This window comes from Buteo buteo, chromosome 10 (assembly GCF_964188355.1).
Source record: "Buteo buteo chromosome 10, bButBut1.hap1.1, whole genome shotgun sequence".
In the NCBI taxonomy this organism is placed as follows: domain Eukaryota; kingdom Metazoa; phylum Chordata; class Aves; order Accipitriformes; family Accipitridae; genus Buteo; species Buteo buteo.
In genome coordinates this window covers 13675884-13964241 of record NC_134180.1, presented here as the reverse complement: position 1 = coordinate 13964241, position 288358 = coordinate 13675884, and the positions used below count along the sequence as shown (strand labels likewise).

General features: G+C 38.2%; 1 long non-coding RNA gene across 1 annotated transcript; it reads left to right on the top strand.

Annotated features, from left to right (window-relative positions):
• The first annotated feature begins 220972 nt into the window (after positions 1-220972).
• LOC142035454 (uncharacterized) lies at positions 220973-230076 on the top strand. The gene is made up of 3 exons (XR_012651882.1): positions 220973-221531; positions 228567-228678; positions 229795-230076. It is a non-coding gene; the product is annotated as an uncharacterized LOC142035454 (long non-coding RNA).
• Positions 230077-288358: the final 58282 nt, after the last annotated feature.

The window sequence follows — 288358 nt, the reverse complement described above, 5'->3', positions numbered from 1 at the left end:
TTCTGAAATGTGTGGTCTTTTTTAACATTTGTAGCTTCTGACCATCTCTGTAATCTCCCTGCTTATGTCTTCCTTCCTTATACCCCTAATTCATGGACACATCTAAGTTAAATAAAACCAGATTTGCTCTCCCTCCAAAGCATAAAATGAAATTGTGGACAGAGGCATGTCTGACATGTTAGACCATGAGTGTGATGTTGTCAATGACTCTTTGGGAAGTTTGGATGACACTCCTGATGTCGCTGTGTTAAATCCTCTTGTTATAAACAACCTATAGCTATAACCAACCTATAACACCTTCTGGAGCTAATTTTTCCTTATGTATCAGGTAGAAAATGGAGTGTGTGGGTATGTTTACCCTTTTTGAGGCTTGTGATCAGCTTAAAATAAAGTAATATTTGACCTCAAAAGTAGGACTAAGCATAGTATAAGAAAAAAAGTATTTTATTTGAATTTTATTTGAATCAGGATTACACACTTGTTTATTTTACTCAGAAATCCATTTAAACATCCTTTAACCAATGTCTCAGGTTCACCTGAAACTGCACTAACCTAACAGTACCCTTCTTCACTCCTCTTTCCCCCAGCTCTCCCCTTGCCTTACTCCCAGCTGCATGGTCTCACTCAGGATTTGGCCTCACTTCAGCAACTGTTGGCTCTTTCACTGTAACAAAATTATTTCACCAAAATTTCAGAAAACTGCCCTTTTATGCATGCATGTATGTATGTATCTGTCTATGTATGTATCTATTTGTGCCAGATAATATTCTGCAGTTTGAATAAAACTGTCTAGCATAGCTGGTACAATGTAAGAAAATAAGAGGATGAAAGAAGATGACAGAAGATGCTACCACATAGTGGCAGTGACTCAAGACTTACCTTGACTGCTTAGGCTGTAGTCTGAGCACTTGGTGCTTCACAGAGCTTCTCTTACAGAACTTTCTTTCCCTTCTGGGTGGCCCCGTCAGATGCCTCGCTTGAGATCATATGACCCATCATCTTCCGCACAACACTGAATCCCTCAGGTTTTCATTTCTACCAGCACAAGAGACTTATGTATTCTACATAAGAAAAAAAAAAAAGAACCCCCCCAAAAAAAAGAACTTCACTTGCTCAAAAGATCTGCTCAGGAAATGTATATCTATGTGCTGGTTTTGGCTGGGATAGAGTTACTTTTCTTCATAGTAGCTAGTATGGGGCTGTGTTTTGGATTTGGGCTGGAAACAGTGTTGATAACGCAGGAATGTTTTGATAGTGCTGAGCAGTGCTTACACAGAGCCAAGGGCTTTTCTGCTCCTTAGCCCACCAGCGAGTAGGCTGGGTGGGCACAAGAAGTTGGAGGGGGACACAGCTGGGACAGCTGACCTCAACTGACCAAAGGGATATTCCAGACCATAGGATGTCATGCTCAGCATATAAAGCTGGGGGAAGAAGAAGGAAGGGGGGACGTTTGGAGTGATGGTGTTTGTCTTCCCAAGTAACCCTTGTGCGTGATGGAGCCCTGCTTTCCTGGAGATGGCTGAACACCTGCCTGCCCATGGGAAGTGCTGAATGAATTCCTTGTTTTGCTTTACTTGTGTGTGAAGCTTTTGCTTTACCTATTAAACTGTCTTTATCTCAACTCACAAGTTTTCTCACTTTTACCCTTCTGATTCCCCAGTCCCACTGGGTGTGAGTGAACGAGTGGCTGTGTGGGGCTTGCTTAGCTGCTGTCTGGGGTTAAACCACAACAATCTGAATAGACAGAATAGAATAGCACACAGCCTCAAACTCATTATTAAGTTGATATGGAGACCCTTAGTAGAACTAAAAGCTTGGGGCTCCATCTGTTATGTTGCATGATGAAATACTAGTATAGCAAGACTTTCAGAAGAACTGTCTTGGGACAAAAGCAGAGAAGATTTTTTTTGGGGAAAAAAAGGTCTGGAGGTGGTGCACAAGAATGTTCATGTGGGATTGGGAATAAGGTATCTGCTACTCTTATGAATGAATGGGGTGACAGGATCATTGCCTACAGGAACAGCTCAGACAGTATGTGAGCCTAATAGGAAGCTCCTGAATTAAAAAATATATAACATATGTAGCATAATATATCATATTGATCCATAGTTTTAGCACTGCAGGTAATTTGTACTGGAACTATCTAACATGGATTGCACTGTATTTTCCCTCACTGAAAAACTTAAATCAGAGATATGTGCTTTTTTCCTAAAACTCTTTCTCTACCTTAAACAAAACTGAACAACTTGTATTTTTGGGAGGCCTGAGTAGGAGTTGTGGAAGCAATCACTTCTGGGGTGTGCAGATCAGCTATTAGGAAGGAGCTTTTGAATTGCTCCATAACAATGTGACCAAGACCCATGAAAACTGATTTTAAAACGCCAGGACTCTGCATAGATTCAAAGGCTTCAACTTCATGGATAAAACTGTAGAAACAGGACTTTGGTTATCTGTGTAACTCTTGCAAAGAGAAAGGATAAATTACTTTGCCTTATCTGGTGCCAAGTTTGTAACTAGCATAAACCTATTTTTTTTTCTCTTTCTCTCTGACATATACAATTGTGAAATCAGCTGAATATGTCTGGGGAAAAAAAAGAACAGCAGAGGGCAAGTGATTAAATTAAAATTCAAAGTGTAAAACAAAATTCAGCTGACAGGTTTAGAAAAAAAGGAATTACGACTAATGCTGAACCATGTAAAATTACAGTCTTTCAAAGCTGGAATTGAAATGGCAAGAGAAACCATAGAACTTTTTATTTTTTAACTTAGGAAAATCACTGGGTTTATATACTTGAAAATTGTTCAACAATTTTCAGTATATTTAGAAATGTACTTTATGCTTCTACTAAACTTGGTCAAAGAATGATCTATATGAAAATATACATCTTCGTGTGTGATTTATATACACATTTTCAGTTGTCCATGAAAGCTAGCTAATATGCTAGTTTTGAGAGGCTATTCAAAAGTTTTCCATGAAACCTGAATGATTTTTACATGATGCTGATATTGCACATTGTTTAACAGAGGAGTTATTCAAGTTTTTTCTATACTATGTGTTATTGTAAAGGCTACATGCATGTTCCTACACTGACATGTTACTAATAATACATCCTTTGTAGAACATGAATATATATATATCTTGTATGGAAAAAGAGTTGCTCAGTGTGTTGTGATACTTTGGTACAGAATTTAAAAAAGTACTTGAGAGTTTTTCTTTTGCTCTCTGATGCTCCAAAGACAACCTTCATATGTATGAGGATGATAATATTTCTATTGGGTAGTATATGCATGAACTTTTAGAGAGAGAAAAAGTAATAATGAACAGTGCAACATGTGCAAAATGATGGAGTCAGTAATTGCCTCATTTTTTCATGCAACTTGGTCTTTTTTAATTACCTTTATTCTGGTATTTTGTTTTGGGGGGCAAGAGCCATGCCCATTTTTTAAAATTCTTTATGAACTGGGGATATTTGAAGGAATAATATTGACATAAAAACCATTTTATTCAAGCCTTTTCTCTGTATATACATCCTTGCCAAGGAAATAAAAGTCTGTATTAGTAATTTACAATGTAAGAATAGTGTGGAAACTCACATACCAGGTACTGATGGGGTACTGCAAGATCTGACATGTTATATCATGGCACAAACCTCTATACCTTCTTTTGACAGAAAGAAGCCAATTAAAAACACAGAACCATCACCTTCTGCAGCATATTTGAAAAGGGCAGTGAGAAATGTAAACTGCAAAGAAATGGAGATTGTTGTACAAGAAAAATGATATATTTTTTTAACTGCTTCTTTCACTAGCTAAGTTTGAGACATGAGCTTCAGCTGTAAACCCCCCCAGTATCCTATTGGGTACCTGTAGTCAGTTATTTAGACAAACTTCCTTTTGCTTTGTATAGAAATTAATTTCTTTTTATAGTTTTTTTCCCAGTGGATATAGTTTCAGAGGAAAACATTTAAAACCTTTATAGAAACTGCCATACCTGAAAATAAGATTGCCCTCATCTATGTAAGCAGTATCCCCAATCAAGTGTTGTGACATAGCTATATTTTGAACTATTTTGATAGGAGGTTATCTCTGATAAAGAGTGATGGCTGGAAGAAAATTTAGTTCCTACTGGGAATATTTATTTGTTGATGTGTTCTGATACGTGATCTGATTTCAAAAAGCTTTTATTACAGCATTTAATTTGCATGAATTACATACTCAAATTAAAAAGTATATTTGGGCTTGTAGCAATTTGTGAAGGAAGTGATGTGGTTTAATTGTTCACAGATTATTTCATGCTGTATGTGATATTTCTTTGAAGATGGATTGACCCGGCAGAGGGAGGGAAGGATCCCCTTTTTGGTCTTGTGTGGGCTGCTTTGGGCCAAGTGGAAGTCACTGGACGAAGGGAGAGAATTTCTTCTTTCCTGCTCTTCCCCAAAACTTGCAGAACTGGGGCAGCTGTTCTGGAGGAATTAAGCAGAGTGAAAGACTGCAGCCGGCATGTGGGGAGATAGGAAAGACAGACTTCTCTGGTGCTGGAAAGAGCAAGATAAGTTTAACACAACTCAGAAAGCCCCAGGAAGAATCCTGGGCTGGTCAAGTGCTTGGGAATAAGAACCTCCTTACAGAGATGCATCGAGCAAACAGGAGACTTATTCATAAACCTTTTTTTACTTTCTTTTCATTAACACCTCTGGGTTTTCTCTGTTTTATAAACATGATGATTCTTATTTTTGTTCTGCTACAATCTGATTTTTTAAATTCCAGGCTCTTTTGTGTCTTGTGGGGAATTAACCTTGAAGAAAGTTACAGACAGGCAGATATATCTTGAAGGTCTGGCAGATATGGGGGTCCTGTAATAGTCTTGTATAGACTGAATAAAGTGGTTATATGGGGAGGGTAAGAAAGTAAAAAAATAATCCTGAAGTAATTTATTTTTCTGATTATAATTGTTAACTTAGTTAACACCAGTTAGTCACTGTCCAAGGAGGAGACTCAGTATGGACAGACCCAGACGGCAGAGCCAGCTCTGAGAACCAGCAAGGTTACCTCGTCTGGTCAGCTCAACTTCCTATAGTCTCATTGCTGAGCAAGAGGAATGAGTCACCTTATCTCTCAGAGATACCGCTGGGCAACATAAAAACTGATATTGGTTACGTGACACTTGGCTATTGATACTGCTCACAGCAGTCACCACTGGGGAAAGTAGTGTCATTAATGACCTTCCTGTAAAAAAAGATAATCCTCTTTGGGTTTGCTGAGAATAAATACTAATAAACTTCAGTTGAGGGGATCCTCCTGACCCAGTTCTTTGCCATTAATTTAGTCTGTGTGTGGTTTTTATAGTATTTATCACCTAAGCGCTATTACCATCTTTACAGCAAAAATCATTACATTCCTATTTCTTGGTAATTTAGCTTTTCTATTGCATCAACACTTACATTTGGATTTTTTAATTATATAACCTACTGCATAAGTATCCTCAACAGTCAAACTACTCACGCTAATGAGTCACCACATTCTACTTCCCCAAAATTGCTTTATTCATTCACTAGATTCATGGGGAATTCTGTTTAGAGGATATTAATTTGAAATGTGAGGCTGTCCATAGAATTAACTTGTGCCTTTTGGCATATTTGTTACACTGCTGTAAATTTCTGTAGCGATATAATTAATCCTTTTCTCTGACATATAATATATATTACCAAAGAAAGATACTTAATTCAAATATCTCTAGACTAGATCTTTCCCTATTATTTGTTTTCAAATAAAAGTTGTATATTTTCTTACATTATTATGTTGAACATAGAAGATCAGGGCTTGGTGGGATAACACATATATTATCCCAGTAGCGTAAGAAACTGCAGTGACTGCACTAAAAAACATAACCATGTGAAAGAGGAGAAGAATTCTTAAGTAGTGATGTTTTCTTTTTATTCAGCAGGTACCAAAGCAAACTTCTATATTCATCACAGTAAATACTGAGTAAAGTATCTTATTTAATTTTTAAATGAAATTATGTGTAATTGTAATGTTTGATATTGGAATTTTATGAAAAGCGAGGGAATCAAAGAATGTAGAGTTGAGACTTTTGAACAGTGACTTCATTTAGAAAAATGAGCATTTATAAGCACTGGATGAATAATCATAGTTTGGCCATCATTGCAATCTCCTGCTTGTCCACAGCATGAAATATTCTGAGAAATATATGCAGACTACTTGGTGAGAAGGCCATAATGGGTAAGAAAGCAGCTCCAACTAATGATTTTATTATTTTAATTGTGTACTTATGAAGTAATACACTAAATGAAATACAGAAAATATTCATTTATATGATGGTATAGTTACATTCATGGGATATTTCACAAGATAATCTTTGAAGTATTGAAATAATGAATTGGGGAAAAAAAAAAGAAAAAAGGAAAAGTATATTTTCACTTTGTGTTGCCATTGCAAAGAACGTGTGGTAGCTTGTGTTACTAAATCATTGTATCTCAGGCTTAAACATAACCTCCAAGACCATCAGCAAAAACTCTTCCTAGCTTTCAAACACCTATTGTAACACAAATTTTGACGCAATCATTTTTTGTTTAATTGATAAGTCTACAATAGATTTTTTAAGAACTTCATTTCTGTGGGTTTTTTTTCCATTCCAGAAGTGTTTTTAGAGTCATGGAAGGACACACAAAAAAAATAATGCCGGGAGCATTAGTACTGAGCGAAAATGTTGTTTTCATTATTTTAATAATCAAAGGTAAAAAGAAGGTTAAAGATTTTTATATCACCTGAAAACAAGTTATTTAAGTGTCTGAGGCAGAAATTAGTGCAGATAAAAATTATTTTGGCTGTTGCACTGGAAAAAGCAAATTTACATACTCAAAAGTGTTTTTTAATTTTATGGTTTTCAGTAACTTCATCAAGGCAAGTAAGCATATGCAAAAGATGTGCAGATGCTAACAAGAGGTTTGATTCTGCAGAAAATTGCATAAAACAACATAAAAACATAATTCTTTTTATTGTTCCTATTTGTCTTTTGTCGGGGGATGCAACGAGCCTACGGAATTCCTGACAGTTCGAGAACAGTGCGACCTTGAGCAGCTTGTAGTGTATCCTTGAGAGTCTGGAAAGATCCGAGAAGACCAGTACAAAAACAAGATAGTGATAAGAAGAACCATCCTAACGAACTCACCAATCATGAGTTGTTAGTTACTAAGCAAACCAATCATATACTAACACATACTCAAAAGAAGGGTATAAAAAGGTGTGTTAGAACAATAAAGTAGCCATTTTTGCATGATCTATTACTTGTCGTGTCCGTCTCTACCGCGACAAATGGTGACCCCGATGCGTCTGAGTGAACAGATCATTTAAAGGCAATAAATCCAGCACTAGCAAGAAGTATACCGGCGGCGACGAGAGCTGCGAAAGAGTATATGGGCAGCGAGACAAGCTGCGGAGACGGAGCCCGGTGAAGCTGAGAGCAGTGGAATCTGCCTGGTCCGGACCTGAGCCTAGACACCTAATAAGGTGAGCCACCGGGGACAAAACTGTTAGAATGGGGCAGCAATTAACACAAGAAAAGGAGACGATTTTGTCTACCTGGAAAGCCCTATTAAAAAGAAAAGGGGTTAAAACCCCAGAACAAAGCTTGAAAAGGATTTTAATATGGTGTAAGATGCAAGGCTTTCAAGCCACAACAGTTACTGCATTCAGTGTGGGTGTGTGGCAAGCAGTGGGATGGAAAATGTTTGGTGAAATCTCTAAAGGACAGAAAGAGCTGTGTATGTTGGCGATCGTATGGCGTCTATTACGCGAGACCCTGAAGGAATGGACAGCAGAATGTGATGCGAAAGATCAGCAAAAGAAAGCTGAGGACTCTGACAATGTTAGCAATTAAAAAGTTTCTGCTCAAGTAACAGCTGCAGCCAATGCTGCAATCTCAGCAGTTGCGGGCAGAAAACCCCTCATGGGCAAAATCAGATCATACCCTTATTCACCTCCTCCTCCTACGCCATTAATTACTTTACCGGGCGATGAGGGGCCCTCCTCACCTACTGGTGCGGCAGCAGAAGGGGTGACTCCATCAGCCCCCACCGAGGAGAATGATGTGGCGATTAACACCGAGCCGGACAGTGTGGGCCGTACTGAAATTGAGGGCCGAAAGGACGGTGAGAGTCAAACTGAATGTGAGGGCCGAACGGAAAGTGAGAGCCGAAATGAAACTGAGGCAGAAAAATCTCTAGTTGACGCTATGCGATCTCTGCAGCTCGCAGATGGAACCATACCGAAGGAACCCCTGCTGGGGGCTCTCCCTCCATCCACAATAACTGTGGTCCTGAGATCCCCTGATCAGTTCTGGGAGGGAGTTAGAAAATATGCTGCCGACTCTGGCAACTGGGATCTAGTAGAACGCCTCAGCCCGTGCTCTCTAACACCGGCGTTTCTAAAGCCTCTAGATAAAGCAGCAGAGGCTCCTGTTACTTTTCCTGTTTTCAGAGCTGCTCCAGGCACAAACCGGCACGATGAGCACAATCCAATCGGCTGGAGAGTAGTGCAGGATTTGCAGAATAGAGTACAAAAATACGGAATCAATTCTCCTGAGGTGATGCAACTTATTCGTGTAATCAGCACAGATCTGCTGTGTCCATATGACATTATGCATCTAGCACAAGTGCTGTTTCAGCCCATAGAATTGCAAGTATTTCAATCTACTTGGAGGCAGATGGCACGCACAGCAGCACAGCATAATTTACGACTGCTACAGGGTGACGTGAGATTAGGCCTTGGAGAGGATGCTTTGCTTGGTGAAGGGCAGTATAGTAGCCCTCAGCTGCAGGCTACATGGCCTCCGGTGGCTCTCGAACAAGCACAAAATATAGGCCTTATGGCAATGAAGCGAACCATGGACATGGCAGCTCCGAAGCAAAAATATGCTACTATCTGCCAAGGCCCCACAGAACCCTTTTTACAATTTGTAGAAAAAATATCTGCCGCCCTGGAAAAACAGGTAGAAGATGAGGTCTTAAGGCAAATTCTATGCAAACAGTTGGCAAGAGATAATGCTGATGAGGACTGTCAAAAGATCATACAGGCTTTACCAGGAGATCCTTCTGTCCCTGACATGGTAGCTGCATGTTCTAAAGCTGGGACACTGGAACACACGGTGACCACCATAGCCAATGCTATGAGAAATTCTGGAAAGTGCTGTGGGTGTGGCAGTGAAGGGCATATCAATGTAACTTCTCCACACAAAACATCACCAGGTCACATTTGTGCGATGGTTTCGACCCCCTACCCACCAGTGACAATCCCTAAAGGTACTCGTATTGCTCAACTTGTTCCTTTTTCGAGTTCTATTTCAAGAGCAGGACAGCAACTGCGATGCGATGGAGGCTTCGGCTCTACGGGACCCCCTCAGTTCTGCTGGTCTCAGACTGTCTCATCATCCCGACCACGTATGACGTGCACGCTGTCGAATCACGGAAGATCGCCGACTACAGTAAGGCTTGCAGGGCTCCTGGACATCGGAGCCGATGTGACTATTACTGCCGATTGTCTGTGGCCATCCACCTGGCCCACAGAGGAGGCTGGTATGGGAGTAGTGGGGCTGGGAGGCTCTGCGTGAGCAAAGACGGCAGACACACCAGTTCTGATTACCGATCCTGAAGGCCAACAAGCAGTTATTAAACCATATGTGACGGCAGCTCCCCTCAATTTATGGGGGAGGGATTGCTTGTCGCAGTGGGGGGTGAGAATTACCACGGATTTTTAACGGGGGCCATTGTGCTGCAGGGTGTTAGACAACCCACGCTTGTTTTAACCTGGTTAACAAATAACCCTGTGTGGGTGGATCAGTGGCCCCTACCAATTGAAAATTTAAAGGCCCTGCAAGAATTGGTAGCAGAACAACTAGCTGCCGGACACATTGAACCATCTCACAGTCCATGGGATACTCCAGTGTTTGTGATAAAAAAAATCAGGACAATGGCGATTTTTGCATGACCTGCGGCAAGTCAATGCTGTCATGGCCACGATGGGGGCTCTGCAACCAGGCATGCCTTCACCTGCCATGATCCCTCAAGATTGGGAAATCATTGTCATGAACCTTAAGGATTGGTTTTTTACAATTCCATTAGCTTCCCGAGACAAAGAAATATTTGCATTTTCTGTGCCTTCTATCAATCATGCGGAACAGGCAAAAAGATATCAATGGAGAGTTCTGACGCAGGGCATGAAAAATTCACCAACCATTTGTCAATGGTTTGTTGCACAAGCTCTGTCACCTGTAAGGGAAAAATTCCCCACTAGTTATTGTTATTACTATATGGATGACATTCTGTTAGCATCAGACAACAAGGAGCAGTTGAATGACATGAAAAATTTGGCCACAAATTCGCTACGACAATATGGATTGGTTATTGCCCCTGGAAAAGTGCAAGAAATAGCACCCTGGAAATATTTGGAAATGGCAATTACAAACATGCAGGTTGTGCCCCAACCTGTGAAACTTAATCTTGCGGTTAAGACACTCAATGATGTACAGAAATTAATGGGATCCTTGGACTGGATCAGGCCCTATCTTGGACTGACCAATTCGCAGTTACAACCTCTACTGGACTTATTAAAACATTCCAATGATCCAACAGAACCCAGAATATTGAATAAGGAAGCGTTAAATGTAATTCACATGGTGGAACAATGTATATACTAGAAATTTGTTTCTCGAATTGATCTGTCTCGATTGGTACAATTCTTTGTGCTAATTGCCAAAACTGTGCCATTTGGTGCTTTGGTGCAGTGGAATTCTGAGTGGGATGACCCATTACGTAATTTAGAATGGATGTTTTTGTCATTCCAGCCATGAAATACTGCTCCTGGCTTGTTTGAACTTATTGCTGATGTAATCATAAAAGCCAGAAAACACTGTGTAGAACTAATAGGACGTGATCCAACTACGATTGTTTTACCTGTTCAAAATTGGTACTTTGAATGGTGTCTGGCAAACAATTATGAGCTGCTAGCGGCTATGGCGGGTTTTCAAGGACAGATTTCGTATCATCTACCGTCGCACCCGCTCCTGAAATTTGCTCGAGAAATACCATTTGGTCAGAAAAACTTAAGCCAGTCGGAACCTGTGAAAGGCCCTACTGTCTTCACAGATGGTTCTGGAATAACGGGTAAAGCAGCAGTAGTATGGTATGAAAACAACAACTGGAACAGCAAAGTAGTGCATCAAAATGGTTCTCCACAAGTGGTAGAGCTGCGTGCAATGGCTGTTGCTTTTTCTATTTTTTCTACTCCTGTAAATATTGTAACTGACTCAGCATATGTAGCTAATTTAGTTTCTCGACTAGACAAAGTGGCTTTGACCATGTCAGACAATCAATTATTATTTGATGTGCTTTTAGAACTCTGGAAAAGTATTCAACTACGAACAGAACCTTATTTTATCATGCATATCTGGAGTCATACCACTTCACCAGGTTTTTATACGGAAGGTAATGCCAGAATAAAAAAAAAAAAAAAAACAAAAAGGGGGAATGGTTGGGGAACTACCATAGGCATGCTTAGATAAAGCAGTTTATGTTCTTAACTTTCTCCGTTATGGGGACAATTCTTCCCTACCTCCTCTTTCTCAACACTTCTCTCTTTTCAACACAGAATTTACGAAAGGGTATCAAAGTACATGTTAAAGATTTAGTTACTGGTCAGTGGAATTGACCATGTGAGCTATTAACCTGGGGGCGAGGTTATGCTTGTGTTTCCACAGATACAGGCCCACAATGGACTCCCGCTCGATTTGTGCGACCGTCATCATCTGGAACATCCCAGAGGGTGCGGCAATATAAATACCACCTCAACCAAAAAACTAAGTGTAGGTCACCTTGGCCAATATAACAGGTCAAGATTCTCTGTGCATTGCAACCGCACCACAAAGCCCATGAACCAATAGACAGGATGGCTATGACTCGTGCAGCGCGCCTGGCCAGCGAGCGCATGCGTCATAGGTTGCAGCTGAGGCGGATTTTGGCACCCGCTGGCCACGTGTGTTGAAATCCATTCCTCTGCAAATGTATAAATACCGGGATTTTCCGAAGAGCATCGGGCTGGTGTACAGCAAGGCCATCGTTGCCTCCGTGGGGACGCCCACGCAAAGCTGGCACCTACCAATTGCTGGGCTGAGTTCGCAGAACAAGACAGCACAAGAATGTACAGATGGTTCATCTACCTCACAGTCCTCAGATGGACGTAGTCATGGATACCGCCGCAAACCAAAGAAAACATCTGGATGACCCTGGCTGATGTGACCGGACAATATTGCTTATACCTTAGTACAGTAACACCAAGCAATCCTTTTTTTGCAGGTTTAATAGGGGGTTACACTGACATCAACAGAGTTTAAGAACTTATTGATGGAGACCCCTGTGCAGCAGGTCATGGACTCAATGGATGGGAATGCCTGGTTTCCACGAATCGGGCATTCACCCTCATTGCCACCCCAGGAATCACAAATTCTGGGATCCCTGAATACAGACTGGTGTAGTATTATCTGATTTACTGCTAGACGTTGATAGTGTCAGACATGCTACGCTACAAAATAGAGCTGCAATTGATTTCTTGCTTTTAGCACAAGGACATGGTTGTGATGAGTTTGAAGGGATGTGTTGTATGAATTTACCCGATCACTCAGAATCCATTTTCAGTAGTATTCAACAATTAAAGAAGGGAGTCAGGAAGCTGACAGAAAGCGATGAATTAGATTGGCTGACGAAGATGTTCGAGGGTTGGGGATTGTCTGGATGGTTGATATCTCTGCTCAAGACTGTGGGGGTAGTGATCTTGGTTGTGATAACTATGCTCCTGATGTTACCCTGTCTTTTCAGCCTTCTGCAAAGGGCCCTGCAGAGGGCAGCCAGGACAATATCTTTAGCACAAATACAAAAAGGGGGAATTGTCGGGGGATGCAACGAGCCTACGGAATTCCTGACAGTTCGAGAACAGTGCGACCTTGAGCAGCTTGTAGTGTATCCTTGAGAGTCTGGAAAGATCCGAGAAGACCAGTACAAAAACAAGATAGTGATAAGAAGAACGGTCCTAACGAACTCACCAATCATGAGTTATTAGTTACTAACCAAACCAATCATATACTAACACATACTCAAAAGAAGGGTATAAAAAGGTGTGTTAGAACAATAAAGTAGCCATTTTTGCATGATCTATTACTTGTCGTGTCCGTCTCTACCGCGACAGTCTTTCCATAAGAAAAAATAAGTAGGAATATTAAGCAGAAACGTTCAAATTTTCTATGAAAGAGCAATAAGAATGAGAAGAGACACAGAAATATGTTTTTTCCTTATATTTTTATCTTTAAAATTATTTTAAAAGTTCACATTTTTTATTTATTCTTTTTCTTTGTTTTTTATTATATTTTATGGAGAATAGTAGCTTTGATGACCATTTTTTGCCCTGCACCCAGGCTATCCTGTTTTTTTTTCACCCCAGTCTTGTAACTTCCAATGAATTTGGTATTAGAATGCATGACATAGAATGGATTGTTTGTAAGAGATTTGTCCTTAAAAAATCTAGCTGAAAACAAAAAAAATAACTAAAAGGTAAATTTCTATATAGTTGTGCCTCATTAATAAGCTACTATTTCAATTCAGTGAGACTGAAAATAAGTAAAATAAAATGTTTCAGTTCAGTCTGAGAATTAAGTATTTCATCCTGATTTTTCTGAGAGAAACTCATAATCTATTGTCAAAAAAAACCCCAAACCAACCCAAAACAGGAAAATCATTTCAACACATTTCTAATCAGATAATGTTTAAGCATGTACTTGTTATTAAAGCACAGGATTAGCTGCATTAATTCTTCATATGGTAAGCCTTTTTATAATCTGTTTGCAGTATAAGGCTATAATGAAGGTTTTGAAACTTTGCCCTGTAGGTTTTGTCATGTCCTTGTATCCCACCATAATGCAACAACTGCAGTCTAGTGAGAGTGGAGAATTTTAATTCCTGTGCGGATTGCAGTCTAGGGAAAAGGTCTTATTCCATGTTAATGGCTGTACAGTGTATGCTGCAGAAATTTATTGTAAGTAATAGATGCAGAGTCCATCTGAATACACCTATCAGTAGTGGTACACCTCATGGTAGTCTTAATTTGATGCTGAAGCTACCATGACACAAATGATTCCAAAAGGTATTCCTGCAAATAGCCCATCAAGTTGGCAAAGACAACCTATCTTCCCCAGTTCATTCTGTGGATAACAGTTTCTCGGGTATGTCTCATGGATTTTCTGGCTGGAAAGCAATACAAGCGATTCCCTGAGGCACCCAATGCCATTGCTAATGCAGGACCTTGAAGTCTAAATTGTTCAAAATCCAAATTTGTTTACAGTTACAGGGGAAAAGGCCATTTGGCACAACAAGCCTGCACTTAAAGGTTTATTAATCTCAGCCTCCTCCCTACTTCTTCCCTGCATCCTTCAATTAATTCCCCGTACAAATAACGAGTTGTCTTGAACTCGTTTATTATATTTCCTTTAATGGCTTTATGGAATCACTTTGCATGTATTAACTGAATAGAGTAAGTATGAACACTTTAAGAATGGCATGCTGTTTTGGCCACAGAAAGCTGTTATTTTAATGGAAGTCTTGTGGTTATAGCCACATGAGTCGTTGTCACAGTACAGGGGTTAAAATGATACCTCTTAAACAAACAGATGTATCTTTATCTCCTGGCTGTAGGATAGATTAACTTTTTTTTTTTTTTTTTAAATACAAAGATTGCACTTCATCCCAGTTGAAACAATCTCAATCTACAACATGAGAACCCTTAGTTACAAGCTTATTAATTGATTATCTCACTAATTAGAGTATGATTGCTGTTGTATGGCTTCAAATTAATTTTAAACTACTTGAATTAAAAAAAATACACACAGATTGCATCTATTGCAATTTTGAATACAAATATAATAGCAAGAGATATGAATGACAATTACCAGTTTAATTAGCCTTTCAGCACAGAAATGAGTGTAGATATAACACATTACACATCAAAATGTTCATGTTTGGTGTTTTGGTAAGCATATGAATCATTCAGGATAATTGGCACTATAAGAAGATGATCGCTATGGTAAATTTGGCTTGTCTCCATATCAGCATGCTGTCAGTTGTTCACTTGTTTGCTTCATTGCACTGAGCTAAATGCCCATGTGTGCAGAATCTTAATACACACATTAATTATTTTTGGATTTGGCCTTAGGAGCAAACTACAGCTTTCTTATTAAAATGCTTTCTCTAAAGAAAATATTCACAATAATCTTACTGTACCAGGGCTGCTCCCAAAAGAAATAAAAAAGGAGCAATTTACTTGAGTACTGAGATACATTCTTCTTTAAATATTAGAAGTGTATTTTCTCTTTGTCTTTCACAAGCAAACATATACTCATTGGGATGAGCTGTGATATTACAGGATCTCAGATGCTGAATTTTGCCAGTGTGTGTATCTTTAGATATATATGAAGAAATATATAAAGAAATGAATTTCTAATTCAGTAGATGGCAGACCTTCCTCTAAAGAATCATCCTGGAGTTTTGAGGAAGGAATTGCTGTTACAGCTCAAAGCTTACAAACTCTGTGTTTCTTAAATCTGGCAATGTTTATCATCTTCAGAAATATAGAGAGTTTTATGGAAGAAAACCATTTTCTGATATTTAGGCTGATGATTCCCATTCTGGGTTTTGGGTTGGGACTTGCATGTGAACATTTACCAGTCAGCTTCTCGAGAAGATATGTTAGTGAAGAGGGGTGCGGTATCAATGGTACAAAACCAAACCATACCTCACGATTGTCATTTTGGTGCATAGTTTTTACTACCACATTTTTTAAAAGCAGTGTGTTTTGAGAGATGTGAAATGCCTATGTCAGGAGGGAAATGCCCTAATGGTTGACATACTGGTGCAGCGCCTATGCTCGGCAGGTATGCACATAGCCTCGTTCATGCGAGCCACCAGGGAAAAGGGCTGAGGGACAAATGATCTGGAGGGCAGCTGCAATACACTGCAGCCAAGCCAAAGGCAGGATGGCACTGGGGTTGTCTTGGGATGTCTTTGGTTCTGTCTACTAGGGTGGCAAAGTCTGAGACACCAGACCGGGAACTGTAATGAGCTTTGTTTCTGTTACAGCTTTGTGAGCGCTACTGTAATACAAATATACCAGTATTTCTAATGTTGCAACTTATTTTTAGGTATGCTGCCATTCAGTTCTTGCAGACTTTAAAATATATGAGGACCATTAAAAATCCTGAAAAATATATATCCAATTGTAGCATATCTATATCCACTTTTAGGAAGGTTTTAATTTACAATTTCTGTAAGATATCTATTAGGCTATTAGTTATATTGTAGTTTTTGCTATGACAAGGCTATCAGTTTAGCTCTTTTCACATCAAACCTGTGTAAGTACACAAGTTACTACTGGTAATCCAGTGAAACACCGTAGTGAGTATCTTCAGAAAAGAAAGTGGGTCAGTGTTCAGACAGACATTAATCTGATGAAGCATATGATAATTGCAAACAGTCAAAGTGTGAGTCTATAGCTATCCCATTTAACACTAAAAATCCCAAGATACTGAACCATCAGATATATAATTCTATAACTGAATGCTTATGTAAGTTCAGTGGCCTGTTTTGTAAATCTTCTCGTCTCAGAAGGATACAGATTGATGATATTTGGTACTAAGTTCTCAGATCTGCACTTACAAGGCATTTCTTAAATCTTTCTTGCCACTTTCTGTCTAGTCAATTGGAAAAAATCTGTCCTGAGAGTAATTGAAAATTGCCCCAGATTGTCATTGAGTGATTTGCAGAAATACCCTTTGATTATAGTCCCAGTCAGTTTTATATTTTACTGGCCATCATACTGCACTGAGAAAAAACAAATAATCTGTCAGCTGTGGACAACCAGATAATTGGTGTAGTTTATTCAAAAAAACGATGTCTATTTCTGTGGGCTATCTTCTGCAAGGTTAAAAAAAATCAATACCATAAATCATGTTTCAATGGAAATATGATGGCCTTACAAGGTCTGCTAAACTGTATCCAAATGTTTATTTTGCTTCATCAGTATAAATTTCTGCAGGAGGTAGAAACATCAGCTGAGTGGCACACTTGACATTACTCTCTTTCTTATGTTCTCCCCCTCTCAACTTCTAAAAAAAAAATAATAATTTATGTATATATATATAAAAGATGAACACTATTTTAAGAGAACTAACCTTGAAAATGTTGGATGCATAGTCTTATATGTCCTCCTGTTTGTACTAGTTCATATGTCCTGTTCATTCTCAAGAACCCAACGAGACTTTTGTTCTGGATTTTTTTGGGTAGTAACGAGGCACATCATCACTGAAATAGGCTTGGTTTGGGATGCTCTAGTAGGTATTGGACCATTTGATTTGCATAGTTCTCTCTACCACTGACAGACTTCAACTCTGAGAATAACCTAATTGGTCTGAGGTTCTTAAAGGCAAATATAGGCTAAAGGAACTGGTTGATTTGGAGACCTATTAAAATCAGTGTCTCCTGGTTCCTCTGAATCCAAGTCTCCTCATTATCAATACATTTGAAGTGCCCAGCAAAAAGAAAAGAGGTTTTAATCCTAATTTGAGTATTAGATTTGCCTAATAGCTGATATTTGTGAAATAATTTTCTAGATGGTCTGTAGCCATGCAACATGAGGATATATACTGAAAAATATTATTTAAAAAAAAAAAAAAGGATAATGAAACCTGACAGAAAAAAATAAAATTCTAATGTCAGGTTTTCAGACAGACAAAACCATTATTGAGGACAGAAGCCTAAGATTGACCAGTATTCAGATTTTTTGCATGTGCAGCAGGAAAATATCTTCAGAAAAAAATATCTCACAGCTACAGGTCAAAACATCTTTCAGATGAAGAAACAGCAAACCAATGAAGTGGAGATCTTTCAGGTCCAGTATCAGGCAAGCCAGCTGCTTCAAAGTGACAAATGCAGTTAGATATTAATGACATTGTTTAAAATTAAATGGGGAACATTAATATTTCTCTTGGGACAACTTTTAGTATTCCAGGAAGAAACTTTAAGGCAAGACTTAGGATATAAAATGTTGATAGAAAGACGGCAAGTTTACTCTTGAAAGAAGTAACTGCTATGCCACTTCAGTCCCTTCTTTTAGCATCCAGCATTCACCAGATGCTAGTACTGAAAATCTGCCCTAGCATTTGGTAGTCTGGCTTTGCCTTTGTTTTGAAATTGTCACAGGAACATATGCAGAATGCCGCTCCTTGTCAGCACAAATTACTGTATCTTCTATTTATGGGATACTCTGGAAGCTGCTTTGTCCTGACACATATAAGTAGACAAACCACCAAATAAAGATATGCACCTTCAGAAAAATTCTGGTCTAAATATAAATTTATTATAAAAGAAAAGCTACTTATAAGTGAGGTTAATTCTGTTAGTATAAATACAGTAATGTGAATTGGTCTTCTTGCTTTATTTAGTATCATAATTTACTGAAGGAACTGGATGACAATAAGGGCAATATCCTGAAGCTTTTCCCTTTTCAGTTTGGTGGTAAAAATCACTTGAAATAAATTTAAATAACAACCACAAAACAAATGTACTTCTGTTATTCAATACAGCACATGGACTCTGGCAAGTAATAATAAACAATTTAAACTCTGAGGCAATAATTATAAATAAACCCACCATTTGGATATTACAAAAGAAAGAAAATGCCTGTGTTTTTTAAGGAGAAATTGCTTATATCTGAAGGAATGACAAATGATTAAATAAATTAGCTTAAATGAGCTAAATTATTTTTTAATTTGGGTTAAAATCCTTAAGAAACTACAAACTGGAGAAGACTTCTAACAACAGGAGAAACACGAAATCATGAACTTCCAATCTAGAAGAATGATCCGGTTGTTGATCCTGAACAAGTAATTGCAGGTGTTGCTGCCCACTTCTCAAACTTCAAGTACCCACTTCATAAATGTGAGACTGCTTATTACTTACTGTCACTTTCCTCAAAGATAGACATGATAAGTACAAAATTGGAAGAAGTGCTCAAATTTGGCTTTGGATATGAGAACTGCTATCTGTAGAACTTGTTATAACCCTGACAAATAAATATGATAACCCTGACAAGGATATTGTGAAATTATTGACTTCTTAATGTCTTCAGTTTGTTACTCCTTTCTTCTTCTCAATAGTCTAACTGTCCCAGGTCACATAAAACCTGTGCGTGCCTTCAAGTGAAATGCCTTGCTCTTTTGTCCTCAGATGAAAAGCATTGGGGAGCTAGACAGGTGCAGTCCAATTCCTAATTTTCCCTCATAAAATGTATATGTTATGACTTTCAGTGTCCAAGAGGTAATACCAGAGACCTGACAAATATTACACATCATTTTCCATGAAGGGAAGAAGGGGATATTTCTAAGGTCTTCTATTAAATTGAATAAAGCCTTTTAATGAGCCGTTTTCTGTGGCATGGGATGATGCAGTTAGCAAAGCTCCTGTGCAATAGCTGCCCTCTAAAGATGGCAACACTTTACATCTTGTTTCACCTGTGTGAAATTTAATTAGTAGGTGTCATCAGTAATTGCAGAGTGAAGTGGCTTTCGATTCTGTTTAGGTTACGTACTCCAAAAGCAGGAAATGTATTCTGTCTGCAACCTAGACCTTCACAAAGACATCTTCCAGTGCCTATTTCCTGACAACGACAAAACATTATAAATTGTTTATGGGATTTTTACTTCTTTTTTTTTTTTTCATCTGAGAACAGCAAGAAGATGCTTATAGAGAGAAACAAAAGCCCAATATGAGAAAAATTATGAGGATTCCCATGAGAATGGTGGATAGTATAGATAATGAATGTTGGTTTAGGCTTTGGGGTAGGGAAGTCAGACTTCCCTGTAGATATGAGACAAGTTTTTAGCCTGTTAAGGCTGTTTTGAAAAAAGCTGTCATGGCAACTAGAATATTGGAAGAAGCAGGAGAAAAAGAATTAGGCCTTGATCACTAGAGATGAGGTTTCACTGACAGTCTCTGAGCATAACAAATTGCCTCTGAGAATATGCAGGAACCCACATTTCTGGGAAATTGGCAGGAATGGAACTTGCAGAACAGGCAACACTGCAGCATCTGAGAAGAAAGCCTGGACTAACGTGAAAAAAAAAACACCTAAAGTTGTGGAACTTTTGATTAAGCTTTGATGAAAGTCTAATGTTTAGGGAAGCACAGAGTTGTCTATTATTGAGCAGACAAATTCAGGTAGGTCTATGGGTTCACAGAATACAAAAATGCCTCAAAAACCTTTAAAAATACATGCATTTGCTTCTTGCTCTATTAGTGAAGAAATAGCCAAAGAAATTTGCCTGGTATCTTCTGGCTTTGACGTACAATGTCATTCTAAATAGGACATATTTCCATTCATTAGTTAATTAAAATAAAAATTGAATAGAAGATTGAGAAATTAATGAAAACAAGAAAAAATTGTAATAATGTTTGCACAGGAAAAAGTTCAGAAGCATATGTTTCTCCTTCTCTATTTGTATTAGTTTTGTCTGACCTATTTCTCGGCATATACCCTACTCTTGAACAATTTTGCTGGATGAGATTGCTAAACTGCAAGAGGTAATTCTTAAATAAAACCCCTTTAAATACACATTAATATGAGCAAGCACCCAGGAACTGAAAGTGCAGGTTCATTTCTCTTTTTGTCATGATGTGTCAGACATACATCAATAATTTTGAATCATATTCTAAGCTGACAGGATGACTAAACAATATGAAAATTAGACCTATATAGTCTAAACAAAAGTTCAACATTTCCAGCAGCTGGAATACAAAGGCCTCTGCTGTTTTTTCCTTTTCTATCACAGTTACTGTTATAATTTGCTGGCAAGGACCGAGGTAAGTACATTGCAGCCAACATCCTCCCTGTAGGCATTAAGCAGTTTACCTGAATGATGCACATCACTTCTGCCAGCTTAAGGCCTTGAGCCTCAAAATCTTTTTCCTTGATGTTTGGTCGCTTGCAGAAAAGTGCAATACGCTCGCAGCTGCACCAGAAGGCTGGCTCCCCTGCAGCTGGGGCCAAGAAATCACAGCTGTGTGAAGTGGCATGTATTGTAAACAATTAGGCAAGGGGATCGTGTTTTTTAAAGCCTTCATCCCCACAGATGCACAGCCATCAGAAAATAATGAAATGCCTTTCTACCAAAGAATAAGGTATCTTGCAACCTGATTAAGCAAATGAGTTGATTTAGTAACAGGTTGCAGCAACATTCATGTCCCCGGCACCAGTACCTGTCATAAGACTGTGAGAATTTAAAACCTCTCTGATAGCCTGTTGGACATGAGCCAGGATGTGTGCTCCAGCTGCTACTGAGAAGAAATCCACTCCCAGAACCCTCACTGGGACAGAGGAGAAACAAGGGAGAGGCTAAGCTGTTCTCATGACCTTTCCAATCCAAAGGTTGAGCCAAATGGAGATAGTGTAGGGGAGTAAATATCTTCGTAGCTCCCAATCTGTACATGAACAGAAGACACTTATTTTTAAAAATTATTATTGGAAACTTTTGGTTAGTTGATTTTGATTACTTTTGAAACACACTTCACCTAGGCTACCAGTTAAGCAGCTTCATCAACAATCGATTTAAGTTAATAGTGAGAAGGATGCACATTATTGAATGGATATTCACTGCAAATATTCGATACTAGAATCTCGTCAAATCATCAGATGTAGACCTAGAAAGTCCTGTGCTAGAGTTCAGGTCCTCAGGGGCAGGTCTGGAGGAAGGGCTCCTCCTGGTCACTTTGGTGAGGTACTCTGACTGTGAAGGCAGAACTAAGCCATGGATGGGGAGCACAGTCAAGGTGACTGCAAACAAATAGTCACAGCGGTGGCAGAAAGCTAAAATATACTTGAAAATATCAGCTGCCATTTAAGTACTGATGGCTCTTTTCTAGACGTATGTATTCTGTTCAGTTGGAGGATTTGATTTGTATAACTGTATTTTAACAAGTAAATAAATGAAAGGAACCATCAGTTCAGAAAAGTAAAGTTTTCATATTAATAGTTATCTTTAAAAAAAAATAATAGTAATGTGTGAAATATACTTGTAATGGCTAATATTGTATTTCAGCACAACCAGCCATTAAAAGTGGCAACTGTTAATAATGGAAAAAAAACCCCAACAAAACTGTGGAGAAGTAGGAAGCTGAAAGCAATACATGGGTGGTGAGTGGGAGAGCTGTTATGCATGTGCGTTTTTCTCTAAATATATAGTTATCAACAGCATTTCATTACATCTTGGATTGTATTATACTTGACACCAATGCCACAGAGAATTAAGTACATGCTTCCTGTAAAGTGCAAGGGTAGTCCTGCTGCAGAAGAAAGACTTTATCCAACTGAAAGCTACACATATTTTCTAACTATGGAAATGTCCAAGTGTTTTCAGGCATGACTTGTTTTTAAATTAAATTAAGTGTTGCCATTTCCACTTAGTGGTATACAACTATCATTATATAGGAGAAGTATGCACATGATTATGAATTTTGAAAACTCAAATGTACAAGGTGAAATTCTAGACCCAGGGAAGTGAATGCAAGGTTCTTCACCCGGTGGAAACAGATTGCTAAACCTTTCTGTTCTCTTTACCAAGAAATGCAATCCAGTATCTGATAGAAATAGCTTTGGATAGCAGAGCTTGATTATGATATTGCTTGTAAAGCAAACTTATTTATTAATTTATTTATTTAAGCACCATGTATGTTTATAAAAATAATTTAAAAAATTTTAATATGCAACCCTCCTTATAATATAGAGTACGCTTAAGAATGGAAATCTAAAATTGATCTTTTTGCAGCTATGTTATATATTTTCCCTGTGAATTTTATGCATTATATGCAGTATAGCACCTGATGGTCTTACTGACAACGCATGCTGTCCTGCCTCTGACATTACAAAATCAAAGAACAAATTTATTCCTGTTTATTTTAGTAACAACAAAATTTTCCACTGTGAATTCTACATTTTTTGCTCTTGAAGGTGACGTATGAAGCAGGAAAAACAGTTTGACTTTCAGATACTCAGCAGAGGTTATGCTGGCAGTAAACAAAATCCTCTTTCAAAGCTCTGCAGGAAGGAAGCTTGATGCAGAATTCACTAAGGAAAAAGGAACCTGGAATATAGGTTGTTATCAAGAAGACTATAGTTCCCAAGGATCTTAAGGAATGTGAATGATATGGAAATATTTGGAATTGCAAATTGTTGTTTCTATGTGTTTTCCTACTCTACTGTTTGTAGTATACATATAACAGTTCTGTAAACATTTACTCACCTGTTAAAAATGCAGTAATTAAAATGTTTCCAGTTTCAAAGAAGCATATGGCATTTGTGGAGTTTTGTTTCTGCAGACTAAATATATATTGTAATTGTATATATTATTTGCCTGTATTGGTTTTTAAAACATGTAAGTGTATCTAGTATACTATTCAACAGGTTCTTATTTCTGAACTAAGAGGAAAAAAATAAAACATTTAAAGAAAAAAAGTACAGTGAGTAGCTGCTAAAAATACCCCTAAAAATGTTCCATACATAAAAAATAAAACTGAGAGAAAGGCATAACAGCAATAGTTGTAGTAGGCAATAGGCATAGTAGTATATCCCTTGGTGTGTGAATTGATTGAATAATTATCAGATAAATGCTCAATATAGTATATAATATACTGTTTTAAAGTTTTCTAAAAGGAAGAAACAAATTGCCTAAAACTACCATGACGTAATACAAGGTCACCCATGTGAGTATTTCTGGTGTAAGGGATACATCTTCAAAAATATATGCTAGGTGGAGTAGTATAACTGTTATGAATTTGTGAGTCTTTCCCCACTACTATAGTTTCAGAATATCTGAAATGTTTTTTGCCTGTTTGTCTTGCAGGATACAGTTTTTGAGCACTCTGATAATAAATGAGACCTCTTGTTTTAACTGTATGCTATCATGCATGTAGAGGTTTCCCATACAAAGCATGCGGGTTAAAGGATACAGTGCTATTAACTTAGAAACTGGATAATAGAAATGGTTCCCCCTTTTTCCCCAACTCCAATCTGAGTTTCATAGACTCCCTATATCATGTTATACATATAAATATGTATATGTGGACCAGAAACACTGGACTACTTTTGATCTTCTGTTCTGCTCCTCACTCCATGATAAATGATTGATATTTGCTATTTTAGTATTTCTACATGAGTTGACAAGTGAATTTGCCTTTTCAAAAATGAAATCTGGCAGCAGGACCACTAACTTATCCAGGATATAAGAATAGAAAGGAAACTGATTTCTTTCTAATACCTCCTTCGGATGTAGATGGTGAAAGAACCCAAAATCCAAATCAAACATTTAGAGAAAAGGCAAAATCAACACAGGAGTTTCTAAAGCAGAAAATATTTTGATGTGAAGAATGTATGTGTTTAGTTTTTAAAAGCTTGAAAGTAACACAAGTTTGTCTGACTTGATTTTTCACTCTTTCTCATTGAGATTGGTCATGCTATCTGTGAAAGGGAACTCAGACCCTATGACACCAGAATGGAGCAGGTAGAAAATTTACTGGAGACCCATGCTCTGTGTAAGAGTTATCTCTTGCACAGCAGCAGGAAATGATTTGCGGAGTTGTGTTCCTAAGCGAGTTTGTTTCAACGTCACAAAGAGGATATAGGCTTAAGAAGTAGTGTGGAAGATGACATGAAATGACAGAAAGTAAAAGACAAAACTGTCTGAAGTCCAAAAAACCTAAGCAACAATGAATAATGAGAATGGAAATTACACACTTGTCTTGAGGCCTGAGCATCCTCTGACTAGCAAAGTGCCTATGCTGAGTAGCAAATCAATTTTCTCTCCCACAAAGTTATTTTGAGGTTTCACAAGTGTGGTTTAAGTTCCTGAGTAGAAAAAAATTGCTTTCAAAACGTTTTGAGGAAAAATAAGTGGAGGAACCCCTAATTCATAATGAATCATCCGATAGTTCAGCAATTATATTACCTAACTGGGATAGGTGAGGCCAGTTCAGACCAAAGATCTGAACTACAGGTCTCCATGTATGTAACAAGTAGACTCTCATTCAATGTCTCCATTAGACCCAGGAAATATTTTACACTGCTAGTTTTACTGCACTTTTTAAAAAAAAGAATATTTAAATGCATTTTTAAGGGGTCTTTGTTTAAAGTCTCAATAAGCTCTAAATTTGACCTGAAGCAACTCTATTATCTTCTGCAGCAAGAGTGCATGAAAAGAATTAGGGTTCTTTTGCCATTCTTCAGGCTAAGCTTGTCTTCAAAGTGTCCTGATATCCAGGCAGAAGAAATGTTTCATCTAATAAGCTCTTCTTTGACATCTCTGATCCTTTTTCTTCCTTTCCCCAAATTAGGATTCCTCTGTCAACACAGACTGCTATGATTCTGGCTGGCCTTTTACATTACATCCGCTCTACCTGGCTGAGCAGCGCAAAGAGCGAGTTGCTCTTGAACTCACTACATCATTCTGAAATACTGGTCTTATAAGCTTAATGCTGCAATAATTGTTTTTTTTTCCTGTTTGTACCATGCTGTTTCTCTGACCGCAAGACAATCCCCTTATTTCTCATTCTATTTTGCTGAAAATCTTACTGTTACAATATGAGTTATCTCTACTTTATAGCATCTATCATTCAGAATGAAGTTCAGTATCTGAACTTTGCAGCCTCCAGCACGTTATCAGCTGCCATCCAGGTTGGTCAATCATTTATAACACGTTTAACTCCAATCCTTTATTTTTCTTCATAAGTTGCAAGGTCACCTTAAATCCTGGAAAGGTCTAAAGAGCACTGGAAAGATGAATGAGCAAGGAAGTAGTGCATTCACTGTTGCTATAGGCTGGTTGTTTCCAAAAAGAATGCTATCTAAAGTGCTAACAATGTATAAAAAAAGGTAAAGCAATTCAGCAAAATCCTGCAGTGGTCAGTCAGATCCTTCTCTGCCAGGTGTTTCATCTCTGGTCCAGGAAAATGCCATTGCAGCTGAGTACAATTTTGCCCTGATCCTACCCAGACCCACAGTTCAGAAAGCAGCTCTCCACAGCTTTTCTGGCTCCTCCCTAGACTCTCAGGGTAAAGCCAACAGGTTTTTTCTTCTAATCCAATGAGAAAGCCAAATGTTAACCTGTTATCACTGTACTGAGAAAGTCACCAGAAGTACGTTACTTTTTGCCTGGGTTTCAGGGACCTAGTATTAAGTAAAGCTGTATTGACCAGTGAGGTATGTATATCAGTGACATTTTTTAGCTTCAGTGCTCCTTTCTGTACTGGAGATTGGGTTTTTTTTTTTAACATTTCTAACTGTTCCAGAAAGATGTGAGTTGTGAACTGGCAAATTTTCCATGAAACTATTTTCTCAAAACTATCAAGAGTAGGTTAATCTACAAAGGACAGAAGATCTTAACAAAGCATGGTATCTCAGCAGCACAATAGGAGATGAAATTCATTGTGACAGCTGCAAGGTAAGGCACACTGGAAGGAACAATTGATACATTGATGGGATCTAAATTAACTGTAAGTACTCAGGGAAAAATGTCCCGGCTGTCATTGTGAACAACTCGGTGAAAATCTCTGCCCAGCGTTCAGTAATGATTAAAAACCAAACAAGATGTTACAATGTGCTAAAGAGAGAATAGAGAATACTTTTGAAAATGCTGTAAGGCCATTCTGTAAATCAGTGTGTGAGCTCACCTTGAACCACACGCTCAGTTTTATCACCCCATCTTAAAAAGGATGTATCAGAAATAAAGAATAGGAGCTCTGAAAGTCTATCTTTTCAGGGAGATTGTTGGGTCAAATTCATTCTTTGATTTATACCCTGTGCTGTCTCTTTGAAATCAAATGTTTCTCCAGGTTATAAATCACTACGCAATATGACCTATTTAATGTAGTGAAGGGATGCATAAAAATGCTTATGATGAAGATACACAAACTAGTGAATGTCGTACTGCAGACAGAGAAGCTTTTATTTTCCTTGCTGAGCAACCGTTACTCTGAAATGACCAGCAACATATAAAAGCAAATACAAGCTTATCATTTTTACATATAAGTAGGCATCTGATACTTGGTCCTTGTGAAATATATCATCTTCCCCCAGCGATCCCCACTTAAAAAATAATTTGGAGGCACAGGAGTAGAGGAGGAAGGGGATTTAAAATTCTTAAGCAGAGGTAAGGACTGAGAAACAGTATGACAAATTGATTCTAAAAAAATATGCCTCAAAATGAAGGGCAACTCCAAATGAGGCACAAGGAACTGCAGGACAAGGATATCAACATCACTGATACAGAAGGCAAAGGTAAGGTCAGTGTGCAATGCAAAAAAAACCAACCCAGGAGTTGATAGACAGGGTAACATAGAATGGAGCACAATTTTGAGAAACTTGATAGAGTCTTAGGCAACACCATGTGCTAAAACAGGGAAAAGCTACAGATTGCACCCACGCCCGTGCTGTGGCAGCAAAAAAACTGGTCACTGAACAGATCAGTCAGTGCCTTTGGTTGGGTTTTTAACAGCCTCTGCAGCCTGCATTTACGCTGATTTGTAGCTAGTGCAAGGTAGAAAATTTAGGTACTAATTAGAAGTCTTTCTGTGCTCCTCTGTATGTCTGAACTGAGTCAGAAGCTCTTGCTCTAGCAAGGCAGAATGAGCTGGTTATTAGTAATGAAAACTGATCACAGAGGGAGATACTCAGACTGTGAATCTAATTCATAACAGGCAGGAAAGCACGATTTCAGCAGGGCAGAAAAGGAACATTTCATTCTCTTGTTATATGCCTTGGCAGGGGAGAAAGCCCAAATGGAGCATGTCATAGAGACTCTGAATCTCTGTGCTGGATTATGTGATTTACCAGAGAGAAAGGGGGAGGGAGCAGGGGGGAGAAAAAAAAAAACCCTAAAGACTTATCTCTCCTGGTTTGGTTAATAGATGTTATGACCTATTTATAATGATGGTTCACATTCCTGTCTCCACTGAACCAAGCCAGAAAGGCGCAAGCCATGGTACAAGCTTTGCCTTCCCACATCACCTTTTCTTTCCTGAGATAGCAGGACCTGAGACATCCCATCTCGGAGGGGCTGTTGTTCTGATTGCCTTTGCATGGGTGCATACAAGATAAGGAAGTGTTTCCCATCCATGTTAAAGGATAAATCACAATGGGCACCATTTTTGCATTTAGTTTATTATCAGGTAGCTATAGGTAGAATTTAATAAGGCTGTACATTTTATTTTTCTCTTTGGTTTACTGCCTGGCTAAATTATTGGATTTAAAGAGCAAATCATTCTGTTTTGGGATTGGAATAAAGACTGTGTTATTTCCTCCTGCTTTCCCACCAGGTCTTTGCTCAACTATTTATTACAGTGACAGGTATATTCATCAACTGCGTGTGTGAACAAATTTCATCCTGTGGGCTGTGCATGACAGCTGGTTATGGTCACCAGAGTTACACGGCCATGTGGCTCACTACTTGGATGACATACCCTCTGTAACTACAGAGTGCCTGAACAATTCCCAGCAACTTTGGTTTGCTCAGGGGTCTTCAGGGAGCAAAAAGCAGGAGCAGAGAAGCAGGCTTCCAGAATTTAATTAGGGATGTAGGAAATAGTTTCCTTTTCTATTGCAGGACCATGATATTATGTCTGTGTAAGTGGCCTTGGTTGTCAAGTGGTGATTTGCATAGACTTTATAAACATTAATGATGCATTCCCTTGAGAACTGCATCAGTCCGACAGTGTGTGCTGCAAAGGTGAAATAGCCCTTGTGGTGTTCTTAAACAGTGTCCGTTACCAAAAATGATTACACAAATGCATCTACTGTGTATGCAGAAAACTATAGTTAGATACCGCTTGATAAGTCTTGGCAAATGGACAATTATGAACATTTCTCATGGTAATTGGTATCTTCCTCAGTAAGGTCACGGAAGGTTTTGCAAGCTGTCTATTAACTGTGCATCTCAGCTTTTCTTACATTGTGTGAAGCACATTTTACATACACTTTTTCAATGTTCATGAAATTTTTAACTTTTTAGCAGTAGTTTTGGGAAGTCAACCAGAGAAGTTTTGCATGACAACGATAATTGCTCCAGTTCCTAAAACCAGGAGCAAGCCTGACAAAATATTAATAACATTGACACCTCTAAAGTACTTCTGTTTTGTTTTCCCTTCTCCTTTCTTTGGAACATTTCTAAAGAAAGTGTGACACCTTTGCATAAAGAAAGGATTTTCTTAAGCAGTATTCTACTGTCTTCAACACAAATGTAATTAGGATAAGAACAAAAAATATTCATCAGTTTTATTACAGTGAACATAGCACTCAGATTGTGACAACTGAGCTTTTGTAGCGAAGTGTCTAGACAGCAAGCTGTAGCAGGTGCAGACAATAAACCTGGTTGGGTACACCTCACACTATTTAAAATTCTTTATAGAACAGCTTTGTGAGTAAGATTTCAGGAGAAACAAGCAAAAGGTGAAAAATCTCTGTTATAAAAGTTTCAACACAATTTCTAGAGAGGGCAAGCATAAAAGTTTACAGTTCCCATTATAGCTTTCTCTGAACCAGACAAACCCTTGAGATTACGGTAAGGCAGGCATGCCAGGGTTATAAATATATTTATAGGAAGCACTGGTACAGTGAGTAAATGGGCTGTTGCTTCCAGCAAGCTCCCAGGAGTAATCACACACAGGCTCCGCAGCTTCTCCAAGGGCAGGCATCCTGACTGGCATGTCCCACCAACAGCAGGTAGCAATGAACTTTCAGCAGTCTCTGAAAGTGCCCTGAAGCAGATATGTCATGCAGGCTCTTTCTTGCCATAGCAAATAACTACTTTATCCAGCCAGATACACTCTCTGTGTGGATATATAACCTACACATGTACCTACTGAGGTCCTCAGGTACATCCAAGAAGCAATGAAGCCAGGAGCAAGTGGGAAGAGAAGAACTTTTATCTTTTTTTGTGACAGTTAAATGGGGGTATCACATGGAAAACTTAGTTAGGTAGACTAATAAATGACTGAGTAATCTTTTCTTCCTGATACCCTTAAAATAGTATCTTTCCTGCAGATCAGTTTCCACATGGGTAGACATTTAGTTCAGACTAATCATTCTAGTTTAAAACCGGACTGTTTGCATGGTAAGGCTCCAGCTCCTTGCATTTAGGCTCCCTTTGAATTGCATTCAAGATGTCAAGTGGATCTGAAACAGCAAGAAGAGTCCAGGTACTGTCCACGCCTCACTGTGAACCTGTGGCTGTGTCCTACAGCATCACAGCTTTGATTAGAAAGAAAGAAAAATCCACACTGTTACAGCCCCAAAGTAAATGTATACCATGAGTCAGGACAGAAACTGTCCAACAGCATTGGTTACTCTAAAGGTTAAAGGAGCATTATGCTGCTTGTTTACTTCTGTGTGCACTTTATCACTTAGAGAAACATGCCCTTTTTAGCACTTCATGAGTTTCTGTTGCTCTGTTGGTTTTAGTCAACCATCATGCCATACTGGTACCAGGCATTTATTGCCACCAGCACATGTGGATTTGATGCCTTTGATGCCCTTCTGTACTCTTACTTCTTGCACTTGTTGTCTTAACTGAGGTTAAGAGTCCCTCCGAGGTCAGGTGTGCCAGCTCAAGACTTAAGCACATTAGATAACTGCCTAAATCTTAAGCAGACTGAGTGGAGTGGGAAAGAGTAAACTGACTCTTTTCTGTAAGCCAGGGAAGACAGGGAATTACCTGTTTCAACACAAACAAGGTATTTCTTTTTCTTACTTGCTCAGCCTTTTCTTTTCTGCTGTTGCTTTTAATAAAGAGGTGGCCTGCAAGGAGAGGTAATGACTCACTCACAGACTCCTGCACCTTTTTTCCCCCTCAGCTGTAGAACTAATTGTGCTGCTACAACAAAATACAATTTTGCTTATTCACCTGAGAAAAACTGTGACTGCACAAGAGCTATAATATCATGCCTTTCTACCACGCTAATGCATCCTGACTGAGGCCTTTTATCATACTCATAATAGGAATAAAAAAGAATAGTTGTATCACATAAGGGGAAAGCGCCTCATGTAATGGTGATGTTTTTCAGCTGTTAACATAAGCATCCAGGGTGAATGGTATGGTGTGTTTGTACAGACAAGGAGAAGTCTCCATACTGCAAAAACCTTCTGGGAGCTAATGTACTATAAGAATTTACTACTATTGCTATGAATAAGATTTTGCCTGCTCAGAGTCAGAGTGAGTGCTATCTTGTTCAAGACTGTGTTAAGCTCCTTGGGTATTTATTCCACTCAGGTAATGTCTCAATATCAAAATTTCCAGAGACCTGCCTTAGTATGGTAAATTGATTGCACTTGTGTGACAAATTTTTCGTGTCCATTTCTTTTCTCTCTATAAGAAGAATCAAGCAACAACTTAGTTATTAAAATAGATGTGGAATTATTATGGGAAAACACTTGCTTATCTGATCCATTTATGCTAGGTCATGGTAAGGTCTGCATTGCTGTAGGATTTGAACATCTCATAATCTTGAAATTATTTATTCCCCCCACAAACCTTTGAAATGCATTGATATCCCACACATTTTACAGATAAGGAAAAGGCAGGCTGAAGTACTTAGAATTAAAAAAAAATAATCAGATACCATTAAATCTTTGAAAATCAGAAAGTAGTGTTGCTCAAGATAAAGATTAATGAGTCTCACTTAACAAGACTGTGATATTGACATGTCACATCTAACATTTTCGTGAAGAGTTTACTGCGATAAAGAAGTAATTTTGAAAAGCATTAAGGACATTAATGAGTTACTTTGAAGTGTTTCAGAATTATTGGAGTTTGAATAAATCTCAGCAAAATATCATGGAAACTTCTAGTACACAGTAGTTCGTTTTTAATATTTTTTAAAAACAAAATTGATGCTAATGAGAAAATTTTTCTCTGAAAGTGTAGTGTAGAATGAGCTATGTGGTAAAGTAGAAAAATTGGTTTACCAATTTAATCTGTTGTCTTTTCATATTTTGAACCGGGTTGTTTATGGTCAGTCATATAAATCACAGGCTACTGTTGTTATTTCAGTGGTTCGGGGTGAGGTACACAGGATGAGAGATGGCAGCTACTGTGGTTTAATTTTAGCAGTTTAAAATGTAGTAGCTATGAATAACTTTCTCCATGCAACCCTTCCTACCTGGAAAATAACCCCAACAAATTCAAGACAGGTTTCAGTAAGGAGGTCAGCAAATAAAAAGAAAAAAAATATCACATGGAGAACCTTGTTTACCAAATAAGAGTTGTAAGACAGGAAAACAGGACAGAGAGTTTACATATGGAAAACTATATGCAGTTTACAGATCCTCCAAATATCAATAAATCCTTAAGAGTCTGGTTTAAAATACACTGTGGTTGTGTGTAATCCTACCTCAGCAAAGGATTCGGGGACAACGTTGAGCCAATTCTCATCCATTAATTTCTTTTTTCCCCAGTCTTTCTCAGTAGACCTTTTTTTTTCTTCTTTTTTTTTGCACTGGTTGAAGACATCTAGTTTTTAATTAGTGTATCAGTAGGGATTTTGCAGGTGAAACTTTTGTAATTCACACGTTTGTCTTCTTCAGGAAGGTTATTAGACTAGAGCACAGATCATTTGTCTCCTTTTGCAGGATTCTGACACACCGTTCTTTGTTCCCTATGGGAGTGTGGGAATAGTAATATAGGCAGAAAATTGACCCTGCTTGAGCAAGTCTGTGAGAGGAGGAATACATTTGCAAATGATCTTAAAACAAGGCAAACTCCAATTTGCAACATTAATAAAGTATGTGAAACTGTCGAGAAAAAAGAGAAAAGGAACTCTTCTTTATAGGCCATTAAAAAGAAAAATTTTGGCTTAATCTTGAAATAGTTTACCCTTGGTGTTGACATTGCCACATCCCTTCTGAAAACAGAACATTAGGGTCTTTCTTATCCTGAAGCAGTGGACGGTAGACAACAATATTTTTTCTTTTGTCTGCTCTTACTCCTGGAGAAATGTGGCTGCTTTATGCAGAAGGTCCTGCTCACAGGTACATTTTTCTTAAAAAAAAGCTCACTAAACAAGTGAGACATGATGCCTATGTAAATTGTGCTTCTAGGATGCATCTTTTCTATTCTCACTTTACTGGACGTTGTCCTTTGATATCTCAGGCATGAGCAGCATCTACCAGCTCTTGCAGCAGCTTCCATAACTTGAGTCAGAGTTCTTGTTGCTGAAGTTTATACAATTTACTGCTCTGAATATGTCATCACAAAACTGGAGATGGGATCCATTAACAAACCTGCTTTCAAATAATTCAACATTATAAGTTCATTCAATTCCCTAATTCCTAAGGAGGAATTGTCTCACTCTTGATCATATGTGTATGTTTTAAATCCAGCCTAACTCTGGGTTTTGTGAATGATGCTGCACCCCTATACCTGTAAATGGTAGCTGTCATTGTAAGAGTGAATTACGGGATGATGGTTGTCCTACAGAAGCAGGGTCACATCACTCAGAGCCAAATAGCATTTAATGATCTTTTGTTTTCAGAATTCTGCTTTGGCCACAACGTCTACTCAATTTTAAGTCAATTAGAGACTATTTTTATTAGTAGTAGTATTAATGACTAATGCACCTTCGTTTACACTTTTTGTGTTGCAACTTCACTTATGATCCCCAGAGAAATGTGTTTTCTTTCTACCGCCTAGCATTGTTATTCACATGGCCAGGTTCTATTTTTCTAGTACACTTTTCCTCCTTTCTCCATCAGTTGTTGTTTTCCTCATAGGACATTCACTGTAAAATACTGTGGGGTAATTATCACAGCAATAGGGTCTTAAAATGAATGGTAACGTAAGATGATGTAATGGAAAACTGCTTTATAAATGGCTTCATTATCTCCACCATCAGACAAATGCCTATACCTCATATAATAATCAAGAGGCATCAGGCATTTAAAACAGTATGTTTTGTGCTGGTTGAACATCTGGAAGGCAGTATCTTTTTGTTCATTAAATTATGCTGAAGAAACTTTTGGAGGAGCAGAAATTTCATTGATGCTTGCCTGACCTGTTCCATGGGGGCCCTTTATTTATTGCAGGTTGCCAGGTTACCTTCTGCTTGGTCATTGAAATCAATTGACATGAAGCTTTTATCTGCTAGTGGAAGGTTGTTGACCATGCCATTTATTTCAGTAAAGAGTTATTCTGTCACTTTCAGTCATAGCTTCATAAATGCTGTGATGATAATAGTAGAAAACTTTATCTCTTAAAGTGGCAACTGTTACTTTATCCCCTGGAGCAAACTGTCAGGATTCCTAAAGGTCTTATATTAAATTGCAAATCTAGCACCATTGTGTCTGAATTCTAATTTTAGTTGCTCATGTTAGAAAGTGTAGGTCTGAGCAAATGTGCACTCAGTTCAGACTATGTTTTGGAATTTTTCATCTAAGAAAATAAGCTTTTTCAAATAGTTCAAAATTAATTCAAAACATTTTGAATCCACTTTTTCTGAAATACAGTAATAAAAAAACGCTTAATGTCCTATGCACTCTAGAGGCCTTTTCTTTAATATTGCATTTTCTGTACACAGAACGCTGAAGATTGTTTGCCTGCTAAGGAAAAAAAGCAGCTGATGATCCAATAACTGAAGGATACCATTCTTTCATTAGCAGCTGATCAGAAACACTAAGACTCCTTGACATCAATCCCTAAAGCTATAATTTAACTGATACGAATTCAAAATAGCCTTCAGTACGCCCTAAATTAACACTTTGTAGGCTGTTCCACAAGAAATACCTGTTTCATTATATATATTTATCGCATGAGGAAGACATGTTTTAAGTCCTCTTTCTACCTGGCCTGCAGAAGAATAAGTAGGTTTATTGAAGAATCATTTGACTTGCTTAGTCCTGAATTTTCCAGTTTACCCTCCAGTGTGTTGGGCATGGCTACAGCTACCACAGAAGCATGTGGTAAGATTTTATTTTGAGAGAAACGTCATTTTGGGAGATTCAATTTTTGAGACATGGCAGAGGTCTATAAAATCCTAAGTGGCAGGAAAAGGGTGAATAGAGATCAGCTATTTTCTTTTAGTGCAAAATCTTGGGGGCATCAGTTGAAGCCAGGAGATCACAAGATAGTGTGCTTTACATAGCATACACTTAAGCCATGGTGGAAATGCTGAAATTCATGTGAGTGCAAGGGTAGCTCATGGAAGAAACAGTTATTGGCAAATATTTAAAATGTAAAAGGAAAGTGGAAGTGTTCAGAAAGGTCTTTCCTATATTGCAAAAATTTCAGTTAAGAGGGAAGTCAGAAAATGTGGATTGGGGCTCTACTTTTTATCATTGCATGGTACATGACCTGGTACTTGCTGTAGTGCTCTCCCACCTTCTATCCTAACTGCCAAAGGTAATTCTCAAGGCATGATTTTTTTTTTCCTGGTCAGTAAGACATCTTTCCAGTCTAAATAGGCACTGGCTATGTCCAGATTGTGGGGAAATGTCCACAGAGGGGACTCTGTTAAAGCACCTAAGATCATTCCTATGAGAGCTTGGGGTTGGAGGGAGCCAACAGTGTGTCCTTGTCTCTTCCCAGCAGTAAGTTGTTTCTGCAACCCCTAGTTTAGCTACAGCAAAAGCCATAAAAATGTGTTATACTGAACTCAGATAAGTTATACAGTCGACTATTAAGTTGCAGAAACAACAAAATTAAATTACTTAAATATGTGGTAATAAATCCTTTCAGAAGATTTTAAATGAACTATTACATGCTGTACCTACTTCAGCAGCCTAAACAGGCTCTATTTGGTTTGTAAATGCAGTATGGATACTCATTTATATAAATAAAAAATAAAATAAATATACTTCTTTTAAAAATGAGAAACTGACAGTTTAATATATGCTTTTTTCCAGGGTATTTTAACTTCTTCAATAAAATGTCATTAAGATAACATATCTTCATATAGGCGCATATACATGTATAGACAAAAAGATTAAATTAAGATCCTTGCCAGTTTATTTGCACCAGTTTCAACATAGGCTTATTCTCAGAATGATAATTCCTCTACGCAGTATCAAAAATGAGCTAAGCTCCCCTGTTTGCACGGGGGGGGGGGTGGGGTGGTGGTGGTGGTGTAAGTTGCATGTCATAAAGAATAGGTGAAATCCCAGAATAAAGCTCAGATCTAATTAGTATACTGATTTTAGTGTTGAGCTCATTTTCCTTTAGGTTACAACTTCCTAAATGTTCCAAACCAGATGCATCTCATGATTCCTCTTCCACTTACTATAATGCATATAGCACTTTTCCACTCTCAGTTGGCACTTTAAATCACTCTCCTAGATGCCTTCTCGTTACATGCACACACAACTCCAGTTTTGATCTGACAGGGAAAATCAAACTCATTCCTTTTTTCCTCCTGCCAAATACCTGATACCATTCCAGACAGCTTTGCTTTGCATACTGCTGCAAAATGAAGCATGGTTTCCATATTCTTGAACAACTAGTGTCTCCCAGAATAGCAGCACTCGATGCAAAACACAGGGATGTGCTCTTTTTCTAACAAAAACTGCACAACCTCCAACAACACAATTTATACTAAAATGACAAGGTTTCTTTGCAGCTTGGGGTGTCTTCTGGTGCATGATAATGTTACAGTAAGTGGAAATGAATAAAGAATTTTACTCCCTCAATACCTAGGGTTTGGGATTGCTTTTTATTGGGAAAATATTTAAAGTTGTCAGCTGCAGATACCCTTTTCTATTTCCTGGCTCTATAATGCACATCTCAGTCTAGCTCCTTCCAGGTACCTCTTACACTGCCCATGCAAATAACTCACAAGAGATGTAAAATTATGACTTCTTAGGAGGAGGTCTATTATAAGCTTGCTGAATGGGGGAAAAAAACGAATATGCCTTGACAAATTGCTTATTAAAAGTGGTCATACGACAGGATCATTGCTCCTATCCTCTGATGACTCTCCAGCTGCCACTATCTCTTTCTCCAAAATAAAATCTGAACTGCAGCAGCTACTGTATTTCTAATCAGCATGGTAATTCAACATCCTCCCCATTTCCCCTAGGACCAATTAAGAAAAACATCAGAAAGTGTAGAGACTTTAATTAGCCAGTCATTCAGCATGTTTTTATCATTAGCCTGCTCTGCAACCACCACCCTCATCACAACCACAATGATGGAGTAAATTAAGCTATAGATATTGACCATATTTAATAAGCAGTTCCAAAGCAGACTGGCTTTAACCAGAATCTAGCAGGTCAGTGTGTGACTGCAGATCATTATAGCCTTACGGCAGTCTGAGCTCACCTTCTTTGAAACCATAGCTATTAATTTGAAACATTAGTAGAATGTAGAAACATTTAGTAATAGGATTTCTTAAATCAAATACAAGATGAAAAATATTTAATTTATAGAAAGAAGCGTGCATTAAACAGTAGATTATTTTATTTGTTGATACCTGTTTTGTCTAATATTAAAGCAATATCATTGATTACTGAACATTATCACAGAAGGAAGAAGAAGAAATGGAATATCTCTGAGAAATTTTAATGAACTTTTAGAAAAAAAAATCCAACAACTACCAGAGTATCACAAGCCATAAGCTTTTTGGGGGGGGGTTGGTTTAGTTTTCTTCTCTGTGATATACATAAAAGTGACAAAAACGGAGTCCATATTCATCCATTCAAGGTACCCATCTGACCTCTGTTATTATAATGTCTGTACACCACAAAAGCTTTTACACTTGTATCTTAAATTTATAGAATACGGATGTGATTTGGTGAGAGTCACAGAAACAGAGTGAATGACTGACATATTTCTCTGGAGTCCTCGGCTGGCATTTTAATTTGTCTTGTATGTCCCTACTGTGTGAATGTGTACTATATGCACTCACAGACATGAATAAGTATAATGAACTCATTTCAAAACTAACTTAACTTTTGTGCCAAGACTGATGCCATCAGGCTGGAAGATGATTATTTGAACTCCCACATATAAAGCAAAGACAGTCTGTCCAGTCACAATTTCCAGTGGGGTGGTAAGACGCTGGGGACTGACCTTTGTCTCCTGCCAAACACACATGCTTCTTTGCAGCGCTTTAAAGCACAATGAATGAATCATAGAATGGTTTGGGTTGGAAGGGACCTTAAAGATCATCTAGTTCCAACCCCCCTACTATGGGCAGGGACACCTTCCACTAGACCAGGTTGCTCAAAGCCCCATCCAACCTGGCCTTGACCACTGCCAGGGAGGGGGCATCCACAGCCTCTCTGGACAAATTGTTCCAGGGTTTCACCACCCTCACAGTAAATAACTTCTTCCTAATATCTAATCTAAATCTATCCTCCTTCAGTGTAAAACTGTTACCCCTTGTCCTATCACTACACTCCCTGTTAAACAGTACCTCTCCATCTTTCCTGTAGGCCCCCTTTAAGTAATGGAAGGCCACTATAAGGTGTTCCTGGAGCCTTCTCTTCTCCAGGCTAAACAACCTCAACTGCCCCAGCCTCTCCTCATAGGGGAGGTGCTCCAGCCCCCTGACCATCTTCGTGGCCCTCCTCTGGACCCACTCAAGCAGGTCCATGTCTTTCTTATGCTGGGGGCCCCAGAGCTGAACACAGTACTCCAGGTGGGGTCTCACGAAAGCAGAGTAGAGGGGAAAAATCACCTCCCTTGACTTGCTATCCACACTTCTTTTGATGCAGATCAGAATGCAATATGCTTTCTGGGCTGTGAGCACACATTGCTGGCTCATATTCTGTTTTTCATCCACTAATAGCCCCAAGTTCCTCTCCTAATGGCTGCTCTCATTCCATTCATCACCCAGCCTGTATTTGTGCAAGGGATTGCCCACACCCATGTGCAGGACCTTACACTTGGCCTTGTTGAACTTCATGAGGTTCACACAGGCCCATCTCTCAGCCCTGTCAAGGTCCTTCTGGATGGCATCCCTTCTCTCCAGCATATCGACTGTACCACAGAGCTTGGTGTCGTCAGCAAACTTGCTGAGGGTGCACTCAATCCCACTGTCCATGTTGCTGACAAAGATGTTAAACAGTGCTGGTTCCAATACCAAGACCTGAGGAACGCCACTCGTCACTGGTCTCCACTCGGACATCGAGCCATTGGCTGCAACTCTTTGAGTGTGACCATCCAGCCAATTCCTTATCCACCCAGTGGTCCATCTATCAAATCCATGTCTCTCCAATTTAGAGACAAGGATGTTGTGCGAGACAGTGTCAAATGTTTTGAACAAGTCCAGGTAGATGATGTCTGTTGCTCTTCCCTTATCCACCAACACTGTAACCCCATCGTAGAAAGCCACCAAATTTGTCAGGCACGATTTGGCCTTAGTGAAGCCATGTTGCCTGTCACCAGTAACCCCTGGCCATTCAAAGATGTTCAAATCCAGCTCATGAGACTGGGGACTGACCACTCCTCCGGTGCTAAAATCATGCTAAGGACCATTAACATTTGGGAATTTTAGGAGATATATCAGAGCTTCGAGCTGAATCTTACCAAATCCTGTGTAATGCCAGCAAAGTCTGAAGTCAGTGCTGAGATATTATAACTACTGCTACTAACATTAATGGGAGCTTTTATCCTGAGTCCTTTAAGGCAAAGAGAAGTGTCAGTTTGTGCTGGTTTTGATTGAGATAGAGTTAGTTTTCTTCATAGTAGTTTGTATGGGGCCACGTTTTTGATTTGTGCTGAAAACAGCGCTGATAACACTCTGATGTTTTAGTTGTTGCTGAGCAGTGCTTACACAGCATTTTCTGCTTCTCACCCCACCCCACCAGCGAGCAGGCTGGGGGGGGGCACAAGAAGTTGGGAGGAGACACAGCTGGGACAGCTGATCCCAACTGAACAAAGGGATATTCCAGACCATAGGATGTCACACAGCAATAAAAGCTGGGGGAAGATGAAAGAAGAGGGGGACATTCAGAGTGATGTTACTTGTCTTCCCAAGTAACTTTAGAAGATGGTTTCACTGTGTAGATCTGGACAGTAGATGGTAGGCATCTAAATGAAGAAAAAAAAAAATACACTTTTATAAAGCAGAATTTCTACTCCTCCAAGAGGCTAGAGATGCTACAGATCTAGTTTTCATGGATTATATTTTCCAGAGGAAAACCACGGTAATATGTAGACACCTAGCAGTCCCACTGACTTGTTGATACAGAAATGGAGTGATGCTAGAGAGGCATCATGGTCCAGATGATGATCTTGTACTTCAGAAATTTGGGACTCTGACAAAGAGAGAAACTGGGGAGGCTCCCACTCCCTGTATGCCAACTAATAAGGAGGACTAACTTATTTAAAATGCTTTTCCCTCTGCTCCATTACTTTATTTGCTCTTGCACCAGCAAAGAATATAAGTAACTGACTTTTCCTTTTGTACTCCCTAAGTGTAAAGAAGCATCTGAGATATCTAAAGATCAGTGAATATCTATCACTAATGCAAATACTTCAGAGAAAGCTTTTCCCATGCAGTTTACTAGGGTGGCATCTACCTGCACCAAATCTACCTCAATTTTTTCATTACTTTTGGCACAAATATGCTTGCATGTCAAAATTACAAGCTGACATCTAAATGTGTATTTCTCATGCTTAGATGTGTAAATAATAAAGATTAACCTATTCAAGTGGGTGCAATAATGTAAACTAATGATTCAAGATGGGTATTTATTGGGTCAAAGTCAAGCTTTGGTTACATCAGTAATTATAGTGAAGTCAGTAGATTACATATAAAAAAAATTCTATTTTCCATAGCAAAGAAATTTTTTTTTAATAGAAATGTAAATCTGTAGGCTGGCCTTATAAAATAACAATGGAGTTATTAACGTGCTTTACATTTCTATTCAAGCACAAAAAGAAAAAAAAAAATCTGTTTAGAACATATTTCACTCTAGTTAACTCCAGGCCAAAGTTAGACACCAAATGCATTGCTAGGAAGGACGTTCAGGTGTTCCCACTAGAATTTGCCATTCAGAGTTACCTTTCTTTTTTTTTTAAATGAAGTGTACTATTGCTGGTGCAAATAATGCTTTATTATTAGTCAGTGAGTATATATGGCATCTTGAAGAGCCCACACCCTTGATAGTGTTGTTACAAAGAAATTTTTCTCTTACAAAGTTGTAGCTCCTCTCGTTCCAGATGACCTTCATTAATTTTGAATAGGAATCTTGTCTCAAAACCCACATACAATCATGTTTGTATCTGCAAATTGTATGGCCGACACTGAGCTGTACTAATCAGCCAGTAGTAATTTACATGCAACTCCAATATTGACAAATATTGGACAAAGTCACAGAGGATCACATGCAAATGCACATTTCTTCTCAGACACTGATAAGCATTTAAAAAGAAATTAAATAGCAGATCTCATCTTTCAGCAAATATGAAAATGCAAACTGATGCAAATTGTTTGCTCCTGACCTAGGAACATGATGGCCAATTGCCTAACCTGTATTCAGAAAACAATACTTAATTTTATAGACTCTTCAGAAGGAATGCATTTGAAATTTCTGTTGCATCAGTATAAAAATCAGAATGAACATATGTTCTCAAAGCATTTCAGTCAGTTCTTGTTTCCTAGGCTAGCATCTCTGTCTAACAAAGCATGAAGCCTAGAATGTATTAACAAAGTATGAATTATGGTTGAAATCCTCAAAAGTGTTTCAATACCTAGCTGTCACCAAAGTGGTAGTTTCATCCTCTAGCAAAAATCACTGTGTAGCAATGCTTGAGGCATAAACATCATAAGAGTATTCTATTATTTTTAAGGAAAATTAATAAAATCAGTGATATAAATCATGTTATATATAAACCAGTAGAATGCAATATACTAATAGATCAATTCTCTACTGCTAGTTGGGAGAGTGTATTATAAGTGTAACACAAGATCAAAGCTAACTAAATACTTCTGCATCACTATTGAAAACAAATTCAGCATCATGTTCTAATTCCATAATATATATATAAAAATATTAATCCAAGAACTTATCTTTACTGCAAATAAAATCAAAACAGAGAATAAAAATATTGTTTTCTCATGCACAATATTTAAAATTCAGTTGTGCTGGAGGTGCCTAAATTTCTCCGTTGCTTCCTGGTCATGCTAAGGATCTCTAAATATGCAGAAACTAGGCCTTGAACATGTTGCTGCATTTTCAATATCATGGAAGTTATAATCAGTTCTTAGGTCTGTCCAGTTTAAAAAATAACAACAATAATAGCAACAACAACAACAACAATAATAATAATAATCATAAATAATAATTTTTTAAAAAACCTACAATCACTTTCTTAACATACTAAGTTGTCTTAAACCTTCTGTGCCAGCCTTATCAGGAAATAAATTGTCCAGTCTGGCCTAACATGCTATTGAAAACCTTGTCATGTAAACTCTGGTGAGTTGAACCCCCCAGCAGCTAACCCCCCACCCAGCTGATCCCTCACTCCCTCCACGTGTCCACGTTGGGATGACAAAAGTGAGAAAACATGTTGGTTGAGATAAAGACAGTTTAATAGGCAAAGCAAAGCCCCATGCTAAGGCAAAATTTAAAGTAATTCATTCACTCCTTCCCACCAGCAGGCAGATGTACAGCCATTTCCAGGAATGCAGGACTTCATCATGTTTGACAGTTACCTGGGAAGGCAAACACCATAACCGTGAATGTGTCCCCCTCTTCCTCCTCCTTTCCCTGAGCTTTTACTAATGAGGATGACTACCTGTGGTGGTGAATATCCCTTGGGTCTGTTAAGCTATGTCCCCTACCAACCTCTTGCCCATCCCCAGCCTACTCACTTCAGCTCAGGAATCAGCAAAACACTGATGTCTTGTCAACACTCTCTGGGTCACAGATGCAAACCACAGCACTGTAGGGGTTCCTATAAAGAAAACTAACTCCGTCCTAGACAGACTCAGGACATAAACATATTATTTACTAAAATAATAGCGATGGAACATAAAGTTGTTTTTTTTAAACATCCCATGAGTCTCCATGAATCCTGGAAGAGATTTCTCAATAACCAACCAGAAAGCTTTATTTCAGTAATATGAAGTGTTTTCATCCAATTAATGTGAAAAGATTTTATCAATCCACATTCATCTAACCTGGATATAAACTCTAAATTGTTAGTGATGGTTTGTTGGCATATGACCATGGAGATCTGAGAAAGACATTACAGTAGCTGATATGAACTTCGGTTTTTCTTTTCTGGCAGAGAACTGTTAAAAATACTTTATTAAGCATGTTTGAATGGTGTAGTGTAACAATCTCCCACAGCCACTGCACATTATCCTCTCTATTCCCCATTGCCTTAAAACAGCAATTAGAAGTTGATGAGAAATGTTCAAGAACAATAATAGTTAAAGATCAATTAGGAATCCATGCAGCTAGGAAGATTAAATATTTATTAAAATAACAACAACCTTTCAAATAATAGTTCAAACTTCATTACTCTAAAACGTTCTTGAACTTCTATTTTCTGCCTCACTTCACTGTAATTGCAAACTGCAATAGTGACAGTGGATGTTTCAGATTAAAGTACATAAATACATAAAGCTTTTACATTACAGTGACAGTGGTTGAGATTTTGTAAACAGATTTGAGCAGTCTTATTTTTTATTTGCCTGCACATTTCTGAAGTTCTTTTCAAGTGTAAAATGACAAAAATCTCCGATTTAGCTAAATTTAACTGGAACTTATAGTGTGCCTCCATAACCGTCCCCTTGCAGTTGGATGGACAAAGTGGCCATAGGCATAATGTTCCTCATCAGTAGCAGACCTGGAGGAGAAGAGAAATTGGGAAGCTGGGTGTCAGGTAAGAAATGTTTTTGCTGTAAGAAGAGAGCTTCTTTTTGGAATTCAGTGCAAAAAGTGAAGGTTTTTGGAAGGTTTCTGTAAATAGATGTAGCCACTACAGGTCAAAATGGAAGTACCCTATGTGATAATAGAGTGGCAGCTATGGTTTCTGTTCATGTCTACCTTGGTGATGAGCAAAAACTGTGCAACCCAGTGTTGCTGAAACACATAACCCAAAGGTGTACTCTGATTCATTTAAGATGGTAATTTAAACCAAAAGCTGATGGAATTAGGGGTCAACAGATACAAGTTTTGGCATCGATAAACACAAAGAGTGAAAAAATAATTCATTACCATAGCATCAAAAGGGAAAAAAAAGGGAGCATCTTTAGTTTGAATGTCATACACAAAATGTTCCAAAACCACACAACTCATGACATTTAAAATTCAACAAGGAAACATTCTTCATTGGCGGAAAAGGTACAACCACTAGGTTTAGGCTAATATGGTTACCTTGTAATTAGACTGCTTAGCACTAGGATGAAATTGTTCATTAGGTGACACACAAAGGGTTTATGCAGCCATCAGACTGTATTGACTGGGAGAAGCCTTCAGCAAGCACCAAGGGAGCACCTCAAACTCATGGCCCTGGAGCTGGAGTGAAGCACTCTGGGACTGTGTCAGCAAGGTATATGTAGGCCGCAGATTCTTCTCCACGTACATCTAATTTGGGTTTGGAACGTTGACATGATACACAAAGTGGCATTTTTTTTCTTGACACTTTTCTCTATATATACTTTATTAAGGGGTGTTAAGATCAGCCACCTCCTCTGGCAACTCTGGCCCAGGACCCCTCCTGGAGCCCAGTATAGACCAGTACCAGCAAGTACAGTCCACACACAGGATCCAGATCGCACACCAGCACCCACAGCTATGTCCCCTCCTCCTCTGGGGCTGGCACAGACAAGACATCACTAGCGCAGGCACACACACGTGACACTGTCAGGTTCACAAGCACACACACAGTCAGAGGTTTCCTGAGCCCAGGCCCATGTTTTAGGGTGGTTTCGAGGATTCCTGAGAAGGTGAACACACACATACTGACTATAAGGGAAAAAGCAAGCATTTATTAATTACAGATGTACATTATGCTAAGAGTATCTTGTAAAGCAAATTAACATACCGACTGGAGGACTGTGAGGAAGATGGACCATCCGTACACTCTTAAGCCTTCTTGTGCCGTGAGCTCAGCCCAGCAATCGGTAGGTGCCAGCTCTACGTGGGCGTCCCCACGGAGGCAACGGTGGCCTCGCTGTACACCAGCTCGATGCTCTTTGGAAAAATCCCGGTATTTATGTATTTGCAGAGGAACGGGTTTCAGCAGCACAGTGGGTGCCAAAACACACCTTGGTTGTAACATAGGAGCCTATGACACATGCGCTCACTGGCCAGGTGCGCTGCACGAGCCATAGCCACCCTGTCTATTGGTTCATGGGCTTTGCACGTGCGGCATGTTGTCATCATCCAGCAGTCACGCGCAGATCATGCACACAGCTGTGCTGTGCAACAGCCTGCTGCTCGGCCTCCCCCAGTATTGCTCAGCTCTCTTATCTCCGTGGTCAGCATTCCAAGCAATGGGCAACAAACCAACCATTTTCTGTGCTGACTGTGTTTTCCTCAGCTATCTACCTCTCCCCCAGTGTTCATCCATGGACCAAGATCCCATATTTTAACCCATCTGTATACAGCTCATCACTAAAAAGACTCAGAAGACTTTATTCAAGCATTAATTCTTCATTTTCCAGGAAAACGACAGCCACCTTCAGAGTGACAGTTTTGGTCTATTTGAGAGGAAAATTCACTACAATACCTACAGACACAGCTTTGCTCCATCTATCAACCTGAACAGTGACCCTTTCTGTCTTGCTGCCTGGATCTGGCCATCTTTCTATGAAGTACATAGTTAAGAGAATCTTTCCTTTACTGCAAATAATTTAAAACATAAATGAGATTAAGGATTTGATGCTTATTTTATTGAAGAAATGTCCTGTTGAAATATGTCTTGAAATTTTAAAGGAAAAAAAAATCAATGCATTTATGTTAAATGGTGGGGAAAGAAACATTTGACTTTCTTGTTCTGTTTCTCCTTAGTCCTTCATTCTTTTCCTTTGGGGAAAAAAAAAAAAGAAAAAAAGATATGGAAGAACTGAACACACCAAAAATGATTATGTCTTCAAAACAGAGTTTATTTTGTTTAATAAAAAACAAGTAAAACTGCTGTTTAAGCTAATCATTGAAAGAAGTAGGGAATAATTCTAAATGCTTTTAACATTTGAAAATGCACAGCTGTTCAAAATATTTTCCTATTGTTAAGTTGCTATAACGCTCCTCTGTAAAGGTTTCTTATAAACTGCTAACAACAGGAGCTATGATCTACATAAGCCAAGTAGCAGGGCAGGCCTGTACTAGTATTTATTTCCACAGCAGTTACTGATGGGAAAGACACAAGAGGTACTTCAACTGATACCCACATCTCAAAAACAAGAATAAATACAAACTCTGTTGTTAATGGATATGCTTTCCAGGCTTTATGTATACCCCATGTGCAGAAATGTCAACTAACTGCTCTTCATCAGCCTTCCAGAAAGTTTCTAAGGGAAGGTTTCATCCTGATAAAAGATTTTGCAGTCATGATTTGCCCTAATCTTTGTATCATTGATCCCATAAGGCCAGCTCATCCCACCAGATACAAAAGAGACAGTACTATTAGAGTATTCAGCTTTTTCTGGAATGTATGGAAGTTGAATGGAAATTGCTACTTTAGTCTTTCACCTGATAAGAATGCTTTCACTGCTTGTAAATTGCATTAGCAGAGGGCAACAAGTGATACTGGTACAGCATGTTATCAAAAATGTGCATAGACATACTCACCTCCGTTGATTTTTTTTCTTCAATTCTTCATTGCAATATTTCTTTTGCCCAACCCCCCCAAAAAAAACCCAAAGGATGCTGAATTTTTGTCTAGTAGCAGCATAATGTTATAAACCAACTAAATTAAGAAGCATTTGTGGGCAACTTACTTCAACGTGTGTCTTTTATGACAAACACTACTTAGAAAAGTACATTTAGACAATGTGAAACTATTCATGTAAGTATAAAGATGTCTAATGGATTTGGTTTAAACAAGTTTCATACTGCAAATCTTTTTTCTTTTCATGCCCAACAATTCTATGTCTAATCTTTAAAATGCACTGTATTGCTCTTGCTGGATCTATACCTTAGGGAAAACATGCTAATCATCCTGCTCATGCTTCCTCATGGTCTGGATTTATTTCCCTCTGTCGGTTCCATCCATGATTATAATTTGATGATAACAGAAACAATTTAAAACTTCAATTATGAAAGCATTTCTTTGTTAATTCCCTCCCAGCTAAATGACTTCCTCTCACACTAGGAAGTTAAACATCTGACAGCATGACTGAGCTTCAGGAACTTCAATTTCCATTCACAAAAGCTTTTCTAGCTGCTTTTCACAGTCTTGTTGGAATTTATACTGATTTTCTACCTCCTTTACTTATAGATTCAAGGACCTCCGAGAGACTCAACCTGGAGCCAATATTTGCACCTAGCCTGGACCTCTGACTCTTTGTTTTAGTTGATGTTACATTGTGTGTATTTCATTTACTGGGTAGATGAAGAATATAAACTTTTTGGGGGGCTGTTCCTTTGGGCATTGTCTAGCTAGCTTGGCTGTCGAAACAGATCGGAGTGGTATAGCACAATGCTACCAGAAGGATTAGGCAATAACAGTAGGTTACATTTTGTGAAATAAGATATTACAAGACAGCTCAGAAATCATCCTATCAATATTGAAATACTGCAATGAGAAAATCAGAAGGTAGAACTCATGGTGGAATGAAAAATTATGTAATTGTTACCTTCATGTAAGTAAAATTATGTGCCATGATGATGGTACTGTAGTTCTCATACAGGATAAAAAGTGCAGGGAGTTGACTGGGTTACTTTTTTCGTTCTTTTTCCTCTAAGATCATATCCAAGCTAGCCATAAAAGAGAATAGAGAATAACATGATTTAAATGCAAGTGCTAACATAATAGGAAATAAAAATTATCCTCATTTATCTACTGATCTTTATTTCACTGTTTTGAGTGGGTACTAGTTCATGACTTGCAACAAATATAAAATTTATATGCTTTCTGCTAAAAATATGTAACTTTGATTTAAAGTAATTTGTTTAAAAGCCTAATGAGGTTGACATTTGAAGCAGGTTCCTGCCATTTCTGTTGCTTCTGGCTTCACTGAGATAAAATAAATTGTGGCAGGTGACTCATAAAATGAGTTGACCTGCCAGGGCAGAACAGATACTCTGAAATGTCCATGTGGAATGATGTTATTTTTGAGCTTTATTGGATATAGTAGCAAGTTTTTCAGTACTGCTTGATTTGGGCCAAGGACAGTACAACCTGGAAGGACATAGATTAAGGCTTCTGTACAGAAAGGATGGGGTACAGGGGAGGGAAGAGGGACAGGAGAGCCATCGCAAGTATGGCAGAGAGGGGCGCAGTGGTGGGGAACTGGGCACCGCACAGAATCCCTGCAGGCAGAGGGCACAGTAGGAGCCAAGAGCAGAATACACTGGAAGACGATTGTAGAAATCAGTCGGGATGCAGCTTTGATTTCCACAGTTGACCAAACCACACCAGATAAAAACACCTCCAACATGAGCTTAGAGGATAGGAAACTTCTACTGACCTACAGTAGAATATCAGTGGAAGAAAATTACTTTAAACTCATCAGTATTGGTTCTTGGGATGTGATTTTTATCCTCCTAAGATTCAGCTTAGCATATTTATTGCGGTAGAGGGGAGAAATACCTGTCTTCATGTTTTTCATTTCTCTTGGGCACCATGGTGGGGAAGTAAATGAATGTCTGCATGATTCACTGCTCCTAGTTATTCTTGGCACTAATAAACACCAATGCCATTTATAGTAGTTAAAAAAAACCACTGTCCATGGCTTTGCATGCCTAGTTATTATCTCTAGACTTCAAATTTGTTCACATTGAAAAGAGGTGAGCAAAAACAATGGAAAGTATATTGGCAATGGACTCAGACAGGATGGTGTTATGGCAGTGGCAGACCAGAAGAGCTGTTATCACAGTTTGGCAAGTCGTGAAGTATTCAGCCGAGAAGAGAATATAATAGCTCTTACACATTACCCTATCATTTCCCTAAAAATCAGAATTTCTTGCTTTAGGAAATGGGATAATGGTGAGTGAGTATCAAGTACTTCAGATCTGGATTATCAAAATATATCTTTCAATGAAGAGTTACAAATTCTTCCATATATCAGAAATTGTAAGGACAGCCCTTAACAATGGGAGATTATATCAGGCAATGAAGATACACGTAAAAGAGAGACCTAGACAGATGAATGGGAACATGTGAGCAAACATTTTTTATGCTATAGTAGGATCTGCAACTTTGAAGGATTTTTTTTTTAATAAAATTAATATTTATTTTATTTGGGGCTGGAGTATTTTGCTGTAAATTTGTATTTCATTTTGTTTAAAAGGTCCTTTGACTTATAAGATAGAAGTCTATTATTGAACATGCTATGGAGCTTAAACTGATGTAGAAGAGTATATGGACATAGCCTGTGCTAGCAGGGAATGAATGAAGGTGGCTGAGGAAGTGCTGAAAGGGACTAGATCAAGTGGTTTCAGGGGTTTTGTGAGGAGTAGGATAAGAGCAGAGAAGTAAGAAATACCTAACCTTTCTCTTGGAAACAGAGCAACAGAGAAATTTAATGCATTCTGTACCAGTCCTGTGTTAGGCTCGATGTTAAGAGCCATCCCATACAGTGTAATATCTTATGTCACTTTTTCTTGATTTCACTCATGACTATAAGACTTAAAGGTAATGACAGCTGAGATAAGGAGGTCTTTTTGCTCATGTCTGTCTCTTCTCATCTTAGAAAGTCCTGCTCAAATGGTAACAACATGGATAGTAGTCTTTGCAAGAAGACCTAAACAGTTCATTTTGGCTCCTCTTATTTTTTGTCCCGCTGACATCTTTGACTATCTATATTGCACTTTGCAAGCAATGCCCTTCTCAAATCAGCAAAAAGCACATATTCAAATAGTAATTGTTTTTTCTCTATCTAAAGATGCTGTCTTCCAGTTTAATCTGATTTCAGTTTAAATTCATGTTCAGCCTATGTAGACTTTTTGGATTTATTCTTTACATGAATAGTGTCTGGGTCCCCAGTCTGCACAAAATCACATTTTTAAAAAGAAAAAGATAGAAAAATAAGCTCAGTGTACAGCTCCAGAATCACTTTTTTTGCAGTGAAAAATAATCAGGGAAAAACATTTCTTAAAACTCCTAAATTTAAAATGTTTTTCTATAAATATTAAAATTAATTAAATTTATTAAAATGGTGATTTCACTTAACTGAATTATGTTAGAAAAGTCTTGGATACAAAAGCACCTTGAGCCACCTCAGGAAGATAACTGCTAAGATGAATGCACTAAACAGAGATGTGCTGAAAGCAAACAAAATTGCAAAATGAATAAATCCTTTGTCAAGAATTTACAAGCTTTGAGCCACGTTAAGCTTTGTATACAATTTGGCCCAATGCTTAAATACCTGTATGATGACATATTGAGGTTAGAGTTCCCAGTGAAGCAATGTTGTGTATCTGACGGCATTTATATTGATTTTATCACCAGATAGCTGCAATGTGACAACTGATGGATTGTAGGGAACACACTTCGTTAACTCTGTATGCTTGTCTCTTGCAAGTAGCCTTTTTAATCTGCTCACTTTTTAACACCCCACTCAATAATTTCTCGCAAGAGCATGTGTGTCTGGCTTGTCCTTTAATGATCTTTCCAAATGAGGAAATCAATGGTATTAAATACTCATGGAATGGGATGAAAATAAGCAGCTATAAATTTATGTATATAGTTTTGAAAGTATTTTTGATCCAATGATACAGTATAGGAAGCTGCATTTTTCATATTGATGATTATTCTTCCAATTTATGTAGCTCTCTTGAAAATTTTATTACTTTCTTCACTATTTCAGTAATATATTTAACTGTAGTTTGCTTGAAGAGAAGAAGAAAGCAAATAATGAATGGAAAAAAGGATTTACATTTAAAGAACTTGAAATTACATTCTGCACTTAACTGTATTTTGTTAGATCAGTTGTAACCAAACTTTAAACCAAAGAAATGAGCATCAGAGATGACAAATTAATAATCCAACTAATTGGCAACATTATCATGTTTTTCCAGGCCTTGCCATCATGCTGGGAAAAATGTCAAACTAGAGGCATCTGGTGATGAAACAGACCTGTGTCATTTTCTATTTCTGCTTTATATGTTTTTGCTATTTGAAACACATGCATTTAATTCCTTTGAACAGTAGGACTCCAACATTATTCTGATGACTACTGAACTGTTAAATTGATCAGAGCACTGAGAATATGTATATGTTTTTAAATCAACCTACTGGCAAATTTCCTTTGCCTTAAATGTTTTCCCATTACCCTTAATTAAATCCTTTTCTTATCCATTGCCTCCCAAATTATATCACTAACCTCTCTCTTTCTCATCTTGGTAGCACCTCCAAAATTTACAAAAATTAATGGCTTCTCAAGCTTTTAAACACTTTGGGCAAAATTCACCAAACGTAATTTCATTGGGAACAGATGGAGGTGCACCAGGAATGAATTTGACTGCTAGAAATAACTGAGCAACCTGAGGACTAAACTATTTATGCATTCTTGTTTTGCAAATCTGATTTCTCCAGCAATGTCGAGAAATATAAATAAACAAAACCAAAATGCTAAAGATGTTATGATCTCTGTGAGGCATAGCCTACCCTCAATTCACATGTTTACAACTCCCAGTGACAGTGATGAGAAGTCTGCCATGGATCAGAGATAGTCATATACCTGTGTGTTGGTTGGTTGAAGCATCTATTTATCTAAATATATTTAAAGCTCTTTCCCTACAGACATTTTTACTACCTGGTATGTGTGTTGGAATTGAATTACTACTGCCTTATTTTAGTTTTATGCTTTTGTAATGACATTAAAAGCAACACTTACTCAACATAAAACTAGAGAAAAGTGATGGTGAATCAGGCCCAATTCACTTTTCTGTAATTGTGCTCTTCAGAAAGGTGGGAACTAAGTATGAAAGTGGCAAACAATTGCGAAAACTAGTAGCTTCCCCTAAAAAATTACATTTTCTCTTCTTTTGTTGTTTTTTTTTTTCCGCCACAACATCTTGAAAAAGATTGGCTTGGAAACATAAAAACAATCTTATTGAAGGACTTACTTTGACAATAAAATATATGTATAACACAATTGCTGGAAAAGCATAATGACAGAGAAGCAATATTCCTGATTAATTTTGAAACATTTAAAACAATCAATTGAAAACATCTGAAAGCAACACCTTCTGATGAAATGTAGCACTTTACAACATCAAAATAACCTGTAGACACATTTTTGAACTGGAAAACCTGGAAATGTTCTTGGTAAACTACAAAATTGCTCTGAGATTCTGGAAATACAGAATGACATTCATTATAGAAAGGACTGCATATTACTCGATCTGGTCCAGTAGAAAGGGAAAAAGTGTGACAGCTGGCTTTGTGGGCACTTGAGCACATTTCCCTCCAGAAGGTTGTCAGGCAAAACCAACTTCCTTGTTATAATTAAATTACATGATATATATTGTTGAAAAGTCATCTCTATTGGTTCTTAAACATAATGAATTGTTTTGAGGGCCCAAAATGCTGTCATTTTACAAAATTATATGTTTTCCACTTTGTACTTCACTGTTATTTGAAAAATTAATCATAGAGAGGATTCTAGCTTCACTGTCACACAAAAACCCCTGTCATTTAAGCAAATGGCTTACTAGTATTGATTTATAGATATTATATAATATAACATAATGACACATAACAAAATTTTATTACATAGTAAGGTTAATTTGAATTATGATTTGTTCTCCCTGGTAGGCAATGGGAGGTACTTGTGTTCAGTAACAGCTGCAGTATTTTACACCAGCATTTCAATGAACTGTAGCATCCTGAAAATGCAGCAATTAGCTATCCTGAAGATAGAAAGTCTAAGTGATCTACTAGGTTTTAAAGGTGTGTGTTGTTTAAATGTCATTACTACAATATATGTTGAAAATCTGCTACTTCAGAGCAGTCAAAAAGGTACTAGTGCATAGAATAGGAACTGAAGAAAAGTGATGTGAAACAGGAATAATATTGGGGATTTGGCAAACTATTTCACTGTGTGGAAAAGCAAGTGGTTGCAAGACAACTGCTCTGATGCAGATGGGCAAGATCTCACAAGAGACCTAGATTGCTTCCTGTGGAAAAGAGCCTGTGGTCCTCCATGGATGTTGCCAGTTTGAAAAGGACCTATTTACCACCACCCTCTGGGGGCGGCCTGTCAGCCAGTTGCCCACCCACTGCACAGACCACTTGTCTAGACCGTAACGCATCAGTTTCTCTAGGAGGAGGCTGTGGGAAACTGCATCGAAAGCCTTGGAGAAATCCAGGTAGACAATGTCCACTGCTCACCCCACACCAACCGAGCAGGTTACTTTGTTGTAGAAGGCGGTCAGGTTTGTCAAGCACAATTTGCCCTTGGTGAATCCATGCTGGCTTTTCCCAATCATGTGCTTCATTTGACTTGTCATAGTCCCCAGGAGGATTCCTTCCATAACTCTCCCAGAGACTGGAGAAAGACTGGTGGACCTATAATTTCCTGCATCCTCCTTTAAGCCCTTCTTGTAGATGAGGGGGACATTAGCCTTCTTCCAGTCTTCTGGGATGTCCCCCAGTCTCCACAACTTCTCAAAGATTATGGAGAGTGGCCTCGCAACGACGTCAGCCAGCTCTCTTAACACCCTTGGGCGAATATTGTCAGGGCCCATAGACTGGTAGGGGTCAAGCTCCTGTAATAGTTCACATACCAACTCTTCCTTCACTGATGGTGGGTCTGTATTTGCATCAACCTGGATTTTTGTTCCCAAGGCCTGGGACCCAACAGTGCTGGTAAAGACAGAGGTGAAGAAAGTGTTGAGAACCTCTGCCTTTTCAGTGTTGTTTGTGACTAATTCACCTCTCCTGTTTAACAGCAGGTCAAAATTTTCCTTCTGTTTCTGCTTGTTGTTTATGTACCTGAAGAACCCTTTCTTGTAGTTTTTGACATCTTTGGCCAATTTCAATTTGAGCTGAAGTTTTGCTTTTCTAACTGCCTTTCTACACACCCTGGCAATGCCCTTGTAGTTCTCAACCAGTATTCATCTGATTTTGCATCTCTGGTACGCTTCTCTTCTGGTTTTGAGCAGACTCAGAAGTTTGCAGTTAAGCCAAGGGGGTCTTTTTCTCTGCTTACTTCCCTTATCTTTAAAAGGGATGAACTGGTTTTGTGCTTCCAGGATAACGTTCCTGAAAAAATCCCAGCACTCGCTAGCTCCTTTATCCTCCATGGAAGCTTCCCACAGAATCCCTCCCAGCTGAGCTCTGAGCGAGCTGAAGTTTGCTCTTCTAAAAATCTAAAAACTTTGTCTTAATACTAACTTTCAGCATGCTCAGCAGGATCCCAAACTCCACCATATTGCAGTCACTGCAGCCAAGGTCATCACTAACTGAGATACTACAGAGCAGGTTTTCTTGGTTTGTGAGTAGCAAGTCCAGCAGTGCCTCATTCCTCGTTGGCACACCTAATATTTGTATGAGGAAGCAATCCTCTACACACTGGATGGATGATATGTGAGCTGCTGTATATTCTTCCAACAAATGTCTGGGTAGTTGAAGTCACCCATAAGCACGAGGTTCTTTTGACCTGAAGGTTGCTTAAGTGACCTAAATATTACTTTGTTGGCCTTATCATCTTGGTTTGGAGGTCAGTAGCAGATGCCTACTGTAAGATCCCCCTTGGAGATGACCCCTCTGATCTTGACCCAGAGGCATTCAATAGGGCATCCACAGTCACTGTAGTTGACTTTTATACTTTCAAGATTCTCCTTAACATAGAGCGCGAGCCCTTTTCCTCTTCTTCCCTGTCTGTCTTTACGAAACAGCCTATAGCCATCCATCGTGATCCTCCAGTCACGTGAGTTGTCCCACCATGTTTCAGTTATTCCTGTGATATCATAACTTTCTGACTGGGCATGGAGCTCCAGTCCCTCCTGGTTTTCCCCCAGACCACATGCATTGGTATACACACACTTGAGGTTGTTGGTCTTCTGGTTCTCGTCTTGGGAGGCAGCTAAGGAACATTTGTTGCTGCTCTGGTTGGCCTGGCTTATTCCTCAGTTGGTTGCAATGGCATGGGTGTTGCCATTTTGGACCCCTCCCCCCAAGTCCTTCAGTTTAAAGCCTGCCTCACCAAGTTGGCCAGCCTACTGCCAAATATTCCTTTGCTGCTTCTAGACAGCTGGATCCCATCCTTCCCTAACAGGCTATAGTCATTGAAGAATGTCCTGTTGTCATAAAAGCCAATACCCTCACAACAGCACCAGCCACGAAGCCATAATTTGCTTTGTATTACACATCTATTTCTGGCTGCACCCTTTCCTCTAACTGGTAAAATGGAAGAAAAAATAGCTTGGACACCAATACTTTTCGCTTGCACCCCCAGGGCTTTGTAGTTTTCCTTGATTCTGCCCAGGTTCCAGCTTGCAGTGTTATTCGTGCCCACCTGAAAGAATAACAATGGATAGTAGTCTGTGCCTTTGATAAGTGGTGGCACCCTCTTGGCAACATCGCAGACCTTAGCTCCTGGAAGGCAGCATAGCTCTTGTGACTCCCTGTCAGGCCGGCAGATGGGAACCTCAGTGTGCCTTAACAGAGACTCACCCACTACAAGCACCCATAATTTATTTTTGCAGTATCCACTGTGTGCTGCTGGTACTGTTTCTCCTTGCAGACCTTGCTTGCAAGTATCTACAGCTGTTAAAGCTTCATACCTGGTTTTGGTTGCAATGCTGGAGGGTGGGGACTGAAGCAGAGTCCTGCTTTTGTGGGTCACCAGGGTCCAAGGTTCCTCATTCTCTGTGGTGTCCGCCACAGGAGCGTGGTTCTGAAACCACTTACCTATCTCCATCTCAGTCCCTCTAATACTGTGCAGCCTTTTTACTGTTTTCTGCAACTCAGCCATGTGATGCAACAGATCATCAACCTGTGCACATCTTTTGCAGGTACTTACCTTTTCTCCAGGAGAATGGTCTGGGCACTCATTGCAACCTACCATCTGCACTGAAGCCTCCTTCCTTACCAGTTCCATCTGGGTGGAAGCATCAGACATCTCAGGGGCTTTCTCTGTAGAAACACTGGTTTTAACTCTGAGGGGAGTGACCACCATTATGGCAGAGAACTAGAGAACTTGGAAGTACAAATGCAAGAGTTGCCCTTCAGACAGAGCTTACACTCACCTTTTTCTATTTTTAACTGCCTTCTGTATGCAAAAATGGTAACTGCTGACTAATTAGCAAGCATTTTTATACTTAGATCTAATTATTTGTCAGTTATGTCATTCCAGCAATATCTGTAACTTAGCAGACTCTGTGACAGAGTATTTAATGATGATACACAGCCACAAACAATTGGGGTATATTTTATTCTTCAAAAAAAGGGATTTTTGATGCATGAAATCTGATTCAGAAAAGTAATTAAATAAGCCTTTAGAGAAAAAACAAACCAAACCAAACCAAAAACCCAAGGCAGGTTCTATTGAAAATGGAAGGGTTTTGGGGATCACTCAAAAAAAACCCCAAACATTATTCACTATTTACAGAAAAGAAATACTGAAGAAAGAAATGTTTCAGCAGCAAAACTTTCAATAGAGGATCTGAAAATGAAAGTGGATTTGAATTAACAAAATGCTAAAATTAATTCTGAATTGAGCACTTGCTTGAGAAACTTCCCAGCACTGTGAAAACCTTCCCAGGCTGATATACAGTAGATGATTGTGAATCTTTGTATAACCACATTTCCATTATCCTTTAAAAAATGAACCTTTAAATCAGGTCATAGTATCAGAACATTTCTAAGAGGGGATATTCAAACTCATACAGGAATAATTTCTGCAGGCCTGATATAACATGATAGCCTGCATGTCTTTTACATTGTTGAAAATAACTCATTATCTAACTCACAACTTCAAAAGTCCACAGAAGTAGGTTCAGATTGGGCTGCCGGCAAAAACAGCGGGGATGAGGAGAGGAGGGTTTGCCAAAAGAGAAGGCATGGTGGAATAGACATCCCCATGGATTCATTTCTCCTTCTTACAACCTATCCTGCTTGAAGGTCTGTTTTCACATAACTTACAGTTGTAAATGTGAAAGCAAAGTAATAACGATTTCAGTCAGATACCAAGAGAACAACAAAAGGCAAGTTCTTAAAACCTAAGGAACAGTGTGAAGTAGTTAAAATGATAGAGAGAGGTCAGGTGCAAAGAGGTCCTGGTTCTTTCTGTCACAGGGTTAATACGTGGGAACATGGAAGAGATATATAAAGAAATATTTAATTGGAGACCAAACCACTTAGAGCTGGAGAACAATGACAGGGTCTCTGCCATGAGGATCTGCTCAGATTTTTTTCAAGAAATTACAATTCAGATTCTCTGCTATGTTTTAAAACTAGACACCTACTTGCTGGAACTCAGCAGACTTCCATGATCATAAAATTGGTGCTACAGACAGAAGCAGACACTGAGAAACTGTTCATGAATGTAATAAAATTGGTAAGAACTTTGAGATCTGAAAACAAAATTGAGCTCTTGTCTTCTTCAATATTTCATTTTCTCTAGAACAGTTTACAAAATAACCCAAACCTTTCATTTCATTGTCACTATCATTTAAACACTTTGCAAGATGAGATGAAATCCCTGTCTGCATTAAATAAGACATTTCTGAAAACACTGCAACATGTCACAGGGGGAGGTGAAAGCCAAGACAAAATGTGAGGTTTGAAAGACAGCCTCACCCACTGGCAAGTTTTGTGGGGTTGTTTGTTTTTTTTTTCCTTCTTCTTAAGAAAGTACTAACCTTTCCAAATTTGAAATATATGAGGACTTCATGCCCTTAACAAATGAATGAGTATGAGAGAGAGAAATGGAAACCATGCCTGGGGGAAAGTTTGATCCGTAGTTCTTAATAGATACACAGAATGCAGGGCCAGTATAATCAGACTGAGTCTGTTGGAGAAGAGATGTGTGGCACACCAATTACTGACAGCAGGAAAAATTGAAAGAAATTACATTCAGGGGAGTGTGAAATGTGAAAGTCAAGGAAATAAATTAGATGTTGTATGACCTCTAGTGTAATATGTGGAGAACTAAAACATTTAACCTAGTTGTAATCATGTCATAGCTAGACTGCATTAGGAACTTTTTCATTTAAATTTTACTCTCTATGGCTCTGTGCTCAACTCTTCGAAATGGAAAATAGCACAGCAACACAGGGAGCTCCATAGTTGGTTCTGGAAAGTGAAGCTACACAAAGTTTGCACTGTGCAAGAGAGCCAAGGTCAGAATTTGCTAGTCATTCACCACTAAAATCTGATGACATTAAATATTAGGGTCACTGGAGGTTTCCTTGAAGAAGAAAAAAGAAAATATATCTGCTGCAAACCATGGTACATTGTAACAGCCAGTAGACTAAAGTATCTACAGAGTAAAAATGATCTGTGTGGAAATATCTTTACTAGTATCAGAAAAGGGGAAGGAGTGGTTTAAATTGCTTGAAGATGAGACTGGGGACCCTTAAGTATAATGATACATCTTTAAAGAAAGCATGGATTTTGGCTGTCATCTGTCTTAAGGAAGGCTCTAAAAATTGTAAAAGCTATGACTAGAGAAAAGCAAAAGACTCTGGGAAGCATCTGATGATGTGATCATACTGAAGCTCTGAATGTCTCAAAGTCTGCCTGATACCTGGTTTAAGTATTTCAAGACAGTTTATGCCCATTACTTTTTTTCCTAAGCATCACAGGCTTGGAAAATAGTGTCTTCCTCTTTGCAAAAGCCTTTTATTTCTTCTTGTCTTCAGGATAAACAACTGCCATTCTTTCATTTTTTTTTCCTTGTGATTTCTGCAAATCTTTCTGCTTGTGCCCCATTTGATCCATGTTCCTAATATGATTAAGATGATGCAAAAATGGCTTTCAGTAGATATGAAATCCATTTCTTAAGTTCCCATCATGAGTTCACCTCAAGCAGAATTGTGACTAATCTGCCTGCCTGAAAAAAACCATCGTAAGAACATTAATTTATAAAGGTACTTGTTGGAGGTGGTATGTACATTGGGGGGTAGGAGGGGAAGAGTTAATAAAAGATACCCTACCCTGTGATGCTGTGACAATGGACAATAATGTGTCTTTTGTCCACAGAGATCTCCATCACAAACAGAAAAAAAGGCTTTGCTCCTACAGGACAGCTGTGAAGGTGGGTGGGACAGCCCAGTTGCCTCAGAACTTACTTATGTGTCACTAATTAGCTTAGTTAACAGACTGGATACAAACTAGTTAACAGACTGGATACAATCACTTCAAAGGTTTTACCATGTTAATGGTTGTTGTTAGTTGTTATGGATATGTCTGGCTCAAAAATGAAATTTTGAGGATCTGTACCTTTCAGAAAGTCTGGGACAAATGATAATTATACACCTTTGTACTGATTAATTGGAGCTCCAACACTGCTAAACTAGACCTCACTAAAAGACTTTCTTGGCCTTGAATGAGTCTGAGCAACCTGGCTCTATGGCCTGTTGTATTCAACTAAACTTTTCTTGATCATGCTTATAACAGGTAAAAAAATCAATGTTTCATGTCTTCATAATTCTTGCATCAGAACAACATCTTTTCTGACATAGGAAATATAATTTTACTAAGCACATTCTGCATAATTTTGAAATCAATTGTATCTAAAATATACCACAAACTCACACACAATATTCAAAGGATTTCCAATTACTTTTGTCTGAAAGTCTGCTTGTCTTATTTGGATGAAGCATGCATATAAAGTTAATACATCTTTGCCAACTGTGTCTTCACAAATAAGAAAGTAATTTTGGTCTTGAATTTGGAAATTATGCAGGTTGCCTATTTCTGACCCTTCCCTTGAACCATGCTGCTTTTTCAATAAAAAAATCAACTTTCATAATTGAAAAAGAGACCAATTCGCTCAACCAATCCATCCATTCTTCCATTTCTCAAAGCCCAGTTTTCATACCAAACCTTTCTCCTCTCAAAGGTATACAGGCTTTCATGTTCTTTCTAGAGATTTACACAGTGGCACTGGGTTTGACGATGAGGTGGGTGTGTGAGTGGTCTTCCCAACTCCCAGAGGCAGCTGCTGTGTTGGTGCAGGTTGCCGTCCCCTGCTGACCCTAAGGATGTGGGATAGCCAAACTGTCCCCCTGCCCCAGATATGTCATCACCTGTGCTCCATGTCCTGCCCATCAATACAGGTCCTTCTGTGTGTCTCAGGTAGTGGTATGGGAATCTTGAATTCTGAAAACATGGGGAAATCCATATGACCTGCTAAGCACGTCTCACTGAAATAATAGAAGAAGTTCTAATATCCATTCTTAGATCTATTTATTTTTATACTACTTATGTTCATGCCATATAGAGAGTGAACTTTGTTTTGTCTGGGTACTCTTTTGTACAACCTTATCCTGGTTTGCTGACAAAATACAATTTAACAACTGAAAAATCCAGAAACTAATGTATCTGTACTTCTGTGTAACTACCGACCTCATTTGGAGCAATTCAGCCTGTCTATAGTTTTGAATACTGATGTACAAACTCCACCCACTCAGCTGCTAAATTATTTTCTTCAGCTTTCAAAAGACCTATGAATAAAAACAAAACATTTTTTATGTGAAGACCATAACAACACTGTTTTCAGTAAGGTAAAGGCAGCATCACAGTAAAGTAAATCCGCCAGCGAAAATAAAAAGGTGGGTACAGAGGAAAAAACAGAAAAGAGGGAAAGCAAAATATACATAATTACATTGAATGAGGGCTGGACTATAAAATATGGCTGGGACATGGGAGACTATAATTTCACTGTAGCCTAAAAATGGAAGAAGACATTGAGCTTCAGTGATAAGAAGAGGCCCTTGAAAAGAACACAGGAGGAGCTAGAAGCACACTTAGCTCATGGCAGGATTATTTTCCTTTTTTGGCCACTATCTCTGATTGTTTAAATCCAATTCTGGTGACCACTAAGCTGTCTCAGAAAGACAATCTGAGAGCCTGGAATTGTTTCCAGAATGAATGATTAAACTGTTATTGTGGAAGTAGAGTAATGTAAAATCTGGAATAGAGGATTTGGCTCCTGCTTTTTCACTTCTGCAGAAGGCAAGATTTCAAGCATTCTGTGAGATTCAGGTAATTCCTGTATATAACCACATTTTCAGAAGTAAACTTGCTTATTAAAATATTTACATTGTTACTGTCCACTATATCATTCTAACAACAGCAGTTTCTAACTTCTGTCATGTAATTTGGAAAATCTGCCTTTTAACATATTTAAACAGTACTTTAGTGGGGCTAATGAGTAACTGATTTTTTCATCTCATGTGAAAGAAAATGGTTGGAAGCGGCTTCCATGATCCCGAAAACTGTTTTTTGGAAATGTCCCAAGCTGCATGAGGCATGTTTTAGGGACTCTAAGAGGAGGAACTGGAAGAGAAATAGACTTCTGAGGGAATAATAATTAATCTGACAGGCCACTTGGTATCCAGTGATGAAAGCAAACTTCACCAATTAATCAATGTGATATCCAGAGGTCATTCACCAGCTCTTCATACATCTTTGCGTCTCTCTACCTGAAGGTAAGAAAATGCATGATGAACTTCAATATAATGACTTCCTCCTTAGCATTGACCTCAGCTGAAACGTGCTGTTAAAATGCTGTCAGTTGTTTCAGTAGTTGGAAGAACAGACAGTAGGTGATGCTGTCTGTGTTGACTCATTCCTGCCCATGCACTCTATTTCCCACCAGAGGAAATGTCTGCTCTCAGCAGATCAGCATTTCATCAGAAAGCACAACCTTCTTTAGACAGAGTCACAGAGCTAAGTGTCTAAGGAATAAAAGTGAAACAGCACAGATAAAGTATCAAAGCCTGAGACACATTTGCATGGAAATTTGGAAAACTCATGCCTACTAGTAGCGCTCCTTTTCCAGATTTGTCAGCAGACTACCTGTAACAGTGCTAGCCCATGTGGATTTCTCCCTGGCTAGGCAGGCCCAGCCCACACCCTTGCAGGATGTGGGTCCACCCCTTTGCCTTTGTCCTTGTTGAATTTCATTGAGACCTCTCTCAGACCATTCCTCCAGCCTGTCCAGATGCAGATAATAACTAAGTGAACGGCTTTTGCAGATTTGGTGTTGCTGCTCTGAAGTCCTTAGATAACATTGATCCAAAGATGGTTCTGATGAGTGACAGACTAGAATTTTCCAAAGCCTATCAGCAGAGAAAATAGTTTGTTACTCCAGTAAAGAATCAGCAATTTGGTCATAGAAATGTGTGAAACTATTAGAAATTCAGCTCTTTAAGCCCACTATTATCTCTGACTGTCACATGTAGAGAGGATGGCAATGTGTAGCTGTTTAATGCTATGTTAGAAGGCAACATTGAGAAGAGCATACTTTTATGACATTTTATAACATTTTTCACTATCAGATGCAATAAAGCAGCACGATCTCCAATGAAAGGTCTAAATGCCACTATGCCTACTTGGCTTATGAGATCGAATTTTCACAGCTACATGTAAAGTCTCCAAAACACATGGAAGAGTTGTAGCCACATTTCAGGACCACTGCCCTCTACCTTGTCCACAGTAAAGTTGGCTGGATATAACCATATTGAAAACTCTAAAAAAATTGATGAACAACTATTTTTGTGAACTGTATTGAGAACAGACATGACAGCCATGAAAAGAAGTCACATTAAGATTACAAAGGATCCATACCATAATGTTCAAATTGCAGAAATGTGAAGAATATGCAAAACATCTTTCACATTCATTGTGCATGTACATCAGCCCTTGTTTTCCTTAACTAAGGAACTTGAGTTTTAGATCAGAGGAGGTCTGAGAAGGGCTTTGTATGGGCACATTCTCTTCAGAAGGACTGAAATTTGTCGGCTGATGTTTTTAGCTGAGTGTCGTACAGGTCCTGTCAAAGGGACTGGTATGAAGAAAAAAATATAGATTATGGACTGTTATAGATATTTATCTGATTTTTGTTAATTTATCAAGAGCCAATGAAAATATAAGCCAGTTTTGCCAGCTAGAACTTCCTTACCTTTTTGAAGTCAGATAACAGGGACCATTCCCTGTAATACAGATGGGAAAAAAAAGAAAAAGGAAATAAATATAGTTTGGATGTGTCTATTTTCTTTACATTAAGCTGCAGGATGCTAAACAGCTTAACTTACAAAGGCATAAGGAAAGCACTTGACTCAGTAAAGGGGACAAAAACAACATACTGTGGGGAGCCCTGAGGGTTTAGGACTTTTTGTTTAAGAGAGGATATGAAAGATAATTTGAAGGAAATAAGGCATTCTGAGTTGAAGAAAGGATGTGGAATACACTCAAGTGAAAGACCTCCCAAGCAAAGACTTGTTCCTTAAGGACTACCTCGCCACAGATTTGCTGTAATGTAAAACAGCTATAGGGGGAACTAATAGGATATTTTATTAGGGGAGCTACTCTCCTCATGTCAAACTTTTGCCAAGCTCCATTTTTTTTCTTCCATCAACATATGGGCAATCTAAAGATCCTTATCTACCATTTTTCTTTTCCCCAGGGAGGCTGAATATTGATGAGCAGTAATTGTGGGGTTTTTTTAACATATAAGTAATAATAACCATAACTGCCACATTAACAAAAAGTTGCCTTGCTTATTACTGTGCTGACATATAAGTACAATAAATCTGGTATGATAACAAAAACTTGACTTCCATATGGTTATTTTAATCTTTTACTCAATATTCTGAGATAACCACTAGGAATGATTTCTGGAAGGGATTTTGTTTTTCCCCAATACTGTCCCTGATAAAATGCATATGCGGTGGGACTGAATACAGCTAAAATTTCAGAGTGAACTGGGACTACCCTATTAAACATATGTCAGACTTTCTGAAGTTATATTATCTAATCAATTTTCTGTAAGCCAGATATGTTTTCCAGTCTGTATAAAATAATTATGACCTCTACAGTCCTCTTCAGTTAGGACTGTCTTCTGAATATTTCAGGACTTCTTATTGCTGTTTTAGCCAACTATTTTGACTTCCAGTAGGGTTTTAAATAATGCATAAAACACACAAACTGAAACACAGGAAATTCCACTTAAAGTTCTTTACTGTGAGGGTGATCAAATGCTGGAACAGGTTGCCCAGAGGGGTTATGGAGTCTCAACCCTTGGGGATACCCAACTGGACACAGTCCTGGGAAACTTGCTGTAGCTGGCCCTGTTTGAGCAGAAGAATTGGACTAGGTGATCTTCAGAGGTGCCTTCCAACCTCAGTTATTCTGTTATTTTGTTAGAAATGTCATATCTTAGAAGATGTCAGTACTGGGTGTTTCTTTCAAGAAATCCCAAGGTCCACATTCATCCAGAAAGCTTCAGGCAGTTCAGATAAAAACCTAGATTCTTCTGCAGTTAATGCCAACACAGAGAGAAGCATGTCCAGAAGAAAGTTTAAATTTGCTTTAACATACGCCCTCCAAAACAAGGGCAGGTACACCAACAGCAGCAACATTATGTTACAATTTTGGAACAGCTATTGCTTTTTAAAGAATATCTAGAAATGTTACTTTTCACAAGACTGGAGACTGAGGTTTTGATCTCATATTCCTAGTTTGAAGCAAGACAGATAAATCTCTTCTCTTTATATTTCCATCTGCTCTGAATACTTTCTTGTTAACGCTGTGTCTTTAATGGGTACATGAATGCAAGCTATATATCAAGGCAACGTCATGAGCAACATATATCACTTCCAAATGCTTCTCTGCATTTCAAATCATGCCACTTAATTGACAATTCATATAAAAAATTCTGGTCATGTCAAACACAAAATTCCTGACTAATTCAAGTTCATGTGCAAGTTTTATTATGCATAAATCATATAAGGGTGATATGGCTTATACAAACTTGTATCTTGACAAAAGGTTAAAATCTGGTTTTTTGAAAGATTTTTCAAAAAGTCCTTAAAGAGAGAGGTATAGCTTTGACAGAGGGGATATATACCAACTTTTTTAGGCTATTGTGATACCACCAGGTTTTATATAGGACAGGTGTGAAGGATAAAATTAATCAATTACTGAAAAATAATAAGCAATGCAAAGATGACTTCTCTGTGTTATAGCCCACAGCTGCTGTTGCACATCATGGAAAATAACTATCATCTCAATTATCAACTTGGCACAAACAGTAATGTTTGAGTGTCATAATTAAAGCAAGTTGTTTGAACTGATTTTGTTGTGCTTTATGACCAGTAACCTGCAGGTGAACATGAAGTTTCACTTTTAAGACCTGCTTCATAATTTAGACCAGATTAACATTTAACATACTCCTCATGCTCCTTTGTGCACTTACCAAAGACCTGGCTGCCTTGTTCCAATGAGCAGGAAAAATGCAGAAAAAAAGAAACCTTAAATTTGAAGGGGATATTTTTAGAGGCCCCTCATTCTGTCATATTTATTCATGCTACTTTCTTACTACATTAACAACTTTAAAAAGTCTTTTGATCTACTTCACTGTATTTGTCTAATTATCTGCATTTCTTTTCTGGAACTAGTAATATAAAACATACTCCAAGCACTGGAATGAAGTCATTAATCAAATTACAAATTTAACTGTCACAGGGAGCAACAAAAATTGGCAGGAATAAATGGTGGGTGGTATGAAAATGTTTCTGGCAAAACTTGACTTATGATGTTTCGCAAACAAGTCACTACTTCATGTGATTATAGTCACCATTTCTCATCTCTCAGGTATCTGGGTAGGAACAAATAGAAGATTTACTCAACTGCCAGCACTGCCCAGGCATGGGAAGCTTGTTCAGGACTGGTAGTGTTGCTCTTGCCACCCCATATAATATTGGCAGAAGCTCAGGGTTCACATTAAAATTACAACAGAGCCCTTCCACTTCCAAAACAATTCTCCCATCCACAATCTCATGGGCTAGCAGCAATGCTCACCAGACTGGGAACCACAGCTCCATTTTTTACTTCTCTGATGCTGCACAGAGCTCCACAAAAGTGGATATACAATGTCTAAGAGCTTATTTTAGAAAAAGGCTTATGACATTGTTAACTTTGGATATATGCATAGTTCTGCTTCCTTCAGGTTACTAAAGATTCAGGGCCCAAAATGTAAGGGCAGGTAGTTCCTGAGCCACAGAGTCAACAAAATCTATGGCTTCCCCTGGCATTGTGCAGAACATATGCTGCCTCTCACAGACCGAGACTATAAAGTGATGTTTCTGTCAGTGAGAAATATTAACAGAATTTTTCTTCTATTAATTTATATATTTTTAATAAACTTTTTATTAACTTAAAATGTCTTTAAGGTGTTTGCCTTTCTGCCAAATTTGAGTGAAAATGGCCAGTAAGGTTAAGAGTTTTAGGGAAGCAAGACAAGCAAATACATGTAAACATTCAATTTGCTTAGAAAACTAAGTTAAAAATTACCAGTTTGATTCCACATTTTCTATATAATCAACCACCACAAATATTATTAATTTTTCTTGTGTTCTTCTTACTTCTGAGACATTGTCACTCTTCCTCCCTTGTGCTGTATAACATCTCCTTCTATAACTGAAATCTGTGAACTGGAAGTCTGCATATAGTTTAGCTTTCTGGTGGCAAGTTATCTCTAAGAAGAAAGCAATCTTTTTCATAAAACACTAAGGAAATTAATTCTTAATATTTAGTCACTTTCCAGTCCACTTTCAGATATCTTAGCAATCCACTCAAATAAAACATGCATTGTAATTTAAAAGGAAACATATTCCAAAGGAGTTTTCATTAATATACACACTTTTCTCAGTTAATATAGTGCTCTGAAAACAATATATTGAGTAATATATGCCTAATTTAGTGCTAGTGCGTTAATCTTTGGGAATGGCACATTAGCAGTCTTGTTTAAATTGAATAGTCTTTACATGAACATTATTCATTCAAAGCATGTCATTCACAATTCATGTCAGATATCTGATATCATCAATTAATGGGTACAAACTTGCTTAAAACAAAAGATCTGGGTATATCAAAGATTATTTACCATCTACTAAGGAAATAAAAAATATATGATAGTATGTCTGACTCCTCTAATGATTTTTAATCTAGATTAGATTTAACTGAATTTAACCCAATTTTCAGAAGATAAAGGTCTAGCAAAGTTCTGGATTCTTTCTACTACAACTTGGGAAGCAGGCTGGTGGCAGATCCAAGCATTGCATTTTGTTTTGATCAAGAATATGTATTGCTGAAAAATTGGCAAATAGTGAGATATTTCCCAAAACAAGCCCTGGCTCTCCAGCAAGACTGAATCACTGAGGTCTTAGATTGCTGGTATAAGGTTGGGGAGAGGAAAGGGTGAAAGAGAAAGAGACCTTTCAGCTTGGAAAGCATCCCTCCAAAATATACACATTTATTGTCCAAAAGATTGAATAGCAGGATGATCCCTGGCAGTGTCATGACACTTTTATGCATCAGTGTTATGAAAGATTCAAGTTATGTTGCCTGTCATTATTACTCAGTGTCTTTGATGCTGGCTTGCTTTAGAGTAAAATAAAAAGTAGCAGACAGGGACTCAGAGGCCTGTTGTCTGTATAAAGACACATTTTCAAGCTGAAGCAACACTAACAGATGCATGGCTTGAGTCCCGCTTTGAACCAAGGAAAGCAGGAGTACAGTTTTGAAAAGATATCAAGTGCTTGTTTCCCCTGAACAGCATGATAACTTTGGTGTTCAGAGAGTAACCTGAATCACATTATTTGAATGAGGTGAAAAATGGTGCTATGTAATTGAGAGATAGTGGAATGAGTGCATACAGACAAGCACAGATCAAAGGTAGCATCACACAGGTACTGATGGTGATAAAAGGGAAGAAAAAGATCTGCAAAAGATGATGGCAAAACAGAATTAGGATGAAGTGGCTAGTATGATGTACAGCAGGTGTCATCTACATAGTAACATGTCATAAGGTAGTAGGACTTGGTTATGTTTTAGAGTTGGGAGCTAGTCTTTCATTTTGCAGCGCTGGTTAGTTATGCCATGGTTGTGCAGGAATTAGTACCAGCCACATATGAATTAAGAATGGTACACCAGGGAGCTTTACACCAGGTGATTGCACGTGGGCCATGCACTGCTTATGTGTCTGGTGCCTGGTGGGATGCTCTCCCCATTACATCCTGCAGATGTTTGTGGATTTGGTCGTTCAGAGTGTATTGGTGTTCCTCAACTGCCTTAGGTGATGACTACACAGAAGGAAAAGTGTATGGCTGGAAAGGAAGGTTGCAAGAAAATTAAGATCTGCACATGCAGTGGGTAAGAAAGAGACCAGAAAGGGCAGAAAAACTCAAACTTATTGGACTTGCTTAAGGACAAGTGAAGTGGGGAAGATGTGTGTGCAATAACCAGTCTGGCACAAACTCTGCCAGAAGTCTGCAACTGCAAATCCATTCATATGTGTTGTGGTTTAACCCCAGCCAGCAGCTAAGCACCACGCAGCCACTCACTCTCTTCCCCACTACCCAGTGGGATGGGGGAGAAAATTGGGAAAAGAAGTAAAACTCGTGGGTTGAGATAAGAAGAGTTTAATAGAACAGAAAAGAAGAAACTAATAATGATAATGATAACACTAATAAAATGAAAACAGTAATAATAAAAGGATTAGAATTTAGAAGTGATGTGCAATGCAATTGCTCACGACCTGCTGATTGACAACCAGTTAGTCCCCAAGCGACGATCCCCCCACTCCCACTCCCCCCAGTTTATATACTAGACATGGCGTCACATGGTATCGAACAGTCCATTGGCCAGTTTGGGTCAGCTGTCCTGGCTGTGTCCCCTCCCAACTTCTTGTGCCCCTCCAGCCTTCTTGCTGGCTGGGCATCAGAACCTGGAAAACCCTTGACTTTACACTAAACATTACTTAGCAACACCTGAAAACATCAGTGTTATCAACATTCTTCTCATACCTAGCTCAAAACCGTAGCACTGTACCAGCTACTAGGAAAACAATTAACTCTATCCCAGCTGAAACCAGGACATCAGGATATGTCTTTTTTAGGGTCATTTGAAAATGTTTAATCCAGCAAAACATTTTCACAGTGGAATATTGTTTTGTGCTGTTCCATTACTGTGGTTTTAATTCAACAGCAAGCACCCAGAAACTGGATTTACTATCATGAGGAACGATATGATATGGGTACCCCCAAGAGCACAGAAATGTAATTTAGTAGTTAAATTGTAGCTATATCACTCTAAAAAGATGTGTCTATAATATTGGATTAAAACAACAACTAAAAACATCCTCAGTATAAACCTTTGTAATAGAAATCTAATAAGGGCAGATTATATTACATTACTGGGTAAGTTCATGTGCAGAAACATATTTTAATCTACCCAATGTCCCCAAACATTCAACTGTTACTGTAAACAAACAAATTTAAATACAGAGCAATTGTTTTGATTTTTAATTGAGAAACAAAAATGACAAAATAATTCTGAACAAAGCATAACAACTTTAATTCTATTACAGCCCCTGTAATATCATGTTTCTCCCATTTTGTTATGAGGAAATCCCAACACTTCAGTCAGATCTATCCATTCTCTGTAAATAGCAAGTTATTAACATTAATAATGTAATCAATATGCTCTTCAGTTAAAGCAGTGTATTCACATTTTAGGCCTGGAACCCAAACTGCCACTTCCCACAAAGGAAGTAATGATCATGGAACATGGCTCTTCTATGTAAAAAGTAAGACTTACCTTACTCCCTGTCCCCCATTACACACTAGGTATAAATAAAAAAAAATCTTCTGAATGTTTTTTCAAACTCAGAAGTTGCATTGATGTATTTGTGTTCTCATTCAAGAAATCTGAAGATCTTTATTTTTCCTTCTCATCACTTGCTTATTTTCTGGCCAAAAGTAACATATCTGCTCACTGTCCAGGCTAATTGAGCCAGTATATACCAGTAGTACTCTTGTGCTGGTCTGTGTCAGGGTAAATTTACTGCTGCCTAGAAGCAAGGAGAAGAACTACAATTGCAAGATGTGTCTGATTTATGCTAAATCCAATCATGCAGATCAATTACTATGGCTTGCTCTGGGATGTGTCTTAAACATCACTCAAGTCCATTATGCTATAGTTGGACATAAAAATTTAGATTTAGAATCAAGGCCATCATTTCTTTCTCTTCCCCCCCCCCGCCCCATTTTTAACTAAAGCCAGCTTGCCATATGTTGAATTTCATACCTGTAGAGAATATTGGGCATAGAAACCCTAGACTGTGTAAATAGAGGAAATAAAATGGCTCCCATTACAAATAATGGATGAACATTTATTTGAATTAAATATTTAAATGTGGCAAATTAACTCATTAACCTTTGCATTAACAATTATATTTCACACTGTGCACTACACTGCTGCTCTGCTGTGGTTCATGGGATTCTTAATTAAATCTAAGTCCAGTGGTCTTTCAAAGATTTCCCATTAATTCCACTATTATCATCCACAAACTGGAGGAAAATATTCCTCAAGACTTTGTCTTCTGATAGGCTTGTGGTTATGCTTGTCCCTACAAGAGCAGTGGTTCACCTTTAGTCATTCTGTTAGAACCACAGAATCCTGCAGTATTTAATTAGAGAGTCTATTTAAAGAGTTTATGAAGCAAAAGGCATAAGAAGAGTTTTGTGACAGTGATTAAGGTTTCCACTAGCTCAAGGTACTTGCCTTTTCATAGAGCTGTGTTCTCCTTTGCCATCATGGAATAACTCTTCTGGGTCCTGTTCAGAGTTCTGCAGTGCTCAATCCTTATTAAAATTCCTGTCTTTTAACTCCTAATTTCTGTGTGTTTGTCTGCCTTTCCTTTGTGAGTTGACTTCTAGATGAGTATCAGGATACTACTTCAATATTTGGAAATCTTGCATTGAAAACCTCTTTTGGTTAAAAAAAAAAAAAAAAAGTAGTTTCAATTATTTGAGCTGCAAAATGTCCAGTGCTTTATGTATTAAAATTGTCTAATTTTTTGGCCTCAGGTAATTACACAGTGCCTGTTAGTAAATCATATAACTGCCCTTGCTGAACTAGTATAAATACCAGCTAGCTCAACTGACCTAGTGCAGTGCTGATCAGCTTTTCCTGTGGGATATAACCCCTAGGAAGGTCTGCAGCACATTAAAGCACAAGGTTTTCCACAGGAATGTAAACAACGTATATAATACTAACATATTGCACTGTTCCTCAGATGTGAACATTGTCAGCCAGAGTCTCTAAGAGGCAAAACCTCTTAAATCACCTTTTCCTGGAATCATAAAAAAGAAAGAAAGAAGTTAATTACTGAAGCTCAAGATGTATGATAGCTTTTTAAGTGTAACTATTCAGTGACAGAAACAATTTAAGAAGTTATTGCCAATATGATATTAGATTTATGTCTTCTCAGTTTTTGCTCTTTTTCTTTTGGCTTTCATCCAGTTCATCAGGTACAGTTTACTGCCAGACTATCAGTCTGTTTCATTAAAATAGCTTCTATGTCTCTTTTTATAATCCTTTTTTTCTGTGCACAGGATCAACTATAGCATTTCAAGATTTGCTATTTGTTGATCTGATTGAAAATATCAGACACTGCTCCATAAAACTTCACAAGCTTCCTCTTTCTGCCATTTAATACTCCTCCCACTTCTAATAGTTATCCAGTGATGCTTACTCTACCAGTTTATGAACCTTCACATTCATCTCAAAGTACATTATAAACACTTCCTGAATTCAGGAGAGAGGGGTTTTGATACTTTTACCTTACTTTTTATCACTTCTAGATGAAAAGAAAATATATTGAGAGTTCTTCTATTTTGTGTTTCTAACCCAAAATTGCAAGTAGAGAGAATATAATTTGCTGGTAGAGAAACTGGCAATAATACCAAAATAAAAGAATGCACTAAATTGTTCATAGAAAAACATAGACATGGGCTCAATTTAATACTTCATAGGAAAAATGACAAGCCTCTTTAATGCCAGGTTCAGATATTGTCTTGGAGCAGGCTCCAAAGGAAATGAAATATCCCCTAGGAATACTACTGATTATTCAGAAATGTTAAGCGCCAGCCCTTGTTTCCTAGAACACAGCTGCTGATGTTCCCTTGACCTAGCTTGACTTACCCGAGCAGAATTACAGTACAGAAATACTGAAAAATAGAGTTTGTGTTGACAGCACCATGTAAACCAGTGTTTCCAAAGGGAGTTTCAGTTTTTTGTGAAAAGGCCTTTCTGTTGTCCACCACAATGATCTTGCATTGTTTGAATTTCGCATCAAGCTACTCACAGTATGAAGGAAATTTCACTTCTGTGCTTTTTGTTCACTCTTAAAGACCCTTCACACCCTGTTATTTCTCCTCCATCTGACATTAAGCAGAGCATAGTGGAATGAGAGGGCACGGTTACAGTCTTACTTTGCAAAGCTTCTGTAAGTGATCCACTCGTAGTTTTGCTAATCGACATATTCCCACGCTTACCTACCTCATCCTACCAACATTTATAGCCAAAAATTGTTGTCCATTTTGTACACTTGCTAAAGAGTTACTGAGTAATACATCACACCTCTGTGTCAGACTAATGAACTAATGCTAAGTAGAAACACTTATGTTTATCATACAGTATTCTCCCTTTTAAGGGTCTCATTCACTTTATGGTACATTGATGAATGCATTCTGTATATAGATCTGTTGTTTTTCTTTATGAGGATTTTTTTTTATTTTCCAGAGGTTGGAGAAAGATTGTCTGGCTTGCTTTCAGCTGGGGATCCTTGTTTTGGTTTGGATTTTTAAATCCTGGTTCTGTTTAGTCACTAAACACAGGCACTGAAATGTTAATAAGTATGCAGTGGCATTTTAGGAGTGCTAGAAAGGAAAGATTGACCTCTCTTGTAGAGACAAAGGACTTTAATCTACTTTCAAATTGTGATAAACTATTACCAAGACAGAGCATGGTGGAACTGACTTTGAGAGTCCACGGCAAGCTGACCCCACACTGATTATTATCCCAAAAGAGACAGAAAACCTTCCTGCACATGACCCCAGATCTCCTATCCTTCCTGAGGAAACATAGCTTACCTTTTTTGGGCTGACATCTAATGACAGAAATTCAGCCCAATCTGCAAGACTATTGCGGTATTTCATCACCCCAATCCACTGTTTCCACATCCTAAGAAGGTCAGAAAGTTAAGGAAATTATGAAGAATCAGATCTGGAAGGTTGCAAAAAAAGACTTTGCTGTGATTTATTTATGCAAAGGTATAATCTAAACTTTTTTTTCATTTACTTAGGGAAATATATATCTATATTTTAGGTATTCTAAGTTTTCCTATCTACTGAATGTCTCTAGATGAAGCTAAACTTGTCCTGCTGTTGTTTTGATCTGAATCTCAAATGTAAGCAACGTCACAGAATAAAAAAATCTGGTTTGTCTTCTACTTCTAAGCAAAGGTACAAGGTAGCAACAGCAACACCTGCCAAATTCAGGGAGTTCTTCACTCACTCTAGACAAGGAGAGTCTTCTCGCTACTGTCTTGGACACTAACTGGGGCTCCCTTCCTGGGTAGTTTTACTACTTAAGAAATTCTCCTGTCTACTAACCATATTTATTTAATGTTCAGATGACTTAGAATCATAGAATCATAGAATCATTTAGGTTGGAAAAGACCTTCAAGATCATCGAGTCTAACCATCAACCATGTCCACTAAACCATGTCCTGAAGTACCCTGTCCACTCGCTTTTTGAATACCTCCAGGGATGGTGACTCAACCACTTCCCTGGGCAGCCCATTCCAATGTTTGACAACCCTCTCAGTAAAAAAAATTTTCCTAATATCTAACCTAAATCTCCCTTGCCTCAACTTGAGGCCATTTCCTCTTGTCCTTTCTCCAGCCACCTGACAGAAGAGGCCAACACCCACCTCACTACAACCCCCTTCCAGGTAGTTGTAGAGAGCGATAAGGTCTCCCCTCAGCCTCCTTTTCTCTAGACTAAACAGCCCCAGTACCCTCAGCCGTTCCTCACAGGACTTGTGCTCCAGGCCCCTCACCAGCTTGGTTGCCTCCCTCTGAGGGACTTGTTGCTAAACAAATGAATGGAAATATTTTGTCTAATCAGATTATTTTATTTTTAATTAGAGAGATGGGAGAAATAAAAAAAAAAAAGGAAAGTCAGAGACACAGCATGACAAACTATTTCTCTAAATTCAAAGTCAGGTTGGTTTTATATTTCAAACAAACAGATACAGCATTTTCGGGGTTTCACTGGGCTTTCTTTTTAATGAAAAGCCACTGTTCATTATGCAAAGCAGAAAATAAAAATGCTATGCCTAGATGAATCTCAAAAGCTCAGTATCATTAAAAATAACTTTTTGGGAGGATGTAAGGACCTAGTGAAAAGAAATGCAAACCTCCTGTCTGTTGAGAGTTGTCTAGCAACTGGATATAAAAGAAAATTTTGAGGAAGTTCTACAAATCCTCTAGTTTTTTGAGTCAGTTTGTTCAGGCATCATTAGGCAGCTACACAGAAACTCTACAAGCAGGGTATGTACAACTTCATAGCTACCAGCTAGCTTCCCTGTTTTTTCCCATCAGCATTTTATACCTTTCCATGTTGGTGATTTTCCTCCTGAAGCCTTGAGCTGCTAATACGCCCCATCTCAACAGTCCAGCCTATCTCTGCAGTTTCACCTTTCTCATTTTTCTACAGACTTTTTTCAAAGCAATATGATCCAAGGTTATATAGTTGTGCAATATCAGAGTTGGGACCTGAATCCTTGCTAAGCAGAGAGCTAAAACTGTTGTGGAGTTTGGGGGGCATTGTTGGGGCTTCAGGGTTTTTTTTATTTGTTTATCTGTTTGGGGTTTTTTTTTGGGGGGGGGGGGGGTAGGGTGTTAAAAGTTTAGTTTAAGACCCGGGATTACAGATAAGGAGGTTCACATAATCACATTGGCTTTGCTCCCACACTTTCCAAGGCAATTGTATTTCTTTCCTTTTATTCTTGTCCACACCTTTTCCCCTTCAAATTCTCTATCAGATAACTTTCAGCCCTTCATTTCCAAATCTTATACAATAAAGGTAGTTCTCCTCCCGAGACTATGCATAGAAAATTTCCTGACATTCAAACAAACATGGGCTGTAGTACCAAAAGAAAGGAAGAAAACCATATTGAAACAAAAGAAACAACGTATCATACAGCTAAATCTGAACTAAACCCATGTTTAGAGAACATTCGTTCCCCTTTTGGACATTGTTCTGTACAGTGTCTCTGGCAGGACCACACGTCAAAACCCCAGCCTCAGCTCCCCAGGTAGATGCTGTTCCTATCCTTTGTCTGCCCTCAGCCCCTGGTTTTCAATTCAAGTTACTGTCACCTGCTTCTTTTCACTCTTCTCCCTTAGGGGAAAAATCACACAGCTGCACTCATTGAAGGTATGAATTCTCACAAGAAACAGTCATTGTAGGCTTTCCAATTCTTTTCAAGATTGTAATGACTTGGGTAAACAGCTGAAGATCTGGTTTCTTTTCCTGTACTCCCTTCACATCCTATTTTCAAATAAGCATCACTTAGTTTAAGGGCTTTCAGCTCTCTTGTTCTAACCTAATGGCTGTGCTTTCTCATGCCAAGTTATTAGCTAGGGGTATCAATCTGAATCACAATTACTGTCTTAAAAAGGCAGGGCACATTTTTTTATAACTCCTGTTAGACTGTATGTCTGCTTTATATCAGATATGATTTAATAGACTTTTTAAAGCTAGCCTGTCATCTGCCTTCCCTGAAGATGAAAAGAAGCATATTTACAAGCTACGCACCTTAGAAAGCCTTTCATTGTCCCAGAAATTTCTTACTGAAGCACCTGTTCAAACATACATGCTTTCTGGAAATCTTAAAGCCACTTTCCTTTGTACAGATATCTTAAAGTTTGTTTGCTGTTTTCTGCTTTGCTTCTTATCAGGTCTGGGAATGGTGTATTACACAAGCACCCTGCAGTATGGGAGGATTTCAGAAATATATTGGTCTGCTCCAGAATCCATCATTTATTAATCACTGCGCCTGGTGCTGTTCCTGCCATCTATCCTCAGTTACAGCCTGAGTCTCTTCAGAAGCAGATTTTCCTTTTTTTTATACATTTTGTATCCTACAGCAGGAGTGAAGTCAATCAGCTTCAATCAATGCTGACACTATGAAACACAGAAGCAGTACATCAAAATAGGAAGATTTGAGGGCAAGGTTGCTTTATGAATACACAAATAATAAACTCCAGCTGTGTCCTGCCAGTGGCTACATCAGCTGCACAATCTGTTTTATTGGTTGGTTTGTTGGTTTAGGGATTTTCTGTGTCTGTGCGTATCTGAATTCAGTCTTACATAGCTAAATCGAAGAGTTTGCCTGTAGAAAGAGTTCCGTCTTTGAGATGGAAGATCATAAACATAAATGAGTTCTTTTCAATAGCTAAGTGAGTAGCAGAAATCTATTTTGGGGGAACAAACTTCACAAACAAGCCTCTACAAACCTCCTCTGAAGAAAACAGAGGCATTGCAAAAGATCTAACAATCTGCTGCTTCCGGACATAAACTGGTTTGGATGTCCTTCAGCTTTTTCCTTTTTAGCAATTTCTTTAGAGTATAGCTAAATAGTGGTTTACAAACTGTGGCATACTGTGTACTGATGTCTCAAGGGCTATGATCAGTGATCTGGTTTGCCTATAGAGCTATATTCTTTCTCTAGGAAGGTCCCTGTGCTTTTCTGAGTGTCCGCTCTCTGAAAGGTGGATGCATGATTGCATGTGTAGTTCTGTGCTGACCCCTGATGATGGTAGCTTTGAGACATAATGTATAGAATAGCCACTGGAATATTCAAGATCAGGATAACCTGATAAAAATTGGATGGATAAAAATTTTTTGTTTGGATTGAAGATAGGTTATTCACATAGCATAGTACAGATAAAAGAACAAGAGACGGAACAGAAGAGGAAAAATCTCAATAAACTCTTCACTGCCAAGCAACTATGTGGATACATAACTTTTGAAAGGAGCTTCATGAAGTTTTGGGTTCTCTGGGTTTCTCTAAAGATCTTTTACTTAAATAGGTGGAAAAATCAAGCACCTGAAATATGTATTGTGCACCTCAGGGATGTGATTGCACCTCCTTAATAATTGATTATTTCTGTTTCTCAAAGGTCCTATTTCTAGCCGTCCTTCCTCAGATCAGAGGTCTTCCCTGTGCTGGCAAATATTGGATTAGATGTCACAGACTTTGCCTATGATAACTCACTGGAAAAAAAAATGAGGTGAGAGAAGTAAAAATCACTCATCCATCCTTACTTTGACCCATCAAAATCACTTCTCTATCAAGAGCTATTGTCAAACCTTGAAAGTTTACAGGACATAGAAAGATGAGGATTACATTAAATTTCTTGCTACGTGTAAATTTTTTATAACATTTCATCTTAGGGGATATTTTAAAGGTATTTCAAGGAAATATCTTATTGTGAAAGATTTCCAATAGCCTTTCTTAGTTTAAACCTGTGAAAATGTGTCTGATATGATTTCCAGTGCTTTCAAGTTAACTTTTTGGAGAAGTTAGCCATTTTGAGGACTGTTCTATCAATTAAGAGACAAGAACAATTGCATAAAGAATCCATGTGTAAGGAACACAAGGTGTACTTGTCCTATGACACTTTAAAAGTTGTGCTTTATGTATATGAATGAGCACTACATTTTGGTATTTGCTTTGCTAAGTAATCTTAATAGAATACTTTCCAAAGTTAGTACTTCTACTAACGTAGTTTTCACAAGCAGGAACTCATGAAAACTGCTGTGCTGTGGCATGAATGAAACTAGTAGGTTTGCATAGATAGGAATGAGGGAAAGGACCAGGAAATCAACATTGTGGTGGAAAGTCCTACAACATGGCAACATCAGCTCATAGTTTATGTTTTTGTATATACATGAGTTTAGGTGCATTGCATGTAAGGGGGCATCAGTAAAGCCTGTAACTTTTCAGGGAGCTTCCTTATGCATGGAACTTTCTTACAAACTTCTTCTAGTGACTTTTAAACTAACGTACTCAAAATTATAATGGTTGTGTCACTCATAACATCATATCATCAAGACTAACTGTAGATTTTTAGGCCTTTTGGAGGATACAGTTACTAGATACATCTTTAAAAAAAAAGATATGAGATTTTTCCTTACTAAATTTGAAATATTTGTGGATGAACAAAATCTTTTTGAAGCTGAGAAATTGAAAATGTAACATTACACTTTAGCAGAAAATATCAGCCATTTTAGGCAGAAGTGTGTTCACTGGCAGAATTTGACTTGGCTTCTTTTGGTATGACAGAAGTTGCTCATAGTTTTAAGTGGTTTAGATTAGATCTTGGTACAAGTTTGTTATAGGTCTTTTGGTAGCTAGGCTAATTAAAGACTTGTTACTGCTATTATGTCTAAAAAATTAATTTAAGAGTCTATTTTTCTCCATTTGAGAAATGTATTTGCTACCTTCACTGATAAGCCCAAATCTATTTCAAAAGGCAGCTGACCAAGAAACTTTGCTGTCAGTGCTTTTTTAATACCACAATGTCATGTTTTCATGACTATTGACAAAGAAATTACTAAGTGTATTCTTCAGTCATAGGTTTTCCTTACAAACACCATGATAGAGTTAGCTGTACCTAAGGGAAGAAATGGACTCCAATTCAAAGTAAGATAGCTTTTAATTTCCATCCCATGACTGGCTGGAACCTTTTTTAACAAGTGTTTCAAAACTTAAGTTGCTTGACAGTTTGGTCAGCCTTGATATTTGTGTGTAGCTGGAGATACAAATTCACTGCCTGTGAGATTCGTGTTATGAAGATTTGTAGTTGCTGTTAAGTTTCAAAGTTTCATCTTTTTTTAAAATTTTAGACCAAATGTTGGGTGAGGATGTTCACACTTTTCACCATATAGCCTGTTACAAGCTACTAGAATCCCACTCTTCAGTATTTCCCAAATCTTGGGGTCAGGTGTTTAAGGACTGTGAATTTAAGCAACTTTCTTTAGTCTGGGACCTTGATTTTATCAGTATGACTGGAGGCTTCAAAATGATGCAAAGACCAGGGCACTTTTAAATACCTCTCGCAACATCAAGTGTATTATTAGATATGGTTATCTTCCACATATCAGGAGAAATGCAAAGGATCATTAACTTCAATGATGTCAGGACGTTCTCACTATTACATTTACTGTTATTACTGGAAACCTGCTTTTTAGTATTATATTTGACCTACCGCACCTGGAAAGCATTTGTCTGCCAACAAGCAAAGTGGAATGAAATACATTTTTTCCAGGTTTATTATGATTCTGATGGAAGATACTGCCTGTGCACCAAATAAGAAAGAGCAGGAGAAAAAACAAAATTTTTTTGGCAAAATAGGCTTATATAGACGATGTTTAAGTTTTAATAATTCATTTCTTAACTATAACTGCTGATTTAAAAGAAGATGTATTCATGTGTTGCCTAAACGGCACATATGACTTATTTTATTGCCCCTAGAAAGGGTAAGCCAATATTATTTTGTTCTGCATTGTGAGGAACCTGGAGTATTGCCTATGAGATGTTGACATATATTCATATGTAAAATTCTCATTTTCATTGTAAGAAAGCTTGATCCAGAACTCAAGATGTTTAGTCTCGCACTTGAAAATATACATTATGAAATAGAACACTAATGGGCAAGATGCTCAGTATAGCCACTCTGATTTGAAACTGGAGTACTCCTGTATTTTCAAAAATACAATCAGTTTTTTGCTTTACTGTTAGTCTGACTTTCCCTTTCAAACTGGTCAAGCATAAAAAGGACAGCTCCTCCCATTCTACAGGTTATCTGCCATGTTTTAGACATTGTAAATTCACCAGCTTACTCTCTGTTTGTCCTTCATGTCCAAGTTAATGGATATCCTCTGGGAACCCTGGAGTGCATCTAAAGTAGATATTGAAATCACACAAGAGTCTGTGGAGTCCAAACTTTCCAAATGCTGTTTGGCTATGAACTGCAGCTCAGGTGGAGGCTTCTGATGAGCATTGACATTGTCCAAAGAGAAAGAAATCTGAGTCCAAACTCACTCTGGAATTACTCACACACATTTCTTTATAGTGTGGATGAGCTGTCACTGCAACTCCAAGTTAGCCCTGTGGCAGCACCTTCATAAACTCCAGGTTTAGACATGGATTTCCTCCAATTGGTGATTTGAATTTGTAGTCCTCACCAACGATTTAACCCTATCTACAGTCAAACATAGCCCCGATATCTAAAGAGTGGTGATGCTCAATGCACTTCATCCTTCTTCCTCAGGCCATTTGTCACCTGATGTGACCTAATCTGACTGCACCACGGCCAGGAGTCTTCTTCTTGAAGGCTTTGCATTATTTGATTGAGCAGAGCCCCACAGCTCTTCATATAGCTTTGTTGCAAAGACAATAACGCACTGCAAGGTGTGATATTCTTATACGTACCAGATCGATCACAACTTATAAGTTGGTTGCAATAAAAAGTAGAAAACTTGGCAGCTAACTGCCTTCAGTTATGATGAAAATTATAATATTAGGCTCTATCACTACCTCCTGGGATACCTTAAAGCTTAAATAGCACATAAATGCAACTTGTCTTGCAACTGGTATGAATTGCTCTCTTGCTCTATTTCACCTAAAATATCCATGTAATGATAATGGTGCAAATGCTGATAGACAAACGATCGCATTTTCCCCCACCATATTATTAATGTCAATAGATAAATGATTGCATTTTCCCTTCTCCTAACATTTCAATCTGAAGTCAAATTCTGTGCTATTTTCTTTATTTAGAGTAAAGCAGACTCCCATAACAAACACGATGACATGAACAATTATTGTCAGTGTTAACTTCACGTTTACACAGCAGAATTTGGCTTGTGATTTCATCACTGCTGAAAAAGATAAAAACAAACATTATGACAATCCTTAGCTTTTACAGCATTGTTCATTCAGAAGTTTCACAATGGTTTACTATGATACATTGACTCTCTCCACTTATTTTTGTCATTTAAATTAAGCAATAGAGGTGGTTGAACATTTTTTTAATCCTTTAATTTTAATAAAAAGTGGTAAACAGAAATGTTTGAGAAAAATCTTTATTTCCTTTGGAAATATCCATTTGGGATATATTAGAGAACATTTTCAGGAGGAAACGCCAAAAAATATGGGTTTCATACCGAACATTTTTATTCCATGCCTAATGAATAGTGACTTACCACTTCTTACAGATAAGTGAAAAGAGAGTTAGAAATACGTTATCATTGTGTCACATGTTTATACATTGCTTTGTTTGCACACTGGGAATTTTTTATTGCTACATCATCATACATTTATATGTTATAAAAGCAATTTACTCAGGGTCACTAGGAAACATTATCTCAGTCAGGAACAGGACCCAAATTAATTGCCATACTTCCCAGTCCAAAGGTGTAATTACTGTACATTTTTTTCTTGCACATTATATTAGCTGTAAAATATTAACTGTGATTAACAGTAGTGACAGATCTTTCCTATTCTAGCATGCAATAGGGTTTTTGTTATATCCATTACAAATTATGAAAAATTGTGTGAAAATGAAAAAAAATTCTAAATAAGAGTTAAGGTTCATTGAAATTAATTCTTGATCAGTTTCCTCTCCATAAACTCTCTAAATTAATTATCCACACATTCCTATAAAACTACTTTTTATTAAATGTCCTGGTTTCAGCTGGGATAGAGTTAATTGTCTTCCTAGTAGCTGGTACAGTGCTATGTTTTTGAGCTAGGTATGAGAAGAATGTTGATAACACTGATGTTTTCAGGTGTTGCTAAGTAATGTTTAGTGTAAAGTCAAGGCTTTTTCAGCTTCTGATGCCCATCCAGTGAGAAAGCTGGAGGGGCACAAGAAGTTGGGAGGGGACACAGCCAGGGCAGCTGACCCAAAGTGGCCAACAGGGTATTGCATTCCATGTGACGTCACATCTAGTATAGGAACTGGGGGCAGTGGGAGTGGGAGGATTGCTGCTTGGGGACTAATCGGGCATCGATTGGTGGGTGGTAAGCAATTGCACTGTGCATCACTTGTATATTCCAATCCTTTTGTTATTATTTGTCATTTTATTAGTGTTATCATTATTAGTTTCTTCTGTTCTATTAAACCATTCTTATCTCAACCCACGAGTTTTACTTCTTCTCCTGATTTTCTCCCCCATCCCACTGGGTGGGGGGGTAGTGAGTGAGTGTCTTCGTGGTGCTTAGTTGCTGACTGGGGTTAAACCATGACATTAAAAAAAAAAGAAAAAAAAATGATTTGTAGAAAATACAGTCAGCTGGGTGAGAATCTACATTCATTCTGAATAACTAAACTCCACAGTTTCAGAGTACAGGAAAAATGTAAAAGCACCTCAGCAAGTTAAATGAGATATGAATTTATTAAGTAAATTTATAATATTATATGCAAACGTGACATTTATAAATGGGGCTATCCAAAGGTGCATATATTTTGGGCCCTGTGAGAATCAATAGTAAGGAAAACAGTTGTATTAAGCCTGATTTCTTTCCCTGAAATAACTCAAAACTAAATTTTCAGATTTGTACAATCTTACATAAGAAACTTAATCTTACACATAAAGGTCTAGGATAGCAGAAAATGTATGCAGTAAGTTATACACAGAATAATGCTCTGGGATCCTGGGCAGAAAGGAATGACTTAAAATTATAGTATTTGTAACTTTACTTGTGTGTTTATTCTTTGGCACAAACACTATCTTTCCAAATATAGGCTGCATGACAAGATTTGTTAAGTAGGAAGTTCTTTTAGTGAGAGTGATATTGATATCTAATTCTAAAACATCTCTTTGTTAAATCAAAGAATTAAATTATTGTGATTATGAGGTGTGGAGAGACTTTATGGTTCAGATGTCCTGATCAGTAAAATTTCAGCCTGAATCTTGAATCATGGATATGAGCTAAGAGTTGGTATGCAGGAAAATGTCAGATTTGGGAACTTGAACAAAAGCCCAGAAACTCTGGATGTTGGGAGGCTTTGATACAACTGGCCTAAACTGAATGGGTTTTTTTGTCTGCTTACTCACTACCTATTGCTGAAAGTGGTCTTTTGAAGTTTTTTTGTTTGTTTTTTTTTTTTGTTTTGGTGTTTGGGGGCTTTTGGGGAGGAAAAAGCAGTACGAATCTGAAGCAAGCTTTCACAAGGTTGCAGAGCCTCAAGCCTAAAATGCTTCTAGTTTTATGTCTTGACTCATGATAATAGGTTTTCAAACTTTATTAGGGAATATAAATTTGGATTTCTAACCAGCCATAGTGACTATTCACTCCTCTAAACACTCTAAAAGGGCTTTTGAAAACTGTGAATATTCTTTATGAAAGCTGAAGTTGGAAATCTTGAGAGCTGGACGAATGGAACACACTTCTGCAAAGCATCTGGATGACAGTGAATCTTATGATCTTCCAGTATAAGTAATAAATTTGTGAGCAATAACATTCCATAAAATATAATTGATTTTAAACACTAATAACTATATAATAGTAGTGATAGCATTTTAAAGTCTACTACAGATACTCTTGTCTGCAGGCAGTGAAAAAGGCCTAATTAAAATGAACTGTAATGGCGTTCGACCAGTATGTGATTTGATATATTATAAATTCATTCCCATATTAATTGAGAATACTCTTTTTTTGTGGTCTCTGGATTAATAATAAGAAAGGGGCAAAAAAGACATGAAGGTAATTTATTTGCTCTTTCTACAGTACTGACATTTTTCACCTTAATGAGCACTTAAAATGTAAATTATACAGTCAGCTTAAAAAATAGAACAAACGATATGTGTGAAGATTTTTCTTATTTTTCACATCAAAATTAGCTACAATTATGATAAAAAATTTTCATTGTTCCACAGCAGACTTTGCCCAAAAGTACTGGGCATCATGAAATACCATAAATTATTTAGGGTTCTTGCTGATATTTTCCTTGATTTAGACCTGAAAGGTATGAAAAAGTTTTTCTACTTTAACTGAAGACAGAAAACTGAAACAAGAATACTTTTAAATATTTCCTTCAGTGTTTTGGGTGTTGGGTTTTTTTTTCCAAATATGAATGTGTTATTGAACCTAGGCCTGGCATCTTCTACTAGAAATTCGAAGAAGATACCAGAACTCAGGGAAGTTGCTTAACCTCCCTATTCAACCTGCCTAACTCCTTTTATTGAAATACAGTGTATAATTACTTCATAGTTTATAAAGTGCTTTGAGGTATTGAAGTGAAAAGTGCTTTAGAAATGAGTTGGTACTGATAGTTATTATTACACACTTATTTCATAACCCTTAGAAAGGAAAGATTTGTTTATAGCTTCAGCATTTTTCACCAATCTGTAGTTTAAATTAGACCTCAGAGCTCCATCCGCTGGCTTTTTCTCCTGACTGCTAATTGATGCTGCTCTACTATCTGGCTTACGAACAGAAAATGATGCTACCAAAGAAAACATACCTTAAAAAAAATTACTTCCCAGTAGAAACACTTCAGTTGCTCCCTGACATCCTGGACAGCTACCTCCAAAGAAAGATGACCAAGCTCTGTTAATATTATACATCTCGTACATTCATTTTCCCAATAATATGAAAGTTATTGATGCAGTCCTGTTTTGGAAGATGTGAGTCTCTTGAAATTACTTGGAAACCTGCATAAAAAGGTTTAATAAGGCTACAAAAGTGACAAATATGAATATCTGTGAAAGACAATATGTTAAGAAAAAAACAAGTAAGTGAATACCTAAAGAATTCAAATCCAGGAACTGGTTTGTTCTTTGTTCTCAGGTTTTACAGTCATCTCTGAGGAAGCACACAGAGTCTATGAATAATTATTAGGGAAAAAAAGTATTATCAAGTTAAAAAAAAGAAATCTTTGTATTTCTTTGATAAAAAAATTTATTACTATTTTTACAAACTAATAGTATTATGGATACAACACCATAATTGTTATCTTTTCTCATCTTCTAAATCTCCTGGGAAAGTTCATATTTTTATATTGGAAATATTTGGCACTATACCTGTTATAAAGTTCAGTAAGAGTGTTTTGGAGTATCTTGTAACACACTGAAAACTTTTTCCAGAGTACTCTTTCTTAAAGAATACACATAATACTGAAGGGACACTCCTAGAAAGGACACCTGATCTTGTGATCAAAACTAATCAAAGCTACTTTAGTATTCTGAGTCCATTTCTTAGTTTTTCTGCAGAAATTCCCTACTATTTTGATAAGCAGCACTTCTCCATGTGCGTTTGCTTCCTACTAGTGAAATTCATGTAATAAAATTTCCTTTCATCATTTTCCTTGTCTGTTTAGCTGGGAGGCAATGGATGTCTCTTATTATATGGTTATAAACTTAACTGATCCCCATCAGCAGCTAAAACATGAATCAAATGGAAATAACAAGAAGCATGACCACATTGATATGACTAATAAAAATGGTTGCTGTAAGAAAACTGCACAATTTTCAAGCCAGTTAGATTGTATCAACAGATTTTTTTTTCTGCTTTTTCCATGTTAGACATGATCCTAATGTGTCCCCTTCTTTAATGGCACAGTACTTCTAGTGCATTGTATCAAGAAAATAAACCACTGATTTAAATGTAGCTAAAAAATGCACTTTAGGGTATATTGAAATCGTATCTTCAGTATTGCTCTGAGATTCTCACTTCTAAACTTTAGCTGGAGATGCACTAGATAAGTGGGAAACTGTTTCCTCTTCTAATCCATGTCTTATAAATACAATGAGAGTGAGGTACTGAAGACAATAAAATATTCATTGAATGCACGTCATAAAAAATAGTGATTATCAAAAAATGAAAATTTATTTTTGCTATAAATCTCAAAGTTATTTTCATTTCCAAATGTTTAAAACTAACCCATATTTTTCTTGTAAATATGTGTATATTGTTTAATTGCTGTTTCATACTAAACACTCATTGAAATATTTTCAATCCCAATTTCAATAATTTTTATAACATTGTTTCATTTCCTGAATGACCTTTTTGAGAAATTCTGTATTTGTGTGATTGCCTAAACTAGGATAATGTTAACATTTTTTGTTTATCAAGACATAGTTATATTTTTAGCCAACTTAAAAATAAATATCGTCCTTATCCTGCTCTACTCCCCCCCCCCCCCAATCCTGCTTCAGATTAAATTATCAGTCTGTTACACAACATGCTGCTCAATGAATTAAAAATCTAGATGAGAAATCCTGTAGAAAAATTTGGACCTTTCCTTATTAAGTGTCACTTTTCATCTCTTCCTTTCATGCCTTTGCTCTCTCATACTTGATGTTTCATGCAACCATTTTAGGTGTAATTAATTTTTTTGTAGAACAAACACCTAATCAGCACTTTCAGGGGCATCTGCAGCTCTGGGGTTAGCTAATTACCTGTCAACATTTTGATGGTGTTTGTGTTCGGTCATGTACTTTATTCCTAGCCTATTGCAAGCAAAGAACTAAAAGGAAAATCAATCTTGTTTTGTTTTCATAGCAGCTTTTATTAAATGTACGAAAAGCTTTTTTTTTCTTCACTTATTGGTTTAGAGCTCTATTGCAATTCCATTTTTAAAAATTATGTATACTAACATATACATGAGTGCACATATAAACATATGTGTTTGTGTATATAACTGTACAGACACACAATCCTGCATCCTTATGTTTCCAAATGCCCTGGAGGCTGTTTTGAACTTTGCAAGGTGAGTATCACTAGAAAATATTGAATTGCTATAGAAAAAGCATTTCCTTTCTTCAAAATTCAGGACTGCCTACAGCAAGTATTTGTAGAATGGAGAAAATGGATAGAAAATCTCAGGACATGATCAATGTACTAATTTCCAGCAGGAATGAACTCTGCAGAGTTCTTAAAATGGATGCATATTTGCCTTCTGACTAAATCAATATTTGTCCTACAGAAAACTATTGACAGTCTCAAGATTTTTTTATAATATAATTGTACAGCTTTCAATTACTCTCCCTTTTGTTGATCTCATGCTGAAAACAGAATCTTTTTTTTCATTGTTGATTTAAGCTACAAAACTCTAGTATTTTAAAAACTGTTTTGTGTGACTCCAGCAATATTAAAGGTCTCAGAATATTCTGCAATGCTTTACCAAATATCGGTTGCTGGGACTTCTGTGTTAATGCATTTCACGCAACATCCTACTGTTGTTTACAAATAATTTTTCATTATCACTTTTGTGCCTCTATCCATTCTACTGTATTGATGAAACCTGAGAATTGAAACATGGTGTTTATTTTGTGGGATATTGATATGTTTGGACAGTTAATTCATTGGTGGCTAACTTCGCTGCTGCTATTTGATCAGTACACAAGTGCTGATCCAATTTCTCTCATGCTGTCTTCTCAGGTTGACTAGGAAGAAGTAACAAAACTTATAGTTTGATCTACTTTCTCTCAGTAGGGTCTAACTGTAAACCATGTCATACCTTTATGTTTCAAAAAATCATAAATCAAAATAAGCTCAGTTGCAGCATCTTGAATTTTAGAGTTTAAAATGAAAACAAAGGTAAAAGTTGATTGCAGGTTGTTCCTAACTTTCTCAATCTTCATACAAAATTATGTCTTTTCTCAGGCTCTTAGTATAACGTGTACGTGGAGAATTGTTTGTATTCAAACTCATCATGTTTGTGTTCGTGTTGTATCATGAACTAGCAAAGGCGAAGTCTCGAAGTCTCCAAAGTTGTGGACTGTCTGTGACTGATCACAATACAGACAACTTCATCATCACAACATACACAATGTAGAATAGAATAGAATAGAATAGAATAGAATAGAATAGAATAGTTTAGTTTAGTTTAATTTAGTTGGAAGGGACCTACAAGAATTATTTAGTCCAACTGCCTGACCACTTCAGGGCTGACCAAAAGTTAAAGCATGTTACTAAGGGCATTACCCAATTAACCTCTTAAATACTGACAGGCATGGGGCATCAACCACCTCTCTAGGAAGTCTTTTCCAGGGTTTGACCACCCTCTCAGTAAAGAAATGTTTCCTAATGTCAAGTCTGAACCTAAACTGCCTCCAGAATTTCTAACAGGACAAGTTCAAAGAGGATCAGCACTTCAGCACCTCGCTCTGAGTTCAGCTACACACCTGGAGAGGGACAACCAAGCAAACCAAAAACTCTCTTAAAAGATTATTGTCAAAGGTTATGCCAGCAATTAAGGCATGACAAAACCTAGCCTAATTGTGGAGCCTGGGTTTTCACACTCTCTTTCTGGGTGCCAGGGAGCTTTATGGAGTGTTTTTTTCCTGCACCTGCATATGTCTGCCTTCCCCACTTGAGCACCCTGTGGGAGGGTGGTGTGAGCTGGGCCCAGGGATGCTCAGCATCACCAGAATGCAGGGTCTGTTTGGCAGTGTCAGAGTAGCGTGAGAGATCTCTGGGAAATTTTGAGGTAAAAATTTGAGGCACTTTTCACAATAGCTGGGGGAAGGTGAGTGAAAGCAAAACAAGCTAAGTTTGGTCTTCTCAGAGGCAGTGCTTGTAGCACTCAGGACTACCAGTACAGAGTCTAAGGCTGGGAACTGCCTTCCCCCCGTGGGGATCAGCCCCTGCAGGGCATCACTGGAAAACAAGGGCTGAGAAAGCTCCTAAAGAAGCCATGAAACTGGGCAAATCTACCATAGCAGAGACATACAGCTTGTGAGACCTGACCTGCTGTGTATGATACTGCCTTTGAATTCACACATCTACACCGAGCAATTGAATCACTTCTAACAGCTGTGACCTGAATCACAAAATTCTCTTGAATCAGCACCCTTGAATAAAATTTTTGATAGTTCTTTTGCTTTTGTTACTGCTTGGTCACCTCCACGACATTCTTTATCCAAGGAGATGCTGCTTTGGCATTTCATTTTAGATTGCTTTTGCCCCTTGTCTATATAGCATCTCACAGTCAACAAGACAGAATGGTGGTTATTTATTTGTTGCCAGAATTGCCGGTGCTGTTGCTGGTTATATCTCCACTGGCTGCAAAGTTACAGCTGTGCCATTTGCAAATTAACTAGCATATATACATATGCATATACATATGCATATACATGTGTACATACATGTATAATTAGTTCAGTTTGAATGGACTATGACAGGGTAGGTTTTCTCTTAGACTGCATCAGAGCTTGATTTTATATATATATATTTTTTTGATGTGTGTATAGATATCTATATGAATATTTATGAATATATGTACATATAATGCAAATATATAATGCATAAAATCCTGAATTAGGTAATCTAATATCTACAGGCATCTTTTTCCTTTACTTGTATAAAGAACGTCAGTAGACTAATGGAACAAATCAGATGTCTTAAGTTAGGTTGCATGAAAACCTGTGAAAGGCTGGTTTCTTCTTTGCTGCTATACACCATCAAATAATGTTATATATTTTCTGTTATTTTTTGATGTAAATGGCCAGTGTAGTTGCCCTTGCACAGACATTTGTAACAGACATTAAGATTCATATGAATGAAGAATGAATGGAAGAGTCTGGGTGTGGAAGCACCAGAAAAAGCCACCTAAAGCGAGAGACATTAAACCTCAGATTAAAACAAAAGGCAGATCAGAGTCACTATGAGGTCCTAAATTGTACAAAAAGCCACATCCAAAAACTCGACATAGTTACCAGTTCAAGAACAAGGTAAGAGATGGGATGATTCAGCATCACCTATTTTCTGTGCACCTGCAATTAACCCTGGCCAAATCACTCAGCTCTACACTTCTTTGAGCTTGTGGGTATTGTAGCATGAGATTGTTTTGGTGAGTGAGTGAAATCAGTTCTGTTTTAAAATGAAAATGCCTTTTCCTTCTCGATCTCCCATGGACCGTTGTGACCTGGCTGTTACAATGCTGAGACATTAATTGCTGCAAAACATAGTTTGTAAAATAATTCAGAACCATTGTTCTTAGCCTACCACACAATTATAATATGATATTTTAGATCATTTAGTCCATGTAACTTAAGTTTTCAGCCTTTCAAGTTTGTGGGCAGTTACGGTTTCTCTGAGAATAAGGCTACAGATCCTTGCAGACACCAGAGAGTCATATTAAATCGGTATAATTTTAAAAGTCTGTTCTAGGTGAGAAGTAAATTGAGTTCAAAATGTTTTCTTGTCAGGACACTGCTTCAGAAATACCTAAACTTGCAACCTCAGCTCTGTTGCAGCTTCTAAAACTTGTTTTAGCAATGGAGTTCACCTAGTTCTGTCTTTTATATGTTGTCATTAGGCTGTGATAGATGAGGAAAGATTCTTAATCTGCCATTGCTCTTTTTTGTTGTTGTTTATTTAAGCTCCATCCAGATCAAAATATTTCTCACTTCACCTCATTTCTCATTACACTTGAAAGGTTTTTGTGTATAATTATTGGCTAGTGAAGATAAGTGGGATTTTTTGTTTATTTATTTTTGTTCTGCAATTTGTAACACTGTTTATGTCTCAGTCAAAAGAAACCAAAGCTAGAAATTTTAATGAATTGTGCATATATTGTCTGTGGGTTTTGGTTCCTGATAAAGGACGTTTCATTTATGTATTAATTAGCTAACATGCACTTCTTTGACTAAGCCAAAGTATCAAGAAAAATAAATAGAAGCCTTAATCAAGATTTTGTAAGAGATAATTAACTGAAGGGCTTGTAAGATATAAGCAAGGGTTTTTTATTAGGAATGGGAGAGAAAACTCATATTTCATTCAGCTCAGGATCATTCCACAACAACTGCCCCTTGAGGAAAAGTAATTAAGAAAACCTGCAGTTTTTGCAATGGATGCCTTTTCTAATAACCAGAATTAACCTTTATTTTTCACTTTTTATTTAAAATTCTAAATATTATTACCATGGTCTACTTACTAAAACAGTCTTGTGCTGCATTTAAGGTTTGATACAATAATAATAATAATAAAAAAAGATTTTCATTAAGTGAAAAATAAAAGTCACTATTTTGACAATACTTATTTTAACCACTTACTACTTACTTTTGATAATACTTTAACCACTTTACTTATTTTTAACCACTTTCTTTAAATGGCAGAGAAATGTCATCAGTTCAAAACAAGAATTTCTTTTGAGAGACCAATCTTTCTTGAAGTAGATGGAGACAAGTGGCAGGGCTCCTTAGCAATAAATTTATTTGTTTGGGGAACAATTTCTTTTCACAATATCTCCCCACCTAGGAAATTTATCCTCTGGGGAAGACAAGATGATATGTTTCATTAGGATTGCAATCCTTCTCCAGTCAGTCCTCATTCCTCCTAAGGAAAAATACCGATGTTCCCTTTTACCAAGGATAAGCATTTCACTTCTCTAGCGCTTACATTTCCATGTTCTTATGAGTTTTTCATTTCAGCCTTTTCTTCAATTAATTGCAAAGTTTGGGGACTTTAGGGGGGGAGAGGGAAGAAACTTTTGGGGTATTTTTCCCAGTTGGACTCATGTTGATTGAAATGAAGAAATAGCAGCAGTTTTAAAAATAAAAAGAGGAAGGAACCACATTTTGTGGACAAGAAACAGTCTATGAGGTTAGTGCAAAACATGTGCAACTTTTTAGAAAAATTTGTGAAATTTTCTGGGCTACTAATAATGACCAGTTCATAGTTGTGCCCTCAGAAACTCTTCCTTATTCTCTAAGTCACTCTTTGTTTTTAGGAGAATCAAAAAATGTCCCCAAACACTTATTAGAAATTATATGCAGCATGATGTACTACTTACCATAACACACATACGAGAAGCTCTTCCTCAACAAATGAAGTGTAGCTATCTATCTCAAAAATACCAAACTTATGGTAACTAAAAAATATACATTTTCATAGCAAACATTATATTAAGAAATTACAAATGATCCATGCATCAAGACTTCCCATTACTATCGATGTAAAATAGGGGGAAATGCTCAAGGAATTCATAGGAAGGAGATTAAGTGCTTTTTGCTGTGATTACCCAGATTTTTTTTCCTTATTAAAGGGTGTGCCCATACCAGCAATGTGCATAGTCTATAACTGGTACGATGTAACAGTGAGAGCCGTGCATAGCTTAAATCCCTCTGATCATGTCAGTGTTTTGGCAAATTATGGGAATGTTGATTAGTAACAGAATGAATGGGCAGTTGTTTCAGGGTTGCTGGGTTATGCTTCTAGTTAGTTCATTCCTTGGATTTAAGACCTTCATCACTGAGTGAGACTGAGCTGGGCATCAGTGTAAAAATCCAGAATTTTCTCTTTTATTTATGATTAAATAATCTTTAGAAACTCTTAGAATCAGAAAAATGTGACCCTTGGTAGCTCCTTCTTGAAGCATAGTCTCAATATAAACAGAAGTAGAGTCTTATAGAAGTTTTATCTGAAATTAGCTTATATGAAAGATGTGGGAGATGCTGGGTAACATGCTGAATTATTTAATGCCACCCAAACAGCTCCACACGTGCACTGCCATTTTAATATCTGCCCCAGAATAGCACCAGAATTTGGGATTTAAAGAACTGCAGAGTGGCCTTGCAATGTGCTGTTGACAGTGGCTTGATGCTGCTATTGGTGATGGATAGAATCACAGAATCACAGAATACCCTGAGTTGGAAGGGACCAACATACAAGGTTTACCTCCAAAACCTTGTTCTCAGGCACTCAGATTTCTGGTTCCAGGGTCATTGCCTTGCCACATCAGGAGCAACAGGCTGACTCGTATCTGCTGAAATTCTCACCCTAGAAATAGCTGTTTCGCATAACAATGGAATGGGTAACAAGCAAGCAGAGATTTCAAGGGACGTACTGATGTACTTCTAAACCTTTCCTGTCCCACACTATGCAAAGAAGGTGCTGACACTTCCAGCACCTCAGAGCAGCATTCCTAAGTACAAAGTACAAGAAATTAAGCCTAGAGGCAAATGGGATGGAGATAACTATGCTAAGCATACTATCTAAAAGGAAAGGACCATAGCTGGGGGAAAAAAAAAAAAAAATTATAGAATTTCTTCTAATGGCTATAGTGTCTTTTTTTTTTTTTTTAATTACTGTCATCAACTTTCATCTGACTGGGGAGTTTTTCAAGTCTCTTGAGAGCACACCAAATAAATCTCTTTGAAATGTATGTATTTCTGAAATGGCTGCATATACCTACTATTTCCCACAAGTGATCTGTCAGTGTCTTAGCTGAGACTTTACTTAACAGAGCCTCAAATAAACTTTCTGTGTACTGAGAGTCTTTCAAGTTTCAGAGCTTAGAAAATCCTCTGATGCTTCCCTCCTCATTAGTGCTGCTATATTCTGAGTTTCACAGTTCACATTCATTCCTTCCATAAAACTCTCCAGCTGAGTCTTGAATTGCCTTCATCACTATATTTTCTGAGTAAGTGGACAAATTTATTCTATGGATGAATTTATCCTCATGGCAAATTTGATATAATTACATCATTGGTTATGTATAAACAGAGAATGTTTTTATACCTGTTATCCAGAAGTTATCACTTATTTCCTTGGAGAAGCTTTAATTTTCTGCCAGGTTGTATTCCAGTTTTTCAGGCATTCTCTTCACTTTCATTCTGACAAAAGTAACTCATATTCATAATGAAGAACAAATCTCATGAAGAGGAAACAGGACATCTCCCTGGGCTTTTCTGAAGAAGCTTGTTCACAAGGATTTGCAGCTACTGGAATAAACATAAATTTCCAATTTATCTGATGTCTGTCAGTAGTTAAAGTCATTGTTCCCAAGTCAAAATTAGTTAAGCTCTACTTCTCCCTTGCAAGAGAATGTATTTTTTAGGAAGACATCATCTATAGTTTCACATATACATCAATGCTGAGGGAGAACATTGAAAACACTTCTGGGCAGGTGTGGTATGGAGTAAGACTGCAGATTCTCCATGCTCAAGTCATTGAGAAGGTTTACATGCACTTTTTAGTGGGACATTTTAAAGATTTGTTTCTACTGCTCCTTGCAATGTAGCAATTAGCTTCAAGATATCAATAACACACACACATGGAAAAAAACCCAGCAAAACAACTGCTGTCTCTGGGTTTTCCAAATCCAAGCAAAAAACTTTCTAATCAAGTCAAAAGTTTAGAAATTAAAAGGGGATATTTAAGCTCTCAGAAAGTGGAAGCCAGGTTTTCAAGAAAGTGCAGCTCTCATTTATGGTATTAGGATGCAATAAATTCATTTCTGAAAAATCTTTTACATGTAACAAGATATTTTTGCATTCATTAAGATCTGCATAGATTCTTCTGAAACTTTACAGCTTCAGCGTGTACTTTATTGTCATTGATGGTGTACTTTATTGTCATTGATGTGTGGGAACTTTCATACTTGAATGCACATTGAAATAAGTCAGAAAGTGTACAAACTGAAAGGATGTTAATGGAGAAACAAATCTATTTTCAGTGAAATTTGTTCTTCTAAGTTAGAAAAGTTTTCTATCAGAAATCTGTACGTCTGTGAAATGGAGCTGTTTTCAATAGACACTGTCCATTTCTAACATATTCTTAAAACCCCCTTCATATTACTGAATTTAATTTCAAGACATTCACATTTGACTTTTCCATATTTTTCATATTTTTGGAAATTTTCATGTCATGGCATACTGTGCAATGCTACAGCCACCAGAGTACTTCAAATTCTTCTTAATGATCTGAAAACTTCAATAGTATCGTCTATACGTGGATGGAGTCAAATCCTGAAGACCTAGATTTGGATAATATATTTTCAAGTTGTGTGTTTCAGCAGGATAGGTGAAATTGTTTTTAATTGTTTTATGTTTACAGAAAACAGAGGTGCATGAGTAGAGCAAAGGGAAATTTGCTGTAATCGGTGAAAAAATTCAGGTCTCAAATCAAATGCTTTTACTCCCTTGAGAGTATAAGAACAAGAGGTACCTGAATTTTCAAGTATTTTTCTATTAGTGCAGACTGAACATAGTCTTACAAGAAAATAAGTCTTTCCAAATTATTAGTTATAAATATGTTCTCCTTCAAAGTTTAGCACTATACAAGAGAATTTATTTCAACGTTATTTCTAAATGAAGGATTTCGACATTCATAAAAGCTTGTGTTTAAAGATACCTTTAGAAATCAAATTATTGTTTTCTTAATAACTAAAGTATATCAGTATATACTAGTTCATGTCAATTTTAATGGAGGACAAGATGACAAGAACTGAATATTTCAACACAAAATGGTATCATGTTAATTTCTATTTTTATTTAATGGAATTTCTAGGTAATACTTTCTCATTTTAATAATTCTTCTCTACATTCCTTGTGGTTTTATTCTGCACAAATAGGGGTGGGTTTTTTTGCTTTATTTTGTTTTCTTGGGGCTTTTTTTAGGCTGGAAATACAGTACTGCATTTAGGCACTTCTAAAGCAGTGATAAATTCCTGAGATTTGAGAAATATTAAAGCTAATTTTTCTGACTTTTTACACATAATAAGAAAAAAATCACGCATCAAGAAGTAGCTCTTATTTTTTAGAACACAGGTCGTTAGAGGTATGTCAGCATTATTGTCTTAATCAGTAAAATTCAATTTACTCTGTAACGGAACTGCTGAAATTCAAGTCCCAAACTTCCAGCTTCATTCAGATTTTACTGAGATAGGAGACAAACTCATCTTTCACTTTATCTCTTCACTCAGAAGATTTTTGGAGGTAAAATGAGGAGAGAGGGCAGTGGGGGGTGACTCAGGTATTCATCATTGACAAAGCAGGCTAACAGACTTCCAGATAAAGGTACGTCTGTAGTTGACATGGTAAAACAGTGTGGCCAGCAACAGTATATATGCATTTTGTAACACCATGATAGTGTAGGCTAAGAAAACATATGCCCATCAGTGCTAGCCCTATAGCATCAGCTATAGTATTAATATTAAGTATTACATACTTAACAACTAATTTAGGGTGTAACCGCAAAGGACTAACAGTTTTGGGTATGTACTGATAGTAGTGGTAATGAGCCGTGAAGTGTGTTGTTAGTGAATGAGTTTAATCATAGAATAGTTTGTGTTGGAAGGGACCTTTAAAGGTCATCTAGTCCAACGTCCCCTGCAATAAGCAGGGACATTTTCAACTACATCAGGTTTCTCAGAGCCCCATCCAACCTGACCTTGAATGTTTTAATACAGTTTTATATTCAGTTGCAGCAGTTCTATGTAAATTTTCTTTTTTTCTTACTTTTTGTTTCTTTCTTATTACAAAAACCACAAACACTAAATCAAATTAAATGTACACTAAGGCTTCTTTATACCACTCTGAGAGAACTTGTGTGTGTGTGTGTCCTGTCCAGGGGGCATGAAAAAAAGGATTTAAATGAAAATTTGAAATGTGTTGTAGTCTTGTCACTTTTTTTTTTAATGTAACTTGAGATTGAGGAAGAAACTCATATCCTTCAGTGAGTTTTTGTCCTTTTTTTTAACTGTCTTTTAAAGGCTTAAATGCTACATTCTCTTACATATACAAAGTCAATTAACAGGCTTTAATAATTTAGTCAAGTCATATATTAAATGTCATATTTTATTTTTCATAGCTTAGCCAGATGGTATTACAAAAAAGTATGCAAAACCAGCTAGTATTACACCTGCTAATTTTCTACACTTGACAAAAGGATAAATTGGGGTTTTGTTCAGACAGGATATCAGAAAAAAGCCAATTTCAACTATTTTAATGCAGAGCTAGAATAACTTTGGACAACATTTAATCTGGTTTATTTGACCTCCCCTGAGCAGATGTACTAGGGTCTCTAGCTGATACCAGCGCTTTCATCACTTTTCCAAAGCTACCCATGCATTTTAAGATTATTGAAACTGGCTATCTATATCTGTATTTATTGGCTAATAAATAGATACATACATAAGTAGATATCTGTTAAGGAATTAGAGGTTGCTGCAATGGGAGTGCAGCAGCCTGACAAATCCAGCCAGATTTAAACTTCAAAACAAAACTTCACTCATTATTGCTATTGTCATTATTATCATTATTATAATTCATTGTTATCATTATCATTCATATCATTATTACTATGGTATTATTTTTTTATTACCATTATTGTCATTCATGCACTCATTTACAGCACAATCTATGTTAACAGTTAAATCTTACATGCCATTGTCATTCTCACTACGTACACAAAAGGGTTACTTTTTAATAGTCATATTCTAAACTAGGTCTGAGTATGCAATACCATGGAGCTGATGCCATGCAGTTAGCACTGATGGCTGCCATCTGTCCTGGTTTCAGCTGGGATAGAGTTAATTGTCTTCCTAGTGGCTGGTACAGTGCTATGTTTTTGAGCTAGGTATGAGAAGAATGTTGATAACACTGATGTTTTCAGGTGTTGCTAAGTAATGTTTAGACTAAAGTCAAGGGGTTTTCAGCTTCTGATGCCCAGCCAGCAAGAAGGCTGGAGGGGCACAAGAAGTTGGCACAGGACACAGCCAGGGCAGCTAAACCAAAGTGGTCAACAGGGTATTCCATACCATGGGATGTCCCATTTAGTATAGGAACTGGGAAGTGGGGGCAAGGAATCGCCACTTGGGGACTAGCTGGGTGTCGGTCGGCGTGTGGTGAGCAATTGCCCTGCACATCATTTGTACATTCCAATCGTTTTATTATTGCTGTTGTCATTTTATTAGTGTTATCATTATTAGTTTCTTCTTTTCTGTTCTATTAAACCGTTCTTATCTCAACCCACGGGTTTTGATTCTTTTCCTGATTTTCTCCCCCTTCACACTGGGTGGGGGGGGAGTGAGTGAGCAGTTGCGTGGTGCTTAGTTGCTGGCTGGGGTTAAGCCACAACACCATCCTTGTTGACTTTTAGTCTCAGTGGCCAAGGTGCTCAGGCTGGAGAGTACTTTGGTGAGAGACGTTGAAATAAAAACGGGGTTGTCTTCTTCCTTCTGCATTGTTCCTCTTCAGGTTTGACATTTTTATGTCACTTTCCTCCCTCTCAAAAGGGGGAGTCACTTCTGCTTCTGATTTTACTTGCCTTGGTTTTGTTTTGCTTGTCATCCCTTTTGTATATCCCTGAAGATGCTCTACCTACTTGCAGTCCCTGTGTGTAAAGAATGTGACAACTTTTTGTCACTCTTACAGGCAGCTACACACATCTTTGCCCCTTTGGTTGTTACATTTCTCACATGTGTATGTAAAATTCTTACATGTTGTGCATGGCTACTCTATCACAGTGCTACAAATTGGATAAAAGTCAAGTTAACATTAATTGTATACCCATCAGTGGTCTTAAAATTTAGTGATAATTTGAGTACATTTAAACAAAAGTGACAACAACAAAAAACCTTGAAAAGGAAAGGTCAACTCCAACTTCTAAAAAAGTGGGGTAATGTGTATCCACTATGCAATAACTTATATAAACTCATTGAGTTTTGCTGTCAAAAGCACATAGATGAGCCTGTGCTTTAATGTCACTATTTATATATTATATCAGTGTTGGGGTTCCTGTCCACCTTGGTGGATGGTTTTAGTCAAGGTAGGCCTTATTGACAGGGAACATGCCACCCGTGTGTCATGTTTCATGTAACATGAAAGCAGTAGGGTCAAATAATGTGTCCCAGCAGGTCTAGGAACATCTCTGCCTGCCTGTTAATGGCTACTGCTCTGCACAGACATTGCACCTAATTGGAGCAGATTGCAGCACAGCTTTACACATATAGATGAGTTAAGGCATATGCAATTTCTGAAGTAAAAGTATCCTAGATTTCCTATTGGCTAACATCTACATAAAAGTAATGTCCTGGTTTCAGCTGGGATAGAGTTAATCATCTTCCTAGTGGTTGGTGCAGTGCTATGTTTTTGAGCTAGGTATGAGAAGAATGTTGATAACACTGATGTTATCAGGTGTTGCTAAGTAGTGTTTAGTGTAAAGTCAAGGATTTTTCAGCTTCTGATGCCCAGCCAGCGAGAAAGCTGGAGGAGCACAAGAAGTTGGGAGGGGACACAGCCAGGGCAGCTGACCCAAAGTGGCCAACAGGGTATTGACATCACATGTGACATCACATCTAGTATATAAACTAGGGGGAGTGGGAGTGGTGGGACCACTGCTGGGAGACTAACTGGGTGTCGATCAGTGGGTGGTAAGCAATTGCACTGTGCATCACTTGTATATTCCAATCCTTTTGTTATTATTTGTCATTTTATTACTGTTATCATTATCATTATTAGTTTCTTCTTTTCTGTTCTATTAAACCGTTCTTATCTCAACCCACGAGTTTTACTTCTTTTCCTGATTTTCTCCCCCATCCCACTGGGTGGGGGGGGAGTGAGTGAGCGTCTCCATGGTGCTTAGTTGCTGGCTGGGGTTAAACGACGACAAGTAGATATCTTTTTTTGCTTGTGTAGTGAAGACTGTGAAGTAAGAGTAATAAAGATTGAGCCATAGATTAGAGTAGTAGTTAATAATAAGCACGGTGTACAAATGATTTTTAAAAATGAGAAATATCTTAACATTAGTTTGGCACATAGCTTCTACTTGTTTCCTTGAAAATTTTTCTAAGAGTTTTTTTTTTCCTTAGTTGCTGACATGGTATCAGCAAATTATGTATGCTGGAGAAATTGATACAGGACCAACTCTTCTCTCTCTCTCTCATTATATTGGAGTCAACAGCAAGAATAAAATTTGAGCAGTTATGGAGACATGGTCTGATAACCTGTGAACTTTTGGACTTCAAAAATTCCAGAGGGAGACAAGTCCTGAAATTCAGCATTGAATTTTATGCCAGTTTAAGGCTTATTCACACTACCTAGCTCTTCTTTTTCAGTGCTTTCGATCAGCAGAAGTCAGTCTCTCTACCCTCATTGTGCTGATGAAAAATAATGAGGCACAGAGACATAGAAGTGACTTGTCTAAACCCATCCAGCAGGTGCAGGTGGCTTTGGAGCCTGAGTTAAGAAGGTCCAGCGCTGCCAATTTGTTGCATCCAAGTTACAGAAGCGGCTGCTTGAATTGCCACAAGTCTTACACTTATAATCTTTCTAATGACAAAACACACCTTGAATGCAAAGTCCAGGATCTATCATTACTCTCAAGTCTTAAAAGTCTAATCAAAGCATTACTACTAGTACAGTTACAATGATACTAAAACTGCATTTAAAATTATATGTGCATGTACAGACTTCTTCACCTACTTCTGATGTTGTGCTTGTTCTTCCACTGCTCATCTGGGTCCTACTCCCAATGGCTTCAGACTGGGGCTGGGCTGGAGGGCATTACAGTGAGTTGTTATCACCCTGAGTCCCTTGCCAGGAGAAGTCTGTTGACAGCTTATTACCCTTTGTTACCGTATTCTTTGGAGTAATTTTTGTGTTTTTCCTAACCTGCTCTTATACACGCTAACATGCTTTTATACTTTTGTTAACCTTGTTCTTTTTTTGCTGATGTGTAAGTCCATATTACATTTTAATTTGATATGCAAAGTTTTATCCAGCTCCCAAGGCTGAACCTCTTTGGTGACCAGTAACTGACTAGTGGTCAGTTGTTGCTAACATTGTGCCCTCAGTTATCATCATTTGTCTGTATTTTCAAGGCCTCTGCTATTATTCCACACATGTTGTCCTCTATGCTAAATGTTTCTATAAATAAATTAACAACAAAAAGAGGGCTAAGGAGAATCTCCATCCTTTATTGGACATGGGGGGAAACATAGTGACAAAGGATGAGGAAAAGGCTGAGGTACTTAATGCCTTCTTTGCCCTGGTCTTTAATAGTTAAGACCAGTTGTTCTCAGGGTACTCAGCCCTCTGAGCTGGAAGACAGGGACGAGGAGTAGAATGAAGCCCCATAATCCCAGGGGAAATGGTTAGCGATCTACTACACCACTTAGACACATACAAGTCTATGGAGTTGGGTGGGATCCACACAAGGATACTGAGGGAGCTGGTGGAAGTGCTCGTCAAGCCACTTTCCATCATTTATCAGCATTCCTGGTTAACCAGGAGGTCCCAGTTGACTGGAGGTTAGCAAATGTAACAACCATCTACAAGAAGGGCCAGAAGGAGGATCAGGAGAACTACAAGCCTGTCAGTCTGACCTTGGTGCCATGGAAGGTTATGGAGCAGATCATCTTGAGTGCCATCACATGGCACATACAGGACAACCAGGTGACCAGGCCCAGTCAGCATGGGATCAGGCCCAATTAGCATGAAAGACAGGTCCTGCTTGACTAACCTGATGTCCTTCCATGAGAAGGTGACCCACTTAGTGGATGAGGGAAAGGCTGTGGATGTTGTCTGTCTAGACTTTAGTAAACCCTTTGACAGAATTTCTCACAGCATTCTGCTGGAGAAACTGGCTGCTCATGGCTTGGAGGGGCATACACTTCACTGGGTAAAAAAAATGGCTGGATGGCCGGGCCCAAAGAGTGGTGGTGAAACGAGTTAAATCCAGTTGGCGGCTGGTCACAAGTGGTGTTCCCCAGGGCTCCGTACTGGGGCCAGTTCTGTTTAACATCTTTATCAATGATCTGGATGAGGGGATCGAGTGCACCCTCAGTAAGTTTGCAGATGACACCAAGTTGGGCAGTAATGTTGATCTGCTCGAGGGTAGAAAGGCTCTCCAGAGGGATCTGGACAGGCTGGATGGATGGGCTGAGGCCAATTGTATGAGGTTCAACAAGGCCAAGTGCCAGGTCCTGCACATGCATCACAACAACTCCATGCAGCGCTACAGGCTTGGGGAAGAGTGGCTGGAAAGCTGCCCGGCAGAAAAGGACCTGGGGGTGCTGGTTGACAGCCGGCTGAATATGAGCCGGCACTGTGCCCAGGTGGCCAAGAAGGCCAACGGCATCCTGGCTTCTATCAGAAATAGTGTGGCCAGCAGGACTAGGGGAGTGATCATGCCCCTCTACTTGGCACTGGTGAGGCCGCACCTTGAGTCCTGTGTTCAGTTTTGGGCCCCTCACTACAAGAAAGACATTGAGGTGTTGAGGCGTGTCCAAAGAAGGGCAACCAAGTTGGTGAGGGGCCTGGAGCACAAGTCTTATGAGGAACAGCTGAGGGAGCTGGGGCTGTTTAGCCTGGAGAAAAGGAGGCTGAGGGGAGACCTTATCGCTCTCTACAACTACCTGAAAGGAGGTTGCAATGAGGTGGGTGCTGGTCTCTTCTCCCAAGTAACAAGTGATAAGACGAGAGGAAATGGCCTCAAGTTGCACCAGGGGATGTTTAGATTGGATATGAGGAAAGATTTCTTCACAGACAGGGTTGTCAAGCATTGGAACAGGCTGCCCAGGGAGGTGGTTGAGTCACCATCCCTGGAAGGTATTTAAAAGATGTGTAGATGTGGCACTTAGGGACATGGTTTAGTGGTGGAATTGGCACTGTTAGGTTAATGGTTGGACTCAATGATCTTAAAGGTCTTTTCCAGCCTAAATAATTCTATCATTCTATGATTCCATTGTAGGTCACGGGTAGCTCATTCTATGCAGAATAACTTCTTGTTATCAATATCTAATAGCTGCAATAATACCATAAATGTCACACCATGCAATTATATAAAGCCAGACAAAGAAAATATAGAGAACAGTCACCTGGTGATTAGACAATTGCTGTTACAGCTCAACAAGCTAAAACAAATCTCCAGGGAGGCCCAGATAAGCTCAGGAGCCTGTGTTGTTAGCTCAACACAAAGTCTGCAGCCTGCTATAAGAACCTGCAATACAATGTTTACTGGATATGACAGCTACCATGATTCCCAGACCTGTGGAGTTCACTTAAAAAGATGAAGATGAGACTTTGCTTAAAAACCTGGAGCAAAAACAGAAAAGTAGGTTATCTAACACGGGCTGTCAGTGCAAGTGAAGAAGGATAGAGGTCTGTAGAGACAGGATGAAATAGTGTTGTCAGTGTCATCACTTAATAACACCCCTTAGAGTCCATGCAGAAAGCAGACATTTAAGATATATGGCACTAATGAGAGTCACAATGGCAGTTTAAGTAGTTCAGCGTCACTCTGATTTTGGACAACAAATTCATAAATGACAAGATTACAATTACAACAAATTACCAGTGTGGTCCTAGGTCAGCATGGTGCATCCTATGGCATCTACAACATTCACAGAACTCTCACAATTTTACTCTTCTTTTGGCTAAAAATATTATATTTCATCCAGATCATTTTTAAAGATCCTACTTCCATGGTTTTTATTTCATATCTTATATCTGATGCTGGGTTTCAAGTAAAAAGGTTTATTTAATCACAGTGCAATCTTATGCTATTTTTGTTTCTTTGGTACCAATGCATGATGATGCCATTCACAGAATTCATAAATATAAGTCTCTGATTAGATATTTGCCTGAATAATTCATAGACAAACAAAACACTTTTCTGATATTTTAGACCACTATATTATTCATTTTGGGAAAAAAAAAAAATTGTCTTAAGATCATCCTGAAAAGACTTCTAATTTCATTTGGGTGAAATCTGTAGAGTCTCAAAGACGGTTCAATTTGTAAATGATGTGTAGTATTCTGTTAAATGTATTTACAGCAAGTACAAAGATGTAAGGCACATCTCAGATGTGTTCATCCAGCTTCCAAAAGAAAAAAAGTTGTCTGATTTAAGTAGGATCCTTCAGAGGTATTAGTCCTAAGTGCTCACAGAAGCAAGCACCGCTTCACTAAGCTACTTGCTGCTGTGCCCTTGGCTGTCCTGCTCCAACGCTCTTTTCTTCCACTTCTCTCAAGTTCTACTGTCTCACCACACCTTCAGCCAGAGCACCTGATTTTACTTGTTTTATTTGTCCTTAGAGAGTCACCTGTCCACATGCCCCAGGGTGTATTTAATCTTGTCATGTAGAACTGTGACTTGGAGAGTGGCCTCTCTTTTCCTGGCTCCAAACAACGTACCACCCTGACATTTTGCTTGGATGGGAGAGCATCTTTTACACCTTCCAGTTTCAATAACATTTAACCCAACCCATGACAGAATATTATGCTCACAGTAGCTGATTACTTTGAAAGCCCCAAAACTATTGTCTTGACTTCACTTTATCAAATTACTCTCCATGGCTAGTGGGAGTCTTCTAAGGTAATTTTGAATCAGTACTTAATAATGAAAATGGAGGTTTTGAACGAACTTGTAGCACTGTTGCTGAAACTTCAGCCATAAAGGGTATTCTCAAGGCCAGAAAGAAATTTCTGAAGAGGTAGATGATGTAAAACCTGACAAGCATGTCATGGCTCACCATGCCACACCAAACTATGCCATGCCAGACAGCAGCAGTCCAGGACCTGAAGCTTTTGAGACTTTTTTCTCTGAACCAGTTACTGCCCCCTTACTGCTCAGTGGGCTATCAAATTTTGGGGGTAGGGAGAAAGGAGTATGCTGAAAGAGGTTTTTCTGAAAGGTTTTCAGATTCAGGCTGAGAAAGATCCTCAAATATCTAGATGTTGCTGAGGAGAAGAAAATGTTTTCTTTCCCAGCTCTCTCTCTTTTTTCATTTTGCTTTTTCAGTCTACATGTGAGTTTTATTTGCCTTCCATTCAATTTTCTCTAAGCCTTACTCCTCATTTGGTATCCTAAATACAAATTCTGCAATATCCTGAGTGTGAAGAGGAATAAAATGATATAAAATATACATCTTCAGAACTTTCACTTCTCTGACAGGCTCTACCTTTCCTTCCCAGTGATAGAAAGGTCCCTTTCAAATTTATTTTCCAAGTTGTGAAAGCTATTGTATATCAGGCACGCTAAACTGCTTACTACTCAGATTTCTTTAATAGAAAAGGAAACTTTAAAAGAGACCCAGTCATCCACGGACGGCTGGTAAAGACAGCAGAGGTTAGAAAAGAATCAAAAGCAGTTATAACAGAATAAATCTAAAATAATGAAACAAGTAGAATAAGATAATAGTAAGGGAAGTGAATAGAGCAGGTGAAGAATTACTCCATCTCTTCTCCCTGAAGAAAGCTGACAGCATAATAGAAATAATCTTCTATAATGAAAAGGTGTGTTCACATTTTTAAAGAAATATAAAAAAGAAAAATACGTAATAAAAAATAATTAGACATCTAGAAAACATGATCTACAAGGAAAGATTGAAAGAGCTGAGATAGCTGAGGCAAGGGAAGACTAAAGGGAGATGTGGGAACAGTCATCAAATATGTAATAAGCTGCAAAAAGCAGGAAAAAAATCTTTTCTTAGGTGAATACAACAAAAGTAAAGGGTTTAATCTGCAGCCAGGGATAACTAAGTTAGGAAAAGGACAATGCAACATCGGTGGAGACAGTCTGAAGACAACATCCTTGTATTTACTTCCCTTAAAGTACTGAATTTCAACCTATAGAAACTCCTGAAGTCTTTGTTAGCCTTATTTTCTCTGATTCTGTCAACAAAGACAGTAAAGAAGAGGTTTCTAATGCAAAATGCCCATTTGGCTGTTAGCCTTTTTCATCTGAATCAGATTTGAAGGATCTTTTTTTCTTAAATTTTGCTTTTCCAAACCTGTTTTGCCTAAGACTACATTTTTGTTCCTAATGTCTTAGAAACCAATATCTAGTTTTGTGGATGTTATGAAGTAAACTTGGATGATGCATAGCTAGTGACTGCCAAAGCTAAAAGGTTTAAATAGCTGAAGTAGGACACTTGATGCCCTTACAGTGACTGTTGAGTTTCTCTCTTTACATATTTATGCATTTCAGAATAATCAGTACTACTGGGGTGGTGTTAAATGAGGAAACAGAAGAAAAACTTTCTGACCTCAGGTTTTAGCAAAAGATTCATTCTGTTTAGAACAGTCTGGTGGGCAGGTTAACAGCTGTTCAAGAAATACAAGATGTGGTCTTATTCAACATGTAGTGAAAGAAAACAATCTTGACACTCCTACCTATGGCAAGGATGACATATGATGATGTTGTTATGTATGAACATCATTAATACTGTGATACTTCTGTAGTGTAGATTTAGCTTTTACTCTTGTATAATATTAATATGTTCAGCATAAATGAAACTAGTTGCCCAATTGCATAATATTATTGCTACTTCAGAATAAGTAGAATTTTTTAATCAGTGTGCAATAACCCATTTAATTCTTGACAGGATATACTGATAGTTGGCATGTGAAAATATGACACCTTATTTGAGGATATTAGTTTTTAAATATTTGTTAATTCTGAAAATCATATTGGGCTCAGCTGAGGAAGTGAAAACAAGGAAAAAATGCTTTCTATAAACAAACAAGCATCAGGAAAATCTATAAGGGGACTTACTGATTCTTAAATTTTCCATGGATTATTTTACTTTCCTTATCATCAGTATCACAGTAGGAACTGCATTAACAGTGAATACCAAAAATTTTTTCTTCCCACCAATCCATATTCATAATGTCTTTCTGTTGTATATAATTCTCAGCCTTAATTAAAACAAAATAAAAAAGAAAAACCTATAGTTTATAAAAGTGTCTAAGAGATCCACTGGAGTTATATTCATTGTACTGTCACCTCCAAAGTTTGCTGGTTGAGCCCTGGAGGACACCTCTAAAACAACAGCAGCTTCATGAAAATTTGTTCACATCCAGGCAGGAGCTAATGGCTGTTGGTTCAGTAAACTTTCTTGCAGGAGTTTGATCCACTTGGGGAGGACTGTCCTTGCTCTTTGTATAGATGTAATTTCACAACATTTATGTATCCCTATCAAATTGTTATCACATGGAATGTTTGGCTAGTGCCATAGATGTCTACCTGATTTTTGCAACTCAACTGTAAATTTATTTCCCAGGATTTTATTTGGTTTTACCTTCCACTTCTTTTATATTTGACTTGATGTAAGTATAGCAACTCCCAGAGGTGTACTGAAGCATCTGCAATATTTTGCTACCTAATACTTAAATTGCCATTTGTGCAAGAGCCGAAGCCTACAGTGAATTGTAGCTTTTAGAGGTCTGGGACCCACATTATCGATACTCCATTTTCACACCCAGAAGGGAGCTCTTTCACTTTAATATTCATTTAATATTTAACCATATGATCCTTTCTTCTTATTTAAATAGGGACATTTTCCAGTATCAAAGTTCATTCATTTTGTTAAACCAGACTGAGCAATAGTGTGTTTTACCCAGAGCCATACTGAAACACTTCAGCTAAATTTAGTCTTGTAAATTAAATATGTCTAGGAGTGTTCTCTTGACTTAAAGCCAACTGCCACAGAATTATTTGTGTCCTTGCTAAACCTGTGTCTAACTCTCCAAAACAGCATGGCCACAGCTAAACAGCCAGTGGAAACACTGGTCCCAGTGCTGCTTGCTCCACGCCTGGCAATGGTTGGGGACAGTCCTTGGAGAATTCAGCCAGATCTGTTCCAGGGACTGCTCTGAAAATTGAGCACTACAGACAATCATGTTCAGTGCTGATCAGCATTTCCTGGCTCCTTTTTGTGGATTAAATAGTAATGAATACCATTTAATGCATTTATTAATGTTCTAAATTTTCCTTAAAAATTCTGTCTTTTATTCCCATTGCTAAACTCATTTATTCTTGAGCATCCTTCACAGTTAACAGGATCAGCAGCGATGGAAACAAGGCTTTTTCTCTGTTAGGATTCGCTCTCAGGGAAGTGCTGGAGGTGACAGAAATTTTGGCCCAACACTCATTATACCTGACCAAACCCTTAGAAAATTAACAGGGGAAGGTACATATTGCACTATCCCAGCTTCCTCTCTACCTGTCCGATACTTAAAAAAAACAAACAGAAATATCAATAACATTTTCAAACATTTTTTTAAACAATAAAATACTATTTTTTGCTTTAGACAATGGCTACTTTTTTGAGATACTTATTACATGTAGCTACAATTCTATACAGAACTGAAGACTGAGTGTATGTCATAGCTTTCAATGTCACCTTAGAATATTTTCCAGATGGTTCAGATAAGGTATTTGATGGAATTTGTTACCTATCAGAATGTTCTTTTCCTCTTCTCCCCTATGTTTTTTGACAATTGTTTTATGTCAAGTAATGCTCACTTATGTGGAATCATTCAACAACTGCACCAAGGCAGGACAAGCAATTGTACTGGTGTCTTCACCAATCTTAGCAGATCAGTAAATGAATAGTCATTTCTCTGCTGAATGTTCAGAGCAGGGGGAAAATGATGCAGAGAGAAAACATGAAGGAAGTGAAGGAAAAGCAACAGCTGAGCAATAGTTCCTCTGTGTATTTGTCCATTTTACATTCATATGAAAGTTGAATTTTTTCTTTCTCTTCTGCTACCTTTTAATAGTTTTCTGATGCTAATCCTAAAAACCTTTTAATCTTTTATTGATCATCTGACAGCTATAGCTTTGCTCATTAATCCCGAAATCATTCTATAAACCCAGCACATTCCAGTAAAAATGCACATATGTTTCATAGCCATCACCAGCACACACTTACCTGATTCATTAATGCACTTTGTGAAAGGGTCCTTCTTTCATACCTGCCCTTTTGACCACTTAAAGAGCTGCAATAACATCAGTAATTTCAAAATTTAACAAGATTTCTCTTTCCTTACTGATCCTTGTATTGAATATTAGTGTATCCCATCCAATATTTATATTCACACATCCTCCAAATATCAGCATGAGCTCTAAATCCATCTAAGATCCATGCCCAGACCCACAGCCCCTTACCCAGTTACCAGGGGAATGCTCCAGCCACAGCATAGTCACTTGCCCACATACCATAATGCTTAACACAACACTTTATCTGATGATAAAACTGACATTACATGCACCCTTCACCAGTGTAACAAAGGGCGGCAAAAAAACCCCCAACCCTCTTTCTGTCCCGCATCCATTGCAGAGACCATAAGAACTAATGAACCTGAAATCAGAAAAAGATGCTACAGGCTGGAAAGCAGGAAAACTTTGCTCAAAGTGAAGATAACAGAAGATAATAAATTACTTTTCTAAGGCGGCTGGAAAATTTGTAGCATTGTCTTAAATCAGGACAAAAATCTGCCTGGAATTGCATAGTCACAGAGAAACCTGCCTCTGAACATGAAGGTGAATTCAGTCACCCCTCATGGTCCTATCCAGATATTTCCCTCCCATTCTATATTAAATCCTTCCTTCTCTAACTGCCAGCTTTGATGACACTGAAATTGCTGTGGCAAACTGAAAGAATGGAAATTGTCTCCTTTTACACACCAAACCCAGAATTACCTTTCCTTTTTAACTCAATTTTTAAATGACTACAGTGAATACAGAGTCAGTAGTTAGAAGAAATTGCTTGATCTACAGCTCTGAATAATGCATAGGTTGGCACTGACTGAACTGCAAACCTTGGATGGCATGGCACACAATCCTGTTGGGAGGTCTTATGCTAACAAGCAAAAGCTCATCTTGTGTCTAGTGTAGTTACTTCATATCATCTATTTGGCTTTTAATACTGACAGAATGCTCGAAAAGAAATTATCAACTTAAAATTTGGAAAATCAATGTTATTAAAATATAATTTCCATTATATTTCTCACCATATAATTCTGCTTTTTATAAGCAGAAAAACTGAAAACTCTGTGTTTCAAATCTTGGCACTCCAAAGCACTTATTTGTGCCATTCACAGTTCTTTATGCCTTCCCCCACTTTTTCCCTAGCTCTTTGGAATTTTAATAGGAAGGTCTGTCAGAAGATCACAGTTTAATGAACATAGAGGTCAAACAATATTAGTCTGTTGCCTTAAAAGCAGTATTTTAATAAAATTATGTTGTACCAGGGGGATTGCCATTCTTTCCAGACCTGCTATTTAAATTAGCATGTTTTTTTGAGGGTACACTTAAATGGTTCTATTCACTAGGCCTATCGATTCACCATTTTTCAAAGGCTAAAAATTCCTTAATTTATGTTTATTAAGGCTTTAGATTAAGAAAGGTTGGCAATTATATTTCCTGAAGTTCCTGTTAATGCTTCTACCTTAAGTAACTGGGGTAAATGCCATATGCATGAAACCTAGTTTCTCCATATTATTAGAGTCCTTGGTTGGTTATTATGTAAACAACTTAATAAATACACATAATATGAATCACCCTGGCTTAGTCATTTGGCCAGACAGTAAAAGGACTATAGTAGTTTATGTAGTTGTCACAGCTGTTGCTAAGCGAATTGGCAAAATCATGATGTTTAACATCCAGCAGCCTGTCATACAAAATCACAGCAATATACTTTAACCTGATGCATGAGAATAACATACAGTAGACCTCAAATATCTGCTGGCTAGATTTTCTGATGGGCTGTCTGAGTGCAAGGAGGGAGGCTACAGTCACAAGTTGATTACATATATCTGACACCATGTTTCGTAGCCCTCCATGTCTCCAAAGAAAGGCTCACCCCAAAAAGAGCTAGTCGTCCCTGCCCTCAGTCAGCTATCAGAGAAGCCAGATATACCAAACAGTAAGGTTTTTTTCCCCAGACACCAAGTCAGAGTTTTAGTTTTTTCGAAGTCCACTGAGGTCAGTAGGAGTAATAATTAGAAGAATCCAGCAGGCTTCAAATAGGTTTTTTTATCAACAGTCTAATTAAGCCTATACACTTATTATCATGTAGAAGAGCCTCTGATCATAATAACACATTATAATTGGGGTAGCTGCACTTTTTAATTTATTCTTTAGGTTATTAGCTGGCAGCCAGGAGGAAATGTAGGAGTATCAAGTATGGGTGGGACATAGGTTTTATGTCTGAAAAAGGCTTTGAGATTTTAAAATACTAATTCGGACTAGTATCTGGCTAAATTTTTTTACTTCTACACAATCCACCCCACCCTCCCCCAAAAAGTGAAAGTTAAAGTAAATGTTTAAATTAACATATTTTTGATGAAATTTCAACATCAGTTATGCCACAATTAAACAAATCTTTCAACCCTTTTTTAATTCATGCCTCTCCTAAGAATAGTTTTGATAAGTCATTTGTCAGAAAATGCTGATTCACTCAGAAATTTGCTGCCTTGTTTTAGCAGCCAACAAGTCCTCTTCAGACCACCACAGATCACAGCATAAGAATTTCTGTTTTAAAAGCAATGTCCACCTGAACAAGAGAAGGGACTGTTAAGGCAAGGGAAGGCTTTACATCTACCTGGCGAGGTACAGTAGATATGAGAATTCCCTGCCTGGAGAAGTATCACATATCTCAGATTGCACTTGAGGATTTATCTCTTACATAGTTTTTTTCCAGTAGGGTGCTCTTCCTACTAGAAGCACAGTGCTCTTTCCTACTGGAAATAAATCTCCCCTCCTTTTCTTCCCCAGACAGCCTCTCTTCAGCAGTATATTCTTTACCCTTGTAGAGAGTATAAGGGATTTACCTGAATGTTTCAGTCTTTTTAAGATAGGGAGACTACTTGGAAAATTGAGGGGACCAGTTGTTGGCTTTCTTTAGTATATTAAGCCCCTTGTTCTCTCTCCAGGATGGCCTGAACCTGTGCAAAACCATGAGATTAAATAGAGATAACCTTGAAGGACATTTTGTCTACACAAGAATGTTTTTCCTTTATGTTGTTTGTGGCCCTTACAATCCCCATGAGCAGCTGAGTCCTCACTCCTAAGCTACGAGCAAGAACTGAGCCAACGCAAGAGTTGGTTGAAGGCATGGTGAAGAAACATTATAATCCATGCAATGTGAGAAAGGATAATGTTCCTTTCTGGGAGTTTCACTTACATTGGCAGTTGCAGAGATTATTGCAAAGGGTGAGAGTCCAGGACACAATAATTCTTGGACACATGGCTTTTAACCAGAGAGAATATTGAGGGTCTAAGTGAACCAAATGACTTTGGAAGAAGGGTTACTATTAATAAATATATGAAAAATAAACTCAACTCTTAAACTGATGTACAGAATGTTATCAGTTTTCCTCTATAAAAAATGCAGTATTTTATTGAAGAATGTGTTTTTATTGTAATGTGTTTAAAATGCTTATTGCATTGGCTGATGAAGTGTTGAACTAGAAAATCTGTAAATGTTCAGCTCAGCCATGCACTTTCAATGTATGTGTATGATCTATTGAAACTATCTCAAATCTTCATTTTTTTTTAAACAGTTTCTTTTGTTTTTCTTCTGCCAAATATCAAATATTTGTCTTTGAATACTGGGTGCTTGTTGGTATGTACCGACCTTCATACCTCATGAACTACATTAAAATTGGTCCTTGGTTCATATATATCATTTATTCCTGCCTAAACAAATCATCATTTTGCCTAGTTTTATCATACAGGGGTAATGAACTATGTAATTTTTCATTATAATCTCAATGAATGTAAACTCCAAAATAACCCTTGGAAACAGCTGAACTTCCAGATGCACTTATGGAGCAAAATACTTATGAAGAGATAGCAGAAAGTTTGTACACCAGTTTCTCACACAACATGTTCTAGGATACAAGTAGTTTATTATTAAATGGCATGGGCATAGGCTTCTGCCTCCTGCTTGTTTTGCAGATGTCTGAGAAAAAGCACATAAATAAATGAGGAAAGCCAACTGAGCAAGGGTTCCTCGTCTTATGGAAAACATTGATACCTTCTGGCCCTTAAAAACAGACCATGGATAAAGCATGTCAGGAGTTTCATGAGGCAAATGGACCCTTCACAGAGTGTCATAAATTTGGCCAGATCTTGTTCTTCTTGAACACAAGTTGTTCATCTTGGATGCAAGTAGTCTTCATCTAAGGTTTTACCAAGCATACCCTCCAGAGCTAATGGATTCACTAATTTAAGATAAAATTTTGAATGTGTGAACCCTCTATATTTAGAAAAAAATATTGGGATTAGGCTGAAGTCACAATCTCACCAACATGAAGGAGTCTCCATGTACAACCCAGCAATGAAAATGGACCACAGAAAAGATGCAAATGTACAGATTATTATTTCTCCTATTACCACAAAAGTTGACCATCATTCCTCTAGGGAATTTTTCTGTGATCTCCTCTGAGGCTCACCTCTGTTGCAGCCTCTGAAAATCATTCCTTCCATGCCCATGATTAGCTGCTGTTTATTCTTTGTAGTCCAGATTTCACCTCTCCCAGGAGAAAGAAATCAGGTGTAATGATTCAGCATTTCTGTTGTTTCAGTGCACTCTGAAATCTCTGTTCGAGCCCACAGTTCAAATCCCTTCCCAGTCCTGTCCGTTGGCTTTTTCACATTGCTTCTGCAAGTAAAATTCCTGCCCATTTCTGGTCTGTTTCATCTTTGCAACAAGAGCTTTTTCATTTCCTGTGTTAATGTTAACATAACGCTATTTTTAGCATGACTTTCCACCATTTACCAAATAAAACTAAACTAAGGAATCAATCCAAATGCCTCATGAGTCCCAGAGGATGATTCTTCAGGGACCTTATTAGGTTTAATTAATTTGTACAATGTACAATGCTTTGAGATCATCTTATATAAGGATTTGACTGTGTTCTTCCATGTGACTGCTAAATACTAGACAGATAATGCAATGAGCCTATAATTCTCTCTTACCCAGCTATGAATGGAAAGAGGAAGAAAAGGGAGAATTAATATGCATCTTCCCTACTTAGGTCTTCGTCATTCTCTCTTGTCTCCTAGGAAGGGCAATTTTCTAATTGGTTCCCTACAGCTGCTTTGACATTTTTATTTTTATATTTAGAAATAAAAGGTCAAAACCTCCAACCACTAGTTGGTTTAACAAAGTTGAGGGCAAGGTGAATACCCTCCTAAATTAGCTCAGCACAAAGGAAGCTGCTGCTCAGCAGTTATTTCCCACTGGCAGATATTAGTATTCCTGAGGGAAATATGTACGGCATGCAGGAGGAGTGTGGATGAAAAGCATTTAACTAGCTAAATACAAAACCAAGACTCAAACTATGGAAAAGACATCTTGAAAAACCAAGATCAAATAAATGAACAAATGAAACCCAGTATAAATTAAGACTTTGACAATTTCTTTTTGTTTGGAAGGAAAGCAAGCTTAATCACATAATGCTTATTATTATTCTCCTTGTTAGATCCATTTTAGCATGCTTCATAAGAATTAAAATTCAAGTTTTCATCAAAGGAAGAACACTGAATATGACACTTCTCAAAGGAGCTACAGTGACTCTAAAAAAGGGAAAAATTATGTGGTGGAGTGGAGGAACGGGTATAAAAGCAAGACAGTCATCCAAGATTTTAAAAAAGAAAAAATTATGGAAAATGACAGTGATTTCCTACAGGGACCACAGAATGCACAATGCTGCATCCATGCTGTTTTAAAGATATTAAAGTAAATATAGTGCATCTATTGTACAGCATCAAGATAATATATCACAGTGTGAAGTTCTATGATGATTATGTGTATCCAGCTCTTCTTCTGTATATTCTAATTCTTCTTCTTCATTGTCTTGCACTCCAGACAAACTGCCATTAGGAAACAAGTAAGATGATAAATACTTTATTCGAGCTATCCATCTTGGTGCTACAATAAAGAAATTGGAAGAATTCTGGTTTGACTGTTTCCCATGTCCTGTTGCAAGATGACTAAGTGTTTGGGGGTTGTAAACTCTCAGAGGCTGTGTTCATTCACAAATAACTCACCTATATGTGAGTTCATCCAAGTGGTAATGATTCTACCCAGTCTGAGGGGGAAAATGCCTGATCTTCACTTCCAGTGGAAGAGTCATTCAGTGGCAGTGCACAGGTGGGGAAAGGGTTATAACAGGCATATATAACCAAAGGTAAAATAAAAGGCAAAAGATTACAAGGTTTTATGGAAATGTGCTGTAGTTCAGTTCTATCATGCTGTTTATGATGCTCTCATCTGACAAAGATTCAGATTTCCCATATGGGAATCATATTAAAAAGAATTGCTATTTTTGTCTCTGATTCAGTAAAGTTACGCATTGCCTGGTGCAATGTAAGGCATCAGCTCAGTTAGATGCTGGAAAGGAGAAAAAGAGGGGAAAAAAGAAACATTTCCTGATGAGTGAGCTCATATCTTTTTTGTTGCTAGCTGTCTACTAAGTGAAATAAAATCACAACGTGGTCACCAATAGTATAGGGAATGGGATGTTGCTTTGCTTTAAAAAAAAAAAAGGGGGGGGAGGAAAAAAAAATCATAAATATTTTCCTCGCTTACATGGCACACTAAAATCAAGAATTTCAAAACTTCCATTATCACAGGCAGAAGCTTATTATTAATGTGTTTTTCTTTTTTGGAGTCTCTTTGCTGAAATAGAATTCAAAACCCATGCTGCGACTTTGCAATATTGTTCACTGCAAGAAACTATTTTGTTCTGCCTCAGAGGCAATACATTTTTATGTTTAATTTTGCCCTGGATATATACAACACTTGTTTATGTCCTTAAAATGTCTTTTAAAGAGACTGATTTCAATGCATCTTTAGTAAATCCAGCTATGAAGATTTAATTCTCTCCCTCATGCAACAAGAAGGCATTTACATGTTATTTCGGTAACTCATATGTCTACTAGGTAATGATGGACAGAGTATCTAACCACATACATAGAGATATATGCATATATTTGTTTCATGTTCTCTGTGTAGCTTTGATTGTATAATTTTACTTGAAGTTTTATTACTAGCTTCAGATCACTCTTTAGCCTCAAGTGCTGTTACCAAATTTACATCTACAGTAAATTAGGTTCATGTAAATAGATGCTTTTTCTCCAGGAAAAATACCAGTAAATGTCTCATGAACATTTCAGAAAGATTTTTATTTGACCTGGTGCTACTTCTTTGGAAATGAACATAACCCAAGGTTTAACACATATGTGTAGGCATGATTATGTGTCTGTATTTCTGTTTCCATTTAATATGGACAGGAGGAAAGCAGGAGCTGGTTTTGATTCCTATGCCCACTATGAACAACAGGGACCTTGAAGGCAAGCCTGCAGGAGTTTATCAGCCCAGAGTATTTTGCTCAACATGAATGCTGTTTATTACAACACTTTTCTTTTGTAAAAAAGGTTCAATGGCAAATAATGCCATTCTCATTTGAGTCTTAGTGTTATCCTGCTTGTTTCTGCAGTCCTTCAAACATTAGTGCATTGAGTTAATATCTTGTCATGTTAAGTATACGTGTAACAGGAGAAATTTTCCCCTTCACCTTATCAGGAAATCATTATCCTTTCCAAAATCCAAATCACTCTTTATTCCAAACACACTGAGTGTGACCAAGTCACTAATCAACTTCAAGCAGTAAGTTTTATATTAATGGTCCTATTTATTTAAGCATATTAAAATATTGGCTTAAATCAGCAGTCTATCTAAAACTGATTTTTTTAAATTTATATATAATCTGTGTAGTTGCTTAATAGTCAGGCAAAATCATTAAAAAATTTGTATGAAGTATTGTCAAGCATAAATGACAACGTCTACTGTGCATTACTTGCTTTTATGGTGAATGAACAGGAAAGAGCTCCTCCAGAAATTTAATGAGTCTAGAAGGTGGGGCATAAACAGAACAATTTCAGGAAGGTTATCAGCAGAGAAGTTTCTTACTTCAGTAGGCTTTCATTCTGGACAGAGACCATCTGCTAGTGAAACTCTCACTAAAGGAATGTTTTGCTTGGATAGCTCCATTATTGAAGCTAAGTCCCTGTAGCTGAAACTGCACATTTTAATTTTCCATTACTAGATTGCATCTCCAGATATTGTCAGATGCAAGGGATTACCATTTAATAAAAATAAATAAATATATTTTTTCAATGAAAATTGAGAAAATAGTCATTGTAGCCTTAAAAGCAAAGTTATGCTAATATGCTTATGCATTTGTTTTCTTTATCTTTTTCTAACCAAGCACATTTATCTAATTCTATATATATTGTGACCTGCAGACTGGAATTATTTTGCTATCAAAACTGCTACCCATCAGTGGATAAAATGTATTTATCTGAAAAAAAGCACAACTTTCAGCATACACCAAAACTAGAGCTGAATTATGCCATTATAAACTGATTTGAAATGGTTCTCCATGAGTAATTATTATTTTAGGACCTGTCAATATAATTTGTTGTCAAATTTCATTTTTTATACTCTCTTATATGCTCGTTAGTTCATAAAAGTGGTATGAAAATTTATTGTTCTTCATATAGAAGGGATGATATGATTATCTAATATAAGATAATTAAATTCATTATGTCCAAATTTTAAACAGAATTTCTATTCTCTGGGAAAAAATAGGTAAGCAGGAAACATTATGTATCTATGCTGAATTGCTCCCTATGCTCTCTGAAGCATGAGTCCAAATTAGCCCTTCACATTTTACCTGTTAAATTTTCTGACACATTTTTATGAAATTGCAGTGTCTGGCAATTTAAGCAACAATATTGAAATTTTTTTTGAGCACAACAGAATTTACAGATTACATTAAGGTGCTGTGGGTAGTAAAAATTGGGGCCAGGGATTGCAGAAGGAATTGCTGAGAATGAATGACAGGATAATTAAGCTCCAGGTGAAATTCATTGTAAGTAAAAGTAAAGTAAAGCACAGAAGAGAAAACAGTTTAACTTTATTAGTATAATGAAGGGCTGAAAGCTTGCTGCTAGTACTCTGGCATGAGATCTTGTGTTATATTAAATAATTCCATGAAAAGTATCATATCTGTGCTCAATCATTGTCAGAAAAGTGGTTGAAATATTCAGAATAATTAGTAGAGGAATAAAGATCAAAACATCAGTAGGCTACCTAACAAATCCAAGGTAAACCCAATACCTTGTGAATACTGTGCCTGGATTTCTGATCTCTCCTCTAAAAGGACGCATCTGGGAATCATCCAGATGAGAGAACAAGAATGAATAAAGGTCTGTATAAGCAATTACTAAATAGACTAAGACCCTACAGCCTGTAAAACAAATGGTTCAAATGTAGTATTGTAGAGTTCTATAGAAACATGAGCAGCTCAGAAAAGGTATAGAATCACACCATTGTAGAATGGTTTGGGTTAGAAGGGACCTTCAAAGTTTCTAGTCCAACCACTCTGCCATTGGCAGAGTCATCTTTCACTAGATCAGTTTGCTCAGAGCCCTGTACAACTTGACCTTGAACACTTTGGGTGATGGGACATCCACAACTTCTCTGGGCAACTGTTTCCAGTGTCTTACCACCCTCATCATAAAAAAAAGTCTTCCTTACGTACAATCTAAATCTGTCCTCTTTCAGTTTAAAACCATTGCCTGTCGCTGCAGACCCTCTCTCCATCTTTCTTGTAAAGCCTCTTTATATATTGAAAGGCCACAATAAGGTCTCCTTGAAGCCTTCTGTTCTCCAGGCTGAACAACCCCAACTCCCTCAGCCTTTCTTCATAGTAGAGGTGTTCCAGCCCTCTGATGATTTTCGTGGCCCTCCTCTGGACCTGGTCCAACAGGTCCAAGTCCTTCTTGTCCTGGGGACTCCAGAACTGGATGCAGTACTCCAGGTGGGGTCTCACAAGAGCAGAGGTAAATAAGGAATGATTGTTCATGACCTTTTTGAACACCAGAACTAAGGGTCATCAAATAAAACTAGAAAATGGCAGCTTTGAAATAAAGAAAAAGAGGTGGCTCTTCATACAGCTTGTAATTAAGTTGCGGAACTTCTTGAAAGAGAAACAGGAAAAAGTGGCAGAAGAAAAGAACAGGAAAAAACATGACTTCTGATGCTGGAAGTCCTTAACCTACATATGAACGAAACCTTTCATGTGTATTAATGAGAGCATCATAGGGAAGTATCACTGTCCACTTAACTTGTTCCTACCTAGCTATCTACTACTGGTTATTGTCAGAGACTAAGCTAGATCTATCCATGTTTTCAGTTTCATTGCTTTTGCACCCTGCAGTCTTTCAGATCCAGTGTGAGACTGTATGATGGATGTATTGAACAGTGTCTTAATCTGGTATATAGTTTGGTTACACTGTCCTGTCCCCACTGGGGTGGGGGGCAGGGGGAAGGGGAAGTGAGTGAGCAGCTGCATGGTGCTTAGTTACTGGCTGGGGTTAAACCACGACATATGCTTTTCTCAGTCACTGTATCATCAGGCACCTCTTCAACTTACTTTCACATAAGTTGAAGTTTTACTTCACTTACTTTCAAGAAACCTTCTTTGAATTCATGCTTTCTGGAGTAGGTTTGGTACAAAGGGGTTTTGACTGTAACCCATTTAGTTATCAGCTTTTGCAGCTGACTTAGCTTATTTGTTTTATTTTCTGATATCTTTGGATATTTTGATGCAAATCATGCATAGAATGGTTGAAGAAGAAAGAAAAATAAAGCTGAAAATGTCAATGTCCCACTTTCTATTCGTTACCCTGCTGAAAACTGATGGAGTTTCTTCTCAAGTCAATGAATTTACCATGACTTAAATTAGTAATAATAGACCCTGATAGGTAGGTTATAATATTTGCTGATAAACCTAAAAGAGTAAGTAGTTTATGTGTTTCTCCCACATGAAATATTCCTTTACATTCACTGACTTTCCATGGTAAAAATTTTGATACATTAGAAAAAATGCCATTGGGAATAAAGAGCTCTGTAAGTTTTCCTATAGTTAGGTGTTCCACTAACTTTAAGAAGGCAATCTTTACCTGTTAAAATGTTAATTCTCAAATATTTTCAAGTTTACAAGTACGCTGGGTTTAAAGTCATTTGGTGAAAATGAACCTGTTGAATGATTATGTCAGTATAGGCATTTATTCAAAGAGAGAAAACAAATGTTCCTGCCAATCAAGTAAATCTTCTGTATGTTATAAAAATAATTATGGATGGCAAGCATGCTCTGAAGTAGTATTTGCTAGTTATAAATCACTGACAAAATGTCTGTTAGTGTGATATGATGCATAAACACACTGCAGTTTGAAGTTTACTTATGAATTAATCTATGACTAAGTGGTTCCACCATTTCTTCTGTGAAAAACATTAGTTGCTTTGTTCAGCTATGTGTGTTTCACTTTAAAACTTTAGATCACATTTCCAGAGATAAATGAAAATGAGAGTCAAGAAATCTTTTCAACTCAAATGTTGTAAATTGTTAATTCTCACAAAATAAGTGGAAGACTTTCATGGAAGTCATTAGAAACCAATATTTTGGGCTGGCTTTTAAAGCTGTATGGATCAGCACAACCCACAGAAATAAAAGATCTGGCTAGGAAATAATCTGTTACACTTTATGTCTGCTGTTAAATGTAGACAGCAATTGAATAAAAGAACATCTTACTGTCCCACAAGTTTAAGGCTCACTGAAGTCCAGTGGAAAACACTTCAGTCTCTGCCTTGATCTTTCTGCATTTCTCTAGAGTTGAACCTGGGCTTTGACATTAAAAAAAATAAAATAAAGGATTACAGTATGGGCCAAACCACATAATACTGGCTCAGAAAGAGCTAAGTAGGGGATTTGTCCTTTCAGGGTTTTGATCCATGTAATCTCTCAAAACACAGGCCAAATCCCAAAGTCCTTAATTATCTCAGCTCCACTGTTAGCCTGGCAAAACTCCCACTGACTTCAAGTAAGATCTGAGTTAATACTTCAAATTTGGATCAGAATGAATGAAACTGAGAAACCATCTGAATATCAAAAATTCGGCATAGAACATGTACATCAGTTGATTGGAGCTTTTTCTTCTATGATTTGATTTTTTAATGACACCCAGCCCATACAACAGCTGAGGGACACATTCTTAAAATAGTTCTGTTGATATAAAATTAGATTCTAACCTATTAAAATGCTTAAACTGTGTTTTTCCCAATGAGCTAACAGTAGGTCATATTTTTGTTAACCTTTTGCCTAATAATAGAGTTCATAAACAAAACAGCATGCCAAAAATCTATGGATTATAGCTATTAACAGCAAAAGTGTATATTATACTTTAAGTTCACAAAGTAATTTTTATGTTGCACTTAGAAGAAGTGAGACATTTTCTCCCACAGAAAAGGATGTATCATAAACCACCTCATTTAAAATTTCCACAACAATATTTATTTCCTTACCAGTTTACTCAACCCTGAGTGCATCAGACTTAATTTATGATGTTTAATTGGATCTGGATGCTTGGAAATAAAAATATGTATTGTTTACTTTCTAATTCCACATTGCATTCAAACTCAGAGTAAAAAGATAGTTTTAAAATGAAAAGCCTTTAAAAACATGTTTGAGATTTTTTAATTCCTTTCAGACAGTTTTCAAGAAAATGCCTAACTTGGGAAAGCAAGGCCTTGCTGTATGTTGGGCAACATCATCTTATAAACTGTGTAATGATCTGTTCTAAGTTACAGTAGATATATCTTTTTTATGTAGAAAAAGAAGATATATCCTTTCTATATATTACTGTAGATGCAATGGATGTCATGCATAAAAATACACACTTGGGGAGGACAGTAGTTAAATGGCACTCACAAATAAACTAATAATATTACTTTTCAACCCGGATACATTAAAAGTTACTGAAAGACCACCCCTTCCCCCCGTCCCCTCCTTAATTAAATAAGCAAGTAGCATTTAATATTGTAATTGTCCTTGAAAAGGAGTGTCCTGACATAGGATATTAAAAAATCTGGAAGCACTGGCATTAAAATTAAGCATTACATGTAGCTATTCCACCATGGTTTTCTCTGAAAGGGAAAGATAGGTCTGTTAGGGACCCAAAGATGATTATTTCATTGTTAATTAAGACTTTATTTTTAAAAGAGCACAATCTTCCTGTAATTTGAGCTTAATATTTGTCAAGGCAATTTTAGCTTAAGGCCTGGGAGAGGAATTCTTGAAAGCACCCATTTGGGCACAAATACTATCAGAATAAAGCCATTGCATAGCTAATGTTCTTCATAAATGAAACAAAACATAACCATGGGAACCGCTGACTTTGTTCTGTTCAAGAGTCTCCTATTTTGTAAGTTAGGAGTCTATATTCACTTTTTAAAAACAACCTTTTTGGCTTTTGGTAGGGAGTCTAGGAGGAGCCGAGGCCAGATGAAAAACGGGGAGAACATTTGCAAACAACCCACAGCACAGGTTCTGTGGACATAAAAACCATATCTATCAGTCTGGCAATTCATTCCTTCCTAAGGCTATTAATGACTTGAGCTAACAAGAGACGTAGAGTACTATTTATAGCAGTGATGTGCCTTCAGTTCTTCCTTTGTAGCACTAATGAGGTATTTCTTAGCTGCTGAAGGGAAGAGATTTTAATTCTTCACTCTAAAATCATGGCTGGGCTCTGTAGCTGCAGATCCCAAGCATCTGGTAGATCATTTGCTAGCTGTCAGCAGCAGAGGCTATCTATTTTCTGGATCAAACTACCAGAATATCACAGCCCTTTAATTGGGTCTCTGAAAAAATAAAACTTGGAGGGTCATAAACTTTTATTCAGTTACACTACAAAATAGGCTAAATTAAATGCACGTCCGCACAAAATCAGAACAGTCTCTAATCCTTTCTTTCACTGATTAATAGGCTCATTTTCTGTTGCAGATTTAAGGCATTAGTGTAGGCAACTCCTGGAGCTATTGTGTGGCTTAAAAGACATTGGTTTTTCACATTGGTTTTTCAGCTGTGAAAGTACCGGTAGGGAACAGTCCATCTGATCATTGTCTGAAGACGCCGTAAAAATATGTGAGTGCTCACTATTCTAAACCTATTCTGATGAAGAACTACAGCAAATTAATTCTTTTCTCAACTTTTTCCATGTGGGGTTTGCTCCTCCTCCCTCTTCTACCTACCAGAGGTCCAACTGGGATGTATCAGCATCAGAAGTGTGGGAAGGAAATAAGAGCTGTTATGTCTTGAGTAGAGTTGACTAACTGAAAACTGAATAGCTGGAAATTTCACTTTGAAAAGTGATTCGGTCTTGTCAAGACTGAAAGCAATATTTTTTCAGTTTCTTTGGAAGCTTTCAGTGCTTGCTGAAATGGATCCTTTGGCAGCCATGCTTTGCAACATACAAGCAACAGTGATGGTTTTCCACCTTCCCCTTGCAGATTCCTCGGATCTGATGCACCCTCCAAATGTCTTTGCCCTCTAGCTGAGATCTGGGGCAGAAACCAGCCTCCTCCCTGGCCTGGGGAAAGCCCCTTCTGAAATCTAACAGATTCTGCCTCAGATTTAAAACATAAAATTTGGCATTGATTTTTTTTTCATTAGAAAATTCAGTATGAAGTTTACTACTACTACCTTTTGTCCTGTCCTTGGATTGCAACCTGAGGATGAAAGTACATGGATTTTGAATGGCTGTCCTCCTACAATATTCCCAAGAACAGATTATATCTCTACACATAGCTGCATTTGCAATGTAAATATTAACGTAAGAGTTGCTTATAGACGAGTTCATATTACATTGTAATTCAGTAACTTAATATTGCACAAGCCATAGGACAGCACAGACTTGGTCAAACAGATCTCTGATATCACACAAATTTGACCTCAGTGAAGTTTACTGTGGATGAATATTATGCATTACTCTATGTGTAAAAGTACTTCCGTTATTTAGTTAAATGATCAATTATATTGTTTTTTATCAATAATTCAGCTTTTGTCCAGCAGAATGCCATTAGCAAATACTCTATCACTTAGTAATATCACATCATAATATCAACCAACCTCGTTTTCCCACACAAGTATTTAACACAGCTTTTTATGATTTTCATCGCTTTAAAAAGTCTTCTGTTTTATTAGCCCACTGCCAGATGCAGCTGATCACTACAGCAGGTTCCACTACCAAGTGTATCAAAAGGCTCAACTACAAAAGAGGGAAGAGCAGATCACACTCATACACTTGTCAGTCACTCTGACAACAGGCAAAATTGCCTAGAGTGAAGTCATATTTCCATGGTTAGCTACCCAGCCAGGAAGGATACTGCTTTGATTGCAAGTCAGTAGCTGATACTTGCTTTGCTATTTAGAAAAGTACTGGAACTGGACTACTTGCTCTGTAATAGAGATAGCTGTGTATGTGTGTGTGTGTGTGCGCATCCAGAAAGGGCACTGTTCTGGTTTTTTTAAAAAAAAAATCTAAATACTTATTAACATACCTATCTCAGTGCTACCTACTCTCATTTGTAGCACACCCACCACCACCACCAACTCCCAAACCTATTTTATCTTCTCATTCATACCTGGCTTGGCTTTCTTTTAACTTTTAACCTTTCATTATGTTGAAGGTGAAGGAATGATCTCCCATTAAAAACAGCAGGACACTTTGTTTGGTGGAATAAACTGATTTATGCAAACACATTCTAGTTTCTATTAGATAAAATTCTGCTTTAATTTCTTTATTTATATTACAAGTATTTTAGAATAATTAGTATAACATACTGTTATTATTCTTATATGTTTGGCAGGAAAAGTAGGAAAGTGTTATCACTTTGCAAGTATTTTCCTCTAAATATTTAGGCTAAAGAGATACTTTACTGTTAAGCTCAGAATAATGCAGTGTACAAGAGAAACTCATGGTTCTTCATGAACCATGAGCAGACACTCTTCCTAAAAGCTCATTACTATTTGACCAGTATTTGTACTTTATGAACTACTTTTTACCAATGACAGGAGGTATGAGATCATTGTTTCTGTCAGAAGAGTCCTGTGTTCAATCATTACCCCAAAAAGCTTCAGATACTCTTCTATTTAATCATAACTTTTTCAGGTATGTATTCAGTTAAATTTTCACCACAGCTGGAAAAGAGGTATTTCACACTTCACAAAGCAGTGTATCAAATATTCACTTGCAAAGTTACCTATTAATTTAGTCATCACCAGTTGTCACTTACAAGATTTGAATAATAAATGAGAATTTTCAATAAACTTAAGGTAACTTAGAATACAGATGCTAATTTTGCATTCATGCTGCTTTGAAAATAAGAATCTAAATACTCAGATAATGAAACCAGCAAAACAACAAAAAATGTTACTCAGTTATTCTAAGAAAGACACAATATTATTTATCTCTTTTTTAGTTTTTATTAATATTTACATACAAACTTACCCTCTATAAAAGTGGCAAAAACATGTTTAATTCTGTTTGCCTACCCAGGTATACTTTCTGACACTTAAGATGTAATTATTCAAGTAGATAGCAGCTAAGTAATTAAGAACTAGGCATATCATTTGAAATGTCAGAATGGAAAAAAAAAAATTTTGGTTTATTGTTAAATAATGGGCATTTTTGCCTGGCTGTTGTCCTCTTTTAATTTACCTTACAAAATGCAGTACCCTGTACCTGTCCCATCAGGGTGCTCTTACGATTTCACATTTTGTGCAGGAAAGTTATGTCTCATCATCTGTTCTGTTGTCTCTCTCCAATTTTGTGCCACAACTGGTCTTTCATCAAAATCACTCCTGTAATTTTTTGGCTTTGAACTGATTCTGTTCACCTTGTTCTCCTGAAGTAGCCCACGTGATAAACTTTCTGAATTTCTGTCTCATTATCATCAGTCCATGTTATTTCTTCAGAATGGGTGTATTCACATGACAGATGACCATGTCAGTTTGATCTAAACCTTCATGTCTGGAAACTGTGATGTGGCAAAGACAAATGACTCCTATATTTCCACTTTCTACTGGGCAGTGATTGTGTTTACTTCTATACGGCCCTCAGCAAAATAAGGACCCCTGTCATGTTCATGGGGCCTGGGGTCTACCCCTGATGTAAGCAATAATACACGCAAAACACGAATAACACAATATATTAATTGTGAGTGTCTCAGCAAATAGAAATTAAAGAACAGTCAGCATTCATTTCTTCGGTGGAAAGGATACTGCCATAAAGACAGATCTTTCCATTTCTGTTGAGTAGCAGTGATGAAGAGTTGAAGCCAATCCGTGGAAACTTACTCCCAAGAAGCACGTCATTGCAAATATGCACTCTGTAAATGTGCTGAAAAGAGGAACTAATTAGCAAACAAGCTGGTTCCACTGAGTTGAATGGGCATCAATCACATTCTGCAACTGGGGCGAATCAACATCGGGCAGCCCCGCTTAGCTGCTGTTGTTTGGTGAATGTGCTCCCGAGGTGTCCAGCAAGCTACCAGCTGCAGCGCCATGTAGAAGTAGTGTGCGGTTTGTCTTGCAGGACGTGAGTGTATTTCATTTACTCCCTTTGTGTTTTGCGGGTTTTTTTACTGCAGGAAGACAAGCTGCAGTTCTGTGATTAATACTGAATCTCTTGCACTTCCAAATCACCCAGCCGTACAAATATGATTCGGATCAAAATGCCTTTCTGTTAAATGAGCCACATCACCCAATATAGACTTTATGTAGTGTTTATGCTCTTACAATGGCTTTGTGCCAGCTGCTGCAGGACTGGTGATATCTGATCTGTCAGCAAATCTGTTGGCAAAAAGTTAATCCATCAACATTTTTTAACAAATTTGAACTAGGAGTGTGAATTTATAGCATAGCAATTTTTTGTATCATGCAATCATGACCTTTTTGATCTGATAGCAAGGCCTTAGAGATGCACTTAGTATTTTCTCAAATGACAGACTCCGTACTGGTCACCCTTTCACTGCAATGGCAAAAAGTTGTGATCAAGGAGCTGACTGACAGCATGATTGAAAAGGTACAAACCAATGCATCTGAAATGAATCCCACATATGTCCACATCTACCTCATTCACCATCAAACTTTAATCTACGTATGTAATTGATTCAATAGCTGAAGAGTAGTTCAGTCAACAGTCCTGTACAGGTATTTCTCATGTAATTTAACATACTTTTAAAAACTTGCTTCCACTCCTACTAAAAATTCAACCACTTCAACAGGAGCAGAAGCAGGCCCTGTGTATTAAAGATGACCTGCTTTGTTTTCCAGTCTGAAAGTATGTATTGGAGAGGGTTACAATGAGCCATTATGAGCCATAAAGTGGGATTAGAATAGAGAAACATATCTCATGAAGTACAGCAAAATCTGTATGTGGGCAGGCGGGTGTTTTTGAGGGGGCACTTACTTCTCTGCTGCTGAATGGTTTCTTGCTCTACGATTGTCATGCAAATTTCAGCTTGAGGTGGTGAAATGTCTAAATTGGCAGTAGAATATTTTTTTGTGCACAGTCTGCTTTATTTCCACGAACACTGTCAGTGCCTGCTCACTCCATCACTGCTTTGTATTCACAAAAGAATGAAATCCTGTCAGTGTTGTCCAAATAGTGGTGCCAGCATTTGCAACTGAATAAAACATCTGCATTCTCTTCCAATTAGCCTTTTTGAGATTGCATTTGCTAGAGGCCTACTCATGCATATATGGTTTAAAGGCAAACTTCCTGGGTTTTTTTCCGATCCATAATGAACTTCTCATCTGAAGTAAAAATCTCCGACACAAGAGTCCACACCTATGCTTGCACAGGACTCCAGGTTTTATTTTTTCAAGTATCAACCATAGTCAGCTTCTGGGGAACTTGCTTACATTGTGAGACTAATTCTGAACAGGAAGCTCTTTTTGTTTCTCATTGAAGTGGATCCGTGGGTTTCAGGCTGTTTTGTTTTGTTTTAAGTTTTTAAATAAATAGTTTATCGGCGACCAACACAAAGCTGCTTCCTTTTTTACAGCCATATCACTATTAAAGATATTCAGTGGCTTTGTTTCATTCAACTTAGGCAAAAACATAAAGCTTTAAAGATGTTTTTAAACAGTGACATTAGAAATGTTTTACTTTGTAGCAAAAGAAAAAAAGTGAAAACTTAGGGATTTCAAAAGATTCCTAGGGTCTTTGGGGTTTTTTTTGTTGTTTCTTTTTTTTTTCCTGATTCTCTCAACTTGCTAAACAAACATCAAAGCATTAAGTGGGGAGGCAACATAAAAGTGCATTTTTCTGATACTGGGTATAATGCATATGAAAGGTATCAGACTCATAGCCTGGAAAAATGACTTTCCAAATATCCAACAGAAAAGTTATGGACCAGGCATTGCTGATATGGATAACATTTGTCTATAGCACGAGTGTTTCCCTCTCTGGACCTGGGGAACTGCCCTTGGTGTAGCGTCTTTGTCCATTCAACCCTTCTACTGAGACTGTTGTTGCAAGTGCCTGTGTAGGTAGTGGTGATGTGCTCATGTAGGTGTGTAAATCATCTTATTTCAGCCTGGTCAGGAAAGGCCAATCAGATAGCACAATTTCTGTTGTTATGCAGCCAGGCAAGCTTCAGACTGGTAGTCAACAGACACAAAAGATAATTGACATGTGAGCTTCGAATTTTTGAGACTGTGGAGGACACAGTAACTAAAGTGACTGAAATCTTGGTGAAATTCAGTATGCTTAATTTTGTCTTACTGGAGTCTACTGGAACACTTTAGAGAGACACATGGTGGAAAAGGTTAAAGAACTGCTGCCCAGTCTCCACAAAACATAATTGTCTGCACTTTAGGTGATTCATAAGTACTTTTTTTTCCTCCCTACAATAAGAAACATTTCATAAAATATAAGCAATTAACTTTTTCACCTGTCTTCTACATTTGACAGATTAATTGCTGTAAAAATTCTTTAAAAGAAGCATCTGATCAAGTTTCCCCCTTCATCTTCCATTAGCAAAATTGCTATGTGTGCAAAAATTCCAAGAAAAGGAAACAAACAAAAATCCAGGATTGATTCCAAAGTAAAAACATCCATGTAAAAACATCCACAATGTCCTTACTTTCCCTTACATAAAGACACAGACCTTTGGGTGGGATAATTTTTAAAATCAGTAAATCAACATTTGCCTTGCCTTTTATAGGTCAGTGATCACTCAAACTGCAATCAAATAAAAGAAGATGTTCATCTACATTTTAATATTGGGTCTTCTTTTGTTTGTGGGGTGGGGTTTTTTGTTTTGGTTTGGTTTTTTTCTCAAAATTTACTTTAGAAATACCTTTGGTGCAGTCAGCTGAACTGAATGAGGCCACAGTTTCTGCTATACAACACTGAAAGTAAAATGGTGTCAAACTTCTACCAGAAGTCAAATAAAATCAAGATAGTATCTGAAACCCTGACTGTAAAACATTAAACTGCAGTGGGTAGAATGGAGACATAGAGAAGAAGCTACTCTACCAAGCTTTTATTGGGTACATGGAAAGTCAGAGACCAAAAGTGAGATCTGCAACTAGGAGAATATATTGGAGATAAATTGAAGTCAGTGGGATTTGGTACATAGACTGCAAAATCTAAGGGAAAATGGGTAACAGGAAAAATTCATCCAACAGTTCTGTATTTTAGCACAACAGTCTATGTTGTTGCATGACTCTGCACAGGTCAGTTTTCCAGCAAATGTGATTGAGATTTTTATTAGGGTTCTCTTATTAAAATACTGAAGCACTTCATACCTTACAAAGCATTTCATCTTGTTCACTGCTTGGAGATATCTTCTCCCCTCCAACCCTATCCACAATTTTCCTGTGGTTTTGAAATTTTAATTGCTTAAGAGTAATATAAGGAAGGTATAAGGAAGGTATACCTTTCACACCAGAGCACCCAACACTGATGGAAAATATTAGAAGGGTGTCAGAAAAATAAATACTAACATTTTCTAAGGAAATTTTTTCATTTAGGGATAAAAGCTGTCAGCAAACACATAAAAAGAATGTAAGCTTAAATCTGTATTATTTGAATCCTACAGTGTTGATGGAGAAACTGAATGCAAGGAGCACTTCTGAGTTTGTATAATGTGTTATGCATTTTGGGTATCATGTTGAAAGTAACAGGTAGAACAATCAGAAAAATCTCAAAGTTGAGTGGGACAGAGAGGACATGGTTTTCCAAGGGCAGAAGGCTTTGGAAAGGCCATAAAGAGGTACATGCAGGAGGCATTCTGACAGGTTTGTGGAAGGAGAGTGTCTGCTCCTTTAAGGACATCTAGCCAAGGGCCTTTTTCAGTGCAGCAAGGGAAGTAAGAAAAGGAGGAAGCCATAAACAGGAACATACAATGACACAAACCTGACCGACAAATGATAAGGGAGGTGGTGATGAGAACCAGACCTGGTCAGTCACATTAATTGATGAGGCCATGCGAGAGTGTTTATTCCAGCAAGGTTATCTGGTTGGGGAGCTCATAAATTGAAAAACTAAGGGAAAAAGGTAGAAACCAGAAACAAAGTGTACAGAGACACAGGCCTGACAAAACAAGCATGGAGGGCAATGACTAGAAACAAAGCTTGCCACTCACACTAATTGCTGGGGTATGGAGACACTCCAGGCACCAATTCCAGGAAGATCAGCCTGGACTTTGTCACTGATGAGACTGTGAATGAGGGGGACACAGTCATGGGCTGGGAGGGGTGTGGGAATGGAGACAAACCCCCCGTCCAAACCCATGGGGGCCAGACAGAGGAAGGGGAGCTGGGAAGAACAAGGCGGGTAGGCAGGAGGGGGTGTAACAGGGGCTGGTTGGGTGTAAAATGGGGCTGGTCAGCGTGCTTGTCTGGCTGAGCCCTGCGCCTGGTCACCACAGTCTGTCCTGTCATCTTACATCTTCTTATTAAATCCTTTCTTAACTATCTCTCTGTGCATCTCCTTGTTTACCCTGTGTGTGTGTGTGCGTGCTGCAGGGCCCAAGTGCCAGCTGCTGGGAGGACCAGCATGAGTGGACTGGGTGCCAGCTGCTGGAGTCAGACCAGGGATGTAGGTGCCCCTGCCCTGTGGTGTCAGTAGTGGAGCCAGTGGGGTCCCAGTGCAGCTACTGGAGCCAGTGGGTACTCAGCTCCAGCCACAGCGGCAGAAACAGTGTGAGTCCCCAAAAGCAGCAGCTGGGATGACTGCCATGACTGAGAGGATTGAGCGGCTCAGTGCTGGCAGCTGGACTGCAGGCCTGTGTGTGTGGTGCTGGCTGCTGGGGTACAAGGGTCTGTATCTTTCCCCAAACTGGGCGCGTGTGGGATGTGTGTGTGAATTCACCAGCAAACTTCAAGCTGGACCAGCCAGCAAGCAAGGGACCCTTGGGTACCATGTGGGTGGGGGTATTAGGTGGGCGGGAGGTCTATGCTGGGTGACTTGCCATTGTGGTGTACCTGTGGAATGAGGCGTGAGTGCTGCATGCTTGCAGCGAGCACTGAGCTGGACCAGCCATTGAGTCAGGGATCTGTGGAGTGGGTCAGAGGGCTGGGATCTGGACAGAGGTACCAGGGGACAGAAGGGCTGTCCCCCCAGTACAGAGCAGGACCCACAAGTGTCTGTGTGCTTGTGAACCCTGAGAGTGTCATATGTGTATGCCTGCACTACTGAATTCCTAGTCTGTGCCAGCCCCACAGAAGGAGGGGACATGACTGTCAGTGCTGGTGTGTGATCTGGGTCCCATGTGTGGGTGCTGGTGATGGCAGCACCTTGCCTGTGGCAGCGTCTGTCACTGGCTGTGTCAGTGTCCTGCACGTGTGTGTGTGTCTCTATGTCTTTGGGACACATACTCAGCTTCTCTGCTGGTTAAACCTGCAGATAGGAAGGCAGCAACTGCATGCCTCAGCCTAGGAGAGAAATCCCAGGGCACTGGGCTGGGCTCCAGCAGTAGGGAAGGACCATACTGGGTGGTACTGCTCTGTACTAGGTGGTACTGAGCTCCAGCGGCCAAGCAGGAGGGAGTCCTGGGACCAAGTGGCTGGAGAAGGCAGCTGCATCTTAAGTCATAAGGCCCAGTCAGCAGGGGTTTATGGAAGGCAGGTCCTGCTTGACTAACCTGATGTCCTTCCATGAGAAGGTGACCCACTTAGTGGATGAGGGAAAGGCTGTGGATGTTGTCTGTCTAGACTTTAGTAAACCCTTTGACAGAATTTCTCACAGCATTCTGCTGGAGAAACTGGCTGCTCATGGCTTGGAGGGGCATACACTTCACTGGGTAAAAAAAATGGCTGGATGGCCGGGCCCAAAGAGTGGTGGTGAAACGAGTTAAATCCAGTTGGCGGCTGGTCACAAGTGGTGTTCCCCAGGGCTCCGTACTGGGGCCAGTTCTGTTTAACATCTTTATCAATGATCTGGATGAGGGGATCGAGTGCACCCTCAGTAAGTTTGCAGATGACACCAAGTTGGGCAGTAATGTTGATCTGCTCGAGGGTAGGAAGGCTCTCCAGAGGGATCTGGACAGGCTGGATGGATGGGCTGAGGCCAATTGTATGAGGTTCAACAAGGCCAAGTGCCAGGTCCTGCACATGCATCACAACAACTCCATGCAGCGCTACAGGCTTGGGGAAGAGTGGCTGGAAAGCTGCCCGGCAGAAAAGGACCTGGGGGTGCTGGTTGACAGCCGGCTGAATATGAGCCGGCACTGTGCCCAGGTGGCCAAGAAGGCCAACGGCATCCTGGCTTCTATCAGAAATAGTGTGGCCAGCAGGACTAGGGGAGTGATCATGCCCCTCTACTTGGCACTGGTGAGGCCGCACCTTGAGTCCTGTGTTCAGTTTTGGGCCCCTCACTACAAGAAAGACATTGAGGTGTTGAGGCGTGTCCAAAGAAGGGCAACCAAGTTGGTGAGGGGCCTGGAGCACAAGTCTTATGAGGAACAGCTGAGGGAGCTGGGGCTGTTTAGCCTGGAGAAAAGGAGGCTGAGGGGAGACCTTATCGCTCTCTACAACTACCTGAAAGGAGGTTGCAATGAGGTGGGTGCTGGTCTCTTCTCCCAAGTAACAAGTGATAAGACGAGAGGAAATGGCCTCAAGTTGCACCAGGGGATGTTTAGATTGGATATGAGGAAAAATTTCTTCACAGACAGGGTTGCGAAGCATTGGAACGGGCTGCCCAGGGAGGTGGTTGAGTCACCATCCCTGGAGGTATTTAAAAGATGTGTAGATGTGGCACTTAGGGACATGGTTTAGTGGTGGAATTGGCACTGTTAGGTTTACAGCCGGACTCAATGATCTTAAGGATCTTTTCCAACCTAAATGATTCTCTGATTCTATTAAGATTTGGAATGGGAAAAAGCTGTTGGACCTTGAGCAAGAGTTCTAAGCAGTGCAACGGAGTAGCTGAATAATTAGGTTTATGGTTATATTTAGAAATTTCACAGTAGAAACTGTAACCAAGGAGGGGATAGCTCTGATACCTTAAAATACTTAGAACTATAGAAAAGGTGTGAAAGGTATGATCAAACCCGTAATCAGAATTTTGATGAAAAAATCACTCTTTCAAGGAAGCAATGCTGCTGTTCACTGCAGGGGGCAGCTCCCCTTCTCTGTCTTCACATTATTTGGAAGTGTTATTGTTTCACTGAAGCACAACACTAATTGTTTTTGTTTTCTGCTAAAGAAGAAAATACAGAACACATGATAGGCTACCATAGGCAGAGGAAAGTATCATGGATGGACTAACAGATCAAAATGAAAATTATGTGAGCTGAAACTTCCAAAATGACTCACTAGATTTATTAATCCAATGTATATTAAAGGCAAGTGATAAATAGAAAATCTAGTCCCTTATGAAGTTTTGAAAATCCCATTGGTGGTATACAATGTTTGATAAGAATTCAGAAGTTGATACTGTAATACTTCTCCACTGTGCTTACTTGAATATGGAATTCCTCTGGACAGATGAAGGACAGAACTGTTTGAAGTAACACCACTCTTTAAGTGGTCTTTTCACTTAGGAAAAGAATTAGACCTTATATTTCCAACAGGTTTCCCACACACATTATTGAAAACCTTAAAATGCATAGAGGTGATTATAGAAAACACCTAAAAAAGATCAAACAAACATCTCTGAATAGACTGTGCAGGAGAGCATTGGAGTTGATATCTGTGCAGCCATTGCATGTCTCATTATATGGACAACTCAACTAACTTTAGTTTTGTACAATTCAGCTAAGAAGCACAACATTATTTCCTTAGTGGTATCTTTAATTATCCATTTCAGCAAAACCTGCTTCTCCTTATTCAAGCAGTCTTTAAATTCTTATTTATTTCAACCAACTGATGTGTTAGTGATCCAACATCAGAGTTATCAGACTTCATTCTCATACATCTATTAACATACAGAAATTAAGGTGTAGAAGAGGATAAAAGAAATATGAGATGAAACTTAGAAAAAAATGCTTCCTTTTATAGTGTTTACAGATATTAATATTATCAGCAATGTGTAAAAGTGAAGAGAAGAAAAATAGCATTGCTAGACAAGACTACGATGAGTGTCTGTACGTATATATATGTACACATACATACATTTAGAATAAGATGTCGCTTTTAGACATGAATTTTAGTACATAACCTCAGCAAGATTAGTGATAAGCTACCATTTAAAAATTAATGCCTGAAAAATCTATTTTCACCATGCACAAACTAATCAGTCTTCCTGTCCTCTGACAGGTTGGGAAAAATTCAGATTGCTTGGAAGAAGACAAAATGTTCAGTACTTCTTAAGTATGTAAGACTTTTTGATTTCCCATAAGGTACTACACAGTAAAAAAATTCCCTGAATTATCTAGCCCAGCTCTTTAGCAGAATAGTGAATGTGGCCTGATTTCTCTATCTCCTTGGCTAAAAATTACATCCCCCAGAAGTGAGTAAACTGCCCCCAACTATGCTGCATGATTGCAGAAGCCATCAATATCTATGACAAGAGTTCATAAACAACTGAATTATGACAGCCATAAGGAACTGTGTCACTGCATGTACAGGTACTTCAATCTAATTTATAATATGAAAGTTTTGAATCAGTGCAGATTTATATGTGATATATTGAGAATTCTGTATCAACATTTAGCAACACTTTTCATACCTTGGAAGTTTTAAACGTTTATATTGATTTGGGTCAAAAAGACGGTTACGACCAAAGTCCCTACAGATAGAAATTCTGGATTTGATGCTACCTGGTACTTTAGGCAATACTTTAAAATCTCTAGTATGATCTCATTTGCAGGGATGTCATTGGGGAAGGGCTTAGGAAAGGGGAAGAGGACATTTCTTTTATCTTCTTATTTGAGACTTCCAGCCTATGCTGCTGAGATAGGATTTACTTTGCACTTTTCATCTTAAAAAACATAAATTGAAGAATTAATTTTCTCATTGTGCACCCTATCTGAAAGAGGTGCCTTCTGAACATTGAAATAATTGGAAATCTTTGGTGTTTGGTGCTTTCCAAGGCCTTGTGTTTTGCTGACACAGAGAAGTCTCTCTGGCTTCCAGTGCAAATCAAAACAGTACCACAATTCAGGGGTTGCTTTTCCCTGGTCTTAAAAGATCTGGAGAAATGAACACCACTAATGGTGTGTGCTTTGTCAGCAAACTGGGGTGCTTGCACTGTTTAACAATAACTCGTCATTCTCTTTTCACCCCAAACTTTCTGAAGGAACTGAAAAATCAGTGCTTACAAATAAATATTTGACGTATACATTTCTGATTGCTTATATGTTTGCTGTGGTTTTAATTAGACATTTTAAATAGAGTGTTACAATGTGATTTTTGTTCATGTATTATTCCTTAATTACTTAATCTATTATAAATTAAATATGTATTCTGTGGACTCCTATGAAAAGAGATTGAAAAATAAACATAGATACTTTTTAGTGTATGCATTAATTTAGAAGTCAGATAATGAATAAAAGGGAAAAAGAAATTATTCACAATTTAAAATACTCGTGGCAAAGACATTGAATAGAAGAAATTTCCCCAGCAGAAATTAGGCAATACTGTGTTCTGGCTCATAAATTGTATAGAACAAACTTTGGGTGCAGACACTGGTGCAAACATAATTTGCAAAAGTAGCAGCACATGAAATAGTATGTCACTGTGCTTGCAACAGCAGAACCTCCGTGGTCATTGTTGCAAGCAGTGTGCATGCACAGGAGATGATCCTCTCACCCTGTCCCCTCCCATCTCTGGAGGTGAATGGTTTAGTGTCCAGCCCTGTAGTGACTAGGGATGTGCACAGTCTCATTTGCAAAATCTGGGAATGGATGACCTACCTCCCTGGGAGTCAGGGAGAAAATAACAGGCTGCATTTTCCTGAGGCACAGTGCTAAAGCGGGGTCACTGAGAAGCTGCTCCTGATGGCCATCCTGGATTTTAAAAGGTGGCCTATCATAGCTATATTTTAGTGTAAAAACTGTAGTCATGGCTTTCTAACACAGGACTGACAACCTGAAGCAAATCTTATTATATTATTATATGTTCTGCATTGTTAGTAGAGCAGCAGAGATCAAAATGCACAAGTTTTTCTGCCCAACAAAGAAACAAAGGGATAGAAAAGTCCAAATAGATGTCTGGTGCCTGGTAAACTCAATCATCCACTTGCTTCAGTTAGGGCTTATGCAGTCAGAACATGAAAGACTTAGCGGAGACTGTCAGAAATTACTTGTTAGAACAAGGTGACTAACTGTACCACCGGCTCAAGTGGAATGAAAACCAGCCTTGTATGTGGGAAATGGCATTAAAGGCAACTGCATATTCTGAAGATGAGGGAGAAGTCCAAGATACCAAATATATCTCATAAATGTATGTATTACTTAAAAGTTAGTCAAATCACTGGCAATCTCCTACAAAAGGCCACAGATAAACTCAACCAAGAAAACAGCAATCAAAATAAAATTAGTCCTGGGGAGTGGGATGCTCAGATGGAGAAGATAATTAAGTAATGAATGATTGCTTGGAAGGCTGAAGAGGTGGTTCATGGGTAGATTAAAGTTCCAGCAGAAGGAAAGAGGGAAAAAGCAGAGCTAATACTGTTTCTTTTCCCTCCATAATGCCTCTGAGAAACAGAGGTCTATAGTTCTGTAAATAAGATTTTGTATCCCAGAATTTAAGATGATGATGTCAGAAGTATAAACACATTGGTCTGTATGTGTAAAATCTAGAACTGTTTCCATGTGGTGCACCGTCTGAAAGGAATGATTTTCTGTTTGGATTTATTTTTTTGGCCAAAAGAAAAATACATTTTCTTAAGAAAGAAAAGCAAAACCATAGAATGAGGTAATAAAAAATGACGAAATGATTCTGTACATTATATTCTGTTCTCCCTCCCTGCTTTAATGAGGATATTAAGTGAAAATACCTAAGCTTTGGGAGGATTATAGTAATTTGTGTACATGCAACATATTTTCTAAGTTTTTTTTACCCTGTGGATTTGAATCTATACAGGAACTGTAACTACTGTTTTCTATTTTTTATATGGGTTTATTCTGCAGGTAGCATTTGGCTGTATTTCTTTAACATTTGCAACTGTCCTGTAACTGCCCCTTTTAGGGTTAGTTTTGTACTGTATCCTTCAGAAGGGTGTCGTGGTTTAACCCCAGCCAGCAACTAAGCACCACGCAGCCACTCACTCACTCCCCCCCACCCAGTGGGATGGGGGAGAAAATCAGGAAAAGAAGTAAAACTCCTGGGTTGAGATAAGAACGGTTTAATAGAACAGAAAAGAAGAAACTAATAATGATAATGATAACACTAACAAAATGACAGCAGTAGTAATAAAAGGATTGAAATGTACAAATGATGCGCAGGGCAATTGCTCACCACCCGCCGACCGACACCCAGCCAGTCCCCGAGCGGCGAATCCCTGCCCCCCCCTTCCCAGTTCCTAAACTAGATGGGACGTCACATGGTATGGAATACACCATTGGCCAGTTTGGGTCAGGTGCCCTGGCTGGGCATGAGAAGCTGAAAAATCCTTGACTATAGTCTAAACGCTACTGAGCAACAACTGAAAACATCAGTGTTATCAGCATTCTTCACATACTGAACTCAAAACATACCACTGTACCAGCTACTAGGAAGACAGTTAATTCTATCCCAGCTGAAACCAGGACAAAGGGAAATAGGACAAAAATAACGTTGTCTTTTTCTGGCTTTGGATGTATGCTGCTCACAATGTTCTTGCCAAATTCAGAGATGAACATTTCCAATGCTGTAACCTTTATAACTATATACAATATTATCCACAGATGCAAATTAATTTCTTATCATCGTGTGAAAATGTTATTAAATGTTCTAGTTTGAACAACTTTCTTGAATTTTAATGTGAATCCTGTTCTATTCTGTTAAGACTGCAACAAATACTGTATGCACAGATTCTGTGATTTGCTCTACAGCAACAAATTGTTTTCTTCCTACTGAGCCATTTATTTCTACTGCTAATTTTATGTGGACTCAACATCTTTACTTCTCCTGCACCGTAGTGGCCGCAGAGTTAGCACAGAAAAAAATGCAAAGATAACCTCCTTGACTGTTCACCTGTAATTTTTGCTGTGGAGAAGAGAGCAAGAGATTGATTGCTACCCCATCAAGGTGGAAACCTCTCTGATCTTAAATGGCAGGTGTTTTCATTAACTGTCACATTTCTAGTACTATTCCTGCAATTTCTGCATTAGCAGCACAGTATTCACACTTTTATCTCCACCCTTTGGTGGCAGATGCTATTGATATGTCTGCCCATCACATGCATTGGGTGCCCTAGAAAGCCTCCTGCTTCCTCTCACAAGCTCACATTCAAGACACATTCTCCTTCCCCTGCCCCCTGCCGTGATGTTCTTCAGTGATTTCCAAGACCTTTTTCTTTCTACAGTCTGATATCTACATATTTCCTTTCCTTCCTTTTCTACTTACCTTTGTTGATTTGGTGCATTAAAAAAATTAGTCAGTAGGGAGTGGGAAGAGGTCAAAATAGACAGAATATACTACAGGAACTAAGGATGTTTGATGAAAAAGTAAATTCCTTTTTCCCCAAGGGAGATAAGAATTTCTATTTCACCAGTGAACATCTGATTACCTTTAAAAATCTGGGGTCTTGCATAACTGAATGTTTGCAATGCTAAGAAAAAAAAATGTATAGAAAAACTGCTCCCAAAGAGCAAGTACCTTCCAACAACCTACACACACTGCCTGTGTATAGTTCAATTCTCTGTCATTTCCTGCTCACGAAAAGAACAGTGCATGTAGCATGACTGCATTGCATTGGAATGGTTTGAGGATTTTTTGTCCATGCTAGTAAAGCAAGGCAATATATTTTAAATCAAAAGCCATTAGAATGTGGGTGCCTAAATACTTCCAAACGTATAATGATTATGTATAATAATTCCTGTGGGGTTTGTGCCTGATAAGATTTGAATATTTCATTACGGTTTTATTTTTAGAAAAGAAAATAAAGGTTTATTGTGCCTGAGGAGTGAAGTTGGCCACTGTTAACTTCATCTTGGAGACTGAGGAGATAAATGAGCAAGAGCACTGAGCTGCCTTGAAGTTTTGAAGCAAACTCCTTAACTTGATTGAAAATTCCATAAAAAGTGAGGCCAAAGACCAGAGGACATGGGTTGATATGCTTACAGTAGTGTGTGCTGCTTAGGAGATGTCATTTGAAAACCTTTACATTTACAATAGAGAACAATTTAAAATGTCAGAACAACAGTGATGGAGAAATCCTTTCTGATCTTGATTGTGTCCACACCTCTGACAACTGACACCTCCTTCAGAGATCTGAAATGCACAGGTGTGGGCGTGCAACTCTTATGTCCTTTCTTTATGGAGAGAGTGGAGCTGGATTAGAGCCCAGACATTTCTCATCCTCACTGGTACAGCTGTGTAAACTAGAAACATTTTGATCTTTACTCTCTGATAGTCAAGATTATTCACCTTTCTTGCTGCAACCTAAAAAAAAGTTTCCTGGAATGAAGCAATTCATAATAATCAAAATGTTTTTGCTCTGGACAGGAGCTAGCATCCCTCTGAAGGGAAGTCTTGAAGGAATTTTATCAGGAGGAGGAGAAGCCAAACTAATATGTTTTTATTCTAAACGAAACAAGTACTTATAAGAGTATTTTTTACTAACTCCTATTCTATATTCACTGAAATCTGGCATTATGGAATGGAGCTGTTTTCTCTTCCCCCCCCCCCCCCCTTTACTTCACTGCTGTCATGTTCTTTGGAACAGGTTTTTCAGATTTTATGTTTGTAGGTGAACAACACATATTTCCAAAACTTAAATATCTCTGTTAGTGTCCATTGGCATGCATGAACTTAATACAGAAACATGGAAAAAAAGGCTTTAAATTCATACATTACATGGGATATTCAGAGTAATAACTTTAGTCTGCTCTTCCTAGGCTCCATCTCTGGTCAGTGCAGAGACTAACTCAGAAAAGAAGCTAAATTACAGCAATCAAGTTGATCAGCCTGATTGATCCTCTCCATTTACTGTAGAGGGAACAAAGGAAGATAAGCCTCGTCAGACAAATGCTGACCTTCAGGAATTCTCAGCATATTTGGAGCATAAATTAAATTAACTTAAGCAGTTGCATGAACCCCAAACTTTCAATTATTATGTAAAAAAGATACAGGAAATTACAGGGAATTGCTGTACAAAATATTTATATTTTTTTAGGTTAAATGCAGTCTGATGAGCTCCTTCCCACTTTTTCCACATGATTGGCCATAGAAGAACTTCTAGTAAACATTATAAACAAACATAATGGAGGTTTTTGCTCATATTCATCAAATAACAAGTAGTATAGAAGAAAGGCAGTAGGTGAATACTGACATGGTTCTGTACAGATCACTGAAGTGACTGAATCTGTTCCTATTTATTATTCATTATTCCTATGCTTTAATTTCCATGCATCCCTGCAGAACTAAACACTCATCAATAAATGTATAAAGCTGATCTGGGAAGCAGATAGAAAACACAATTGTTCAGCATATCAAAACCCAAGAATGTTCTGTAAGCTGCAGGGACATAATAGCACATCACAGTTTGCACACTGAACATCAATGAGTTATTTCATTTTTTAAACACCAGTTTTGGTATAATAAAATACCTAATAGGGAATTTCTGCAGTTAGGTGTTATTTAACATGTAAAAAAGAAATAGAATTAGAAGTACAAAGTGGTTTTCAAGAGTATTCCTCTGTCAAGATCCAAATTTTAGTATCTATACCTATTTATTCTCTATTTTCATATATTTATTAGTCTATTAAAAAAAACCCCAAAACTAGAAAATAACTAAAAACAGTAGTGAAAACTCTTTATTTTTCAGATCAGATTTTTTTTAAATAATCTTTTCATAGAAAATAGTTTACATGTTATTGAAATCCCAACACTAAAAATCTTAGCAGATTGATCACAAAAGAAAAGAAAGTGTCTGAGTTCTTTCAAAACAAGAAATAAATTGTTCTCTTTTACAGCTTAATTGTTGCTGACAGTATATATTTTCTTAATGTAATTTCAATATAGTTCATTCTAAAAGCATCCTTATGGAGAGCTAGAAAGTTTAATGCAGGTAAATATAGATGGAGTATTTTACAGTTTAGTTAGTGTTAAGCTTGTTGCATGTAATAGAATTGATGGTAATACTCTTGGCAGAATTTAAAATATATTAACTGCTGTGGAAAAATAATGAGTGTAAATATAATTTCTAATGTATTGGTAAAAGAATTAATATTAAGGGAACATCTCATAACCTGATAAATGAATGATAGAAAAAAAGCATTGTGCAGAGGAGATTAGCATTCACGGAAATTCTTTAGAGAAAAATGCAAAAAGAGAAAGAAAAATTTTTGGAATCCTGTGGCCTGTTAGTTACACACATAAGTATCAGAATAGGCCAGGATAAATGCACAGGTGCCATCACAGTTTCGTAAGTCCAGAGAGACTGCTTGAACATGTCAACATGTAACAGCTCCACTATGAGATGACCAAGTAGATAAATTTAGCAGCAGCAGGTGTTCATTTTCCCCAGGAAAAAGCTGTAAGTGCTTAAACCCAGTGGATTATTTATTTAACCTTGTTCTCAAGGACATATCAGAAAGGGAAATAAGTTATTTCTCTTGAATTATTGGGAAATGTTATATAAAAGTTTGAAAGACACATGCTGCTCATTATAACTTAGCCTTCCTTTTAAAATGCCAAAATATCTCTGAGGCCAAGAGCTCTGCAGAATTTAGAAATCAATTGGATAATTATAGTGATCCATGAGTTGTCATAGTAAAGACTAAACAAAGACTAATTTCCTCTTCCTCAATAAATAAACAAACGCACGCCTTGGAAGGGATAATAAATTTTCAACCTTCAGGGCATAAGCAGCTTCTAACTAATGGGATTTGGGAAGAAATACTCAGGAAGATATACTGTACCTAAAGCAGACTTAATGGTTACTGGCTTCAGGTAGGAATTGCAAGTTGCTCAGCCATTAGGAAATCAGAGTTTGTAGCGGTACCTAGTGGTGTCTGCAGCTCTCTCCGTGGGCTGCCTAGTCACTGATTGCCTTGCACAGAATTTCTTTACCTTCCTGGTAAAAGGAAAATTTCATTACCTTTCTTACCTCCCTACTTAGGGCCCTTTTGAGATAGAAGTTTGCTCCCTCCTGTGTGGAAGAGCTGTATGAATCAGCTTCAGCGCACTGTGGAGGAACAGAAACCAGGTCATTAATTAAAGTGAATTAGCATTTCAGTGTCTGTGTAAAAATGAGATTCTCTTTGACTGCAATATCCTCTGAAAGGCAGAGAAGACTGTTTGATACAGCCCTTGCCAGACATTGAGAGGAGGCTGCTTCTGCTAGCACGTGGACAGAGGCTCAAATCCTAAAGTTAATAGGCACTTAGTAACAGATTTAAGTTTAGTGAAAATTTGATGCAAATAAATCTAGAAAAAAAGGACCTAATTCATAACATTTCAGAGGATTATTTATAAATTTCATCTCACCCCAGGCCAATGCTAATCTCAGACTCCCCCTGAACACTTCAGTGCTCCAGGCAGCTGCAGCTCCCAGGTTTCATACACCTTCCTCCAAGGGAGATCTGCCAGGCTGGCAGCATCTTCTGTGAGATAAAGATATCCTGGTTAGACTTTTTTTTTTTCCTAAGTGAATGCATAGGATTGGAAGTGACCTTCTGTATCATCAATCGAGTCCCCTCATCTCATAGGAAACTGCTTCAGTTAATCTTTGTCATAAAAGGAACAATCTCTGTTTACATGATAGGAAACAGTCAAATTTATTTGTCCACAATCTCCTTTTGGAAAATTAGTTTTTATATGTGTGCATGTGTGTGCGTGTACATAGAGATATATATATATTTGCAGATATATACGTGTGTGTGTGTATAGAGTATATGCAGGTTTTAGAAGAATAATAGCCAGTGTAGGTGTGATCTGCAATTACCTTTCCAAATCCTCTTGCTTTCATGCTTGAAAATCTGAATGTTGCTGTGATCTGGTCCACTCACTGCAGCAGGAATGTGTCCTATATGGTGCTCAAAGAGAGAGAAATCCTAGGATGTGATTCAAACCCATAATGTACCAGGTTGGCTGGTTAAACTGCAGTAAGGCTGCAATTGCATTTGGAGAAGAAAGAATACAAGATAGCCACAACTTTTTTTCTTCCCATTTGTGACTACTCCTCCAAAGAAGTGGGTCACCCCTCAGGTGTAGCCAGGAAATCAGTGAGATATATTGTTCCTAATAATCTAATGGCAGCCTGAGCTCCCTTGATGCGAGAACATTGTTTCTGCTACTGCAGTGAAACCTGAAAAATAAGTGCCAAATGCCCCCTTTCAGAAGGTACGCTTCCCATTTATGCATGGTGCCGTTAAAATTAATTACCTGAGAACCAGTTCATAATGTCTACAGATATGGAAATAATACAAAGTAATTGACTGAAAGTGTTCATAAAATATTTTGAGCAAAGGTCATTAATTTACGCTCGCTGAAACCTAGAACTGCATGCTTGAATTACCAAAATACATGAGCAATAAGACAAATAATAGGTACTTATAAAATAACTGTCTACTATTAAGACTATACACTATCTGAGTTTTGCATCCCAGTTCTAGGAGGGCAGCAGCCAGCAATGCAGGAGGTTGGTTACCTTGACAGTCTCCATGAAAGGCATACCCAAGGGAAATAAAACAGCAGGTCAGTACCGTGACCTGAACTGCTGATGAGACAAATGCCCACTTGCGGGCTACAAAATGTGGGGTTTTGTGGAACAAGCTACTCACTTTGCAGCCTTTCTGTGATCTGTGTTGCAGAAAATTTTTCAGATGCCTGAAGTAATCACTCTGCCAATCAATTGATCTCGGAGTTACAGGTGAAATCATGGTAAAATGTCATAAGGTGTCTAGTGGATTCTGAAAGGGACTTTCAAAGTACTCTTTGTCTCTGTCAGATTCTTTTTTTTTAGAGAAAAAAAGACAAGAAATTGGTCATTACAACACCTGCAGAATAAAGCATAAATGAAAGGGTGAATTCTCTATTTCTTTTCCTACATTCAAACAAAAACATACTAACATCAGGAAGAGCTACATTTGCAGATTGAATTTTCTGAAGATACATTTCTTCCTACTAAATAAGACCTATTAAATGAACAATTAGCAATGTCACTCCTTTTTGAAGAAGCAGATTGTATTCTGATGTCATTTCTCAAGTTTAATGGAGGCAAATATCTACCAAACTGATGGAAAAGGATTATTTTTATTTTTTTTTATAATTTCCACTTCACAGTTGACATTTAATTTTTGTGAAATAAGAGTGGGATCTAATTTTAGTTGCTAAAACCTGAACATTTTCTGGATCTTGTTGCTGGTTTTTTTTCTGTTTTAATTGGCAGAATGTACATATTTATAGACCTTGTCTCACTCCAATTATGCAACTACAGAAAAATAATTTTTTTTCATAGAAGTTTTTAACCATAGAAAAAATATCCTTTTGTACTATATGTCTGCTCAGGTTGTTTATAAGTAATGATAATTATATAATTTCTGGCTTATTATTAATTAATGACATTCTTGCCTGCCAAGTAGTCTGTATTTATATCTCCCAGAACCAAAAACAGTTTTGCAGAGAGTGGTTAGTCTCAACTTCAAACCCAAAATAGTTTTTGCAGTCTATACTGAATTAAATGGAATAAGAACCTATGATTTTTAAAAGGATTTATGGCTTTCATATAGGGAACATGGTTTTTTAAAGCACTAGTATGGTCTGGATTTACACAGTCACCACCTGATGTTTTCAGACAACGATTTATACAATCAATATTAGGACAGCAATTTCAGTACCTGTGTGGCAAATTATTTAATCGTGGCCACTTGAATAAGTGTATGCATCTTACTAAACTTTATGAACGTAATAATTAATGGGAAAGGCAAGCCTTTGACCACAGTGGCATTCAAACAGTAAATAAATCGTAGCATTATCATTGGATTAATTGACAGAGATTGATGATAGATCTTTTTCTGAAGATGACTTATCCCTGTAGTTGAGGTTCTAGACTGGAGCCAGTACAATCTGTGGGTTGACTGTAGAAAAGTCACTTCATTTATCTGATTTTTCTTTTGACAGAATACTCATTTTATCTCTTTGCGTGATGAGGTTCTGTTTATAAAGAATTCTGTATAGGAATGATATATTATTATTCTTTTAATATTGTTTATCAATAACACACTTTGAGTGCACAGTAATTGCTTTAGAGTGCCACACTGACAATACAAAAGAGAATTATTTGGAAATTATTTCTTTTGTATGCAGTATAATAATTATATGTGATTAGGACCAAAACCACTGCAAAGGTCTGAATGTACTCTTTTTACTTCCAATGTTCAGATTTGTAATTACCAAAAATAGAAGTATTTCTTATCTTTAATTTTCCTCTCTAATTTTATTCTACTGCTTGTTTTTCCCCTAGTAACTAGATATATGTAATGTTAAAATAATTATACTGTTGTGGGGACTATATTTGGAACATAGAACTTTAAAGAATCCCTTCCTGAAATACAATCATATACCGATAAAAAATGTACATTTAACATTTTCATTTTGCATTTCTCCATTGTGTATCATTATAGCTGGATTTGTGGATCTGTGTATTAAGCTACTCCTTACAATTTCACTATTTCTTTTCTAAAGAAGAGATATGAATATCCCTTTTCTTTTGCAGTTCTTCTGTACAGTCTTTCTCTCAAAAGAACCTCCAAAATCTCTTACTTATTTTGTCTTATGTTCCTTTCAGTTATTGAAAGGATAACCCATTTTCTTAAAGCTTTATCTGGCTTTAGTGATTTTTAACTTACCAAGTCTTCTTCTGAAATGATATCATTTCACGTGTATCACTCAGCAGTTGGAAAATACGGTTCCTTTTATTTATACTATTTCACCTCAGATTTCCCTCACGAGTACTAAGAAGTACAGAACTCATTTAATTTTCCCACTATATCCTGTTCACTTCATATTAAGTTTCTCCCTAATCCCTTAGTGGGCTAATTATTTCAGTTTTCAGCCCTTTATCTCTTTCCCTTTATATATTTAAAGAATCTTATATTGTTTTTAGTCACTCCCAAGGTAATAATTCCCTTTTTATTATATTTTTACGTTGCAGCATTTTTGAGACACTGATATCCATCCTCCTCCACTTCTTTTATTAATTTTCAGGGACATTCATTTACACAGCTCAGATGATACATTCTCCTCTATTATCACTCTCTCTCTCTGGTGCCTCCTCCCATTGGGACAGCCTCTTCTTTAAAGTTGGCCCAGAGCAATTACAATACAATTAGAAGGGAGCCAACTTCAGTAAAATTTTAATTTCCCCCAAATATTGCCTTCCTTCCTTCCAAATCTATGGTACAGTTTTTTTCTCTCTTTTCTTAGTCAGGAGAATACAGGTCAAAATACTGAATTACAGGATTTCCAAGGCATGTAGTCCCGGAAAGAGCCATGTGTCAGGCAGGTACATGCTGTCTTTCTGCCCAATGCTACTCCTGGGATCACCCTGTTCCACAAAAACAACCACTTTTCCTGTATTATCTTCCATCTGCTACACTTCTTGTCTGACTTCCAGGCAGTACACTTTAGGTTTCTTATGACCACAGATGTAATGTGCTCAGCATGCTACTTCTGCTTGCAATACCAAATTTGGCCCAATAAAATATAAAATACAATAACTACATGATGTAAATTTGCTTAGATCAGTAAAATTAGGAATTCTGTACTAAGTGTGTTTCAAAAGAGGTAGAACTAATATGGTTAAAGTCTATAGGTCTCTCTGAATATATTTCCCTGCACCTTTATAATCTTACAACCATAAAACTACATATGTATAATAGGCACAGAGTTTTCATAATTTTTTGTGTGCTTCCACTGGAGCTCAGTTTGAACTTTGTATTTCAGAAAGCTGAAAAACAATATGAACAAATAATACATTCCTGATAAGTTATTTTTCTTTTCTTGTATTTTAGCATGTCAAACACAATTTATATTGTAGGTGTCAAGTTTGTCTTGCTAACTCAGCTCCACTGTTAAGCACCAACTCATCCTGTTCCACCTAAAAAGTATAAATAGTAAAGCAAGTAAACCATGTTTAGGTTTTTTGTTTGTTTTGTTTTGGTTTAGTAATGCCATCTTTCCTAGGGTTTTCAAATTTTGTTGGCTGCATAGTTTGAGTTTGAAAGGAATTAGAGCAGGCATTTTCTGAGACAGAGTAAAGCCTTTGAATAATTTTGAGATTACCATTAATTAGTCTGGGTGGAATCCAATCACTTCCTTAATCTCTAAATGAGTGAGTGTTGTTTGGAGCACTACTGACATTCTCTATCTGGAGATATTTTCAGTATTATTATACTCTTTAGCTCATCCAAATTAGAACAAAAATAATCTTAACCTCTGCTAAACAAGACTAATAAATATTCCTTAAAATACAGATTTGATTTCCCCAGCTCATTCAGTGTAGAGCCCTAAGAATTTTAAATATTCATCGCTGTTCAAGGCAGGTAATTGGTATAGCAAAGGAAAAGATCCCTATAGGCTTACTGTGCTTAATACCTGTATGATACATGTGATTCAGGGCTTAGACTCCATATCCAGCACGTGGCAAAGAAAAAGCATGGGAAAATAGGTGAAATGAAAGCTTTATCACTTATATCTCCTTTCATGTTCATGCAAGATTCTAGGGTTTCAAATTTTGCACAAAGCTAATAAGCATGTTATTTATTTATTTACATTTCTTGTAACACATTCAAGTGTTTCAGTAGATGGACTTCCAAATCATTTAAGAAACAGAAAGGTCTGTTTCTAAGCTATTCAGTCTCACTCAGTTATCTAGCACAGGCAAGGCAGTTCCCATTGGAAGTGTCATGGGTGAAAAATACTGAGCACTTTTTACAGAGGGAAAAGAAAAAGATAAACAAACCTGGCCTATAATGCTTCCCAAAACACTATCATCATGTTTAGAATTGTCTTACAAAAAGACTTAAGGACTGTTTCAGGAAGGATTTGAGTTAGAGTTGCTGTTTTAATTTGCACCCTGAGAACTGGGGTTTGATTGTATAAAACAAAGGCGAAGCAAAGAATAGGGAGATGGTTTTGTCTATGAGCAGAAATGTGTTGCCAAACAGGTACAGGCATACTATAGCACATCTCCATCAAAACTGCAGGAAATCAAAAATGTAATTTGAGGTGAGTGTGAGACGTACTCTGTTTTCAATATTTGGTTTCAGTGGTCAGAAAGAGTTCTGGGCTTTTTTCTGCAAGGAGGGCAAGTTGATATGACTAATATGTTATTTGAGTTATTGTCTATATTCATCCAGGGAGTAAACCATGTCAGTGTCATAGTTATATATAGTGGGTTTTTTTTTCTTTTGTTTAGAATTGTTTTCACACAAATAAAAACATACTTCCTATGAATTTATGTTTATTGTTCCTGGATAATTCTGTGGATCCTTGCAATTAGGAAAGAGCCCCATTGGATGATGAACAAGGAACTTTCAATCTGATTCCTTGGAGTTAGTAGAGAAACACAGTTCAGCCAGAATTCATGAGAGGTGTCTTACGAACACCAACAGTCCTAATGAACACAGCCTCCCTGGGATACATTTTCCCAAGTAAGATATACATTACTATTTGAGGATTTCTAGTGGCTGATTTTTTAAGTGATTGATGGTAGAAGGGATTGAGTGACATGTGATCTTTAAGAAATGTCATAGTGAATGTTTAGAAATCTGGATTTTTGCAAGAGTGTCTAAATTGGTAGAGATAAAAAATTAGTATCTTTAAATTGGAAAACATGATCTACCTTAGAGCTGCAGGGAGGACTGCCACATGCATCTGTGGTTTTGTGGGTTCCAAAGCCAGCTTCATTTATGTGAGAAGTTTAGAAACTGTCTCATTTTCTGTAGGAAATATAAACAATTTCTAGATACATTGGTGAAAGAAGATTATGAATGAGCTTTGTTGACAGCATAATGTACAATTTTACCTGTTTAAATTACTCACCTGGCAAAAAAGGAGCCTTCCTATATGATTCTAGAGGAACAAGCCCTCTGTAAGTCTATGTTTACAGAACATCCTGGTGGATGAAACTGGAAGTTTGCCCCAGGTCAATATGTAATTTGGAAACACCAGAAGGTTGTGCATTTTAATTAACTTTCTGCTCTTTCTCTGGTGCCTTTTCCCTCTGTTTCCTTTCTGCTTATAATGATTAAAAGACAAATCCTGCCCCAGTTCCATGCTCAGGAATGTTTCCTGATTTGTTTTCATTAACTTCTACTATGCAAACATGTTTAATTATTTATCTGTTTATTTTTACAGGAAATCCTACAGAGGTGTAAGTCCTGTTTGTAGGGATGCCATGTTAGCAGGAGCTGGAAAATCCAATCTTCCATCATTAAGGGAATAGAAGTAATGCATTCTCCAACTTGTTTACTGGCAAGGGAAGAATACTTCAGTTCAGGTTAAAATTTGAGGGCCAGAGGCATACTGAATCAACTGGTACCTCTAGTATAAACTTCACAGTTTGCTATTTGAGGAGTTGGAAACTATCTCTTTAAAGATTTTGAGAGAAGAATGTTGCTATAGTAAATGGATGTAGTTGTCTCTGTTTGGGTTCATGTGCCACAAATGTGATTCTGTTGTATAGGCCAAGCAATCTGGACCCCAGTGGTTCGTGTGGTAGCCTGCCTTATCTAATGACCCATGAAAACAAATTTTCTCTACCCAAAAAGACACTCACTGTCTCTGTGAATGATTTCATGCTCACTTCTGCAGCACTTGTGGGACAGGGAAAAGATGTAGGGATGTTGCAGGTGGCAATGTCTTTGGGAAGCTGCCAGCCAGCACAAATGTATGGTTTGTCAACAGAAGAGTGTTTGACATTAGAGTCTTGAGGCACTCCATATTACATGCTTAATTAAAAGCCAGTAGAATTCAGTAGGAATTGCTTTAGCTCTGTCTATGGAACTTTGGTTTCTGGGACTTGAGTTTAGGTTTGAGTTCACAGAGCCAGGTGGCTTAAGACAACTGCATCTACACTGCCAGCCATAGCAGGTTACTCTTCCCATGTCCCAGTTGAGTTTTCCTGTGCCTGAGCTTTCCTGTGTAGAGAGCAACTTGGCACACTCCAGACAAAAGCCAACATGTGAGTCAAACCCTAGCTCTGTGCACAGTCAAAAAGTTTGGCTTGGGCTGCAGGACCATGGAAGTATCAGGTGAAGACAGTAGTGAATTCAGCTGTCCCTGTGTCAGGCTGCATAAAGGTTGGTTTGTCAACATTTGGTAAATGTCTGCATTTGATGCTGACAGATCACCTGTTTGTGATTTTTTTTCTTAGCCACTTTGTTAAGATTTCTAGTGACAGAAACCAATATGGCTCCTGTTGTTTTCACAGCTCTGCCTTTGCTGTGTTTTAACTCACACAAGATGTAGAGATAGTCAGGATGAGGTATAAGTAACCTATCCTATCCTCATAGGCTTCAGAAAGAGATGAGTCATCTCTAAGGATAATTTATAATTGTTCATTGAGATCCATTCATAAGAATGCCAAATATCTGGGATTCAAAGCTTCATGACAGGAACCTTTATCTAATAGAAAGGCCTGGGGAAAAAAAAGAAGTCTTGTGGTTTATTATCCAATCCCACCATAGGATATCGTATTTCTTCACGTCCTAGGCACTGTCAGAGAGATCCTGTATGATACTAATGAGTGCTCTGTGCTGCTCTGGCATGCAGTGAAACTCCCTCTTCATTTTCTTTCAACTTATTTGCATTTCTGATGTCCTGAATACCATTCATCCAAAATACACCAAGCACAGTACACCTACTGCTCTTCTTCCTACCTATATTCCCAGTTCTAGTTCTGACCCAAACCAGGACATTGATTATGTGAATATCATCATAAACAAAGGAAGCTCACCAACCCTCTACAATTCATGAGAGATCCTGGTCCAAGTTTCAAATAATTATTCAGGCAGTGCTCTTGAAGTACTTTATCCTAATCACATAATCAATTGTAATTACAACCTGCAGTAGGCTTTTTAGTCAGATGCTGTATTTGTATGATGAGGCTTAAATGAAGATTCCTTTCACCATTAAAAATGCAGAAAATATATAGAGGTTGCTCAAGACTTCACTAGAGTATTGTATATGAATTAGATCTGGGACAGATCAAAGTGTAGACAAAGCCATTTGCACCTAACAGCCCATAACTCAAATATTGGCATTCAGAATTAAGTTAGAAACTAGTTGCAGTACATAAGAATAAGATGTTTAGTGATTCTGGATTAGGACACGCCCAGGAGGAAATTGGGTTGGTTCTTTGGGAGTAAATATAATGAAAGAAAAAAAATGAAAGACAGACTTAGACTACAAAACTGATGGCCATCTATCCCGAAACCAAGACTGTACATAAAATTATTTCCAAAATGGAATGAGAGGAAGAAGAGAGATTAAACTCTGCAGCGTGCAGTATTGACTTGTGTGTGTGTGTGCTGTGAACCTTTATGAAAGCAACATCTGCTCCCATTTGTATGTTAATTTTTTTTGGCATTTAAAATTTGGCTTTTAAAAATCATTCTCTCTCTTTTCCGTTAGAGTGAGAAGCTGAGACATAAAGCAGGTGCTGTACAGAACTATGAGAGCATCTGAGTTAAATTAGAAATAAAATTATCTCAAAAGAATAACTTCAGTCATCATAGAAAGTGAGTGACAAAAGCCAAGCTAGGGCATGTTAATAAAATTTGAACCCATATTGCCATATTAAATATTCTTGTGTTCATTTTGTTTATATTTTATTTTTGAAATTCTTCTGTCTTTTCCATTCTTCTTATCATGTTCTGTATTCTTTCCCAAGGCAGCCATTTCAGAGGCAGTGAAAAGATCTGATTCCTCCATCCATACTGCTGATACCCACAGCACCTGAGACACAGAGCTGGAATCTTTAAATAGAAAATATATTAGATTTTCTTTCTTCATGTTTTTAGCTTTGTTAAAAGGAAATGTCTGCAGTGCCTTTACAGGATTTGTTTCCATGAGTTCATAAAAATCATAAGATCAGAGAAAAAATGTAAGTTCAAAGGGACCTCCAGGGTCCATCTGGCCTTGTCCAGTTAAGTTTTGGATATCTCCAAAGACAGGGATTCCACAGGGTCTCTGGGCAACCGGAGTTTGACCACCCACAAATGCATAGGGTGCAATTCTACAAATTTACTATTCAGTGTGTATTTATTACTTCTACAATGGTAGTAACACATTATTCTATTATGAATTGTAATGATTCTCTAAATCCTCCTTTCCATGGATTATTTTTTCAATTTAATGCATATTTCCTCTCTTTTACAAAAATAAACTATGTTAAATAGTCTTGAAGAAAGGTGAGTAAATTTAAATGAAACCCAAACTGTTCTTTAAGGGAAGTGTGCCAGAACTCTGGCCATCTCACTCAGTACTTTAGTGCACAAACACTTCAGCTACTGGCATTCTGGATCAGGAGAGGAACAAAGAGAGGCACCCTTCATTCACACCCAGATTTACTGATCCCAAGTTACAAAGTAGCAAGGTGATAATCAAAATTAATTCTGCTCCCAGAAAATATCTTCTGGAGTTTACAGATAAATTAACCTCTGATCAAACTCCCTTACTTAAAAATAAAAATGCATTACAACCACCATGGGATAAAACAGAACTTTGTGAATCTTAAGGAGCTCAGAATTATTTTAGTCTGAATTTCCTCCTTTCCTGAGTGTGCATCGAAATATAATTGGGTTAAACCCATAATACACAAAATTGGAGTCATCAGCTGGAAGTATTGTTGTAGTACAACATTCCCATTCACACTGCTGAAAAACCAAGTTCATCCAGTTTCAGAATATCTATGCTTTTTAAACAGATTCCAAGCTTCTGCAGAATGAGTTTATCCCCTCAAGAAACAAGAGTGTTTACAGAGCAAAAGACTGACTGTTGTGCAGGGAGGGCAGAGGTGCTTGTCTTGTGTGTGCAGAATTAGGCCCACAGTATAAAGTGCCCAACTTAATTACTAAACCTTTCAGAAAGTGTTTCTTTACACGTGTTTTCCAATTTTTATTTTTTTTTATATATCTCTAGTATTAGCTATCTTGCCCTTTGGCAACCTGGTAGACTCTTGGCTATTCCCAGCTAAATTTGAGGAAATCTAGCAAAGTCCCATAGCAATCTCTGACTCTTCTTACTGTTTCACTTTGGTCCCAATGCCTCCTTCTAACCAACCTTACCTCGAACCTCTCACATTTATTCAAGCCATGAGAGCTTTATAATTTCTTCACGATATAATGAAATTCAGTCGCCAGAAAAGGAGGGGAACAAGGTTTGACATAACTTCAATAAATGCCATAGTTGATCGTATAAATTTGTGTCAGTTGTGTGGAAGTGTGCAAGGGTGATACACTAGTGGGAAATAGACTTATAGAGGAAATCTTATGTAGATAGATATAGATTCAGCTATTCCTCCTTGACCTCCTTTCACACCTTTGAGTTATCCTTCCAAGGCTTTCATCTTGCTTCCAGGACACTACTGTATTTAATAGGAGCAAACCAAAAGAATATATGGAAATAAAAGCCATGTAACAGGCAGGTTTTTTAGCATCTGGGCTTCTATTGGGAAAAGGTATGGGAAAAAGTCTTGTTGCTTTCAAAATTCCTACTGATCAGGAATTTCTTTATTGTTAAGTCTTCAGATAATTAGCAGTTTTCTGTCATAATAAGTTTTGATGATACGAGAGTGAGAAAGCCAGATGCTGAAGTAGCAAAGTTATAGTTTAACGCTTTGGTTTAATTTAGAATTGATTTGTTTGTTTGTTTGTTTTGAAAGACTTTGTTTCTTCTCAGTTGGACATTAATCTGGGTGATGAAGCTCGATGGAGATGCAATTTGGAGTCCATAGTTCGGGCTCCAACCTCCCCCATGTACTGAGCTCGCTGCTCAACCTGCCTCTCTGTTAGGGTATGGTGAAGGCTGGTGGGTCCCAAAGGGATGGGACTGGGAGCCATGTGCAATTACACGGCCTCCTGGGCTAGCAGGGTGATCCTGGCAGCCCCAGTTCTCATCTCCAGGCAGGGCAGAGGGGACAGGGATGGGCTGAGGCCAGGCTGGGACTTACTCCCACAGCTCAGGCCAGGCTCAGCAGTGCCCAGCAGGGCACTGATATGGGGTCCTGGGCCAGAGGCAGAGGTGAAGGTTTGGGGGGGCCGGTCAGGGCCAGTATGGCCTGTGAGGGCCCTCTGGGCCCTGACAATCCCTTCCGATTTACTGTCGTCCTTCTCATTTGACTGAATTTTTTTATATGTCATGAACATCTTATGGTGCTAGTGTATCCTAAGAAATACAGCCTGGACTGGGAGTTTTTCTTATCAAAAAGGTTGTAGGCTTGAGGTAACAACAGTCTCAAGGCGAGGAATCTACAAAAGCTTTTCCTGGCAGGATTATTTTTAAAAAATTTTTGTATTCTATAAATAAATAATTTTTGAACGCCTCAATTTTTAAAAATGGAAAAGCTTGGAAATCTGTATTGATTCCAGGAAAAATTCTGATTCTAGGATGCGAGACTGAATTGTACCTGTTAAAGACCTGTTGGCCAGTATGGCAGTAAGACTGCAGACACCCTAGAAGGAATTATCTATCACTCATTTTGTATAATGCTTTTCTCAGTAGAGTCCTGTTCTTGTCATTAGATGTTTCTGTAGGATCATGTTCATTAATAAACTCATATCAGTATTTGCCATTAACAGTCCTTTCCTCCTTATTTTTTACATCACATTTATTTGGGATAAGGGCCTCCATGGTAAGATAAATGACCCATTTCTTTGCTGCCATTTTACCTGTGGGGTACTTAGCTGAAGGAGAGAGAATTTGTTTCTTGTTCTTTGGTTGTTCTTGCTATTAATTAAGGGACTTAATTTTCTTAACTTCTAAACTTTGAATGTCTATATCCTTTGCAACCTAACTTGAATGAGGCCCTGCCTGTTCTGAGTTAGTCAGAACCCTTTAAACTAAAGTTTCATATTCAATAATCAAGCATTTCTGGATTATGAGATCTTAGCCTGCCTAAGATATCAAACCATTTCCATGAAATAAAAAGGAAAGATAGCAACAAGTGAAAGCAGTCCCAGTTTTGTAAGCGGCTCCTTGCTGCCAAACTTTAAGTGTTTGCTTTTATATCAGTGTTTTGTCATTTATAAATTGGAGTGTATAGGAAGAACATATACCTAGCATTCTTTGTATAATTAAATGGCAGTAGAACTATTTGGACAGTTTCACAAGTGTTTATATCAAGTTGGCTATCTAATTTCTTATTTAAGCACTTCAGATTCACAGAAAGTGAGCATATCACAGCTTCTCCCATACCCCAAATGTCCATAAATCTTGGGTCATTTGTATATGAATGCACATGAAATCATCCAGCTTTTGTGGGTTTGTCACCATCCAAAGCTAAAGTACACTGTTATCCCTGACAGGGTTTTAAAATGCACAGTTGTATAAAATCCAGTAGAAACAGCTCACTTCTGCTTCTATTTCTGCAAGAGTGTTTTGGGCAAGCACCATGACTACACATCACTTCACATATTAATCTAAGCTTTGTTTGTATACAGAGGTTTTAGCTACTTTTTCTTGTTATGTTATAGTGATAACACTTTGCATATTCGCATTTTTCTAAACTTCCAGCTTCAGGGATCGTGTGACTCTATTACACTTATCTTCCTTTTTGCTGCTAAGAAAAATTTTATAGTCAGAGGGAAAAGAAAAAAGAAAGAAAATACTTTTGAATTCAGTTAGCATGGTCAGAAATTAGAAGTCAATAACAAGAAACCTTCTTAAACAAGTAATCTAGAATCCTTCTCAAATTCCTAGGCCAGCTGTGCACTGCAATTGAACCAAAAAGGAGAGACAAAGTTGTTTTGAAATAAATATGTAACAACACAGTTGCTGGTTTTGTTCCCTTTGGTGGATATACGTAATTTTTTATATGATAACATCACAAACATTATATAAATTCATGTCATCCTGTAGAACATAGTCTGCAAAGGTTTTTATTGGCATCTCATTTGTTATTCTTCAGGACATGTTAAGGTTTATAATTTTTAATTAATTTTGTATGTGAAATGTTGAAGTATTTCTTGAGAAGAAATTTCTTGGAAATTTCCTGTGAAATGTGATTTGTTTTCAAATTAAAAAAAAACAAACCACAAAACCAAAACTCCCCTCCTATCTTGTCCATTACCTATGTTAAATAAAAATAAACCCCAATAATTCTCCCCAAATGAAAAATGCTTTGGAAGGCTATGCTCTGAATTTGAAGTGCTAAGGATAGTGGTGAACAGTTTGTGATCCATGTCTCTTTAGAAAATCAACATTTATTAGGCTGATGTAAACAGGCATTTCAGAGAAAATATGGTGTATCATCTCCTTTATTTCGTTTAAAATGAATGTACAGAGTTATAACAAACCCAAATATGTGATATTATTGGATTAAACTGGTATAGTTTGAAGCTATTAGAACTAATGTTATGTTCTAGATATACATAAAAGTGTACTTTTAGCTATATCCTTTCACTCTCTGCAGAGACAACACACTATATCCAGCCTAATACTTAATTTTTTACAGAAAGACAAAAGCATACAGCACAGCAGAGGCTGGCTTATATTTAACTCTTTCTGAGGCCTGGTCAAGGTTTGAGATCTCTGTACAAAAGTCAATAATCCTTTTCATGAAATGCTTCCTAAGACAACCACTGAGTCACTATGGGGTGCCTGAGACCTTAGAGGAGTGTCTTCAGCAATTGTTATACCCAGTAACTGTGGTAGGTGTATAGTGGGTGACCAGCCTTCCATTGGAAATGCACAGTTCATTCATACTCCACACCATCTACCATCGTTCACCTCTACACTAATGACTGTGGCATGCCACTGATGTTTGATCAGTGATATAGGCTACTGAGAGCTTGGCAGATTAGCAACTCTAATGTTTTGGGGACTAATATCAAAGAACAAACCTCTGTGAGTTCTTAGGAGCTGTAACTTTCCCTTTCTAATTCAAATGCAGAGTCTGTGAACTCATTGACTGGCTAAACAGTTCTACTCTTACATTTGCGAACTAGGTCCTTAACAGGTGAGCTAATTTAGCATGCTAAGCAAACACCCGCTCAAGATTCCCTCCTACTATTACGCGGCAACAACTTCACTCTTCTCACATCTTCAAGGTCAGAGCTCAGGCATCTTTGAGATGATTGCTCATTGTTTTGACCTCTCAAAGCAGAACTTGTTTCAGCTCGTTCTGTCAAAGCCCACAAAGATCAGGAATAACATGTTGCATACAGTAAATCAAGGTCTATATGGTGGCCTCTCAGTATTTTCAGTGCAAACCCCAAAACATGGGAAAACCTCTGGGATTGCATTTTCTAACTAGTAACTGAGAGCTCAGTATTGAGAAGTTTTAAGTTCTTATTTTCAGGCTCTGTAATGTTTGCTGTTAATTGCATTCTCTTGCTCAATGACAGGCATGCGTATGCCTTTTTAGTATGGCATTGCCCTGAAAATGGAGCTGAGTAATAATTAGGGCAGACTCAAACTGTACTTAAAGTCTCACCATGCTTTGCTTTATGTCTTTGTTTTACAGCCTGCAATGTCTAATCTAAAGATAAAAATGCATTTTGTAAAAGCAGAGTTAACATAGAAAAACAAAATCCTATATTGTTGATTGCTTGTTGATTATAACTTCAGATTCAAAAAAAATGTAAGAAGTCTTGGAAGAATGTTTTCAGGAGTCTGTGGGTTTGCCATAGCTGCTTTTACATCAGCCCTTTGCTGGTCCTAAAAAAAACCTGCAGTGTTGTCCAGAAATATCTAATGAGTGTGAAACTGCTGAAGTATGTCATCGACATAATACTGCACACCCCGGGCTGCTGTGCTTTACCTAGACTATTGGGGTGCTAATGGAAAACATCCATTAATTGTGAGATTTGCTTTAAGGTGATGTGCTCTAAAAGTAGCAACTTATTTCATTTTAATTTACTTCTGGTGTTTGATCTGTTAAGACTCACATTTTCCAACTTTGATCTGCTGCCCTGAGGGATATAAGTGCATTTTAAACCAAAATGATGTCTGGACATTTTTATGCAAACCTCAAGACCAGGTTCCAATTAAAAAATGTGAAGTAGCTTGAGACTAAGAATAAAATCATAGGCATTGGTAACACAGACTGTCACCTGGCAGCCCAGGGAGAACAGTACATATTATGACACTGGTGCATCTTTCTACTGGGGTTGTGTGGCAAGGTTTTGGGGGCGGGGGGGCCTGCAGAGGTAGCCCCTGTGAGAGGAGACTGGGGCTGCCCCATGACAGACACAGCTGGTTCCAGCCATCTCCAACTGACCTGCCACTGGCCAAAGCTGACCCCATCGGTGACACCAGTGGCACCGCTATAATAACATAGTTAAGAAAGGGTAAAAAACATTGTGCAGCAGCTGTGAGAGGAGTGAGAAAAATGGAAGAGAAACAACCCTGTAGACACCAAGGTCAGAGAAGAAGGAGGGGGAGGAGGTGCTCCAGGCGCCGGAGCAGAGATTCCCCTGCAGCCCATGGTGAAGACCATGGTGAGGCAGGCTGTCCCCCTGCAGCCCATGGAGGTCCATGGAGGAGCAGATATCCACCTGCAGCCCGGGGAGGACCCCATGCTGGAGCAGGGGGATGTGCCCTGAAGGAAGCAGCAGCCCATGGAGAGCCCACACAGGCGCGAGCTCCTGGCAGGAGCTGTGGCCCATGGAAAGGAGCCCATGCAGAAGCAGTATTTCCAGCAGGAGCTGTGGCCTGTGGGGGACCCACCCTGGAGCAGTCTGTTCCTGAAGAACCGTAGCCCATGGGAGGGACCTCATGCTGGCACAGGGGATAAGTGTGTGGAGGAAGGAGCAGCAGAGATGAAGTGTCATAGACTGTCCACAACCTTCATACCCCATTCTCTGAGGTCCTCAGGGGAGGAAGTAGAAGAGTCGGGACTAAAGTTGAGCCTGGGAAGAAGGGAGGGGTGGGGGAAGGTGTTTTTAGTTTTGTTTTTATTTCTCACTATCCTACTCTGTTAATACTTGGCAATAAATAAAATTGATTCTCCCCAAGTCAAGTCTCTTTTGCCTGTGACAGTAATTGGTAAGTCATTTCCCTGTCCTTATCTTGATTCATAAGCTTTTTCATGAAATTTTCTCTCCCGTCCTGTTGAGGAGGGGTAGTGAGAGTGCAGCTGGGTGGGTGTCTGGCAGCCAGCCAAGGTCAACCTACCACAATCTTCTATTTTCTGTTTCTTAAGAATGACAAGATTTAATCTCACTGAAATGTTGAGCATCTGGTTGGTATTAACCACATGACCGTAGCTGTTGTTATGGTCTGACAAATTATAGTCAATATCTCAAACATTAATTACAGAACTTTGGTGGAGAAAACGGCCTCTGTAAAAATGCTGGAGTTTTGTGAACAGGACAATGTGGCCGGAGGAGAGGGCCACATGGAGGGTGGGACGGCACTTCTCCAAAGCCGCAATTCCTTATCTCAAGTGACCAGGAGAAGGATTGCAGCATATGTGCCTGGAGGAGGAGGCCCCACGGAAGATGGGACTGTGCTTCTATCTTAAGCAGTCATGCCAGCAGGAAAAGAGAGGCAACTCCGCAATGAACACCCCCCCCTCCAAAGCTCACCAACTGATTCCAGAGAACCCCAGGAATGGGAACTGCGCATGTTGAGACCATCAACTAACACACTATAAACGAAGGGAGAATGAGTTCTCAGTGTGTGCCCTCCGGAACTGGATCTCTACACTGGCTGGACCAATGCTGGACCCAGGACTGGTGAAACCCTTTTCTTCTCTCTCTCTCTCTCTCTCTCCCTTCTCTCCCTCTTTTCCTTCTCTCTTTTCCACAGTCCCTACACCTCATCCTTTTAAACACAAACCGTTGACCAAGTCTGAGACTAGAAGTGGATCTAGCTGCCTCTGGGCTCCTCTTTGAGAAGGAGTCCAGAAAGCAAGGGGGTCTGCTCTGAACCTCGTGACTCAATGGGAGGACTCTCCTTCTGATACAGTTCCATGTTCCTTTTTCCATTTCTTTTTCTACACCTCCCTTCTCTTTTCAAACAGTGGCTTAATGACATGTTGCAAGGTTCATATTGATAAGTTAATGTGTACTTGGACAAAGTTAGCTAGGTTGAATAAATGTTGATTGTTGTTTGAACTCCCCTGGTGTCGTTTCACCTTAATTCTGACAAAGGAAATCCACAAACCTGAGTTGCTCCAACTTTGGGACGCGACAGCTGTGCGTGGTAGTATGTGTTTTCTTTCTTATTTTCCATTGATGTCGCCTTTCTTGAGCTAGGATCTTTTCTTGCAGATATGATGTGAGCATCATGTAAGGCTGAGTCACCTGCAAAGACAGGTTTGCTTGTGGTTGAGATTTTTTACGATTTCCTGTGTTACATAGCAACCGTCAACTGGGTTATGTCACCCATTGCTATATGGGCTATATGCTATTCCTTCCATGAGGAATCCAGCTGGAAAGGCCTCAGTCACCAGCAGAGAGGGAGCATTTGAGTATGGGAGATTCGGGATGGCCTATGCAATCTTCCATTTCCATTGGAAGATTGAGACCTGTTACTTTCAAAACGTGTTTACTCAGCTGTTTTAAAATAGAGAAAGTAATTGCAAAATATAAAGATTACCTATATTTCTGCATAATATAGGTTTTAATACAGAAAATGAAACAATGAGAGGTGGGAAATGGAGGAGGACAGAATGCCTTTGTTCTCAAAATGCTGTGCACTGAAAAGTTGCCCATCCTAGATTTTCACCCATCCACCAAGACAGTAAGATGCAAATCCTGTTGTCTATGATACAGTTTCACACAATTTGTGTCATAACCCTTCAGCTGGTTTTGGTTTTGAATTTTCTCATTTTTCCTCCTTTTTACAGTGTTTCTATCTATTTATATCATTTCTTAACAGATCTAAGAAATTGTTTCAGAGATGTTTCTGTAGCTTGAATTTTGAACTTCTATGCATATTGTACATAAATCTCCCAGTTCTTAGCATGACATCCAGCAGTTTGTAGTCTAGAGGCAGTGACCCATCAGCAAGTTTTTTTTAGTAGTGATGTTCATAAAATATCTTCTTAGGGTATTTTTCTAAGTTCATTTATTTAACTACACAGATCTGAGACTGAAAAGACTGGTACCTTTGAACAAACCCACCTTGCTCCTTGTGGTTAAATTAACCACTGAGAACAAACAGTCAGCCTTCCAAATATGTCTTTGTCTATGAGCTGTTGGTATAACTTTTTTATATTATTGTTATTATTATTATTTTACAATATGGTTTAAACTCAACATGTTTATGACCTAAATTGATATTGTACCCACTTGTATGTTGCCTACACATGATTTTTTTCTGAACCCTAGCAGGTATTTTTTGAACTACTCTCTATCTCCATCCTCACAGCTATAAATGAGACTGTGGTTTTGCTACAGTATTGAACAGAGTGTTTAAATTAAAGGAGGTTGCTGAGAAATCAATCTGTATGCTGTCTGATGTTTTTTGCTAGCTTTCACTTATCAGTTGATGCTTCTAATTCTCCTCTAATGTCAGTAAATGACACTGTGTAGCACCCTTAACAAGTGATCTATACCTTCATCTCAAGCTAGTGGAATTTATTACTTTTAATTAGTTTAACTGCTCACTCAAAAAACTTATTTCTTTGCAAGCTTTTTTCTTTCTAGCAAAACAAAAAATGAAATAGGAGAACCAACTTTGCATTTCAATTATGTCAATAACATGTAATTTTCCGGTCTTTTCTCCATCCCTGAAGTTTAATTAATTTTCAGCAAGTAATAAATTGTCAGTTCCTAGATTCAAAATGAATACACTTCATTCAATGAAATTAGATCTGAGATCTGTTATCATCTCCATGAGCTCCAGTTCCTGGATAGAAATCAAACTGCAAATATTTTACAAGGAAAACAGCTCAATACTTTGTGTTAGTAGTGATCAGTGTGGCCTGTGACATAGCTACAGTTGGACACATTCTACTCATACCATATCTTTCCAATCCTGTCACTACCATGATATTGTCCTGAGTACTACTCCAGTACATTCTTGCAGGGAATAGTCCTCTCTGCTTCTTGCAGTTGTGCCTGAGATTAAACTAAGAGAATTCAACCAAAATAAGCTGTCGTGGTTTAACCCCAGCCAGCAACTAAACACCACACAGCTGCTCACTCACTCCCCACCCACCCAGTGGGATGGGGGAGAAAATTGGGAAAAAGAAGTAAAACTAGTGGGTTGAGATAAGAACAGTTTAATGGAACAAAAAAGAAGAAACTAATAATGATAATGATAACACTAATAAAATTACAACAGCAACAATGAAAGGATTGGAATGTAAAATGATGCACAGTGCAATTGCTCACCACCCACTGACCAACACCCAGCTAGTCCCCGAGTGGCAATTCCCCGCCCCCACTCCCCCCAGTTCCTAAACTAGATGGGACGTCCCATGGTATGGAATACCCTGTTGGCCACTTTGGGTCAGGTGCCCTGGCTGTGTCCTGTGCCAACTTCTTGTGCCCCTCCAGCTTTCTCGCTGGCTGGGCATGAGAAGCTGAAAAAGCCTTGACTTTAAACACTACTTAGCAACAACTGAAAACATCAGCGTTATCAACATTCTTCGCATACTGAACTCAAAACATAGCACCGTACCAGCTACTAGGAAGACAGTTAACTCTATCTCAGCTGAAATCAGGACATAAGTCTTTGTCTTTCAGAACAGCTAAACAGACTAAATTGTGGTGACCAGTCCAGAAGATCTGAAGTAGGGTGTGCTTTTCCTTGCCAGAAGCCCATCCAGAGATGAAACACACATGCCAACATCAACCGGAGCTTTATTGTTTCCTACTTAAAAACCATCCTTGTGAGCAGTTTCCAGCTGCAAGAGACATTGAGAATTTTGTCTAGCGAGGGATAGACAAGATAGCAGAAGTTGTGAGAGGGTATTTCCCAGAGTCCCCCATACTTTGATGGGTGTCTCACGATGATGTTTCAAAGGAGCCATTCTGTCACCAGCTTTTGTTTTAAATGCCACTTTTGCTAGGGTTGCCAGCCACAAGCTGGAAGCTTCATGAGTGCAAGTTATTTATGTTTTTTTAATCAGTGCTACAAAAAAATTAATTTGCAGGGCAAGTTTATATGAAAAACACATTAGTCTTATTTGTAGTGAAATCCTCTCCCCACCATTTCCTCCCCCTTCCCTCCCTAATTCTATAACGGTTACTAGTTTCAATAGACTAAGTGTTTCACACATACAGAAATCTATTCAGTCCCTCAAACCTTTAATAAAAGGATTGGAAGATATAGTTACATTATTAGGGATGCAAATTTATCATCTTTCATTAGATGCTAGTTCACTTAAGAGAAACCAAACCAATGCATATGAGTATCTAGCTCTTCTATAGCAAACACATAACAAAAAATGCAACTTAGGAAAAAAATAACTATGCATTGACCTCCAGTGCAGATGACTGCACTAAATTTCTGAGGTTTGGTATTTAAATTTGTTGTATGTAAGAGAACAATGTCTATTAATGTTTTTTAACTTGAAACATTTTTCAGGATTTACTGATATAGGGTCCTTTTGCCATTCACTATTCCTAGCAAGAAAGGTTCAGGAAGTCTTAAAAAATTAGTAAGGAGTACTACTATTTTTAATATGCATGCACTCCCAGAACTCTAGTCCCTGACCAGGAAAGTCTGCAGCTATATTTCTAATAAGCCAAGAGATCTTTTATATGCTGAGAGCCATGAAAGATCTTGTTACATCCAGAAAGAAGAGTCATTAAATTGGAGGTGTGAATCTTGCAATGTCAATGTGTTTATTTTCATTCTTTTCATAAACTTTATCAGAAGAATGGATTAATGTTGGCTCATCTTGTGTACTGGGGAAAAAAAAATAATCAGTCATTTTCCCAAATAAGCAAAATAGCAACTGTAATAATGTGGAATATTATTTTGACCTTTTCAGTATTCATAATTTTGTTTGAGTGACCATACTTTTTCTGCAAAAGACTTACTGTAACTGAAACATGTAACATATGAGTCCTGGTATAGTGTATCAGGTTTTTATTTGTGGAAAAAAAATTAATATGTTATGAATACTACAATAACTGAGCTATAATGGTATAAGGCCACTGCTCAGGTGTCACTCACAGCTTCTGCTGCTTTAAGTCTTATCTTACATATTTTTTCTAGTTTTGGAGTCTGACTCTGTCAAGGGTTGAGCATTTTGCTCTGGTCCAGCAAAAGTCTCAGGCAGGCATGTAAATCTGTACTAGTACGACCTAATAAGACATGCATAACTAGATTTGCACTCGGCAATCATTACTTCCAATGGTGGCCTCCTTTAAAAAAAAAGTATAAAAGAGATAAGAGACAAATTTGTTAAACTGTGCTGCCTCAGTAGGTTGGAGTCTCTCAAAGTATGGAGTATAACAATGTACATTAACATGCTAACATGTAAGAAATAATGAATCCTAATTGCAAAGACTGTAAGACTACTGAATTTAAAATTAGAATCTTTTATTCCACTCAGTAGCATCCTCTACTTTTCCACATGCTTAACACATAGAAATCTCCATGCAGTTTGCAAGGGAAGTAAGTGTAACTGGCATTATTATAATGCTATCAGTATTAATTTATTATAATAAATGCTATCATGTTATTATATATGCCATCCTACACTGCAAATAGAAAAAGGTAAAGAGATGTGAAGTGAAAAGTTTGGAGCATGGATCTCTCCCTGCCCCAGTCAGGTTGAATTCTGTGCCTTTCACCTTGCACTGCTGAAGCAATTGAGCTTCTGTGGGAGAAGAAATGTCCATTCTGGGTCAAACTTACAGACTAGTGCACTTTCTAAGGTCAGATATCTCTTTTCAGCAGGGCTCCAATACTAGCTGTACAGCTCTGAATTTTACCATTTGACTCATAATCAGACAATTTGTAACAGTGAAATGCATAACATTGCAGCCTGTCCAAGTTCTAAAACTAGAATAAAAACTACTTTACTGAATAATTGTGTTTCTATACCAAAGAAAATACATTCTGTTTAGAACATGTTGCAAAGGTATTTTGTTCATGGTTTTGTTCTCCCACAGTAAGATTGCAGGCAAACCCCATTTTCTTGCAAATGGAGTTACATGGCATGTTTTTTTTTTTTCTCCCTTGCTTCTGTCATTCCTCATTTACACCAGAAATCTTATTTCCATTTCTTTCCATCCAGCAGGACAGTGTTATTTATTATTTTGCTTCCTGACGATTATTGATTCCACTCTGCAGAATAGATTACAGTTGCCGGCTGAATTATTTTTTCCTCTGGGAACAGAGAAAATCTTTATAAAAAGAAAGTGTTTAGTAAGCTTATCTGCTGGTCCTTTCAGTGTTGAGATTCAGGCAAGACCTAGTTGGAAATTCCAGGGTCTCCTTGTTTGGCTTTATTTCCAGTGAATGTACTGACAGCCGAGTCAGGAGTGCATTTCATCCATTAGTTGCAGCTGAGGTAATGTATATCTTTATGTAGCTCTCTGAAAGAATTTTTTATTTTGAGTACTTTATCCTCAGTCACAGAAGTTTTTGAGAGATAAGCATATTTTTTTTAATAAAGATATTCTTCAGCATCTTTTTTTGGAACAGCGAAGCACAATTAGCTCAACTTTTTTGATTTTCAGGTTATATCACAGGAGATAAAAAGAGTGCACTCCGGTTAAAAAGCCTTCAAAATTGTAGGTTAGGAGCCAGCTGTGCTATGTGTATAGAGGTAGTGTATTGGGGGCAGATCTTATGAAAAGAGGCTTGAATATCTGAGGTTAATGCAGGATTCACCTCAGTGTGCAGGGAGAGGAAGAAAGCTGGTGTTATCAAAGATTTATATCATATATATCCAGTTTTGTTATAGCCATCAGCTACCTGGGTGTAACTGAAGTCTGGCTTATGACTCTGGTTAGGGTTAAGATTTGAGAGAAGAAGATATGAAGGACGCATTTTCTATTAGATTCTCCCTAGCTAATGCAGACAGATAAGGGGTTATCACAGGGAGTCACTGCCTTAAGTTGCATTTTGCTGTAAGTGCTGCCTATGTAGTTGTAATTCTAGCTTTGATTTTGTACCCTGATCATGGCCAGCTGCTGCAGGGCTCTGAAATTAGGAAAAGGTTCATGGGGTCTAAGACTTGTCACATCTGTCAATGTATGGGTGAGTGCATAACCACTGGCTGAAATAAAGGGCAAGGCTTGGGTTATGGGAAGGCTTAGGTTTCTAGCAGTTAAGGAACCCACTTCATTGCTGGGTGCTCGTGGGCTCTTCAGTTAGTAAATTGTCTTGTCTCAGTTGACATCTGTTGTTTCTTCCATTTATTTTCTCAATGTTACTGTTTACTGTATTGATATGATATTGGTTAGGGTTACAACGGAAGTAAGATTAGAGCAGCTAAATACAGAAAAATCAATTTGTACTGTTGGATGCTGCATGACCATAAGAATTATGAACGGACTGGATGAAAGTCAAATCCTATTTTTCACTATATTGATGAGGTTGCTGGCTCTACATTTTTTATGGCAAGCGTTTCAGAATTTAAAGATTGCGGATCCCATGCTATTTGTGGATTCCACAAAGCCCTCAGTGTTTGGGTAAGTCCTAGCATGGGTATAGGAGAAAGTTCTAGTATAGGTATGCAGATCTGGGCTATGATACAAAATAGTGTTAAGGGTTAGGGCTAGGAAATATAAACGCTGTGTAGCCCAGTTCATTCCTATATGCTTCCAGATTCCCCAAGGTAGGAAAGGATTAGTAGAGAGGGTAGTGATGCCTCTCAAATTTGATCAGCATTAAGATTAGATTAAGGAAAATCAAAGATTGAAGGTTTATTGCAGCCTTCTGCAAGGCTTTCAGTCTTAGGGAATGAGTTGGTATATATTAAGGGCCAAAATATGTTTTATTCTACTAAAGCAAAGTGGCTTAAAATTCCAGATTGAGGGTTAGGGGGCTGGTTAGTATTGTTTTAGGACAAAATTTTACCCTACATTTCATAGTATTGATAAAGATAAGGTTAGAATTTAGGTCTTGGTTTCAAAATTGGGTACTCAGTTTATATAGCATGCAGAAAAACCTTCAGAGGCAGAAAAAAGACTACTGCTGATTATCATCAGAGCTTTATATTTCTACTATAGCATGGTAGTCTAAGACATTATCATCCATATTTAGAAGCACTTTTTTTTTACCAGACGCCATTGGGCCCTGAAAGTGAGGAAATGGACTGTGCCAAAAATGGTTAATGCCTTATGTTGCCTTTTATTGTAGGTTTAATATCACCTGGATATAATTCTGGGCGGATTAAGGTTTGGTAATCTAACACTGCAGAGTCCCATTTATTACTGAATTTCTTACACCCACAGAAAACTGGTTTCAATAAAGAACAGAAAGATTTACTGTTGTTTAGCAGAGGAATATTACCCTGATGCAAAAATAATTTTAGGATTTAGATTTGAGTTAAATTTTCAGATTTAGAGCTGACTTATTTTTACATTCTTCTAAACTCATTGAATGAGGAAGCAGATTGCTGTTTGTATTGGTGTCACGACCCGGGCTGGACAGACCGGGGTGGGGTCATGTTGAGTTCAGAATTCCCTTGGGCTAAATTAAGGTGAAACAACACCAAACGATCACTTAAAGATTTTATTCATGACAGAAGCGAACTGAACTTGGGAAGCATAACAGTAGGTAGTGGGGTTTGTTACAACAGGAATTAACATGGAACTACCTCAGTGACTCGTGTAACCTGTGTTAACCACATACATCAATTCAGGGAAGAAGGAGATCCCTCCCGTTGAGTCACGACATTCAGAGCGCACCCCCTTGCTTTCCAGACTCCTTCTCAGAGAGGAGCCTGGGGGCAGCTGGATCCACTCCTAGTCCCAGACTTGGTCAATGGTTTTATGTCTAAAGGGATGAGGTGTAGGGATTGTGAAAAAGAAGAGAGAAAGAGAAAGCGAGACAGAGAGAGAAAAAGGAAAAGAGAAAGATTTCACCAGTCCTGGATCCAGTGTTGGTCCAGTCAGCTGAGGGGTCCAGTGAGCCGAGGGGTTCAGTTCCAGTGGGCATGCACACATGGGGCTTCAGTTCATGTCCTTTTATCATCTCCTGGCCCCTCCTTCAGGCAAGCACTTGAACTCATTAGGCTAATTAGGTATCATGCATGGTTTGTTCTTTCAGAACCTTTGGGAAATGGGTTGGTGGGCTTGGGGCTCATTTGGGGAGTAACTTTTCCTTCCCTGCAGAAATGGACATTTTTTGATCTCTGGCCATGGGTGGTGAGCTGCCCCACGCAGCGTATCCAAACACAGAGCTGCGCATCCTCCAGCCCTGGCCTTGGAGCCCTGTTGCTGAGGTCCTGTGCTGATCTGTGCTGAGCTTCTTCTTTTCACCTGTGGTTAATTGTTATGCAGAGTTCATCTGTATGCAGAACTTGTGCCATCACAATGTTTGAGACATTAACTCTTTCAGTCTCTCACAAATGGCTAATGCCTAATTGTTGCATTTTAACCCAGGACCATGTTGCCTATATAAGATTATATTGTGAACATTGTCCTTTGAGTGTGGCTTTCAAAACAAAACACCCAAGAACCCAGCGTATGACTGCATTCTCCAAGGCCTACAAAACAAGGAGGTCAGCAGAGGCCAAAAGAATGTGATTCCTTTTTGCTACCCTTTAGTATGCAGAAAGGTTTCTTGCATTTTAACTGGACAGGGATTAGCAACTGGAAAAGTGAAACCTCAGGAGCCCAGCTCGCTTTTGGATTCTCCGGCGGCCACAGAGGCAGAAAGTAGGCTAGTTTCTGCAAAGGCTTTATATTCCCTACTTGTTCTCCAGTTACAACATAGATTAGGTTACAGCTGTGTTTGGGAAATTAAAGCTCCAAGAGCTCAGTTTATTACTTCATTTCGTACTTCCCACCCACTGACATAGATGGAGAGCTTATGCTGGGAGTGTTGGACTGAAGCCTTTGGGAATTAAGCTTAAAGAAGTGAAATTTTTCAATTTTGTTCAATTCAATTTTGTATCGTTGCTAGAGACAGGAAGAGGCCTATTAGAGCTGGTGGTTTCTAGTGACATAAAGCCTTATGGTGTCTTTTAGTGTTAGAGTCAATGTGATAATTTTAATTAAGGTTAGGGTTTGGGAATCTAAAACCAGCTATTCCACAGGACCAAAAGAATAAAGACAAGGGCCAACAAGAGCAAGTACTTTATGTGCTCTTTTTGTTGACTATAATGAATGTTACTGTTAGCATTCTAGTCAGGAACAGGGCTGGAGAGCTTAAAGATGTTACAAGCCACTTTCTTACTGGATTTTCCAAGTCCCTCAGTGTTTTGGTAAGGGAGAACAGTTTAGCTTTCCTTACAGCAGGATTTGGAACCCTGAAATCAGAGCACCTGGAACTGAGATTTAGGAAGAGGCTTAGCCGGGGTTGCTGTTAGATTGTCCTGGTGTGATGATGCAACATAAGGTTCTTTGTGTTTGACCTTCCCACAAATATTTTTGCCTTAACTGTGATGCAATTGAGAATCATGATTACTGTTAAGGCCTTTTTGAACAACATTTTAATGTGAATCACCAACATGGGAAAAGACTTGCTTTTATTCACTAATGTTTTTTATTTAATTATCTGTAGTCCACAGTTCAAGAACTTATGAAATAAGGTAGTCCACACTATAGTTTAAGCTAAAAGTTCTTTTCTAGTAGTTTCAACATATGCCATTAGACTTAAATGAAAACACTATGTCTTTAAATGAAATTGCTTTGAATTTATAATATTTCTTAAAAACCCAGGAGATCTAAAAATGTATATGATTATCCTAATTCATCCACAGTGCATATTTCCATAATATCAATTAGTACTATGAATGGTGTATAGTTAGGTGTAAAATAAAGGTCAGAATAGTTGTTTTTATGTCATTGTCTCTGTCTATGCTATATTGAAAGGTCAGATAGTAAGCTGAAAAAACTGATCACAGGAATGTACCCAGTAGAGGATAACCTTCCTTGACTATTGGTATGTTAGATGCCCAAAATAAAATGCATATCAGTATACTTAGTTGGAGAGATGTTGTCAAGGAGGACATTTAGACTAATATTATCATTGTCATAGAATCACAGAATCATTTAGGTTGGAAGGGACCTCCTGAGATCATCTTGTACCCATCCCCACACACATCCCCACACCCACCCCACTCAACAGTGTCACCTAGAGCAGGTTGCCGAAGACCGCATCCAGTCAGGATTTGAATATCCCCACAGATAAAGACTACACAACCTCTCTGGGCAACCTGTTCTAAAGGAGATCTAATTTACCTGAAGATGACATAAAATTAGTTCCCATTCCATAAAAACCTGCCATGTTTAAATGAAGTATCAAGTTTTCTAGATTAGCACCACCTATCTCATGGCTTCTCATTTTCATGAAAGCAAAATCTGTCCAAGATGGTTCCCCTCAAAGGAAGGAGATACATCTGAGAAACCCCAAAAGAGTGGGAGAATGCTTTGAGGAATGCTAGCCGTATTTTCATATGCTTCCCTAGGCATCCACTAATGGCTGTTTTCTGCAATCAGACATTGAACCACAGAGAGCTTTGATCTAACCTAGAGGGTATATGGCAGTTCTTATACTCATAGATTCTTATGTTTAGGAAGGAAATTTGTAGCTGCTATCCAGCTGAGTTGAAGGTACTGGGGGAAAAAGCCAGTTATTGACCCTGAGTAGGAAGAAAGGGTGAGATGAAAGTCTAAGAATCAAAATGAACTTACTCTAGAGTAAAGTGATTATAGTTAGTGCTGGTAAACAGAAGCAACACTGCTGCAAAAATTTGCAATTAATTTCTGTTCTAAACAAGGCATTGTTTGAGGGGGTTTTTTTGTGGTTTGTGGTTGCTGTTGCTAGGAGTATTTGAGTGTATGAGAAAGGAGTGAAGGTCTGCAGTGTCTCTTGTATTCTGTTGGGAGGTGAGGATCACAATCTACCCTCTCAGATTTCAAAAAGAAGAAAATCTTTTTACTGACTTCTTTCTCCCTTTTTTCCTCATATTATGTGTCTGTACAGTAGGTTTGTTTCTCTCTCTGATCCAGTGAGGTGAATAGTGAATTGACAATCTTCAATTAGTCAGGAAGCACTTGCAGGATGCAGATAATATCAACAGGGATATAAGGAAGACACAAGCTCCTGGATCTGGATGCTTAGGTAGTTTACTCATAAAGAAGGTTGTTGCTTTGAAACACTGCTTTTTTTTCTTCTGCTGCTTCTTCAATTTATTTTTCCTGCTGTGCTGCATACTGAGGAGTAACAGATACCCTCTAAACTCTCATACACCTTGCTTTAAATCTCAATTCAGCTGCTATGCTCATAAAATTATACGCAATATTATTATCAAATAATTGATCTTTAAATAAAGGATGGCAAGATTAAATGAATTGGAAAGGATTTTTAATGTGAAGTTTTTCCAAAATTATGTTTTAATTATTTGCAAATCCACACCCTTGCATAGAGTCTTTTATCTCACAGGTGTACACTAAATCTACCAGCTTGTACCATTTTGTGAAGTGAGCTGGAGATGTTTGTCTTTTTTACTAAATTAAAGATTCAGGAAATCTATTGTGCATTAGAACGAACACTAGCTATATATTTTGTAAAAACCTCCAACTCATTAAATGTTTTTCATGAGTACAGAATCCAAACTCTCTCCAAATCTGTACATTTGAATTTATACCTTCAGTCTGTCTCTTCTTTTAGTCATTTGACTTCTCGTTGTCTAAAAATATAATCTGCAAGTAGTTAACATGACCAAGGAGCACTGCAGGGCCACTTGTCTGAAATTACACAGGGGACATTTCATTAAGTACATTTTGGCTTAGGACTTACATTCTGTGTTCAAATCTTTCAAACTACATATTAAGAGGCTTTTATTTTGCATGTGTCACCTTTTTCAGCAGCAGTGAGCCATTAACTTTGTGAACATTTGGCTTCTCTCAGGTTTTCTGACATGCTCATGAGTACTTTGGGGACTGCAAATCATCACTATGTGTGGCAGACATAGGGAACAGTCATCAGCCTATGTGCACACACATACATGCTGTCATTTTTGTGTTGTCAAAAAGTCAGTCTTTTACTGTCTATATATATACTGGAAACCCCATAGAGTTCAAGTAAAAAGATTCTAAAATTCCTGAACTGTGTGCCACTGCCCTTTGCAATCCATTGTACCTGAAACTTTTTGAGGTTATTGTTCAAATTTATTACTAAGTTTTCTTTCACTACGCATAATATTGACCTTCTGGCTTAGGAAGAGTTGAGACACTTTTTTTTTTTGAGGAAAAGCAGTTCACTCTATTTTTCCAGTGCTACACTGGTAATACATTTATATCGCAAGCTATCAAAGTAATGCACCTAATCTTTTTGTGTTGTTTATTGTGGCTTATTGAAAAATATTAGTCTATCAATTGACTGAAATAAAAGAATAAAATAAAAAGTTTTTATGGAGGGGAACAAAAAGGAACATAGTACATTAAATGAGAAGCCACTAAGGTATATTTTATCTTTTCCCAAGGAATAGCAAACAAGTTTTGTGTAATTTTTTAAAATATGTCCTTTATCAGCCCTTTTTATGTGATTCCAAGTGGAACTGAAAGCCTCAGGGAGTAGCTTTCCCAGTACTTTTAAAACATATTATAGCACTTCTGCAATATCATTAATAGATGAGGAAATTTGTACTTTATTTCATGTTTTTCAAGTTATTTAGTGTAACTTAAATTAGACTTAGAATTATAGACCCTTGTGACCACACAGATCATGTAGTCCCCAGAAGTAAGATAGAGGAATCAGATATCAGGATTCCTCAATTCTTTTCATTGACTGCCTCTATGCCCAAGGTGACTGAAATTTGGTGGTGAAAATTGTAATATAGGAGCTTACTTCTCTGAGGTGACTTCAATGCTTTGATATCTCAAGGGAAGTAAATGATGCTCATTACAAATGAGTTTGGACAAGCTAATAGAAACCTCTCAGGCTGTATGCATGCAGCACAACAGGGGATAGATTTACCAGCCTATGCTCACATGTAGCAAAACAACCTTTTTCCACTGGCATGGACCAGCTGTAATGACTTCTTTTGCTGGACTTGGCTTGGGCACTGTGTACTTGTGCTCTTTCAGTGTCTGAGCTGGCATGAGCAGAACTCACTATGGTGCCTTTTTATCCAGGGTATACCTAGACTGTCTTGTGTTTGGACATATTGTCCTCACTATAATTACAGTATCACAGAATCACTGTGGCTAGAAGGGACCTCAGGAAATCTTCTATTCTACCCCCCATATTCAGAAAGGGCCAGCTATAGCACGTTGCCCAGGACCATGTGCAGCTGTGCTTTGAATATCTCCAAGGATGGAGACTCCATTAGCTCTCTGAGCAACCTGTTCCAGTATTTAACCACCCTCAAGGTAAGAAAGTGTTTCCTTATGTTCAGACTAACTTTTTTTTTAATTTGTGCCCATTACCTCCTGTCCTGTCACTGGATATCTCTGGCTACATCTTCTTCACTGCCCCTCGCCATCAAATATTTGTACACATTGATAAGACCCCCCTGAGCCTTCTTTTCTCGAGGCTGAGCAGTCCGAGATCTCTCAGCCTTTCCTTATATGAGAGTTGCTCCAGTATCTTAATTATTCTCATTAGACTTGCTTCGGTACATCTCTTTTGTACTGGGAAGCCCTGGACACAGGACTCCAGATATGGCCTCACCAGTGCTGAGTAGAGGGGAAGGATCACCACCTCTCACCCTAATTAAGTTATTATTCTCTCTGATGATAAGGACAAGGATTCCACCTCCCCTTTTTTTTTTGCCACAGGGCATAATTTTTACACATATTTAGATGAAAAATAAGTGGGAGTTACATTCTCATTTTTATAGGTGACAAATAAAGCAAATGGCAGTTTTGCTATTTAAAGACTTTTACAAAGCTATGAGAAATTTACCTGTGTTTTGAGGTATATGCTGACATTCTTGTCATGCAAAAGCCAGGTTTTGGGTGATTGGACAATTATTCCCAAAGATTTGAGATTATAATTTTCCTGGTTTATGGATTTGCCAAGAACTGTGATGCTCTCTAATCCCTTTGTGGTCTTCCTCACTGAACACTTTTAATAATCCATGACAGGCCATTGATATATTCAAAGTGTTGAGGGCACTAACAGGCCTGAACAGTCCTGCCCAGCCTCCATGGGACCTCCCACCTCTGCCCATAGCCTGGGAGCTCCATGCAGGGCCCCCAGCCCCTGCCCAAGTAGGACAACTTGGCAAATCCCAGAGATGACTGAGCAGCTGCTTTTGACTTAATCACAGGAGTCAAATGACCAACATTTGCAGTATGGTTGACCCTAAAAGTAAGACTATCTCCTGCCAGCCAGCTCCCAAAGCAGTCAGCACTAAAACCTTTAAATGACTGGCAGACGCAGTCTTGTGTCAACTGAAAACATCTTTGAAATGCCAGCGCTGGTAGTTTTATTGCAGTTACGAATAACGTCATCATAAAGCAAAATAAGCTTTAAGATCTAATGGAGACGTGATTCATCCTAGTACTCAGTAAGTGAGGTAAATGATGTGTTTCAAACAAAGGAAAGAAAATGTTAGGAAACAAGCTTAAAAATGTAAAGAATATATTCTCCTTTAAGACTAGCTTCCATCTGTAGTTAAAAGTTGGTATTTGGAAGTAGAACATCTTTCACATAATAAATACAAATGTTTTATTATTGGTTTTGGTTGCTTCCTTTCTCTGTTTTTCTTTTTTTAATGTTCCTTTGCTTAAACAATAATCTCAACTTATTTTCTCTCAAATGGCTATTTGTTTCATTTCAAGCTTAAATAAAAATATTTCCTGAATACTGACCCACTGTAGCAGCCAGCTGGTTAGTCACAGCTCAAAAAAGCACAACCATGAAAGTACCATAATTGATGAACTATAAAAATTTTTAAATTAGATATGTTTAGTTAGCATCCGCTGTGAATATTTCTTACATAAATATTTACAAAATGCATATAAATTCCCAAAAGCTTCAATATGAAACAGAGTTAAAGTGTGTGCTTAACTTTTTAATTATATGCTTAAGTGTTTGGCCAGATATTGCTAAAATGAGCTTAAAATTTCCATATGTCGCCTGAATCACCTGTACAAGTAAATTTTTGCACCCACTGTGAGCAACTGATCCGAAACAGAATTTTCTTTCAGCATGCTTTCAATGAACAGAGTGAAGTGTAATCAGTAGCTATGAAAATAACACAACTACTGAGGGAAATGTATGTATGGAAGAAAAAGAATGAGAAATAGCCATACAAGGCACAGCCAGCAGCACAGACTTAGAGGAAAAAATTAAATTAAGTTGCCTTTTCATAAAATTACTAAAGTAATAGATCAAGGCAATGATGTACATGCAAAGCTTTTAGGAGACAAAGTGAGAAGATGAACAGGAAATTTTAGTTGAAAATGAACTCTAAATGGCATGGCTAGGTCTTATCCATGGTACTGTTGCAAATAATTTGGTAAAGAAATCAAAATTTAATCACATAAAAGAGTTTGGTTTGATTAAGAAGTAGAAAATTGTGAAGCATAGGTATGGGAGCGTTAAGTTTGAAATGTAGTCATAGGAACTTAGGAACTTTATAAAATGTACTATGTGTAACCATAAGAATTCAAGTATAGTCTAAAATCAGTTAACCACAGAAAATTTGACAAAGATTTGTTGATTTGTAGTGTTTTGTTTTAGGAAACTAACGAAACCATTATGGACACCAGTTTGCTGCTTGGAAACCCCTTACCCTTCCCACCTTGATCTAATTATCGAGGATTTTAATCAGTAGAGTTAAGTGAGATTAACCAATGATTGTTTTAACATAAGAATATTAATAAGACGGTGAGACTGAAGGATCAATTATTAGAAAGGTTACATTTAAGAATAGACATAGTATGCATTTTTATGTAAACTAATATAGATGATGGTGAGAATCGTACTGTGCAGAATCACCTAAGAGAGGTCAAGAAACGGACAAGTGAGGAAGACTATGGAAGACCACCAGAGGGCTTCTGAAGACCACCAGAGACCTTCACTGAGCCTGCGTGAAGGGACATTTACATATGCTAATGGTTTATCGGAAAGCTAATTATTATGTATAACATTTTCCAGAAATTTAGTGACTATGTATAACAGGCATGTATTTAACCGGCACAGTTAGACTAGCCAGGTGCACACGATAGGTGGAGCGATCCCCCGTGTGCCCAGTGCTGCAATAAAGGAGTGCCTGCTTCTTAACTTCTCATTGCTGTTAAGGAGTTTTATTCCGGATTTCGGCAACAGTACCAAAAGGCAAGTAAAGACGCCAAAAAAAGTGTGGTGAAAAAGCACTGAAAACAGTCTTAGATCTAATCTTACCAAATTATGGGGTTTTGGACCTATCTCTCAGAAACAGCACTGGTTAGGGTTTCTGTGTTCATCTGCAGGGCGTTACAAGGCTTGTTATGTAGTTTACTGAAGTCAGTTTGTAATGAGTTGAAATGATTCAAAAGATTTTGTATTTTCAATGCATTTGACTTCTTTTTTGCTTTGTAAGAATTGCAATGAAAAAGCACAACTAGTAAAATGCAAAAAATAATTTTAAGATGTTTTTTCTTGTCTTTTTAGCTTTATAACCATTTTAAGAATATCCATCTGAACAATAAGTTTGTGTAGAACTGAGTAGTTTCTCTCTATGTCTCTTAGAAAAGATCTGTTTTTCAGGTGAACACATAATTTAAAAATTAAATAATATTTTAAATCCTGTTGATAAATTGAATGTAACAAACTAGTAAATTACCTTTTCATGTTGTACCTTTGGGTTTGTTATTAACAGCTTTACATGTGCTAATTTATACCATGCTGTGGTAAGTAAACTTTAACAGTTTCTAAAAAAATACCTGTAATATCTATGTATTAAATAATAGTGTAGAATGTACAGCTTATGTAATCACTGAAAATCACACTACAAAAGAGAATTAAATTAGATATAATTTATTTTATCATTTGGGATATGTGCATTTATTGAATTAAATTACCCCTTTATTCCCTTTTAATGTTTTCAAAGATGATACAGCTCCTTTGGGGGAAGTTAGACATAAATTTCATAACAACTCATGAACTTACAGAATTTTTCTAGTGTTTTGGGCAGGTAAATATTCAGTCACGTTTTTTTTTTTTCTCTGCGAGTTTGACCTGGGTCAAAATTGTACTGCCATTTGAGAAGTCCATCTCAGAAATACATATTGCTGCAAGAGAAGTAACCAGGGCACAATGCAGGGGTTTAGGAGTTCACTTTTCCTACTGTCTCCCACCCACTGTTTGGAATAGGTAGAATACCTCAGGGGCAAGTGAATATGCATACAAAAAGAGATGCATTTAGATAAGCTAGAAGAAACATTCATGTCACTTTTAGAGGTCTTTGTAAGGCACTCATTGCTACATGAAGCCACCTAGTGCATAGCTAATCTGTCACGCAAAGTGAATAAAACCAGGCTTCTTCAAAAACTCATGCAGTTGTTCTGTAAGGACTCCAGTGCATGGATACTGGGTGGTAATTTCAGTGCCTCCTGAAACCACAAACAGAAGTTCAAAGTATTCCAGTGGAACAAGAAATTTTGCAGGTTCTGACAACATAACAACCGTAAAAAAATCAGACATTTAAGTTGTACAAAATCCGCTTGTAGCCATTGTTTGTAAAACAGAGAAAAAAAAAGTGTCCTATTCTTGGAGTGAAAATTTAAATTTAAATAACATCACCCCCTACCGCTCCCTCTTCATATGTTACATCCACCTGTCCATTGACCTGCTACGCTGCAACATTGTTCCTCTAGACATAACCTTCAAGGAACATCAGCTCTTCAGGGAACTGATTATGGTGCAACAAAAGCATGGCATTCATTCCTGCCTATGGGTTTCTTGTTAAGCAGGTAGCAAAGTACTTCCTTTATCCCAGGGTCAGTAGGTTCAAGACTTGTCACTTTTGAGAGAGGTCATCAGTATTTATAGTCCTTAGCTGTGAGTTCATGATATAGAAATGACATTTAGAAATTAAACTGGATGTCTGACTCCACTTCTTGCTAACCTGTTAACTTTCTCAGTGACTCAGTGTAAGGAAGGCTGCTAGATGAAAAGTCTTTTCAGTCTGTGCAGTTCTCCACTCAATGTGTACTGTACTGCCTGCAACTCAAGGGTCTGGTGTTTTGGTCAGTTGAATACAAGAGCCTGCGATATGCTTTGAAAACTTGCTAGGCATTAGTCCCCAAGCTAATTGTATTTAAGTCTTCTTATTGCAGTACATATTGTTTCCTTTGGCTTTGTGCTGGCAAGAACTCCACAGTCTTGGAGCATAAATATTACTGAGATGTTCAGCTATAACTTTTCTGTACTTTCTCATCCTGGCAGGTTTTAAAAACCTACAAAATAGACTATGTTTCCTTTTACCAAGGGAATGAGGTGACGTGCGGAAAACAGACTCCACAATCGGTGAGATTGTGAAGTAGGTATGTTCATTCAGCGCTGGGCAGCACAGGGGGTAGTCCCACCAAAGTCGTGTGCACCATTGGGCCTAATTGTGCAGGTTAAGTACATGTTCTACATACATATTCACTAGATTTCCAAGAAATATTATACATATTCATTAGTTTTCCAGGAAACTATTAGCATATGCAAATGTCTTTTACGCAGGCACATTGAAGGTCTCTGGTGGTCTTCAGGAGTCCTCTGGTGGTCTTCCATAGTCTTCCTCACTTGTCCGCTCTTTGACCCTCCTCAGGTGATTCTGCGCAGTATGGTCTTTTACATATTTTGATACATCAGTGCTCGTTAGTGCTCTTATTATCTAAGTTCTCATTAGTGGTGTAAAACCATATGTTTAGTTCAAGCTAAATTATCTACAAGGACGAGAACAAAGGCAGGAGTTCTTATCTTTTCTGGCCCTATCTATTCAAGCAAGGTCTCTACTTGTGCCTTCTTAACAAGATCATAAATACATCAAACATTTAATTAAGTTCTGTGATTGTTCATGGTTCCTTCTTGCTCATCACTCCCAAGTACCAGTCTCTGACAGGCTTAATCCTTGACAGACACCAGTCTTTGGTATGTAAAGTTACAGAGAGAGACAGTCATTAAGCAATTAGCAGTTTGTTCTCTATATCAGAGGGCTCCTTCCTAATGCACATAGTACACTTAGCTCCTTTCTTTTTCTTGCTCTCAGATTAATAGAAATTTCCCCCCATTGTTATTTGAATACAGATAAATGGACCTTGCACAAGAAAGTGTTGTTTACTGCAAAAAAAGGAAAACTGCAGTAAGTAGGTGGTATAGCAGTCATAGGAAATGGTCAGGAAAGGATAACATTTCAGTCCCATCAAACTGGGATTCTGGTGAAATCCATTAGTCCCATTATATTGCTTTGGCCACTGACAGCTGGATAGCCCTTTATGAAAAGATGTAGTATTAAATGTCAGTGAAAATTCTGATATAAATAAATGAGGATTTTGTGTGTGTGTGTGTGTGTCTGTGTGCACATGCACATTTTGTATGTGTTTTCCCCCCTTGAATAAACAAATAGGAGAGCATCAATACAAAATACAGTATTTACCAGTTAAAATCAAATTACTGTTAGGAAAGCCTGAAGCGCACTAGATTTCTTCTGTTGGCCCTCTGAAGCTACATAGAAATTCCAGATCATATTTTAGTGGGGAAGCGTCTTTGCTGAAGTATTAGATTGAAATCAGTGCCAATTAGAAGGGAGAAGGAGTGTAAAGGCGTATAAAATTTAAAGATGAACATGACAGAGTGGGAGAAGATTGGTCTGGTATTCACATGGATCTGCAATCTGCAAAAGTCATTTGCAAAGTTATTTCTCTCATATGAGACATTACAGATTGTGAGGTGCTGAGATACTAATAGTCTGGGTTATGATAGTATAGGGACATTTGCACCACTGTAGTCTGTGATATAATGGGAGAAATTTTTTATCTAGAAAATTGTCATTTGTAATGAGATACGCATCTCATGTCCTGACTCTGAGAGAAAAGAGAAAAAAATGTGAATAAATACATCTCACACCTTTCACCGGCACTAAAAGCTCATTTAAAAATAATTTTGAAAAATTCATTTTGAGAAAAGATTAAAGATCAATTCAAGCACTTTTACAGAGACTAAGGCACTTCACTCTAGAATGAAATTACCTCACACAGGCAGACACTCAGCAAGGAAATGAAATATATTGGGATCAATAGAGCTCCAACAAGCTGACAGAACCAAGAAATTATATTGTTAAAATGACAGCTAAAATGGGAAGTGGTACATTACCAGTTACAATCATTCTCATCTTCTAATCTTATTAAAACCTTCATTACAAGCTGAAACATTAGCATTTTAATGCCTATTTAAAAGGTAACTTTTTATTTTCATTTGCTTTCCTTTGGACTTTTTTTTTTTTTAATTATAAGATAATGACTGACTAGCCTAAATATTTTGTTAAACATATCTTCTGGTAAGTACTTTATGTTTTTCTTGCTATTATTCCCTTCATTGTACATCTCATGTAATATGAATGGTTAGGTCACTTTGCCTGGTTGCTCAGGACCTTCTTTAGGACCTTTATCCTAAGTAGTATTATACTGTACTATCAATAACGTGCAGGAATTTTACTCTACATATATATGTTTGAGACTATACATATTATATTACATATACCATATGTGAAACCTGCCTTGTAAAGTAGGAAAAAAGCCACTAGGCTGTCAAAAAATAATTTTCCTGTGACATAGTAGTAGCTAAAGCAGGCCTAGACTCATACCACACTAAATGCCTCCAGTTAAGTTAAACATGCCAATGTTTCCATTTAGGATGAGCCAACCTGAATCAAAAACTTTCATTTTTATTTTCCTAATTCTTTTATGCAGAAAGAGTGGGAGGAAAATAGATATTTTCCTGTGCAATTTACAGTCTTGTGGAAACTGCATTTTTGGTTGAAATGTTGCGTGGTTCCTAGGAGCTGAAGTCAGCTAGGTTATCTGACTAACGATTAATCTCATTAAATACAAAGACACGGCAAGAAGCAGAGCAACAGCAACAGGCAGCCTAACCAAGGAGAACTTGAGCAGTCACTGGCTGGGTCAGTCCAAGGGCTATCCAAGGAGAAGGATTTACCTGTGGTCCTGATGTGAGATAAAGTCAAAGAAATAAATTTTCTCCCCAGAAAGGCATGCAAAATAAAGGGAGTTACAGCCTACAGGAGGGGAGGACTTACAGGATGCTACGGAATAGCTTTTGAGACAGTGTAAAATTTATTATGGCATGTTTTAAGAGGATTGTGGAGATCTGCAAGACTTCATATGGGATGCTTATGGGAAGGACCACAGGCGCGGAAAGAGAGAGATCAAGATGGATTGGGGAGGGTAAGTGTGGGAAAATAGAGGGGAAAAGGGATAAGAGAGGACAGTTTTGTGCAAACAAGTGCTGCCTGGCTGAGCCCTGTGCCTGATCACTGCAGTTGGTCCTATATTCACATTATATCCTATTTACAACTATCTTCTGCATGGTTGTGCTCTCTATTCCAGGCCTTTGAGTCTGAATGACAGCAAACTCCAGGTGAGACAAGGTGATGAGCAAGGAGGTCTCAGGGTGGTCGAAGAAGAGACAACTGCAGAAGTAAGGGTTTCCCTAGATCTGGGTGACAGCATGCAGAGACCAGGGCCTGGGGAAAGCTACTGCACAGATAAAGTGTCTAAGACCACTGGACAGACCTGTGTGTCTGTGTCTGTGTGTCTACTTGGAGTACATGATGAGTCTTGTTGCTGGCTGGACCATCCACTGCTCTTCCCTTATCCACCAAGCTCATAATCTCATCACTGAAGGCTACCAGGTTAGTTAAGCACAATATCCCCTTCATAAATTCATACTGACTGCTCTGTTTATCTTTCATATGTTTGGAAATGGTTTCCAGGATTATTTGCTCTGTCACCTTGCCAGGGTTTGAGACAAGGCTAACCAGCCAGTAGTTGCTCGGATCCTTTTTGTCCTTCTTGAAGATAGGACTGATGTTTGCTTTTTTCCAGTCATCCTTCCCCAATTGCCATGACCTTTCAAAGGTTCTATGGATATTAAACATACACAATTGATAATAGCACCAAGGTAGAACTGCAGAAACTTAGAAACCTATTTCCTTTTTAAAGTCTAGAAAACTATTTCCTTGTTAAAGTTATTCACATCTAACACACTCACTAATTTAGGGTGAGCATAATTAAGTTCTATCCAGCAGAGAAATGCTAGACACCAGATCCTTCCACTTAAGGATGTAACCTGTCTTTCTCTTTGTTCCTTTCACCTTTTTCAAAGAGTGATGTTTTCGTAATTATTTCATTATTCCCTTCTATTTTGAGTAATGAACCCAAGTAAGAAATTAGGACTTAGTTCAATTACCTGAGCTATAGCTAGCAGAGGATGAAGTTAAGATAACAAAATACTATCTTTCTTAACAGAAAGGAAGAGAGATCTCATAAACACCATTGTTGGCTTTTTTATTGTGATGCACAAAGACTAGTCTAACAATAACAGCTTAGTAAATGAAAGCGATAAATAAATGGATTTGGGGCCAAGCCTTCTAAAAATAATGAAGTATATGAAATATCTCAGTATTATTTAGAAGTATTAAAAAAGAAACATGTACTGTGATGAGAAAGGTAGCCACTGTTGTATGTAACTTATATTCTCAACAGTGGGAAGAAGGACTTAGAAGGGTTTGCTGAAGAACACAGTGCCAGATCATCCTAGGACTCAGCCCAAATGAATAATTATACAAACCCTCTGTACAAAAACTCATCTAAATGTGTAATTGTCCTTGAAATGCTGAATTGTTACATATTTCTTTTTTAAAAATTATACAATCTTATTCTCAAGATTAGCAGCACTGTCTGCATACAGACACATATATGCATATATATATACACACACATGAAGAGACACACTACCTAAGATGAAGATAATTTTCTATGTGTATCACTGCTGCTGTGAATAGTTGTAAATAGTTTGCTTTATCTTGCAATATTATTTGCAGTATATTTTCTGATGATATCTTTCTGATAGCAAGTATGCAAAACAAAAGCTGTAATATATTTCCTGATAAATGAGGAAATATTTATTATATATTATTCCATATGGAATATGAATATGAATTCCATATGAATATGGAATATGGAATATTATTCCATATTGCAGCTGTCAGAGATGGCTGGAAGAACTAGCATGAAGATGTCTGTTGAGGTATCTAAGCCAAACCATAAATGGCTGATGCACTTGAGACACAGGCCTTTTCAGGTAGAGAGAACATAACTTATCCTTACATCTTGTAACAAAGTTGCCTCCAAGTGAGAGGAAAGGTATGGATTCTGCTCAAGGCCCATGAAGGTTTTCAGTTATCCTCAGAAGCAGTTCATCTTTCTCTATGAGCCCTGACTGGTTTGGTAGAAGATGGTTGCAACAGTGAGTAGCAGTTTTTTCACCCAGCTCCTGCCTGCTCACCAGCTACGGAGCAGCCAGCTGTGCTTTGCACCACTTGTGTGGCAGCTGACTCCAGGGGTAGAAAGCATCACAGCACCCTGTAATTGCTAACACAACAATAGCATTATTGTTCTTCTCCATTAGTGCTTGCAGCTTCATGCTCCCTTTCTAATCTCTGCTACGCACCAGCCTCTCTTTGTCACTGGCCCTACAATTATCAAAGTTATTCATAATATTATGCTGCTGCAGGAGATAAGCTAGATTGCTGTACAGAGAAACTCCAAAGTGTAGCTGAAACATGATGATCTAATGCAAAGGGAAAATCAAATACCTACAGAGAATAAAATAAATATGGCCAGTCTGACTGTAAAAACGCTCTGTAAAACACACCTGGCCTCTAAATAGTTTGTAAGTATACTGATTAAATAAGTATTTAATGTACATCATTTTACCTACTCAGATGCTTAATGGTATAATTCTATCATCTTCCTCCCACTCCAAACTGGGACAACTTGGAATTTATACAGTAATTAAATGCACCCCATTTTAATTAGCCTTATATATATATATATATATTTATAAAAATATGGCACTGATAATCAGGTAATTTCCTTAACCCCCTTTTCAGCAGAATTTATCCACTAATTAACAGTTATTCCTTTTTGTTCTATTATACCTGCTTCAAGATAATGGTAGATTATCTCTGGAGGAAGCAGAATTGGTCATAACTGTAGCCCTGATTTAGAAGCAGAGAGACATTTTTCAATTCATGTTATTGTGTTTGACAGCTTCCAGCTTCCCTGCACTCTTGTAATAAAAAGCCATTGGCAGAGACATTTAACAGCAAAAAAAAAAAAAAAAAAAAGCAGGCAAATAAGGGAGCTGTAATTGAGCTAAATCCTTATTTTCAGTTTAGGAATCTTCCCTAAGGATGGCCTGTCAGCTCCTTAAGATGTGGAGCCAGGAGTATAAGGAAACAGATCAGCCCTCTGGGAAAGAACTTCAGCTAGACATTGCCATGGACTGAGGCAGGATGTTGGCCTGTGAAACCTTTTCCAAATGGTAATGGGACAGAAAGGGTCAATAAGAACAAGGATCTGGGAGCGAATGGCTATTAAAAATGGTATGCAGCAAGAGGAAATGTTAATGAGTCAGAAATTGCTACCAATAGACATCAGAACTCTGTTTCCCTTCTGGCAAAGTAGAAAGGTCCCTTCTCAGGTCCCCAGGTGTAATGAGCATGTGTTGAGACAAAAGGTGTGCTGTGAAAAACGAAATGCTGTTAATACTGTTAAAGATCATTTTGTAATGTGCAGATATACAAGGCTCTTATTCAGGGTTTCCTTGCCAACTAAGATTTTAGATCTTTAAAATGTGCTTTCTGCTATGTCATTAGTTATCTGTTTATCCATTACAGAGCAGGAGGAAAAAGTCTCTGAATAGCATGCTGCATTTAGAGTTATTATCTGAGAAAACAATACCTGCCTTGCAAAGTTCATAATAGGCAGGACGTGAGCCGCCTTTGCAGTTAACAGTTCTGCATTTAAAAAGCACCTTCCTTTTGTTTACTTGTCAGGTCCCTTGTTTCTGCACCGTCCTTCCACAGACAAAAGAACATATGTCATCCTGTAAACAATGGGGGAGTACAAAACCCATATAAATTGGCAGCCAGAGCTTTAGCATAAATAATAGGGTATTCTTGTTACTGCAACTCAGAAATTGAAGGGCATGTCAAAAGGGAGCAGCATGTTTACCATTAATGCTATTGACATTTATTATACTTTCTTTGAAAGGAAGTTAATATTTCAAATAATAAAAATTAATGGGAGTGTCATTCCTCAGCTTAGTTATAAAATATGCTAAACTGGTCAACAGGTTTCTCATACATTCTTGTCTGGGGAATGTGGGCTACAGAAAGGAGAGAGAAAGAAAATTTCAAGAGCAGGTTTTTGTAGTGAATAATTTAACCATATGGCTATTTGGCTTGTGACCTAATTCATTGCCAGGGATGTCAGGTATTTTATGTTGCACCTGGAGTAGAAAGACACACCACCCCAAACATGGCATTTTACTACAAGTGGGGGACAGAAGAAATAGCATAGGCTGACAAAGTGTCTTTATTACTTTTCATTCTGGAGATCACTATTTTCTTCTGACTCTCTGAGGAAGCATATTTTCTTGGGTATATTATAAATGCTCTGTCCAAATCAGTAGGATTGTAATACTATTAAAGCTTCCCATGGAAGGATGAAACGAATACTTTCAGTGAATGCTTCAAAAATAATGTTTTTTCTGGAAGGATCCTGTACAGTTTGGAGGACATCTTCAAAGGCCGCTAACTACTTATGCTAAGCTTTAATTCACCTTCATAAGACAATTGCAAACACGTTATGTACCTTGAAATACATGGTTTGGGAAACTAACTACAATTGATAAAGTTATGATTAAAATAGCTATGTTTTGTAGCTTATGGCATGCGTACAGGTAATTTGCCACATATTTTTTAAGGAGAGGAAAGTTCTATTAAACCACTTCTGAAATTGTTTAACCTTATTGCAAAACACAAATACCTGATGTTCAGATATTTATTAGCTACTTATGTTAAAGATTGAAAATTGAAACTAAAATATTAGAAATGGGAGACTTTGCTTTATCAAACATTTAAACTTATGGATCATGGATTTGTGAAAGCATTTACCTTTTCATGCCTTTAAATCTCATTGGCTCTGAATTCTGAGCTAAGCCATACTGTAATGATTTATTCTTACTAGGTACATACTCTTTCTGGTAGTCTTGGGAGAAGAAAATACACATAAAGTAAGATATCTGATACAGAATAGTAAGGACTCACAATAGAAAAAACACATTCTCTCCTTTCCTTCTCTCATACTCCCCGGTCCCCTCCTCCTTCCCATAGCTGTTACTTAAACTTGTTTATAAGCAGGGATTGTGTTTCATCACATTTGATGAATTTTGTTTATACCAGCTTTCAAAGAAAACAGAATTCAAGAGGTTGTATGAAAAATCAGAGGTTGTCAAATCCATAGTAATAATTCTGTGCTGATATAGACACATGCTGCTTTTTCTTTAAAAAGTTTTTTTTTAAATTCCAATGACACTTCAATGATTCCTTTACTTGATATTTTACCTTAATTTGTCCCCTAAAGTCTATAATTTTATGGTGTGATAATTAAAAATGTTAATAAGATTTCAATCATACCAAAAAAGGCACCATGCAGAATTGGAAAGGCAAAGTAAAATTTATCAGGCAGAATTAGAGCAGCCATTATAAAATAAAAGCTAGATCTGTTATAAGCATATGATACGAAATAGTTTTCCTCACTGTGTAAAGAGAGCACATTTAGAACAGGATATATCAGAACTGGACTCATCTGATATATTGGCACAGCTTTGCTGTGAAAAATGAACAGTAAGTAATGAATCACAGAATCACAGAATGGTTGAGGTTGGAAGGGTCCTATGGAGGTCTTCTTGTCCAACCCCCCTTCTCAAGCAAGGCCACCTAGAACTGGTTGACCAGGACCATGTCCAGACAGCTTTTGAATCTCTCCAAGAATGGACAGTCCACAACCTCCTGGGCAACCTGTGTTCAGTCACCCTCACAGTAAAAAAGTGTTTCCTGATGTTCAGAGGGAACGTCCTGTGTTTCAGTTTGTGCCCACTGCCTCTGGTCCCGTCATTGGGCACCACTGAAAAGAGCATGGCTCTGTCCTCTTTGAATACTCCCTTAAGGTATTTATCTATATTGATAAGATCCTCCCAAGCCTTCTCCTCTCCAGGCTGAACAGCCCCAGGTCTCTCAGCATCTCCTCATAGGAAAGATGCTCCAGTTCCTTCATCATCTTCCTGGCCTTTCATTGGACTCTCACCAGTAAGTCCATGTCTCTTTAGTACTGGAGAGCCCAGAACTGGACACAGTACTCCAGGTGTAGCCTCATGAGTGCTGAGTAGAGGGGAAGGATGACGTCCCATGAACTGCTGGCATTACTTTGCCTAATGCAGCCCAGCACACTGAAGAGATCAGTAGCCTTTCTTTTCCTCTCCAAACCATGGTACAGATCACTGGTATAGAACTGTACAAATGAGAAAGAACAATCCTGTTCACATTTTCTGTTGTATAATGAGAATATGTGTAATCAGATCAGAATTTGGCAAAAGAATCACGTAACAATTTTTTCCTTTTGTTAATTAAGAATGGAGGAGAAGTTGAAAAGGTAGTTATCAGTTCTCCAATGTAAATACCACAACATTACTGAACGTATGTGTCAGAAAAATGTACTCTGTAGGAACATATCACTCCTAAAACTGGGAAATTCTTGATGGAGAGCTGGAAAAGTGTTTTCAGGTTCTTACAAAGGGCCATTGAAAAATGTTCCTGCTGCCTTACACTTTCAGTTTCTATGAAATATTACAAAATAATGTAGGTGATTTGTACCTTGTGTGCACAAGAACTGATGCCCAAATTCTTCAAACACTTCAATACAGCCTTAATTTTGAGTATGAACTGAACTGAACTATTTTGAACTCAGGAGAACTGCATTCAAATGCTTAAAATTAGGCCTAGCTCATGTGAAGTTTTGACTATTTGGTACATTGACTCATGCTCATGTATGACTGAAATTTTTAGTGCTGCACGTTTCAGTGATACTTCCAGAAATGCAACTCTTATCTCCTCAAAAATACCCTGCCCACTCCCAGAAATCAATAACATAATAGTTTGAATTCTTTGGGAAATAAGAGAGCCCTTAAAAAATAAAAAATAAAGACCGACCTTCTATGTCTGTATAAATGTCTTCGTTAAAAGGCACAGTCTTGGTTAAAAGTTTTAATTAATTTACTTCTCATGTACACACAGTATACAAAGGGATGTAGCCATCCAGATAATAAGGCCATAAAAGATGAAAGTCACAAAACAAAATGTCTTCTTTTGTTTTCCATCTTCCCTTTTCCAAAGAAATAATCTCAGGCAATACAAAGAGAAGATAAACACAGAATGCAGTTAAAAGTGAAATAAGAGATAAAGAAAATATTTGCTTCCTGAGAGACTGCCACCTGATATAAAAGATAAAAAATTGGACTTTCAAGATGATATTGACTGAAATATTTACCTTATTTATTCTGGCATCACACTTCCTCAGTGCGTGTGCAGAATTTGGTGGAGTTGTGGTTCAACCCCAGCCAGCAACTAAGCACCACACAACCACTCAATCACCCTTACCCCAGCAGGATGGGAGGAAGAGAATTGGAAGGGCAAAAGTCAGAAAACTCATGGGTTGAGATAAGAACAGTTTTATAATTGAAATAAATTATTATTATTATTATTATTATTACTATTATTTAAATAATTGTAATGAAAAGGAAAATAACAAAGAGAGAGAAGTAAAACCCAAGAAAGACAAGTGATGCAAATGAAAACAATTGCTCACCACCAACCAAGTGATGCTGGAGCAGTGGCCCCTCCAGACAACCTTCCCCTAGTTTTATTGCTGAGCATGATGTCATATGTTATGGAATATCCCTTTGGTCAGTTGGGGTCAGCTGTCCCACCTTCTTGTACACCCCCAGCCTACTCACTGGCAGGGCGTTATGAGGAGCAGAAAAGACCTTGACTCTGTGTAAGCACTGTTTAGCAATAATTAAATCATCCTTGTATTATCAACACTGTTTCCAGCACAAATCCAAACTACAGCCCCATACTAGCTACTATGAAGAAAATTAACTCTACCCAGCCAAAACCAGCACAGATGTTCATTAAAATAGTATTTTCTGGTTGTTCAGATAATGCTAATTAATCTTTCCTTAAATTGTTGAAACAGTAATTCTTGCTAAATGTAATACAAATACCAACCAAAGCAATTATCTTGCTTTTCTTTTGTCTTCTTCAGGCTTGTTATCATAACAATCTTGCAGTTGTATGCTTTTTTTGTTATTTGATTTTTCACACATATCAAATTTGGCAGAATTAGCAGTTAATGAGTTTGTGAAGATCATCTCACACACACCAGAAAGCAGCTATCGCTGGGGAATATTGTGCCATCCACTGTAATAGCTTGGGTAGTGGATGATAAACAAGTGAAGAATAACTTATCATCCCAGCAAGTCAGTGCTAGAAAGAACCTACTAGAACTGGATTACCAAAATGAGTGAATGTGGAAATACTATCTACCCTCATATATTCATATCAGTCTTCAATGTTTGGGGTGGTTGCCAGATGCTATAAATTTTCCAATAGTTAAAAGAAACAGCTAGAGTTGGTCTAATCTTGCCTTATAATGTGCCTTTGTGGAAAAAAGTTAAATACACTTTACTAAACTTGACAAAAGCAAATATTGTGGACTACTAAGGACAGCATCATCAGTAGATTGTTAAGCCTGGAAACACAGATGTTAATGTGTCTGTTAATGCAAAGTTTCCTCAATGCATTGGTATTTGGAAGGAGAAGATCTCTCACATCTTCTAGCTTTAGTGAAACAGACACAAGGCTCCTCAGAAGCATAGGCAAATTTTACATTTTTTGCTATTTTTCATCCTATCAGCACTAAAATTTATTTTTTCAGACAAGATTCAGTCAAGATTACAAGCAAGAGAGGGATATTATAAGGTAGTAAAACCACAGAAGAGGAAAGGCTGAGAAATCAGATGTGTTTCAGGGAGCTATGAGAGTTTAGCATCACTTTGGCTGGCGGAGAAGCTTTAGAAGAGAGACTAGAGAAGCTGGATAAGCAGTCATTTGAGAGTTTTTGAGGGTTTTGAAGTCTACCATCAGGGACAGTATAAACGTATGCAATAATATGAGTGGTGTCCCTCAGGGGTCCGTATTGGGACCAGTACTGTTTAATATCTTCATCAATGACATAGACAGTGGGATCAAGTGCACCCTCAGCAAATTTGCAGATGACACCAAGCTGAGCGGTGCAGTTGACATGCCTGAAGGATGGGATGCCATCCAGAGGGACCTGGACAAGCTCGAGAAGTGGGCCCATATGAACCTCATCAGGTTCAACAAGGCCAAGTGCAAAGTCCTGCACCTGGGCAGGGGTAAACCCCAGCATCAATACAGGCTGGGGGATGGGTGGATTGAGAGCAGCCCTGTGGAGAAGGACTTGGGGGTTCTGGTGGATGAAAAGCTGGGCATGAGCCAGCAATGTGCACTCGCAGCCCAGAAAGCCAACTGTATCCTGGGCTACATCAACAGAAGCATGGCGGGCAGCCCACAGGAGGTGATTCTCCCTTCTACTCCACGCTGGTGAGACCTCACCTGCAGTACTGCATCCAGCTCTGCAGTGCTCAGTAGAGGAAAGACATGGACCTGTTGGAGAAGGTCCAGAGGAGGGCCATGAACATGAGCAGAGGGATGGAACCCCTCTCCTATGAGGAAAGGCTGAGAGAGTTGGGGTTGTTCAGCCTGGAGAAGAGAAGGCTCTGCGGACACCTTATTGTGGCCTTTCAATACTTAAAGGGGGCTGTTAAGAAAGACACCACAGACTTTTTAGTAGGGTCTGTTGCATTAGAATAAGGGGTAATGGTTTTAAACTAAAAGAGGGTAGATTCAGGCTAGGTATAAGGAAGAAATTTTCTACAATGAGGGTGGTGAAACACTGGAACAGGTTTCCCAGAGAGGTGGTAGATGCCCCATCCCTGGAAATGTTGAAGGTCAGGTTGGACGGGGCTCTGAGCAATGTGATGTAGTTGAAGATGTCCCTGCTCATTGCAGGGGGGTTGGACTAGATGACCTTTAAAGGTGTTTTCCAACCCAATCCATTCTATAATTCTATGATTCTGATACAGAGTGGGTACCATCTGGCTGAAAGCCAACTGGCTTTGTAGAAAGTCTTGGCCTGGAGGACAAGTTGAACACGTTACAAATGTGTCATCTCAGCAAAAAGCAACAATATCCTAAGCTGTGTTGGCAAGAAGGTAGCCAACAGGTCCAACGAAGTGATCCTTCTCCTCTATTTGACGTTTGCAAGATTGCAGCTGGGGTGTTGAGTCCTGTTTCAGGCTCCTCAGTTAAAGAAAGATATTGACATACTGAAGTGAATCTTGGTGGGCCACCAAGACGATGAAATGGCTGGAAAATATGATGTATCATGACAGCCTTAGAGAAATGGATATGTTCAGTCTTCATAAGGGTCTTCTCATTTCTAAGGCTAATTGCTTAATTAGTTTAATTCATTAGGCTATGGAGGGGCTAATCATTGTTTTCATGTTGTCCTGGTTTCAGCTGGGATAGAGCTAACTGTCATCCTAGTAGCTGGTACAGTGCTATGTTTTGAGTTCAGTATGCAAAGAATGTTGATAATGCTGATGTTTTCAGTTGTTGCTAAGTAGTGTTTAGACTAAAGTCAAGGATTTTTCAGCTTCTGATGCCCAGCCAGCAAGAAAGCTGGAAGGGCACAAGAAGTTGGCACAGGACACAGCCAGGGCACCTGACCCAAAGTGGCCAACAGGGTATTCCATACCATGGGACGTCACGTCTAGTGTATAAACTGGGGGTGGTGGTGGTGGGGAATCGCCACTCGGGAACTAGCTGGGTGTCGATCAGCAGGTGGTGAGCAATTGCCCTGTGCATCATTTGTACATTCCAATCCTTTTATTATTGCTGTTGTCATTTTATTAGTGTTATCATTATCATTATTACTTTCTTCTTTTTTGTTCTGTTAAACTGTTCTTATCTCAACCCACGAGTTTTACTTCTTTTCCCGATTTTCTCCCCCATCCCACTGGGTGGGGGGAGGAGTGAGTGAGCAGCTGCGTGGTGCTTAGTTGCTGGCTGGGGTTAAACCATGACACATGTACACCTTGGATGCTTATAGACAACAAGGTGGAGCTAGACTCTTCTCAGAGGTTCACAGAGAAAAGATGAGTGGTCACAAGATGCAGTGAAAGGGATTTCAACTGGAAACCATTAAGGGCAGCTGAGGCTGGTGGATGGTAGGACCTGGGGCCAGTCGAGACAAGAGGCTGCTGTCCATCCTGTCTCATGTCCCACCAGCAGCAAGGCTAGGCCTGAATTCCGAACACGTACATGCACACTTTACAGTCACAGCTGATCAGACAGGTTAACACAGACCAAAACAGTACATTCACAGACATTCGCATAAGTTAAGACAGCACTAATAGTCCAATCTTGGTTTTAAGGATTTTTACTCATTGAAGACCTCCTTTCACAGATTTCTCCAATATAAGGCTCCCAGATGTTGGATCTCTCCTGCATCAAGCTCCTAGATCCTTTGTCTCCCTGGGAGTACACCTAGACCCATAGACTCTCCATCATCTTGCAGCCAGACTTCTTCCCCTACCCACCAGCTAGTCCAGCCTGATGTTTTCTCACAGATCACTTGCACATACATACACATGTACACAGAAAGTAGTAAAAGTGGAGTTTCATAAAAAGATAGATCAGAGTGCTGTGATGAGGTGGAAGTCTCTGCCACACAAACCAGCAGCCTGCTCACAAACCACCAGTCTTTCACACACCACCAGCTTTTTATCCTCCCACTCCATTTCCTTCCTGGCCTACCTTGATCCTTGCTTTCAGCAGTTTCCTTTTTTTTCATCCTCTGTCTATGTCAGTAAACTTAAAATACCTTCTTTAAATCATGAGAAATGTAAATATGGTGGTGTTTTGTTTTCTTTTCTTTAATTTTTTTTCCCAACTAGATCATTTTATGTTTGAGGCTGGTGCGGCCTCCTCCAAAGGGGAAAGTCCAAAACAACTTGAGAAGGGCTGAGAAGGTTCTGAAACATCCATGGTCATCCCTGACCCAAGGAAAGGTGGGCAGCATTTCTACATCTTAGGTGAGAAATTTAGTGAGTGAGCTTAGACCTCCTTCTTCCTGTCCCCTGTGATAATTGGCAAGGCCCTGCTGTAATTTGCTTAGTTGCGCAAAGCATCTGCCATTGCCTACACATCCCTGAGCAGGACATGGTGGGTGTGGGTAGGGGGATGGCACAGTGCTTGAGGCTGTATGAAGGTCCAGCCAGGGACAAGGCGTCAAACCTATAGACATACTATTCATCCCACCACCAGCAACAACCTTGCATCTCTCAGATAATAGACTATGGGATGAAAGAGACAAAAAAAAAGGGGGGGGGGGGGCAAGGGGTAGGAGATGAGCTATTCCTTTTTCCCTCTTCCTAAGCTCAGAAAACTGAGAGAGATGTTTTTGGGGAAGGAGAAGTAAGCACTCATCTGATAGTTCTCAGACTTCTCTATGAGAAATTAGCATATTGAAGGATGATACGAGAATGGTGCCTGGCAAATGCACTTTGCACACCTAAACTGGAATCCCCTTCTGGGAGGTATTTTTCTTGACTGTTCACAGGTTAAGCCTAGAAACACTAAGTACCCTCCTCCTCACACTACTCTTGCAACAGTAAAATATTTTGAGCAGTGTAACAATGCACACACACCCTGTTTATTTAAAAATTGTCTTCTGTTAGTCTGCTAAAACCATGTTTGAGACTGTTCATTTATGAAAGCAGAGAGACTTTTTTTCACAATGTGCTAATTCACAACAGCCTATTAAGTTGCACCACAGGCTCCGTTGTGTGCTTAGACACAAATTGCTGTGAGAAGATGTTTTAGCGCATATTATTTCCCTGTATTCAGTTGCAATATATTTACAATTCTGTGGATCACAAGGTAGATTTAAATAAGTTTCCCCCTTGTATATAAGTAAGCACTTTGTGGTATATTTCCTTGCTGATTGAAAGTAAATGGATAGCAATATTACAGTGCTATGAATCATAATTTGTGCTTGGCTTCTTGGATCATCAATTTCAAAATATATCAGAACATATTGTTATAGAATAAACAGTACTACTCAGTTTGAGGCTTTTTTGCTCCGTCAGGTGCTGAAAGTACTGCAAAGTGCTCCAGAATTCAGTCAATTGCCTCCCTTCAGAAGAGCTAATAAACCGAGGTTCTTTCTCCCTGTCTCTGGGATTAGGCTAAATCCAACTGCATCTTTCAAAACAAATACAGCTGCTGGTTAAACATGCTTTCTATTGTATGAAAAAAGTAAGAGAGTTAAATTCTTCATGTCTTATAAAATCCAGTTAAAACACAGGTGCCTTCAAGGTCTCTAATCTTATACTCTTATACATACAGAAAACTCCTTTAAAAGCCAGAAACCAATTTCTGATATACAATGTGGACCCTTCCCCTTCACCTCTTAAATGGAATCAGTGTTAAGGGAAGTTCTTTCCTAGGTCATTTTAATCACTAAACCAAGAGCAACGAAAATTATAATTCAATTGATCTGCCTTTGTCATCTCTAAGTATTTGCATTACTGACTTTCTTTTCAGCTTAAGTTGAATCAGGATCATCCCTGGTCAATCTTGTTGACATACACTCCTCTACTAATCATATTTAATGAAAATTGCAGGGATATCAAAATCATTTATAAGTTACAGGGGAGAAAAAAAGCCCTTCTCACCAAGGACCAAGGACAAAACATGGCATATCCAGGAAGCATTGACTACATCACATATAAAACCAACAAATTTTTAAAGCTTATTTTGTCTCTGCAGGGTACATAATGGATGATCACAATTTAAAGTATGTCAGTTTCAAAGATAGACGTGCATCAACTTATTATACACATAATAAGGAATACATAATATACAGGAAATACCCAGATAATGTTGTTTCTGACATAATTTTACACATTGTTTCTCAGAAGAATCTTTTTTACAGGGAACAGTCAGATCTTCTTCTATGCTACTATGAAGACAATGAAATTAGACTGCCAAAGGACATTAGTCCCTCATGTTTTAATTTCTCTTGTATATCCAAAGTGATGAACTGGTCAATATGCTTCAAAACCAGTTTTCCACATTCTTTGATAAAGTTTCCTGGTCAGTCCAGGACATTTCTAGAGTGTGCATGTAACAGTTTCTTGACAAAAGTGATCAACAAGCTAACAGTGGGAGATGCTTTGCTAGATCTGTTATAAGCAAGCAAGGAAGAACAGATCAAAGATGAGAAGGTCGAGTGTGGCTGCAGCAACCATGAGGTGGTGCAGTTTTAAAAATCTGAGAGAAGTGACCAAGCGGAATCACATCCCTGGACTTCAGGAGAGCATATTTCACCTTGTTGGTAAAATCCAGTGGGAGGCTGGGTAAAGGAGCTCAGTACACCAGTGGTGAGGAACATGGGAAAGACTGAGGCACTCAGTGCCTTTTTGCCTGGGATTTCAGTAGAAAGGTCTGCCCTCAGGAATCCTAGGTCCTGAGCCAAGGAGCACAGTCTATGGGATGAAGCTGTACCCACAGTCAGGGAAGATAAAATTAGGGCACACATAAGCACATTGAACATGTACAAGTTCAACATCTGGGGATGCTGAGGGAGCTAGCTGATATTGCAAGGCTGCTCTCTATTATCTCCATCACTTTTGAGATCATGGGAGGTGCAGAAAACTGACTGGAGAAAGACAGATGTCCCACATACCTGCAGGAAGGGCAAGAAGGAGGACTGGGGAAAGTACAAGCCTGTCAGCTTCACCTCATTCCCTGGGAAGGTTATGGAACACAGCCTCCTCCAGCCTCCTCTTAAATATCCAGGCACGTGCAGAACAGTTTGAGGCTGGGAAGAGCCAGAAAGGATCTTCCAAGGGCAAACCAAGCCTGACCTTACTGCTTTCTATAGTAAAACAAGTGGCTGTGTAGACAAGGGAAGAGCAGTAGATGTTGTTTACTTTGGTAAGGCAAGGTCATTGACAGAGTCCCCCATAAAATCCTTCTGGCCAAATTGGAGAGATATGGACTGGGTAAAGGCATAAGTTGGGTAGAAAATGGACTGGAAAACTGGGCTCAAGGGCTGGTGATTGGTACAAAGTCTGACTGGTGGGTGGCCAGTTACTAGTGGTGATCCTTAGGGAAAGGTACTGGTGATCTAGATGATAAGACAGAGCACACTTTCAGCAAGGTTGTAGGCAGTGTCACACTGGGATGTACCCTGATATGCTGGTGGGCAGGACTGCTATCCCAAGGGACCACAACAGGACTGAGAAATGGGCCAAAAGAAACCTCATAACCCAGGGCAAATGCCTCCAGTTTACCATGCAAGCATACAGGCCCTGGGCCAACTGGATGGAAAGCAGCTGTGCAGAAAAAGACTTGGGAGTCCTGGTGCACTACAAACTGAATCAGCATTGTGTCCTTGCAGTAGCAAAGGCCAACCACCATGGGAAGGATCCTCCTTCTCAGTCTGATCCTTGTAAGACTGTATCTAAAGTGCTGTGACCACTTTTGGGTACTCACTGAAAAACAGACTTGGACATACTGGAGCAAGCCCAGTGATAATTAGGGATTTGGAAAACATGACATATAAAGATCAGCTGAGAGAACTTGGTCTTTTCAGCCTGGAGAAGAGCAGGCTTGGGGGAGACCTTATTGCTATCCACAGCTGCCTAATGGGAGGGTGTAGAGAAGTCAGAGGCAGAGTCTTCTTAGAGCTGCACAGCAGTAAGAAAAGAGGCAACAGGTACAAGCTGGAACATGAAAAATTCTCATTAGATATAAGGAAAAATGCTTGCCATGTGGGTGGTCAAACATTGGCACAGATTTCTCAGAGATGTTGTGGAATTTCCATCCTTGGAGACAGCCAAAACTCAACTGGAAAAGACCCTGAACAACCTTCTGTAACTGTACCTGTTTTGACTGAGAGATTGGACTAGATGACCTTTGGAGATCCCTTCCAACCTATAATATTGCTCTCTGTCTCCAAGATATGGCAGCATACTCGGTAAGTGTTATCATTTTTCCTGGATAGTGTAGAAAAGAAAGGAGAAGAGGGAAATTTGTTATAAGCCACATGTGTCTGGGTTACCAGTTCTTTGACATTACCTTTCAATCATTAGCCAGAGGCCATTATTTCTGCTTGTCTGAGTACCCTTGATGTGTACAAGAAAAAAAAAAGAATAAAGTGTCTAAAATGCTTTTCCAATGAGAAAATTTGATGATAGAATGTCTCCTCAAGCTGTCCTTGTCCTGTTTTCTCTTTGCTGTGAAGCTTCTACCTTCTCTTTCTGTTTTAAAATATGTATGACTTTGTCCAGTATGCATCCCAATTAGACAGAAGAATAAGCTGTTGTTAATCTGTATCTTGTCAAACTATTGCAAGATCATAAAAAAAGAGAAAGGCTGTTGCCTTTTCTCCTTTCTTGTATGATTCAGAGTAATGCAGGAACTCTTGCATAGCAACTATAGCAAAGTCATGCCTTGATGAGAGAGGTCAGAGACTTTGGAATGGAGAAGAAAAATTCGGTAACTAGTTCTATATCTGGAACAACAGCTGAAAAAAGTATTCGAAGGAAAGGTAAATTCATAAATGTTTTGTAAACTTTCTCTAAGCTTGATTAAGAACCTGAAAGGGCCTAACTTTATTTAATATCCTGCCAACTTCAATCTGCCTTTTACTCTTCTAAGCAACTGCCTGTACCAGAATCATATTCTCCATCCTTGGAAAACGTTATCCCTATTAGCAGAACAAAAAGGAAAAGCTAAAGTTAAAAGCTTTTCTCCCTTGATCTGCACAAATATCTTGAAAGATGTTGACATGTTTGGATTAGAGTATAAGTCTAAAGCATGTTTAAACTACACATCTGGCATTTTTAATAAGAGTATTTCAGATGGCTTGATTAACTCTGGATCTCTGCCTAATGGGGACTTGATGGTAAATCAGTCTCTTTAAACCTGACAGAAATGATCAAAACTCTGAGTTAGCAGAAGTTTTTACAACTGTATTTTACTATGTTGCATGAATGTGTGTGGAACAGCCTGTGATGCAACTGGTCTCATTTTCTTTTGTGCCAGCTAATTTTTTTAAGGTTAGTTATCTATTTACTCGTCACTGTAAGTGTTCCAATGATTTGCTTCTACATACAAAACCACTGCCCCTCATCCCATGGATGGACGGGATGCCTTCTCAGAAGGCTTTTCAGAAGCTTTATGATCCCTTTATTAAACATATGTATATATCTATAACAAATCCCACTGTGATGGCTTAGTGCATTCGTGTAGAGCTCTGGCAAGACAATTTCCGACATTGAGTTCACTCAGCCAGGGCTATCATGGCCATTTGTTCACTGTAGCATCGATGATGGGCATATCCAAAGAAGCAGATAGCCCAGTGGAAAGCTAAAGAAGTTTTTAGCTGGTGTTACTTATCTTTTAGTATTTTCTCAGATTTTAAAAAGTTGCCAGTCTGTGTGTGAGTCTGATTCCTAGCATACAATTTTTACTGGAAAGTGGTAGGACATCCTCAAGACATAGTCTTACAGATGTCTGCTACAATACCAGCAACAAAGGAATCACCAGTTAGGTATGGAGCTCATAAAATCCTTCTATTTCACTTTTTTTTTTCTTTTTAATATGGATAAGACACTGCAGAGGTGAGGACCATGACACGTTTTCAGATTTTCCACTTCTCCTACTTCTTAATGACTTTATTGACACATGCAATAGCTGTATAAATAGGCCTTACCTACAAAGTTTGTGAGAAAACAGTGCCATAGGAATCTGCAGAGTGCTCAGCTGAAAATCTGTTTCCTAATGACTTACACAAGAAAAACAGTATGAAAGGAATTGTCAAAAATGTTTTGAGGCCAAAAATGATTCTATTGTCCTGGTATGGCAATAATATGTACCTGTGGATAAACAAAATTCGTGGTGACAAAACATGTACTTAAGAAGCTTTATTAATTTGAAAAATATCATGTAATCAATAGGTAAGGATTTTTTTTTTAATTGTAGTCTATGTCTATGAAGCAGGGAGATTGACAGTTCTGTTGGTTATGTCAAATATAGAGTTTAATACAGGTTCACATGACATTCGTGCTATTTTCCACTGTACCGTACCCACCATCCCACTCCAAGAAAAAGTAACAAGAATATTCTGACAGGTTCCAATCTTTTAAACATAAATAAACTTAAGATAAAACTCAATCCCTCATGTTTTCATTACTGATTTCATATGCTCATTTATTAAATTCACTGAGAAATAAGGTCGTGGTTTCCATGGTACCCATTCCCATGAAAATGATATGCTGATCACAAAGTAATTATACATGTGAATAAAAATAAATAAAAATAATTCCCAAACTATAAAGTTCAAGGTTGTTTTGGACTTCCTGCAGCTGCTTCACATTGCAACAAAGATGAGCATAGAAAAGAGGTCACCACACTGCTTCTTCCAGTATATTTTCAATTGCTTTTTTCTAGTCTTATATTTTTGTATGCAAGTACAGACTTGTAGGATAAGCACAAGCAGTATTAACACAGGCTTCATGTCTTCTTAAAAGCATGTAAGTACTAAATTCCAGGTGCCTTCGTCACTACTAAACTCGTCCATCAATCATATTTTTTCTCTGTGAAGTGCTTTCATACGAAGATGAATGCATGAGGAGGTGGAGTGGGCTTGCAAGTGTATAACTATTCTTTAAATTATACTCACATCTGTGCTTAAACACTTGGCAGTTTCATCTTCTGAAAGCATTACAGCATAGAGAAATGCCCACACACACACTTTATTCCTATTCTTTCCATACACATCAGTGTCTCACAGACAAAATGGTTTTTAGAGAATGTATATATCAATTATTTTATCCTTTATGGAAAGAATATCTAGCCATAGTTCATCTTATAAGGTAGAAGAGAATGCCATTAGAGAGTGACACTAAAATGTAACGTGATTTTGTAGAGAATAATAGCTAAAAGAAATATTAAATGAATGTGTTCCTTTTCTGTATGTCTGTGTCAGTAACTCAGAAAGTTCACCACCACTGGCAAAAAAAATTGAGCATTTTTATGTTTTTCAAAGTGATGGGAGAAAAACTGTAGCTGTAGAAAAATGGAGATTAAAATCACAAACACAAATTTCACAGTTGTTGATATTTTGCAGGTGGACTGGTTTTTTTTTTAATTTTCATTGAATTTGTGTCAAAAGTTTCTGATGCCAAAAATGCCTGCATTCTTTTATAACACATAAGAATAAAGGACTGGGTTTGAATTTAAAATGTGTTGCTAAAAATACCAGCTGTAGATAAAACCACGTGTTCATGTATATCAGTAAGTATATTTTCATCTTGTCTCTGCCGTATGTAACCTAACACATCTTTTTTCCATGTAACCAAAGTTTTTATAGTTGCCATAAAGAATGTGTGACAAAATGCTTTGGGAATTGGAGAGAGACACCATCCACAAGACAGCCTTTGTCTGTCTACACCACAGAAGTGCTTGCAGTATAGTAGGTAGAAATGTGTAAACACAGCTGAGACAGCTGGAAGAGATTTCACATTGTGCTTCTATATCTGTAGAATAAATCTGCCATTATGTGTTTGGCATACCTTGTGCTGTCTTACATCTGTAGCTCTAAGATTAGAAAACACACAATTATGGAGTGATTGCTCTTCTGCTAGGGAAAGAGTGGGAGATTGTCTAGAAATTGCCAACAAGGTTGAAGGATGGAAAGAGGAAATTCTTTTATACACACACACACAAAGTAAAATTTTTATTTTGTTTTGATATAAAATTCTGCTACAGTACACAAATTGGCAAATACTTGCACTGCTTTATTGATACAAATGGCTGTTGTCTACTTTAATATACCAATAAAGTTACCAATAAGGCTGGTATATCTAGTCTTAGATTGATGTAAACAACAGGAATACATTACCTTGTTCCTGCATACTGTGATTAAATGGCTTTTAAAAGCTATTTATGTATGTCTGCATTGGAGCAAAGTAACAAAAAAAAAAAAAAATTAAAGAAGTTTTCCCACCCATCCCCTTTCTTTCAGTTATTTGCAAGGGAAGCTAAGGATGGAATATTGCATTTTCCCCAGAAATATTCTCCTAAATGTGAAAGAAAGCCTGTTTCTTTAAAAAGCCCATGATTTTTTTTTAAATAGAATCTCAAATTATTTTCTTATTTTCATTTGAGACATCCCATGTGCATGTGTATACATATTTAGGTATGTGCAAAATATGCAAAGAAAAAGCTATCCATAAATAAAATATGTCTGTAGAAGCCATACACAGTAAATATATACCTTTTACTCACTCTGAATTTATTTATTCCTGTAGTCCAATAAATGGTGATGCATTAACATTTATGCAGATTTTCATGTGATTCTTCAATCTCAATTTCCACAATTTAACCCTACCATTCCTTCCAAATATGTGGATGATGTCAAATACCTACAAAGCTTATTCTTCCTGTACTACAATGGCAAATTTTTTTGTCGAGGTGTCTTCGTACTTTGTAGAAGCATAATAAAAAACAGCTACAACTGAGAGTTCAAAATTGTCTGTCACTGAAATACATCTGGCTGAACGTTGTTGTTTGATAGACTTAGGCACAGCTGGACTTCTCACTGCAGAGATGCAAGTTGTTTGGAGCATGCCAAAAAGCATGGGGGTTTGTGGGATAGAAGCTTGGGAATCTAGGGAATATGGAAGCTTCAGGTAAGCAGAGACATTAAACACCTCCACTTTGCACTTTTTAGCACTGAACATATATATTAGATACCACTACATCTGGGCACCCAGAATCACAAGTTGTGTCCAGCTTTGGATGCAGGGGTCGAGTTTTATGCTCCAGGAGACTTCCATCACCACCTGCATTTGTGGAGTGACCCTGAGGTCTGAGCCTTGCGGCACCTGGTTGCCTGAGCATTGTCTCCCGACCACATTGTGGCATCTCTGTGAAGGGCCTGGCTCCACCTTCTCCATCCCTTCCCTGCAGGCAGGGTGGCTGCTGCGAGTCCTTCCGAAGCCTTCCCTGCCCCAGGCTGGCCAAGCTCTGCTCCTGTGGCCTCTCCTCCCAGGGCAAGTGCTCCAGCCCCAACTGCCCTGGGGATCTCATGGACCTCACCCCAGTTTGTCAATGTCCAAGACTGGAGATATTATCTGGATGTGTCCTAATGACTAGTGAAGAGAAAGGGATAATTATCACCTTCCAGGAAACATTCTGGACAAACATTCCATTGTATTTATTCATCACTGAACTCCATATAACTTAAGGTTTTCTTGAAAATCATAGTATTTTCTAGATTACAGCAATATTTTATACATGATGTCTCATTAGAACTTTATAACTAACTTTCACATTGCCCTTCCCTGATACATAGACCCTAAAGCACCTAATTAACTTCTGAAAGGGGGAGTTAGGCCTCTTTGGAAAATATCATCCCAGTTTATGTCAGGAATAACAACATACTCATTGCAAATGTCTCTCTCAGTGCTTGAACAGGTTTATCCTGAATTTTTAAATTATGAAAGCAGGCTGCTCTCTTGCTCCACTTTAGACATAGCTGAGATCTTACAAAAATAGGGACTAGGATATTTTTTCCACCATTTAAACAGGGTCGAATGCCACAATTTTAGTTCCATGTGGAAACACAGCCATGTGTTTAGTAAAACTGCCATATGCATTTGAATGACAATTCTTTGGTTCACTGCCAAAGCCTGAATGTGTGCATAATGCTGGCCTAGAAACTGACATCTTGTGGGCATGATGAGCAAAATGGTAAGTTGCATTTCTTTTTATTTACCTTCCTCTCCTTCAATCTATTAGAAGCTCAGAGATTCTGAACTGTGATTTGTGGATGTTCTTTTTCATTAGCTGCTTCTCATCCCCAACTTGAAACCCCATTTTCCTAGAGTACATTACAGCTTTAACAGGTACACCACAGGATGAACAATAAAGCTAGTTCTGTGCGCAGAGTAGGCAATTTCCCATAGCTAATCAAGCAAACCTCACATATTTGGAAGGGTGCAATTGTTTGTGAGCTTGCAAACTCTGATAAAATAGGTAGTTTTCCCATCACATTTGTAAATATACATCATATTAGGTCCCTTTAAAAATCTGTTACATAATGACTTATTTCACCTGAATACATTTACTGTTTTCCCTTCTTTCCACCAGAGTGATGTGAATTACTTGTTTTGTTACAAAACATGTTGTTCCTCATAAGAAGTCAGTGGTTTATAGATAAAAAGAAAATATAAAATCTCACAAAATCTAATAAAATCTGACGAGTTGTTAAAAATATAATAGGTTTGTTAACTATGGCTTTCCTGTGCTAATGGAGGCTTTGCCATTAAGGGGTATTAACAGGACATGCGTTTAAGCTGTTCCTGTAATCAGCTGCTCAGTGGTAGGTGATGACAATTTTATCCAATTAGAACAGTGGCCAGTATATAATTATTGGATTTTTAAGGGGAAAAAAAAAGCCTTAGTAAATTCAAGCTAATTTAAGCTTCAAGTAGATTCAAGCTTCAAGTAAATTCAAGCTTATAACTTAAGATTTTCTTAAAAGTCATAGTATGCTCTAGATTACAGCAGTTCTTTCACTCACACACACCCTGTTCACTCGTGATTTACTGCAGAGCAGAAAAGACTGACAATATATGGAGGGGATAAATATATGCAAAATAACAAGAATTCATTCACAATACAGACTTCTGATCTATTAAGGCATTATTGGGCAAACACAGTCATAATGGTAATTCTGTATTTTGGTTTTGCTTTCAAGGGGCTGATATTACAACATATGCATTTGTATGGTTGAACTTCTTTTGATACATGGCATGGACAAAGAACTTCATAAATACATATTAATATGCATGTGTAGTGAATCAATTTATGCCAGTGTAAGGTACTTTTTTATGCTGTGAAATATCAGTTCAATATATTTATTGAAAAAATGTGATTAAGAAACTGAACTGTATTCTTGAGTGACTAAGCATTTGTAGAAATAAAATTTTCAGTTGTGAAAATACTGGTATAACAAGGTCATTAAATCATTTTGGGAGATATATATTTTGTGAGCTTTTAATACATGAGTAATATTCAGTTTCTGGTTTTGTTTCTTTGCTATCACTTGTTAATTCTACTGTTATCTAGCAGATCTGTAGTAAACCCTTTTTTCTCTGCCTGCAACTTTCTAATTACTGCTGATCCTTGCTGCCTTGTCATCTCAGCTGTTCTGTTGAGACTGATGAAACAAGGGATTGTCTTCCTGCCATTGGCTATATTTTTTTTTTTTTAATGAACGGATCTAGGTAGCACAAGGGGAAAAAAAATCCTTCCTTTATTTGCCAACTAGCTTATTCTCATTTCAACAGGAAGCCAGAAAATGTTTTATAATTGGGAAATGTGCTTTGTGTTGGTAGTATTCACCAGAACCTAGAAAAAAAGTACCCTTCTGCACAGCACATCAAGTTACATAGCAACAGATTTTGACAAAAAAAACCAAAAAAACCCAAAAAAACCCCCACATCATTAGATAATTCCACAAAGTCTCAATGATAAAGATAGATTGCAAAGTACTAAGACGCAAATTTACTCACTGATTTAAGAAGTCACAAGTTCTTGAGTAGAAAGTTTGAAGGACACTTCCAGCACCAGCAGTTTCATGATATTAGTCTTTCTTTTCCTTGCCTTTCCTATAGGGGAGACCAAGAATATTCCTTCGGGCAGTGTGGCACATTATTTACAATCATAGTCTTTGTTAGAGGGATTAATTGCTAGTGTTTAATTTCACCAGTAAAAATAAATACATTTTAATTGGGCACTCTCAGAATCTGCCTCAGAAGCTGCTTAAAAATTATTAAATAAATGCATAAATATTTCTATTATTAAATGAGGCTTTCAGCTCCTAACAATATATAAACATCCACTTTTCTTTGCTATGCCCCCAAAAAAGTTTTCACATAAAACTTGACCTTTTGCCTTAGAACTTCTGAAATTGAGCCAAAGAGTAACAAGCTCTTTGAGGAAAGCAGCAGAAATACAACATAATGACCTTGCAATTTCCACAGTCTCAGCTAACCTAGCCCTTGAAAAATGCTGCACTGAAGTGAATAAAGCAGATTGTGAAAAACACTGACATTCGACATAGTACCAGTTATACTCCTATAGTGAAAGTAGCCATTGCACCAGAAGGCTGACCCAGATGAGGGTAAAATAACAGCAAAAAAAATAAATGAACACATTTATTTTACTTTGAAATCTAAGAGCTCTTCCAACAGCTGAAGCTTGTCTCATTCTCAACAGTCGGTTTCTACAGCAATAACATTCTCATTAGAACAGTAGTTCACCAGACCTTAAATAAGCGCTTTTACTGAAAGTATAAGGATTAATCCTTTTTGCTATTACTTTCAATATTCCTTGTTAAGGAGCCACCCATATATGACATTTATAAATGTGTGTACACTGTGTATTAATTCAAATTTAGCCCTGCACTGAATAATGCTAAGGCCCTTGAATTAAGCCATTTAATTTCTTTCCTCATCTAATTGCTGAGACTATTATTTAATGTCTCTTGTTTTTCTCTCTATTAATCTGTTTGCTTTACTAAATTGCATTCAGTTTTTCACTCAGAAATTGTACAAATGAGAGGGAAAGCAAAGGTTTTAAACAAAGGAGTAATGCATTTATTTGGAAGAAGAAGTAAAAGACAGCTGAGCAAACATCCAAATTATAGGGTACCTGTCACAAGTGGCCATCTATACATTAGGGAATAGCTGGAAAGGGTCACTGAGGTGAGAGGACTGTTAATAGTATGAAGAAAGATAACCAGGGACCTGAGCTGCAGTTGTAGCTCCAGCAGATGGAGCTGCGCAGGACAGCAGCCGGGATTGAAGTTGCTGGGTCTAGCCCAGCCGGTGAACTGAAGCTGGCAGAGATGTACTGCTAAAGCCAAGAAGACAAAATACTGCGCTTAACATTTTAATTTTAAGTACAATTGTGTCACCAGGCTTTTTGTATGCTATTGTAACTAATGGCTATGAACATGCACTGCGACAGAGAAAGCTCTGAAAAGCTTCTCCCTCTTGATGTTATCTGCCCAGGTCATTCAGTTTGTGAATTACTGCTTGCATTTAGCATACAGTGGTTTGGGTTTTTTTTCTTCTTTTCCTTTCTCCTGGAAGAAAGAAGCAGAGCAGAAAGGTCAGGTGGAAGATATGGTTCCTGTTCATTCAGTAGCTTTCTGGTGCAGCTCCAATACCACATTGTATCACCCTGTCTCAGAAAATGCAGCAGACTGCTGATGGGGACTGCAGAGACCCACTACATGCTTCGGATAGGACAGATAGCTCTTCCGAAACAGGGATAAGGTATTATGCCTGTAAATTAGTCTAGGATGTGTTGCATTACATTAGACTCCATGCCAGTCTGAGAAGACTCAGCTCCTGCAAAAGTGCAGCAGGAAAGGTTTGTTCCTATGACCCATCCACCTCCTAGGTTTGTAAGACTTTCCCATGACAATGACAGCTGTTATAAAGGTAAAATTACAATTTTTTTTTTGTAAAAAAACCAATTTAGCCAAGAAAACAATAATTAAATAAATTAAGCCTTATTTTACTACAGTACCAATGGCTTTAATTGAGTTTGCAAGGGCTAATTTCAGTATTCCTTTAAGTCTGTAGACAAGGAACATGCATGTGTTTGAAGTTCACGTTCCCGGTACGACTAAAATATTCTGTGCAATAAGTAGGTAAAATAATTGTATCGTTTCTGCAAATTAGTTCTGTGTTCTGGAATGAGCTATGCTGTTGCAGAGAGACTTGCATTATTTTCTGTATTCACAGTTTCCCTTCTTACTGATAATTGGATAGCCATTTCCACAATATTTTTCCCATCAGCTCAGAAAGTACCTTATGTTTTTCCCATGACATCAGTCAGCATGTACATACAGTGTGAATGGCAGCAGAAATAACATTGATCCCTGCTTTGAATTGCAATAGGTATGCGTGCGTTAATGGTATCTGACTTCCTTAGGAGAAATCAGCACTGCTCATGATCTGAGACAAAATACCACACAAAATGGCCTATTGTCCTTTAATGTTATGCCAATTACTGTCATTCTAGTGGGTAAGAAATTTCACAAAAAATATAGTCTTGTTTTCAGCTCCTTTCCACAAATTATAATGTCACCAATAAGTTTTTGATTGATTTGCATCAATCTGCCATTTTAAAATGGACAGACACACTCTGTCAGCAAATAGTGGTGTATGAATAGCACACAAGGTCTTTGCCACAGCTATTTCTGTGCTGTCTACCACACAAGCCTTACTTGTGTACATTTTCTTAATACTGAGCTGATTATTGTACCTGCACAACTCAACTTTAGGAAGCATAGAAAGGAAGGAAAACATAAAAGTCTTGTTTCTTTCCACCTGTTGCTAGATAGAGCTTTATTTTTTCTTAAATTAGTGCTATGCTCTGGGGTTATACATCCTTTGCTGTACTTCCAGAAGACACTGGCCACAGCATCATTGACAAAATCACACAAGGACATTTCAACAGCTGCAGAAAAGAGGTAGCTTTTTGGGTGCTTGTCTGCTTTTATTACCATGATGTTGTCAGGAAGACTGGACCCACTGATTGAGTTTGCCCCACAGAGAATTTAAACAACTTAGCACTTTGACTTTTTGTTGGGTTTTTTGGACTTGTTTGGAGTTTTTTCTTCTTGTCTTAGTAAGCTCAGACTGTAATGCAATGCCTTCTTTCTGCCTGCAAGCTCCAGCATATTTACATTTCTGTCAACAGCCATGCACCAAGCTGGGAAGCCTAGTAAAATCATATTAACAAGCCTCTCCATCAGGAGCTGCTTTCAAATGCAAAGAGATGGCATTTTTCCTGGCACCAAAAAGACTGTCTCTGGGGATCAACACTGTGGGCATTTTGGCCCTCTCCATCTGATTCTGCCGTGATGACACATTTGTGTTCCCATAGAGACCTGATATTAAAGTCCACTCTCTTCAGGTGGGCTATATTTTGTTGTGTCATGTAAACACCCAAAGGTGGTCCCTGCCAGAGGGCTCCGATCTTATTTATGGTGACATGTAATACAGCCATGGGAAATGCTCCAGTTAAATTTGAAAGCTCTCAGTGATCCATCAGTAACTGTACAGCCATCCAAAAAGCAGGCCTCTGCTTGGTATTCAACACCTTGTAATGCACGGTAATTTTGAGTATTTTTCTTTTCAGCCACATGTATAAGCCATTGAATAGAGGGGGTCAAATACCCCTCCTTCCTCTGGCGGCAGCCATTGGTGTGAGAGGGGATGCTATGTTATCTAACCATGTTAGATTTAAGGAATATAAAGAGGTGTGTCTCTGCAAAGAGATGCCAGGCAGCAATATACTCAAAGGAATCTATAAGGATTCACCTTCACATTGTCATCACTCTCTTCCACATGGACCGTGTGACAAATTGCTGCCACCATCTCATTTCTGTACGAACTCAACGTCTCCCTCAAAATTTTCACATATTTTTCTCAATAATAACCAAGTTCTTTTGCAGGTCAAAAATCCTCTCGTGATCAGTTTTATGCCACACCAAGAATTGCTTTTTCTCCCTGAGCATCATGCTGTCCACCCCAAATTACTCAGGTGTGGGACAGAGTTCTGCTTTTCAGTGGTGTTAAAAATAGAGGAAATAATCGTCTCTGAAGTATGAGCTATGCGGGAGGGAATGGGGACATAGTGCAATCTGTTACTTCTTGGTCTCTGTCCAAGCAGTATATTACTTTCAAAGGTTTCTGTTTGCATAAGTCTCAGTAGACCTCAGCTTTGCTTTAAAGAGGTAAGCTGGTTGTCTCTTGTTTGAGCTATGATCTTCTCTATATTCTTCAGAGATCTTAGTTATAGACTAATCTTGTAGCCAGAATCAATCTTTTACAAGCAGAAGGCTACATTTACATGCAAAAGTTTTTGTTTTAGGATCTTAGAGCTTTCCTTGCTGATGTCTTAGAAACCATCCTGACTTCTAAACTTTTTCTACACATTTGCTATTCACTTCATGAATTTTCCTCTTTCCTCCTCTGGAGCATGCTCTGTCGTCCCTGATAAGATACAAGATAGTTACTCCGATGGCCACTAATCTGAAAGAGTAATTGTTCCACAGATTCTTGTTTTGTTTAGTTCTTTTTTTTCTCTCTCCTGTAGACAGCCGGTAAATCTTTAGCTGGAATCAGTGTGACTATAGAAAAGACAAACCTGGTCCACTGTATGCTAAAGTGTGCTGTGCTTGCAAATTGAAAACCTTATGAAATAAAGTTAGAAACTGGTTGAATGTCTGTGAACTAGAGCTACACTAGTTTCTTTAAACTCAGTTAATTCATTTCAGCAAAACTCATCCACTGACTAAGTTTATCAGAGTGACAGAGAAGGGTTTTATTACTGTTGACTTCAGTTAAAAGAATGCACAATGAGATTCTTTAAATTAGTTGAATGTGTTTGGACAGCTAATATCTCAAAAAGTCTATTATCTGTATAGACTACAACACTACAGAATGTTACAAAATTAATTATATTCTTCATAGCTTAACAATGATTGCCTCATTTAGAAATATAATTACCTATCATTGAGGTTTTCAGCCAGAAGGGTTTTTTTTAGCAATGTATAGCAACTTGGTTTGCCAGGCTTCATTTAAATCCCTTGCCTCCTTCTTCTCCTTGTAAAAGTTTGATATTTTAAGTCACCCTTTTTTTTTTTTAATACCTTTTTTTTTTTTTTAAGTTTTATTCCAGGTATTTAATGTCATTATACATAAAGGACAGATTGACACTAAAATAGCAGCCTGGCTAATAAAACAAGAAACCACCAAATGACAGCATGTGACAGGATGCTCTGCAATATAATGCGATAGTATGAGCAGTGTCCTCCTCCTTAAGATTTTAAAGCAGGACAAATTATTATTCAGGAACAAAAATTACAATCCGTCTCCTAAAAGGGCCATTCAAAGAGACAGAAATAATAAAATTAAAAACCTGAGTCTTTTCCACAATTTCCCAAGAAAACTGTTTCAAGGATTTTTGTTCCAGTTTAAAATTATTTTTGAGAAACACAACTATTGTTCCCACGGAGACATCAAAACCAAAACCACCAAGTTTATCCTGATATAAACCATAATTTCTATGTGCAGTTACAATGCATTGGAAAAGAAAATTATTGCTAAACATTGTCAAGCATAATTAGATGGCATCCATCTTTTGTAGACTAGTCAGTTATCCAAATCATGGCAACCTTGCCATCTTGTTCACAGGTTCATCCCTCCTCATCCAGTGAAGCAACAAGGAGTTGAGAAACATTGAAGGCAGACAATACATTTTGTTACTATTATTTTTCCTGTAGACACTATTCTTTCTCTTTGATAGTATCAGAGATCATCATTCTCCAGAGCTGTTAATCTGGCATGTGTATTGATATCATGTGACTGTAAAAGATGCTATTTTTTTTCCTGCTGACTTATAGCTCAAATAGAAATGAAATAATGAGGTGCCTCAAACCTTACGAACTAAATAAGAAGAGAGGAAAATGATGAAGTGTGATAATTTAAGTGCAAAGGGATCAGATCCTAATACTCGAGACATTGTTTTTGCTTAAAAACGACAGATTTTTTTTCAGACTTAGCTTAAAATTAGAATTTGGATGTTTGGATTGAAGCCAATTTAGTAGGCAAGATGCTGATTTGTTCCAAAATATTTTTTCAGTAAAAAGCGCCACTAAAAATTGATGAGTCAGTAAAACACATACAGTGAATGTAATGTTTCCATGGCTTTGCATTCCCTCTCATGGGTCTAAGTGATTATGTAAAATACATAATGAACCCAGGCTGCTTATTACATACACACAGTATGTCAAAACAAATAGCATAAATCTTGGTGTTGGAGTCGGGCTTTTTGGCATAAGCCCTTAAATCCATTATAAAATATGACACTGTATGTACATGTAACATTATATACTTTCCTGATTACTTTCACAACTACAGTTGTAGTTGTGAAGTTGAACTACAGTTGTAGTAAATATGTACTTACATTGAATGTTTTAATACATGAACTATAACACCTGTAGAACTCTTTTCCTGAGGATTTGTGAAATTTTATTTCAATTTCAGGAATACCTCAGTTTACTAAAGTATCAGCATTATTCAGAAAACAAGTGCTCTTTTACCATGTAATTATATCCACGTAGTAAAATATATAGTATATATTTTAGAAATACATGAATGCCTGATGGATCTTGACAATTGTGAATGTGCAAAACAAATTTTGCTTGACCTTTTTTCACATTCTTGAGTTACTGTATGCTGTCCTTTGGAAGATTTTTTTATTGTGCATTCAAACACATCAGGACCTCAGCATACAAAAACTGAAGCCTGTTATAGTCTGACATAATGCAAAGAACAAACTGCTGTATCTAGGTGCAGAAATGAAGAGTTATTAAGCATTGTGGGGCACACACACACCCCCCCAAAAAAGTAGGTTTCCAAACTAAGGGATAGTTTCCAAGCTATGGGTGTTGTGATTGACTCAACACAGGTAACAAGAAACATTTTGAAAACCTCAAACCCTCCAAGGGCTTCACAACGAAATCACCAGGTATGGAGTATGCCTGTTTTATGATGATAGTCACATATGTTTATCAACCTCTAATGGTGTTATGAACTTCTTAGTCAATACGATTTTTAGATGAAGTTGTGTATAATGTCAGGAACAAAGGCAGTACAAACCACAGGTATGAAGAAGCTAGTAGAAGTCTTTCTTCAACTAGGAAAAGTCACACCAAACATCTCTGCTTTCCCCTGGCAGATTTTGTAGTTAATGGTCTTTCCCTTCCATCAGACTAAGGCACACGGTTCAGACAAGGACCCCAAAAACTGGTCTTTTGGGGAACTTTTTGCAGGCAAAATGCCTATTGTAGTGGGTCTTGGTAGCAACATGCAGAATGTTTTACTGGAGAATTTTTCTAGAATTTAAATTTTCCATACAGCCTAGTGTTACACTATCTGAATAAAAGCTAATTAAAATAAATACAAAGAGCAGGCAAGGATCAGAGGAATGAAAGCAGGTGAAGGAAACTTAGTAACCTAATCACCAAAACCAGCACACTGAGTATGCTGCTCCTAAATCCATCAGAGAAAATGAGCACTTTGTCCCTAGCCTGTGTGAGAGACTGAAAGAGTTAATGTCTCAAACATTGTGGTGGGGCAAGTTCTGCTTAAAGACAAACCCTGCACAGCAAGGAACCAAGGTGAAAAGCCCATCAGCTCAGACATCAGCAACAGGAGGGGGAGGGCGTGCTGGAGGGTGGCAGCTCCCTGTTCTGATACAAAGATCAAACAATGGCCATGTCTGCAGGGAAGGAGAAGTTACTCCACAAATGACCCCCAAACCCAAAGGCTCACAAACTGTTCATTAACCTGACGAGTTCGGGTGCCCGCCCGAAGGAGGGGCAAGGATGATAAAAGGACACCAACTGAAGCCCCGGGTGCGCAAGCCCACCAGGACAGGAGCCCTCGGCTGACTGAACCAACGCTGGACCCAGGACCGGTGAAATCTTTCTCTCTTCCTTTTTCTCTCTCTGTCTTTGTCTTCTTCTCTCTTTCCTTTTCCACAGTCCCTACACATCATCTGTTTCAAGATATAAACCGTTGACCAAGTCTGAGACTAAGAGTGGATCCAGCCGCCCCTGGGCCCTTCTCTGAGGAGGAGTCTGGAAAGCAAGGGGGTCTGCTCTGAACCTCGTGACCCAACGGGAGGGATCCTCTTATTCTCTGAATCGATGTATATGGTTACACGGTTTACAGAAGTAGTCTTATGCCAATTCCTGTTGTGAGACACCCTGTCACCTACTACCAGGGCTCCCCAGTTCAGTTTGCTTCTGTCATGAATAAAATCTTTAACTGATTGTTTGGTGTCATTTCACCTTAATTTAGCCTGAGGGAATTTTGAATTAAACAAAACTCCCTGGTCTATCCAGTCTGGGTCATGACAGCGTGAAACCAGTGTGTGTGGGGGGGTGTGATTCAGTAAAAGGACCCCTCTGCACACAGCGGGGGGGAGTGCTGCCCTTGCACGCAGGGGCACAGGACTCGCTGTAGGATGCAGCAAGAAGAGAAGTTTGGGATGGAACCAAGAGAGCTTTATGACTGTGAAAAACTTCTTATGGCATATTTTAAGGGGATTACAGAGATATACAAGACTTAATATTGGATTGTTCAGGGGAAGGACAAAGGCAGACAAAAAGGAGACATCAAGGTGGTAAAACAGAAGGAAAAAGGAATGAAAGAGGCCGGTCAAACATAAACATGAGATCAGTCAGCACACTTGCCTGGCTGAACCCCATGCTTAGTCACCACAGTGTGACCCACAGTCTTATTAAATCTGTTTCTAACTGGTTTTAGACTTACCTCTGTGCCTGGGAACATCATGGAACAGATCCTCCCAGAAGCTGCGTTAAGGCACATGGAGGACAGGGAGGCAATTCGAGACAGCCAGCATGGCTTCAACAAGGGCAAATCTTGCCTGACCAACCCGGTGACCTTCTATGATGGATTGACTACATCAGTGGACAAGGAAAGAGCTATGGAGGTCATCGATCTGGAGTTCTTTAAGGCATCTGACATGGTCCCCTACAACATCCTTCTCTCTAAATTGGAGAGAGATGGATTTCATGGGTGGACTATTCAGTGGATGAAGAATTGGTTGGATGGTCACATCCAGACAGTAGTGGTCAATGGCTCAATGTCCAGATGGAGATCCATGACGAGTGGTGTCCCTCAGGGGTCCGTATTGGGACCAGTACTGTTTAATATCTTCATCAATGACATAGACAGTGGGATCAAGTGCACCCTCAGCAAATTTGCAGATGACACCAAGCTGAGCGGTGCAGTTGACATGCCTGAAGGATGGGATGCCATCCAGAGGGACCTGGACAAGCTCGAGAAGTGGGCCCATATGAACCTCATCAGGTTCAACAAGGCCAAGTGCAAAGTCCTGCACCTGGGCAGGGGTAAACCCCAGCATCAATACAGGCTGGGGGATGGGTGGATTGAGAGCAGCCCTGTGGAGAAGGACTTGGGGGTTCTGGTGGATGAAAAGCTGGGCATGAGCCAGCAATGTGCACTCGCAGCCCAGAAAGCCAACTGTATCCTGGGCTACATCAACAGAAGCATGGCGGGCAGCCCACAGGAGGTGATTCTCCCTTCTACTCCACGCTGGTGAGACCTCACCTGCAGTACTGCATCCAGCTCTGCAGTGCTCAGTAGAGGAAAGACATGGACCTGTTGGAGAAGGTCCAGAGGAGGGCCATGAACATGAGCAGAGGGATGGAACCCCTCTCCTATGAGGAAAGGCTGAGAGAGTTGGGGTTGTTCAGCCTGGAGAAGAGAAGGCTCTGCGGACACCTTATTGTGGCCTTTCAATACTTAAAGGGGGCTGTTAAGAAAGACACCACAGACTTTTTAGTAGGGTCTGTTGCATTAGAATAAGGGGTAATGGTTTTAAACTAAAAGAGGGTAGATTCAGGCTAGGTATAAGGAAGAAATTTTCTACAATGAGGGTGGTGAAACACTGGAACAGGTTTCCCAGAGAGGTGGTAGATGCCCCATCCCTGGAAATGTTGAAGGTCAGGTTGGACGGGGCTCTGAGCAATGTGATGTAGTTGAAGATGTCCCTGCTCATTGCAGGGGGGTTGGACTAGATGACCTTTAAAGGTGTTTTCCAACCCAATCCATTCTATAATTCTATGATTCTATTCTATGATTTTTTTCTGTGGGGACATCCTCTATTCTGGGGGGAGGGTCATGGGCGGGGTTGAGAGTGTGTGTGTTATTGTACTTCAAGCTGGGCTAACTTGCCGATAGTGGAACTCCATCAGGAAACAGATGGCAACTGAGTAATGGACTGATGGTCCAGGCATGGATGCTGGATGGACTAAAAATCCCACTCATATTTGAGGGATTGGTGACTGTGGTGTGAATCCAGAGAATGAGTGGTCAGTATGCTCCATTGATGAACTTCGGCGCTGATCAGGGCAGGGACAGCTCAGTGTGGCTGCTTGTGTTGATCATATTCACATGGATGCAGCTTGTGGGTGCTCAGTAAGGGCACTGGTTTCTCTGCGGTGACCTGTGAGAGTTTGTGTGGGTACTATGTACATACATGTGTTGGTTGGGAATACGTGCTCAGCCTCTGCCCAGAGGTCTCTCCCCAGGGCTAGGAGCCTTCTGGATTTGGCTGCAGCAGTCTAGGAAGGACATCCCCTAGGAATCAAAGTCTGCTGGATTTGTCTACTTCTAACACTGCAGCATAGCCAGTTCTGCATCTGTCACATGAGAGAAAATTAGATGTGTTGGTAACTTTGCCTTTGGAAATGTCAGTACTGTCAGGTCTAAAGATCACCTAAACAAGAATTTAGGGGAATCTCTCTGATACCCATCTGGAAATCTAGCTTTAGGAGAGTTTCGCTTTTCTTGGCCTCTTTTGTAACCTTCTGTAAAGTTACTAGCAAAACTGCTCTGCCAGGCTCTCCCAAATGAGTGTCTCACTGCAGTAAACTGAGGATTGTGTCTACATAGAGCAGAACAAAGTCTGTACTGTTAAGAGGTGTATTTCAGAAGGGTTGTGACATGCATCTCTAAAGGAACCTAGGAAAGGATTCATTCTATGTATTAAGGGATTACAAATGCCTAAACATGTTCACATAATTAATCCTCATTTTTTACTTGTCAAAGTGCAGGGAACCTTGAGCCATTGCATTTCTACCTCACAAGAAGTAGAAGACATCCAGAATCACCATCCAGGGCATGGTACAAGACCTCCTCAACTCAGGCAAGAGATTTCTTCTGAGTACCACTCACTCTACTGGACCATTTTAAAACAGACTTTTAGCTTTGGAAGTATACTATTCAAGATTTTATGTTCCTGGAAAACTAAGTTCTTAATTTCACACTTTGAAACTTTTCAGCTCCTGTGCTTCTGGGACAGTAGACCAAGCTTATGATCTCCATCCAATAGATGTAAATTTGCAGTAGCACAGCTGAAATCACTGGAAATATATTTCTGTAGCAGAAATAAGTATCTTATCAACAACTTAGTTACTCAGACTGCTGTGTCTTTGGGGAAAATTTTTCAGCTATTCATAAAGAGCAACCTACAGTTGAACATTTAAAACATTCATATGTTTTATGGTTCATGTCAATTCATACAGTCCCTCGTTTGGGTGGCATTAGACTAAGCAATGAAGGAAGTTTGATGGAGAACATGAAAAGACATTCGTATTTCTTGAACTGTGAATTAATTCCTTCACCTCTGAAAAGTAAAATATAGTATTGAAGGGCCCCTGGTCCTCAACCTCTCCCAATCTGAAACATCCCATGAAATAAAGATATTACACAGTATGGAGGATGATGGGAAAAAATAATTAAACATGTATATAATTTAAACTTCTTTTAAGTATTTGGTCAAAAATACACAAATCCCTGCACTGTGCATAGGTAATAGTCCTGTCAAGGAACATATCATATATCTGGCTGGTGACATATAATGAGCTTATTGCATCATCATGCAACTTTGCACTGCCTTCTTCTAGGTAGCATATGGCACTGAACCTTCTAGGACTATGGTTTTTCCTACATTGCAAGATTTAGACTCTTTTGGTACACCAAACACAGTAGCCTACCTGCTCCCTATACCCTCCAAATGGAATAAAAAGGAAAAAACAACAACAACAACAACAACAAAACAAAACAGAAAAAGCATGGTTTCAAACTTTTGAATTCAGACAAGGAATTACCTTCTCACCTGGTTTTATCAAAAAGCCATCAGAAAGTTCCCAAATCTTGTCAGCATTTGTTCTCACGCATCTGCTTCTTAGCTTTGTTTGCAACTGGTCTTATTAATATTGTTTAGCAAGAATTATAGATTTTTTTTTCTTTTTATTGCAGAAACACCAGAATTTTCAATCCTGTCCTGAAAGTTATTCTTTTACTAAAGACATAAGTAAAGACAAATAAATTAACTTTAAGAAGGTAAAATATGGAAATGGTAATTGAAGGATATTTCTTTTTTTTATGTAACCACAAATATTTCACTACCTTAAGCATCTGTATTCATATCAGGAAAGTCTGTGTCATACTGATGGGGACTCCTCCAGATATACAAGGTGAGTACATAGTTATTATGGAGCTGCAAAATTTAGACTATACTATAGTTCATAAGCTCAAAGCCTGGCCTTTTTTCTGACCTTAGTGACACAGGGTTGCTATTCTGCTTATAGACAGCAGAGCACTTTAGGGTGTATAAAATTACTCAACCTCTTTCTTTGTCTTTTTGGAATAGCAGATGAACTATTTTTTTTAAGTATTTAGTGGAAGCTAACTGCTTTTGCCTTGCGATCACAACACATAGTCACATATTGTGGGGCACAGAGTTTTTACATGGTGCTGGAGAGGTAGATTACTTAAGCTTAAAAATTTTCCTCTGAACAAACATATATATGCGTGCGCGCACAATCACACACCCGTTTAATGTTATAAGGCAATTACTCAAATGCCTGTTGCAGTTCTGGAAACAGGCTTCTCCTTATAAACCATTGAACAAGAATGCAAACGCTAGAAATAATGTCTGTATCTGAAGTTTATCACCTTGAGTCCTGGAAGCACTATGAAGGTATGGGGTTGGCAAAAAAAAAAAAAAAAAGGGGAAATGAACAAAGATAAAAGATCTCAAGATGTGCAGAAGCAGCATTGTTAGTGTTACGTGAACTGAATTCAGACTTAATAGTCTCCCAAAGTAACAAAAAGGAAAACATCTTTTAAAAACTCCACACAATGCAAGAAAAAAAGTAATTTAATCTTGAATCAATATTTGAAAGTGGCAAGTAGAAATTGCAGCTCAGTAAGGATTTTGGCTCACACAATTCCATTTCATTTTGCTTTCATGTGGTGCAAGGCTGGGATAGCATTCCAAATGTTGGATTGTATGGAGGGAAAAGAAATACTTGCAGTACTTACTATCCGCTCTATGTTACTATATAACATTTATATATCATATACCATATATTAAGTGATACATCATCTATACCTATAAAATATATGTTAATTGGTCAATATATTGAGATACCGGACCATGGATTCACCTGTGAAATAGAGCAAATCACAAGCTCAGCTGGTGCTAGACTTGTATTGTTAGTTGGTGAATATGAATTTCATCCTCATATACATATATATATATATGTACATATATTGGTTGTTGGCAGTCAACATCTCCTGGTATAGAAGCAGTCAGGGCTCAGTGTTGCTGCCTGTGTTGCACTACTACAGGCAGAGCTAGATTTCTGAGGCCAGGGAGAGGTCAACCTCAGTTACGTGAGTTAAAGGAGCTGAAGTTCTGCTCTCTCATATAGGATATGGTAACAGCCCAGCTGTATGCAGCATTAGGCACAGAGACTATTTGTTCCAGCTCACTTTAGCCTCTCCTGAACTACCAGCAACTGACCCCCAGGGTGAGTCAAAGAAGGATCTTCTGCAAATACTGAATCCTCAAAGCCCTCCAGTCTACATGTCCTTCCACTTCAGAAACTGAATCACAGCCCATCAGTGTTGGTGAGATGAGCCTACCAGCTGTGCTGGAGTTTGGCTAGGCTTTAAGGGAATCCATAAGATGTTTAAAATAATCTGCAAAGCAAACCAAAAGGAGGCAGCGTCTCTTCACCGGAACTGCCATGGATGGAGAAGATGACATTGCCATCTGCTGCTGCGTGTCCCTGGTTTCACTTCACCTTGCCTCCTCCTCTCCCGTCCTTTGTCTGACCTGTGCACATAGACTATAAGATTTTCAATTTAACAGTGATTTTTCAAAATGTGATGCTTTTTCTCTCATGGGAAGAGATTCTGATAGAGACTGAACTCTGATTCTGATTCTGAACCGAGATTCTGATACTTACTATAAGTGACACTGCTTTGCAAATAATAATAACAATAATAATAATTCTATAATAATAATAATAATAAACATTAACATCTGTTAAGTAGAAATATAAAAGAGGTGTGGTTTGGGTTTTTTTGAGGTGGTTTTTCTTGTTGTTTTTGTTTGGGGGCTTTTTGTACTTCTTGTAGTTATGTAAAGGAAGTAAATAGAAAGCAGACTAATGATTGGTTTGACTCACTTTACCTCTGACTTCCTTTGTCCCTCGGTTTAGAAAAAAAGGAAGACAATTAGTAGTATATACAACACAGTCAGTGAGCAACAGGAAAGTATCCAAGGGTGAAAGTATAGGAAACTTACCTTGCAACAGCTACAACGTGGAGGTGTCAGAGCTGTGCCAGCAGTGGAAGAATTTGCTTAATGAAAATTTTCCCCAGGCATCCAATAATGTCGCTTGTGATTTCCACTGAAGATTACCCATCAGTTAGCACAAATTTGCTTTTTAATTGGCCTGCATTGCACCTGCCACATTCTGACTCCCCAGTCTCTGAAGCATTGGCAAAGAAGGAAGGTGGATATCTGGGGGGATTTAATCTTAATATATTACAGGAAGGGCATGCACAGCAACAATTAATGTTTAAAAGACAAGAATAATGTGCACTAGCATGAAGTGATGAGGAAGAGGGAATGGGACCTGGGGAGTAGCTAATGAACAAGATAAATTAGCCACAGCAGAAAGATCTAAAGCTCCAGTGAATTCAGTGGGAAGCTTTAATTCTGTTGACTTTTGTGGGTCCTGGGGACAGCCCAAGGAGGCCAGAAGTAGAAAATCCAGCAGCAAGGCTACATTTAGCCAGGCTTATTTTTAAAAGAATGCCAAAGTTAGCATGTGCTGAAGGCAAACTGTAAACAGCTGAGCAAGCTAACTAAAGGGCAGCATGTTGCAGGGGGCTGACAAGCACATAGCATGGCAGCACCAGCCAGCAGCAGGTGTGCAGGGAGCCAGAATGACCCCATGAGCTATTTGACTGTAACCCAATGACTTGTTGCTGTTGTTCATGGTGGCGTTCCTGCTGTTGGTTTGCTTTTGGGGGCTGGGGAGGGAGGGGGGAAGAAAATAATTAACCTGAGAAATAGAGGATATTTCTCATCTAGATGTGGGACAGTGTAGAAGCTTTGCCTCACATGAGGCCTGGCGTGCTGCAGAGTGTACAAACGTCCAGTACGAAGTATTTTCTGATCTGGGAGGCTTAAATATGAGCAAAGGAAACCAAGGGTGAAAAGGAAGCAGGGGCACAGAAACAGGACCACACCAACCTGCTGGAGCTCAGAAGGAGGTTTCCAGGAATCCAGGTGCAGTTCACTATTCCAGGTACAGGATGCTCCAGGTCACCGTTTTGCATCTCAGAAGGAGCATATAATGCAGCTGGCTTCACCCTCATGGGCGCTACCTGACATGTTGCCTTTCTGCAAGGTCAACATATAGCAAAGGCAACCAACTCTGACATCTTGTGGCAGCAGGGATGAATGAGGGCAAAGAAGGTGACAGTAGTGACCCAGGACTGGGGGGAGAGGGGAACAAAGGACCCCGAGGACAAGAAGTCAGTAGTTTTGAGTCAGCGTGGTGGGACAGTGAGGAAGCAACAACAGAGCCAGATGAAAAGGTCAGCAAGTTGTCTTATTCAGGTAAGGGAGAAAGAAAGGCAGGGAATGGGTGGGGTGGACAGGCTTTCAAGTCCAGCATAATCTAAGCAATATATTTACAGTTAAAATCTCACCTTATTTGTTGGATTGAGTAAGAACAGTTTTCCTCTAGAACTTGCGTAAAGCTTGTTATTACATTCAGGTTCTTCCTCCCCAGTTTAATCTATATGTGTTGTAAATACATTTATTTTTTTGTCTCTCTGGGCTCAAATTTTCTGTTTGGTGTTTGTCATCTTTGGCCTTACAATTGTTTTGGCTGTTCTCACTGTGCAGTGTTGGCTGAGTTAGCAAGAGCCACAGCCTGCCTGCTGTGCCCAGGGTAAAATGGACACACGAGACACAAAGACGTGAGTAATCGGGAGCTGTGCCTTGTCTCTAAAGCTTTCTTCTTCCCCATTTTTCTAGTGGCCTCCTTTACTGATCTCCATATTCAAATGGACAGTATTCATCTTCTTTATAGGGAAGTGTCAAATTTATTTGTATTTCTTAAGAGCAAGACAAATTGAACTTCAAGTGTAAAAGTTTATTAGAGACTGCTCAGTTTTGTTCATATGTTCACACTATGTATTTTTCTCCCTCTCTTCTATAATGGTTGGATTCTCCTTCCTCAGATTGCTATGTAAATCTCAGAGAATATAAGTTTATATATACATAAATATGCATAAGTTCCTTTCAGTGGCTTGCTGGTGAATTCTGCTTCCAAACCATGCAGCTTCCTGGCAGTACAGCCAGCTGAAGGAGCATATGACTCCACAGCTTCCAGATGTTGTGTCTCCAGAGAAATACTATCACAGAGATAGCACGGCCAGCATGGATGCTAATTTCTCATGTTTGCACCTTGCAGCAGGCTCCAGGAGCTGCAGAAGTGGGAACATAGTAAAGCTTCTCACAGTTGCATTTCTAAGGATAGTCTCAATTCAATATAAATAAATATTTTGATTGAAATTAAAAATAAAAATAAAAAATAATTCTAGGAAATTTAAAATAAAATTAATTTTATTTTAAAAATAAAATTAAAAAAATAATTCTAGGCATTTGTTTTTACTCTTTTAAACTACTTTAAACTCACAAAACATAAACTTCAAGTTTCAACCAGTCTTGTTGAGGACTTTCTTAAAACTTACTGCATTTTCTTACAGTGGAGTTTCACAACCAGCTTCAGCTGATGGATTCTGCACTGCTGTGCACAGGCAGCTTCTCCTTCTTTCTCCTGCACACCACTCCCTTGGCTGTGTCCTCTCGGTTGTTTCCTTGGGGTGGTTAAAATAACCGTACAGATGTGTAGTGAACTGCATGAGTTGGCGGAAAGCAATTTTTTCCCCTCCAGAGTTAAATTTCAATCAGGTCAGTGAACTGATCTGCCTCACTGGGTCCAAGCAAGTGTGAGACAGAGGTGGGAAGAGATGGCTTCAGGCAGAAGGGAGGCAGATTTCGTGTGATTTTACACTGGTTTACGCCGATCATGCACATGCCATTTATTCCTTGTTATTCTTCCCCTTCTCCCTCCATCCCCTTTCCCCAGGTGCCTGCTCTCCCTGCCTGTAACTGTTTATCGAGTCTTTGGTTTATTTGCAGGAGAAATAAAGTTATTCAATAAACATATTCAAAATAAAGATATTCAGATAGTAGCTATATAAGTATGTATATTTGAAATTTTACCTTCGCAACGCTAGTCTGTGTTGTAATATCTGTGATATATTGCTGTTCCCTTTATATTATAACAGATTGTCTATTATAGAGGCAAATTTAATAAGGGCATGTACATTAACATTATGGCATAATTTCCTGGCTGCCAGACAGGAGATATTTTGAATGTTAAACTGTGTTTGATATGTTAATATATGATGTAAGTACCAAATGGGGCTCTATTAATATCACTTGCTTAAACATTTTCCAATTTTCCTGTTAAGTCAGAGTGGGGGGAAAAAGGTACTTGGTTCAAAGCAAAGAAATTGGGAGCTATTTTATATACTTTAATAGCAGCCCAGTTGTTACAGTTAGTAGCTATCTGCGTGAAAATCAAGCAAGTGGGAGAACACATCCTTTTAATGGTATAAGTACTAGCAGTGATGAGTCCACACACAGCGGCTTTCTACTCGACAGAATAAAATGAAAAATAATTGTCATCATGCACTTGTTCAGCTGTCAGAGTCATCATTTAGAAATAGATGGGCTCTATGAGGCAACTACTCCACCTTGCTTCTTGAATTTACGCTTCCAATTTATCTGCATATTTCCTTTTTATGTAATGTGTACAATGTGCTATTTAAAGGAACTGTAAAAGACTTAGGAAAAATGAGAAGTGCTGCAGTTGCATAGATCAACAGCCCTAGAGGCAAATTCCACCTCTACCAGTAACCTTCATTTTGACTAGGGGCAAATTGCTTCTCTTTTTCCTCTAGTAGCATCTGTTTTGTTTCTATACCACTTTTAAACCCTTTTGGATACGTGTCTCTTATTTTGGGTTGGTAAAATCCAGACGTGATGAATCTATGAGCCTCTAGTCCCCTTTGGGGTTTGAGGCAGTACCAACATGGAAATAATAATACTAATTATTATTATTAAAGTGTAAATATAACTGCTTATATAAGCATAGAAAATAGAAGCTTTTTACTGGACTAGATTAAGGCAGTTTTTAAATTTTCTTATAAATCTACAGGTTAGCCAGCTAAAGGGTAATTGTATGTGTCTTCTAGTTCCAAGAAGGGCAAATACTATAATGCCTGAAAAGATACTGAGGAAATCTTTAAATCAGTCTTCATTATGCCTGAATACTAGGTACAGCTCAATGATGGCTGTACCTAATCATAGAATCATAGAATCATTTAGGTTGGAAAACACCTTCAAGATCATTGAGTCCAACCATCAACCATGCCCACTAAACCATGTCCTGAAGTGCCTTGTCTACGCGCTTTTTGAATACCTCCAGGGATGGTGACTCAACCACTTCCCTGGGCAGCCTGTTCCAATGCCTGACAACCCTCTCAGTAAAGAATTTTTTCCTAATATCTGACCTAAATCTCCCTTGCCGCAACTTGAGGCCATTTCCTCTTGTCCTATCTCCAGCCACCTGACAGAAGAGACCAACACCCACCTCACTACAACCCCCCTTCAGCCAGTTGTAGAGAGCAATAAGGTCTCCCCTCAGCCTCCTCTTCTCCAGGCTAGACATCTGCAGTTCCCTCAGCCGCTCTTCACAGGACTTGTGCTCCAGGCCCCTCACCAGCTTCGTTGCCCTTCTCTGGACACAGTCCAACACCTCCATGTCTTTCCTGTAGTGAGGGGCCCAAAACTGAACACAGGACTCGAGGTGCGGCCTCACCAGTGCCGAGTACAGGGGAACAATCACCTCCCTGCTCCTGCTGGCCACACTATTTCTGACACAGGCCAGGATGCCGTTGGCCTTCTTGGCCACCTGGGCACACTGCTGGCTCATATTCAGCCAGCTGTCAACCAGCACCCCCAGGTCTTTCTCTGCCGGGCAGCTTTCCAGCCACTCTGCCCCAAGCCCGTAGCGCTGCATGGGGTTGCTGTGACCCAAGTGCAGGACCCGGTGCTTGGCCTTGTTGAACTTCTTCATCCCTCATATTACTGCTTGTATGTATAAATGTATGTATATATATATATAGTATGCTTGTATGTATAATGGCTAAAATACACATGTATGATTAAGATACAGCCCAAACTTGATACTCTGTGTCCTCAGAAGGGTTAATGTCCAGGATCTGAGCCTCTGCACAGGGCTGACACCAAACTACAGCAAACTAGAGATTTGTCTTTGTCAACATCAGATGTGATATTTAAACTAATTTCCCACCTTCATAATTTTTCTACCTTTGGTGCAACAACTGGTAATGGCAGAAGCAGAGCACAGGATGTTGTTAAAAATCAAAAAGAGAGCCGAATTTGCCTTCTGCCCATAGTCATTGAACTAAGTATTTCCCTTTCTGCTCTGTGAATTGTTTGGAGATACCCTGAAAAAAACTAAGCAAAACTTTAAATCTGACCATGCTTTAGTTATGGTAACAACATAACCCACTCTATCTGCTGGTGTCAAAATTGTCTCACTAAAATTCGTGAGAAAAAATTGTGGGTTTTTTTTTTTTTTATAAAGGGTTTTATAAGGGTCTCTTCCTGTTCTAGCTGCACTTATAGGAGACATTTTTCAATCACAAATACATGCCAGAGATTTAAGACCAGTAAGAGCACCAAGAATTGCAAAGGACAGTCAAATCTGATCTTTATTTTAGATATACGACAGGGATTTGCAGCTCCAGATTCCTCAGCTGTTCTGTCCTGGGAAATAAAACAACCTGCAGAGGACTTTGAATAACTCCTCCCTGCACGTTGCACATGATTTCTGAATGTGTAGGGTTTGATTCTGCAAAATTGTTAACAACAGAAATGTTTAAAGTGATGGGGGGGGAGAAAATATGCAAGGAATGACATGTTCTGAATGATATACATTCAGGAATCACTCTGAATCCAAATATATACAACTGCAGATGTGAATGCTGTGCTTCAGCAGGTGAAGGAAACATGTAAGACAGCAGAAAAAAACCACCAACATACTTATTTTTCACGGTGCTAAGACTATGAGGATTCAATAGCTGATACAATAGTAATTTTGCTAGCTATGCACACTACAACTTTCACTATTCCTTTTCAGTCCTGTAACATTCATATTGTTCATGCACCCCCCCATAAGGAAAGGATATCCTAGGACTTCCTCCATAAGGAAAAACCGGCAATACACAATCGGATGATCAAGTTAACTAAGTGCATAAGGTTATCCACCACTGTTCTTATTCTAGTTTTCAGTAACTCCCTAAATAAGCTATTAAAATAATGACTGTTGTGTGAACTCTTTTTTTTTTTTTTTTTTTTTTTTTTTGCAGCCATTGGAATGTCTTACAAATAAATCATCATGTGGGAGTTGCAGCAAAAACCTGTGGGTTTTTGTTGTTTTTTTTTTTAAGATGTTGAAACTAGTCATCACAAATGATGAAACTGAAATCAGGCAACCGAGAGAAAAATGAGTTTTGACAAAACTAGAGCCATTCTGCTAAAACACTGACATTTCTGTACAGTAGCACACACTTTGAAAACTTGTGGGGTTTTTTCTTCAGCCATCTAATTTCTGTAATTTTCAGTTTGGGATTTGGGGCTTTTACAGTGCACTTTACATCAGTCCCAAGATGTACTGTGAATTGACAATGTTGGTCATTGAAGCAATGACCACTCTGATTTGGGGAAAGAGAGATGGAAGTTAGTTGAAGGTGGTCAGAAAGGAACAGGCCACAGGAACAAGGGGGAAAAGTTGCAAAAAAACCTAAATGGCAGCTTCCTGTAGAATTGATCTTCATCTAGTGTACAGTCACAAGTTCCCAGAAGCTTTGCCTTACCATATTATTCAAAGTTAGGTGTAATTTGCTGTTAATAAGCAGACACTTCACCAGTGCATGTTCAATATTGAGGACTCACCGCTTTCAGAGGCTTTCTCAATTTTGGCTGTCAGTATTGTACTGGCATCATGCATGTATACTAACTACTCTTTCATAGATTTGTAGATCACCAAGCTGTCAAGCCTTTTAAAATCCAGTGGAATATGACCAATTAAACAGAATAATTTCCTAGTTCTTTTTGAGACAGAAAAGGAAAAGCAAATTAAGCAAAAGCAAATTTCAAGGAAAACTAGATGAAAAAGGCTCAGGCAATGGACAGTAGTGATTATATTTCACATATTTTGACAGCCAGATAACCTGACGTCCACGCCATTTGTGTGTAATATCTCTTTCTTAGGCGTAAAAGACTACTATGGAAGAAGTACAAGTACAGGGTTATGTCGTGGATAACCTGGGCCAGGTGCTGCTGGGGCTGCATGATGACCCAGCCTCTACTTCTACTGCACTGAAGGGAAAGGGAGGGGAAACTTATCGCTGTGGTGACCACAAAGCCCCAGTGACTTTCTTTCATAAAACTACCTGAGAGAAACTGCCTGATCTGAAATAAGGATGTGGTAAACTTATTTCACAAGGCAGACATCACTGTAAATTAATTTCTGTTAGGCAAATTCAAAGGTTATCATTCATACAGCATTAATCATTTCATAGAAATAATGCTCTTCTGACTTTGGACTTGGGTGTCGGGAGACATCCCGACTTCAGTCTGATTTCAGCTCTGCTCTCAAACATGTTTAACTTTTATGATCTGGATTCACACGGACTTCTGGCATACTCAGATTCATCTATGCTTAAGTGACAAGCAATGTCTTATGTTGGAGAATAACTAATGTCATAATTGTAGTCTTACTGGGCAATTAAGAATTTAACAAAAATAAAAACACAGTTACTGGCTGGTCAGTCCTGAGTGTGAACTGCAGTTCTTCTTGGTGAAAGTGTGAACACAGATTTACTGAAGGGTATAAGGCTGTAATTTTTTTAGTTTACTTGTTTTCCCATGCTATTATAGCATTTGAAAGATTTTCAAGAGTATTAAAGGTACTCTTTAAAGCTGTAAACTTCTTTCCTTAAAACATTATGAGTTATTTCTGGTTAATGGGAGGTACTTGCAAAGCCTACTCCATAGGTCTCTAAGTTCAACAGAAAGGTTCAAATTCATTTTACTTGTATGCTCAATCGTGTCCAATATGAGTAGATCTCATGGCAATCTCTAAAAACAGCTTTATTATTTTGTTTCAGTCCTGACCTAAAATGCCTTAGCTATATTTGTTATCACTCTAGCGGGGACTGCACACCTTGGTCAAATTGCAGGAAAAAAAAAAAAATTATATAAGCTGTAAATGAAGATGAGAGATAAATAAAATAGATAATTCCAACAGAAAACTATTCAGAGTATAGGACAAGAAAGAAAATTATGAGACTCAAAGAGGGCATGTGTATTAAATCTCTCTCAATTCAAGCATTGCTGAAATCATTCCTTGTCTTGGTCAAGAAAGGTAAAATGCTTTTGATAAACTATTGGATATTAAATCTCTCTGGTTTATTTCACTTTCAGATTCAGGAAATGCAGTAAACTATATTGACTTCAGCAAAGTATTTGATACAATGTCACATTCCAACATTACTGGTTAGGATGAAGATGATGGAGATAATACAACAGTCTTGAGGTAGGCATAGAGAGAGCTAAGCAATGCCCTTAATGACTGAGCTGTAAAATGGCATGCTGCTATGAGAACTTTTCAAAACAGAGCCTTAGGATTGATTTTATTTGTTATGTTCATTAACATACACACACACACACACAAAAAAAAAAGTAAAAACATGCAAAGCACAGTAACTAATTCTATGGCAGAGTTTGATTAATTTAGGAAGGATTTTCTATGCTGAAGTTTTCTGGGGTAGCAGATCCCAAGACTGTCCCTTCCAGCACCATGTTGGTAAATTGAAATCTGTGTTACCAAGAGGTATCCAATTGTTTTGCTTATGTCTCAGACACTGACTGGGTATCTCCAGAGCCACACGGTGTTGGAGTGAAGAACCTAACAGGGGCAGACATGCCCATGCTCCAGCCATGTCCACTGTTGTCCCTTCTAGGCAGGTGGTGGCCAATGAACCAGCAGTGGCCACCATTCCCATAGGTATAGATCTGGCTTGGTAGGTATGGACTTGCCACCGAGGATAACATTTCCAAAAGTCACCGTTAATGTTTTAATGTTTGTGGACACTTGGCAGAGGTAAGGAGGTTGGGGCTTTGTTTGCTTGTTTCTTTTGCCATTCTGTTTTCTTGAACTTCAGCTGAACGTATCCTCTTCCATCCTCATTGCTGTGATGAATGTGCTGTCCTTTTTTCTCAGCCCTGGTATCATGTTCAAAGGAAACAGAGTGTCTGAAGACCTGCCTCATTGCTTTTTCTGAGCCTTGTCCCATATTTATCACTGTAATAAGACAGCTGCAAGCTGCGTCCATAGAGATTTGTTTGTTTAAATAAACATGCCAGGTGATTTATTTAAGAGTTTTCATATCAGGTTCACCTGACAGAACATTGCTGTAATAATTTGCAATTTGTTTCCATATATTTGTTCTTTTTAGCACATCCTGACAACAGAAGACCGCTAATAAATAGGAGATGAACTATATTAATCCTTTCCGCCATTTATAGAAATGTTTTTTCCCCCTCCATATTTTGACTCACTCCTTAGCCATATCATTATTTGCTGAGTTATAACAATGTGGAAAAAAAGTCTTTTTAGAAGTAGTAGTGATATTTTATTTTTTTCTCACAGGGACACCAAACGTCTGGCTTCAAAGATAATGGCAATAACAATTATTTGCATCATAGCCCAAGCTAACTTGATAGCTGAAAGCTGCTGTCATTATCTCTCAGCCTCCTAACCTGTCCCCAGCGAGACAACAATGTATGAAATGCTCTGCCATTTCCCTCTGTGAAACTAAACTTTATGAAATGCATGTGACCTGACACTGAAGAAAATTGGCTTTAAGGTTGCCTATTGTGTTTGTTTTATGTATGTAAATGAATCACGGAGGCTGAATCTAAATAAATAAATAAAAGCAAATATTTAAATGTTGTTTCTCAAAAGAGAAGTGCAAACTCATAATAAATTCCCCTAACAGACCGTCAGCTGCTCAGAGGCACTGCCTACAGAGGGAAATTTTTACCTCAGAAGAACAGAGGTAATAATGAGTCAAGTTGTTCTTACTCATTATCATGAGAAGGATCCGCAGGGTGAACAACTCAGATATGCAGTTTATCCAAGTCATGGTTCTACTGCTTTTATTAATATGATCAAACATAAGACCTTTACTTGGTGGTAGTTGGACCGTGCTACTTCCCAATGTAGAGCATGCAGCTGCAAGAAAGAGCTGCTACTAGACATCCTTGTACCCTGCTCACATGGCAGTGTCCTTTTGGGTTCCACTGACCCCTCTGAGCAGCTTTCATCCCATGCCAGCCTGCACCTGGGACTGGGAGCTGCATATGGTTACAGAGGACTGAGGGAGGGAAGAGATGCTTCAAAGCTTCCCTCCCTCTCTGCCTATTTTCTTCCAAGTTCTGTGGTGCTCCTTCTGCAATTTCTGTGAAAAGGTGAGGAAGTCAAGCAGGTTAGAAAACATCAAAAAGTCTGATTTCCAAACTCTGCAGTTTTAGTGGTGCATTTGTGTAAGTTATATTATATTCATCTAGAAAAGGTTATATAGGCAGGAAATTCAAGTGATAAGATCCAGATGGGACAAACAACAATTTTCATATTGTCTCCTGACCTTTCAATTGCCTTCCTGAAAAATTTCAGTCCTGATACAGCACTCTGTCAAATAGCTACCAAAACCCATACAGAATGTAAGTTTTATGAGTTCCACCATCAAAAAGCTACTGCCTTCATTTTTTTAGACTGATGCTGGCTGTCCCTCTTTTAAATTCTGCAAGACTGCTTCATCAACCTGGCAATCACATGCACACATATTGGTGCCTCTGTGTTTGTGTGTATGTGTGTGTATACTGTCTCCAAGTGGTATTTTTTAAACAAAAATATCTTGAACTGGCTGACATGGATTATTTTGCTTTGTAAAAGGAGCAATTTGGCATGGACAAAAGCTACATTTCCCCATGCTGTTATCAACAATAAATAGCTCCATTGCTACCAAGGCTTTTACATTGTCAGCTGTTATAACACCAGTGTACATATCCAGTGCAAGCATTCTGTCAGACTTCTTATTATATACATCCATGCTCAGGTATATCTCAGCTATATCTCTCAGTACTCCCTTATTTCCGATACAGATTTATCTCTGTCCCCTCAGAACTGTCGTTTGCTTCCTTTTATTACTGTGAAATATTTGCAGAGTGATAGCTGAATCATAAAATACAGGTCAGGGAACAGTACCCTGTGTTCACGACATGCAAATCCAGTTCCTCCCCTTTCCCATCCTTTTTGGCTTTGTGGATTTACAATGTCTTGTTTTCCTTTCTCTGGGTCATTGTGCTATGTGGTGTTTCTCATGTTTAGAGCTTGGCAGGCTGAGAAATGTGATCTTGGTTCTAGCAACAGACTGCAGAGTCTTGGCACAATTGCCTGTGCAGATGCACATATACTGAAAGTGCTCGTTATCTGAGAAACCCTTAGCTCTTCAAAAGCAAATGAACCTCTTTTTTTCTCCCTTTCTTCCCATTACACTATGCTTCCATTTAAAAATAAGGCAAGAATACCATTTTAGAAATACCTTCTATGCTTTACAACAATACAGCAAGCTCACAGCCTTTAATTCCTCTCCTAAACATCCTATAAATCTTAGACAATCTCTGAATTCTCTTCCCCTGCATCCCTGAATGCATCCTGTGCCCCTCGGCAGTTATGCCCCTCAGTCTGTGAGATATGACTCACGGCAATGGGTACCACCCAGCCTATGGGGTGGATGGTCTTCCAGTACAGCCAGGTCAGGGACTGGGTGACTGGGGTTCATCCCATCCCTCCCCGCCCTGCCTTGTGCCCCTGTGCTCCTTAGCGTGTGTGGAGATTACCCTTTTATCACATAAACTAACAATGGTTGAAAACAATACCAAAGTTTGGAGGGGTTTTTTGGTGCATTGTCCTGAAAATATTAATGAAGGTATTTTGCATAAACAACACTTCATTTCAGACAAATGATGAACCCCATTTAGAATTGAAGAGCTGAAAAAAATTTAATTCACCAATCAGAATGTAAATAATATCAAGGCTGACTAGGGGTGAAAGGACTGACAATATGAGAGATGGGCAATGCTGTTTTCATGGTCCTGTGTTCTACTAAATAGAGCAAAGAAGTATCCAGCCATGAACCAGAGAACAGACAGAGCAGGAGCAGAGAGCTTAGGAGGGCAAAACAAAACTTCTGTAGATCTTATTTTTACAGTATAACGCAGAGAGGAAACTGAGGCTAAAATGCTCTTAATGCCTCTAGGGTGTGACTAAGACTTTTGAATCCACTGTGATTTTTCAAGTGCAAATTGAACTGAACTGAAAGTATGCTAATCAGGTGAGGAAGAATGAAGCTCAGAATAGGGACTATACTCAAAATTTGGTCTGCTGACCACCTTTGTCATAACTGCTGATACTATCTAAGTCACATCAGTGTTTTAGCGACACTAGAGGAAATAGGACATACTGTGAATGTTCTTCTTGCCTTAATTTCTTATTTTGTTCTCCATCTAAGATGATCAAAGAGGAAAAGGAAACAGCAGTTAGGAACTAAAAATAGCGTTAGCAACATTAGACGTTCTGCCAGAAATAGATCTTTGGGAGTAAGATTTCAGGTATTAGGCCAGATATTCCATTTCAAAGTATCTGACATGTAATGAACTCAACAAAAATTTCTTTGAGAAAAATGAGGATCAATGTGACAGCACTGTTGTGCATCCTGGTTCCCAAGCAATTTGAGTCTGGGGATGATTTTCCTAGCCTTTGGCATGCGCAAAAATAAGTGTGTCTTCTAAGGATAAAAGCTGACAGCTGTTTATGATGAAGCAGAAGGGTCTTTGCTTCAAGCTTACCAGGACACCTCCCTGAGTTAAATAATTTTTCTACTGGCTCAAGGGTAGATTTATAGGCACCAGATGCAGAAAAATGGTAAGTGACCATTTTTTCCCTGCAGGAGTTCCCACAAAGCTAAACAGTCAAGACCAAACAGGGCCTCAGCACACATAAATGCAGTGCTGGTAAAGCATGACATAATTTTTAAAATGAAATGCATCCAGACACATGCAGAGACCCATTCATAGAAATGACACTGCACATGCTGTCATCTGTATGACTATAGCTGAACAAATAAGTGGCCACAGGTCTAGGGGAGCAGTGGTCAGTTTATTTTCTAGGTTTTCTTACCCACATCCAAACTCCTGAGGGAACTTCAGGGCCACTAATGGAGTCCAGAACTGCACAGGAGGGACTTCTGCCAAAGTGACACATTAAAGCTGCAGAGGTATCTAACTATTTGCTAAACTAAACAGTATGTTCTACTAGTGACTACAGGGTAAGCAGAAAGATGCCAATGAGATCAGAAGACCATAACTAGAATTGTAATTATCCATAGGAGAAGAGTAGGAAAGATCAAAGTAGGAGGAATTTGTTGGACAAAATTTGTGAATGATCTGCAAAAAAAATGACCTACAAAAGCCTGCCATGCACCACATAATGCAATCAAGAAAAAAATATAAAAATCCCAGCCCACCAGTCTGACAGAGGCTGGGAGGCAAACTCCTCCCTTTCTTCTCAAGCTTTTTTGGTGATTCCAACATGAGGGCTACTTACATACCACAAGCTTTTTTTGTTTTCCTTGATTCTGTTACATACTCTCTTCCACAAAATTTTCAAACTCAGGAGATTTTTTTTTAATAATTTCCTTAACAAAAAGAAAAGGAAAGGAATAAAATGTAAATAAAAAAAAATACTAGTTGTTGAATGTTGTCAGACTCAACTGAACTCCTTGGAACAAAGGAGAGTTAGCATCATTTAAGGGACTGACCAGCTTGATCTTGAACTCCCATCGTCCATCTGAACATTTGCTTTCAAGAAGATCCATGAAGTGCATTTAAAGTGTCTGTGCAATAGGAGTCATTGGTCTTCCCTGTGAAAATTATGGGAACTGTAAATTTGTCAGCTGGGATTAAAGGGATTTTATTTAGAGATGAAATCACTTTCGGAAATACATTTGGCAACGTGCATTTTGATAAGACTAACTGATGAAAGGGTAACTCTTCCAGAAATGCCTACAGTGAATTTCAGTAGCACTTCAGTTCCTGTGTGAGTTTTGAAATGAGGACAGCGGTTGCAAAGTTACTTGGGTACTTTTGGGCTTTAAACAAGACCTTGTTTTATACCTCATTCAAAAGCTAATGGTCCTAAACACACAGTCCTCTTGGAAACAGTTCAAGGCATGCCATGCAATTGTGCTTGTAGGTGAACTTTATTTGTTGGCATTTGATTTGTGTGGGAGGGCAACTCTGTTCAGTGGTCTGCTGGATCCCAGATCTGTCGTTCTTAAAAATACGGTGCCTGTTTTTAGGTCTGGATGGGATCTCTAATTATTGCAGGTTTTGGGATCTGCAATTACTGTAGTGTCGGGATCTCTAATTACTTCAGTGTCGGGATCTCTAACTAGTGTCCTTAACAGTGTCTTTCAAATATTTGTTATTTCAGCCAGAGAAGGTGCCCCTGGATTCAGTATAACTCTGACTTTCTAATAAATTATTCACTGTTAGCATCAAGCTAATAGAATCATTTTTTTTCTCTTTTCAGAAATTTGAGACAGAGGGTAAGCTGTGGTTTAAAAGTCAAGTTATATGTTTCATACAAAAGTTACTATGTTGTTATACTATTTATCCACTCTAGCTGAATATTAATAAAATTGTTAGTAAAACAACTTTGGCTTTGTGTTTTTATTGCTTTTGTCCCTTTTCTTCTAACAAACCCCCTGGCTATTTTTCAACCCAAACTGTATTTGAAGTGGTGTATCCAAGGGATCACTTTTCAGAGAAGACCATAGCGATGTAGCCAGGCCAAATGTACAAGGCAAATAATCAAGGTAAAGCTCAGAGATACCTGCTGTGCAGAGGGCAAAATTAACCTTTATCTAAATAAAGAATTGCACCTCTGGAATTCTAAGGAAAACCCAACCAACAAAGAAAAAACAAATGAAAGCAGGGGCAGCAGCTTTTCTTCTTTTAGTTTTACACTAGTGGTTTGTTCAGCAACTCTGTGAAGTTAAAGCCAATCCTAACGATTTCACTCAAGATACCTCCTTTGATGGACTTTGCAACTGAATACACCAATCATTCATGGAAAGGAGTATCTTGGGAAGAAAATCTATGCTTAATTTACAGCATTTTTCCTTTCCTTCTTTAGGAAGTACATCACAAAGTCCCAAGGACAGAATGAGGATTTCTTTTTCCCTATTTACTGCAATTAACTGCTAGCTTTACACTGCATTTGGTGAATATCTGGGTGTCCACATCATCCAGCCATAGCTAATCCCAAACGGACATTCTGTTTCATTGCTGAAAGCTTTCAGTCCTCCTTTTCCCCAGGCTAACATGGCTTTCCCCTAAGTATAGCTATACTCCTGCACTGTGCTGGCATTTCTGCTTAAGAGTGTATGTCCTTCTGCTATGCTTACTCAGCCACTCCAGAAAAACTATCATAGAATCATAGAATCGTTTAGGTTGGAAAAGACCTTCAAGATCATCAAGTCCAACCATTAACCATGCCCACTAAACCATGTCCTGAAGCACCCCGTCCACTCGCTTTTTGAATAACTCCAGGGATGGTGACTCTACCACTTCCCTGGGCAGCCATTCCAATGTTTGACAACCCTCTCAGTAAAGAATTTTTTCCTAATATCTGACCTAAATCTCCCTTGCCACAACTTGAGGCCATTTCCTCTCGTTCTATCTCCAGCCACCTGACAGAAGAGACCAGCACCCACCTCACTACAACCCCCCTCAGGGAGCTGTAGAGAGTGATAAGGTCTCCCCTCAGCCTCCTTTTCTCCAGACTAAACAACCCCAGCTCCCTCAGCCATTCCTCATAAGACTTGTGCTCCAGGCCCCTCACCAGCTTTGTTGCCCTTCTCTGGACACGCTCCAGCACCTCAATGTGTTTCCTGTAGCGAGGGGCCCAAAACTGAACACAGCACTCGAGGTGCGGCCTCACCAGTGCCGAGTACAGGGGAACAATCACCTCCCTGGTCTTGCTGGCCACACTATTTCTGATGCAGGCCAGGATGCCTTGGCCTTCTTTTCCATGGAGAAAGCAGAGCTACCCAGGCAAAGTATCCCCTCATGAGACTGTGATTTGAGACTAAAACAGGCTAAGGCTAATTTTCACCATACAAAGACTGTAGATTGCAACTAAGTCAACTTTTGTCCATGTACCACATTTATTTTTCTTTTAGCCTATATATTTGTTTCCATAGCTCAGAAGAACATGGAAATGCCTCTAGAGATCCACCCCATTCTCTAAATGGGGACAATAGCTTTCTGGTTTCCAGCTCTGAAAAAAAAAATAAAAAAAAGAATTATAAATAGTGCATCTGTACATGCTTTCACTGAGATTGCCCACTTATGGTAATTTTTGTTACACTGAAGTCATGAGTTTTAGGCCCCGGGCATGGTCATGAAATACAGTAATGACGTTCTTCAACCTTGTAAATCCCACTAACATCACTGTTGTCTTTTCTGCATGATTGGGGCTTTAAAAGCAATAATTTTCATGTAATGCACAATATTGTATTTCATTGATATGTTTCCATTTTTCTTTTGACTCCCAATTTTTCTACCTGAAACAAATTTTTTGCTAACATAACATCCAAGTTTTAATTTCATTTCTATTTCATCATTTCACTGCTGTGGCAGACAAAGAAATGCTTGCATTTGTTTTGTTATCCCGTGAAGAGGATTGTGCCATGTGCTGTAAAAGCATAGGATGTTACATTCAAGTTGTCACGTCCATAACAGCCAGCTGTCAGGATGCTAAATATTTATAAGTAGAAATTGCAAATATGCTGAACTAAAAAAACAAAAGAAAAACAAACAAGCAAAAAACCAAACCACATTGTGTTTGATTTGGCCTTATCTGTCAGCTGAGACAAAACAAATGTGCCGTGAGCAAGTAGTCTTGCTAGTGTGGTGGGCTCTTAACAATACAGGGCTTTTTGCAAGAAGGTCAGCAATCATTTAAAGACCATGTTGAACGATGGGATTTTGGGTCTCACAGCACTGTGTGTGCAAAAGGCTCTGAAGGTGCAGGGAACCACCATTGCATGGCCATAGTGTGTAAGCAATTGCTGCTACAGTGGTGTCTCCAGCCTGCTTCCTCATGGGAGGAGAAACAGTGCGGGATGGCGGCAACAATGGCAGCAAATAGAAGACATGTTCTCTTGACAGAAGTATCTGGCATTTGGGGTTTTCTCTTCTCCCCGCAGACATCTAGATATAGGAGAATAAAAAGTTAGCTGGAATAACATATCAGCAAAAAAATTAAAGTGGGGGAAAAAGAAGATGGCTTTTTTTGTCTTACTGTCTCAATGGACATTTTCATGTTGTGTAGAGTCACATGTACCCCTGTACTCTAGTGGGTAGAAAAACAGAGCAATTCTTTATCAGTTACCTCTGTTTTATAAAGCAGTGTCCGATACGTCTTTCCTAACTTGTCCAGGTAGAATTCTTATTTGAGATAGCAATACTAATTACTTCCCAAATTTTCATGTTTCTTTGCAATAGAAGGGAGGAGCATAATTTTAATTAGTGAAATCTTACAAAAGCAGAGAAAACGCAAATAAGAAACAGAATGAATGTTAGAGAATTGGAAGCTCTTACATGAGCTCTCTCACTGAAGGCAGGCTTTCAAAACAGAAACCAACAGCATAAAATACTTTAATAAAAACCATTACTCTGCTTTATGCCCTCTGGAAAATCATGCATTCACATATCTTTTATAACATCTTTTCCTTCACTGTTTTGAGTATTTATTTCTTAATTCAGAAATACAAAATGACAAATACTTGTGAGCATTATACACTGTAGCAAATCCTATTTTACATATGCCCTCACAAAGTATTGTGAGTTTTCTAACTTTCTCTCCTTCACATTTGAACTAAACATGGAAAGAATACTTTTCTCCACAGGGGAAAAAAAAAAAAGATCAAAACTTTTCATTTAGACAAAATTAAAATTCTGATTTAAAATGTTAATGATATCAAAGATTTTCAAAGGAAAAATTGTTTTCACAGGAAAAAAAAACACAAATACAAGCCATATGAAATACCATTCGACACTGTCAAATCTTTTTTACTTAGTCCTTTATTACTTCTAAAATTAAGGTTTGCTAATTGAAATCCCACAAAAAACAAAGAGATAGATAGTGAACTTAGCATCACAGCTAACACTTACAAAGCAGCTGATCTGTAATAACCATTCATTGTAAGTAAACTGAACAAAGCTACTTGCTGAGGGCTCTATGTGAAAACTGCTAGATTTGTTAACCCCACATGACAAGAGATCCATAGCAGAACGGAGATGTCTTTTAAGCCATTAAGGCTTTTTTTCCCTATATTTGGCCTTTGCTTTTCACCTCTGCATTTTGTTGGACAAATACTTTATTTTCTTTTTATTGCACCATTATACACAAGAATAGATTGATAACTTTGGTCCTTATATTGATAAGAAAGGATGTGTCATGTTGCAATGTATGTTCAGAAATGATGGCAAGAGTTAGAATTTTCAGTTCATTTTTCCATACTCTATGTAACACTGAGGATCCCTTCGGACTTTATAAGTCCCTGTGCATGATATTTTACTAGCCTTTTTTATTATTATTATTTTTTAATGCAGCCTATTCATCCTATATCTGGTACTATATCCCTTATTATGTGTCATTTCCATCTGCCAAAATGGCTCCAGCTGTTTGATTTCAGACCACACCCAGAGCCATGCCTATGAGATAAATTAATTGCCTGCCCTTTACAAATTCAAAAAGACTTCTGTCCCCCAGTCTCTGGTTTTGTTCTCAGGTAGAGGTATTAACCCTCCCACAGAAAATATAACCTCCATCACTAAGGTGGAATACAAATGAGCAATTAACCAAAGTCATATACTTTTAGCACTGGTTTTCTACCACCTGATTCTCTAATGGAGCTTTGACTTGATGATATATACGTCTTTATCCTGTACGGAGCAGAATTTTAAACTGAGTTGTAACAACTGGGAACAATATGAGCGCTTTCACAGAAAGTAAATGGCAGAGAAAACTACATGCCACTACCTGAAAGGCCATTAATGTCTGTCAGAAAGAGAAAGGTTATTTAATGCCAGAGGAATTGATACTGTACTTAGGTTAGCCCAAATGCTTATCCCACTGGTGAGATAACCTTCTTTTCTGTGAATTAATTTATGAATCATCTTTGAAGCTGGAAAACTTACCCAATTACTGTTTGTAGCCCAGCACCAGCACACAGTCTCTCATTTAAGAAGTTGCCTAGGAAGAGAAAAGTTGGATAATTCTGGGTTACTGTTGGCTTTAATTTCTGTTTTTCTTCTCTTCCATATAAAAGCACATTTTAATGTATTTTGGCTTTCTCATGCTTCCTGAGGTATCATAGACACCACTAAGAAAATATCTTGATGCATCTCCTGCAGACATTACATGTCACACACTCAGATGCCTGCTGGGAACATTTCAATTCTATCATTATCAAGGTGCTGAGAAGTCAACAATCCAAAGTTTTCACCCTAATTCTCACTGCTAGGTGTGCCCATGTACAGTGCCGAGCAGGATACAAAATTAAAAACTAAGATTACACTTGAAGACAAGGCTGTGTTAAACAAGCAATATCTGATTGGCAATATCAAGACTATTTCAGAGCTACAAAGTGCTCCTCTGGTGTACTCAGCAATGACAATAAAACTTCATTAGTATCTGTACAGAATATCAATACTTCAAAAGTAGAATATGCTGCCTGAGGCTGGTGTAACTGAATTCACACTGAAGCCATCCACCAACCCGGCAGTGTCAGGGAGTCACAGCTCTTCACACCTCTGATGGACTGAACCCATGCTAAAAAAATTCTGCATTGTAGCTGCATGCTTAGTGAAGAGAAGTATTCCATTTCTTGGCAAGCTACCATGACTAAAATGCACATTGAGTAGCCAACATAGAGAAGAAGAAAGGGGAAAAGATTAGTCTGTTATCAACAGAAATGTTCTTGGTATTTAAACCTTTTTCAAAGACTACTGAAGGCAACAGGAGTTTGCCCCCATCATAACCTAGGTGTATCAATACAAATCATTCCTGGCTGAAATTCCTTGTGTTTGTATCAGGCTTTAATGTGTGTTAGTGGAAACTATTAAATCTATGATGCTGTCTTTTCCTTCCTTTATATGCCCACCTGGGAAATATGGAGGATGTAAAACTCTGCTAAGATCAACTTTCCTTGGCAGAAATATTTTTATTATCCCTCTATTTCTTAATACCCAGCACAAATGTTGAGGAAAACTAGTTCCACATAAAGAAACTAATTTGCCTTCTCATCGTTATATTCACAGGGATTGCATTTCAGCAGTCAGAAAGAAGTAAGGGAATATTAAAATCTAGATAACTTTCGACAATTACGTGAGTCTGGAAATATTGCCTGTAAAGGGAGGAGGTCTCTCATTCTGCATTGTTTGTTGCTGTCCAAACAGCAATAGGCAGGTATAATGCCTGAGTCTGGTTTCCCTCATCAGTACCACACACCATCAAAATTCAGCAGAAAAACACTGTAGCCTATTAGATATCACTAGTCTCAATTAAGGACAATTAGCAATGCCACTGTGCATATGAATGAGACAGATTATTGTGGCACCAGAGAAAAAACAGATTCAGAACAGGAAAGAGAATATGGCTTTAACATCCTTAAGTGTTGTTTATGGCAGCTCATAAATGTTTTGCACTGTGTTTATCTGAAACTTATGATGTTCTGAAGCAAAAACTGAAACTTGCCAAAAAGAAAGAACGAAGTACCAAGAAAGAAAAAGAGAACTATACCAGCAAATGCAGCCAAGGATCTTTCTGCTTAATCAGGTAATTACAAAATCTACCTTTCCAGAAAACAGATGAGAGCTGATTGCAGCTATCAAAGCTAAAACACAGCTGTCTCTCTCCTACTCGTTTGGTACACGGAAAGCCATGTAAAATTACTCTGATAGTGAACTCAAATATTATGCTATTTAAAAGCATTTTCTTTTAGCAGTGAGAACTTTAAAATCAGTAGTTTTACAGTGCCAGGTTGAGATGAGGGTTCAGATTTAGGTCAGGATTAGAAAAAATTAAGATTCAAAAGGATAATTTCTTGCTATATATTTAGGGGGTTACTAGTTGGAAAGGGCGTTTTCCTCAGACACTGGTTAGGGCTACTGCTAAGATTTCAGTTAGGGTCAAGAAAAATAAAGCATCAAGGGCTGAGTTTACTTCAGGATGTTGATAGCTTGAAGGCTGAGGAAGAGATTGGGTGTTACCTGGGCCTGAAACTGAATAGCCGATTTAAGAGAAGCAGCTGTCTCCCATAGCAACTGTTTAGATTTTAGGCTGTATATGTTGCTCATGATAAAAAAGCAAAGGCTCCGCACAGGATCTTAGTGTTTCATGTCAAGAGAGCTATGATGATTTGGAAGAGAGCTGATGTTGGTTAAATGCAAAGAACTTCTTAGAAAGACTTTGAGGCACTGAGTCAGACTCAGATCAAAGGAAAGTTCAGAGTTCAGAAGGTAAAATTAATATTGTGTGTTCCTGGAGTTGAAGGAGTAAAAGATGTCATTTGGTCCCAAGGGCAATAATGATATCAGTGAGAAATGTTAGTCCCTAAGGTTAGATGTAGTCTTGGGTTAAGGCTGGGCTTAGGTTTAGGAAAAATGAAGAAGAAGAAGAAACGGGTTGGTTCAGCCTATGTAATAGCCTGTACAGACTGTTACAGACCTTCCTCAGGCCCACGGACAGAGAAAGGGTTAGATGTCACAGAAATATTTCATTTGGTGAGAAATCATTGAAATATAGGTCTGTATCTGCAGTCTAGTTCAACTTAGAAAAGAATTAGCACCTGTGTAGTTTGGAGCTTTTTTTCTGAAGAAGTGTACAGAATTAGGAAAAAGGTTGATGCTTTTAGCTAGACCAAAAGGAAAGGAGCTGTGGCCTGGCAAGACATCAGCTTGGGGTTGGGTTTGAGGTTAGTTATGTTAGGTAATCTAACAAAAGTTTCAAGAGGTGAAACTGCACCAGTAAATTCAAAGCTTTGGGGTTCTACAGTGCCATCTAATGCTGAGGACGGATACAAATTTACACTGAAGATGACAGCCATAGATCAGATTTTCTTAAGGAAATTCAGCTAGAGTTGAAAATGCAGGCAGAGCTTTGCAAGAGTGTGATGCTGTGAAATAAGAGCTTGTCGTGTCACTTTGGGAAAAAGTTGCCTGTTCCTTTGTGGAAAGAAAGAAAGGTGCCCCAGCTTAGATTCTTTTCACATTTCCAGGGCTGAGAACAGGGTTAAGACATTGCCTGGACCTAAAATTGCCTTACTCTTTTGAGGGGGTGAGGAATGCTCCAGTTTTGTGCTTCTTCATGGCTTGGAAGGTGGGTTTAACGTTAAGCAAACAAGGGGTGATCAGGACTGATTTACTGCTGAATGTCGGTGGGGAAGTAAGGAGAAGGCTACTGTCTATCAGCTTCCAGGGGCAGTATCTTTACACTTTGTCATCAGATTTGTCTCCTGAAATCAGCTTTGGCTCAGGATTGGGCCCTCAGCCAACTGCCTTGTCAAGGGGGAAGAAAATTGCCACAGTTTAATGCATGTGTCTGAGTATTTCATCATGTTGTCATAACTTAACCTATTGATAAAGGTGGAAAGCTAAAGGCTCACAAATGGAATGTACTGCTGTTTACTCCTACCTGGACTTACAGGGTCATCAAGACAGCGGTGTCAGTTGTTCCCAGGAGACAAAAGCTTACTTCGGGGATGAAGCAGTGCCCTGGGGCATTTTTATTTATTATTTTTTTAATATTGCCTAAATGGTGATCTGTGTAATAAATAGACTTCTAAGGTACTGGAGCAACAATTAATTGATTAGGATTAAATAATATTTATTCCTCCTATACTAAATGGGTCAGAGCACTCTGGTGCTTAAGGGGTGTTTAAAATGACCATTTGATGAGTTATTCATCCTTACTACTGTTATTCCAAAATCTTGAATTCATTACTCAGCCCAAACTTCCAGAGACTACATAATTTATTCCATTTTTATTAACATGCTTTCTGGAAGTACAAACCTTCTTTACAAAACTAAAGAAAAATATACTCAAGAACAGAATATATTTCCCCTAAACCACAAATTTAACACCGAAATTCTTACATAGACTTTGAATTTCATAGAGGTGTGACTAGGAGAACTGCAAGTAAAAATAATGATCCTTTGTAAATGTGTTCACTTGAAAGCAGATCTGAAGCCTTCAAAAAAGTAGTGCTTTTGTCACATGGCAGACAAGACTCTCCATCATATCAGTTGCTATTTCCACATCTGTACCTTTTATCCTGCTTTACCTGAATGTAAAGAAAGCAATGCTAACTAAAAGTAACCACAAACTGTCGTTCATGCAGTTAATGGAGAGAGAGAGAGAGAGAAGGGGAGTCTTACAGAGAGTTGTGGAGAGTCTCTCATGTAGAGAGTCTCACACGGGAGATTAGAGTGCACAGCTTGTATATCTGACAACTGAGAGGATTACTTGTCACAACTCTCAGTTGTCTGTGTGGACAAAGTTCAGTAATTATTGCTAGACCACGATGCCTTTCTGACAGCTCATTGTTCTCAAAGCTGTTCCTTAGCTGACGGCCTTTTCAGAGAGAGAGGTGGATTCTCCACCTGCAGCCTTTCCTGCTCCTGGTGCTTTTCACTGCTGTTGACTTTGTTCAATACGTGATTTACCTCAGCCAGCGCTCCCTGACAGCATCAGTTCTGGATGTTCTCAAGCAGTGATCTAAGTACAGCATTATGCCCTGTAAGTCACAAATGACTTGGCATAGATGTGAGTGGGCATTAATCACATGGAATTTTCCCAGTTAGGGGATAGTTTTGTTTGGATGCACACACACACAAACACCCAAACATCTATTTTTTTTCATGGGTTTGTGCATCTAGCACACCGAACATCATTCATTCCAGCCATTTCAATGGCAGGGCTCTTCCCATTGAGAAAACACAGAAAATAGTGTCATAGTTTGTCATTCCACTTTTGATCATTTTTCACAAAGGCATTTACCAACTATTTCCATCCCAGTGAAAAAAACAGATATGTTCTTCTTCATCTTCCTTTGTCTGATGGTAACCCCAAAATGCAGCTCATAGAGGAAAATGAGTCAGAATAGCCAAAAGCCTAGCTTTCATCCCCAGGGAAAATTTGATTAAGTGGTGCTCAGCTGGGAACCTGTTCAAACCATTCTGGATCCATATATTGCTTATACTTGTTTGATTCTATTAGATAGAGACCACATCTCACCCAGTAGACATCACCACTCACTATTTTAATCTTGCTTAAAAATGTATTTTTACTGCATTCTCATGAATGGCTACATTTTCCATGGCACATATATTTTTACATGTATTTGAAGTATCACCTTGGTTTCGGTAACAACATGATGCATCATTTCTTCAGTTCTCACTGAAGACCACTGTAAATTAGTAAGGTCAATTTAACATTTCAACACATCCATTTAGGCCATTCTAATTTCATTCTATAGATGATCCAAGTCTTCTGCATCATCAGCCTGTTCTCTGACCGAAGTGGGTAAAGCACTTCCCAATTCACCATTTCATACTTGAAGATCTCTCCCCATCAGATTCACAAGTGTAACAGCCTTGTTGAAAGGTCTCATTCAGCATTTCTGTTTGGCAGGCTTCGAGCTTTCCTACATGCCCTCACACACAGTTAATTTGCAACAGTGCTGTCTCAGGAGTAGATTGTAGAGAAAGCATTGGCTGAGTCTTCTCTCACTTCCCAATACTCTACATTATAATACCATATTTTCTCCCACAATGCTGCTGTGCCCACACTTGATGAATGGGAGTGATGAAGTGATACACCATCCATCCCATGCTCTTCTCGTATGCCTGGAAGGCAAAGTCAGGGTCCTATCCTGGTTCATTCCTCATTTGTACTGAAATCTCCGGATTGACCTCTGGATGAATAACAGGGCTCACTAACTCTTTTCTGTCAAAGCCCAGAAAGTTAGTGACAATTTCACCCTACATTAAAAAGGCTGTGGATAGGATAATTACCTCATAGAAGCCACAATTAATCTTCCCAGGTGTCCTCCAAAGCCAGTGATAAGACATGTGCCTACAGTATCTGGGTCATGACACTGTCTCAAGCACTTGTCCATGACAGTTGGTGCTTCACTGTTAACACTCCCTGGTGTAACTGGCCCATGACAGACAGCAGCATCCCAGACACCGGCCAGGTTTTGTTCAATGGCAACAGCATGGTAGCAGTTTGGAGACAGTCACCATGTTTGAACGGGAGGAGGGTTAGGATAGGTAGTGCTCAGCAGGGTTGTTCTCTCTAATCAAGTTTTACTGGGTTTATTTACTTGCATGTGGGGATGGACTGTCTTCCAGAAGGCATAAACTCCTGCCTTGAACAAGAAACGATGCTTAATCTTGCAGGACTAAAATTAGCCTTTGTGAACACCTCCACTAGTATTTTATCTGAACATCAGGCAGTGACTAATCTTTTCTTATAAGCCTGCTGTGATGATGCACCATAGGTAGCAAGTATTAAAAAAAAAAAAATCCCTTGTTTTGCTAAGCTATTTCATGTCACATGTGACAAGTGGCTATTTCTGTTGCACTGCCATGTTTGGTGAATGTATTAAGTGCCCCAGCAAGACTTCTGCGTCATTGTCATCCATTTGTCTTCTAGCTATATGTTCATGAATTTCTCTTTCAGTTTGCTAGTAGCTTGTAGTGTCTGACACGAATACTTTTATTGAAAGCCTTGTTATGTATTCCTCGAACTACTGCTACTGGGCACCAACAAACATCACTGACCATCTTCATTTTATGGTGTATCTATCTCCCTCTTTTCTGTCTACTCACTCAGTCTTTCATTCATTTATTACTGTATACTTCATCTCTGTCTCTTTTTGCCTTATTAACTGCATGAATTCCTGTTTTCTTATTGATTGCTAACACATTTGAGAAGCAAAATTTTCAGCAGATCCATCTCAGTCTCTCATTAACCACAAAGTCACTTTTTATTACATTCAGCTACTTTACTTTGATGAATTGCTGCTTATGCAGAAAGGAAGCTGCCAAATCCAGTGGGCTTTGGGATTGAAAGGATCCCTCCTTCCTGGCCCATCACAGCCTGGCATGGGGCACCCTCACACCCAGGATCTTCTCCTCCTTAGCCCGAAGGACACGGCTGCTGCTGGCTCCCAGCCCCTGTCATCCCCCTTCTCTCCATTTTACCAGGCTCCTTCTTCTTCAGCCTTGACCCCTGCCTCTCTCCATTGTAATTGCCACCCAAATAAACATCCTGCCCCCAATTACTTTTTCTCCATTAGTTCCGGTCTTGCAGTATCTGCACCCAAATTTGGCATTTCTGATATTGTTACCAAAGTGAACATAGCTTTACCTAGTGCTACTGCTAAATTGCGGAGGCTTTGTTGGCCTTGCAAGATTACACCCTTTAAAAGTTTCCCCATTGCTCCCGTCCCGTTATCTGTGAAGCTTTATTGTCTCTCACATTACCTCCCTGTGAAATACAGCCGTCCCTCCCAGCACTGTCTGTACCTTTTGCACTACCTCACTTTGTTATGTGCTATGTCCAGCAATTTTTCACGTCATGCCAAGTTGTTTCCCAGGGCCTGCTCATTTAGCTAAACCTCAGGCCAGGGCCAAGTCATCTGCCTGCATACCTTAACACTTTATAAACTCTGGTAACTGCTCAAATTAACAAGCTTAGCTTTACAGGGTAGCTCTAAAACATCTGTGATCTTACCTGTTTTTTTAATATCTGTTTTTGTAAATTGCATTATTGCTTAAATCCTGGAATTAGTGTCTGACTTTGTGTAGTGATTTACAGTTCTTCACGCACTCCTATAGAAAGCTGCACAGATCTTTAGTGCCTCTGCATGTTGGTCTGTGGATGATCTCAACTTTTCTGATTTCTCTGCAGCGCCTAACCCTTGGACACTCCAGGCCGTTTACTTGCCTTTGCCTGTCAGATTTGTTCCCACAACGGCAGACATAGAAGATGCAATTTCTTCCATTTTAGTGAATGATTCAGTTCACATTCAACACCAACTAACAAAATTATCACTGATAAAAGTCCTGGTAATGGACAATGAGGCTTTTATATGTTACTGCACCTTCAGTAACATTGCAGAGCTGTAAGGTGGTCAGCAGAGCTGTTACACAAGTAACAGAAATTCCCTTCCAGAAATTACTAGAAGGTGCACGCAAACTCACCATACTTTGAATACTAACAGCTGCTTGTATTCCCCTATGGCATGTCAGAAATGCTTTGAAATCTAATATAAAGGCATATTCTAAAACCAAAATTATGCAAAGGCCACCTTTATTTGCACACGATATTAGCCAGTGCCTAGGTGATTCTGTTCACATTCTGGTAGATTGCTTTAACATAGCACTGTGTGGAGTATTTAAAAGTTAATATTTCACTGAAGGGCCAAATACCTGTATTAACCTATGCTTTATAATAGACTTTAGTTTCACAATTATAGTTTCTACCATTTTCCTGATCCATGATACTAAGTCTAAGAAAATGACACTGTGCTAATTCATCTGCATTATAATGCTTCTTATGACCAGATGCATTATCATCTTCCTCATTGCTGCTGCATTGTTTTACAACAGTCTTCTACCAAGTTATAAATGGATGTTTTTAATTTGTCCTGGTTTTGGCTGGCATAGAGTTAATGTTCTTTCTAGTAGCTGGTATAGTGTTACGTTTTGGGTTCAGTAGGAGAAGAATGTTGATTACACACTGATGTTTTCAGTTGTTGCTAAGTAATGTTTAGACTAAGTAAGTCAAGGATTTTTCAGCTTCTTATGCCCAGCCAGCGAGAAGGCTGGAGGGGCACAAGAAGTTGGGAGGGGACACAGCCAGGGCAGCTGACCCAAAGTGGCCAAAGGGGTATTGCATACCATGTGACATCATGCCCAGTATATAAACTGGGAGGAGTTGGCTGGGGGTGTGTGTGTGTGTGCGCATACTGCTGCTCAGGAACTAACTGGGCATCAGTCAGCAAGTGTTGAGCAATTGCATTGTGCATCACTTGTTTTGTATATTCCAATTCTATTATTATTATTATTGTTATTGTCATTTTATTATTGTTATTATTATCGTTACTATTTTTTTCCTTTCTGTCCTATTAAACTGTCTTTATCTCAATCCACAAGTTTTACTTTTTTCTGATTCCCTCCCCCATCCCACTGGCGGGGGGGGGGGGGAAGTGAGTGAGTGGCTGCGTGGTGCTTAGTTGCCAGCTGGTGTTTAACCACAACACATATCATTTACTTTCTAAGCAAAAAAGTCTAAAAATGTTCCAGAATTTATTTAGTGAATACATTTAAATCCACTGCAGACAGAAGAAGTTACTGTTATTGTTAAAATCTTTGGATGGTAGAACTAGCTTCTAATTTTAGAAAAATAAGAGCCATTGTCCAGACTCAACAAACCAGTTCCTACAGAAGTAAGTCTGATAAATTGCTTCAAACTGTCTTTTCTTATTACTTGCAGGCACACAGTTTGCAAAGAAATGATATATAACATTTCAGGAAAAATGTATGTAAGTAATATATAGGTACATGCTTATATATAAGTAGAAACACATACATAAATAAAAATATGCACAAGTATATACAGATGTGTATACATACATAGGCAGAAAATACTTGTTTATCATATCCTAGCCATTGAACTCAATAGTATGGTAGCTCCTTTCACACCCATGGAATTGCTATATTCATGGATCTGGTCCTGTGACTTACATTGGATCACTTCATTTTTACCAGGTAAGGTGTGGTTCTTACACATTACATAAAATTTATGAAATGCACACATGCACAAGTCCACACACATTATTTCAGATATATCCACATGCCATTACACACTGGAAGGAAACAAGTCTTTTCTATCTTAAACAAATACAAGTATATCAAACAGGTTGCAGAAGCACAGAGAATGATTCAATATTTAAACAAACATCAAGATTTGTTGCTGGATCTGACTTCAGGTCTCATAAATATTGCATAATTCAGGTAGATGTTTAGTCTGTAGTTCACAGAGAATGAGTATTGCAAAGCATAGGATTTGGCCTTCTTTTGCTTGGTACTCTATCCTTCCTACTAGATTGTATTTTTTTAATACATTGGCACGTACCAAACTTCTAAATAAAGAAAAGACAACAACCAGCAGGCATGTCTGTCTTTGCTTTTTTTCTCTGTCCTACATACCTCAGTTAGTCTTATCATCCCTTGCTTTTCTCCTCTCTAAAGCTTTTCATCATATAAGCTTCCTCCAGCAAATTCAACAGTTATTGTTCTGTCTGTAGCCTTCATCACATACCCTGTCAGAAAAGTGTGACATGTTCTTTCCCCACCATGCTTTCTCTGGAGCCCTCTATACAAGTAACAACCTATATATCCTCCCTTTTCAGTCTGGTAGTTCTAATTAGCATTATTTGGCCTCTTAGAACCCCACTTACACAAAATCTACACACATCTTTACATGTATTCCCCTAATAAATCTTACTGAACCCAACACTTGTAAAAGCAATAGGGGAAAAAAAAAGAGAATGCTAATGCTCAAGGGGAATATTGATTAATTCAAGAGGATATTAAACCTGCTTATGGTAATAACAATTAACAGTCTGCATTTTTCAAAAAACATAACATTGCATATCTTAATGCAAATACTGTTTGTGTGCTTGTTGCACATGTTGTCGCTCCAAAACTGACATAATCCAGAAGTAGACATATCACTAATGTAGCAGAGCTGGTCTCACCTAACGTAAATCTGAGCACCACTGTGCATTAAAGAAAAGGCTTATTGGAACTCTAATCTTTTTAGAAGGTTGGTGAATTTCCTTGATGTGGAAACTATGGAAGAAGAAAACAAATGTTTTTGCTGCAGAAATGTTAAAGCTGATTTTGATCATAAGTTCCATCTTCTGATTGCCTGAATGTGATGAGAAAACTTCAACCATCCAGTCACTATCTCAAGCCTTCCTTTTTCCTATTTGTGAAATAGAGACAGTAACAGATATCTGTGTAAAAAATATCTATAAATAAATAGGAAAAAATTTGTACTCCCCTTCCTGATAAATGAGACAGGATCTGGTGACAACTGACATGGACAATGCTGAGGTACTCAACAATTTTTTTTGCTTCAGTTTTCACTGGCAATTGCTCCTCACACATCTCTTGCATCCCTGAACCTCAAGGCAGAGACTGGAGGAATGTAGTCCCACCCATCATAGGAGAAGATCAGGTTTGAGAGCATCTGAGGAACATGAATGTACACAAGTCCATGGGACCCAATGAGATGCACCCTAGGGTCCCGAGGGAACTGGTAAATGTAGTTGCTAAACCACTTTCCATCACATTTGAAAAGTCACGGCAGTCAGGCAAAGTCCCCACTCACTGGAAAAAGAGGAACCTCACATCCATTGTTAAAAAGGGTAAAAAGGACTCTGAGAACTACCAACCAGTCAGTCTCACCTCTTTGCCCAGTAAAATCATGGAGCAGATCCTCCTGGAAGTTGTGTCAAGGCATATGGAAGGCAGGGAGGTGATTAGAGACAGCCAACATGGTTTCATTAAGGGCAAATTGTGCCTGACTAATTTGGTGGCCTTCTAAGATGGATTGAGTACATCAGTGGATAAGGGAACAGCAACTGATGTATCTTGACTTCTGCAAGGCCTTTGACACAGTCCCACACAAAATCCTTGGCGGTAAATTAGAGAAATATGGGTTTGATGGCTGGACTCTTCAGTGGATAAGGAATTTGCTGGAAGTCCACATCCAGAGAGTTGCAGCCAATGGCTCAATGTCCAAATGGAAACCAGTAACAAGTGGTGTCATTCAAGGGTCCGTACTGGGACCAGTACTATTTAATATCTTCATCAACAACATAGACAGTGGGATGGAGTGCAGCCTCAGCAAGTTTATGGATGACACCAAGTTAAGTGGTGCTGTTGATTAGCCAAAGGGAAGGGATGCCACCCAGAGGGACCTTGACAGGCTTCAGGAGCAAGCCCCTGCAAAACTCATGAGGTTCAGCTGGCCAAGTGAAAGGTCCTACACCCGGGCAGGGGCAATCCCCAATGTCAGTACAGGCTGGGGCATGAAGGGATTGAGAGCAGCCCTGCAGGGAAGGATGTGGGAGTACTGGTGGGTGGCAAACTGGACATGAGCTGGCAATGTGTGCTTGCAGCCCAGAAAGGCAATCATATCCTGAAGTGGATGATCTTTAAAGGTCCCTTCCACCCCAAACCATTCTATGAGTCTGTGATTCTATGATTCCTAAATCAATGATGGATGTACATGGATAGCTGTAGATTAGGAGGTGAGTTTCTCCTTGGCTGTCCCATTGCCATGAATGATTGTTGTGGTTTAACCCCAGCCAGCAACTAAGCACCACGCAACCGCTCACTCACTCCCCCCCCACCCAGTGGGATGGGGGAGAAAATCGGGAAAAGAAGTAAAACTCGTGGGTTGAGATAAGAACAGTTTAATAGAACAGAAAAGAAAAAACTAATAATGATAATGATAACACTAATAAAATGACAACAGCAATAATAAAAGGATTGGAATGTACAAATGATGCGCAGGGCAATTGCTCACCACCCACCGACCAACACCCAGCCGGTCCCCGAGCGGTGATTCCCTCCCTCCACTCCCCCCAGTTCCTAAACTAGATGGGACGTCACATGGTATGGAATACCCCGTTGGCCACTTTGGGTCAGGTGCCCTGGCTGTGTCCTGTGCCAACTTCTTGTGCCCCTCCAGCTTTCTCGCTGGCTGGGCACGACAAGCTGAAAAATCCTTGACTTTAGGCTAAACACTACTGAGCAACAACTGAAAACATCAGTGTTATCAACATTCTTGGCATACTGAACTCAAAACATAGCACTGTACCAGCTACTAGGAAGACAGTTAACTCTATCCCAGCTGAAACCAGGACAATGATGAAGTCAACAGCCCTGTGTTGCCTGTCCAGGATAGGCTGACTAGATCAGCCAGCATTGGAAAACAGAGATTTCTGTCTGTTCATACCCCAAAAATTCAAGCAATAAGTCTTCAAAGTCTACCAAAATACACTACTACCGTGAATACTGAAGAGGACATGAGTCATAAGTGACAAATGCTAGTCACACCATTTAATGTGGAACTAGAAGGTGCTCAGACACTGCTGTTCTAAGCATTTATAAGAAACTCATCTTGTCTAGAACAGACAATGCAAAATTGGCTTACAGAGAAGCAGAACTGTCCCCATTACAGTTCAACAGCAGAGAGCACAATAAAATGCGAGAGGAATTTTGGACAGTGAGCCATAATGTGTATGAATTTTAGATGAAATTTAAATTGAATTTTTCAGGTAGCCTTAAAGGCAGGTAAACAGTAGTAAGAAGAAATCAATATGATATCAAAAGTGTATTCAGTATTCTGAAAAGTAGTTTAGTGGGTATCAAAGCTCTAGATTAACAATATAAAAAGTTGAGAAGGTTATTTTTTTCTTCTGGACTAGAAAATTAGAACAGAATTAGTGTGTTACAGTTGTTATTTATAATGTCAGTATTTACAAGGCAGATGCATTTGAACTATCATCCAGTGATATCGGAATGTAGTAGAAACACTCTTATTAGAGGTTTGCACTGTAACTAACATAACATGACATGTAACATATGTGAATCTCTAGTGTCTTGCACGCTGGGAAAGCATTGACATCTGTTCAAAATTATGTGAACAATACCAGAAGAAAGCATTACAATTTGCACCTGCTTAAATAGGTTTTTTCACAGGTTGAAATAAGAACAGTCCATGCCCCAATTCAAAGCAGCTTTTAAAAAACATGCTGAGAAAAAAAGCTTATTTTACTTCTTGTTTTAAATTAATACCCTGGATTGCAACCACCAACTCAATGTAGAGGGATAGTGTTATTAAAAAAAGTGGGAGGATTCATTTCATCATGAAGAAATTAAAAAATGCAATGTATACATTGTCTGATTTGAAATAAATTTCTGTATTGGAAATTCCTGAATTGAAATGGCAGTGTTACTAAAATGTCACAATATTTTGGAGCTACTCAACAAATGTATTCACAGACGTGTTTGGTAATTATTTTTGATAAGTTTGGGCTCACACTGGACCTCATCAATTCATTAGACTCTTTCACTTCATATCATTATCATAGCTAAATAATTTAAGAAAGTTTATTGAAAACATATTATGTGTAAAACTTCAATCTACAGATATGCTCATTTGTAATCATAATACATGTGCATATCACCATACATATATGTGTGTATATATATATATATTAGTAGATTGCAAAAGATTTTCCAAAGCATAATGTTCAGCATCTCTGTTTTATCAATGGAGAAACAGAAACAAAAGGCAAATCATGTAACAGCCTTATTCATGCCACATTCATTTTATTCTAGTATAGAAGCAGAAGGAAATACGTGGAAACGGGAGAAAATTTAAAATCAAACCATATTTCTTCTGTCAAGCCTTTTCACTGAATCCTTTCCTGTCCTGACCATGCCATTGTCTACACACACGTTTGATGGTTTTTGCTCATTTTCACTCTTAATTTCCCTATGGCATGTCTAAGACACCTCCAGAAAAAGACAGATAATGAAACTGATGTGGTTTAATGAAAGTATTTCTTGTGGTGTTGAACAAATTCTTCAAAACAGTTCAGTTACAACCAATACTTACCCATGCAGAATGTTCCTTTTCCTCCACTAGCTCCTTGCTGTGTTGCTTTTTGATCAACTCTTACAAGCTTTTTAGTTGTAATGAAGAAAATTGAGGCTAATGAGTCAAAAGGGCAGCAATGATTGATTCATAATGTAATGCCTGACCTTCTGGAGTCAATCTTTAGTAAAGGCATTGACAAAAATAGGTTAGGCTGTAAGAAGGAATTTGAAGACTGCAGTTTGAAGCAATTCAGAAGTAGGCAGATAGGTTATGCAAAAGGTTTTTATCTAAGAGGTTAACAGCACTCTGAATGCCTGTTGATTTGAAAGGGGCTGGTTCACTGGGAGAATTTGATGAAAAAAAACCCAACTACAAACAAACCTTCTTTATTAATATATGAGACTGAAAGTATTTCAGAAAGAGATCTTTAACGAACCCTTTAAAGGTTTGGGGATTACAAGATGATGCCATGCAACACACACACACAAAAATGTTCTTTGGTCATTTAGGTTTCATTTTGCTTGCAGTAGCGTCTCAGATCCATTTTCACACTCATTCACCTTGTCAGTAACACAGCTAGAACACCTCAGCAGGAACTATCCTGAAACCTCATTTCACTCAATCTCTTTTAAGACCAATTGGGTGAAAACACTACAAACTGAGGGGCATCAAGCAGCATACTGCAGAAGGGATGTTAATCTCTATACAAGGTTAACTTGCTTTCTTCATACTTCTTTAAATATCTATTAGTGCAACATCTGTTGGAGATTGCTACCATTTTACATTCAGCAGAGATGTCATTAGGAAGACAAACCTGCCCAACGAAGGGAGGCTGGGCTTGGAGGGACATCCATAGTCTGGTTCTGGCCCTTAAGCGATCGCAACTGTTAAAAAGAGTACGGTGGTGTCCCTTGTCTCAGAGATATAAGTAGGGAAGATTTCCCTGACACCAGGGGACTCCTCAGGAAGCCAGGTGAGTGTGAGACAAAGAGAGGGTGACAGAAGGGATGAATTAGGCCATTTCGATGCATATCATTGCTAAACAATAAAATTGCAGCAAGAGCAACAGAGTTTTAAAAAGCTGAAGAATCCCATTGCAGAGATTACCAAAAAAAGTAGTGTTTTCTTTACTTTCTCTACTCTGGGAGAGGGAGCATTTCTAATTTCCATTTTGACATCTAAAAGACTGTTCATAATTAGTTTTTTGCCCCAAAACTACTTAATATAAAATGCTCTAAGAACTTAATCAAACTAAATTAAACTTAATTTTTGAAATAGTAATAATAGATTTCATTTTTCAAGTCTCAAAATATTTGTTTGTTGCAATTGGAAGAAGGCTCTTGACCAATTCAAAAAGTCAGATACCATTGCCCTATCTTTTCATCATTGTTAAATCAGTGCCAATGAACTTAAAAAGATACTGATTTGGGATAAAGAGATGTGAAAATCTATTTTCCTGGAAACTTCTCTTTATATTGGCATGCAGTACTTTCAATCATCACTTGCATATTAAATTATATCAGCTTAGTTCTGACAGCAATACCTTTTTTATGGCCAGATGTTAATTTACAGAAAAGCAAATGCAGGAAAGGTTGAGCTGACCTCCTAAATGATTGACTGTCATGATTGGGAAATGTGTCATGAGGCTGCAAATCTTTAATGGACCGTCTCTTTAATTATTTAGATAGAAGTGTCAGCTGAGCAGGCCATACGGTGCCTGCTCTAAATTTGAGGTTAAACAGAAATGTTCCCAGAATTATCTCACAGAATTATATGAGACAAAAGTAAATAAGGAACAAATGTAGGAGGGATCAATAAATGTGGAGACAGAACCCAAAATTTCAACTCTAAACTCAATACATTTTGCTTCATGTTCTGTTGTATGATACTGAGGATAGAAATCCTTTTTTTTAATCAAAATCTGTTTAAAATACTTCATTAAACTGTTTTCTAAATATCAAACAAAAGGAATACAGTGAAGCAGACTCCAATGCTTAGTGTATTTGATTAATATAATTACCTTCCTCCTTCTAGTCATATTATTCTCTAAAAAAATTTGCTGTGGAACAAGTAGTTAAATCTCCAATGACTGATAATGAAATTGAGGAAAACAAACAAACAAAAAAACAACTAAGAAAACAAAGTATCCATATCTGAGGGACATTGTAGCTATTCTCAATTTGTTGTGTTGTGAATCTGCAGGTTTTCAGTTTCCCCAGATATAACAAGAAATCATAATACTTACATGCTATTTTGCTTTAAACAGAGTAAACTTGAATTTTATCTGATGTCATTTCATTATGCAGATACACAGCGGTCACGACGCTGGTGGATTTGACAAACAAAATATTCTTGGAAGGTTGTCCTACTTGTTCATGTCCTGTCTTTTTTCCAAGGGAGACCACTTAAAGTTCATTTTTATGCTTTTCTGGCTAGAAAGCTTCATATACTGTTGGAGAAGAGTAATACCTCCCCCTATCATAGTGTCTATCTATGTTATTATGCTTTCTGGGGTTCACAGAGAGGAAGAATTTTGAACCACATGATGCTACAGTTTCCAAACTGAAAACACAAGATGGTAAAGCAAGGAGTTACATTTTTTCTCCTTTCCTTTTGTTTTCTCTGTATTTCTTGTTCTCTACCTGGATGAGATGCAAATATATGAAGTTGTGCAAGAGTTTATCCTCATAATATGGCAGCTTAAAGCACAAAATTCCAAAGGATGCAACAGATCCCACCACCACCAGCAGTATTAGAACTTGCTACCTAATTACAGATACTTGAATGGTTATAATCTTCAAATAAGTATGACAAAATTCAATGAAAATTTTAGTTTGCTTACATGGAGTTTATTTTGAAATCACAAATTTTTTATAGGGGAACTGCTTTGCAGAGACCAGATACACAGAATTTTTTTTAACTAGTTCCCCTTTTTATTTTTAATTTGAAGTACCATAAATGCAGTTAATAAAGATGGATGAAATTTGTAAATTTGTCATTCTCAAATAGTAGGATCCATGCAGTGAACACTCAAATCATCACAAGTAACATTTTAGCTTTTCATTGTTCATCTGGGCTGAACTGAAACCAAGGATTTTCCAGATTTGAGTTTGTTTTGAGGGAGACTCTTAGGAAAATTAATATTGCAAAAGGCATGGGATTTGGTGCTGTTAGAAATATAGTCAAGTTTTGAGAAATTAAATCATTTAAGCAAAAAGGAAAGCATATTTTCCACTGCTTCTCCCACTCCTCAATTTTCCAGTAAATTGTCTTCTAAGACAGCTTTTTATGCCCTTTTTATGCTGCTTTGGTAGCATTTTCTACACTTAACTCCATCACATCCTCTAATTTTACTGCAGCAACATCAAAATGTAATGATCTTTTTGCCATAAAGCAAAGTATTCTATTAAAGACATCTTTTCACAATCTGAAAATGTTTAAGTAGGGCAAGCAGGCCAAAAGAAAGTTTCCTTGGCACTCAAAGGCAAGGCACAAACACTAAACTCACAAGAAAAGCTAACAGCTTATAGATAAATGACAAAAAAAGGGTGAAAAATTCAAAGGACTTAATTCTGGGTTTTTTCCGTTTCCTTTATCTCCTTCTTCCCCATTTTCCTAGATATCCAGGACACCTCTTTTTTCATAATAATTAGTTATAATTCACAAATTAGCTTTACAATTCACATTCCTATTTCCCACAGTGGCCATGTACCTCACAGTAAATACAAAATAAAATGCTATGATGAAAACTTTAAGTTATTAAATATTTGAAGTGTGAAGCAAAGTTAAAAAAAAAAGTCTTCTCACCACCATCATCATGAAAACAATGCAGAAAAGAAACATGAATCTTTCAAATTCCACTTGCAACTGGGAGAAACTGCTGCTAATGTTGTGAAAGAAAGCATACTTCTTCCTACTATGGTACCGTACAAAGCATAAGAAAGACACATGAGAAATTGTGGTAGGTTCTTTTTATTTGTGGTTGTTTTTTTTTTTTTAAGGAAAAAAAATTGTATAAGGGTAAATACTATAACCAGAAATTGTATTTTCTATATGACTTTGCAGTCAATCTAGACAAACAAAAAAGAGAAGAAAAAGCAAAAAAAAGCTATTGTTATTTGACATTACTTCAACTTGTGGTTTAATATGTGATATTTTTTTCCAGAAAAATTTACCAGCTGATACCCTATTAAGGATGAGGTTTTCCTAGAGCAGTTTGGCAGACTCCTTACAGCTCCCTAACAGAATGATTCTCAGCGAAATGCCATCCCTACCCTGGATCTGACCGTGATCAGAAGAGACTCTAGATACAGGAAAGACAGTGCCCAGTGGTGACCTGGTGCTCTCCCAGTCTTGTCTTTTCATGAAACATTACCAAGCAACAGTAGAAAGAGACGTATGGAAAGTCAGTGGTAATTCAGTTGGTGACAGCTTGCAGCTCTGTAGCTCAGTCAATACGGCCTTGCTGGTGCTCGTCTGTAGCTATTTTGTTACTTGTTTTTGCTTTTGCTTGGCTTTGTACAATTGTGTTATATAGAGACTTGTTTAACTAACAGAGAGTAATAACAGAGAATAAAATGCATCACACAAGAATACAAGCACAGGATGACAGCAGATAACTTGAAAATACAAACACAGGATGATACTGGAGGCCCCAGGACTATAAAGACTCATCAGCAGCCAGGTCTTGGTCACCAAAGAAACACAAACTCAGGAGCTAGGTAAAACCAGCTTTAGGGGTAACAAAGACAAAAGAATAAGTCTCCAAAATCTGTAAATCACACTATGTAGTAAAGACATACATACTGTGGAATAGCAAACCAAGAGCAAGTAAAACGTCTGCATTAGCAAATGCATAAAAATTATCTTAAGTGGACCCAAAAATGCAGAGGAGGAAACACCTACCATCAGCAAAATACACCTCTTGGCAAAGAACATTGGATGCTGACAACTCACTGTAACTCTCCTGTCCCTGGCTAAAATCATCAATCTCAGGAGTCAAAGGGACACTAAGAAGAGGAGCGTAACATCAGAGAAAGGGGTAAAGAAGAAATCTATCAGCTTCAACCATATATACTGTGACCTTTCAGTGTTAGCTTCATTGTAACAGAACTAATAATAATTCTTCGATTAGACTATTAAGACTTTAATTAAGCTAACAATTAATTCTTGGCTTTGCATATAAGGCATATTCCTTTGGGCCACATAAACTGCACAGGCAGTAATGCAAAAAATTGATGGAGAATTTGAGCAATGTAGTCTGTAAACTAGATGCAACAAACTGGTAACAGATTGGTAGACAATGCACCATTAACACAAACTGTTAAAATTTAACACAACAAATTGGTAGCAGCCGTGATATACAAACTTCCAGGAAACAAATCATGTGCTCTGCAGGGGCACCATTGAAGTAGTTACAGTGAGTTAAATTCTGGTTCCTTCTGTACTCCAGGTAGGAAAGCAACTCCCTATTAGCTCTCTTTCAATAAGGCAGATTTTCTTCCTTTCATGCTGTCCTCTCATTGGTAAGACTCCATCCATATCTTGCCCAGCAGTACAGAAGGTTCAGAAGGACAGTGAATTTACTGTCCATCCAGACTGAAATCCTGATGCACATAACCTCTTCAGTAAATCAGGGTCACCTTTTCCTTTACAAGGTTCAGTAATATGATGATTTGAATTCTAGTCTAATATTAGGCACAAACCTTCCTGAGTGGCTTTGGAGTGGCCTTTGAAACTGTGCAAGATGGAGTTAAATTGGGATATATTCCTGATTCTTCCTTTTCCTTTGTTTCCTCCTGACATCTAGCTCCTTCTCCAGCTGCTTTCTACTGATGTACTTGATACCCTAATAGCTTCTTTGGTTCTACTAATGTTTTTTTTTTTTTTCTTCATTCTGTTAGTAGAGAAACCAAATTAAACTGTTTCCATTATATATGCTTCATGTTTTTGTGGAGGTTTTTTTGAGATAAGAGTTACAAACAGAAATGTTTAAGGTTCTTAACCGAGAAGTCAGTGGAAAATCACTTGTTCATATACTGACCTTTACTCATTGTGATTTGTCAGACTGAACAGGACTTTGGACACTTTGCATTCTCTTCCTTCATTCAGACAATGCTTTTTACCGCAAATTACAACATAACTTAACTCCTTAGGGGTAGGGGAACTTCTTCCTTTCTCATAGGGAATGATCATTTTCTTATATTCTGAAAGCAAACATGTGCCTCTTCCAAGACTCTATATAACATTACAGTACTTTTAAAATCATTAAATTAATTAGTTTACTCAATTAGCTTATTAACTTATTAACTTAATGACCAATGCTATTTTTGTTGTTTTCTACATATATTTCCAATCTTTTCTTCTGAATCTCCTTGGGCCCTCAAAACAATGTTGATCAACAAGTTCTGTTCCTGTGTCATTTGTGCTTGCTTTCGCAGGGCAAGGTGTTTCCTTCCCTCTCTCTGCAACAGCTACCTTTCCTTGTCATCAGGCCATCCTCAGCTTTCCTTTGGTCAGAAGGGGTAACATCCATGTTTATGTCTCTCTGTATTCACTACCGTGTATATTTGTGCCATGTTCTCTTTCATTTGTCACTCGTGCCACTCCTTATCAAGCAAGGAGTCTTGATCTTTTTAATCTTGCTTCACACGGGGGTTTCACATGCTCCTAATCAGTTTGAAAGATCTGACTGACAAGCAGAGAAGTTATAGGATGACCAAGTTTATGTGTTACTTTAAACTGCTGCCGTGTTGTAAAACAGCTGATTCATGAGCATCTGAGCTGACCGTGCACCGTCGGTGCTACAGACAGATAGAGATGATAACTTTGTCAGTCAGCCGATATTATTCCATCTCTGTGTGTCAAGCAGAGCCCTGATTCATATCTCTAAATGTCTTTTACATTTCTCGCATAGTTTTGAGATGGAGAGGCCTGAACTGAACACAGCCATCCTAGGGCAGGCATTTACTCTTTGCTCTGAGACGAAATATCTCTGATATGAAAGTCAGTATTGTATCTGATTTTTAATCCCAGCTGAAAAATGAGTAGATACCTTCAGTGATATCTCCACAAATGACTGTCTTGATTGCTTCCTGAATATGGTCTCTGAACGCATGCTTAATGTCCTGAGTTTCATAGCAGAGACAATTCATCTCAGAGCAAAGAGTAAATTCAGAAGCTCCAAGTTATATTTTTCCTTTCCCAAGCCCACCAAAGTAGCTTTGGTGCAAACTTCAGACATTTGATAAGAATCTCGATTACCTAAGGAAGTCTGTAACTGACCAGGAAATACAAACAATTTCCTATTGTCTGGCAACAAGTTAATTTGCCAGATCGGAGTTCCACCTCTTTTCAGGCTGAAGTGTCACTAATTGGTACACTTCAGAAAGGCTACACAAAATCCTGAGGATAATTACTGCAGCACTGATATTATCTTCAGTAGTAACCTCTGGAAAGGCAGCAGTGTTACCCATCTGACTTTTCTAAATTGTAAATCCTTACTGTAAGCCCTATGTGATAAAGTGTACAGCTTGAGTAGACTCACAGAACTGCTCTATTCTGAGGTTTAAAAATGAGGATTTTTAAAAAAATCACTAAATCCAGGAAGTGGCCGTTTTTTTATTCTTGGGCAAAGTCCAACTGTGCTAATTTCCACTACTCAGAAAAAGATTATATTAAAATGAATGAAATTATAATATCCACCTATTTTAAAATATCATTATTATTATCAAGAGCAATAATAATATAATTTTATGTTGATAGATGTCCAAGCAGTTTCCTGACTAAATACTTTATTACAGAAAGCTTTGAGAATAAGGACTGATAACTAGACAGTGACAAGTCATACAAGATTATTGTAGTTGACAAAAAAAAATTGGAATCCCCTCCAAAACTGAGTTAAAATTAATCTCAGATGAAAGTCGTATATCTGAAAGCCTAGAAGAGTGTTGTCAAAATATGCAAGACCCCCCCTCTGCCCCTTTAGGCAGAATAAAGATTATTTTTTTTTTTTTTCCTCCAGTTACTATAGAGTAGAGTAGTAGTCCTCACTGGGAAACTATTTATTTAAAAATTATTTTAAAGCACATCTGGAGTGGAGAAGGTATTTTCTCAGGGTTGCTTTTTTTCATGATGAATGCATCAATATTCTGTCATTAGCAGTGTCAGTATGCATAAGTAGATCTTTAAATTCTTGATATTCATAGGGCCATTAAATGCTCAATTAGCATTAGCTGTTACTTGTTTCTTCTAAAGATCAAAAACAATGCTTTAACTACGTGAGATTAACACTAGCCATCCCCCCTGCCCCAACCATAAACTGTTTTCTTATCACCCTTTCTTCATAGAAAAGATTGATGAAAATGATGACAGTAGCATGGTATAAGAACTTAGTGTAGTATGCAAGGAAGTACTTTTCAAACTTGTAGAACTGTTTCTTTACAAGGGATATTAGAATTCTGAATTTTGGATTGCTGTATTCAATTATTTGGAATAGATCAAATATTTAACAAAAAAAACCCGAACAACAAAACAGTACCTGTATCCAGTAAATTCCCTAAGACTATCTCACATGAATATTCATTTCAGTAATAAACCCCATAATTAAATGTTTCATCCCAACCATATTACTCTTTGAGACCACTGTGACTGATATATATCTTACTACAAAATTTTTTATCAAGATCACGATTGTTCCATTGGTAGCATCAGTGGAAGTTTGTCTTCTTTGAAATTCTTTCCTGGAAGAGAAGAGAAGTACAACATTTTCTTTTTGAAGAAGCTTAAAATACAACATTGAAACAAAAGTAAAGAAGAAATCATTTATTATATGGAAAAAAAAAAAAAGGCAAGAAAAGCCAAGACATTCTGCTTTCCATGAAAAAGCCCATACTGAAGTTATAAATACACATGGCCAGTTTTCACTACAAATCCATGTACCAAAACAATGTACATCTCTGAATTAATCTTATTTACATTTGAATATGGCTTGGATGTACTTCACTAGACGTGATGTGAAGATAGGCTGAGAAACTTACTTTGCCGATTAACTGAAAGTTTTCAGGTACTCAGTTGACTATATTCAAATCTGGCAAAGATTCTACAGTACCTACCTGCAAAGTTTAAGCGTAGGACAGTGCCCTGGTTTCAACTGGGATAGAGTTAATATTCTTCCTAGTAGCTGGTACAGTGTGGTTTGGATTTAGTGTGAGAACAATGTTGATAACACACCAATGTTTTAGTTGTTGCTAAGTAGCACCTATCCTAACTTAAGGATTTTTCAGTTTCCCATGCTCTGCCAGTGAGGAAGTGCACACGAAGCTGGGAGGGAGCATGGCCAGGACAGCTGACGCAAACGAGCCAAAGGGCTATTCCATACCACAGAACGTCATGCTCAGTATATAAACTGGGGGGAGTTGGCTGCGGGGACACTGATCGCTGCTCAGGGACTGGCTGGGCATTGGTCAGCGGGTAGTGAGCAATTGCATTGTGCACCACTTCTATTTCTTTGGTTTTATTTCTCTCTCTTTTTGTTATCTTCCTTTTCATTACTACTACTATTATTAATATTATTATTATTATAACGATATTTTATTTCAATTATTAAACAGTTCTTATCTCAACCCATGAGTTTTACTTTTTTTTTTTTCTGATTCCCCTCCCCATCCCACTAGGGGGGGGGACTGAGTGAGCAGCTGCATGGTGCTTAGTTGCCGGCTGGGGTTAAACCACAACAGACAGCTTGATAATTAATCAGTTTGTCCAGATTGATTCAGCCCGTGATTAAGCAATACTATGACCTCAGGCTGGGAAAGCTCAGATCCATGCTGAAAGGCAAAAGGAAACTATTATGAAAGTCTGAGAAACTTGACATAGTGTGTCTAGGAAATGATAGCAGTCTTTAGAGAATTAAGCTCCCTAAAATGAATGGCTCTTGAAAGGTCATTAGTCCTCAAGCTCTTACAACAAAAAAAAACAGTATACACAAATCAATGGAAGAATCAGTAGTCTATTACCGTCGCCTTGTATTCCAGGAGTGCAACAAGAACTGAAAATGAATACAATGAAGATCCTGACATCAAACTTTCGATTACAGTTTAAATCTCTATCTTTAGCCTGTTCATGAAACTTTTTTGCCAGAAATATTGTGCTAATATTCTTAATCACTTTCTGTCTTGAGGTAGATGCTGAGACAGGGTAGGTTAAGTGTGGATAACAGGTCTGTAAAGAGTATGAGGCCAGGAACATTAATTTTCTCATGTTACCTTTTGTTGTATTTTTTTCCCAGTTTCTTCTGCCACTAGCACTATTAGTATTTCACCTGGACTCCATCAGATGGACACACAGTATTTTCTAGTCATGAAGCACTGGAAGGCTCAAAGCTGTTTGTTTGCTAAGGACAGGTATCAACTGGCAGCTTTGGGGACAAATGCACATGCTGTGAGGACAGGGTTGGTTTTCTTTATTTGTCACAACTATTGGATATTTCATCTGTCTCTCCTTTATAACTCCTAAAGCTTCAATCCCCACCCACATCAGTTGCAGGAGAACTGGAAATACTGCAGGGTTTCGTGTTACTTTCTGGAAAAAAATACACTTTCCACCTCTTCTGGCAAGGCTACCCCCCTAAAAAGTACACTAGTGAAATAATTAAAATAGAATATTTTGCTTCTCATAATGCAAAAGCAAGCTTGGCTTTAGAAGAAGGAGGGGTTTTATTGTTTTTTAATGGGATATATCAGTAACACTGTAAAATTTCAGTTTTCCCAGCAACAGAATCAATGGAGTATTATATCTAAAATCTTTTGAATTCTCTAAATGTACCAAGTGATTCATGTAAGTCATTTTAGATGGCAAACTACTGCAGAATCGCCTTCCTGAAAAGTTCATAATGCCAGCCTTACTCCCTCTCCAGTTATTGAATTCTTCCATAAGAGATATGAAAACACAAAGATAGTGTCAAAAAATAGTGGTTGTATAGGAAGTTATTGCCAACCAATCTGTTACTAAAGCATGTGCATAGAAGAAACTATTACTCCATCCCATCTCGTAGGAAAGTGAAAAGATTTTCCACACACTGAAGCAACCTTGAACATACATGAATCATCAATATTATTTGCAATTAAACGTATCAAATGATGTACACTTGACCACACATTCAACAGTTATTACAAACCAGGACACTAATACTTATTCTTTGCACTTAATTGTCCATTCCCGCCACATAACATACTTAGTTGTAAATCCTTTGAAGTGCAATGACTTCTTTTAGTAGCTTTACTGCAATTCAATTTTAATTTGCTTTTTATGTAGCATCTTTGATACAATGTATCTTGAATTGTGTGATAGTAAGGTAAAAATAATGAGAACACTTTTCAGAGTTGCACACCACTACTCCCATTTTAGAGCAGTAAGGCAAAATGATATATGGACATAAGCTAGAGGAAAAAAGAAAATGAATGTATATTTTAAATCAGAAAAAAAAGCAACATTCAACTACAACTCCATTAGCTTTCATCTTTCCTTCATTAAATGCTTTTGGAAAGGCATCTTATAAATGAATAACACTCAGAAATGCTTGTACTGCTTAGAAAAAGGGAGACACTTTATATTTCATGAAGCTAATTATTTTGTTCCTGGTTTCATTCTGTGTAGGAGACAACAAGGAAGGCCTGTAGATGAAGTTGAATTGTCACCTTCACCATCTTTCAGGCAAGGATGTCAGAACATTTTTCTTACATGGGCTAGAAACTTCAGGGCTTTGTAACTTAGATGATGATGCAATTATCTATATTCTGTGGTGTGATAATGACCTTTGTTAAAGCAGCCCAGGTCATGAAGTCATGTCAAGAGTCCAGCAGGCATTGTGTTTCAGGCAGGAATGAAGCCTTTGAGATCTGCAGGAGACTGCTGGTAGAAACTCGCAACAAGGTACAGACTTGCAGAAATTGCAGGGAAAGGATGAAACATGCCATTTGAGATTATGCTTACCACCACTTCAGCATCCTGGTCCACTATGTCTAAAGACCATTTGGAAAGTGGGAGGGAGGAAATTCAGGAAAATTGAACTTTTAAGGGAAGTCCAGTTTTATTTGAACAAATCCTAGGAGATGGAAATCATCCTTGTGTGGACAGGTTTAAAACTTTCCTAAGTATTGAAGTCCACTTGGTTTCAATCAGATTAGAAATCAAGAAGATATCTAAGATGCCTAACAACTTGAAAAAACTTTTCCTTTCACCATTCTGACAAGTATAGGGGGTTTTGGTTTGGGGTTTTTTTTGAGGAGCTGATCAGGTTCTACCCTGGCCAATCAATTGTTACTCTCATGTTGGGTCACCAAAATTCTGACAGCCCTTTAAAAAAAGGAGGAGGAGAAAAAGAACATAGAGAAGTAGCTGTGTTCCAATGCAGGCCATAGTTACACGCAGTGTTACTTACTAAGCAACAGATTGTATAGCTGCTTTTATACACTCTGAGGGCTCCTCAAGTTCAGAGAATGCCATCTAGGAAAGAAAGAGTTAAACCATGTAAGTTTTTAATTGCATACAGTTTCTTAACTAGACTGTTAAGTAGCACAAAGCACACCCTATACATCTGCAACTCAAAGTTATAAACGAACAACAACAAATCAATGAACAAATAAAATTAACAACATCATCAAATTAATCAGCTTTCTATGCTGGTAAAATATCAAATGCATCAACAATTCCTTGTAATGTCTATGCAATATATCTTCCGCTTCATCCCCCAAAGTTGGCTGACTCATTCAGTAGTCAGTCCCAAAAAAATGACTGGGGAAAGGCAGTCACCTGCCAAATGACACACTTCAGATCAAAATAGATAGATGGTACAGGGAAGATCACATCCCTTTTAGGCCAAAGGGACAGCAGCTCTTGTGCTAAGCAGTCTTCCCAAAACAGAGGTCACTAGTTACTAACCAGTCTTTCATGCCACCTGCCAACCCAATACACAGTCTCCAGGGAACATTCTGGTGTTACATGGTATTTACCACTTAATCTTAAAATAAAAAAACTTTGACTCCTGGGCTATGAAATATGCATGTGCAGTCCTTGTTTGACCTAGGGCCAATTCAAGTATCTAGTGAACTGCTCCACCAACACTAGCCTCAAATAAATTACCTGTGCATAGAAGATTTATCATGGACTTCCTACCAACTATTTTCTGGCACTAAAAACAAGTGCAATAATCCTGAAAGGAATAGTATTGCCAGAAACGAACAACACAGAACCACACTGAATCGACATACCTATTATTAATGAAGACATTGTTACAACTTCCATGTTTTCAACCAGCTTCAGGAAGATGTTACATGTCTAGAAATCTGTAATACTGATAGACTGAAGAACTTAAGTTTTGTTGATATGAAATACTCAATAATCATGTTAGTAAATTCTGATTTAAAATCCTACTGCAGTGGTTAGGGGTGTAGAAACACAGATTCCTTTCTCTGTTATAGTGGGGTGCCCTGCTAGAATAAAAAATCCCGAAAGGCAAGCTAGAACCCTTTTTGACATGGCTTCTTATAACCCAGAAAATGCAATGCAATCATTGTTGAATAAGAAGGGGTCACTTCTGACGTATGAACAAATATAGATAAAAATACGATTAGGTCACTTCTGTGTGACCATAGTCACAAATGTTAAGTATGCCTTTCATTAAGATTTTTTTTTCTGTGATGTCAAGAGCTTCATATTAAAGATAAACCAAAATTATCTTTAAAAGGAAAATATCACCTTCCTTCAGAACTGTACTTAAACTTTGGGAGACGTGTGTAAGTATCTTGGTTGAAATGTCGGCACTCTATGATTGGTCAGAGAAGTATTTTTTTCCTAACTGATACCTGAAGTATATAGCAACTTAGAAATCCTTCCATTTTCCCACAGCAATCAAGGAATGGACCTGTATTTCTGACTGAGATGAAAAAAGGTCAGTTGTAAATGCTGTGGCCATGTGGCAATCTTGTAAGTATTTATCCACCCTGCTATTGATAAGAAACACTTTTCCTGTTTTAGTAAGAGTCAAGATTGTGACTGAAAAAAACCTTATAAATTAAAATGAGAGCTACTCTTGTTTAACTGTAGGCAATTTATTTTTGTGGGGAGACTTTTTATTTTTCATTTATGCAAATAAAATCATGGAGGTATGATGACAGCAAAAGTCTGGAGACTGAAACCTATAGAGAAGTGAAGAGTACTTTTTTTTTTTCAGAAGTAGAAATGAACTTTTTATTCTTTAGCAAATCTTGAAATTTCTTATAGACTTACTGATAAGTGGGATGTCCTTACAAGTTTTCTTGATTAGATGTAGATATTGAGTTTTGTACACTCAGAAATTATATGGACTACTTATTAGACTGAAGACTTTAATATGGCTGTTCAATCTGTACTACTATAAGCCCCTCATTTCTGCCAGATCAGAGCAGCTTTTTCTTTCTTTATCTGTATTTTATACTGACAGAAGACATCCTTGCAGTAGATACATACTATTCCAACTCAGGTCTCGATCACGGCAGTAGTTTCACACTTCTGGTTTACATATTCCTTGCAAGTGATATTCCTTGTGAAGGCAATGTGCAGCCTACTGGGATGTATTTCTGAGCTACACACAAAATAACTGTATGCAGTCTGAAATGAAAGTGAAATCCAGCTAAAGTCAAACAAGAGAAAAAACTTTTATCTGTCTGCTACCAATAACAATATTTTGATCCTTCCAAAAAGCTGACTGTTTAGTAAGTAGCTATTTTTTCCAATACCTTACATCTGGAATATAATTCTTTTATTCATTTTGGTGCTCTCACTGCACAAGAATTCCCACTGACTGCAACTATAGTAGAATTTGGCTCAGAATTGGTACTTGGGAATAAACCGTATCTGATTCCCTGTTTCAGAACATGATCTGTGTTGATAGAATGACACTGTTCAGAAGGCATAGTCACTAATCCTATCACTCTAATCTGTAATTCAATTAACCCTCAGGCTTTCTTGGTGTTTTAGAATCCTGGTTTTTTGTTTGGGGGGGGGGGGGGTGTTATTTTTTAAAGTACATTATGAATGCCTTGAACACTGTTAGTTTTGCTAATGTTATTGTTATTATTCTGAGCTGGTTTTCCTAGGAGCTTTCTTATGACCTTGGCTGTAGGGTGACTGCAGTGTGCAAATATAGACCAAAAATATTCCTACTTTTCTGAATGCATCCTTAAAGGATGTGCTTTATCCATCTCTATGCTCTTATTTTCTTTAAAGCTTGATCTTACCCCAGCTAAACAGCAATTTTTTAAATTTACACATCTCCATGCAATTTCAGACATGAGGATTTTCACCCATTAATTTGGTTGTCAGGGCTGCAAGAACTGTCCCTTTGATCGTATTAGCATACAAGATAAATCAGTGATCACAGTCACCACAGGTTATTCTCTATTTATGTTTGAGAAATTCACTACAAGATTAATGATCTTTGGTCAGTTTGTTTGCCCACTTTAGCTCTTTTGTACAATCCTGCTTTGTATACTATGCAGCGTTAAAAAGAGTTCTCGTACAAGGAAAGCATTTAGTGTCATAACAACAAAATAAACTGAACTCAGGTTGATTCCAGGATGTTATTGCAAGTCTGAAAAAACACTTCAATAATAAGATCTGTTAAAGTCTGCTGGTTGTTGTACAACTTCTCAGTTTACATCTGTCAAGACACTGGACAGTCTACTTAGAAGAAAACATTGCTTACTCTCAACCAAGTTGGGCTCAGTCAGAGAGAAATGGTGAAAACAATTATCAGAGCATTTGCACTGGCAGAGAATTTTGATGCCTTGAACGATTCTTGTTATGAATGTTAGCCACCAGTCCACTTCTATTTACCAGCTGACAGTATATTTTGATAATGCTAATGACAAAGCATGGTGACATCAATTTGAAGTTTAGGTTTATCTGGTGAAATGTGGAATGCACCACAGTAATATTTGTTCACAAAGCAAAATATACATTGTTAGAATACTTAAATTAAACAGCATCAACAAAACAAACAAACAAACAAACAAAATTACAAGAATGCTTCCATTCCTAGAATGGAACTACAGCTTTTTTACACCTGTGATCAACATTAGTGAAATATTACTCCATCTTGCTAAATTTTTCATGACTTGCTTTTGGCTAGTGATTTCTTGACACGTATGCTCTAGAAACAGGGAGAGAAAGCAGATCAATACTCTAGCTAATCTGAGTTTCTGAAGGCAGTTTGTTTCTTCCATGTAATTTTCCTTTTTTCTTGATAGAGCAGATTAATGTAAAAAATAAAAATCAAAATCTAAAACCCGTAACAGCAAGAAAGGAAACATTTTGTAATCAGAAATTTTTTCCTGGACAGATTTTTTTCCTATCCTACTGCAGGATCTGAAAAGTTTCCAGTTTGTTTAACATGAATATTAAAGTCATCTAGAAAAGCATGATAGCAATAGCGACATTGCATATGATGATAAACCATAAAGCATGTTAATTTCTTCCCTCTATTTTTAATTCCACCCAGCCATGAGCTGTCCACTGTTCAGCACAAGATTAATGAATCACACACTAATTGCTTTTTACATGTCAAACTCTACTCTGAGTCTTAAGGTTTCAAGAATCTATTGTCAAAACACTTTTGGCTAAATCACAGGAAGCTAACTCCATCAAATGTGGTGATGCAGTAGGAATGCAGAAGGAGGTATGCTAGCCTAACAGTAATGCTTCTCTGTATGAAACCAATATGATCGTCTTCTAATTGTCAAATCACCTAACTTTCCACATTAATCACTTTTGTTCAGCAGACAGGCTTCTGGCGTATGATTGCTCAAACTCAGTGTGTTGGGTCCCTGCATGCACAGTACCTTGGAGAGCTTTTTTTATGGGGTTGGATTCAATTCAATGACTTTGCTACTGTTAATCTGAAGAAGTTTCTTCTGTTACTCCTTCATACTGACAATGAGTCATGGCAGGAAGGAGGACAAGAGGTTGACATCTTTATCTCACTGATACCAACATGGGGTTTTGACACTTTGCAGATGATAGCCAACACTTTAAATCAAACCAGCTTTTTAGATCCTTTAGCATCCTTGCTCGTTGTATTGTCTAAATGCATGACTGAGCCGTCTGCCACATTAGCACAGACCCTTCCCTATTGCTCATGCCTTTTATATTTCTTATCTGTACATGGTATACAGCTACATGATTTACAAATAGGAAATATGAGGCCAATAAGGTGGAGGTGTTTTTAAAATCCTTTTCCAGTTTTGTAGATGTGACCATATAGTACAGCCACATTCTAGTGGTTGCCTTTTTTCTTATAGGTAAACAATATGGAAGTGACATAAATATGAAAAAGTGATTGCTAGTTCATGGTGTATCAATTATATTAATTTGACCAGAAGACTCTGGAGACGGAATTGCATTCCTACTCATCAATAATTTACTCTTTTTTTGCTAGAGCCTAGAATCAGACAAGCCCCTTAAAGAGCTTGTTATAAATGCAGCTCAGGCCTGCAGAGACTCATTCCTGCCCAGGAGTTTGAAAATAACTATCTTCAACTGAATTAAAAATTTCTCTAAATACATCATGACATTCCAAAATATCGAGCTAGTTCAGATATGCTTCCAGATTTACATGGCCCTGAATAACTATTTCTGTCTATAGAGTTTTCTAAGTTTATAGTAGGCTAATAATTTAAGTCTCAGAGTCATTAAAATATTAGCAGTATTTTTCCTATAGAAAAGGAAATGCAGAGGTCCATCCTACTGAATGAACATCCCAGTGACATTTTTGCTGTGGGAAAGGTATGTGTACCTGGCTAGCCAGCATACGTTGCATGACCTGTTGCAACAGGTACAGCTCTGTCAGCACAAACCAGAAACAGGAGAGACACAGCAGCAGCCTGATAGCAGCCTTCAAAAATATGAGTCCATTGTTACTGTTACCTGGCTCTGTGTTGTCCCACTTTCAAAGTGCTTCATGAAATCAAATTACATTGAAAATGAGTGAAAATTGGGCAGGTAATGCCACCACTCCTCTGGAAAACAAGGGCTTGTGCTTTATAGGATGCAGTAGAGGAGCATGTGAGCATTATGTGTGGTGCTTGAAGTACTGCAGTTGACAAAAGAAAACCTATTGGCTGAGTTCAGGGTCCCAAATTTTCTTTTATTTGGACTTTCTAGGGCAATCTTCCAAGTGAGAGGGCCAGCTGCTAGGATCTGAAAAGTACAATCTTATTCTATCAATGTACAGTCTCCCTTCGCTTTTCTCCTTGTCATACTGAATACAAGAAGGGGCTATCAGAAGGCAAATTAAATTTAAAAAAACCCTTCAGTTTGGCACTGCACTGAGCAGTGTTTCGGACTTCATTTTATGGCAGGGAGCAGCCATTTGGTTAAAAGTGATACAGCTCTGTGATTGGCTAATGGCCATTTCTTGACACCTTCATAGCCACACGCTCTCAGGCAGCTCTGTGATTATCTGCCCACTACCTTTGGACCAGGAAAAAAACTGTCAAAAAATGGAGTCCAAAACACAATGATGCCACCCCATGTAGGCAGGGGAAGGGCCTCCCAGGCCTGATGTGCTTCTGGGTAAACTGGACGGCGTGGCTGGTGCTGCCAGCCAATCACAGCAGAGCGTGTGACCGGTTGAGTGACTTGGGGGCGAATGACCCCTAAGGCTGCTGGGAGGGGGTGGGCTTTCTCCTGTCACTTCCTATCTTGTCTGTTGGGGGTACCTGTACTACAGAGTTTCAGCTGCACATGCTATATTGTTCTCTATGATCTAATCAAGCTTTCTGTAAGGTGAAAGCAGTTTTTTAAACTTTTTTTAATGCCTAAAAAAATGTATTTATATGGTTACATGGGCAAGCTTAGCTGCGGATAGAATGTTTCCAGCACTGACATGATTACTGCAGGGCTTCCAGGCTGAGAGTTAAGAGAGTTGCTATTCCCAGCTCTGTGAGACATTTACATAGCAGAAGGAAATTACTCAGAGCTTGCTCTTATACTTGCTGCCTTTTGCAACTTGCCTGCTAATAATAGCTAGATAGCACTCCCTTATGCAATATCTTGTATATATATGTAACTTGAAAGAACCATCTAACTTTGCACAGAGCTGCCTTCAGTGAAGTAGCATAACTCTACCCTCCTCTTCTTTTTGTAGATGTATTCAGAAAAATGACTTCTTATCCGTGTTTTTCCCCCTGTTGCTTCACATACTTCTGGGCAGCTGCGGGCCAGCTGAGCTAGTGACACCCTGCCTCATGACACCCTGCCTCATGACACCCTGTCCTTGACCAGTTAAGGGCAGCATAGGGAGGATGTCACCCACATTATCCATGTAAGGAATGATTCTCTCCAATCACACTGCCCCTGGTGGAGCCAAGGAGCAGCGCAACTCTTGCCCACATTCAAAGGGCATTTGCACAATTGGCTGTGGCTGCCAGATGACCTGGACACCAAGTGTCCCTGGCAGTCCACTGGAGCCATGGCGTTGCTTATGATCCTGTGTTTGGTGTCGGTGATCAGGTGAGTTGCAATATAGGCACATTGTTGCTCATCTTTCCTACTGCCTCAGTAAAGCTTTGTTTTATAATGAATTATCAGACTCCATTACTGCTGGGACCACAGCTAGCCTCATCTTTAGGCGTTGTGAAAAGGGTATTGAGTTGCACGACCAAGATGAGTTTCACACAGGGTTTCTGCTCAGAGGAGGCCCATTGGGTCTGGGCTTCTTGTCCAAAAGCAAAGCTTCCCTTCAGCTCCTGCATCCAGTGATTGGGGTAGAGCTTATCATGTACCAGTGCTGTTTATTCCACTCTCACAATAACGAGACATTGTCCTCAAAGGCTTAAAATATATTAAAGTATGGCGATTTCTATGATGCAAGTCTGAAAACTGAAATTCAGATGCTCTGAGTTCATCTGAGGGGATGATGTCTGCAGGAATCCAACCACAACTTGAGCAGTAAGGTCAAGGTCATCAAAAAGAGCTAACACAGCCTGCCAAATGTGATTTATGAAGGTGACATGAGAACAGTGAAACTAGTTACCGGTGTGCTAGGAAGCCTTTCTGCTGTGAAAATTATCTTACCCCTTTCTCACCAAACCTTTTCAAGTGCTGCCAGCAACAAGGGGTGTAACTCATTTTCAGTTTTCTACTCAGTGGTCCATGGGGAAGGAAGCCTAGAAACTAATAACATTCATATGGTGTTTTTCACACAGTAATGTTTAAGTGTTAAGGGAAATTCTGTATTTGTTATCTATAAATTGTAGTAAGAATAGGAACTATAGTATATATGAAGCACATTCAGAAACTGAAATAATAGAATTCTCTTCTTCTGGATGCCATTCAGTGTCAGACACAGCAACTTATTTTTGAGTCCTCTTATGAATGACAGTAAATTTGAAACCTGTTAAAAAACCATTTTGCTGATTCACTAAATCCACATCTGGATGCTTTCTGTTAACTTTGAAGAATACAGCCTGTAATACATCTTAAGATGTTGCATGATTTTGAAGAGGACATGCAGCGATCACAGCAATCACTGGGTTCATTGCACCACATCATTGATTCTTGTACCACAATACAGTAATTTATCACAGAAGCAGAAAGAACCAAACCATAATTCTATATCAATCTGTCTGACTCAGTTTTAAACGAAAACCATGTCTTCTTATGGTAACTGCTCTTTGGATCACCATGTAGAAGGAATGACATATATTTGGAGGAAGCAAGGGCTGTAAGGTTCAACAAACATTTAAAACATGAAACACATTATAAACAAAGTTCATTAGACCAACAAGGCCAGTATTAATGGATTCATTTTCCTCTGTGGCATTTGATGCCTGGTTGCCCGGAAACAACAGTGAAGATTTATGCAGTGAGGGGCAATCAGACTTCTTTTCTGACATTCTTAATATGAATTCCTAGAGATAATGGCATGCTACGATATCCCTGTACTTGCTTTCCCCTTATTATCAAATAAGCATTCAGAAACAATACTTTAACAAAATATGCTATACTACATATATATATGACATAGATACAGTACATATATACAAAATATGTATATATAATATATATATTCTATCACTATGAGTCTGTGGACCACAATCTGAAAGCCAGTGCACTTAAATATAAATATGCAAAGACTGATATTGTCCAAGAAGCATAAGATTTAGGGTTCTAACACATACCATTATTTATTAGTAATTGTACAAATCATAATTAGGTCTTTTTTAAAAGCCCACATTGGAGGTTTCATTGCCATTTATTTACAACAGCCCTTTATAAATCATTCATCTGGAGATTTCCCTCCCATGTGTCGTGAAAACATTTCTGTAAAGTCCTCTTAATGGAGTCTATGAATCAATGTGTAGTAAGTGTCACAGGTTGAATCAATGGCTTAAGAACTAAGAAGGCCTTTTTATAGGCAGGTGTCAAAAGCACTGACTAAATTAGAAATTTTAATCTATGGCAGTCAGTGAAATTTATGCTCCAGTGAGACAGTTGTAAAGTCCTACCTTCTTCACTGCTATGGATATGAAGTTCTGTCAGGACCTAAAAGAAGGGCCATAGGAATGAGAATTCTTTGATCTAGAAATGAGAAGACTGAAGGGATATATGATAAAATTATACCAGTCCTCAAATACGTAAAAGACAACTGAAAAAAAGAAGAGGAATTCACAGTGCTATTGGGGCTTAAAATGCAGAAAGGGATGCAGAGGTTGGATCATTGGGAACACTTTCTAATAGTGAAGACTGTTGAAATACTAGTGAAATACTGGAACAGATTATATGGAAGCCTGTGAAATCTTCATCACTGTTTTTTAAGTCCAAGCCAGTCAAACAGTGTAAAGAATTATTACATTGTAACAGATTCTTCCCTGTCTCTAAAAAAAAAATACTGTCTCAAATTCTGTTACAAATGTTTATGATTTTTATTACCTTGACAATGGGGAGGACTCAATTGCTGCTGTGACTCATGTCTGTAATACCCAACAGCTTCTGAAACACCCACACTCTATCACTAGCACCTACTTTGGAGTCCTCTTTGAACCTATTTTTGGACCTACTTGAAGGGTCTTTTTCCCCCATGTCACATCTCATCAGGCAAAACCTGAGAAAATGAGAGTTTGGTAAATACAGTATGTATTTAATACCTGAGGCAGGTTTGAAAAGCAGATTAGTCAGGTGAAATGATAAGAACCAGAAAGAAAATGTAGGCAGGGGTAAGAATATTTCAATGTTAATGAAGAAGGTAAAATCCATGACACAACCTTATTGGTGAAAATCACTCCCCTAAACCAAAATTCAGTTATTAAATAGAAGTGACCTCATCATCAGTTATTCCAGTATCATGAGTTACAGCCCCATTATCTCCTTTGAATGACAAGTATTCAGTGAAATAAAAAGTACATCACCTTGGTGCTCACTTATCCATGGAAATGCTGCTCAGATTACAAACCTAAATGAAAGCAGCCCTCCAACCACCCTGGCTCTGCAGATTTATTACAGTTGCCAGTAGTCTCTTAATTGTAGCTGTACTGTCCCATGAAGTTCAGTTTCACATGTCACTCTGGCTGTAATAGGCCTGTTAAATATAAGGAATTTCTTAACATCGGCTTTCAAGTTTTTGGCTATTTCCTTCAAATTCCTTCTTAACCCTGATAATTTCAGTTAGCATTTCATATGCCCTAGTTTATGCTCTTCTTACTGTTTTCATTAATTTTATGATTTGGGGTTTTAAAGTAATTAGAAAATACCAGTGATTAAATATTTTATCACTTGTTTTGCCAAGAATTTATCTTTACTTACTTTTTAAGATAGTGAAATAAGAATGCTATATATGGAAAAAAGATTTCTGATGTATAAAAGAGAACTTTTAACTTGGTACAAAACCTGGACTCTTTTTTTAGGAGAGCCCAGCATAATTGGCTGAATGGTGAATTAAGAGCTCAGACAATGAAAATGGAGCATACTGTGTATGTATTCAAAAAGCTCTCTGAAGAGTTGTAAAAATCTATTGCCATTGAATGTCACTTGATCATGAAAACATTAAAGCAATTAGATGCCACTCTGAGTTGTACAAAAATGGGTACAGGTGTAATTTAACACACAGTTTGTTTAATTCCTCAATAACTTCTATTAATGTTTATTAAAGGCACTTTCAGTTATAAAGAGCAGTAATGTTTCTGGAATCTATAATGTTAGCACTTGGTGACTGTCTAGGAAAATATACCTAGGACAGCCTACATCACTCCAAACAGTTTCTTCTTCAGTTTATGGCTATTTAACAGAGAGGAGAATGAGTCTGGGCTCCCGTAGAGCTGTAGGACATAAGACTGTCCAATGGTTTTAATGAGCATAGCAGGTCAGCTAGAAGGAAGGCCAAGCTTTTGTTAAGTTGCCCTAGGTTTCTCACAGTCCTGAGCTTCCTAGGGACTGAAGGGTGGAAAAGAAATTCTTTAAGACCTTGTTAAGGACAAAACATGCAAGTTTCTATAACCCATTTTTTTCTGTATTTATCCTTCTTTTAGTTATTTCTATCAAATAAAAAATCCCAAGATAAATAACATTATTTCATAGGCCTCTTAGGAAGTTTTAACATTACACAGTCTGAAATAAAAGCTTACAATTAATCTATAGTATCAGTTGCCTTATTTTTATTTTTCAGGAAACTAGACATTTTCAAGCAATACTTTATTCTTGGTCATCACTAACAGTCCATTATTTCCGTATTCAGGATAATTGTTTGGGTCCATGAAGTCTTGGAAATAAAACAAATTTGAAGGGAAAAAAAAAATCAGTAAGCAACCAGAAAAGGGATTGTATTATTTACTTCAGCTTTTTAGAAACAACATGGTATTTTCTCTTTACTATTTTTTACTCATTAATTAAAGCTGACACTTCCAAAACCAGTATTAAATTTAACCGTGATTTAAGAACTCATCTGTTAAGCTCATCTATTTTAAGTTAAGGTGACTAGACACCAAGCCAGCTGCTGCTTCTAATGGAAAATTAAGTTTACAACTATGTATCACATGTAAAATATCATTCTTATGCAGAAATGGTCAGATTTATTGATGGAAATACCCTTTACCTTCGAAACAATATTTCTAAATCAAACACTAAGAAATCTTTCTGTCAGCTTCTGGGTTTTTGGTTTTTATGTTGTGTGGCTTTGGGGTTTTTTTTTACTGTTGTTGGGTGCTGTTTTTTTAATAAAACCCAAGTATTTTCTACAAAGACAAAAAAATATGTTCAGATAAAATAATGAACCAGTGCTTAGGCTGAGATTATATCATGGTGTAACAACAATCTACAGATACAGGATATGGAACAGGTATGTGGTGATTTTACCTTTACTTTAGAGAAGTGTTACTGAGTTGGGCTCAACGCAACCAATTCCCACCTTGTTCCACACAAATTTTTGAAAATGCAGTTTTCATTATGATCCATCAGTATTTGCACCATCACATATAATAGTTTTAGGACTCAAAGTATTTAGCTGGGATTTTCTCATGGTAGATATGTTTTACAGAAAATGGAAAGGCTACACAAATCTTGGTATGTTCTTTTTCCTCCCATGAACATGTTTGAAGAAGGGTGGGGAGAGGAAGGGTTTTGAGGTTGCGTTTTGTTTTGCTTTGTTATTTTTGTGTGTTTGACCCCCTGGGAAGAATCTCCAAAAGAAACTGGAATTGTTTTCCAGGTTGATAATTCTGTGAGCTGCACAGAAATCTAATACATGGCAATTAAATTGATATTTGCAATGATGCTCATTTTTTGGTATGCTATAACTTCTATAAAGCTTCTTAAGAAATGAATTGTGTTGTAATACAGGTCTAATTTTAGCAGACTTGAGGAAAAAAAAATAGTCCATTTGCTTTAGAATCATACTGGCTGAAAGCAAGAAGCCATTTAAGTTGAAATTATTATATAAGTACTTTTACGGTGAAAAAACAAACCAAACAAAAAAGCATGACAAAAACTATCACTACATAAAACATGAGTAGTTTGTTGTTTTTTTTTTTAATCAGTCTATTTTCACATATATATGTTTAGACACAAATGTATGCATGTTGTATGTGGAATTAGAAAAAAAAAGACAGGAATGCAAGAGGCAGGGATATATACTTCTTACTAATTAAGTTCCCAATCAACACCACAATCAGCACAAGCATAGAGCTACCATTAGTACTGCTCTGAAAGTGTCCACAGTCCTACAGCAGTAGCTGACATCAGACATGCCAAGCTGAAAACCTTATGATAACACACTCCTACACCCCAGTGGTAAAGAAGGGACACGTCTCCAAGCAAACCTTTTTATTCAATCAGAATAAAGCAAACAAAAAAGCAAAACAGTCTGATGAGCAGATTCAGACATGGGATTTTTCCTTAAATAGTTCATTAAACCAAAGGGGATATTTTCAAATGTTCTAGTATTTCTTTTTCAATATTGGGATGCCAATCAGAATTGAGGTTTATGCAGTGAAAAAGTATGTAAAACCCTTCATTACAAAGTCAATCTTAATATCAAAAAGGACAAGTGCTCCATGTTAGACAGGGTTACAACAGTTCAGTTCCTATCATAATTAATGAGAGTGTCATGGCTAAATGCCATCACACCATTTTAGATGTCCTAGGGCCTAATTCAATTCCCACTGAAAACAGTAGGGATCAGATCATTCAATTAACTTCAGTGGCCTTTAGATTGGACTTAAGACTCTACTCGGAATGAGATGAAGTTCTCCATTGAGAGACTGAGCACTTCCAACTCCTGTTGAGTTTGGCACCTTCTTACCAAAGCTGAGTATCTAAAAAGAGAGTAGGAGAGCTTGTCTTTTCTACACTTAAAATTGGGGACTTATGAAGGGACCTGGGAGATTTTGTCACCTAACTGCAATAATTTCCTTTTAAATTCTTGAGTAATTTGTTTAAGTGAAAAAAAAAATCACCTTCTTTCTTAAGATGAAAAAAAAATTATGGACAGAACATAATACAACACATATGGTTCTGTATTCAAATTTTGCCTTTTTTAATGTACCACCCTGGGAAAAATTAACTGAGAGTTTATTTCTGTGGTTATAATATTATGCAGGACAATAATATTACAACTTAACTGTTACAATTCAAGTCAAATTTCTCAGAAGTATGTTCTTCCATACATTTAATGCTTGTTTATCATTATGTAGTTAGTCCCAAAAAGGACACAATTCCGCTGTCATCTATCAGAAAAAACTCATGCAATACACATGTCCAAAAGGCAGCAGTAATTGACAGACATGATTATTGTGCCCTCTAGAAATATTCAGAATGACAGATGATGATAATTTCCTCATAAATCATGTCTAAAAAATGAAAAATGCAATGGAACCTCATTTTCTTAATATGATATTATCAGTACTAATGGAGGAGGTAAAATTTGGGTCTGCAATGTTTATCTGACTTACTTTCATGATAGAATTTTCCAGAATTTGCAATCATGTGTGTACAAAAAATAAAAAAAATATTCAAGATGAGCAGCACAATATATTTTGCCTCTCCTGTGTTGATGTATAACTTTTACTGATCCTTGATGATTGACAGGAGAGCAGAGCTGCAGCCTACTATTTCAGAACAACTTACCAAGATAGCAGTGGAGTTTTTTTGTTCAGCAGGACTAGAGGAATAAAAGGAAAAAGAGAATGTTTTAGACTCAGAGAATCCAAGGTAACAATTCTGCATTCTTTCCATGCTTTCAAGCTGGAATGTTTTCATTATTTTTAATATAAAGGAAACTTTTAAATATATTTTTTACTGAATCCATTGAATGTGAATAAGGCTAACCTCCCCCACACTGCATTTTTATTCTTTGAAAAGCTCATAAATTGAAGTTCCAGTAACTTTTTTTTTTTCACATCATTATCTCCCCTATTCCACCTACATCTTCTATTCATTATAGAATGTGGTGCCAAGTTGATTCCACAGGTCAGAACTGTTTGATTTACAGGTAACAGTTTGGGGTATCTTGGTGAATAAGTTGAGAAGTTTGAGCCCTGAACAGATCTTCTCCGCATTTGGTGGCACTAGGATCCAAGGGGTTTGTTTGGGGCCATGTTTGCCTTCACACAGCATATTTTGTACTCCAGGATGACTTTACTAGATGCTCTTTTCAGAAGGACCACGTCAAAATACATTCTTCACTTCCAAATAGTCACCTAAAATATTTTACATTCTTTCAATGCAATGCAGCTAGACATCTGGAGCATTCATTTGGACAGTAATAAGGGTAATTTTACCCCACAATAAATTCTTATATGTATTGCAGTCTTATAGGATTGATAACAGTTATTATGTTCTTTAGAGAGGAATAACAAAATAAATGGAGGCCTTCTAACTAGGGAAGAATTTTCTCTTCTTCCTCCCAAAAGGTGGCAGATGAGACATCAAGCATGGAGAATCATTCAGCTACCAAGAAGGAAATTACAGATATTACAACCAGCTTCCCAGGCTCTCAAGGAAGATACTGTTGTCAGTATAGCTCTGAGGCCAAGGAGAGACTATAACAACTATGTCTGTTTTGAAGAGACACCCACTATGTTAACATTAGTAACTGTACATTGTTTAACATGGGCTCAAATTCCTCATTATTTTATGAAGAATTCCTGTGGTAAATTTGGTATGCCTTGCAGAAAAAAGAATAGAAAGTTTTATACTGCAGGAAAACTGTCAGACCAACATTTCCAAGCGTATGCCAAGTACTTTTGGGACTATGAGTCCATCTCTGAGAAGCTCTTAGAGGAAAACATGAGAGATTAATATATGAATTGATACCAAAATGTCCTTAGTAAATAAAGTGCTTCTATAAAGGAACTATAGACCCAATTTGCTCACATAGCAGTTGACATCTGATTTCTCACCAAAATTACAAGTTCCACATCTTTATTTCAAAATCATTGATTTTCATGATTTTACATCAATGTAAAGTTTCCTAACAACCTAAAGAATGAGATGGAATAACTGGAAGTATTATTCTGCTTACAAGGCAGATTATATCACTGTAATGTGCTCTGTCTTAAATGTGAGCTCCCTATAGAATGAATATCCTTGCAACCATCCAATTGCTATTGGTAAATAAAATTGTTAAGTATTACCACAGCTCCCATTTAGGCTGCAAAGTGACTATGTTAATAAGGTAACTGACTACGCTGAACACTGGGCTCTTCTAAAAATCTGGCTGTAAATATTGCATTGACAACTGCTGGGTGATGAGTTGTTTTCTAGGAATTTAATAGGAACTAAAATCTGTTGAAAACAGGAACTGGTTCTGGGTACTGAATAGGTGACAAAATTCTTATGCTGGTATGTTACATCCAAAATTCCCCCACCACCTAACATTTCTTATTAGCTTTTAAGAGAATGTCATGATTCACGAAAATACTTCTAATTACTGCTCAAGTGGAGTAAGTTATTTGACTGGTGCTTTTTCCTAGCAGGTTTCTGTCATTACGGAGTTAACTCTGAGTCATGAGGATTGCTTTAATTGTCTTAGAAACTCAAGCAACCTGTAGATATGAAAGACTTAACTCATACAGGTGCAAGCTATAAATAGGGGGTATAAAGAATAAAAGATACTACTGCGGTCCATGAGACTATGGACTAAATTTGCCATCTTGTTTTCCTAGGAGAGGGATAAATGCATGAAGACAAAAGTCTTTGAGTCATTAAATCACATGACACTTTCATTCCCTTTTTCTCCATTCTTCCCTCACAAAGTCACAAACAAGACAGTCACTGGACATTCTTTGCTGAGCTGCCTGATGGACATCATTGTTTCCTCCTTCAGTCTGGGTGAAAATCAGTAAAGACAGAAGAGAGGTCAGGACAACATGTTGTGGTGGGCTGACCACGGCTGGCAGACCCCTACCTAGCCACTCTCTCATCCCCCTCTTCAATAGGACAGAGGGAGCAAATAAAATGGAAAATCTTGATAGCAAGATAAAGACAGGGAGATCACTTAACAATTTTTGTCATGGGCAAAATGGACTCAGGGAAAATTAGTTTATTTCCAAATAAAAATAGAGTTAGATCATGAGAAATAAAGACAAATTAAAACAATGCCTTCCCCACCCCTTCTTCCCAGGCTCAACATCACTCCTTCACTACCAAGTGCTTTACCTCCTCCCTCACCCCTGAGCAGTGCAGGGGGACGAGGAATGGGTGTTATGGCTGGTCCATAACAGTTCCTCTCTGCCACTCCTTCCTCCTCACACTTTTCCCCTGCTCTGACACGGTTCCTCTCCCTGGACTACAGTTCCTTCAGAAAAAGCCTGCTCCTGTGTGGGTCCTTCCCATGGGTTACAGGGAAATCCCTGCTCCCATGCCTGCAGGACCTCCTCCCCCTCTTTGGGGCCAGGCAAGGCTAACCAAATTAGATATCAAGAATAGACTCTTATATTTTTTAAATAAAAAACTTTGAGGATAAATTGCTGACCGCTTTACTTTTCTCATCCAAATTGGAACCAAAAAGACCAAGGCCTTTGGGCAATAGCTGCTGCTTGCATTTGTGATATCCCAAAAAGACTCAGAGGGCTTATCATCGTTAAATCATTTACATCCCTGGAGTACCGCTGCTGGGGACCACTACCTCCTCTCCTCCAACATCTTCCTCTGTCAGCATCTTCAATGTTCAACACCCCATTTACTCCAAGTTACAGCATTGGAGAAAGGAAAGAAAAGCTTTTAAATATGAATTGCAATTTTCCCCATTGTTTCTGCAAAACCCAAATTTGTTGATCTTTAGATACGCTGTGAGAAAAAGTTATTCCTAAGGACTTCTGCATAAAAATCACAAGATTTGCAATCCCTTTTAGGAGGAAAACCAATTCTTGGATACTTAATCAGCATGGCAGCTACTTATATAACCTGAATTCAGCAAAAGTTTAATCATATTTATGCATGATTAGAGCTCCATTAATATGCTCCATCCTGTAACTATAGGTTATACAATACAATGTTTCCTGCACAAATGCAGACTAGAGGCCTGAATAAATTACAGTTCAGCCAAAGTTTAAGCAAATACTACATGTAAAAGCAGGTAAAACACCAGTTAAATCTATTGTGTTTTTTTCAAATCTAATAAAGTAACAGACATCAGATAATTATTATAAGATACTAAAATTACAAAAATTGATTGCACTACCCACTCTCCCCAACTCATACATAGAGTTAACTCTGAAATAAAATATAAGCAGGCTTTCTGTTTTAGTTAAAATCTCTATTACTTTACCATTATGTTCTAAACACCTAATTTTATATAGTATGATTATAGAAATTTCATTTCTGAATGTCTGCTTTTCTGTGACCACTAGCTTTGCATAACAGTAAAATAATAAAGCAACTGAAGGCATGCCGGCATTCAATCTGAACTGAAATCTCCACCTTTATTTGGTGAAACCACCTGAATCTCCACACTTTAGACACAGCTTCTTTACACCAGACAAGGTACACCAGTGTCACTTACCTTTCAAGTTCCATTCACAGCCTGACCTTTAAAAGTGTATTAAAAGAAAATATGCTGTCTATATAGCTATGAACACACACATCCATATAGGTGCCTTTGAGACAACCGACAAATGACCCAAAGTGGGGCTGGGCTCCCCTGGCCCCACTGGGTCCTTGCCCATCCCTGCAGCAAGGCTTGCTCAGTGCACAGTACCGGGCTGGGTGTAGTCTCAAAGGAAGATGGAGTCCATCTTAAATGGCCTCCCCTTCAAAGATTTCCATGTAAGATGTTGAATTCCCCAAAGCAGAGGGCAGCAAATGCAAAGATTTCAGAATAAAATCCCAGTGAAATTAGTTTCAGCTATTTAAAGTCATCACTGCTTTTGGATAAAAAGATTTTTGGGTGCTGAGCTAGATACCTATCTTCCAACTCAACCCACAGGAAGCTATAGGTGTACTCAGCATAAGCTGAGGAAAACTTTTTGAGTGGTTTGTTTCTTTACTGAAAAGAGCAATTCAGGTTCAGAAGCCCCATGGCTTTGCATCAAACTCAGAGGAGAATCTCTGCTGAAACAAAAAAGTAAAGCACCTCTGAAATGCCCTAATAATTTCTTTCATAGCAAAAGTGAAACTGCTTTGATCTTTTGGAAGAATTAATATTCCAGCACTTGTTAGAAAAGCCATAACCCCAATCATTACCCTCTACAAAGGGATGAATGAGAATGATGGAGAATGTCCCCATATTAAGAAAAAGCTTAAGCAGTCATCTGGAAGGTAGAAGACAAAATATTGAGAGAGTCTGAAGGTCTAAGTGCAGAAGTACATATGAGGATGTGCTTACCAGTAAGCCTACAAAGCCCTTAAGCACACCCATTGCAGTCTTTTAAGTCCACTCTATTGCAGCCTATATATAGGTACAAGCAGTTATGCCCTGGAATAATTTAACAGTAAAGGGAAGTGCTTGTCTGAGCATGCACTAATGGTTTGAGCAACAGAGATAACAGTAACTTCTCTTTTAGCCTGGAGAAAAAGGAGTATAACTACTTAAAAGAAAACACAGCAAGTTGTGTGGCTCAAATTGCAATACAATAAAAGGTTTTGAAATACCAGCACTTTTAACTCCATGTAATGAAAACTAGCACAGGTCAACAGTGTATCTTCTAACTAGGTAGTAGGTTCAGGTCAACTCCAAAAATAACTCTGGCACAATATTTGCCAACATATTGGCTTCTCTGAGAATGAAAGGAATCTATAGCTATGTGTACCCATGGGGGTAAAAATGAAAATAACCACTAGAAATCACTCTGCTATTCAAACAGCTGATGTTCTTTCCTTTTCCGGCACCAGGCACATTTTTCATCAAGAATTCCTACCATAACAGAGGGTTACAAATTACTCTGAAAAGTATTTCCCTGAACTGATAATCTTCAATAAACTGAGCATGGGCTAATAGTATTCTAGCCAATAAAATTCAACTGTTCCTCCTAAAAGGTTACTTACCCAGCAGATTATCTCTCAAAATCTGTTTATGTACATGTGCATATTGCATTGTGCCAAATATAGTATAATAATACATTACGTAAATTCCAAGTATAAGTAAAATAATAGCAGCATTGGTTTATTGCAAGTTATGGGGGGGGGTTTGTTTGGTTGGTTGGGTTTTTTTCAAGTCAGTGGCAAAACTTTCATCAACTTGACCAGCAGAAGAATAAAATCTTCTCTCAGAAATGGCCTTGAAGTAAAAATTAGTTTTGCAACCCTGGCTCCAAGACAGTGTAATTTTACCTTTGACTTCAAAAGGACCTCAGTCCTACCTGTGATGTACTTAGGCTCCATATTTGAATTTGCTATGAATTACTTACTCCTTCACCTTTGAGAAATCCATTAGATTCTTAAAGATATTTAGGAACCTAATTCCAACATATGTTTCTTTAATATTTATACAGCTTCAATGGATTAAATTCTGTTTACACTTCTTTTTCTGAATACTTTCTCCATTTTTACTTTCCTTCATTTTCCTAGAGAAGTTTACTGACTGAGTATAAACATTTAAATTGCCTGTATTTCTGCAAAAATTGGATTCAGGATACAAGGATGTATAAAAGTCAAGAAAAATCAAAGCCAGGCCAAAAGTGGACTCTGTAAGATACCACCATATTATATGCAACAGTAGGTGATGTGTTTCCCTCCCTCCATGCTTTTGTACTCTACTGTAACATTAGCATTTATGTTGTTAATATATGCAATAAATATACAATAGGGCCTCACTTAAGATTTCCACAGAAACATTCTGGAATATTATGCTGTGCGTATGTGAATATGAATGTGCAAGTGTATGCCTGTGCGTATTTGCACAGATTTTTTATTATTATTATTTTACTTTAAAAGAGAAATTAGATTTTGAATTTAAGTCATATTAAAAACAGTCTTTATAAGTGTAGCTCAAACTACACATAGCCATCTTAGTAATAAGCCACCTATTACTAGAATGCCATTCTGTTTATCAGTTTTGGACTTGAAGTGTCTTTCTTTTCTTCCCTGATGGCCAGTAGCAAAATATTTGCAATACTCAGAAAAACTTCTGTGAGACAAAAGCCAAGAAGAAATCTTCCATATACATTTTCTCTCATTCCCAAGTTTAAATCAGAATCTTTAATGTTACTTCAACATAGTTTGCATGTGTTAATCATATCGTTAATGTTATGACTGACAGATAGAAATTAGTTTAATGGAGAGTTCAGGGTTCTTAAATCAAGACAGGCTTTTGGGTTCTCATGATTAATAGACCAATACCCAAGCCACATATGCTCTAACTGAAAAGCAAGATGGATAATGAGTTCATGCATCCGTTGAAGGAATTTTAAAATATATAGTGGACTATATTACACTGATAGCACATTACACTGGAATTAATGCATGATAATTTGTCTGTCATAGTCAATGTTAAAAGAAAAAGTGCAAAGACTAAGCAGGGATATCACAAATTAGACTGCAGGAGATCTAATGAGATGTAGGATGAATGGAGAACGGGGGCGGGGAGGAGAAAGTACCATTGGATTACTTTAGAGACTTACAGAAAATTCCAGTCCTAAAGGGACATTTTATGTCATGCAAGAGTCTCATGGCTTGTGCAGTCTTCACCTGACAAATACTCGGGTCCTCACCAGGCCTCTAATGAAACAAGTATGCCTATGTATTTTCTGCTTATTTCTTAAGAGGAATTGTATTTCAGACAGATATTGATACCCTGCTCTCATACCTGTGATGAGGACATTTCAATGGAACTAATTGTAAGGATTAAGTAAAACACAAGTGGTTTAAATATATGTTGGCATGTATAAAGTCAAAGATAAGAAGGAAAGCCAGTAATTAATGAAAATAAAGAACCAAGAGAAGTTTTTCAGGATGGTACAAAGCTAGAGTAGAACTCACAGAGTGAAATAACAATAGGGAAGTTTTGGCTCAATAATCTAAAGACCATAGTGAGTTTTAAGTTTCTTTCATTAGCAAATTATAAGTCTCCAGAGATGAATTTTAATATCTAACTTTATAATTGGCATTTTATCACAGCAATCACATAGCCAAAAAGGTTGAGTTTTAATCTCACAAGTTTTGTCAAATTGGTACATTTCATCCTGATCCCCCCTCCTTCTCACCCCAAATACGGAAAAAAATACAGAAAATAAAGATTTGAACAGAATTTCCCTAAATTTTATAAGCAACTATCAATGTATAAAACTCATGCCATTATATTTTATTTTATTACTTGCTTATCTACTGAATTACAGTCCATCATTTCTGTTTACTGGTTTCA